The sequence below is a fragment of the Poeciliopsis prolifica genome, unplaced genomic scaffold, assembly GCF_027474105.1.
Source record: "Poeciliopsis prolifica strain line A6 unplaced genomic scaffold, Auburn_PproV2 SCAFFOLD001, whole genome shotgun sequence".
Lineage (NCBI taxonomy): Eukaryota > Metazoa > Chordata > Actinopteri > Cyprinodontiformes > Poeciliidae > Poeciliopsis > Poeciliopsis prolifica.
The window spans coordinates 25,512,931-25,777,500 of record NW_026562376.1 but is presented as its reverse complement, the minus strand read 5'-3'; the positions used below and the strand labels follow the sequence as shown (position 1 = coordinate 25,777,500).

Sequence of the window (264,570 nt, the reverse complement as noted above, 5' to 3'; positions counted from 1 at the left end):
AACAAAACCACTCCACTTCAACAATTCAAGATAATCCGCCTTGAAGATAATCTATCTTCTTTCTTTCCTTCTTTTTCTCTTACACACAAATCCATATGTAAAGTATATATAAATGCATGCACACCAACACATATATCAATACTCGTATAGACACATGTTTTGCTCTTATAAAACACATCAGAGCTTAATAGACATGCATGCTGATTCATATAAATGAACAGATGAAATAACTTTTAGATAAACACAAAGTCAAACTCTTTTCTCATGAATGTTAGAGTCCACCAAGCCTGCTTCCTGTTTGTGATGTTCATGGAAAAGGTTTGAAGTTGCAGCTGTGGAGAGCAGAACCGGTTGACAGGATGGCTCATGATGCTGAACTGTTTTGTTGCAGAGCTGAAAGACAAAGTTCATCATTTGTCCATCTATCTTCCAACTCTTGCCTGTGGTCATAGACTATATCAGTGACAAAAGATGACTTTAAGTAAAAGACCAAATGTTGGTGAAAATCCCTGTAGGAGAACTCAGCTTTATTTTAGGTCAATCTGATTTGCTCTAATTCATGGCAGGTGATCATTTGACTGTTTGAACATGATGGTATGGGCTGCTGTGGTGGCGCAGGGATAAATCAGAACCCATGTCTGGAGGCCCTGGTCCTCCACACGGTGGTCACAGGTTCAAGTCCCTCCCCGATTACCTTCACCACATGTTTTCTCCCTCTTTCATTACCCATGTTCCTGTTTGACCTTTCTCAAATAAAGGCTTCTAGAGTCAATAAAACCTTTAAAAAACATGATTTTATAATATATTTGCAAGTATATTTGTGACATAAATGCCACAATAATCAAATCTGCAGATGTTTTTTATTGTAATAGTTCTGCTCATGTATGTATTTTGAGATGTCTTTGTTGCAAAGTTGAAAACCTTATATTGACAGTATAAAGGTTCTGTATTTCTTATTTTTATCATTTGGCAATTTATTTATTTAGTGAATAGGCAGCCAGTGCTGCAGGATCCATAGTTGTAAAGCACCAGCAAACGCCCTGCTTTATTGACCCCCATTGAGGTTTGGCTGAAGGGGTTAATTTGCTATGGATCTTCAGCCATGTTTTTATGGGCCACATTGAACTCTGTTAAGTTCTTATCTAGAATTGAGTCAAATGCAGGGCAGATAAGAATAATTTCCCCCAGCAGGTGTTAACAGGCCTGCACTTTGTCTTATCTGTGTTTGTTAATTAACCCAGTGATGGATACTCGCTGCAGAGAGGCAAAACAGCAAGGTAATAAAGAGAAAATAGGAAATGTCAGAGAATGAGGTAACTTTAACAGGTTTTGTGAATTGCAGCGCTTATCTCCATCTCCATTGTTGATCCATGTTGGTGTCATTCTGTCTAGATAGATAATCTCGATCCGAAGTATGACAGTTACTACATGTATTCCAAATTTATATTATAACTCTCAGGAAAACTGAGCCAACAGTGGCAAATATATAATTAATATTTTGCAGCTCTCTTATTCCTGTGTTACTCTTGTCAGCTTGCATTTTAAATTGTTCATTGAGCTCTGTGCTTTACTCTGTATTAAATTTGTGAAGAGTTTTTAATCAGAGGACATAAAAACTTTAAGTAAAAACAAACCTGCCAAGGTATGGCAGGTTTGGCAGGTTTGCTGTTTGCTGTATGGCAACAGTACAATCACCTGTAACACCATGCAACCCATTAGGAAATGAAAAATGTTGCTGTTTTTCTGAGCATTGCACTCTGATCTCAGGGTGAATTTGTTAGAAAGCTAATTTCTGGGGAAACAGACACTTGTGCTTTAGTTTTCATCTTCTGAATTATGGCTAATAAGACTACATTACATCATATCCATCCAAACAGTGAGCATGCATTTTGACAGTGACATTTAGATGAGAAAATTCTACATGCTTTATAACTTGTTTGCTGCATTAATGACACCGTAGGATGCAGAGCACACCAATAACATAATCAATGGTGTTTGTGTCTTACACCAGTGATATGAAAAAAAAATGGGACTGGCAAATGTTGTTGTGAAAACCATGTTAGTATTGTTTTCTGGGAGCTGTGAGAACTGAAGGTGAGGCCTGAAAATGAACTTGCTTCAGACTGATGACATTAGCCAGTCCCTTTTTTTACATTTAAAATCAATTTACTGAATCATTTCCGAGGAACTATTTATATGAGATACAAATCAAATGATGGAATATTGTGTCCTGTTTCATGTTGCGCAGCAAATTAGAAAAATTATCATCTGCACCACAGTGGCTCTGTATATTCCTAATAGGTGGTGAATTTGCTGCACTTATGTTGTCCTTAACTTTGTTTGATATCAGTTCACAGTATTTCCTTTTTAATTAACGTACCTACAGACACTTACACCTGTGCTTCTGTTCACTGTAGATCATATGTGTCAAACTCCAGGCCTGTGGGCCAAATCTGGCCCGCTATAGCTTTTTATGTGGCCCTCTAGAATCTAGACTAAACACTAACAGCTTAAATATCATGTCATCAATCAAATCAATGCAGTTTTCACTGCCAAATTATATCAATCAATCCCTTCACTTTTTTGAGAATTACTGTGGAGATTCATGCAAAATCAACAAATTTTCATACTTTTTTGCACTAAAACTGTCAAAAACGTTCTTATTTGTACTAAACAGTTACTTCAGTCTTAATTGATGAAAGATTATAATCCATGATTTATACAGCAAGTAATAAAAATTTGCATTTACTTTCATAGATAAGCAGAAATATCACATATTTCCAAATTAGTACCACAACACTCACACTCACAAAAAGAATCACAAAATCCTGGAGGAACTGAAAAGATGTTCAATAATATTTATTTAGTTTTAAGAATTCATTGATAATTTAACAGATGGTGAACAGGCTTTATCAATACATTCTGGCGCAACCGGCCCTTTAAGACCATTCATGATACTGATTTGTCCCAAAACAAAAATAAGTTTGACATTCCTGCTGTAGATGGAGTTTATTCCACAACAACTTCACAGAACCTCGTTTCAAAAATACCAAACTGAGTTTTCACCAGTGATACAGTGTGGATGTTAAATCATGGATGCTTTGCACTGAAATAACTGAAGTACTTTAATGGAGCATTCACATAAAGTAACACTGGCATGATCATCAATGTGAAGCTCTAGGTAACATCAACAGACTGGCTGATAAATCAACCTCATCCTTTCAGAGTAAAGCTCACCGTATCACCTGCCAAAGCTTCTATCTGCAGCTTAAACTCAAGACTTAAGAGTGCAAGAATGTTTTTTTATTTTAATTCAAAATGATCAATTTTTTAAATATATTTTTTCTTGTCACATAGCTACCATGAAAAATAAAGACTGAATGTCTTTTATGAACCATAACTAAACTTGTTCTAGATTCTTATCTTTGACCGAAAAGACCAGAGACCAAACAGCTGCATAATAATTAGTCATTCATAATTCAATGTCTATGCAGCTGCCTTGACTCTACTTCTTGAGGGATAAGAATATTGTCATCCCTGGAGAAAATGTAATTGCTAAAATAAATGATGCAGATGCGTTGAAACTTGCAGCCATATAATTCATTTAAGTCTGTGGAGGAAATGAGGTCTTCCTGTCCAGAGAATTTGTTCAGTCCACCAGTGGCTCTAAACCAGGTGAAAACATTCGAGCTGCTTATAATTAGAACAAATCTAATGCCGAAGTAACAAAAGGCAAACAAGACAAAAGTCAGTTTTCTCCTCAGTAAACACGTGTACAGTAAGATGCATCCAGAGGCAAGATACCTGAAGCTGAAAGAGTTTTGCTTTTCAATTCCACCTGTTTGTATTTGAAATCTGCTTTAGAAAGAATGAGATGCTTTTCACTGTGTTGGACTGGTGACCTATAAACTATAACTGAGCTCATAAAATGATAGACTAATCGTATGTTTATGATGTGAATAAGAATATGTTTTAACTGTTGTGTGATTGAAACTGGGCATTTATTAATTGCATGCCAAAAATAAAATCAATTTACATTGTGATCGTTATTTTAAGTTAAAATGAATCTGTAAAGTAAGTAAAGTATAATACCTGCATGGCTTGACTTCATTGTACTGCCTTTGTTTCTTTACTACCCATTTGTCTAATCCCCTAAACATATGGGGGCGTATTAAGGAACAGTTTATGGGGGTGGAAGCTGCCCCCCACAATATCCCACCCCAGGTTTTTGCCCATGTCAAAAACCACATAACCTATCCTATCATCATGCTATTTTACCAATAAAACCCCAAAGAAGACCAGGAGTGAAGATTGGAACACAACTCCAGTCTTCAAATGATTGTCACATAGGTCACAAAGGTCAGCTAGCAGGCTTGCTGCACAGGATAAATCACCATGGTAACTTATTTGTTGCAGCTTTTGTGAAATTGTATGTAGGCTTAATTAAGCCAAGATATCTGGAAAATACTAACTTAATCCACTATCCTGGTTTTGTGAAGCAGCCGTTTGATCCTTGTCTACACTTTGAAATATGTTTTAATGAATTACATGTCTGCTCAGAATAGAAGAATCTTGTATTTTTTCATTGGGGAGACAATTTAGTACTTTGACACAAAAATGGAAGAACACATGAACGCACTACAGTTAAAAAAAAAATTAATTAGAACTGAATTCAGGTACAGCACATAATGCCACAAAGGACATAAACACCTTCTACGTTTAGCCTCTTCTACTGTTTTGCAAATCAAGGGAAGCAACACATTTTAAATACTTTTTTTCTAATATGTTCTGCACTTCTGCTTCTCAGTTGTGGCCAAAATAGAGCAGTGGAAATAGTTCTACTTGAATAATGCTTGAAACATCTGTAAAGAGCAACAAATTTCAGTTTTGATCTGCCAATACAGAAATATCATAATGCAACTCTATACCTTCAAGAAAGGTTACTGTGGTATCATAATGTTTTTCTTTGCATGTGTTAAAAGCTTTAGTATTGTGTCAACTTAAACTACTGTTTAAAGTGACAGATGCATAGTTACAATGACGCGCTCATGTTGAGGCTATGGAAGAAATAAAACATTTGACTTAGAATTACAAGACAAAAACAAAACTACTAAAAACTACAGGGAAACTAAAAAAAACAGTCATAAAGAAATAGTGCAATGCTCAATGTGACACATCACATGAACAAAATTGCAAATGTTGTGATCAGTGTTGAAGGCTTTCACTGTTTCTCGAACTGTACCAGCACACTTCGCAGTTTGTCCACCAACACTGCAGAGGACAAGAGAGACAAAGACAGAGACGTTCAGGGCTAATTCTGCTCTGCTACAAATGTTCAGCTGTAAAAGTAGAACTGAGCAAAAACAGCAGCTGCATACCGCCTGCAGATGGCCTGTGAGAGCTTTCATAAGCCCTGCAGGCGTTGATCATCTTCCCCAGGGAGTCAGGACAGTCAGCAGGGAGCGGCTCTTGATATTTCTCCTCAAGCACTTTTTTAGAAATGATTTTGTCATCGCCACCGCAGTCTGGAAGAAGAAAGAGAAACTTTTCACAAAAGATCAAGGAATGAAATCAGCCATGGCTCAGATCTGCTTGAGAACCTGTAATGTTTGTCCTTCCAAACTCAAAGACAGATGACTGGTCAAAAATACCAGTCATCTGTCTTTGTCCAGTAGAAATACCAGGTTTTTCTACTGGACATTGAAGATGGTATAAATACGTCACAAAAGTTAAAATGTAAGTAAAACAGCAAAAATCTGTATTTCTAAAAACAAAGTTAAACCATTTTACAAGGTCCTGTTTTTTCTAGTGAACAAAACTGAAACAAACTTCCTGGTTGATGAAAGTACAATTTAATCTAAATCTAACAAATTTAACAAAGATTATCTGCAAAGAGATACACACCTTCAAATGGCTTCTTACGAGTGGCAATTTCCCACAGAACGATTCCCAAACTGAAAAAGAACAAGGTGATACTTTGATGAATGGGATTTTTCTCTCCTTATTTCATTTGTGACGTATTTCATTCCAATCATTCTGATTCCACCTTTACCAATGCAAAGAATAAAAGTCATATGAAAAACACAGCCGACTTTCTGACTGTTCTTTTACAAACACTTTGAATGAATCAATTGTCCTGCCTCGCTCATGTAGCTCATGTAATCTTCAGTATTTTAAATGTTAACACTGTAAACACTCATTTGGGAAACCACTGCAAATCAAAAGCGGTTTCTCAGAAGAAGTCATGTGAAAGCAAACACTGACTGGATGGTGACACCAACCTGTAGATCTCACACTCTTTGGTGTATGGGTGGTTGATGTTGCTGAGCTGCTGGGGAGACGAGTAGCACAGTGAGCTGAGGGTTTTGTCCTTCTCTTTACTCTTCGTTGTTCTTTTCAGCGATGTCTCTGTCTTGGCCAGTTCTAACCCTCCCAGCTGAAAACAAAAAGCGTGTAAGGAGTGAAAAAATGGTTGCCAGCCTCTCGTTCCAGTGTGTTTTCAATTTTTTACCTTCACTCTGTAGTTCTCATCCACGAGGAACTTGCTGCTTGTGATGCTCATGTGAAGTTTACTTATTTCCTCAGTTAGATGGAGTCTAGAAGACATTATTACACATTACTTTGATTTGTTTAGGCATGTATAAAACCATCCTGAACTTGAATAATGCTTTTGTCAAATAAGCATATAATACTGCTCATCTCAATTTGCTAGCTTTAAGTTACTACACTCTGTGTATTTGGGGGAAGTAGGTGGAGATCTAGCAGGAGGCTCAGTATCACCAACCCCACTATGGACCATGTGGAACATTAAGAACTTCCCTAACAAGCTGCAAACACAGACAAAACATTCCTGTCTGAAATCTCTGATCTCTGCCTCTACCACTGAGGGCGGCTCAGAGGCCTGGAGCAGATCGTCTGTTGATCGTTTTCTTCCACAAAAACAAAAATGTCAATGAGAATAACTTCCATATCATAAAGATCTCCTAAATGTTTCAACTACAATTATTTTAATTTCTTTCTTAGACAGGAACCCAGTTCCTCCATTATTATTATTATTATTATCATCATCATCATCATCGTCACAGTTCTGATTACATTACAGTTCTCTTACGCTAATATTCACAAACACATTTTTTAATTCCTCTTTTAATCTTTAAATTTGAGTTTCACCGACAGACAACTTCAGCCAACTTACCGATAAAGCCCCTGTGCTGCATCCAAACACATGGATGCTTTCCTGGCCCATAACAGCTCATGTTTGGAGTTCAGAACATCTCGAAGGCTTCCCTTTTCACAATACTCCATGATGACGAGGAATTCAGGGTTTGAAGCTGCAGAATAAAGCGTGACATAATTCTTTGCTATTTGAACCAACCTGAGCGCCGTGTTCATCACTACTCACTGTTCTCTTCTTGGATGCAGATGCCAAACATTCGCAGGATGTTGGGTGACTCAAAGCGTTTCATTGTGTCAACTTCCTTATTGAAGACAGACTTTACCGTCCTGCAGGTAGAGAAGATGTTCATGGTAACAGTTTTTCAGAAACACTTGGACGATGAGTAAACGTTTGTATGAGGAAACAGACATTTAAAGAACTTCTTTGATAAATTAGTTCCGTAGTAATTGATATTAATCCGAATATATTATTTCCAGGCCAGTTTGAAATAAAAAAAATTTCTTAGATTATTTTGGATTACACCAAGTGATTTTCTTAGATCCTCCAAACATATAAACTGTGTTTCTCAATTTGCTCTTCAATTTCTGAAACAAAATTCACACATGACTTTAAATAGGCCACAGACCCTGGGCTGGCTCCTGTGTATTTCTTGATGGCCACTGTGAAGCCACCAAACTCTCCTTTGTAGACCTCAGAGGTCGGTGTTGTCATGAACGGCTTTTCCTCAACATTCTTCAGTTCATCTGGTTTAATCATTCGGATGTCCATAGTTGTGATTCTGGGTTTATTTACTATGAAAGTAGAAGAAAAATACTATTTACAAATTTACCAAAAGGGTTATAATTATACTCAACTTGGACAGCAGTGCTCTAGTATCGACATGCCACTGATTTGGCTAACAGACATTATAGCTTAATAAAGTTCTAATAATTCACAAATATATCGTATGTCAACTGTCCCATGAACAAGTTTGCTACTCTCTGTATGTATTATGGAGTAAGTTTCCCTGGTTGCTGTTGCCCAGGCCACAGTTTCTGCAAGAAGCTCAGCTGCGTTCATATTTATATGTGATTAATCATGATTGATTAATCATGCGTTACAGCCTGATTAATGTTTGATTTTTTTTAATCACGTGACAGCGCCACAATATATGTAGACATATACAATTTTTTTATAGATTAATGTTATAACTGGTGTGGTAGTTGACTGCTAATTTCATTTTTTATATTGTTAGATATTATTTTATAAATATCCTCAGAACAAATATCCTCTGCTTTAGAGTTAAGTGGTGTCACTGTTTGCATGTCTGAATCTCACATGTTGCATTTCATGTCACCTTCCACTGTATGACTGAACTGCTGCCTTCGTTGCTGTGATATTCCTGATGACGATGAAGTGTGCATAGAGACCATATTTCAATACTGTACTTCACTTGAATGGATGAGTGGGTATTTTTTTGGCAAAAATAAGGTATGAGAAATAATAATGACAAAAATCAAGTGACAAAATATTAAACCTTTAGAAATGCAATCAGTCATTTTATCAAAGCTGAGGTTTGTTAAAGGGTTTTTTTTTTCCAAAAATCAAAATGGAAACAGTGACAAAATAGTAATACTTGAGAAAATTACAGTGTATGGAGTTTCAACAGAGTGAAGTTACTGTATACTCACACATCTCCACAATTTTTACTACATTGGATTTAATGTCTTCAAGTTCCCTTTGTATAGTTTCCACATATTCACCGTATTCCATGAGCACTGAGGAACAGAGGCACAGATGTAGGCAACAATGTGAACAGAAGCAGATACTAAAAGGTTTAAACTGTTAGTATTACATCTGATTCTGACATAAACTGTCTCCTGAAAGTTTAATTGACCTGAATTTCTTTGCCCACTTTAACAAGGGGACATCAGATAAACTGATTATTTAAGGTTTTTGGAAAGAAATGAAATGTGTATTCACAGTATTTATGCTACGGGGGCATAAATACCTCACCTGCTGTCTGCTGCTATGCTTGGTCTCTTCTCTGCAGTTGTCCAAATAGTTACAGAAATACTGGCGTTGCTATATTAAACTCCAGTATTTTGGAATTTGATAAGTACTGGCGTATAGCAAACAAAATAAGTTTCGTTTGATATACAAAATTTTTAAATATAAATACATTTATTTTAATTTTATTTATTTAGGACAAGCTGCTGAAAACCAACTGTGCTTTTGAGATGCAATCTATAATGGAATGTTAATGCAGAGATTGTCTTTTTTTAAAGGCAGCCATTTTGTTCCTTAGTGGTTTTAGACTAATTTTATGTGATTTATCAAACATGTATCATATTTATTTTTCAGATAACTACTGCATATATCTGCAGTTTTATTTAACTAAAATGTACAATTTAATTTGCAAAGTGAAACCAAAGTCAGTTTTTCTCACTTCTTTTCAATTCTGCATCATCTTCCCTGCTGTCGGCTTCATCTTCCTTCTGCCTGGAGATCTGCTCAAAAACCATGTACACCTGATTTCCATGCTCCAGCTGCAGAGCTAATGCCAGGGTTTGGAAGGCATCATTGAGCCGCTCATTCACACTGTTGAATTCGTCTCCATGACTGCTGGACTTCAGGATGCGCTTCACCAAGTTTGACAGAGTGTATTTCTCAATGAGCTCCTGGGCTGATCTGAGAGTGATTGAGAGTCCCTGCAGGGAGTTCTCCACCTCAGCAGAGAGCTTCACTGCGTCCCTCTGTTTGATTGACTTCACCAAGTTCTCCAAGGCCTTTACTCGCTCCACAACACGACAGCAGCGCTTTTTATTGGCCTTAACGTTCTCAACCAGAGTGTAGATCTGTGAAGCAACAGACAGAATGGGCTCCACATAATCCATGATCGGCTGAAAGGGAGAGAGAGCAGAAAGTTTACAACAGAACATTAGAACATAAGTTAAGGTCTCTGTGAGACACTGGCAAAAAAAAAACTGCCATTAATATCAAATGACACAGAAATACATGGATATGTATTTTTTATATTTTATTTTAGTTATCTTTGCAGTTTTTGAAATATGCATATGTTTTATTGCACTGTATACATACAGTATAATGTAACAAGAAATAGTTTTGACAGTGGTTTATTTATTATTATTATCAGAATACATTTTCATTTTACCTTGTGTAACACCTGAACTCCTCAAATACAATTAGGGTCAAAACAATGTATAAAAACAGTGTGTTTATTAGCACTAGACAATAAATTCTAATTAAATATAACGAATATAACTCTTGGTGAAATGTAATGTTTCAATTGTTGATTCTTTTGTGTTTTTATTACATAAAGCACATCAAAATGCCTTGCTAATGAAAAGTGCTATGCAAATAAACTTGTTTGATTGAAAACAAACACGATGAAACCGTCACTTGACAATGACAGCTTGTAAAATATAAGTATAGGCAAATATAAAAAACTTATATTTTATAATAATATAAAATATAAGTTTCAGCTTGGACTCTGCTTGGACTGCTTTTTGACTGGTGTGCTGCTTTTTCAAACACAAAACAAATAAAACAGGATTTGATTCAGTTTACCTCCCTGTGATCAAACCTGTCCAGACAAACGGTATTAACATAAAGTTCATTCCAAAGAAAACGTTTTATTTGGGAAGCTGTTTATCTGTCTGTTGTCTTTGTCTCTTGCTGTGCATGTGGCCAGACATTCTTCTAACGCTTGAAGACAGGAGTGTAATAACCTCTGAAAAATGCTCTTTTGATTTGAGCAGTTGTTATGATGGATCCATTCACAATGGCTTTTTAACAACGGCCTTTAATGTAACATTAGGGATACCAGGTTGCTACAGTGAGCCAACTCAGGGGGGTCTGGAGCTTCTTTTGAGAGTATCACACTGATGAAGAGATTTTGCTTGTATTTGGTGACTCAACAACACAGTGACCTGCAAGTAGAGCTTTCTATGTTACAGAGAATCAAAAGTAATAAATATAATTTACCTGCAAGATGTAGTCAGCAGCTAATGTGCCTGCTTTCCCAGCACTGTGCTATCTGTTAGCGTGGGGTAAAAGTAAAACCTGGTAGTTTAGAAGTTCTTCCTGTTTGTCTCTGAAACTTGCTGCATTGTGGGAGTGTCCTGTGTTCCTACAGCCTGACATCTATACAAAGCAGAACCGTGACTCACTGAAACAGGAAGGGTGTGTTGAATTCTGCTGACTGCCTCTGTACTTTGTTGGATTTCTGGGCAATGATTACAATTGTTTTCAGTAACATGTTTTAATGTTTTATTTATTTACAATAAATTCAGGAAAACGGACTTTGAGCAAAAAGAAAAGAATGATTAACGCATAAAACAAACAAATTTTGAGAACCAAAGTTCAACATTTGTGTAATGACTCCAGCAGTGACAAAAGAACTGCTAGTTTTAGAGAGGATGATTATTCAGCACATAGTAAAGTACAGTTCTTTTTTACTGACATGATATAAAACAATTATAACGTTATAAAACAGCAGAAAATTATATGGAAGCCATTGGTGCAGGTCAATAAATGGGTTGCATTTTTTAATTTGTTAATTTTTCCATTAGTCATCACAGTACAAGATACATAGTAACAGTACATTTGTGAAAAGAAAAGAAGTGCTGTGGGTTAGTGATGGAATATGCATGTGTAAGCAATGATAGTGAACTGAATGAAATAACACTGACATCATCATCAGTGGATTAAGAAATTAAAATAACAATTGAATAATAACAATGATAATATAAAATCAATAAATTATCTGGGAAAGACAGCAGAATATAGACATATAATGGATCCATTAATAGAGTTAAAAAGTTATTTCTACTAGGTTGAGTTTGTCAGATTATATACAGGGTTACATAGAATGGGGGGGAGGGTGCTGCTCTGTGGAAACTGAAACTAGGAGGAGCTGCGTCTCGAAGGCGGCGCTAGGTCCAACTTCAGCATCATGTTACAGGCGTTTTGCACCACTAAATGGTTGTCACAAGAGACTAAAAGATTGCTCAAACATGCAGGAAAGAATCAAGGCAACACTGCAAGTATGTTTTTGATGACAAAAGTTGTGTCCATTTAGTATTTCGGATTGCAAATTACTGAAAACCAGGGTTGACTGGATAATGTGTCACAACTGTCATTACGGCAGAGCCAGACGTTGGTGTAACATTGCCAGGGTTAAGGGGCTGGGCTGGAACTGAAGCAGGGAAACGGTGAGGGGCCGAGATGGGCCCTGACATGGGTGTCTGGGGAGGCCTGAACTGTGGAGTCTGGGGAGGATAAGGTGCTGGAGGTCTGAACTGTTGTGTTTGGGGAGGCAACGGTGCTGGAGGTCTGAACTGTTGTGTTTGAGGAGGCAACGGTGCTGGAGGTCTGAACTGCTGTGTTTGGGGAGGATAAGGCGCTGGAGGTCTGAACTGCTGTGTTTGGGGAGGATAAGGTGCTGGAGGTCTGAACTGCTGTGTTTGGGGAGGATAAGGTGCTGGAGGTCTGTACTGCTGTGTTTGGGGAGGCAACGGTGCTGGAGGACTAAACTGTTGTGTTTGAGGAGGCAACGGTGCTGGAGGTCTGAACTGCTGTGTTTGAGGAGGCAACGGTGCTGGAGGACTGAACTGCTGTGTTTGAGGAGGCAACGGTGCTGGAGGACTGAACTGCTGTGTTTGAGGAGGCAACGGTGCTGGAGGACTGAACTGCTGTGTTTGGGGAGGCAACGGTGCTGGAGGACTGAACTGCTGTGTTTGAGGAGGCAACGGTGCTGGAGGACTGAACTGCTGTGTTTGAGGAGGCAACGGTGCTGGAGGACTGAACTGCTGTGTTTGAGGAGGCAACGGTGCTGGAGGACTGAACTGTGGCGTCTGGGGAGGATAAGGCACTGCAGTTCTGAATTGTGGTGCTTGGGGAGAAAAAGGTCCTGTGGGGCTGAAAGGTGGTGCTTGAGGAGACATTGGTACTGTAGGAGGCATCTGAGCAACAAGGGAAAACACTTGTGTTGCATGCCAGGGCTCAGGCATTGGGAATAGCAATGGAGATGTCTGTGCAGGGCCATTACCTTCATTAACACCCGTCTTGCTTGAGCAGAGCTCAATCAACATATCCCTCTGTTCAATCTGCAGTGCTCCTGACAGGATCTGGAAATTGTCATCAAGTTTACAATTCATCTTACTGAACTTATCCTCATTAGAGTTAGAGTTAACAAAGCTTTTAATAGCACTGGAGTTATTGACTTTTGCCATTAGTCGTTCTGCAGACATTAGTGTTTCGTAGAGTTCATTCAGAGCTTGTTGAACTGTAGAAGAGATTTGACCAGGTTCCTTTTCTTTAATGGCTTTAACAAGCCCCTCCAAGGTTCGAACTCTATTGACGATTCGTTGACAGCGATCTTTGTTGGCATTCGCATTATCGGCCCTTTGGTAGATGGTTTTGCATAAGCTAAAGATACTTCCTATCGTGTCCATTATTACCTGTTAGGACAGACAAACAACAGCCAAAGATGTGATTATGTCATAACATAATATATAGTTCATAACTTGCTAGTTAAATAAACTGGGGAAAAACAAACTTGATGACAGTCAACTCTTTATTTCATTTTCAGAATAAGTTTTTTTAAACAGATTCTGGCAGTTTGGTATGCAGCTTACCCAAATAATCTTGATCATAGTCCAATCACATTTCATTACATGGATTGTGAAGTCATGTTAAGGATAAATTGGTCTCCCAATATTGAAGGTATAAAAATAGGTTCAGATTTAACAAGCTTTATTTTTCTTTAGTTAAATTTTGTTATAAAGTTGTATTGACAAATAAGATTCAGGTATAGTTACTTTAAAATCTATTTTAATAAAAACAGAAATCATTTGTAAATATGACAGATTACAACCTAAGGCAAATTTGGTAGGTTGACATCAACACATGACATATTCACACAAGGCAACAGGTACAACAAGACTCCACTGAAAAGTGGATACACACAAATTCAACACCCATCAGTCCATTGATTGTTTTTACTTACTTATTTTGCTGGTTATGGAGGCTTGCTGCCTGACTCCAGCACTGGGTGAGAGGCAGGGCACACCCTGAGCAGGTCACCTGTCCAAAGGTCAAAATAAAACAATAAAACACACGGAGAAATGAAGTTAGCATTTAGTTTTGTAATGTGAAGCCAAGGATAAATGTCAGAGTAACTGCATTGAGCATGATTGATGAATGTCTGTCCACAGACATTTCATATTTTAAACCATATCTCCAATTGCTTTGATGCAAAAAACAAAAAAGTAGTTCTTCCATAATTCTACTTTTTAAGGAAAACACTTTTGGCAACAGAAGGTTGCTTGTGAAGTTGACCTGAATGTTTTTGTTGTAGTCATTCATACTGACCTCTGAGAAGTGCTTTACAAATTCACCCAATCGCACTCATTAATGTGCATAAATTCATATACAAACACACACAAAGGTAGGCTGTCTTGGGATATTATGCAAGTAATCTTGGTGACTTCTTGTGTTATAATTTATCCTTGAATCTTAATGTGTATGTACTTAATGTTACTGCTGTCTTGAGCAAGACAGCAGATTTGGTAAAATTAGCTTCTTTTGCACAATTTTTGCAAGCAGCTGTTGAATAAATTAGACATGATGTAACAGAGCTTTTCCAACAGGCTCCCACCATGAGCGGTGCAATTCTAGAATCTATGGCTTCTCCAGGACTAAGCAGTCCAGATTTCCATCTAGTCTTAAACCAAAATAGCATGGTCCATATCCACAGCAAATGAAACGAGGCAATCAGGAACCTGAAGGCCAACATGCCTTTAAACTATGACAAACATGCATCCTCCTCCAGTTGTTCGGAAAACATGAACAGACAGAAAAAACTGAATTCAGATGACATTTGCAATTGACGTTCGTCAGGTCAATTGAATTGAAAATGTGTGTAAAAGTACACAAGTTTTTTTGTGTGTATTTTACAAAGTAAAAGCAACTGCAGACAACAGCAATTCATCTACAAATTGCAAAGCGCTGCAGGGTGAGATGACTTTCTGCTGAGTCAAACACGTGAGCGTCAGAATTCTTTGAAATCAGAATGTGTGACGGGAACAGAGACAGACCCCGGTGCAATGTTGAGGCTGCATTCACACCTCAATTAATGCTATTAGTACATTTACAAGTTACTATTATTATCATTATTATTATTATTATTATTATTATTATTATTATTAAGAAATCAGTCAAAGCTTAGATTAAGCAAAGTTGCCTTACTATGATATAAAACTCCAAATTAAAATTCATAGGATCCACAAAGCCAAACATGTCATTAATGAACAAATCCTCATATGTCTGAGAACCTTTAAAGGCTTTTAGTTTTCAGACATTTTGTACACAAAAAGCTGAATGGCTATACCATGAAGTGCAATAAAAAATGGCATTCAGCGGTTAAAGCATGTTGCCCACAGTAACCTGGAGACAGGTTACTGTGGTGTCCCTCATGGTGTCTCTCCTGACACCATGAGGGACAAGGGTGTGAGAAAATGGAGAGATTCTCCACACTTTGTCCTCTTGTGGAGGAAATATCATTTTAATACTAAAATGTTTTCTCCTAAAAATCCAGATCATCGGAATAATATAAGTTACTGTGCTTTAGAAAAGAGCAGAATAAAATACATAGTTAGGAGATAAAAGAATGACATTAGACAGATAATCAAACATGCAGAAGCAGTAAGACCAGAGTTACAAAAAGAGGAGAAAAAGTTCTTCCTTCTTTTTTCTGCACCTGCTTACAGGATCTTATATAGTCAGATAACAAATAGTCTCAATATCTCTCCAGATATTGTCACCATTGGGCCATTCTGGGTTCTTAGAAATACTCGATTATTTACCTTTTGGTAGATTGTCAGAAGCTGCCTGTGTTCAAGTCCAATGGCTCGTACTGAAATCAAACCGGATAAACTCTCAGGTTATTTCTTTACTGCCGTTTCTGTTTGGCACATATTCAGAACCTGATGCCACAAATATTTCTGCAAAAGTGGAACCAAAGACTTATCTCTGGGTTGAACCTGAAATTCCAGTTGGATCTCTGACAGTCAGTAACTCCACTGTTACTGACTGGCAGCTGTGCCGTGGCATCCGGATGAGAGAGGTTCTGAAATGCTAACAACAGGAATGTCTTCTTCATTAGAAAACATGTTTAAATAAAAGAACACATGTTTGTCTGTTGCCATATTTTCAGGAGTTGGACCCACGTCCAGACAAGAGGAGTTGGAATCAAAATGAACTGAATTTTTAATGAACAAACTGAAAGAGTTAACAACAGGCTTACAAAACTGCAGACTCCACATAAGGGAAAACACAGAACCCAGCAGGACAAGAGGTCAGAACCATGACAGCCCACACCAGGTCTAAGATAAACACAATGAGGGGTTTGTTGATTACTGGACCAAGAAGCAGGTGGTTATAGGTCAGTAAAGCTCTGCTTCTGCAGCAGTGGATGGATGACATCATAACTTACTGACATATGACTTCATTCCAGAGTGTGTCTGCTTCCTCATTCCTGTGAAATCATATCATCAGATATAAATGGTCAACCGACATTTGCATCACCCATCATTACTGTTCTGTTGAGCAGTGAAGTAATGAGCAGCAAAAATGGCTGAAAATAAAATAATCAAATAAAACAGTAAATATGAAGCTATTTACTGTCTGTCAGGATCTGAACCAGATCTTGATCTGAACCAGACTCTGATCTGGACCAGATCCTGATCTGAACCAGAATCTGATCTGAACCAGACTCTGATCTGAACCAGATCCTGATCTGAACCAGACTGATCTGAACCAGATCCTGATCTGAACCAGAATCTGATCTGAACCAGACTCTGATCTGAACCAGATCCTGATCTGAACCAGACTCTGAACTGAACCAGATCCTGATCTGAACCAGACTCTGATCTGAACCAGATCCTGATCTGAACCAGAATCTGATCTGAACCAGACTCTGATCTGAACCAGACTCTGATCTGAACCAGATCCTGATCTGAACCAGATCCTGATCTGAACCAGACTCTGATCTGAACCAGACTCTGATCTGAACCAGACCCTGATCTGAATCAGACTCTGATCTGAACCAGACCCTGATCTGAATCAGACTCTGATCTGAACCAGACCCTGGATTCTGCTTTGGTTTTATATTTTTTCCCAAACTAAAACCAAACCAGACACTCAGGAATCCTCACGAAGATCTAAATGATATGTGTGCTTTAATACAACAGATATTGTTTGAAAGGTTTGCTGTGAACTAAATAATTGCTTTAGTCTAAAAAGAAAAATCTGAGAAAAAAACTTTTTAAAACATTAATGCATGAAACATAAAATGATTGAGAGTTTTACAGGAATGGAGACAGAGTGAAAGCAGCCATGTACAAACTGTAAAAGTGACATATTTTGGACTTATCTCCATCTGCCCAGGCTGCCCAGTATTCCCACTGGTGGAGGTTCTGCTCCAGTTAATCATTCACAGTTTGTCTTGTACACCACACACTCTGCCTTCACCATTCATTTAGATGAATGTTTTTTTCAGCCATGCCTTTAGGGACGTCTTTATTTTTTATTGTTTTGTGGTTTTGGGGTTTTTCTCACTGCGGCCTCCAGACAAAGCCTCGATCCAGCAGGACGGACCAGGAGCTGTTCTGGGGCGCTGACCAGTACGATTTCTCAGTGGTGCTTCCAGCAGCTGCCACAGAATGTTTCTGGCACTTTGCTCACCATGGAGAGACATTTTACCTGAGCTTCATGGTGAGTGCTGAGCACACTAAGCCTCTGAAGTTTTTATGCGTTTTTCTTCATTTTGTGGCTCTGCTGCATTTTCTGAAACGCACACTTTCAGTTTTTTGTACTTCATTAACTTTTACATTGTCCCACTATAAAGACGTTCAAAATTTGAGATAAATTCAACAAAGTCAGAATGAACCTGTGGTACAAAGAGGCCCGACTGTCCCATGTTGACACCCTTCCTGTGTAGCAGTCCAGAAATAATCAGTTTTCTTCCATTTCTAGGTCCAGTGGGTGACGGGAGTCGGCCTTGACAGGCACCTGTCAGTCACTGTTAACGCTCCCAGCAGTTTGTTAATATCCACTGTTGACGATGCAAAGGGTCAGATCAACTTTGAGGTCAAGGAAACAGGTATCTCAGTTTACTGCTGCTGTCATCTACACACATCTTTAACATGTAACGTAATTTGTATCAACACATTTCATTAGTAATAACTCGCTAAATACAAAATAGAGTGTCACGCATTTTTGCTGGAAACTTCATTCAGCTATCATAGCTACATTTATAAGGATGTTTATTTTTCTAAGTATTTTTGAATTGAACTGATATATAGTTTAGCTATTTCAATATTCTTAATGAGGAAATAAGAATATAATAGGACTAGAATATGATGAGTATTTTACAAAGCACACAGGCACTCAGACTTTTTTTTGCCATTGAGTAACATACAAATTCATATACATATAAAAACACAAAATGATACAAATACATTATAGAGAAACAAAGATGATTCAATGATGATTAATACTGAATAATTTATATGAGTCCATTCATATTTATATGCACATGTATTTACATGGTGCCTGTACAAAGGGGTTTCATCCTGTGCAGTGAATCCGTCTCTCCCTGAAGACATGTCCCACTTCTTCCTCACACCTTGTCTTTAGGAAACCTTCAAGACAAAAACGGAGATATCTTACGTTTTATAGGGTGAAAGAATTACATATAAATAATAGCTTTTGCCATCTTTGCCATCTGTTTAAACTAGTGAATGTGGTAACATAATAATAACAATATATGTAACATTGTTTTATTTTTCAGGTAGGTTCTTGTCAGATAATCTAAATCAATGTTGGTGAAAGATGAAAAGTATTAGAAAACCTCAGTTAGTCTTCATAGCGAGGGCTGAACCCCAGCATTACACCGAGCATTACAACTAATATTAGCTGACATCAATACAGCATCTATTTACAATATAGAATTTGTCCATCTTATTTGTGAAAAGTTATCCTCTGTACCCTCATGTTAATAGTCTGTCGATTTGAACAAAGACATCTCGCAGGCTGAGGAAACTTCTGCTGTTTTATTTTAGCCAAGTAGTAGAGAGGACAACTCCAACATGTCCACGATCATGAGCTTCATTATTTGGGTCTAAAGGGCCCGGTCATCAGCCCCGCCCCGGCCCGGCTCTGATTTGTTCTGCTGGTGGCATCAGTATGTAGTCAGGATGGTTTGGAAGCTTTTTTCCCCATTAATAAATAAAATCAATATTTGAAACCATATTTGGGTAAAAACTAGTTACATTTACTCATTTACATTTAGTTGAATAATGTTTTGGAAAAAAAATCTACTTTTAGAAGCATTTTTAACATGTTTTACTTTTTACTTTAACTTGAGTATTTTAATCATGAAGAAATTTTCATAATGAAATGACTCATTATTCTCTACCTACTGTGAGAAACTTCACTGAATGAAGAACAAACATGTTTTAACTCAGAATTCACCTGATTCAGACTCACACATGCAGTTTTTGTCAAAGTTTCATTAGATTATTTTTTTATTGAAAGAAACTTATTTGGAAAAAAATATATATTTTGTCTGAATTTATTTATTTTGTTACTTCTATGAATTATTGTCATTTTCTGTTAAAATACCTAAATTTCCATTTAACTTTACATTTTGGACTGTTTGATTATGTAATTTTAAAAAATATGTGAAATGATTGATAAATAGATCAGTTACTCAGTACTTGAATAGGTGTTTAATTTGAGAAATCTTTTGAGTGGCTATTTTCAAATTTTGAGTAAAAAGGTAGAGCTAGTCTTACTTGAGAACAGTTTTAGGTATACTCTGCCCACCTCTGTTGAAAACCACACTTTATATTTTTATTTACGTTATCTGCATATATGAAACATTAAGCGACCCAAAGGTCAAACGGATGAAGAAAAACATAAATCAAACCCATCCATCCATTTTCTGTACACTCGTGTCCCCAGTGGGGTCAGGAGGGGTCAGACGCCCAGGGGTCACCCTGGACAGGTCGCCAGTCCATCGCAGGGCAACACAGAGACACACACACACACACACATACACACACACACACACACACACACACACACACACACACACACACCTAGGGAGAATTTAGAGAGACCAATTAATCTGACAGTCATGGTTTTAGACTCCAGAGTACCTGGAGATAACCCACCATGCACAGAGAGAACATGCAAACTCCATGCAGAAAGACCGGGAATCAAACCCAGGACCTTCTTGCTGCAAGGCAACAGTCAAGTCAAATGAACTAAATCACAAAGTTTAACCTGTTCAGGTTTCCTTTTCATTTTTCTATAATCCTGTAAGAAATCAACCAAATAAATAAAACTAACCTTGTACAATCTGCTACTTAGTGACACTGTCTGAACTTTTAACTTGATGTTTAATTGCACAGGTTTCTATCAGATGTGTTTGAGCAACTTCCACAACCGCTTCAGCTCAATGCAGGTCTTCCTCAGCTTCGGCGTTTACTATGATAACCAGAACTCTTCCAAAGACCTGGAGAGGGACATGAAGGAGGAGGAGCTGAACAACACGCTGAGCTTCATTCAGGTCTCTTCAACTCCTCTGAGAAATTTACTTTACTGCAAATGAATATATTTTCTGTTCAGATGTGAACAGAACATATATTTGCATATAAACATTATTATAAATAATAGACATTATTATAAATGTCTATATGCAAATATAGACATTTTTACTTTTTTATTCACCTGAAAAAGTAAAAATCATGTGTAATTGAAAACTACTTTCAATAACTTTTCAAGAATTAATCTGTGAGTATTTACAAATATTTGTAAGCACATTTTACACATTTATTACATGACCAGTTAAACTGTTTGGGTTGTTTAGGAATGTGCTTGTTTATATAAAGGAGCTGTCCGCTAAAAAGACACTGGGACAAAAACTAGAATCATATCTGACAGAGGCAGCCAGCACTCCTTTTTTTTTTTTTTTCAGATTTTGAGATACATTAAAGTCTATTCTAACTTTCTAGTATAACGTTTTCTAATGGAAAAAGAAAGAAAAACAACAAAGATGTGTAGATGGTCTGGCGGCACAGAAGTCTGTGTCCAGTTTGTGTATACAAGTAAAATCAAGCAGTGAATACTCAGATGTGCTGCATTAGGTCTTTAAAATTCAGTGAAATGATTCCCAAAATAAATTAAGTATGAGCACACAACTGGATCACATTTAATAAAATATCTAGATGCAAATACAGAAGTTATTTTTATGGAACTGGTTTTTTAATTTGTTCTGACATTTTCAGGCTGCCACGAGTAAAGTGGAGCGCAACGTCTTCCACATGTTTCGCTTCTACAGCTTCAGCCGCATGAGGAGGAGCACAGACCACTTCCTGCTGCAGTCCAACTCCCGCTACATCACATGGTGGTCGATGGCCCTCAGCCTGCTGATCATCACCTCTGGGTACCTGCAGCTCCTCTTCCTCAAAAGCCTCTTTGTGAGCAAAGCCGAGGCTGAAAAGCCTCGATGCTGACAGGCAGCGAACAAACCAAGAAACACCCTGAGCAGACTCCAAACTCCCTCTGGTTCTGTGTGAAACATTAAAGAAATGTTCCAAAACCCTCTGATTAGAATTATTTTTAACTGACAATTATATATCTGTTTTTGTCAATCTGGAAGACTTCCTTTATTAGTTTTGTTATTTTGTTTTCCAACAATGCCCTCTCCAGAAATTTGGCATGGTTCAACACTCAGGTGCAGCTTTGCTTCATGCCAGCTCTATACTGGAAATGCCTGTATGGCTTTTCCAGTATTTCAAGTTTCTGTTGCACATGACAGGAACACTGAGCAGGGACCCAAAAGAGCTGAGCAGAAATAGACGGTAACTCGCCTGAATAAGCTGAATAAGTTGGGATGAAGTGTCAACAATTTCATCCAAACATCAGGAGCCTTAACTGAAGCTATTTATTGTTTATTTGGGGCCTGTGTTTAAATAATTCCCTCAGACACAACTTTTCAATTTTCCTTCATCTTTCTAAAATAATTTAAAAGAAAAAACTTTTTCATGGTTTGTATACCTGTAATCAGGTTGAACTTTCCTTGGATTTTGAAAGAGACCAGAATGTTTTTATTGTGTCCTGATACACAAAACTAAAAAATTAAAGGTTTCTTACTTCAAAAAACATTAAAATGTCAAGCTGACAAATGACATAGATTTAAAACAAATGGATTTAATCAAAATGTCTTTTATTGAATATTTTGGGTGTAAATAAATAAGGCACATTCAGCAGTTTTAACTTTCAGACCTGAAATGAAAATGGTGCATTAGAATAATTAAAACACGACCAGCAGGCTTTCACACTCTGACCTTGGACCAGAGAAAAGGTCAGGCTCTGTAGGATTTCCTACAGGTTTGGAGGAAAAACAAACAGGAGGAACGGGAACAAACATGGTGGACGTCCTGCGTGAGGCTGACTGCACAGCTCAGCATCAGGCAGAAAAACAGGAACACATACAGTACTGAGGCTGTCATCATGGTGGAACAGCTCAGGATAAACATGGCTCCCTCCACTACAGAGCTGCCTGCAGCAGCATCCTGTCAGACATCAGCTCCATCTCCAGATATCAACACGTTTTCTGATTTATCATGAGAACCCCTTCATGTGTTTTACCGTGTCGCGTTTTGGTGCCTCGGGTCAGATGTTGTGCAAGGGTGACACATTTATTAAATACTGCATTACCGAGTTCCAGTAAAAAGGAAGTAAATCCACTTTCAAATCCAGATGTATAAATTTTGATCATATCTAGAGTTCAGAAAGTGAACAATTTACAAGCTTTTCTGCAAACTGACAAACAAGTAGTGACTAAATGTGAATGGTTTTAGACATTTAAACTTCAACATTTCTAAATGTGGACCCTGGAAAAGAGAGGATGTACTTCCTTTTCCCTGTGAATGTGGTGCTGCTGAGCTGGAGCAGCGGCTGTCATCAGCTGACAGAAAACTCTCTGTCCCTCTGACGCTGTGGACTGGAAGACAGCTGCAGTCATGTGACTGACGTCCTCACAGCGTGCCGAGTCAGCACAGGAAGTCGTGGAGAAGCTACAAACTGCAATGAAGACTCATCAGTACATCTGAGGAGATTGAAGCCGACTGATGCTCATGAACTTGTAGTCAGTTACATCTGGTCTTGAAGACAAATAAAACACGAAGCACCGTTTTGATATAAAGTTTGGTGTTCAGTTTTAAACTGAACTATTCAGACAGTGTGAAGCCAACGTGAGGAAATGGGCTGCATCCCTTTTTCCCATTAGAGGTTCTACGGGTCAGACGTGATTACAGGGTTCAGATGTAGCAGCTTGATTCAAACACATAATCTAACAGTTTTAGTTCTCTGACTAGGATGTGATATAGAAGATATTGGAAGAAAATTGCATCCCTTCTCTCATTCCTTTACTTTTTAGTTCTGGTATTTTCATTCATGTGTTATACATTAGAAGAGTCAAGTGGCTAAAAAGAGCAGGAATAGCACAATTCCCAGATATTAATAAACAATTGAATAAAGTATAAGCAACCCTTTGAGCATTTTCCTAACTAGTCAGTGCAGTAATCTATCAAACCACCAAACTCAGAAGAGAAAAGTACAGGAAGGGGAAGAGCTGAGCCTGATGTGGCAGCTGGATTTCATTTAGTAACATGGTGTAAGAATGATCTAATGATGATTTAATCATGATTATGATGATTTCATGTTTCATGATATTAGAGGTAAGCTGGTAAAATAAACTGGAAATATTGTGTTTCCACCAGACTTCCCCACACAACGTTACATAAAGCTGCAGAAAGTCAAGTGGGAGAGAATCATAGGATGGATTCCACCATTTGACTTGAAATGTTCCTTTTTTCAAATTGGGATGTTTTCCTATGTTGATGAAGTAAATTCAGAACGAATCAGAATGAGGTGGAGCTTTGTGGGCAGAACCAGCCTCTCCGTTTATCCACCTCTGAAATCGAGTAAAATATTGCATATGTGTAAAAAGGCCCAACAGTGCATTCACAAAACAATCAATCAAAGTAAGTGACCGAAATCTAAAAGCTGGGGCAAATAAAACCAGATTACATACTGCGACCCAACACATTGTGCTTTAAACTGGTAGAGTGGTGTGAGAAATCCCCTTTCCTCCTGTTGTGATGCAGATTTGTGCTGAAGAATTGTCTGCTGCCGAGACCGGCCGGGGTTCCGCCGCCGAGACCGGCCGGGTTCTGCTGCGCAGTGAGCTTGTGGTGACACATTTACATTGCCTGGCTGCACGGCCCCACCAGCTGCTGCCACAGCACTGACTGGTCAGTCAGTTTCAGAGTGGGCTGGGGGCTGAGCTGGCTGTGTGGGCAGCACTCCACCATCCAGGGTGTGACAACGAACCAGAGGCCGCTCCTTTAGACGAGGTGAGAAGTCAAGGCTTCCTAAATGGCTGTTGACCTCCAGGGTCTCCCCTCGCCTCAGCCTCCTCCGCTCTGGATTCACCTGCTGGACAAACACACACTTCCTGTCAGAGCAGCAGACTGATTGGTAAATAGGTCAATAAAAGCCTACATATTTCTAGGTCCATTACTTTTGATCAGGTTTGTCTCAGCCTAGCAGCAGAGACAAGAAGATGACGTCTTAATCTGGATCAAATCTCTTGAATTGGCTTAAAGCTTTAATTTAATTCCTCAATCTACTTAAAGGGACAGTATTAGGAGTTTTCCAGGCACATTTTGCCATTTGTTTGCCAGTTGTTATGAATATGATGAATATAGTGAAGCCTCACTAGAAAACATTTCTCCTTTAACAGCCTTGTTGCTTCACAGACTTTTTTTTGTGCAGTTTTTTATGCTTTTAGTTTTTACAGTGTAAGAACTTGCATTATGTTCTGGATCCTGATCAATCTCCTTCTTCCCTCGTCTCTGTCCAGAACAGAATGTGTTATTAAGTTATTTGTAAGAAAACATTTTTAGTTTTTATTTCTTAAACAAATGCTTGGGCTTGAAAATGGATTTTGTTCTATATTTCTGTATATTTCTGTAAAAAATAAAGCTGACTACTTTGCAGTTTTCGCCTATTCCGGTTTATTTCTGGAACATAACTCCTGCGATAAACAAGTGTTCAAATATGACTTCAAAGAAATTTGAAATTGGGTCTCTGTCTCTTTAAGAAGCTAGAGCTGTTTCTGACAGATGCCATTAAGCACATCATCACAACGCTGTTACTCTGTTAACCCTTTTATGCACTGAGACATCATACTGCATCTTTAGTAAATTAAATCATCTTGCATAAATACAAATGTTTGTATTTCTACTAGTTACAGAACTTGGTTAACAATTTTATTCAAGTTAATTGCAGAATCTCTTATTGATGAACTTAATTCATTCAAAACTATATATTGACTAAATAAATAGTTTTCTTCAATTCTCAGATTGCTGTGAAAGTCATTCAGCTTTCCGGTGTTTTATGATTCTGATCTTTCATGATCAGTCAGCCTCCATTACAGAAGGAAATAGGATGTACCTGGTTAAGAAATGGTGGGCTCCTGGGGGGAGAACCAGATGAACCTTTTCTCATGTGCTGCATCCTAAAGCAAAAAAACAACAACGTACAAATATATTAATGATAGTGTGTATCCTTGTTGATCTTATTAAACTGTTTCTGAATGTGAAGGATGCTTTGGGATCCACCTGCTGGCAGACTGAGCCAGTTTGTGTCTCCGGCCGTTGGAGTTATCCTGCAGCTTCAGGCGCTGCACCAATGAATGAGCTGCAACACAGGAGGAGCAGGCCACAGCTGCAGCAGTGTCCAAACATATCTGAACAGTTAAACAGTTGCAGTGGTCAGCAGGTTTATATTACCCAGAGCCCCTTTTGGCACAGATAGGAGTTTGATTGGTTCAGCCTCTGGTGAAAGTCCTGATGCCTTCTGCAGAGCTCTTAAAGTTTCAGTGTTCTGTTGAAGGAGGAAACAGAAAAGCAGAATGTAATGGGCCAAATAACAGGAGGCTGATGACACTCTGGAGAAATGTGAACAATTTATGGGCCACAAACACACACAAAGGTTTGGACTTCTACTGGTAGTGGGATTCAATTAAAAGTCTCAAAGTTAATTGCAAATTCTATAATTAATCAATTTTATATTTATTACCGGCGTAGAATGATTCTGTTGACTCAATCAAACTTGGACATGTAGATATTATTAATTTCGTGCTGTAGTCCACAACAGAGGGAGAAACCGTTAAAGTACAACTCGAAACCACTTGTTTCTCGCTCTTGAACAGAACATGAGTCTTTTCCAGCGTCCCATCTGATCGGTTTTTGAAGCAAAACTTAACCTCTGGAACTGAACTCAGTACTGCAGACTCTTTGCCACGTTTGAAAACAAACTTCATCTGTTTTCAAGAAGTCTTCTTTGATTTGCAATTGCACCGTCTTCTACTGTGTATTTCAATATTGTGTCTGCTTTTATATTTAGCTGTGTAACATAACCTTGAGTGCTGAAATAGGCACACAAGATGCAAATAAAATCTATTATTATGTGATGTCTATCTGTGTGTTGTGTGTGTGAGGAACAACCTTGCCACCAAACTCATAAGCGCAGTCCAGTGGCGTCCTCTGCCTCTTGTTTCTGAGGGTGGGCGAGGCCCCAGACCTCAGCAGCAGCTCCACCACATCCTGGTGCCCCCCCCGCACCGCCTCATGCAGAGCCGTGTTGCCTTGCACATTTGCTACGTTCACCAAAGCATTACTCTGCACACAAATACATTTTTTCATTATATTAGTAAAAATGATCATCCAGAAAGCCTCTTGGTGTTAGTCTGAGTGTGTACCTGCAGCAGAATGCTGACAGTTTCCAGGTTACCACAGAGACACGCATGGATCAGAGGTGTGTTTCCATAGTGATCCTTCTTGTTCAGCTTGGCATTGCACTCCAGAAGAAACCTCACAACCTAACAGTAACAAACACAAATTCAGGGGTCATGTAATAGTGTGAAGGTTTTCCTTTGGACATCCTAATAAGTGAGGAATTGAATGAAAACACTGGAATACCAGACACCTTGGTTTTTTAATAGAAATATGTCAGAAATATGTTTTATTGGTCTTTATTTGAGAGACATAGAGACAAGAAAGTTGATCATGAGCAGGAGGGAAGCAATACAACGAAGGGCATCAGTCCGGGAATCAAACCTATGACAACGTGGTTTGTGCTTTAAACCCGCACCACAACATCACAAACCTCCATAGCAGCATTTTTCTGTTTCATGGAGCTCCTGCATCGTGACAAAAATAATTTCCATTCAATGCAGCATTCATTTTTCACCAAGATCTGCCACTGTCCAAATTCTGAAGAACACTTCAAAGATTTCCAATGGGGTTGAAGTTCAGACTTGACTGGACCCACTGTCACAATATGATTCCTGGCATTGTCCTCTTGGAACATGACCATGCCACCAAAACTCCACTGATAAAATTATCTGGTCACTCAGTATTCAGGTAGTCAGTCGACTTCATAATGTTGCTGAACTTTGACCTGACCAGCTGATCTTAGTGCGAGGTTCAGACTAATCCTAACCCAGCATGACACCAGACATGAAGGGTCCATCAGGGAACAGGGAAAGTATCTGAACTTATTAGATCACCACCTTCCATTTAATCATTTAAATCCAGGTGGAGACTTTTCTTCTGGCCAGAGAGTTTGTATAATGTCAACACCACATAGAGCATCACAAATTAGATGCTTCACTGCATTCAGGAGAACATTTCCATCACTACTGGGCAGGCAGGGTTAAACCCAAAGTCTTACTAGAAATCTTTAAATTACAGACTGGATATGGAGGTTCACTTCCAGTCAACATGTATAATTTATGGCATGTGTAGCATTAGGATATGAACAAAAATGCATCTTAAGCATACTTATTCATAAACAGATGTCAGCACTTAAACTAACAACTCTATTCCACACATGGTGGATGTACGAGAAAGCAGTGCATCTTGTCATTGAAATCATTTTTCTGCTAGGTTGAGACTAGATCTAAGGAACGCAATCCTTGTAGTTAGTATCTACGAACATAAAATGACAACAACAATAATAAAGTTAGTCTGTAAAACTTTATAACAAACAACATGCATAGCTTACGCCACGATTATTGAAGCATTTTACAGAGAAGTCCAACATCATCTACATTATTTTATGTTTGTATAGAAAACTATTTCAACTCTTGAAAAGTACTGAGAATGTTTTTTTAATATCAATATTCTTTTACAAGCTATAGAAGTGCAATTTTTATTTATCTATATTTTATTTTATTTATTGAGAGTAATGTTTTTGTACGTAGCAATCTTGAAAACATGTCACTAGTTATTAATGTTTAATTTGTTATTTTAGTTGTATTGAAAAACACATTTTAAGTTGCAGATGTTAACATTTCAGACAATCAGGATATAGAAAACATAGAAATAATTTTCCCTTATTGCTCTATTTAAAACTTAGTAAACTGAAAGCACCTTTTGTCTCTCAGCTGACTTCTACATCTAATGATCTGCTGTTTATGGAGGATTGTCCCCAGCTGTACTGGGCCCTTCCTACCTGAACATGGCTGTTTTGGCTGGCTAGGTGAAGCGGGGTGGCGCTCTGGATGGTGCGGACGTTGACGTTCGCCCCATGGCGGATCAGCAGCGCCGCCAGGGATGAATGGCCGTGCAGGGCGGCCACATGGAGAGGCGTGAAGCCGTCTGCATTGCAGCTGTTGACGCCCAGCGCTCCAGCCAGCTGCAGAGGCAGCTGCAGGGAATCAGAGATTAGTGACATTAAACACATCTATCTGTCTTCTGACTGGAGAAAGTTTTATTCAGACAAACCCTGTCGAACCTTCTGAGCAGGAGCACAGTTTGGACACTGACAGAGTGGATGGCAGAGGTGTGACTCAGACTGCAGCTCTCCTTCTTCATCCTCCTCTTCATCTGTCCACTCCAACAGGTACCGCATCTGAAACCAAGACAATTACAATGGTTCACAAGTCGCCCTTTACTGAAAAGAGCTCAGATCAGCTCACTTCCTTTAAACAACTCACCATCTCCACATCACCATCAGCAACGGCTCGCAGCAACTTCTCCACCTAGAAAACAAACACACAGCAGCAGACCGTACGGCTAGAGGTCAGGTTCCTACTGCAGCGACCCTCTGCTCAGCAGCATTGACCCATAAAACTGTTGGGATCTCAGGTTCTGCTTTCGGAGTTCAGATATGGGTTTGTGTGTTTTTGTTTACCTCTCTGTGTCGAACACGTTCAGCCTCAGGCTTGGCTTCAGAGCTCATAGAAGACGTGCTGGAGACAGAGGAGCGACGGCTGCTGCAGTCTGAGGCCAGAGGGGAGCAACCTGCAGACTGAGGGCAGAAAAAGAAACCAACAAAGTCCAACAAGATGTTAGGATGAAAATGCACCAACTGTAAACAAACCTGTTTGCATGCAAAGGTTCTGCTTTGGTACTGGATCAAACCTGCTTTTGTCATTTTTCTTTGTAATCAAAATCACAGATTTTTGCGGTGGAACAGGACATTTGGGTCATTTTTTCCTCTTAATGCCCCTTCATCATTTACATATAGATTAAAAAGTTGAGAAAAAGAAGAACAACAAGCAGACAGGCTCGATGTAACTTGACATCAAGTAAGGTTGAGGCAGCAGTGTGAGAAAGTGTAAAAAATACTGCCGTCTGCAGGTGGGAGTGAGCACCTGCAGGTTAACAGAGTTTGGCGACAATTTCATTCATTTAAAAAGTTCCTATGGTTCAGAATAAATAACAGGATGATAACAAGACTCCTGGAGACCTGATTTATTTGTGTGAAGCTGATTTGGTTAAAAAGATTTACACTGAAAAAGGTTTTGGATCAAAAGAATTTGTTTTTCTACGTCCAGTTTTCTGTAAAAATATTGCTTCATCTGCTATACAACTTAAGAACAAAACAGAGAATAATATTCAGTGGAACAATTATGCAGCTGAGAAATGTGGATTTCTTGAAGAATTTGTGTGTTTATTAATACTAAGACTGTAATTAAACACTCAGTCTAATTGTAGGTCATTCATTACTGCTATCAATCAGTTTTTCCATACTAAAAGTCTGACTGGTATCAGTTGAACAAGCAAAGCACAAACATCTCTGTTTCTCTGGATCTTCTCAGTAATAATACCTCAATCTGCTGCAACATTTAGACGTCGTTTACTGAAGAACTTAAAACAGGAAGACACAGAAGTAGTGGAGACTCACATCATTTCTGCTGTGCTGATGGTTGTTCTGTGTCAACTTCAACAGCATGAGGATCTGCAGAGAAGTGAAATGATATGGACTAAACAGCTGGGCAAAAAGACAAAATCTGGTTACATTATCCCAGTTAATGAATAAATGGCTTCAACTGATCATTTTTGTAATAACACATTTCACATATGAATCCAAATCATTAAGCTCTATGATAAATTAATTGTAGAAGAGGGTTTATTACATAACAACAAATCACTGGTTAGTTCCCCTAATCCTCTAATGAAACATTTTGTTTTGTTGGTTTCATTCATTTTGTCTTGCTTTTTATTCTTATATTTTAGAGACAAAGAAATTATGCCAGATGTTGTCACCTTCACCTTTTCTAAGCTCAAAATCATTGAAACGAGACCTTCGTTCTGAATATTATGCAACATGTTTTCCTGAGTGAAGTCCTTTGGGTCTCTGGCTCACCTTAGAGTTGAGGGCACACTGCAGTGGAGTCTCTCTATTCTTGTTGAGGATGTGTGTGCTCGCTCCATTCTCCAGCAGCACCTGGATGATTCCCTCATATCCCCATCGAGCTGCTATATGCAATGCAGTGTCACCTTTATCATTCTGCAGGTCCAGACGGCACGTTTGGACATCGTAGTACACCAAGGCCTTCACACACTGACACCAGGCACAGAAAGAACCGCGGATGGCAAAACACTCAGTAGGTTTTCAACAGAAAAAAAATCTGTGGAGGCAGTAGAACTTCAGCCTCCACGACCTTTAACCTCGTGTTGCATTTACTGCAGTTCCAAAGAGAGAAGATGATGCTCTTATAAATGTTAGTGTTATACCAGGAAGACTGAGATACAATGAGCCATTTTTCACAGGATCGCTGCGTCATGGCAAACAGAAGGTTTTGTTTAGTGGTCCTGGAAAGCAAACATCAACATGTGGAAAGAACACTAGAACTGAATTCAAGAATAGTAGTTTGTTTCTTAATATGTTTGTAAGTTTCAGATTTTATGTCATCAAAGAAAAGCCTTTACGCCTCTGCTGCTCTACCAGAGTCTGACTTTGTCAAAAGTACATTTTTCTTTTTTGTCGCTCTTCAGTGTCATTCTGTCTATTTTTGCATCCTTTGCTGCTGCTCAAATACACTTCACTGGTGGCTCTTTCAAAAACTTCAAAAATGGCTGCCTTACTTGTCCGGTGCGTTTATACATGAGACAGGATGTCCACTCTGAACATATAAATGCAGAACATGTATCCTCCAGTTAAAATACATGCACTAAGTGTTTGGGGATGTTGAGCTGGTAGCGCATATGTTGGGCCACATACAGTATGTAGCTTTCCTAATTATTTGGTGACACAATCAATGTTTTTTATTGTTTCCTAGGAACATATGGTGGCTCAACTTAAGCCAGTCTCACCTAAAAGCAAAAACAATAAGACATAACTTTTATGCTCATCTACATCGCTGGGGAATGATTAAATGTGCTGCTAAGTCTTCCAAAAAATTTTCTCAGGACTTCTGAGATATTGTAAACATCAGAATTATGTTATTTTAAATCACATGTGGATCCAATTCTCCATTAATACTGTAAAACAAAACACTTTTTTTTTCAACTTGATACGGGTTGCTGCTGAACAGCTGATGAAATTAGCCTTGAAAGAATGTGGCTAAAACTCCTTGTACACATTTCGAGAGTAGATTAGAGTCAGGTGTTTTCTTTTTGTTCTGTGTGTGCTCTGATTTGACATACATCCTCATGTCCATACATGCAGGCCAGGTGCAGCGGTGTGTTTCCGTTGTTGTCCTGGGCCTCCGTGTTGGCCTTGTAATGCAAAAGCAGCAGCTGGAAGAGAGATGGATAGCAGACCAGAGAGGTGAGTCTTAGACTCAACAGATCAAAGACGTGCATTTGCGCATGTTCCTGTGTGTTTACACTCACTGAGACGCCCTGGTATCCTCTCTGGCAGGCCAGGTGAAGTGGTGTGAGGGCGTGGTAGTCTGTGGCGTTAACTGGAGCTCCTTTATGCACCAGCAAGTCGATCAACTGGGCCTGACCTGCAATATCAAAAGTATTAAGTGATTGATCTTCTTTTGCTTGTTCAGTGCTTGAGCCGTCTTTATTTCAACAGCAGCTCACCACAGATCGCAGCGGCGTGCAGTGGAGTGTATCCTCTGTCATCTCTGGAGAACGGTGTGATGATGGAGAGATCGTTCAAGCGCCTGAAACAAAAAGTTACCTTGTAGGTACGTTTAATTAGCTGCACTGCCTGCCCTGTCTGAGGTTCTCACTTCACAGAGAACCATGACAGGATAACAAATGTAGACTCAGATCGTCTTAATGCTGCTGCTCTTTAGTCCCGGCCTAACTCAGAAAGTGAGAGGATGTAGATAAGAACATCCTGTGACATCGGGTAAACATTGTCTGCATGAGGCCATCAAGGCACTGAATGAAGAACAAGATGCCCTTTGTGGACAACCTGGAAAATGTAGATGGCTGTTTTTATCTGCGTTGGTTCCTTAAGAAACACATGTGATGCTTTATGCAAAGCATGAACGTCACACATCATGTACATTAACAGACAGTATTTCTGGATTTGAGGCGTTCACTTGACCTCCTTGACGAACCAAATTTTCACTCAGTCATACATCTATATATGCACAGACATGTTATATTATTCCTGATTGGTGTGATGCAGAAATGATTTAGTCTCTTCGTCACAGATGTGGTAAGCGATGTGGGATGCCTTCTTTTCTAATCTAGGGGTGTGAATACTGTATGACACACTGACCCTGACAGATGGCCGTCACAGAGGTCACAGGAACAAAGAGGATGACACATCCTGACATCTTCATCGGCTTCACCTTCACTCAGCAGACGTTCCACTTCGGCTTCATTTCCATTAGCTACGTGCTAAAAAGCACAGACAGAAAACAGGATTTGAACTGGTCCAACGGACAGCAGGACATGCACAGATTAAGAATATCAGAAGAGATACTTTAATAAAGAGAACAGCTCTGGAGGAATACTGAGGGAATACAAAACCACACCACAATAAAACAAATATTCAAGTTAAATTCTGAGACTTTGTGACATTACACTTCACTTCTTTGGAAGAATCCCTTTACAATGCAACTACATCTAAAGTTTAGTTATGTAGATAAAACATCGCACAGTTAAAGCCAAAATTGTTCATATCGCTGGCAGATTTGGATATTAAATCACTTTCATTCAACCACAAACTTTGTTTCTGAAAGGAAAGGAGGCAGAAGACCACAAAAAAGTCAAGAACAGTGCCAGTTTGGTAAAATCACGTCTATATATTTTATTTACAAATGCCATTTCAAAAGGATCTTTATCTTTACAGTACTTAAGCCTTTTAGTAATGCCTTTTAAAAGCATTTTGCCTGTTTCAACCAGGGTTTTGAAAATGGATCTCCAAGTTGGAAACCTCTTCAGTTCATCCAGAGTTTCTCCCATATCCTGAGCCACAATGTCATAACTCCATTTAGAAAAAGAAACATGAGCTTAAAATCAATTAGAACATAAACCTTACAGAGGCTGTAGGAATAACTTTGGCCTTAACTATAAATGTCAAATGTCACAGATCAGTGATTTCAGAAAACGGTGCATAGACAGGACAACATTGTTATCTTGGACAGAAGTAAAAGCAATTCCCTTCCTGTTTTCCTGTTTTTACATGGTCAGTGTGTCACAAGCTTTGATCTGAATGTGTCCAATCACATCCTGCTTATTTGAAACTATTGAAATCAGTTTTATAAAACCTTTATTTAGCATTTATAGTGTCAGTAATACAAAGTTACTGAGTGGTTTGAATTGTTTATATGTTTGTATTATTTTCAAGCAGAGATTATCTCAAAACCTGTCTTAATTCAGGTGTTTATTTGTTTTCTGTCACTTTTTTTTTTTTTGGACTTTTTTTGGGTTTTTGTGAGCTATAGGCCAATATTCATTAGTATCTGGATGTTAATTAGTAGGTTGTGTTAATCAGTTGACTGTACAAAAGCTGCATTTCTAGAACCGGTGGCTGATGAGACCTTGACTTTAGCTCAAGTCCAATAAGTCTCTAGAAAAAAAACATCTGTGTTGAGTTGACGACCAGGCTGCATCCACATGAACAGGGGCTACAGGTTTCTGTGGCCCTGCAGAAATGACAGGTGGGTTTAGAGAAGCAGCAGCTGCAGTGTTCCAGCTCACCTCAAACAGGCGAAGGACGGGAGCAGCCACGTTCTGAGTCAGCAGACTCATCCTTGCCTTGAATAGAGCTTTGTCTCTAAGCTCACCCGTGACCTGAGAGCAAGAGACAAAAAAAATAATGACAATAACTGCAACCCTCTCAGAGCCGTCTCATATCTGCTGAGATCCACCATGCCGTTTCAGAGTGTGTCTCACAGAGCACGTGTTCTGCAGCTTCCCCAGGTTGATGTACTCCACTGCTGCCTCAAACGTGCTCAGGCAGTAGCTGAGCTCATCTTTGCTGGAGTTGCTGAAGCAGAAGTTCCTCATGTAGCTAAGGTTGGCCATCCTGAAGCAAACAACAGTTTAACAATCAGCCTGCAGAGCTAAAAAACGCATTATCTGTGTGACATGCAAGTTTAAATGATGCTTAAACAATGCGGTTTTGTAATCTTCACTCGTGTAATAAATTAAGTTACAATCTTGACATACAGTCGGACTCCAGGGAAGAGGAACTGAAAGCCCAAGTTAAACCCGACACCAACATCAAACCTACAAGTTTGACAGGCTCCATTTAAGAGCCAGTATGATGTGTTATTCAGCCACATAATGCCATTTTATAGTACAATCAAGTAACTATGTTATTTTCAGTTGTAAAAAATGTGATATATATCAAATATTACTTGAAAGAAATGTTATCTCTTAATTTAACACCTTGAAATTGGGCTTCTCTCTCTTTAAGAAACTCTTGCTCTTTCCAACAATGCCCCTCCAGGAAGTCACCAAAACATCAGGGTTATTAAGCTTTTAACACGGGTTTTACCAGCGGTGCATTGAGAAGTAGCCCCTATAATGAGCTCAGCTGATGCACAGTTTCATCAGCTGTTTGCTAATTGGTGGGAATGAGGTGTGACGGTGAGGTGTGAGCTCTGAAATGTAGAGCTTGAAAACTGCAGCTCTGAGGACGAGCTTTGTCCCTGAACGCATCGCTGGACACCCTCCAAAAGTCCTGCAATGGTTGCCCTGGAGATTAAAGGATTGCTCAAACATGCAAGAAAGAATCAAGAATCCAGGTATGTTTGAGGGAATATTACTGTAACATAATGTAAAGCACAGAGAAGTCAACTTTACATAATGACACCCCTTTAAAGTAATGGAGTAAGACAACCACCTCCAGCAGAAATATATCTGGATAGTTGCATCCGGACGGCCAGTTCCCAAGGAAACTACAATCTCCTGTGAACTTACACACTGTAAAACTTGTTATTTAGACAGATTTACTAATAATCTCTCTAATCTGAATTGAATCTGTTTCATTAATTTCAGTCTTTAAGAAAATAACTCAGAGTCTTCTTGGGCACGTGTGAGAATTTCCTCTTTTTTTCTAGCAATCTGAGAGGCTTGAAAGTTAACAAACATGTTTGTTTTTCAGAATGAGTTCACCTGTAGCACATGTTCACCCTTGAGAGGGCGTTTCCTGCCTGTCTGGATAATTTCAGTTTTGTTTTTTTTAAATACAGGGAAAACATTCCCAATGGATCTTCTCCATGCTCACCAGTTGGGGATTTCAGTCTTGACCAAAAGGTAAAGGACAACAGAGAGGAGATCATCTGCACTCACGGCTTCGATACTCACTGGAGGGAAAAAGCAACAAAATTCAACAAATCAACTTTCTTTTCTACAGAAAAAAATACAAAAACAACAATTTTATCCATTCAGACTGCTTTTAAATCACTGCATTCCAGACACTAACAGCTCTTCTCCCAGTGTCCAAAGCAAATGCCTAAATTGGCCTTTTGACAAACACAAATTAGGAATGATCATGCCATTCTGAACACAAACAGTAGTGCTGCTGTGAGTCAAAGCAAAATGAACAAACGGATCGGCAGCTGACACAGTGGGCACTGTGCTGCCTGCTGATCTGATTACAGCGGGGTCAGGCTGCTGCTCAGAAAGGTCCCAGACTAATTCACTCAGACTGCACACACAGCTTCTTTAAAGGGTCAATTTTTCTTCATTAGATCTTTAATAAAAGGAGTTTCCTCACACTAATAACCTTTTGTAAACCAAATCACATAAATATGATTCGTTTAAACCGCCATGTTTGAAATCAGGTTCCCCCTCCCCACATTTTGAATTAGTGCTTCCTCAAAAAGACATAAGAAAATGAAGCAGAATCTATTTTTAAATTGATTCAATGGATGAATAAAATAATTGATCTCAGGTAGACTTTTATTTTGAACAAAATGTTATATTTTACCACTGCGACTGCACACTTTGCATCACCTCCCATACTGAGTGAACTTTAGTCTGATTTAGGATTGCAAATGCTGTGATGTGATTATGTTCTTCCATGTAACCTTTTAAATATTCATTTTTTTTACCCCGTTATCCTAAAACTGGCAGAATTGGGTCTCTGGGTAGATTGCTCCAATATGTTATGAGTCTAGATTAGTACCGTTTTTCCTCTAAAGTATGTCCTTACATGGACACGTAAGCATCTCCAGTAGAAATCTAAACACAGGCTCGCTGTCATGCTCACCTGTACATCTGGGCGTCAGGGTGGCAGTGAGGACGACTCTGCGCAGACACAACACTTTGAGGAGGGGGGACGTCTGCTGGTTGAGCTGACTCAGCTCTCTCTTTGCCCGAGACAAGTTCATACTGGAGAAAAACAGTGCAGCAGCAGAGAACATGGAGAATCACAGACAGACGCTTCACTCTGTGAAATGAGCACTTCATGTCTGCATGTTCATTTTCTGTTTTTTCTTGCGCTATTTATTCCAAATATGTAAATGAATACCAAAATCATACAATATGAAATCAAATTTAAGGAAGCGCAATTAGTGTTGAACATTTTCAACCAAAGAATAAAGGTTGCATATTTAAAAGGGAGCAGAAGAATAGCTTACTGTCCTCACCACTTTGAGATGCAGAATTTAAACTAAAACTTTTAGTTCATCTGGAGTTTACCAAAACTGTTCCGCAGCTGAGATCAGAATCCGTTTGCCTTGCCAACATATGGATCTCAGTTCGGACATGTTTCTTAACTATATCATCATGTGAATACTGCATTACATCAGCGGCTGAGCATCTAGCCAACCTGAACTCTGGTTTCACTCCCAGGTCCTTCTGCTGCAGGTCCTGAAGACTCCTGGTGATTTTATTAAACGAAGCATCCTGTTGATGAGCAGAGAATCAGAAGAGCCTTCAGAGAACCGTCACAATGCCAACATTATGAAAAACCTACAGCTGCAAAAAAAGATACTGTGACTTTCAATAAATTCAGTGAGCAGTATGGAAATGACATCATTATTTTGATTTTTTAAAAAGTTGTGCGCTAAACTGTTTCAGGTTTTATAAAATGGAAAATCATGGCCCAATAAACATGTCATTAAATATTTCTTTATTCTATGTCTTTGCAAAATATTGGGTATATAGAATGCCTTGTTGCAAAGATAGCCTTGGTAAAGAGCTGCAAGTAGTAGATCTAATGTTGCTGAAGGCTTTTCAGAGTGGACATTCAGCCCAAATCCCAGAGATTTCCCCTTAATCTTAACCAAAACTCTAGATTTGAAACATTTATGCTGAGCTGAGGTTCTGGATTTCGGTTGTTTCTGGGATGCAGGGAGCAGAAAGTGAAAAATATTTAGAAAATGCAAGCTAAAAAGATTTTTCACAGGCACACTTATAAGTTAGTGTGGAGCAGGTACTTGAAAATATAAACTTTTTCTTCATTATATTTTACATCATACAAGACTATTAATGTTTATTTCATTTTAATGATAGTTATTCGGAGTCTAGAAACATAGCAAAATAATGTATATAAAATATAAAATGAAAATAACATTTACAATAAAGAGTATTTTATCATCAAATTAATTTAGTTTTCCTCACCCTGTATTGTGCTTAACAAATATTCTCAATTTACCTTTTTTAATTAGCAACATCGGTTTCTAACTGAAAATAGAAAAATACTAAAACACATAAATTAATATAATTATCAGAATACATATTTTAAAATAGCTGAAAAACAGAATTCCACTCAAAAGGGAAACGATGTTCCAGTAAGCTGAAGAAAATCACTCATGTGAGACAGCTTCCAGCAGAAAAATGTGTTTTGTTTTTTTCAAATGTGTGTTTATATTTAGGGAAAACAAACCAGGAAGAAATAATAGAAAATGTTACTAAGTGGGATTTATTTACCTGACAAGCTTCAAGAGTCCCCACAAGGTTAAATATTAAATCATGGATACCATGATGGATATATATCTGAAAAAAGAAGGGAAAGTTAGCATCCCTAAAAAATACACTAATAGTATGACCTCTGCTGTAATTCTGGTTATCCTGTGATGTTGGCATCAGCTAGGTTGCTTATAAGATTCACACATTTGTTGTGGCAGACACATGCACATCTGCATTTGAAAAGCTGATTTGAAAAGTCAAACTTGATCAGGTTACCCCCACAGCTTGTTTGAGAAGAGTCATCTGAAGCTCCTGTTTTGCTAGGAGTTTCTAGAAAACACAAGGACAGAAAAGTAAATGATTTGCTGCAACTGCTTGTCTCAACACAACAGGATCCTGTACTGTGACTATAAAATCAGACAGAACATGGATGGTCTGACCCGGGTTAGGGTTAGGAGGTTCGGTCCTGGAGACCAGAGCAATCCCTCTCTTTTATGTGATAAATTGTGAGAGTTCAACTGTTTTGAGCAGGTCCGAAACCTGTGCAATAAGGTCAGTTGGTGCTGTCATGACGGCATCATAGCAAGGCCCTGGAGCGAGTGGCGGCAGGATTAACTCTGCACCACTGGCAATGCTTGGTCATCGCCCTGTGACCTCCTCCTGCACCTGACCACTGGCTTTTCAGAACCTCAGTAAATATATACCAACAGCTTCTAGTTTCTACTCACCAGACGAGAGTCTCTCAGCAGGCACTGAAGAGATTTAGTGTAAAGTCCGTTTACAGAGTCCTGATGGAACAATAAAACACAGAGAGAACACTTAGAACCTCTTTCATGTGATGGATATCCTCTGCTGTAAAGCAGACGCGGGGAAACTAAAAGGATAGTGAATTTGAAGTCCAAAGAACAAGAATAAATCATTCACATGTTTAAGCAAACAGACTGTCCCTTACAATGTAGTATCGGAGGCCTTTCCTCTCCTGCTCTCTGAAAGCCTGACAGAAACTGTGGATGAACTTGTCCAGTTTGTGGGAGTGATGACCCAGGAACTCCCTGACATCCTCCACGCTCCTCAGACAATACGCCGGCAGTGGACTGACCTCAGCCGGGCTCAGCTCTACCTCCAGCGGTCTGGAGATGCACAGGATGCTGTAGCTCTGCTCCTGATCGTTGTAGAAGGTTTCCTCAAACAGAATGGGCACCACAGACGAAGCTGGGGAGCCGAGGCCCAGCAACACCTGCCTGTCCTGGATTTTGATATTCTGCAAACAAAGTCATCGGGTCAACAGTGTTATGCATTACAAAAAGATTTTCAAAATACTTATGCTCCAAAATGGTCACAGCGTTAACCAAGGAAGAGCAGCATCTAGGCTGGTTTACAATTCCACAGTCACACAGTTTAAAGGGATTTTTTCCTTTGATAAAATAACCTTGTGAAGCTGGGGTGTGTAACTTTAGTGAAAAAAAACACATTTTTTTTTAGATATTTCATAAAACTGTCACCATGACTGCAAAGGATGAGACAGATAATCATGTGAGCTCCTTTGCCATCACCCAGTACTCCCAGTTCTAACTGCAGAAACACACTGCAGTCAGAAACAACCAATCAGAGCCAAGAGGAGGGACTTAATGCTGTAAATTATGTCTGTGTATGCGCTAACGCCACCAATGACATCAAATAAAATGCGAGTAACCCAAGAGCGAGTTGTTTCTTTGCAATTAACACATTGAGCAGCGCACTCCTGAGAGTGATTGGCAGCGCTGAGACCCTCCCCTGGCCTGGCTCTGATTTTTTGTTTTTGACCAGGAATGGTGCATTTCTTCAGCTGGTAACAGTAGCACTGGGAGGAGTTGGAAGAGCTTGATTTTTTTCAGATTATCTGTTTTGTACCATAATGTCACAATATGGTGACAGATTTAACAAATATACAAAAAGCAGCATTAAAAAAGGAGGAAGTACATTTCTGAATTTGAAGATGATCACAAATATTCAATAATCTTTCAGACGTTTAGCAAGTAGAAATAGTTTTGGTAATCATACCTAACCTAAAAGGTAACAGGTTAGTAAGATTTAATATCAGCTAGAGTGGAAACAATGCTTACTTATTGTTTTATGCAGTGTATGCAAACATCTGGCTTCACAATTCCTGACAGTAAAAATTATTTAAACTCTGTAAAATACTTGGGTTTCATACACAAGTGATTTGGTTTTACAAGAGTCCACAGATTCCATATAGAAATTACCAGAACAGACATGAAGCTAAAATAAAAAAAGCTCATGAAAAACATTTAGATTTTGGATTAAATGTTTAGATTTTGTAAAATCTTCATATCTAAAGGGAGTATCCTGGTTTTTCCAGAGACTGCAGGCAATAGGTTTTAAAGACTAATATAGAAATGGACAAACCTTTCCATTCACAGTCTTGTATCCTTCCTCCACAGGCTGCAGGATGTAGCTGTCAAAGTGAGAGTCTGAGAAGCTGCTCGCACTCAAACTTCCACAACACGGAACCAGAACCTGCAGGTTTTCAACGAGGCGAGACAGAAAAAGGGTTCTGCTATCAAACCGAGCTCCCCACATGAACTTCAGTTACCATGACTAACAGCAGTGCTATCAAACTGAAGATGAAGATGCCCGAAATGATAGGAATGAACAGAAATGGAATAATTGCATTTCGTGTAATTACAGTTGTAGGAACTTCATGAATGGGTTGGTAACCGATCACAATTAAAACCAGTCGATTAGAACCACATTACCCACAATTCATCTTTTTTAAGAGTGGATGTGGATGACATATTTACATGGTGTTTCCTGGATTGAAGATTACAATTCAATTAGTGTGTAAGTATGAATACTGTACATTCTCCCTTCTGCAATATTAGCCAATAGAAAGCAGGCAGAGACTTCACCAGTCACCTGTGGCAGACGCTGAGCAGCTGGCCATCAGACTCAACTGTCTCAAGCTCAGCTTGTCTGAGCCACAACACAACATGGAATAGTAAAGTCTAACTATGCACAAAAGCATAGACATGCATATACATATATCTGTTCATACAAAAATATGTTTTCCCAGCAGCAGTAGTGACCCAGGAGGCAAAACTGGAGTTGTATTTACACACTTCCTGTCACATACACTGCATTGTACTGTTTATGTTTACTTGAGTAATTTTATTGTGAAGGACTGCTACTTTCACTTGAGTAACAATGCTGGGTTCTTTACCCACTGTAACTTCACTGAATGAAGAAAAAACGGGTTTTAACCAAAACTTCACCAGACACAGACACACCTGCAGTTTTTGTTAAAGTTACGCAAATTTTATTTTGAAAGAAACTGATCTGGAAATTTTTTTTTCAGATTAATAAAGGTAACATTATTGTCATTTTTGTCCTTAAAATATCAAAATTTCAACTAAATTTTTGGACATTTGGTAAAAATTACACAATTTCTACATAAAAATTATATAATGTTTAAAATATTCATTGGTTGATAATTTGATCAGATACTCAGTACTTGAGTCTTACCAAATACTTTTGTCCAAATAATTTGTTCGGTGGCTACTTTTTACATTTACATGAGTAAAAATATGTTGAAGTATGGCTACTCTTACTTTTGTTCAATTTTATGCCACCCTGCCTTCCTCTGATCCTCAGGAGAGAAGTTGTACAAGAAGCATTTGGCTGAGTTCTTTTTTTTTTTTAAAAAAAAACCTTAGAAAAGTATTTTTTGCTCTACAAAATCCTGTTATTGGACCTCAGTTAATGTAGTTGAATGGCAGTACAAGTAAATGGAGCTATACGAGAAATGCCAACGGTAGCAGTCATGCTTTTAACAAATAAAAAAATCTCAAATGTAAATCCTTTGTATTTTTGTTTTGTGTAGCATTTTTCTGAAAGAGTTTTAAAACGAGAATAATTCCTATAACTCTTGTCCCAACCTTCAGTTCTGAACATCCATGATCGATGTTCAGAGGAAGTGATTGCTGTAAAGTCGTCAACTCAGTGCAAATATTAACAAGTTATAAACAGAAGGAACTTCTAGAGAAAGATGACTCACAATGCCGTGGAAGTCTGCAACGCGGCTGCAGAGGTCAGGTCTCTGCTTCTCCAAGGCCAAGTAAAAAGGATTCTTCAGGATGTTCTCATCATACACAGCCATATGGAGCTGAAGGTCTGGGTCCTGCACAGGAAATCAACAATACACATCAATGTCACTGAAAAAAAAAAAAAGAGCTAAGCAGGACAAAGTTTAAGTTTTGGTTTGCTTATGAGATTTAAAAAAAAAAAAAAAAACTGGTACACTTCATATGATCCTGCAGACACTCAGAACACCATATGACTGTTTCAAAGAGTTTACAGCATCAAATAAGAAAATGTTCAGTTTTACAAAAAACACATTTAAATAAATTTCATATGTGAAGCCTGAGAAAATGACAGCTTGAAATCTGGTTTCCACAATGCCTCAAACTAAAAATACCATTTTTATTTTGCAGTGGGAGAGGGTGAACTGTTTTTCTTTTCACATTGTCATGGCCGAGATGTTTTCCACATTTTTGCCAATCAGTGAAGTTTCCTTTCTTCCAGAGCTGCAGGCTTGTATCTCTGCTGCAGATGAGGAACATTCCAGTCAGAGCGCCACCCGGCCAATTTAAACCGCACAAGGTGAAGCACAGCGTCAAGGTAACAAAGCAACTTTAGGAATATGAATGAACAAGACTCAACTTAACTGACAATGTTGGTCTGTTAACCTGGTGACTACACAAGGTTTGAATGTATCAACACTTTATTGTTCAAATTTCCAACCAGGGTTATCCTGGGACTTTATTATAGAGGAAACAAGTGAGGCAAAATCTACCGTACTTAATTTATTAGAATCTTCACAATTGTTTCTGTAGCCGACTCATGTTCAGGGTCACAGCGGGCAGCTGGAGCCAACAGACAACAGGCAGGGTTCTTCAGACAAGTCACCAACTGGGCCAACCCAGACAAAAGAGACAAGTACCCTCACTCACCCAAATGATTACAATCCTCGTTTCATTGTCTTGTTCTTTTACTGTGCATTTAAGGAGAATATGCCAAGCGTAATCAGAGGCCTACAAAGCCAAAATATAAACCTTCTAAATCTTCTTCATTAGTAAGTCATAGAAAAACACACTCCAGTTGGATTATTGAAGCTGTAACACAGACTGCTACAGGAGATCCTTCCTGCCACAGCCATCACCATCTACAATTCTTTGAAGTCTTGAATAATTTGAGTCACAACAATCCTTTTGGGATCAATAAAGTATTTCTGTAATTTAAAATGAATTCAACCCTGGAAATCTTTTTGGTGTAAAGCAACAGTACTGTGTCATCACCAGACACCCTATCAGGAGTAGCTTGCCAGACCAGGGCTAAAACCACTTCTCCTTTCAGAACAGTCTATTCTTCCTCCTGGTGTCAGAAAGCTCATTCAGAGATCTGAGTCTTACCGACATGATAGAATGGAAGAGTCCTTCATTAATGTCACAATGAGGAAATTCGATCAACAACAGTACTACAAGTGCAGCAGAAAATATTGCGCAACATTAACATTCAGAAACTTCATTTATGTAACTTTGTCCAAAAAAATTTTAAAACCTGAGTATGTTTTTAAATATGATTGTGTAATAAATATAGAATTGCATTTTTGCCATTTAATTTCCACAACAAAATGACACTAATGACTTAAAATTTTCCTTTGTCGTCAGCCACATTTATTTATTTTACATAATTTGTCCATAAACATTTCACTCGATATATTCCTTTTGTCTTCTTGTAAAGGTTTGATCATTTTCTTTGTTCTAAAACCTGGACAGACGCCAGCGGTCAGACCGTGTGACACAAATCTGCTGCATGGCTGTATTTACTGCTCCCAGCAGGTGTTCGTAAGGATTATTACAGATTTGAAAATGAGAAAACAGCACATAACTGTCAAAAAGAACAAAGATACTGCATTTAACACAACTGTCTTATCAATGTTAAACATTGTGGTGTTGCAGACAGACCAATTGAGCGTTTCTTCAGCCTTTACATACAGACATAATTTCAGGAATATGCATAAACTACATCAGGATATGATAAGTAATGTGTTTCAGCAAAAACATCCACACGTAGATACAAAGAGCTGCAGGATCCAAACACAGAGCAGTAGGAAGCAGTGGAACACCATGATGAGTGTTGGATCCCAGAGAAGCTCTGAGTGGTTCCCGATCCTGGTCCTCAGGCCCCACTGTCTGCACATAAAACATACGTCTCTATTCCAGTAGACATGTTTCAAATACCTGCATGGCTGCTTTCACATGCCATCCAGGGCTGCACAAGCCTGTTAATCACACATTCATTTAAGGCAGTCATGTGACAGCAAGAAAACAAGACCTGCATCAACTTTCACCTGTGTGCCCATCTATCCCTCCCCAAGATGGCTGACAGGATGTTTCTTGTGATAATAGTTTAAAGTGAACATCAGTCCTCAAGTGGGTCAACTTTTTGATCTAGTTTGTCATTCAAATAATTTTTTTCCTGTTTGTCTCTTTCTCTGAAGTTAACTTCACTGCAAACACCACATCAATATTTTACAGCCAAATCTTATTACCAAAGATCTCAGCATTAACAGGCAAAACTGTTAACATGCTGACATAAAGCATAAAGCACAACCAGCCCTTTGAAGAATCCTTACAGAGATCAGATGACTGACCTGAATGGTCTCCACACCCAGTTCATCTGAGTCTCTGCAGCAATAAAACAGCAGCTCACCTCATCACTCCGCTCCCAGATCAGCTTCATCCTCACTCAGCTCAGGGACACACCAGCTAACTGGGAGCCACCGCAAACAGTCTCCCCATCTGATCAGCCCCTGGTCAGGCGGCTGAGTGAGGATGAAGCAGAGGACTGAGTCACATGACCGCCGAGGTCCTCGTGAGCTCATGGACTCCCAGCAAACAGCGTCGGATGTTTGCGCAGGAATGTCCATCCCCTGTGGCTCCACATCAAACTTATTACACACTTTAAATTAAAGCGGCTCTCTCGGCCGGAGCCTGGTTGTTGTTACAGCAGCAGAACTAAAGCTGCGATTATGGCTAATCAATAATATGCTATGTTGACATCACGACTGATAAGATACACAGTCATGGTTCTAAAGAGCTGTGAAAACTATTTACCTCATACAGATTCTCTTGTCACACTTAAATGTTCAAGATCGATTTATTCACTTCTGTAAAGCAACTCAAATAAATACAGAAGTTTCCAAATGATTTCATTTAACACAACCTGGGCCTACATGGGAAAGTTATTGATTCTCCTGTTAAATCTTGAATTACCTGAGATAACCCACATAATTTAACAATCAGCAACACAACATTCAAGACACTTCCTGTGACATCAAGCAGCTACAGCACTGAAAATCTACAGTCTGACGAAGATCAGTACTTGTGACTCAGAGATAAAAACATAATAAAATTACATCAATGAGAGCATTCCAAGGCCAACAGTAGTGCTAGCAAAAAAAGGTCTGTTCTGTATCTACTTGATCCATAAGGCAGCAATAAACATGAGGAGAAAAAGGAAGAAATAATAGAAAAATATATGGAGGTAGAAACTGAGGTAAAACAAAAAAAAGCAGAGAAATAGGGCCAGAGAACAGAAAGAGAAAGAAGAGAAGAAAAACAGAAGTGCTGAAAGTAGTAACATGGGACTGTAAAGAAAGGAAATCAACAAGTCATGGAGGAAGGAGCTACTGAAACAAGGAGGAAAGGAGACAGTGGAGAGGGTAAAATGTTAAATAAATTCTCCCCCATGCTCTTATTTACATACTTATCACACCCTGGAAAGGTAGGAACTGTAGATTGTGACTTAAAACTATTTTGCAAAATGTGCTGGATTTACTCCACGTTGACAGAAATGTTTAATGACAGCCTACCAGTTAGTAGGTTTAGGAGTCAGTTACCTTTAACACACAAGCAGGTTGGTTTAGATTACATTTTTCTCTCAATGAATGGAATCATAATTTCAAAAATGTTTCCTTTACTCCGGTTAAACTGATGTAAAATGTGTTTGATGATCTGAGATGCAAGCGTGTGGGTGAGTGAGAAAAGTAATGTGGAAAATTATTTTTCACAGCATTGTATCTGTTCATTCAGTTGAACATAAAACAAGCCCATCCAAAACGTTTTTTGTACTGACATTAAAGTAGCAAATACAGAAAGTATTTCTCCATGAGTTATTGTGACTTTTGTGCCTGTCTTCTGAAACTCCCAGTCAGTCGTGGCAGGTGGCTGCTCGTACTGGTTCTGCTGGAGGTTTCTTCATGTTAAAGGGGAGTTTTTTTTCTATCCACCAGTGCTGCATGCATGCTAGGTGTGAGGGTTTTACTAAATATCCATCCATCCATTATGCAGCAGCTGTTCCTCTGGTTATACACAGAAGAGACCTCTTCATTTAAGGAGATTCGTTCAATAGAATGTGTCCTGAAAAGATGCTGGGTGACTCTTCATGAAGCGGCAGGTGTTAAAAATGAATTTCTGTGCTGAAACTGCAGACCAGACCCAGATCAAAACCAAGAAACCTAATTCCTTGAGGCAGACAGTGAGATGGATCAGATGAACTGCAGGAGGCCCTATAGCACCTCCTCTGACCCTCGAGTCCCACCTTTAACCTGCATCTGTTCACACGGCAGTCAGCTATTAAAGGCAGCTCAACTTCCGCCGGAACAAAACCCAACTGTGACACGCAAACCAAAAATCGATTATAATCGCATTACATTTCAACAATCCAAACCAACCTGTACCATCGGCGGGTTTTAGGTTTGATCTGAGACAGAAATGAACATAGCCATTACTTTAAAAACATTTAATTACTGAGGAAATCCCACCGAAGAGAATCCGCTCCGTTGTGTCCGATTCAGATGCGATCAGAAGCAGTATATAAACAAAAAGCAACATAAATCCAGCAGTCAGAAACTAGTCCGTTAGCATTAGCTCTGCACAACTGTTAGCTTCCCTAACACGCCAGCCTAAAAAATCTAGCTATTCCATTGTGAAAGGTCCGCTGGTCGGGAGGATTCCGCCCTGACCCTGAATGTTTACCTGTAGTGATGAAGTCCCTCAGGTTAGCAACACGTCGGCATGTTGGAGCCAAAGCCCCGCAGCAGCCTCCCAAGAGCCGCGGCCACTTGGATGCTAAACAGCTGTCTGGCTCAGGCTGCCTCTCCTTCCCCGGAACGGAACCAGAACCGGACTGGCAGAGCCTTTTGGGTTTACAGTGTGTTCAATGCGTTTCGGGTCATCTAGCAGGCTCACGAACCCACAGCCCATAGAAATAACGCACACGGTCATGAGAATAGCAGTAATCAGTAGCGCTTCCCTTTTATATTAACTAGTGTGTACATACCCAATTTACAAAGGTTTATAGTGACCTCTACTGGTCACTCGATGCAATCAGTCAGTGGAATCTATATTTTTCATAATAATCCTGGTTTATAGTCTGAATTGCTTACTCTGCCCCATTTCACTATAGTCACTGCGTTCAAACGGAAATATAGTTCATTACCTCATCCAAAGTGAATATTGCATACTGTAAATACAGAACAGCTTTCTGGATTGATCAAATGTTCTTTTAGCAACACTAACACCTGTTCAGCTGTTTTTCCAGTGACCTCATCAGGGGTAAATGTTCATTCTTCCACAAATATTAAAATAGATCCACCCATCCTCTCCATGTTCATCCAGTTGGCCTCTGGCAGGAGATTCTGTAGCATCCACTGCAGAACAGCCAGACACAGGAATAGTTATCTCCCATTGGCTGCCAGACTGCTCAACATCAATAATCACCTGCTAAGCCTGTCTGTAAAATGCTAAGTTTATATGCTTATATATAAGCATATATATATTGAGCAAATTTATTTAAGGCATACTTGTGATTTTTTTTTTTTTTTCTGTGTGCTTTGGTGGCCACAGAAAAAAGTTCACTGTTGTGTCTCTGCAAATCTAAGTATGTTCTGGTGTTGGGACTAGATGCTCTTTTGTAATAACCATCTGAAAGACAAAAAGACAAACAAACAAAAATTAAAAAAAAAAAACAGGTGCAGGAGCAGAACAATTTTATGAGAACAGAAAGTGCATTTATTAATAATTCAAACATCTAACAAACAATGTAAAACTGCAGCATCCAAACAAATGTTCAAAAAGTAAAAGTACATCAAGTCCTTCAACTGATACAGAATATTAACAAAATAAGTCAATACAACTTTATCTTAAGGATTGACCAATAAAGCCGTACATATTCTACCTACAGGACATAGTGACAGTTTTAACAAATATGCAAAAAACATTTTTTAAATAGAAGTTACTATCTGCAGCTTTAATCTAAACTCCTGGTACACACACACTTAGGTCCACAATATACATTCAAAACTTTCTCCTAAGGCTGCCTTATGGAACTGTTGTAGAAATATATTTTTATATATTTGTTAAATCTATGTTTCTTAAGCTCTTCTGCATTTTCCCAGTGCTAGCTGCAGAAATTAGGGATGCACTGATAAATCGGCCCCATTTTTCTTTCCAATTTTGGAAGACCGGTGATTAGCTGATACCTACATGTGAAGCCAAACTTATCCACCCATCTTATTGACCTCAGCAAAGGTCGATAAGATCAGTGGTCAAAAATGAACCACTGTCCTCTGTTGCTCTGCCATGGTCATGTCTGCATGCTTGCACTAATCAATAGCTGAGTTGGCAATCCCACTGTTGTCAATTCAGCAACTTTATTATATATAGCAACATTTCAGACAAAAAAAAAAAAAGGAAAAGGTTTTTTAGAGATCAGCCAAAAAAAATGAAATCCGTGCACCCTTAACTGAAATACAATGCTCTGTCAAAAATCCTTGTGTACATGATGCTAACCCCCCTTTGCTTACTGGTATACTACAGCTTCTTCCATATGCACAGCCTGTCATAAATGCTCATGATTGAGCATTTATGTTGACTAGTTTGCACTGTCACCAATTATAGCAGGTAGACAGTTTTCCTGGAACAGTAAGTTGTTTCTCCACCATTAGCACATTGAGCAGCACATACACAAGTGTAATTTATAATGCTATGACCCTCCTCCTGGCTCTGATTGGACGTTTTGACTGGGAGCCACAGATTGCAATAGTAGCACTGGGAGGAGGTGAAGAAGCTTGATTCTTTTCACAGATTATCTGTCTCGTATGATTCTGTCGGACAGTGACAATTTTAGTATGTAAAAAGAAGAAATTATAATAATTAGTGTTACTTACTGCAGATTTAACCAACAACTTTTTAGGATTAGAAAATGTCAGGTATCTCCCCAAAACTAGGAATATACAAGATATATATAGTTTTCATTTTTATCCAAAAACAAAATGTACATGCAAAGAATTATTCACTAAAGTCAATGGAAAAGGAACTGTAGCAACCAAATTTTTTCTGTAACTCCTCGTGCAGTTTTTGCCATCTCCATTACTATTTGGGACACTCTTCTTCAAGTCCTTGCAGTTTGGAAGCCCTTTTTAAATTCCTCTAATGCTAAACTCTATAAGCTCCTGGGACTGTTCCTCTAAGGGCTCTCCCATGGTTGTGAACAAAGGTCAAGAAGGCAACCAACAAAAACGTGTACTTACATACATGCCTTCTCATAAAAAAGTAACAACACTCGTGGTTATCACAAATCATAACTTGCGTAGTTTATACTTCATACTAACAAACTCGAGGCAAAGACACAAACACCCAGTAAATACTCTGAAGATATAAGTAAAGTTTTTCCTTGTCTGTTTCTGTTAAAAGTATAACAGTATGTATAAAATAAAACAAAGAGAATGATTGCTGACAAGTCAATTACTTGATGTACTGGGTTGGGCTTCCTTACAGTAGACAATTACCAATTGGCACTGTATTATTAATACAATTTGTAAATTTCAGTTACACTGACCATTAACGTGGACCTTAACCGATTGGATTACTTTAAAGTGAATTTGAACCAAATTAGATTCCATGCAGCTGGATCTGATTAAAATACCTTGAGGTGGCATTTGTTGTAAATAGGTGTCAATTACATCAACAGAAGTGACTGAACAATAGCGCTGCATATTTTGCTTTGGACTGTACCAATCTTGGCAAATCTCAAGCTGGGACCAGTGGGCTAATTTTAATTCCCAATTTCACGCTGTCCTTTTATATTTATAAAAGGATCAAACAAAATTGTGAATAAACATGGAAAGTAGTAAGTGGCTTGATAAAAGTAAGTCATGTGCAAAATATAGCATCCAAAAAAATATATTTTTTACAATTTAATTATACAGTTTAATGTCCGTATTTGTTGATCATTTTTAACAGAATTTACCGAATCACTATTTTGAATTGGACAAGTGATCTCAAAAGAGAAATTGCTTAAATTTTAGTTATAATTTTCTTATTTTTTGATTATGATGTCCACGCAGCACTACCTTGACATTCAGGAACAGTGTGGCAGACGTCGCAATTTTTCTGTGTTGTTTGCAGGAAAGTGATGTGGGAGTCCTGTCAGTTTCCAAAACAATGGAGGAAAAAAACCTCAGTGAGATCAGCGTGACGCCAGCAGGACGGCCCACAGGGTCAACAGCTCACACAGGGTTCACTCCACCCCTCTTTGGACTGCAGGTGGGATAAATGACAGTGACGTTAAATTAATATTGCTGAAAATTATACATTAATGAATGCTACATTTGATAATCAAAGAAGTTGGCAAAGTTCTTATTTTTTTGACACATTTATTACTTTATCAAGCTATTAATTTATTTCCATATTTATTGTTAACTTTGTCAGGATTCTGCCTCCATACATATTACACACCAAGATGCACAGAGCCTATCTGGATCCCAACTTGAAACAACTCAAAGGTAATGAAATTGTTTATCACATTTCCAATCAATTAATTGAACAAAAAATGGGGGAACAATTAAATTATGTTTAATTTTTACAAGTTAGTAATAAGAGAATTTGGCTTCTCAATTGCCCACACTGTCACAAGCCATCATTAAATGTGATTATAAGTTGTTTTTAAAGGAAGAAAACAGTCATGTGTGTTAACCTATATGCCCAGACTTAAATTTAATGTACATGAATAAAAATGAATGTTTTAGTATTTGCTCATCTGCAACTGAAACAAAGAAAAAAAGATGACAATTTCCAAACAACTGGATTTCAGACTCTGAATGTTGGCCTCTGAAGGACAACCATCTAAACTCCACATATGAGAACAATAAAACCAACTACAAAAGGAATCAGAAATATATCTTGAAAGGAAGAGATGTAAATAACAAGAACATTTTGGGTTCAGTCACTGTCGCTGCTGCTCTCCGAGTTCAGATAGCAGCTGTCCTCTCCTGTATTCTCCACAAACAGACCTAAAAAAAAAAATTTTAAAAATAAAAAACACAATGAGCATCTGCATGAGCTCCAACATTTCACTTTTTTTATTTTTCAAAAAGCTTTGATGGATTTTCTTACAACTTGATGATTTGTCTTCGTAGTCGTCAACATGGTCCATGTCGTAACTCACAAAAATATTCTGTGGAATGAAACCACTTTTTAAAGTCACCATTTCCTCTCAACATCAACGTTTGTTTCAGTTTCTCACTGGACAGATTCATTCTGGTCTGGATTACAACCTTTCGTTAGGTCTGTTTATTCTGCCACTGTAACTAAATGTTTTTTTATGTGTTGTTTGTTAACTGTGTTATATTTCCACCATGCATCTCACTTTGTACTAGCTTACTGCTGAAATAATCTTGACAGAGTGAGCATGATTTCAGTACCTTACTCCTGATGAGTCTCTCCCAGTGTCCTTGCTGCTGTTTTACCAGTTTAAGAACAGGCTGATTGGACTTCATTTCCCAGTGGCAAATGTCGGCTTCTATTTTCTGGTGAAGCTCCAGATCAGCCATGTAGGAACGTCCGTTCACTCTGCCACTGAACACAAGAGAAAGCCTTTTACAGTTTTATTTCAGTGAAAACAGAATCAGAGTGTTTCAGTCTAAAGTCAGCAGCTTCAATGGAGGCACAGTTTAGTACACATGTGTCAAACTCAAGGCCAGGGGGCCAAAAACGGTCCGCCGTAGCTTTTTATGTGGCCCTCCACAGACTAGACTAAATATATTAAATATTATATTATCAATCATATCAATGCAGTTTTTATGTTTACTGCCAATTTATATCAATCAATTCCTCCAGTTTCTTGAGAATTTAGTTGATGTATGATTATAGTCCATGATTTATACAGCGAGTAAATAAAGTTTCATTTATTATTAGTTCCTGAAAGGACTGAAAAGATGTTAAAAAATATTATGTAATTTTAAGAATTTATTGACATATTAACAGTTTGTAAACAGGTTTTATCAACATGTTCTGGAACAACTGGCCCTTTAAGAGCCTTCATGATCTTGATTTGGCCCAAAACGAAAATGAGTTTGACACACGAAAATGAGTTTGACACATCCGTAAAGGATGTGTCAAACTTTACGGATGATCAGAATTTGGGCTGCCACAATCTTCTACAGAAACCTGTACAAATTTTGATTTGGATCCCCTGCATATCCACAGATACAGCTGAATCCACTTTTATTCAAATAACTGGCAGATTTAGATTATGAATTATTATAATTTCAACCAATAACAATTCCTGATAAGAAATAAGACAGGCATGATTACATAAATAAATAACTGAGATCACCACAATCTATAGATATCTGTATCAGAAGTGAAATACGAGGATCGGTGCATCGCTAATGTTTGGCCGGGATGCATGTGATGCGTCAGCTCGATCATGAAAGAAGCCACGCTTCTTTCATGATCGAGTTTAACAGGCCTCTAGACTAACTTTCTACTGGTTGAACTGTTGACTTTTTTTCTTAGGTGCACGGACATAAAACTTAAGTGCACCCAAATGTTTGACAGCATTGCATTTAGCATTGCAGTTTTAAAGTTCACTTTTTATTTTTAATCACTGCCAAATTGAGGTGACAATAATTTGCAAATGGTTAGTTACTATAGTCAACAAATTCTTCAACTGAAGCAGAATTACTGAGATGGTGTTTAAAGAGCTTCTATAAGCCGAAATGTAAACATCTAAACTTAAGATAAATCTGACACAAAACATTTCATAACGTTCAAGTAATGAATAAACAAGTTCAGGATCTGCTCATTTAGATGGATCTGGCTGAGGCGGACTTGGGCTCAACTGATTATAGCCACTCTAGTGGAGAAGTGACTTTAGTGTCACTTACAAAAATGAGTAAATGCATCGCAAGGTTAATACTTAACTTTCATGTCAGACAAAAAAGCCTGTAATAGCTAAACGAGAGAAGAAAGTCCATGTGGTAAAAGATGCTAATCACTTAGCCAACCTGGGCAGCACAACAGTTTACCTAAGACAAACTAAGATGACTTTTACTGCATTAAAAGATAAAAATCAGTAACAACCAAAATGGCCAATCTGTAGTTGATTCTCAGATATTGAAAAGGCTGAGTGTGGCCACAGTGTGGTATAAACATATGACACTGTGTCAACCAGTAAAAGGTGAATAAGCAATCAGACAAGACACCTGCAGACAAGCAGTGTCCGAAAGGAGTCAAACAGGAGATTGCACAAAATATAACTGAAGTAACATTTTGTCCCAACAATGAAATGTAGATGTGTTACAAATTTATCTTAGAGGAAAAACATAACCAGACCAAACTTATTTTTGTGTGTGTGTTCAAACTGCACAGGTGTTCATTGTATGTACTCACTACCAATACAGTGGGGAAACAAAAGGATAAACTGATTATTGAGCAGAATGACAATAAGTGAGCTCTTAGTGTTGTGATCATGACTGACCTGTAGACAACTCTGTCTGAGTAGAAATCGCAGCGTTGACTCTCTGGGTTCATCAACTTCACAGTTACAATTACAGAGTCACAGGTCTGGTACCAAACAACCTGAGGGTATAAACTGAAATACAACCAGACAGAACACAAGAAAGGTTTGAAATGCAATTTCACTTTTAATTAACGCTGTAAGTTTTCAAAACTCATTTTCAAATCAGCAATGTTACTTGTCACTTTTCCTTGTAAAAGAGATTCTTATATTTAATAAAATAGAACTGGAACAACTTCTGTTTAAGAAGTTCCCACCAAATAAGATGACTTGAAGTTAATTATGACATTTACATACATCCTATTTTCTAGTAATAAAATTAGGTTGTGCCAATTCCAAACCACTCAATAATGTTCTAAAGATCATCTAACAGAAAAAATTATTTTGCACCTCTTTGACTGGTCATTGCAGACTGTTTCTCTGGGGTCATTGCAGACCGTTTCATCTCTGGGGTCATTGCAGACCGTTTCATTTCTGGGGTCATTGCAGACCGTTTCATCTCTGGGGTCATTGCAGACCGTTTCATCTCTGGGGTCATTGCAGACCGTTTCATCTCTGGGGTCATTGCAGACTGTTTCATCTCTGGGGTCATTGCAGACTGTTTCATCTCTGGGGTCATTGCAGACTGTTTCATCCCTTGACACAACTTGCTCATCACCATCAGGCTCACCTGTAAACACACAAAAGCTGATTACCCACAGAAAAGTAACCACCAGGTTGAACTGATAAATGTATTAATAGTTTTGTTTAGGGCTGCACCAATTGCAGTTTTCTGTCCAATCGCTGATTACCAATCTTTAAAAAGCCTGACTTGCTGATTCCTATTTTGGCAAATACCAAAAAAGGTTGCTGTGTTAGTGACAGTGGAATGGCTATTGTTTACTGTAAATGGGCAGAAATGACCTGAGCCTCATGTAGAAAAGAATGTGCAGCATTCACACAAAAACTTTCTGAAGGGACAAAAAAAAATTCATGTGCAAAATGATGGGCACCCAGGTGACTATGCACCTTTCCTTCATATATATTCCAATCTGCGGGAAATGGATCTAAGCTGCTGGTCTGCCCGGTCGCCACCCATAAGTACATATCTAAATTAGTATAAATACCTGGAAGGCTGACACTACTTGTCCCAATAACCACAGCAATGCTTCTACTTGTAGTAGTTAAAGTAGTTCTAATGATAATAATTATATATTTTGTAATATGAAAGGTGTATTTCAGGGCACATAAGGTCACTTAAAAAAATAAGACCAGATCATCTATAAAAAAAAAAAAAAAAAAAAAATTTCTAATAAAAAAATAAAATAAGAAAGGCAGTGTTGAATAATCCAAGTGGTAATACTAGTTGGAACAAAAGAGCAGAGATTAAAGACAGACAGTGCATTAGAGAGACGTTTAATGTGAATAGCAAATTTGGAAGTTTATCCCAAATGAATGGTTTGTTGAAGCAGGCCAATGGACTTCTGTATTTATTAGGACTTTTCTGCATACAAGTTGTATATTTAAAGAATAGAAAGGTTTTCTATTCAAACACATTCAGAAAACTGGAATGACTTGACGGAGGGATGACCGTTTCGACCTGTCAGCAGCTCCAGCTCCTTCTGTATTGGGACTGCACAGAGCCCCAGGATGATCACTCTGGGAAATCTAAATGCTAATGAACCACCATCAACATTTCCCAGCAGATCAATATGGTTTCTGAACACATGTTCCCTCCAAATCCTTTTATTGGGGATGTGCTCCATCAGTGCCAATTAAAGCATTCCACAATAACACAGCACAACTTTGAAAATACGTGAAAAGTCGATGTGGAGATAGAACTCCATTTTACCATTTTCATGAAGGCTCCAAGAGGCAGCAGGATTACTTTTGTAAATTAGTCTTCTGTCTTCGTTGCTGTAGACATAAATCAATTTCTGTTTAAAACACCAGTAACATCAACAACATACAAATACATCTTAGTTTGAACAAACTACTCCCACATCACCACACCCCGCAGTATCGGTTGTTCATATTGGCCCAGTTTTACTTAGACTGAAACCAATATGTTAAAAGATAACCAACATCGGGCGTTACCAATATTACACAGAGCTTCTCTCATCCAGTGTTAAGAGCTGAGTCAGTGAAAAAGTATTGACCACAAAACTAGAAGGCTTTTCCCAAAAATGATAGTATAATCATTGAGCAAGATGGTACTTTAATTAATCACATTTTTGACCTAATGATGTCCAATTATGAAGATCCTTCAAGGCAAGAGGAGCAGAGCTAAGAAAATCCAAAGCCGACCCAACATGAAACTGAAAAGGTAATAAGCATCTGACTAACCTGTCATATGATCAGGCTACTGTCAAGCATCACAACAGGTGAGAAACAGGTGAGACCTTAAATGCAAATCTCTGCTGAATTTCACAATTCTTTCCAAATCATCACATAATTAATGTTTACATGAGCAGTTAGCCTCTAGTTGTTGGGTCTGCATTGCTGCACACATTTTATGATCATTCTAACACTATTTAAAATCCAATTTAATAAAAAGAAAAAAATCCCCTGATTACATGAAATGCAGTTTTATTTGTTACTGGTCAATACAGTTTAGACACAGACACGTCGGAGGAGACGAGAGTCTGGGGTTCGTTGGTGACCTGAAGTCCAGAGATCAGCCGTGGGGCCGGAGGGACCCACAAACAGGCTCTGGCAGGTCCTAACATTACTATCCTACACAATAAATGCATTATTATCCTTTGTTTAATTATGCTATTATGTTGAGGAACATTTTAATAAAATGAAGACAATAGGCATGAGGACCCACATTGAAGTTTTTCCATAGTTTTCTTTTCAAATTTGACCACATTCTTTCAAATTATGCGTTTTAATCTTATTGTTTCGTTTAAGGTTTATATTTCCAAGATTTGTTTTCACTTAGTGACATTACTGACACTGTCATTTGTTTTTAATTGCTCTACCTTAAGCACATTTAGAGTTTTGTGATTAAAATTAATCAAAAGAGCAGAATGATGAAACTACATTATGAAACTAGAACTTTTACAGCACAACAATAACTACTAACTGAGTCAAGCAATGCTTTATAAAACAGACAGCATTTCTCCAAGCAGCAAACTCCCATTCTGTAAATTACAGTAAGAATGTTGTACTTACTCTTATGAGGAAAGTAAATATAGATTTGTACCCACCAGCTTACTTTCAGAATGTAACTTTTATTTCTAACCTTGATGCGTGACCTTCATCTTTGCTGCTGTTGTCTTGAACCGCTGCTCTGAAGAAGTCTAAATGCTCGGGATTATTGACTCCCATCCCCGTCTTCAGGATCTCAGTCTGCACATTGTACTCATTTATAAATGTTTTTGTGCCTGGCATCTGAGTGACTCGTACCTAATGAAAGACAGATTGAAAAAATAAATTTAAAAAATAGAAGTGAAATTTTTACAAATAGCTTGAGCCTATCCTGAGACAGCCTCCAGTGCTTTAACCATGCTGCTCCCTCGGAATGGCAATTTTTATTAAAGAGATGTAACTCTGATTGAATGACAAGGTTAAAAAAAGAAATTAACATAGGCAAACAGTTCCTGCTGACCCCCTCCTTCTGTCTTTTTAATCATGCTCCAGACATTCTATTTCATGCAGATCTTTGCTTGTAATCTTCTTATTTCTGGCGAAGAAACATGCAGTACTGAGATGGTCAGCACGTCGGGTTCTTAACAGTCGGCATGTGGATATCACAAATCTCTGCCATTATTAAGGTCGAAAACTGAGTCCTAATCTTCATCAAAAGTCTGACAAATTTGAGAGAATCTGTAAAGCATTGCAATCTTTCTTACATAAGTTGTGATATCACCTGGAGATGAGAACTGACTTTTTTTCTTTTTACCTTCAATGTATTTACTTTGTTGTCCTTTGACAGCTTGCTGACATTCTACTTTAAATCACATCAGGGAACGTTTGTATTTTGTGTATGTTTTCATACAGACACTACAGTGCTCCATGTTGATTTGAGATGGGTTGTTTTTGTGTTTGCTTTTGTATTCTCGTTCACATAAAGTTCTGAAAATCAATAAAATTAAAAAAAAGAAATTCACCATAGGATCGACAAAAACTGTATTCCCCAGGCACTGAACGGCTCTGGCTCGATGCTGCAGACCTCGGATCTTCTTGCTAATTGCTCTGGTGACCTGGAACCAGGAAAAACAGAATCTTATATCTTGTACCTTGCATAAACTTTCTTTAGAAAAATTTCCACAACCTCACAAACAATTGAAAATCTCAAAATGAATTGTTTGGGAATGTTGTCAGCACAATTAATAGGGCATTGAAACAATTAAACTTTTTAGTCTGGTTAATCACAGGATTGCTGTGACTATCACAATCAATTGTTTAAAAAAATTAGTTGAGTTAGTAAATGAATTCTGCCACCCAAAGTGGATCCTTATTTTGGATTGGATTGTATGATGATGCTGAGACCACAAATCTCATGCGGAGATGTTTAATTTATGGACAAACTTCACATTGTCAACACTTATGTTAATTATTTCAGATGTAGGGAACTATTATTTACTTAAATTCATGAGGGTTGTTTTTCATTAATCATAGCTTAACTGCATTTCTATAACTATCAGAATAAGCACCTTTGTTTACTGATAAAAATAAAAATTCACAATTGGCAGTGATATGCAAAAATTGACTGTTTTGAACTGTAAGATGTTTGCTTACACGGTGTGCTTGAAAACACAACAAATGGTTTTTATTGTCTAAGGCTTTACACATTAAAGCCTTACACAAAACAATAAGGCTTTTTTCTTCTCTGCACCTTTGACCTGACTTGTGTTTTGTTTTTTTCTGCCTGCTGTGTATTTGAAGTCGTCCTTTGAATGAGTTCCTGTTGATATGCAAAGTCGGTGCCTTTAAAAAAAACGTTAAAAATCGGAGCTGTTTGCAAATGTTTGTGGGGAATTCCTGAAAGACACTTATTGGTAGGCATTGATGAAGAAATTTAAGACACATAGACCTCACTATCAAGGATCTGGTAAACTGCTATAAACTGTCCAAAATGACACCAACTGTTTTGCTATTTCCACCTGTCATCACTTATCAAGATACCCCAGTCTATTGGGGAAAAGAAAAAAAATGTAAAAATACTAATAAAAAAATGATTAATGATTATCTAAGTGATTTGATTATGCATTGATGTGATGTGGGGAAGTGGAAAGACCTTTGGATGCCACTCAATCTCAGCATCAGCTGGCTTCACCCTGCAGACCACCATCTCAACAGCTTGGTTAGGCAGGGAATGAAACTGTGGCGGCAGCTCAAGGATCTGATGGGATTTGACATCACTCTCCTTTCCAATATCAATGAACTGAACCAAGACATTGTAAAAGATGCTTTCACCATGATCAGGTAGCACCAGAATCTTCACTCTGCCAGGAAACACACGGTAACATTACAAAAATATCACAAATATATCAGAGTTCCCCCAGAAAACTCGATGGCAGGGATGCTATGGCATCAATCCAGCAGCCTGTTTTTGAGTTAAAAAAAAAAGTAAAAGTTGACAAGAAATTTGAGAATATCACTAGCTATATGTGTTATTGGAATACATTTGAACTATACCTAAACATCAACTATAAAGTCTTAAAATGGGTAAGATAATAGAAAAAATATAAACTTTAAATAAATATATATTTTTGCACTTCTGCCGTTTCATTTTAATTCAAGTGTCCGTTTGTTTTGAATCTATTTTCTGTGACGTATCACTTCATTGATTGAAGTCCCAATCAATGTATTATATATGTATTTTTCTTCTTTATTATATGAATGAGAACACTTATGAAAAATGCATGGCTGCCAATATAACAAACCTGTGGAAGGTCTCATCCTCTTGAACTGCATATAAAGCTCCCTCCAGCAGCTCTTTGGCTCCAGGTTTCTTGTCAGCATAATAAGACATCATCTCAGAGGCCATTTTATCAAACTCCTTGTCATTCTGCTTGACCAAACGACCATAGAAGACAGAGGCTGTCTTAATGTAGAGCGGTAAGACCTAGAAATACATCAGAAGGACATTTTACAAAACTGATCTTGCCAAATATTTTGAAAATGATCCATTTTATGTTTTTATGTATAACCAGAGTAGAGTAAAAGATTTGAAAAAAACCAAACTCTCTCACTTCAATGACTCCAGATGAAGGAAGAGCAGACTGATCTGACTGAGGGTTGATTCTGTGACGATCAGGACACACACTCCTGTCCCTGCAGGGACAGAATTTAAACGTGGCGATATCTTTTCACTTACTGATCATTTTTTCTAATACCTAAATTAGAAGAAAACAACTTTTACACCAAACTCACACAGACTTGTTGGAAATGTCCCTTTGCTTTTTAATTTGGTCAACTCCTTGAGCTTACTGTTTTTAGAAAGCAACATGTAACAGTGCAGAAATGTAAACTTCTCCTTCTGCTGATACTGATTGACCCGATCATTAATTGACCGGAGAGAATCGAGAATCTAAGTCAAGAGGTGTCTGTGTACAATATGATAATTCGGCTAAGTTTTACCATGCATATTTGGATTGTAAAGATCCACAAAAACTATCGTCTTTCATTTAGTATTTATTTTTATTTCTACATCAGTTCTAGAGGCCTTTATTTTATTTTTTTCGCATCATTAAGTACAGCGACTTCTTTGAAAAGATGTTCATTTGAAAAATGTCTTTGTTTGATATTTTTGGCAAATGTTGGTTTAATCATTTCTTTCCAAAACTATTGGTTATCGGTATCAGCTGAAAAAAAAAAGTTACCATGCATTTTTACTTGTTTAATGTGAATTTCCTCTGGATTAATGATGTATATTCATTCATTTGTTGTTATTTCTGTTTGTAAATAGTAAACAGAAATTAGTTTGATTAATAAATATATACTTCAATTCAAGTTGATGATGGAAATTCAATGGAAATACTTTGACTCAACAGTTTTTGCGTGTATGAGTAAGCATATAGCATTGGTGGATGAGATTTTATGGATTTTTGTTTCACACTCATTGTTGAAGAGTACATATGATGAAAACTAAAGACTAAAGACATGATTTACAAATGGGAAAACCTGCAAAATTAGCAGTCTATCAAGTTATTGTTCTTCTCATTGTATGACTCTTTAAATAAACTTGATGTGGTAATAGCAGTAACTACAACATCAATTTCACTTTTTGAGATGTAAAAGTATGACTTATCTGAAATAAATGAACTAAACCATACCTGCAGAACCCAAAGCTCTTCAGGTAGCTGCAAAAAGGTCTATCTGTCTTCTGGTCTTCGCGGGCCACATGCACCCCCTCAGCAAAGGAGAACAGTACAGGTGGAAGTGGCGCATCAGTTCGTTCCAAATAACGAAGAACTCCCACAACATGGCGAGTATTTCTTTCTGAGATCAGCAGCACTGATCTGCTGACTGAAGAACCACCATCTGTTTGATCCTGAGGGAAAACCACAAACCAAAAAAACCTTAATAGTTGGTGTCCAAAAACATCAATAGATACATATTTTTGCAACAAGTTCGGATAGCTGTTTAATTTACGTTTGCGATGAATGCAACTCTCTGATAAATGTTAAGGTAGGAGTGAGCCAGTAAATATTAAGCTCAGAGGAGTCCAAGCCAGGTTTCTTGAGAATAGAATAAACATCATATTGGGACACATAGGAACAAATTACCGTATTTTCCGGACTATAAGTCACAGTTTTTTTCATAGTTTGGCCAGGGGTGCGACTTGTACTCCAGAGTGACTTATGTGTGGAAATTAACACATCTGTATATCATATCACATGTTATTTTCACACTAAACCGCAAGAGGGCGCTCTAGGCCTGTGTTATTCTACGTTCAGACTTAGCAGAGTTGCTTACAAGCAACACAGAGGATAAAGATTTTATTGCATTTAGTGATTTGGAGTGACACGGATAGTTTGGCAAACTTGTTAGCATGTTATTTATGCTCCAGTTGTCTGAATAACTCTTACCATACCAGGCACGTTCTCAGTTCGTTGTTTGTCATGTAATGTTAGCATACTGTACAATTATTCAACCAGTTGTTGCCTCTATTCTATTTTTATTGCCTTTCAAGATGACATGTCTGTTCTTGGTGTTGGACTTTATCAAATAAATTTTCCTAAAAAATGTGACTTATGTATGTATTTTTCTTCTTTATTATAGATTTTATGGCGGTGCGACTTATACTCCGGAGCGACTTATAGTCCGGAAAATACGGTAGATATCAACAGGAACATCAGCCAATAAGTGCATCAATACATTAACACATTCAGCAGCTCCTTCCCTGGTAGAAAGCGGCTGGTAATTTTGTAAGACTCGCAGCCAACAGGTACGTTTTCAACAATGATGAATTTCTGTCTTATTTAGTTGCATCTGCAATTTGAAAGTCTGTTTCTGTCTCACTGTGAGCAGGATGAAACAGAAGTGTGTCTCTGTTTCCTCTTGAGAATGGATTCAGAGCCTGAAATTTATTGTGGGATTGCAGGTGTTGCGCATTTTGTAGTCGATTCCCTCAAATCTAGTTTCTATAATGCAGAACATTTCTGCATACAACTACAGCAGTGGATGATAATGTGACGTTTGCATCTGAGCTTTGTTTGCATCTGAGCTTTGAACTAGAAAATATCTAGAGCTCTTCTCTTTAGTAGGAAAACATTTGTTATTATGGTGTCATTTTATTCATGTAAATGGAGGAAGAAAAAACTACTTTAGCTTCAACAATCATCCCCAAAATCATTGGCAGCACATACTGGAGATTAGTTTGACTGATGTCAAAACAGTTATATTGCCATCTGCCTCAAAAACCCGTGTTGGTCAATTGCTAGAATAAGAATAATAATAATAAGAAGAAGAAGAATAGAATATTATCCTCTTTCCCCATTTGATGTCTGTGTCCCACCTGACCCCATCTGTGGCTCCCCGCCAAGTGATGAATTTACATAAATTAGACCATGTATATTTGCAAAAAAAGAAAAAAAGATTTTGTGTAGGTAATTTGTTAACCTACTTGTTTAAGTAGACTTCGAAAGTTTTCAGCCATGCAAAAGAGTCTGTAGCCAAACACTTTAGGAGAAGGCGGAAATCCATAGTGGACAACACAAGCTGCATCTCTGATGCCAAGGCCCCTCAAGCATTCACTGGTGCTCACTGAAGAATGAAGGAAAAACAAATGCAAAAACAGCAGCAATATTACAATTCTGTAAAATTTTAGGTTAATTACTTTTACAATAATCTATGACAAGAGTAATGCTGGGTAATGTAATGAACCTTACAGTTCAATTTCAATTCTACAAGACATGATTTGACTCACTTTCAATTTAATATTGCCTTAAATACTTTTGCTATTTAATTGTCTTGATTTTATTTAAGAGGGACCGTGAATTTAGAAACAATAACTGCATTGCATGGATGATTATACCCACCCCTAAACAGGAGCAACAATTGTAATAAATTTACCCAGGATCACATGAGTGCCAGGGCCAACGTTTTTCCTCCACTGCTGGATGACAAAGTCATCCAGCTTGTCCAGTAATCCCTTGTGGATCTTGAGACAGAATGCTGATTTGTTGCTCACAGCCTGCAATACAGAATCATGTAAATCTATCTAGTCTATTCATCCTTTATATACACTCATCTATGCACAGACATTGGTAGCAAACACTCTTCCTGTTTAATACACGCTCAAACAAATTTTGTTAACAGACATCTTATTGGTACGACTTCTGTCCCTATCCCTCATCTCCAGCAGTAATTAAGCAAGAGGTGAAGTTTATTGGACAGGTCGCTAACAAAACGTTGTCCTCTGGAGTGTGGGAATCACGTGTCACTAGTAAAAATTATCTACACAGCAATTTAAAAGAAAGAGGCTGACATCACAAAACAAAGAGCAGACGTGCGAATATTTTAAACTGCATGTGTTGCTAAAGAAAATCTCCCCAAGAAACATGACAAACATTTCTTAAGAAGAAAGTGCTAAAGAAATAGCATTCCCAGCTAAAAGTGCCACAGGATTTTAGACTTTTGTAGATGTCTAAGACCTGGTCTGAATCCTTGCATTACACCATACACCCCTCTGTGAAGAGTGAACTTGTCAAAGTGAACATAAGGGTTAGAGTGCGCAGGTTACAAATTTGCAAAAACTGAATTGAATTGGGACAGTATGCCTCAGCGTCGCAGCTTCGAAATTCAAAAGGGCAGCATTTGTGCTGCCAAGAATTACAACTACAACAAACAAGTAATTTTAAATTATTTTAAATGTACAATATGGGTATTTTTGCTTTCCAAAGATATTGCTGGAAATACTTGGCTCTTCAAATGCGTTTTATTCAGACTTGTTGAATACAGAGCAATATGAGATAGTATTCAAAAATGTTCAGTAGAGTGCAAAAAGTGGCAGATAAAACTACCTATTCAACTGTAAAGGACATTATAGATTTCTCTGCATTCAGTGAGTACTTCTAAACATTAAATAACACTATGTCCTTTCACACTGAAGTAGTTTGGCACAATATAAATAGAAACTCATTAGATTTGACTGGTAAAATAAATTAAATAAATTCTCTTGAAGTTGTATAGTTCAAAGTTCAAATAGTTATTTGGTGCAGCTTGTACAGCAGAGTGCCGTCAGGCTTTGATATGTTAAAACGTGATCAACACTACATTTAACCACACTATACTTTTATATTCAATCTGATGTAAAATGCCATAAAAAATAATCAACCTGCTTTGCTGAATTAATCAATAAAAGATCAATAGAAAAGCAGAAACTGAAATAAAAAATAAACAAACAAAAGAATTACTATAGTACAACGTAAAACATCAGGACAATGAGTCAAAACTTTTGTCACCTTAAACACATCTTCAACCTCCTCAGCAGAATTTGTAACAATCAGTGTCTTTTGGCCAACTTCAGGACTGAAATCCAACACTCCCAGAAGGGCAGATATCTTGTTGCTCTCAACCGTCATCAGGATAACCTGTACAAACCAAAATGCAAAGTCAGAAAAATTGATATTTTAGTGCACATATTTAGACTGCATATTTCATTCCAAACTGTATTTCTTCTTTTTCTTTTACTTGAAACAGAAGCATGGTTCCTTGGGTTTAACGAATTTTTACTGACCGTCAGCAGTTTCCTATATTTTGGTTCCACAATAATGCTGGTCCTCAGGGACCACTGCCTGCATATTTTGGACATGACGAGACAGGTGTGCAGCAGGAGGAAACTCCTAAAATATGCAGGGCAGTGAACCCTGAAGATAGACATTGAGAAACATTGGTTCAGGTGGAAAATACCATATCTGACTCGGGGTATGCAAACCTTCTTCCATCTCCCAAAGCCTCCATTTTGATTCCTTTGGCTTAAGCATTAATTAGGAAAAGAAAAGTTAGATTAAAATGACTGATTTTTCTTACACGATCATTTCTGGTACTGAACTAAGCTGTTACTGACCCCCGCAAAGCGCTACTAATTAAAGAAGGACTCCTCAAAAATCTCACTGTAATATATATTACAGTTGACACAACTATTGTGTCACTGTAATATCAAGTTCTTCATTAGCAGTAAAACATTATCAGTGCATGGTTTGCAAACTTTTGCCCAAGTTAAACTCCACAGTCTGTCTTTTATCTGACCAACCTGCTGGATGTTTCCATACAGTGCAGCCTCCTCAGGGACAGTTATAATAATGGAGGGATGGGGCATATGATTAGAGATTAGATCCTCCATGGGACTGGTCCATCTTTTGGCCACAGCAACCAGTTGCCGAGGACAGAATGCTTTCTCCTCGCTGGAAGTCACCTTCTGAAAATGTTGTAGGATGGCTGCCATCTGGGACAAAAAAAAAAAAAGCATAAATACTTATGTCTACACAGAAACAAAAAATATCAGTTCTTTAAGTACAATGTTTCTTTGTTTCAACAAAACAAATGGTTGTTGACAATGATTGAAACTGACAGATTAGTTTGGAAAAGAATAAAGTTGATAGGTCCATGGTTCAGTGATGCACATGTGATTCCAACTACTAAACAACTAAGTGAGGGTGCCCACGACAGACTTCAGTGTCATTTACAGTCAGACCTCTTTGAGTTAGGAGCTTAATTACAATTGATTTAACCTTTAGGTCCATGGCGGTCAAAGTGGCGGTCACCAGGTGGCAAGTTCACCCCAGAAAGTCAAAAGCAGGATGAGAAAAAATTGAAAAAAATTGATTCATTTTTTAAAGTGCATTAATTTTTCAATCATAAAATCTTGTCTGTTTTTCAATCATGTCAGAATAAGTTAAAATAACTTCTTGCTATGCCTCTCAAGCTAGTGGAGCAAACGCAAGAAGTTTCTGACAGGAAAAAGATAGAAGAAACCATCCAGCAGCCAGGTTGTAGGACTCTATTGCAAAACACCCAAAGAACTCATGGCTGACTAAAATCAGAAGGTCTGAGACAGCTTTTGTGCTAGATGAATGTAACAACTATTTAATAGTGAACAAAAGTGAGGAAAAAAAATTATAAAAGTCACTATTTCTTTACATATTTTGTAGCATTGTCTGTGGGTTTGCAAAGGAGGGCCAAGGCATGAAGAATTAGAAATCCGCTGACCCAGATAACAGCATGCAGCAGCAGACAAACTCCTAAAAGTGTTATTTTGCTGCCATATTTTAAAGTTCATTGTAACGGCTCCTATTGATAACAACAGTTACCTCATCAGTTGCAAAAGTGAAGAGCTGGTCAGCCTCATCTAATACTAGATGGTACAGTCGCAGGAAAAGAAAGCAGTGACAAGACAGCAAACGGACAAGAGTGAATGGCGTGGTCACTATCAGCAGGCCTGTAGTAAAGAGAATAAAACTTTTAAACTTGGATCTAACAAAAGTAAAACATAGTCAGGAACTGACTGGGTTGACAAAGACTTGATTCTGTTTTGCTTACAGTTTTTGGGGAATTTTACAGCCTTGGCTTCATCCTTGCCAATGCCCACCAAGACAATAATTGGGTGCAGGATTTGAGAAACCTTGCTGTCCTCCAGCAGGTTGTATATCATCTGAGCCTTTTCCCAGCCTGGGCACAGCAGCACTGCTATGGGCTGCATGCAAACATAATATTAGAAAACATGCACAAATACAAGTGGCTTTGCATTTTACTAAATATTTACTCACCCCTGAACTGGAGAGGTGGGATACGAGGAGGGAGTTTAAAAAAATGTGGGTGAGCAGGGGGATAAGGTAGCAAAGTGGCTGGTCAGCATTCTGGGAGATAATAAAAGTGTTGCAGCCACGAGCTACAGCTGGCCAACTGTAGCGATCAGCTGGAGAAAGAGTGCGATAGTTTTTCTGAAGCAAGACCTGCAAGACAAACCAGTTATATGGAATTTAGATCATTTAGAGGAAACAGATCTTAATGGTGGCAACGGTGAGAGAAGTTCATCCCACAATCAGTGGGTTGCTGGCTCAATCGCTTCTTCCCCTGCCTCGGTGTCCTGGGGAAAGACACTTCACCCACCTTGCCTGCCAGAATACGGCAGCCTTGACACCTGTGGGACTATTTGCCTAATCTAGTAAACCCAGTTCTTTATTTGAAGCAGAATTGTAACTTGATGAAAAAGTGTTTAGAGTGATATAATGAGCTGAAATTTAAATTTAGACATAACTTAAGAGAAAAAATGAAACAATTGAATTAAATTATCTTATGAAATAAAATTTAAAAAATCTGAATTCTAAGTACAAATGCTAACATTGCTTAACAGCTCAAGGACATCTCAAACTGAACATTTCACTTTGTTTAAACCATTTTACTTATGAATAAGTATTTCAAACTTGAACTTGGTAAAGGGAAGTTCTTTAAATTGATGATCATTTCTCTGATGATCTATTTACTGCTTCCTGCAACACCTGGAGAGAACATTCATTACAGAATGCAATGCACCACAGTATTAAAACTACTGTGGTGTCTGAGTGGTTCATTTTCATTCAATTTGTTAACTTGTGATAGAAGGTAGTGGACGCAACAAGGAATCAGCGTCTGACCAACTGATTCTGGTTTTGGTCAATACATGTTTTTTTTCTGTGCTGCATATAGCAAAAACGTTTTGCTTAAAAAAAGTTGCGTCCAGGATTGGACTGGAAGAGAAAAAGAAAAGTGGATCTGTGGGTCTCTGCACCTTACACATGAGCATGACTTGCATTTTTCCAGAACAGTAAAATGTAGATAAGGAAAAAAATACTGTCAATTTCTGAGGCACTACTGAAGTAGAACATCTCAAGCAGGTTAAAAACTGTCAATACTTCCATCTCTGAATACATACATTTTCTATATTAAAGTTGTTTGGACTTGATCTTTAATGTGAAACAGCCCAAGAACTTAAATCATTGTTTACCTGACGAAGAGAATCTGCAATGGGAGCATCTTCTAATGTGTTGCATGGTTCAATGGAAAGGGCTGAATGCACTAGAATCCCCTTCACCCAGGGATCACCGAGTGAGACCTAACAAAGATGAATGACAAGAAACGGAGAGATTAGTCAGGAAAGAGAAAGATGAATGCAGCAATGTTCATGTGCAATCTCACAACTTTCTACATGTAGAGGAGAAATTTGTGCTAACATTTAGATCGAGCCTAAAAAGTCCAACCTGACCCAGACCGAGACAATAGACATTATTATGTCTGAGTCCGGTCCAACCAAACTGATTAACTTTAATTAGAGACTTGAGCCTGAAGTAAACCCAACATATTGTTTTAATTAAGATTACTGCTTTTATTTTCAAAGCACTATTTGAATAAGCACTGTATCTTCTCCCAGTTTTCATTTAACATCTATTTTTGTCTTTTATTCTAATGCAGGATAAGTTGAATGATGGACTGAAAGGATTTTATCTTCGCAGCTCAGGCAGAACCTGAGAGTAGTTGTATAGTGCACAACTACACACACAGTCTAATTAATGCATTAGTTACAGTCTAATTAACTCATTACTTTATTTGTTCAACAATGTAAACTGTCTACTCCTCCATTTAAACAATATATTAACATATTATTCTCTTTAGTTTTCTCTGTTCTCTATGTACTGTAGGATTGTTAGTGCACCACTTCAGCCAAAATTTGGAAAACCCTTTTTAAATAGACGCACTCAAACGCATCATGCCCATAACTCTTCAACATGCTGTAACCTCCAGGTCAGCAAGATGCATTTAATTCAGTGTCCATGTCAGAGATGATATTCAGAAGGGATGGGTTTTTTTTTTGGGGTTGTTTTAGTCACCTCGGCTATAAAGTTGCAGGTGTCCTTAGGGGTGAAAATTGCATGTCAAAATGACGGACAGGCTTCAGATTTTTCAGTCGATTTAAAAAAATACCTTGTCAAATATGGAAAATATTCTGTTAATGCTGTCCCGTTCTGTTTTGTTCATCCAGAACAATCCAAGATGAAAACCTCTTCCAGAGCATCCTGACCTAAGACTGCAGCCAATGTTAATTTATTTAGCAGGACAACAACCCAAAACACAAAAGAAAGTACATTCCTTCAAAACCACCATCACAATAAAACCTAACTTACATACAAACATCCTTAACCAGTTACAATATGTCCAGATGAGAATTAGAATGATTGTTTTTAGATATATCGAGGGATGTACTCTGCCCCTGACCACAAGCCATCATGTGGCCCTGACCAGGATACTGCAGGTGTGAAGGATAGAAAAATACATTTTTAAATTTAGCCATACATAAACCAGTAATCTTAAATTTCAGTCCTCATTGGCCAGCACCCTGCAACTTTTAGAAGTCTCTCTGCTTCAGTAAACAGCTTGTTACTGCAGTCAAGCTGTAGCATACAGCTTGACTTTCATTCATATGTTTATGACAAAATATATTTAAAAGTTGCAGGACTCTGGTACTCGAGGACAGCAGTTTGAGACCAATCAAACCCCAACATAAAATACATTCTTACATTCTTCAATAAGTTATTGCAATTTTAATTGGAAGCCTTTGCAAAGAATTCTGTTTGAAATACTTAAAAGTCAAGGAAACATACCACCTCATCTCCAGCATCAGGATCAGAGTTGAAAGGCTCTGGGTTCAGCCACTCTAAAAGACTACAGCAGGCAGGGGGAAAAAATCAGAACTCATAATTCAAGTCACAGCTTTGCAAAGCACCAATACACTGAAAGAAAAAGATAAAAGGATGAAACCTCAATGTGATTTACAAATATTGTCACAAAAGATTTCTTTAGGCAGGGAATACGTTCCTGTCAGTGGGGATTCAATGTGTATTCACTTCAAAACATACATTTTCAATATTTTCAAAAGAATATTTGATCTTTTTTATGCTCAATGGTGATTAGAACTAGAACAAGTCTTCTTATTGAAGAATATTGAAAAATACACTCTAAATTATATAAGATACACTGGATAAAACAAACAAAAAATAACTTGGTTTTTACTGGTGATAGGACAACTGTATAAACAAACTCAGGTGACTGTGTTCACAACAAATTTTATAGTTGTTGATCTCCTTTAGTGGCTCCTTTAATAGCACAGTTATTTTTAGGGATGTGCATGTCTCTTTTCACTAGAAGCCAAAATAACTGCGGCTACACAGCAGTCTAATATTAGGAGCAAATCTTGGGCCCACCGTGAGCAGAATCCATCCTCTTCACTCCTCCTCATTCCACACTCCACTGACGTACTGAAATCACTACAATGACAGATAAAATCAGTTAAAAGGAGCTTTAATAATATGACCGCAAACAATATGCGGTCATATTATTAGTTAGATAAACTACATCAATATTTTATTGTCAAATGTATTTTGATAATAAAGCTCATTCACCTTGCTTCCACATCCCCAGGACTTTCAACTAGAATACTTTGAGAAACTTCTCCAATTTTGCTTTGCAGACTGTTGAAAAACAAATTCAATTAAAATTATTTGACAGAAATGACTCTTCAAGGGAGTAATATCTCAAGTGGAACAAAACTGGGACTGAAAAATTAAGCATAAAATCTGTTGCAAATGTGCTTTGTCACATTTGTGTGTTTTGTGCGCTTTGAGTGTTCAGATCTCTGTGACAACATAAGTACTGCCAGAGAAATCTGGCAGCATAAAGGTGGGACTGTGGTAGGGTGTGGGTGGAGAAAACACCCTACCACAGGGGCAAACATAACACAGTCTGGGATGCACAGTAGCATGGGTGCATAGGGACCTGCAGTCCATGAGTGATTTCTTCCAAGTTCAATCAGGAGTTCAGAAATTGGCTGGCTCTTGCTGCGACTAAATAAAAATTACAGGCTCTTGTGTTACTTTTTGACTAAAAGGCATAAATATATGGAGGACCAATCTTGCCTTAATTAAGGATAGATACAGAGACAGCTTGATAAATGAATTGTTCACACAATATATAGTTTAGCATGTAATTATGACAGGCCATGGCAAAAGTGTGAAGTCTTCTCAGAGCCATTTTGAGTTATTTACAGATTGTGAAAGTGTGGATTGTGAGCTTTCCAATGATGTCAAACACAAGGTAATCAATACAGAAATGAACAAAATATGGCCATTTTAATGTTGGCACTCAGAAAATTACATTTCAGAGAAATGAGTTCTGAAAGTTTCTCCCCATACCTGCTGAGCAGCCTGGGGTTGTTAGCAAAGGTTGTTCATTTACATTATCACCCTGCAGCCAATGGTGGGACTTATGGCCGAACCCAATCTTTATCTCTAATACAGCTTTTGAAATAATAAAAAAATGTTGAATCATCTCTATTAAGTAACATTAAAATTTGTTTAAAGTACAATAATTGATAAATATAAATTATCTATGGTTTTCTTTACTGTAAGTGTTGTGTGCATTAATATCCTTTTAGGGTCATTTGTAATTTAGAAGCGTGATACAAGAAAAATGCACTTGAGCTGCTTTGGCAGAGAGAAAGACTGCAACAAATACGCAAAAATATTTACAAAAATTACCCAACCATTTCTATCAATTGTGTTTATCTATTGTATTATAAAATAACCTTAGCTTACATAAAAATAACAGTTGTTGATGTGTGCAAAGCATTATAAGTAAGCTAGGCTGTAAAAAAAACAAAAAACAACTCTCACTAACTGAAAAGAACAATAATAATGGTTACTTGGTTTCTGAGAACATGCTGACAGCATCCTGCTCTTGTTCAGTGCCAGCTTCAGACATTTCAGTCATCTCAGGTTGACAGTTGTTCAGGTCATCATTTTGTCCCACCTGCAAGAGAAACAAACCAACCAAACCTAACTCTTCTGACAGCATGAACTTTGAGTAAACATGATTTAAACAGCACTTCCAAAGACAAACTCTCAGAGCTGTCAAAACTAAGGTAAAAAAAAAATCCAAATGGTATGGTGTTCCTGGGTCAGTAACTGGTCAACTTTAATGAGGTTTGCATTAAATCTAATGATTTAATGTTTGCATTAAATCTAAGTTTGAAAATGCAGGATCCTGAAAAGTGCTGGCTTTACTACATTCAGTGCCAGTTTTAAATTTATTGGGAGGGAAATGCTCAAAGGAGAATTATTATGTAAAATTTACATTTTTGAGGTTTGCATGTTATATTATTTCCTCATCAAAAATATATCTGCAGTGTTCCCTTGATTCTTTCATGCATGTTTGAGAAATCCTTTAATCACTAATGGCAACCATTCAGCTGTGCAAAATGCTTGGTTGGATCTAGCTCCACTTTCAAGCCACTTCCTCCTTGGAGCTGCAGTGTCCAAGCTTCCAACCAACCAAGCTTCTGCCTCATAGAGCTGACTCCCCCACTCTGCTCCTTCAGACTCACTAGCAGCAAATAGTAAACACCTGGTGGAAGTGCTCAAAAATAAATAAAAATGTCTAAATGCAAACTACACATGGCCTTCTGCCTGTGCTACCTATAATACAGAGAAAATTATATTTGAGTGTGAAAGAGTACTTCTGAAATATCTGTAAAAACTTTTTTTTTTTAATCAGGACAGATATTTTTTTCTCAGCAAATTATAATCTCTTCTTACATGAGAAGATCTTGCATCATCATCGCTGCATCTGGCTTCTGGTCTGATGTCTCCTTCCTGGTTTTGCTCTTTCTATTAAGGCAGCAAAGATTTATTTTTAAATATGTGGGAAGAACAGTAATCCCAACTTCTGCACTGAAATTAAAGATCGGTTTATTCCGAATTCCCAACTGGGACTTGGGAAACTAGCAAAGGACACGAGGCAACAATAACTTTAGTCTTCTTGTTAGTCTTAACATAATATACAAGGATAGAATTACTAGTGACCATTTAGTTAGCATTATTTGCCTGCAAAAGCCTTATTCAACTTACAGAAGTTTTTTTTTGTTTTGTTTTTTGCCTTTTGCTGGCTCTGGCAGGTTGTTGAACAGGACACACGCCATGCTCAGAATTATTATTATTATTGTTTTTCTTGCTGTTTTGTTGTTGCAAATCCGAATTCCCAACTGGGACTTGGGAAATAAACAATATCTAAATTTGTCACAATTTTAAAAATTGATTTTTGAAAAAAAATTTATGTTTTGGTTAAATCTTTTTATCCATTTTTATTAAATTTATACTTAATTATTCAGATATATTTCAATTACAACAGTAGAATGCCTCAATGAAAGTTAACATCTTGATCAATTCTTAAAATTAAATATAAATAATAATTGGGATTTTTAAGTAATCTCACATCTTCCAGTTGATTGTCTCTGCCAGAATTTAGAAACTTCAAGAACCTGCACAAGAGAAAGATTTTTACCAACAAGTCAGGAAAGAATCTGCTGTCAGCAAATGACATATGAATGTGTAAAATCCCCAACCTCACCTGAACAGACCAAGGCTTTTGGTTAGTGCTGAAGCAAGAGAGAAGTCTGTTTCCTCTGAGGAGACACTGAAAAAGGAGGTCAGTTTATGCTGTTATTTTTAACTCATAGAATTTTAAGTTTTTTAAGTTCTAATTCTCCGGTTACAGAATTATGTTGCCAACAGATTAAACTAAGATAATACAAAGCTGATGGAACAGTTTAGAAAAACTATCATCAAATAAACATCCAGAACCGCAACAATGAAGACACACATCAACACATTAAGACACGAGAAAAGGAAGATCAGTCGTCAGTGAGGCAAGCAGGGAAAGCGGTCTCCTCACTCTCCATATTAACTCAGTTCTTCTAACACATATTTCAGTGAACCAGATGAATCCCAACTCTCTTAATCAGAAACATTTGTTCAACTTTACCTTGTGCAAATTACTTACCTCTCTGCCCCAGAAGCTTTTGGGCCATGCTTGGTTTGGTTGTTAATAAACATTGGTTCTTTATTATCCTCTGATCTGCTGCCTTCCTCACAAGTAACCAGCTCAGGGATTTGACTCTGAGTGGATTAAAACATCTGAAATCAGCTTTTTCAGAAGGTAGTATTAAGCAGTCAGACAGGAAGTTCAGATGACCACAGTTCTTTACTTAAAGTCAGTCACTAAATCAAACAGGATGGGGAGCTCTTCTTTTTCTTAAACTGGAAAACAAATATAAGGCCAACTTAGTGATTTATTTAAAAGTGTCTTTGGAAGCAAACATGTTTCACAAAATATGTATTGTTTTGTTTTGCACTCCTTGAGGCCTCGCATAGGGTATCTGCTGGAAATGGTGCATTGGATGGGGCTGAGTGGTTGAGGTGTTCAGACCTCAACCACTCAGCCCCAATATTTTCACTGGCTTTACATTATCTGTTATGTATGTATTATTGCAATTAATGTGTGATGAGACCGTTCACAAGACAAATATTTCTTTAAAGTAAGATATAATAGTAGGCATCACTTGGTAGGAGTTTCTACTTCAAAGCAGAAAGTGCACAGAGCTGCAGACCTGAGGTAGAGAGGGAGTTGTCAGCCAATCCCCTGGTTCTGAAGTACCAGGACTCTCTGATGACCCTGAAGGTAAGAACAGATCAGAGTCAGTGACATTAGCTGGGATATTAAACTATTTTACTTAATTATCTTTAAATCAGATACTTTAAAGCTGCAGTAGATATTTTATATAAAAATATGTTTGTTTGTTTTTTTACATATTTGTTAACTGTCACTATGTACTCACAGTATAAAAATATTTTTTGGAAGTTGTGTTTTTTCAATTGAATTAGGATTTTATTTTTGCATCACTGAATCCATAATGACATCCATTTTTTTCAATCAGGTTTTTATTCCAATTTGCTTTAAAGAAATCCAATCTTCTGACTAAATTGATGACATTTTTATGACAGTTCATTTCCGTTAATATTTCTCATCCAAAAAACGGTTTTCTAGCAGAGTGTTACAAACTTCGATTTCTGCAAATTGAATAATAAACACCACTAATGGGAAGTTCATGTAAATTGAACATTACGTCTTCATTGTGTAAAATTCTCCGTCTCTTTTCTGTCCTGATGGAATCTCTCCTCCTGCTCATCACTCATTGATCAGATTCTCAGCAAACCGATCCAGATGAGAGAACAAGTCATGCATTTGATGCTCATGTTGCATCCAATGCTCAGAAAGTTGACCTGATTGAGCAAAACCAGTATGATTTTTGGATTCAGCTTATCAAATTGACCCTAAAATGGCTGAAAAACCCCAGACAATGTTTTGGCTGTAGACCAGTGGAATAGCCACTGTGGACTTTTCATCAAATGATTCGCCAAATCAGCTGATAAGGTAAACTGATACCACCAGATATTGGGTTCTGCTGATGTTACTCAGCAGAACATAACATCTAACATAACATCTTTTCTGTGAAATTGTAGACTTTCAATATCCTCTAAAATGGCATCCTATCCTGCTTATATTATCACTTTCAATTCCAGTTTTTCTAAACTTTTAAAATAAGTTTAGAAAAACTTTAAATAGGTCCCACTTTTCTAAACTAGCTATCAATTCTATGATTCATTTTTCTAGTAAACTCACTCTGACATGGAATCTTCATACCAGTAAAAGAGATGAAACAACCTGCACATACTTTGTTTCCTCAAAAACACAGGGTTCCAGGATGCAACCAAGTATTGAGTGCATAAAAATATATGTGTGCAGTCACACATATTGTGTGAATACATATATTGTCGGTGGATAAGATTGGGTTCACATGTAAGTATCGACTGACCACAGATCTCTTAAAATTAAGGAAATTAGGGCTGATTTATTGGTATACTCCTATTTCTAAATAAATACTATTTAGCCAGCAAATAAGGCAAAACAAAACACTGTAAAAAAGTTTGAAAGACCATTAATATTCTGTCACTGAGACCAAAGGACTCTGCAATTTTTTAACTCATTTAAATTGAGAAAACTGTCATCACACTGAACACATGATGAGAGAGTAGACCCTGATAAGAACAGCAATATCCACTGAAAATGCAAGAAGAAATGGATCGATAACCTGCATAATTAGCAAAGAAAAATTTTGCTAACCCAAAAATCCTGTTGCACCAGACAGAGGAGTTCCCACAGCGTGACTTTAGATAAATGATCAGGGCAGTCATCTTCATCTCAACCATATGGACTTATTTTTAAAAAATGAGACTGCCAGTCGCTATTAGACAGTGTCTTATCTTTGCGCCCCCAAACCACCTGTTGATAATACTAATGAGTGGAATAATGCTCCCAGCACCAAGCAGGTGCTGACATCACACTGTATTAAGATGAAGTTTATGTTATATTTCAATAATGTTTAAACTGCTATGGTCGATTAGAAATTGTATTGCATTTTGTCTCCTTAAATGTAACAGAATAAACATTGGCGTCATTTTAAAATTCAGAATTAGTATCTTTTTTGATTACCGTAGCCTATTTTTTAGTAAATGGGAAGCCTCTGAGAATTATTAATAATTCTGGTCTGTGCTGGCATGAGTTAACTTATAGAACTGGGAATAGAAGGGCCATACCTCCATGTTCCTTGGGCGAATGCAGGTTTAGCTCCATCTGCTTGTCAGAGCTTTTGGAAGCAGTTTGGGTTAGGACGCTGGGGGACAACATGAGAGGAAATCTGTCACAGGCATCCAGGCCACTGCTGCTGTAACATGCAAACCTATTGGCCACCAGGTCATCATTCACACAGATCTGTAAAAGAAAGAAATATTATAAACTTCTGACTCCCAAGTCAGGCTTATAATGAATATTAAAAACAACAACTACAAGGTGGATATAAAATACTAAATACTAAGGCCAGGACTTTAACGTGTTAATTTAGAAGAATTAATTACGTAGATTTTAAAGTGTTACGAAAGATTAACACATTTAATCAACTATTTTTTACAAACCAGTTCCAGTCAGAATTTTGTATTCATTAATTTTTGGTATGCCCATAAATCTGACACACAAGTGGCAGCCTCCAAAAACAGCAATAAATGACAAAGTCAGTTCTCTTGAGGATTCATTTTTGCTTCAAAAGAACAATTTGATGAGGCTCTGGAAAAGACTGTTCACTTGACTTGTGTTTCAAGTTGTGCAAAAAGGAGTTGGCCCACCAGCAAAGCTATTCAAGCCTAAAATAGCATCTAGATGCACAACATGTTGCAGCAGCACTGACGTCCCAAAAGCTAACGTCGGGGACCAACACTAACTTCAACAGTCACATTTCTAAAGAAGATCCATGACTGATCAGGGCTTCCTGAAATACTTGAAAGCTAAATAGGTATAATAGCACTTCACACATGGTTGAATGACCTAATAGACTGAAAACAATTAAATGTCTTTGTTGTTAAACCTGTACATCTATTTTTCAATAATTAAGCAGCGGGTTTTTGAATTGAAAATGTAGCTTATTTTGTCGATATGTAGTTTTCAATCAAAATGTGTTGCGATTCATTACAGATGTTGCAATTAACCACAAAAAAATATATGTACTTCTGACAAAGTTCACCTTGATGTTGCTGATGGTAAGATAGAGCTCAATGGAGGTGGAGTCCGACTCCAACTCATGCAACACAGCTTCTGTTTGGGTGGATGCTATGAGGAAAAATCAAACAATTGACAAAAATATTTTACTACAAATATTAACATCTTATTATAATCATACTAAATACAAATTCTTTTAACCTCGAAGCAAGTTGTGCAGGTAAAGTGTAGCCGAAAAGTCCCACTGTCTAGAAGGTCTGCAGAAAAAAGCAACAGTAACAGTAATGTAGATTAAGTAAAACAGTCAACAAAGTGTCAAACGTTTAAGTATTAAAGGAAAACAATTCATTTTCTCACTCAAGTTCTACTTTTTCTGCAAGTACGGATACTCGAAGGGTTATTGGTTGGATTCGTGCCAGATGGAACCTCCTCACCCAGAAAGGAAGCTGAAGGAACTTCTGTAATGACACTCGTATCCTTGGGAGGAGACAAGAAACAAGAAAATACAATTTAACTATCAGCACAACCCTTACACATCTGAGATTGCAACTGTTTCTTACTTAGATAATATGTTACTTTCATTTTGAGCTGGGAGACAGAGCTATATTTGACTTACTTGTCTAAGGAGACCACAATCATTTCTCCATGGTCAACCAGGAAGCAGAAAGCTCGATTGCATGTTGGGTCGGTGATGACGGACCGCACCACAGCACGACACCATGACTTCTTCACAGCACAGTATACCACATACACCTGAGGTAAAACAGCAACACAAAATCACTACAAAACAAAGTTGAGCTGTTATGCAAGACTAAAACTTTGTTATATTGGAAAATCATACAAATGTTTATTATGAACGGATCCTGTTTGGTTTCAGTTAAAGCCAGTGCAGCTTCCTGCTGCTCCTGTGCCTCGATCTGCAGTATGATGCTGCACTGCTCCAGGAAGCGGCTCTCTGACTTTGCGGGATGAACCGACATGTGATTGCTATTCTCTGTCTCGCACTGACTGGTGTGTTGAGGCTTCCCAGATGAAGAAGAAGCAGAGCGAGGCGCCCAAATGGCTTCATCAAATTTGCTAGTTATCGCTAGGATTGTGTGAAATAAAGGAATTTGTCACGAGATAATTATAGGTAATTAATTTCGCTCGATTATGAAGACCCAACCGTCTGCAAACGTGGAGTCTGCTGAGTAATGTTTATTTTTATTTTTAAAAATATTTTAAAATTAAATCGATATTGAAAAAAGTGGATTGGTGAAATCCCAATTCAAATCCTTCCATGTATTTCCTGCCATTTTCCCTGTAGGTTTGAGAAGTTCAAAATTATCTGCAAGATGTCTTAATAAAAAGAAAGGTTGAATGCAGTCAAAGGCCTGTTGATTCTAGCAAGTGACAAGTAATTTAGTCCTGGAGTGAAGATAGGAGGAGTGAGGCAGAGCTTCATGTGCCCCACAGAATTTCCCCATTTTTGATCTTGAAATGAAATGTAATTTTGATCTGCAAATGAATTACTTAAAAAAAATTATACAATGTGATTTTCTGTAATTTTGTTTTAAATTTAATCACTCACAGTTGAAGAGTACCTGTGATATAAATTTAAGACTTCTAAAAGTGAGAAGATCTGCAAAATCGGCAGTGTATTTTCCCACTTTAGTGATAGTGATACTTTATACTGTTATTCTGCTAAAATGTATATACTGATACAATCCTTGTCTGACCCTTTCTATGAACATGCTTACAATATCACATTGCCATGCACATTTCACTGTGATTAAAGTTTTTGAGTGTTTTTAGATTGTTTTCAAGAAGTTCAAGAGTCAAAAAGATTTAAAAAGGGAGACCAGATCAGCATAAATTTATAATCTAGAATTTTAACAAAAACATGTTCAGCAGGAACATGTGTTTTGTTCAAAAATGCCCAAAATACCCAGCTCTAAATGTATCTGACAACAAACTGTTAGGGTTTCAATACCTGTCCTTCCTCTAATGAAGTGGGTTTCAGTTGATGAAGATCTTGAGTGACATCTTGGTAGAAAATGTTCATCTCAGCCTGAAGAGTAGTGTAACGTTCTGTGGTCTCCACACTGCCATTGGCACCGCAAACAACCCGACCCCAGAGGCATGATGGATTCTCCACCTCAAGAGAAATGAACACACAAATCATCTTTCAAACTCTTACTTAGATACTTTAAGTGACCACAAGCTCTGTTAAATTGATAAGTGCTAGAAGTGGTTTGATGGAAGTTTATTAGGCAAAGATGGAACAGCATATTAGGCAAAGAAATTAATCAATACAGTTCATTTAAATTCTATTTATTTACATACTGCCAAATCACAACAAATATCTCTACACACTTCACAAAAAAGGTCTAATGGGAAAAGAACTACAGCTGAAACCAGATGTTCAAACACACCAAAAGGAGGAGACGTTTTTCACTGCCTCAAGTTAAATCAGACCAACAAAAACAATAAAAATTCTCTTGTTCTAAGAATTTCCAAAATTATTTCTATGTGCTAGATGCCACAATAATAAAAGGTTGTGTCAAATTTTTTTGTTAATGTCTTTGATACAGAATGCTTACCATCGTTTTAAACTATAAGGGAAAGCTCAGATGATGAGTGCGTAGCTTTGAAAACTTCTGATATGCTAACGAACACATTGGAGGCACATTTTAAGGCTTCAGTTGGAACACACTGCTTTCTGACACAATGGAGAAGTCAAAAGACATCAGCCAAAATATCAGGCAGAGAACTCTAAGCTCCAGCCTTCAAAGCTGACCAAACCCATTCCTCCTATCTATTAGGAGGAATGGGCCAGAATTCCAGCAAGCTATAGAGCTTTGGAACCAATGTCACTGCATATGACGTTTACGTCTCACGCTTTCACTCGCCGCCATCTTTAAAGGCCACAGGCCAAAACAAACTTTATTCTGGTGTTTTCATTGTGTTACTGACCGCAGTGAAGTTGTTTTCAAGTTGGATATCGGATATCTGCGCTCCGTGGAGTAAAGGCCGTTTAGCTCAAGGTTGATCTGATTTATGACCGCTCCTTCCTCAAGCGCTCGGATGTTCACATAAGGACTGTCAATTTCTGAACCAAACACTCCTGTAAATAAATGCTTTGCCTTGTGACCAACTGATACAAAAAAAAGTGGTTATTCATGATATTACATGACACACTATCCTCTATTAAAATTTTAAGTCATAGTCAATATTTTAATGTTTTCTTCAATAGCTCCCAAATTGTGTGCCCCCATTAACTCAAAATGTGTGAAAACCTTTTCTACTAGACTGTATAGATGAAGCCCTCATCTTTATTACATTTTGACCACTTTATTTTTTTAACTAATTTTATATTTAAAAAAATTTTTTTTTTTTTAAATGCATCACCTCAGATGATCATCACATTTGTTACCTGTAATGTTCAATTACATAAAATTTTAAGACAGGATCTACTTATGTTAAATGCAACAAATATTTACTTAAAGTGTGATCTATTTTATAACATTTACTTGCCACCTTTGTTTACATTGAAATGTTTAATTACACATTAAATGTTTAAAAATGGGCTCTTTTCATCTGGTTTGCTTGAATGTTTACTGCAAAATGTCTGATTATATAATTATATTATATTTACTGTAATCACATAAAATGTTTATTTAAATATATAATCTTTCATTACATGTATGTTTATTAGCTGAAATATTTAAAATATATATATATATTTTTTTACTTACAATGCGATTCATTTCATCACCTGTTTACATGCAACTTGAATTGCTTGAATCAAACATTTCAAATATGTTTACCACATTAAATTATTAAATGAAAGAAAACAGCTACTTCCAACTGTACATATATTTCAACACAAATTGTTCATGTTCCTCTTCAGAGTGTGCAGCCTGGCTGAGCTCCTCTCCTCCTCAGCCTCTCCAACTTGCTTCTCTTTTATAGACTCCACTACTGTGTTTTCATCTTTTGCATCTTCTGGGATAAATAATAAAAACAGTCTCTGTAACTTGCTCCCCCCACTTGTTGATCCACCATGGTCTTGCTGTATGGCCTCTTTAATTGAGGCATGTTGGTCCAACGTTGTGGCCTTTACCTCGCAGTGACCCAGATTCAGCATCGGAACCCAGCTGATCCATTTCATATGTCTGTTTGCCTTGAAGAGGACATGTCAGAACACACATCAGTATCAATACTGTAAATTTGATAACATTAGTAAAAAATAGTTTGCTTCACAATAACAGAATAATCTCGATGCCCACTAACAAAACTCGGACTATGCAACATAAAAAATATAAGCCCGACCTAAACAAGGTTGACCCACTTAAATGAACTCAACATGACTGAACATGAGTAACCCGGACAAAATCATATCAAAATATTATGACACAACACCAACAAAGCGCATTTAGACACTCACCAGAACGGACATGTCTGGAGCAAACTTGTAAATATCTTGGGATGTTGGAGATCGTGATATCAGGACTTCTCACCGCTGATAGCCAGGCTGCTAGTCTCCTTTTCGTTAGCTCTGATAGCTTAACCCCCTTGCATGGTTTACAGGCAGGAAAACAGTGAAACGAAAGTCCTGTTTTCCATCTTTTTACCGTCTCTGCCGTGTGATCGGACATTACATCCAATAACGCATCAAGTCCGTACCTTTGCCGAATAATTTAGAATCAAAATATCTGTGAGACAAGTCGTTTTTGTCGGTTATGTTTGTGGCCCCTTAAGATGGCGCCCATATCCCTTCGCCGAGAGCAGTGACGTCACGTTCCAAAGCTCTAGTCTAGAGTGAGAAGTCTGAGGAAGGAAACCCAAAACCTCTGACGCAGCCATATATTTCAAAGGCAATGTTGCTATACTCAGGAAATTTATGTAAACAAATATAGTCGACCACTGCTACTGTTGATTTTATACCAAAGAAGCTAAAAAGTCTTGAGTCTTCACAAATCACACATTTTCTGTAATTTGCCATAAATGTAGACTACTTCTGTGGCATTTCAATGAGTTTTATAAATGTAGCCTCGTCCTTTTAAAAAAGTAGATACACAAGTTTAATAAAGGGTTAAAAAGAAATAAAGAAAATCAAGCGCCCAAAAAACGGCAGCCGCGTATCTGTCGCACACTTCAGTACTTCAGGGTCGTGATGGAATGCTTCTTACCTTCAAAATGAATATTTCCAACATGTTGTGAATGAACCGGAAGCTGAGAAACAAGAAAACATAAGCAGCCAGAGTTAAACACTTTATCTCGGACAGAATAAAAGCCACAATCTAACCGTGCCTAACTTCTCAGCTAGCTTTACTTGTTAGCTAAGCTAGCTGAATTTAAGCAAACGGGGTTTCTCTAATTTACAATGAAGTCATACAACCTTAACACACCAACTAATGTGATGTGATGTAAAGCACATTTTAGCATCACTGAAATCACATTCTTCGTTGTTCGTCAGATTATTTGCAGCTTACTCAATGCAACAAAACATACCTTTCTCAGAAGTTCACCAATTACCGCTGACTGATTCAGAGAAAGGTGGAAGCTATTCTCACACTGTCCGCTAGAGGTAGTGGCATTCTTCTTCTTCTTTTTTTGTTTTATGGCGGTTGGCAAACAACTTATTGATGTGCATTACCGCCGACCACTGGAATGGAGTAGACGGCCCCCCAAAAAAACCCCAATAATAATCTAATAATCATAATAAATAAATAAAACTTATATCCTTTCTATCAAGATAGTGGTATTTTTCCCCAAATTGAATTATATCATAACATTTTGAATTATGTTTCAAAATATTTGAAAACAAATATTTTATGTTTCAACATTTAATCACTTTCTTAAATAAAATTTCACATTAAAAAAGGGCCGAGTAATTTTTAGAAAGCAGCATTTGTGAATAAAAACTTAGCCTGAAAATTAAATCATTAATATCATAATACAACTTTCCATCTCTTGTTAAAGGACCAAATTTTATTGTATTATATTTATTGTACAAGTTCCAGTTTTAATTTCACATCAACTGATATTTATTTTTGAATTTATTCAAAATAAATATTAAAGTCATTAAAGTCCCTGTAATTTTTTTTCTTTTCTTTTTTTTTTTTTTTTTTTTTGCAGACAGTAATTACAGGAAAAACTTAATTATGAAATTAACTTCTGTAATAGTTGTGGATCTGTAATAGCAAGAAATTTGGTTCTTATTTTCTTTAGACATATAATTGTTATTCTAAGGGTAGAAAGGAAGCAGCTGGTCTGTAATCTTGGATATTGAAGTTGATATGCAAAGGCATACTGTCCCAAAAGCCTACATATTGTGAACAAAACTTTTACTTGAATTTGTTTTGAGTAAAATAATTTTACTCAGTTACATCAAAACCAAATCCCAAAATGAGTAAAAAGAAGAAAAAATAAAAACACCATTGATCCTTTCGATGGGGTTTGTTCTAAGACCTCATGGTGTTGCATCAATTGGAAGACAGATGAGCATCCAAAACCCATCAAGTTCAAGGTAACTTGTGAGAAAAAGAAAACCAATTTCTTTACTCAAGGAAGGGGTGAGAAAGGCATGAGAAAGCTTCCATATACTGTAAACTTGAATAACATTTTAACCACTGTAAATGTCAGTTTTATCTGGTATTTGTGTTTACAATTTGTATCGACTAAAGCTTAACACAGAAAATCAGGTGCTTAGTTTGGAGTCAGTTATTTAAAACTAATGAGGGTCAGTGGAATATTGGACGAAGAGTTTTCCAATATTCAAAGCCAGGTTTTCAGAAAGAGACCAACCACAGACCACAACTGCTGACATGGGGGAGATGATGAGCTGTAGAGAACCATAAAGACAGCAGCTGACAGAAGATGTTGGAAATTAATGTCCTATTAAAAACAAATATTTTGTGTTTCATTTTTACTTTGAAATTTGCTCCTTTAATGAACACACAGTACCTAAAGTAAAAATTTAATGAAATACTTATTGCTCTTGATATTAGTGACTGTAGCTTCAGTAGTCTACCTAGATAAATACAATTGTATTTCACCACATAATGACAATGATACATAGTATGATTCATTTCCAGATTAGATTCTTAATTGACATGAGTTGTTATGTTGTGTGAGGTGTTTTGAGGTCTTGTTCTATGCGCCTCTTTTTTAACTTTGAGCACCAGCTGGCATGTTCAGATTTAACCTGACCAACATGCAGAATCAGAGTTCAAATAAGGATTTGGTTTCATTTTCAAAGAAATAAATACCTGACAGATCTTGATCCTTCAGGAGGATGGGTCATGAGATCGGTGGCATCTGCAATGAGAGTGGAGTTAATGGTGGCCAGAAACAATTGGTCAGGGATGAAATAAAAAAGAGCTTCCTTTAGAATGATTCAGAGTGAGGGGTAGAGTAAAAGATGGCCAGTGTCTTGTGTGGAGAGTGGTTGATGGTAAATCCCCAGATAAGTGCGAGGAGGGTGATTATAGAGAGAACCAGGGGTCTGATGGAGCCGGGTGGACAAATGATGATCAGCCTCGCAGGCAGGCAAGTAACTTGTAGGTGAATCCACAGGAGGGGAAGCAGTGGAACTGATTCTTCTTGGAAATCAAATGAGACAACTTAGAGGTACCAGACACAAGGACTAAACAACTTCTGGCAATTGCATAGGAGATAGTCAACAGCTAGTGACAGGTAACAACAAGAGGAGGCCAGAGGGACTACCTGTAAACGTTAATCATCCAGCACTAGGTTCTGCCGGTCTTCAAATCCCAGCACTCTGATGAGGCTGATGACCTTAACTTGTGTACCTGCCCAGGTTCTCCACTTTGATCCTCACTGGAAAAGATGCATTACTCCCACTTTCACACACACACCAGGAACCCTGACACCAGCTCTTCTCCACATGTCTTTGGTCAGGCCTGATTTTAATGGTTCTGTTAGATTCAGTATCAATTCTTTAAGTTCCTATCTATTGTTTTGTACTACAGTTCCCCTTTTCATAATAATAATAATAATAATAATAATAATAATAATCTTTATTGTTATTATAGAACCATGCAATTATAGAACATGGATTATAACAAAATTGGTGAAAATAGTACTACAGGGTATTTAGAGCCCTTATGGCTACTGGGTATAAACTGTTCTTCAGTCTGTTTGTCCTGTATCTGCAGTCGGATGGCAGCAGTTGGAACAAATTGTGACCAGGGTGTGAGGAGTCTTTTAAAATATTCTTGGCTTTCCTGAGGCAGCAGGACCTGTGGAGATCTTTGAGAGAAACAGAGAGCAGCCGATGGTCTTCTGAGCAGATTTTACAATTCTCTGGAGAGTCTTTCTCTGTGCTGCTGTGCAGATGGGGAACCACACACTCAGAGAAAAATGGCAGATGATGGTTTCAATAGAACATCGATAGAGGGACACCAGCACTTTTTGACAAATATTGTTCCTCCTGAGGACTCTCAGGAAATAGAGTCTCTGCTGGGCCTTCTTTGCCAGTTCTGTTGTGTTTACATCCCAGGCCAGGTTATCTATGATGTGAACTCCCAGGAAATGGAAGTTTGACACCCTTTTCACAAGCTCTCTGCAGATGTTTAGTGGTTCAGTGTCTCTTCCCCTTCTCCTAAAATCCACTATAATCTCCTTGGTCTTGGCTGTGTTTAGGATCAGGTTGTTGTCTGTGCACCATGCTGTCAGTCGCTCCACCTCGTTCCTGTGTAGGCAAACTCATCGCCCCCTGAGATGAATAAAGATAAATAAATATAATACGCTTCTTTGGTCTGATTAATTTCCTTGTTTGCAACTGATAGAGAATAGACTGGGACAAGCTGCGATTCAAATCCGGTAGAATTTCCCACAAGACCTGGAATCTTCTTTCTACGAGGCAGGAATAAGATTTTCTACTGTTTCCCATTCCATTCCAGAAGAGGGCGCTAATGCACCTGTACATTGGCTATCTACGTCAACTAAAAAAGAAGAGGAAGAAACATTCCTTGGGGATGAGAAATGGTTGAAAATCACCGGAGAGTTGTCAGGATAACAACATTTAGTCAGTATTTAGCTGTATGGATCCCAAAGCAGCTGTGTTGGTGAATTCAGATCTTCCGTCCGGACACATTCTTTGCCATGAAAAATGGAGGACTTCGTCTCTTCTTCAGGGCTTAAAAGGTTAAAGGCTTTTTTCCATTTCTGTAACTTTTAGGGTCGAGCGCTGAATAGACAGAAAACAGAACAGCCTGACATCTATTTGATTCTCCTTCATGTTTAATGACAAAACAATGAGAAATATGCAGGTTTAAGAGGGTTTAGGAGGATACACATTCTCTCCAAAACAAGCATGGCTTATTAAGTTTGTCCTTTTGACAGATAAGAGAAAAGTAAAGTTTAAAATAACTAACAGCATTTTACTTTTCTGCGCTGACCTTTGAGCTATTGATAGTATATTCCAGTTTATTTTTCAATGCTTCGCGTTTAATATTTATTGAATTCTTAAGTAGTGTTTTTGTGTAACTGCAGTTCATGCTTCCTCTAACTTTTGACATTTGTTTATCATTCTTGCCCTGTACCAGATTTTTGGGGATGTTTTTGCTATAAAACAGGGGAATTATTTAATCGTTTAATAAAAGGGCCAGAGAGCCACTTGCAGGTTCTGGAGCTTCAGGTTTCAGACCCCTAGTCCAGCAGATGAAAACTGTGATCCTCAATACAGCTGAAACTAAAAGTGGAAGAGCTTAATGTCTAATTCACTGTTAAAATAAAACTGTGAAAGTAAAAAATGAAATGGCTCCAAAGGACCAATTAGTTGCAATTTCTGTGCCAGCTATCCAGTCCTGTCTCTAGACAAAGTATGTGGTTCAGGAGTGACTTAACAAAACAAATGCTATAGTTATAATCCATGTTCTTGGTATGTCTGTGTGGAGTTGCTCTTTAAGCTCTTACTGAAGCTGCAGTCCACACCTTGTGAGTTTTCCCAGTGGTTGTTTTGGCCATGACATTTGCTGTTAACTATAATCATCAAATTACACACAGAACTTGAAAGAAATAGATTTAAAATCTATTCTGTATGTAGTAAATATGAATAATGACTTCTACTTTTGAACTGATCAATTTAGATAACTGTTATCAGTTTGAACTCCTGCCAGCTGTTCGCTAACCTTGCTGAACTTCTTCTGCAGATGGAGGTGTGAAAATCCTCTTTGAAAAGGAGCTGGGTGTGGCAGATTTCCATCTTCCCAGCAAAACGAAGCTTCTTTATGTGTCAGAGTGTGACATAATAGCAGGAAATGGCTACAAAAGGAAGCTGGTTCGATACCGAAATGTAGGTGGTGCCAGTGAGCTGTCTGACAGTTAAGTTTTCTGTAAACCTTCTCACTGGTCTGCACTGTTCTTCTTGTGTTTTTCAGGCAAGTAGCAACTTTCAGGAACTGGTAATAGTGGAGAGGACACGGCTCAGTGAGCAATACTTCTCTGCTTTGCAGAGATTTGTGGTGTTTGACTTAGGTTTGTCTCTTCTCCCAGTTAGTGGGCAAACAGAAGCCTCACAGCTCATTACTCAGATTGTAAGTATCTGATATTGATCTGGATCACAGACCTACAGCCATGTTTCTTTGTCTATTGCATATTTTACCTATGTCACATGCAGATAACTTTGCATGTGTTGGTAATGGAGGTATGCAGAGCATTAAATGTATATATCATGTGTGCAGACTTGAATGAGTTAATGTTAGATTCCTGGGGCCTCGTGTATTAAAGAGTGAGTCAGACGTGTGCTGTAAGTCTGAAATGTACAGGGAGAAAATGAATGGTGAGAGTACAGTTCTCTGCTGATCTTCTGTGTTGCTGACCTCCTGGTTAGACACACAGGTGTTCAGTCTCACAAACTGTGGTCTGTGGTCAGGTAGTTTGTTAGAGCCAGGTGATTGTTGAGTCCTCCATCTTTGTCTTCTTAAGTCTCTCACAGAGCAGATCAGACTGAATTGCGTTAAATGCGCTGGAGAAATCAAAGAACTTGATTTGATAAGATAAAACCAGTCTTTATTTAAAGGTGTAAATTGTTCATAATTTCCTTGTGAAACATAGAAATATTTAGATATGTGTAGCATGTGAGTTTGTTTTTATTTTTTACTTGAAACTATCTTGTGTATACACATAGTAACTCAAGCTCTCTTTTGCTGTGTTTACATGATGTTCCTGTAAAGAGTTTTTTAGCAAAGCACTTTACAAATAAAATGTATTATTATCATTTATCCTTAGGCTCACGGGGAGGGCAGAGAGAATCCTTTTAGGCGGAAGACTTCAGGTCGGCTGTTGGACTCAGTGACCCTGACTCTGGTCCAGCAGATCCCTGGGGTTGGCAGGGTCAAAGCTTTGACTCTGATGCAGAATTTTCCCAGTCTCACGGAAATCTCCAATGCATCTCCTGCTGAGCTAGAGACCGTTGTGGGCGAGGGGAGCGCCCAGCAGATTCACAGCTTCTTCCACGTAAACCTTATTACTGGAACATAAAGACTGACATGTACTTTTCAGTGTTCATTGGGCTATTATGTATGGAGATGCAATGCATCTCAATGTGTAGACTTTAAGAAATCCTTTTAAAAAATAAAAAAAAAATTTAACCACAACTGTGATAAAATGTGTGGAATGACTGTACAATAATGTGTTATGAAGTCATTTTTATTTTTGGTGATGCCAGTAGTTAGGGCTTAGAGCTAATAACTCAGAATTGAAATGACGAAGCTCATTTTAACCATGTAAAATACTTGGGTTGGAAGTTTATACATGAATTCAGTGGAAATAACTAAAGTTATTTGTGTTGCTGCGTACGACTGGACAGACACCACTTCACAAGTTACTTCCACAGTTCTCCACAATAATACAAAAACTATTCAATAATAAGATAAATTCTTAGAAAAATGTAGATTACTTTCTGGACAGTCAAAACAGATTCAGATCAAACAGTTCAACATCACTGGAAATAATTGAATCAAGTGAGGAAATCCCAAAAGCAAGAGACCATAATGTAACCCGGGTGTAAATTTTAACGTCCATTCCTTCATTCTCTTTCCACTCCCTCTCCCCATTATCTCAAATCTCACAATGGTTCTAATATATCACTAACTCTCACGGGACTATGAGACCCTGAGTATCAGGGTCACATGTATCATCGCAGCCTATCTGTTTGGTATATTATCTGGAGTGGGAAAATATGAAAGATTAGGACTCATGTAATTTTTTTCTCTTTAATTCTGTACGACGCTCACATAAATGTGCTGAACTATAGGACGCAACTACCGCGATGAAATGAAAAAACCCGTTTGTGTGAGATATGAACTGTGGAATTGGTGTGTTTCTGTGTGTGGCTTGACTTCAGTTAATTGATTTCACTGTTTGTGTCGCTGCTAAATTACTGAGTATGAAAATCCAGATGCCCAACTTTTAATAACCCATTTGATGAACAATCAGGTGCCTTAAATATTTATTGAGCACTTGTTTATATTAGGTTCTTTTACAAATTCATGTCAACTAATTTGTATGGTGCATATTTATTTGATTATTTTGTTTTTGGGTGTAATTTACATTAAACTTTATTAAATACACATATTGACTGAAAATGATTGTTTGGAATTAATTATAGGGAAAAATGTGGCCTTTGTTGAATTTGTGAGCACACTGGAATGATATTTATTTATATAGAAAAATGGTCCTGTTGTATTATTCAGGCCAGGTTTGATGACGAGCTGAAGGTCCAGGCACTTTGCACTTTTGGTGTGTGAAGACTTCTGATTCTCCTGCCAGGCTGGCAGAGGCTCCTTGCAGCTGATGAACAACTTTGTCCCCTGATCTGACTTTTGACAGCCTATGAAATGCACCAAGCACTTTATAATTAACCTGCTTGGGACCTTTAGCCCACCCCAGCTTGGGGTGGATGAACTGAAGGCTGAAGCACAACAATATACAACTCCAGTTCTGAGGGAGAATGAAGGCTGTTCACAATCACAAGGTGTTTTCACTCATCAGTTCATCAGTTAGTCACTTATTTTCTTACTTTCTTTTGTCTGCAGATAGTCATCTCCTGCATAAGTATTCTCAGTTGTCCGTTCAAAACACACAATACTGAAATCAATTGGTAATTAACTATTAAAACAGGACAACTTGTTTTAATAAGCATGACTGCTGCATGCTTCTTAATCCTACTTTAGACATGATATCAGACTCTTATATTTGACATTAACTTTTTAAATTGTTGCCAAACGTTATCCAGTCTATTTATCATAGTTTCGACTGATTATTTCTATTTTGATTCTCTCATGTCGGACATAAAATGCAAATGAAGAAATAAAAAAAAAAGCAACTCGGATTAACCATTAAAAAGGCACATGGCACAGAAATGGACATTCAGTTTCCAATTTTCTAGCTAAAAACTGTCGTTCATTCATGAGAAGAACTTTTAGAGCTGGAGAAAATCTAAAATGTTGCCTCTCATTGCACATTTTAGCCAGGTGTTTGCTAAGTTTACAGTGTTTACTGTGTTTACTGTGTTTGCTGTGTTTACTGTGTTTGCTGTGTTTACTGTATTTGCTGTGTTTACTGAGCTTACTGTGTTTGCTGTGTTTACTGTGTTTGCTGTGTTTACTGTGTTTGCTGTGTTTACTGTGTTTGCTGTGTTTACTGTGTTTGCTGTGTTTACTGTGTTTGCTGTGTTTACTGTGTTTGCTGTATTTGGGTGGGATGTGATGAAAGTGGTGTGTCGCATCAGCAACCAGAATCTTTGTCAGAGTTTTCTAAGTGCTCTTGGTTAAAAGTTCTCCAGCCTTTTTGAGGTTCCTTCACAGATCCCAAGTGAACATAACGGTTCCGGTCCAGGACCATCACTGTCCCTGAAAACCGTCTGGATGCGGCGGGTGGTGCCTCGGGTTTGGGACGGGTCCCCCTGGGGTTCCTGAACGTATCACGGTGGGTTCTGGGTATTTAACATTCTACCCTGGAGAACGGCCTGTCGTTGCGCAAGCGCGGCTCTTTCAACGTGCTTGAATGAGAAGTGAGGAAAGCTCCGGAGCTCTGGGAGCACTGGGAGCACTGGGACTGAGGCGAACTCAGACCGGGCCAGACATGGAAGGACAGAACTGCAACAACATCTGCTCCTGGACGCAGAGACCCGCCACGGACTCCAAGAAGAAGAAAAAGAAAAAGGAAATCCCGGAGAGGGTGACTCTGAAGAAGGAGATCGGGCTGCTGAGCGCCTGCACAATCATCATAGGTGAGGCAGGAAAACAAGCTGCGTGCTCAGCTCCTCTTCTTACTTTATTACTGCAACAGTTTCCCTCAGGCTTCTGTTTGGTACTAAAGCTTTTCAGCAGGCCTGAAGGGCTGACGGTTCAACATGAGGCCTGTGTGTCAGAGCTCAGGTTTTAACTCATTCAACAGATGAATCCAGTCTGACACTGACTCTTTACCAGAACACTTTATCGCACCTCGCTTGTTTTTGCTCCAGTTAAAATTTGATGAGGGTTGACTAAACAGTTTTGGCCATGACAGTGAAGTGAAGAAACATTATTTTTAAATCTATTTCTCATTGTTATTTTTTTTTAAATTGACCTTTTAATGTATTTTATTTACCCAGACTTTGATTTTTCCCATTATGAAAATACAGCAAAACCAAAACATCAAACTCTAGCCCTGACATTCACTGCATAATTTTGATTTCAGTTCATTTTTCTCTGATGTTAAACATTATCAAGTGCTACTGTCTGCATTCCCCATCATGTGAAATCTGCCCCTCCCTTTTCCATAAAAAATGAAGGACTCCCAAATTTGGAAGATCTTGTTTTTGAAGTTCTATTATTGCAAGTAATAAAATAATAGAGTAGATCTATTTTCAGGCCTAAAAAAGCAGTTTAGAGGTAGATCTGAGAGGAGAGGCAGCATGTAATCCTGAACCTTATTGTCTGAAGCAACATTTGCTTCAGACTGATGACTCTCATGGTGGTTCTGATGCTGTGGAGGTTGAATCTGAACTCTGCTGCCAGAACTGGAGTCTGAAATTACAACCACTGCCTCAGTAAAGTTTTGAATTGGGGAATATATTTGAAATAGACAACGTTGTGTTTGAAAGTAACCCATCTTAAATTTTAAAACCATCTTAGGCTTAGACTTTTCCACTTGCTGTATTTCAGTGGCATAATGTCAATTGGAGTTTCCTTCACAGTTTCTCAATCTATGGCAGTGGTCCTTCTGTTCAGGACCCAGAGTTAACAGGAACAACTGAAACAGTTTCTCTGATACTGAGCATAAAAATGTCGATATAAGTCATTCTAGTCTGTAGTGGTAGTGTGTGTGTGACAGTTGTGTGTTTGTGTGTGTAACTTATCTTAATGTCTCTTTTCACTTCGTTTTGCTGCTGGTGTCGCTGCAGCTTAATCCTCCCCACTTCCTCTCCTCTGGCCCCTCCATCAGTCCAGCTGGCGCTGGTGTTGGTTCTTTGAGTTTTCCAGACCGACCCTCATCCAGCGTCCCTGTTGCCCTCAGATAAAACGAGCATCAAGCAGTTCAATGTGGTGCCTTCTTCTCTCACAGCTCTGAAGCAGGTTTATCTTTTCCTTCTCCATGCTGATATTAGACAGCAGGTCAACCGAGGTCATTAACAGGAGACCAGACAGTGAATGGAAATATTTCATCAGTTCTCTGGTGTCAAAGATCAGCAGACATCTTCATGATTCTCTGGATCTTCTCCATCACTTTCATGGTGGTGTGGGAAGAGAGACGGGAGGACAGGGTGGAGGAGTTTGAGTCAGAGGTTAGATGGACTGCAGTGAGGCTCAGTCAGGAGAAAGATAAGAAGCAAATAAAAATCGATTCACGTATTTTGTTTTGTTTTTTTGCAGTAATAGTTAGTTTGTTAGCAGTTTGGTTAAAGTTAGGATTAGTGATAAACTAGTCATTGCTAGGACAAGAGTAAGTGGCGAATATGAACGGAAATCAATACAAAGTCCTGATATAGAAACATAAACTTGATATCTGACAGAAAAAGAGAAAGGATTATAAAATGGAAAAACAAAATACAAACTTCACCCATTCTATCATCTGATGATTGTTTTTCCTGTTTAATCCAATCTGAAAAGGCGCTGCGTGATCTCCAGGTCCCAGCAGCAGCCAGATCCTCAGAGGTAGAATTTTTACAAGGAGCCTCTGCCACTGAGGACAAGGAAACAGGAAAGGTCAGAAGGCAGCGCTGACCAGGCGCTGACCAGGCGCTGACCTCTGCTACAACAGGCCTTTTCACCTGTATATTGTTGTTTATCAAGTCTTTATTCACTGTAATTCTACTGCATTGACATTAGTGGTGGAGATCCCCCAAAATAGTAACTATTGTAATAATGTTCTTATGATGCAAATTTATGTTCTGAAAAGTATTAATATTATTTTTATTTCTATTATTATGAAGATTGCTTAAACTACTTATATGTATTATTAATTCATAATTACCTTTACTTTATTCCAGCTTGGAATAAAACAAATTATGTGGAGATAAACTTATTATCTCCTAATAGAGATAATAGATATATATCTTCCTAAAAATAAATCTGTAATTATTGCTTTGGACAACATTCAGATTTGTCTTTATTTTTGTTGAACTAAAGTGTATGGTGAAGATTTAAATGTTCATATAAATTAGTATTGTTACCTCTCGTAAATTGGTGGAAGGCACTCTCAACACAGAACACGCGTTTTGGTCAATATCATCCATCTTGTAGCCAAATTCATTCCAAAATCATGGCATTGTGTTTGTTTTTGGCACCAACTCTTTGTCTTTTGGTCGTTGCTCATTTTTCAATATTATAACCAGCGACTCACTCCATGTGTAGGTCTGCTTCGACAAACCGATTGATTTAACTGGCAGATTGCTGCACACAGTGTGTGTCAGGTATCCTTAAAAGTATATAAGAACATGGTGAGTTTAATTTTCTCATGTATTACAGCTGCAATGTAACTATTGTGCAGGTACATTGTCATGATGATGCTCAAATAATATACTGTGCAGCTCTAATTTATAAAGTGTTGTTTGTTTAATTCACATTTTCATGAATAATTCTGAATGTGTTCATCATAGTGTCATGAAAAGCACTGTTGGCATGAAGTTAACAATGTTAGAATACTATTTTGATGACATGAGGCAGTCACTTCCCACCTCTCCAGACCAGAGTGTGTGTTTTATGTCTGCTTATGTAAGAGCCATGTGTGCCACTTGGCTGCCTTCTGCTGCGCTACTGGTAGTGCTGGAGCCTGAATTTGTATGACCTACCGGCACTCTTCTGTGCATACTGAGAATTTATTGAAGAGAGTCCTGATTAATAGCCTTTACATTCCTTCCTAACTCCTAGTGTGAATGTTGCTTAGAAAATTCCCACAGTTAAGGACAAATCCTTCAAATGATAATGATTGATGTAAATTGTGAAGCAGTTTGGTCAAGTGTAGTATGGATAAATTTGACCTATCCTGGACAGGTCACCAGTCTGTCGCAGTTTAACATAAACTATTTCAACAGTTAAAGATGGGATAACTAGCTTTATGCTGACCTATGGAAATCTGGCTGGATAAGTAAGATTATGTTAGTGAAAGCCAGTTAACTCATTCCTCCTTTTAAAAATGGACCAATTCCATGAATACTGTCTGAAGAGACAGTGATTTGCCCTGGACAAATCAGGTTTATTGATTTGTCCTGGACAAATTTTTGAATACAACTCTTTTAATATCATCTTATTTTGCTTTTATTCCTAGTTTGCTCGAATAAAATTCTCTGAATTCTCAGATTTTTCAGCTGATTTAGTAAGAAATACTGCTGAAGTCACCACAGGGAGAATTTAACTTTAATTTAGACATTAAAATTGAAACTTAATTGTTGCCTACAATAACGCTTAGATTTTATTAGTTTTACCCAAGGTGTTTCTTGAAGTTTCAAATTCAAAAGTAATTTATTTGAATGTATTTATTTTATTCTCTGTGAGCCTTGGAGCTGGTCCCCAATATCAATCAATTTTCTTTATTCCATCAGAATATCAAACATCGTCATGTCATTGTGTCTCAGTCTGTTTGAAGAGAACTGCATTTAGCTAAGAGGTCCATGCTCCAGTGGCTCAGGCTTCTTTGGTCATGCAGGTTCTTTTCTCGTTTGTCCAACTCACTCTTCCTGTCTTTGGACTTTTGTCCATCTTTGTGTGATTAAGTCACACAGTGATAATCTAAGAAAGCTTAGAGACACAAGTAAACTTGACATGTTATGATTTTAGCACTTTCATGTTTAATTTGATTAAACATCTGTTTTTTCTAACATCTTGCAGCTCCATTTTGTTGCTTGTTGTAACCACCACAGGGTCAAGTGCAAATGATCTAGGATGTATAATTGATAGAAACAGAGCTGCATGTCCATTTACTGTGTTGTGCATTGATCTTGTTACAGTCTAATGAACTTCTGCACCTTATTTTCTTTCTTTCCTCAACAGGGTAAATGACATCCTCCTATAGACTATAGGTCATTTTATATCTCACATTCTCATGTGGTTTTCTTTGTGCTCCTATGTATTGCAAGCTTATTAAACATGACACAGAAGCCTGAGCCCAACTAGGTAACAATCAACAATTTGAAAAATTTGGGGCTTTTTGAGGTCAGGCTACACATCTGTAATCTGGAGATACTGACTATAAATATGGTGTCTCACAGTTTAAATCCTATCATATTTCTGTTTTAAACATAATAGAAAAAATGTTTTCAAAGACAGCTATTTCCATCAATACTATAACATGTGATGTTGAACTTGATAAAGAGATCCAAGATTGCACAGGATGGTCTGGGAAACAAACCCTTTGGGTCTGCTACATTGACTTTTTTCTTCTCCCCAGGAAACATCATTGGCTCTGGGATTTTTATTTCTCCAAAGGGGGTCCTAGAGCACTCTGGTTCAGTGGGTTTGGCTCTGGTGGTGTGGGCACTAGGAGGCTGTGTCGCTGCTCTAGGCTCAATGTGCTACGCTGAGTTGGGTGTCACCATTCCCAAATCTGGTGGAGACTACTCCTATGTGACAGAGATATTTGGTGGCCTGACAGGGTGAGTAAAAGCTTTCCTTCACTTCACACTTCAGTCAAGAAAGTTAATTCATCATAAAAGTTTCCTTTACATACTTCTTTCAAAATTTAGGTTTTAAGAGAAATGTACTTTGCACTTTCTAAAGAATTAGGTGATGTCATAATTTGCAGACCCAGAAGCAGAGAGGTGAGGCAGCAGCTTAGTCTGACGATTTAATGAAGGAACAAATCCATGCAGCACAGAAGAGCAGTGGCAAAAGCTCTAATTTACCAGTTAATTTACCAGTTGGAAGCAACTGGTAAATTACTTAAACAACTGACACAAGACAAATGTCAGCAGACAGTAGCCACGACAAAAGACAGTCTAGACAAGGACCTGGCAGAGAACAAGAGACCCAGGTGGGTATAAATACACAGGGGGTAATCAAGGAAACTCAACACAACTGGGATCAATCAAGCGCAGATAGGACAACACCGAGATTCAACTGACACAGAATCCTAAATAAACACACAGAAAACTCAAATCCTTACAGGTGACAACTTTGACATTTGGCTTGAACTTCAAACAATTCCACAAAAACAGTACAGAGACCTTTTTGTCTTACCTCATTGTTGATTCATCTTAACTGGTATAAAAACCTATGAGATGATGTAAGACTGTAGCACCAAAAATGTTTTTTAGTAATGTCCGATTGGATCGAGCATTTAGGGACAACCTTTGCAATTTCTCATTTTAATGTGTGGACCTAAAACAAAAAAACATCTGTTGTGGAAATTCAGTGCTTTAATCTGATAAACTGGGTACAATGTTGATCCAAGCATTTTGTTTGCTTTTCGATGATCTAGAAGCTAATACAGAAAATGTGTTTTTGTGTAGAAAATCCATTAAAGTTTTCCTTTTCTTTTGGTGAGTTTTTAATTTTGTCCCATGTCACCAGGGTTTCCTGTCTCTTTCAGGTTTCTATTGTTGTGGAGCGCAGTCCTCATCATGTACCCAACAACCCTTGCTGTTATTGCCCTTACTTTCTCCAGCTATGTGCTGCAGCCTGTCTTCCAAAACTGTGCTCCTCCATACATGGCAACACGACTTTTATCTGCAACGTGTCTTTGTGAGTCTTTTTACCTTAAGATTTTCAGCTCATTCTCATGTTTTGGTGAATCTGGTGTTGGGAGTTTCAGACTGGTACTGAGGAAACTTGGGATTGGTCAAATGTTGAGATGTACTGACTAGTTCTGTAATGTTGGTAATGCTGGTAAAAAAAAAAAAAAACTTGATGTATTTTGTTGCTGACAAGTTGGGAGTAGACTTCCAACATTACTTCATTAATTAGTTTACTTAATTATCCGCATCCATTGCGATTTTTGTTTTTGCCCTTTAAGATCAAAAGATATAAAGGACATTATAAATAAAATATATTATTATTATTATTATTGAAGTATTGACATTTTGCTAGGATCTTGGTTTTTAGGATTCTGGTCTTTCAGCTGAGTTAAAATATTTCTCCAAGCTTTGAAGATCAATCATTTACTTATCTCCTGGTCGAACATCTCCAGTCTCGCTCGTCATTGGTTGCTGGCCTGCCTGCTGATCCACTAAACTCAACTGCAATCTGGATCACACCCCCCTCCGAGACTCATATCCACCAGAACTCCCTATGAGAGACTTGATTTTTGAAATAGTACTAACATATCTCCTCCTTTAGACGTTGTCGAAATCCTGGACCCATCCTGAGAAGCCACGCAGTTATGAAGCTTTTATCTGAACCAGAAAAAAATAAATTCCAAATTGTCTGTGTCCGATTTTGCATGTGGGTTAAACAAATTTCCCTGAACATGGTGATATAGGCGAAAGGGCGAGAATATGCCTGGAGAAACTTAGATTTTCCATTACTCTAATAATAGCGGTTGGGAATTGTTGGATATTGTGTGGAAATGACTCTGCAGGACATTTCCACAATTTCTGGGATTATCCTGCTGCTATCTCCTATACTGGAAAGACATGTCTGCAGTCAGATCTGTTCTATAAAGGGAGATTAACTTTACTTTTGAGGGAATTTATTTAGGAAATAAATGAATCATGATTCATATGTAACCCCATGCACCCTGTTTAAATCTGTTCATGTAGGTCTTTGTAGCCTTGTAGGCTTGATTCACATACTTGTGATTCCCTTTCTGTTATGATGATCATGTCAATGTGTTCTTGTTTATCCTATTTTTTTTTCTTTGCTGTTGTTTCTAAACAAAAAAATAGAAAGTTTGAAAAAGCATTTCCATTCTGTAAATGTGCAACTTATATGCAACATGCAAATGAGCCAAACAAATTTAGTTCCATGCTGACCTGGTTCAATTCTTGATTCCTTCATACTGTGGAATAGGCTTTAACAAATGCATTTAATTTCCCGCTGACTCCAAAGGATTCTCTAACACTCTGTTTATAGGTCCCAGCTGAAAACTCAACTTTTCTAACAACACCCAAGTTGGGACGTCTGTTTTGACATCTGAGACCCCAGACATAAAGAAAGACATACACTGCATATAAATTGATTGTAAGCAAGCTTTTGAACTTGCTTTAAAGAACCTGCCACTGGTAATCGGTGTGACCTATTTGTCAGAATAATGAGCGAACGGATTTTCTGCTCCTAGCTCTGCTCTTAGGTCAAATCAAATGACAAAGTCAAGCAAACCTTGTCACAAATACTATTTACTCTTTTTTTTTAGAACTTGTTCCTGAGTTGTAAACTTTATGCTCTTGAAGTGTGGCAAAGGGGACTCTTGTTTTGTTACTTCCTCCTTTAATGGAAGCAGTTTGGTTGTATGGAGCTGATGGGTCTATTTTCACTCTGAAAAGAAAGGCCACCATGAGCGGGAGCTGGGCTGTGCTGCTGGCTGTGATGGATGAGGTGAAGCAGTCATGCCTTAACTCATTCTTCTGTTTCCCACATTCCTGCTCTGGGTAGCAACTGGCTTTAGCTCCTGCTGCCCATTGCAACAGTGCAATGGAACCACATCCTCGATCTGATGATATTCAAAACACTCCAAATAGTTGTTGTGCAGACTTTTAATAACTGCTCGTGGTTACCACTTTTAAACATCCATGTCAGGTAATCTTGAGAGAAAGCGGACACAGAAACATGTTTCAAGATCTTGATGTGAAATCCTGCTTTTTGCGCACTGGCAGCTGTAAATAATTAATCTTGTCATCCAAGTGATGAACATTATTTGAGAAAATTGTGTTTTAGGTTTGTCCTAACACTGGTAAGCTCTAAGCTGTGCAAACTCTGTCTTCCAGCACAATGCTTTGTGCTCTCACTGACTTATTCCTCAGACTGCCTCCTCACCAGTCAATTATGTTCTTTTTAACCTGCATAACAATTATCTTTCTTCCATCACCAACATGATATTTAAAAATAAATATACTTTTCCTGCTATAAATTTACAAGGCACTCAATGGTAAATGCATTGAACTTATAGAGCAAGTTCCTAATCATTTTGACCTCTCAAAGCACTTTACACTAGAGTCACATTCACCCATTCGCACTGACAAATGCTCACACATTTATACACCGATCATTAGGTCACGTGGCGTTAAGTGCCTTGCCCAGGGGCACATCAACATGTGGCAGGAGGAAGCTGAAATAGACCTACAGCCTTCTCATCACAAGACCACTACTCTACCAACAGTCGCCCCACAGTAACTAGACTTGAATGTTTGAATATGTCAGTCACTTGGAAATATAATACCAAGTACAAAATATTGGAGCCTATTTAGTGGAAAGACTACATGTCTTTCAACTCTCAAACGTGTAAAAGAAGAAGGTTAAATGATAAATTATTTTGCCTGTAAAAAAGACCAATTTTCTCACCTCTCAAAATACCTAATAACTTTGTCTTTCAGTATTCCTGACCTGGGTGAACTGCTCCAGTGTCCGTATGGCCACCAGAATCCAGGATGTTTTCACAGTGGGAAAACTTATGGCTCTGTGTCTAATCATTGTTGTGGGTCTGGTACAGATCTTCAATGGTACATCTTTCACAATGGATACCCTTGTACTGCATCAATGTGATTTAAAACCCAAAATATATTAATGTTGGTGTTTTTTTTCATAGGAAACTATGAAGCACTGACTACTAAGGTGGCCTTTTCCATGGACAGGACACCATCCGTTGGACAGATTGCTCTGGCATTCCTGCAGGCTTCCTTTGCCTTCAGTGGGTGGAACTTTCTCAATTACGTTACTGAAGAGGTGGTTGACCCCAGACGGTGAATATTTGCCATTCTAAAAACAGTGTAAAATGTTCTTTTATTGGGCTTTCTTTCTTTCACCAATTGTTAGAAGATATTTGACCTTTTATGGACCTTTATATAAATCTCTTAAATATAATGAATAGAATGTAGGACGATATGTAATGTTGTTGATTCCAGTTCACTGCTTATCTTATAACTGCCCAGCTAATTTTCCTAATTAATGCAAATATTTGGTTTATTTATTCTATTCTTCTGATGCAATGTCATAGTGGCAGTGATTAAACCTAAATACTGATAAACAAATTTAAATGTCACGTTTAAATAATAATAATTTGATAGCATTTCTCAGCTACAATAATTATCTTCATTTACCTTCTGACTTTTTATCAAAAAGATTTGTACTAATACATTGTTTTGCATTCTCTCTACTGCTCTGTATGACGTACACTTGGTAAGGAATCTGCCTCGCGCCATCTACATCTCCATTCCACTGGTGACGTTTGTGTATACGCTCACCAACATCGCCTACTTTTCTTCCATGACACCTGAGGAGCTGCTATCCTCCAATGCTGTGGCTGTTGTGAGTAATATTATGGACTGAAAAAAACCCATTTGTGTATTCATACAAACTATAAAACATTTTTCCATCTCAGCTAATTTTGATGACAAATAGCATAAAGATTCCTTCAGAATTAAAAAATAATAATAATAATTTAACTTCATCAAGTTAAATTGAATTTAAGGTCTGTGCTTATAAATATGCCTCCCTCCATAACTCATCATAAAATGGCAAAAGGTAAGAGACAAAAAGGTGATTTCGAGGCTGGAGGAACAAAATCAACAATTTTTGATCCCACTCAGTCATTGCTTCTGCTCTCCAGGAATCGCTGACTGTTGTTTCTCTACTCAGACATTTGGTGAGAAACTGCTTGGAGCCTTTGCTATCATTATGCCCATCTCAGTGGCTCTGTCCACCTTTGGGGGAATCAATGGCTACCTGTTCACCTCTTCAAGGTACAAATGACAACATTTCCTGCCTCATCTAACTTCTGATGCATCGTAAGCCCAGCTGCTGATGGCTTGTATGACTTTGCAGGTTGTGTTTCTCAGGAGCCAGAGAGGGGCATCTTCCCAGCCTGCTAGCTATGATTCACTACAAGAAATGTACGCCCATCCCAGCCCTCCTGGTTTGCGTATGTATAGTAACACAGTCACATCATGGGTTTCCTTTCATGTGCCTAAAATCTGCAATTTGAATGAGCAGTATGTGTTTTGTTTGAAAGCAGCTGGACTTAAATGCATCTATTAACATGCACGGGCCACTTTTTTAGGTGGACCTTGTAAACATTACACAACTGCTGCAGGTTCAAACCTCTTGTTCAGTCAAGTTAAATAAGCCAGTTTATGAGGTTTTAAATAAGACCATGTTTTGGGTATTGTTTTGAAAAGGGTTAAAGTACAGCATGTTGTGAGGTGCTTTAGGTCAGTAAGTAAATTGCTCCTCATCAAATCATCATGTCATGGGTGTTTTCTGACAGTGTGCTGCCACTATTGTTATCCTGTGCATCGGAGAAACCCACAACCTGATCAACTACGTCTCCTTTATCAACTATCTGTCATACGGTGTCACCATCGCAGGTCTGCTGTGGTACCGTTGGAAGAAACCTAACTTATATCGACCTATTAAGGTACAATTAACAAACTGAACAAGTTAATGCAGGATAAATCGCTTCGCTAAAGTCTGCCTGTGAATTTTTGATGCTATGCTGGAAATTGGCTGAGTTGTAAATATCATCCTCCACTGCAAAGAGAGCAGAGCTGAGCTGAATGAGGCGGCTGCTAATGTCAATTCAACACAGACTGAATGACTTTGTTCACTTTTGCCATCGCTGAAACTAAAATGCTGCAGAAAATCAATGTCATTGTTCTCAATTCTCCTTCTGTTGCCTGATTGACCAGGTTGAAATTCTACCAGAGAAATTCCCTTCAATGGGCGAAAGCCCAGACTGAGCAGTGGAGTGACATAAAAATTGAGAGAAATTGCATAGGTAGGCAGTAGCTAGGCTAGGGGCTGGTTGCTGTAGACTTTTCTGTTAATTATCAAGAAGATATCCTTGCATTTTCTTATTCTTTGGGAGATGCCTGTGCCAATTCCAGAGAAAATTGTCTATTTAAAAGAAATGTAAATTTAAATCTGCCAGAGGTATAAATAATTTTGCATTTAACTGTATGACATGCAGTTATATATCAGGCTGTTTTGACGTAATGGAGTCGTTCTTGTTTAATGACGTAGTCATTAAACAAATTTCCTTGGTATTCTCTCCCAGGTAAACCTGCTTGTCCCTGTGTCCTACCTTATGTTCTGGGCATTGCTACTGGGATTTAGCCTGTACTCAGAGCCAGTCGTTTGTGGTGTTGGTTTGGTCATCATGCTTACCGGTGTTCCTGTCTATTTTCTGGGTGTGCACTGGAAAGAAAAACCAAAGTGTATCTACAATTTTATTGGTGAGTTTGTAAAAACAGAGACATTTTGATTATTGCTCTTATTAATGCAATTAATACAAAACTCTGCGCCCTATTTCTCTCCAGAACGGGCTACATCTGTGGGCCAGAAGTTGTGTTTCGTGGTCTTTCCCCAGATTGACCCGATTGAGATCGCCAGTCCTTCAGAATGGACTGATCGGTCATCAGGCAGGAAGAGTTTTTCTGGCAGATCGTAAAGGTTTCCTTTCTGAGAATGTGAAGATTTGTGTTCTGGTTCCTGTTTTTAAATTGCTGTTGTTCATGTTGAGGCATTCTTTACTACAATGAAAGTCTCCAGTCTGATTTGTGATCCTGATAAATCAGTTTTTCATCTAATATTCAATATTCTGTTTGACATGTGAATTTTTAAATTTCATGTATTTTCTTTTGAGGATCAACGTGTGAAAATCTAATGGCCTTTGTTCCCCTTTCATTCTTCTACAGAACCCTGATTGACTGACATTAGGTAATCATGCCTTTTAGTTACATTTAGAATTTCATTGGGCTCTAAAGTCTTTTCGAACAGATCAAAACCAATAAAAAGTAAAAAAAAAATTAGGCACCATTTATTTTTAGAAATCAATTAAAATGCCACAAAAGTGTACTTTGTGTCTCCCCCTCCATTCCTCTGCTACCTGACCCCTTTGTTAATGTATTTTTAAAAAGTGCCATATACTGTAAAATCCCCTTTCCCTCTCACAGGCAAATGTTTTTGAAACATTTGCCTGATGTTTCAGATCATCAGGCAAATGTTAACATCAAACAAGGCCTCCGTAAATGGAATATATCTATATATATATCTATATATGTAAGCAAAACGTAAGAATTGTGTTGCAAGTAACACTCACATTACAATGCTTTTTCATAGCATTGAAATGTGAGCTTCTGGTTTTGTCAAGCAACCCTTTAGATCTACTACAGCCTGACAGATATCTCACTGACACAGCAGCAACACCGCAATCCAAATGAGCAGAAGCCAAGTTGGGACTAAAAGCCCTTTGTAGTCCATTTGGTGCTGGAGGACATTCATTCCTGTTCATGTTGCCACATCTTTGGCTTGGACTGAAATATTTCATATTACAGAACAATGCAGCATTTTGTATAGTTCTCAAGAGTTTAATAATCATAATGTAAATATACAGTCACGTGGCACTTTTGATCAATCTCACTTTGAACTCACTCCAGACTGGCTTAGACTAACTTTAGGGTGAACATAGCTTTGACATCCAACTGCTGTCGCTTGACCCAGGCAGGAAAACATGTACAGGTTTCACTTTCTCAAAAATGCCAATAGAATTACTCTCAGGGAGAGCTTGAATGAGGCTGGATTTTGGTCAGACGTTATGGATAACTTTTTGCTTGTCTTTTTGGTTACATGTTTGGCAGTTTTTCAAAAATGATTTCAGAACCTAGAGCAATTTCCAGACTTGTCAATTGCAATTGTAACTTTGCAACTCAATTTTTCAACTTAGTGAAGCTGAAATATTTGAAAGACATGTATCTTGTCACGTAGTTGTCAGTTAAACTGTTGATCAGTTATTAACTATAGCTTTTCCCAACAGTTTAGTTTTTTTGTTTGTTTGTTTTAATTAACATGTCAATTAACTTACTCACAGGTTAAAACACTGTGCAAATGGTATTAAATAGCATACTGGTTTTTCATATTTTTACAAATAAAATCTAAGATGTGGAGAGTACATTTACATTTAGCCCTTCTGAGTCGTACTTAAAAACTACTTTGGGATGTTGACTTGCTGCAGTTTAACTTCTTAAAATTTGGAATTGTAAGGAAGTCTGGTAAAATTTTACCTGGGTTAGACAAAAGTTACTCATGAAGCACCGTAGGTCTTACGAGAGCTCCTGATGTGACTAAATGTTAGGAGCAGAGTGGAGGACTTCTTCAGCGTAATGCCTCCAATCTAATATGTCCCTCTGGGATTTCTGTGTTCATGGTTTATGTGCGGTTTGTTTTCTGCAACACAATGTGGCCAAAAAGCTAATTTATTTTGGCACATTCCACATGTTCATTGTGTCCCTTAGCTTGAGGTTAACTGCAAACATGACTCATTATGGCAGTCTTCCTTGTTTGTTTAAGAATTTTTTGGGCACTACACTAGTAGTGATTTTAATTCTAGAAGATGTTTGTATAAAAAAATGTACGTCATAAAAGCCATGTAATGTTTTCCAGGATTTAGCATTTTTTTTCAACCAGGCTTCAGGTCGTTAAAGATGCACGATGGCCTTATAGCCATTATTTATTCAACAAATAAAATTCAATCAACATGGAAAGTGTAACAGTAGTGTGCACCCAACCCACTTTGCAGCCTTTTTCTGACAATCAGGCTGTCATTTTGTTATGGAAGTCTTAACCTGCCTTTCTTTCCAACATCTTTCCAACATTGCTTCAGATCATTCATTCCTTCATGCACTGCTCCCATTATTGACTGATTTGTCCTTCTCTTTTAATTCTCCACTTTGGCATTGCAGTTATTTGTGGGTTTTTTTTCTTTGTTTACTTAATTTAATCAGATCTAAACTTTTAGAGGTGTTATGTCTGTCCGTCATTTTGTAACCTCTAAGCACTTTGTTTTACATGTGAATGTACGAAAAGTGTTCTATGAATAAAAATTAATTGATCGATGGATTTACAATCTGTGAAAAAAAACCCCATCATTCTAGACAACTGGTCAATCGCACACACACACAACTTTCCAAAACTAACTTCTTTTTTTTTTTTTTAGAGAGAGAACAAGCATTATCCCGGCAAAATCATTGCAATACCAGGAAAACGACATTTTCCGGCTATTTTCATGGAAAATATAAGACCAACATCGTTGACATTGACTTTTGGCAATTCTTAAGAATAATTTCTGGTAATAGATTATAAATATAACATGAAAATAGAATATAATGTCACATTTGTCCATTTTATTTTTCAAGAATGTCAACTGCCTTTATTGTGTTTCATTCACCTCAGCTGCTGGAACAAGCAATGTAATGTAAACTTTGAACCTATTTTCTCACATGAGGCTCAGAAAGGCGCTTGATGCGGCAGCCATCTTTGTTTTTGTTCTTCGTTGATATGCGGAGACTGACATGATGCAGTCTTACAGTTTTACATTTAAAAAAAAATAAATAAATTGTGACAGTGTAATTATGACAAATTCACCGGAATTTACTCATTGGTTTTATATCATCTGGAAATTTCAGCTCGATTGAATATATATATGCTGACGTCATTGCTGACATAATGACGTCGAAGCCTAAACAGGAAGTGTGGCAGCACGTTTCCCACATGAACACACAGTAGATCTGCGGTCTGAAATGCCGGTAGGTGAATTTTCTGGGTTCTGGTAATCCCTGCGAGCTAACATCTGTACGGTTAGCTTATGGTTGAGAAAGCGCGTATGGAGTCGTTCTGTTCGATATGTTCCGCAAAATGTTACTCAGAAAAATGACAGTAAACAGTTGAACGCATGTCATACATGTCACAGACCCTTCAAGGGAGAAATCCAGGTTTATTTCTAAATTAGCAAATTCCTCCAGACATTTCGGCCTGGTTTTGATTAATGTTTTTTTTGTAGCTTTTGAACAATAAGTGTTATTTTACCGTGGGCCGCTGATGTTGGGAGGTTTGCAGATCCGCTGAGCAGTTAGCATGGCAGCACGCAGGCTCAGCTTCAGAAACATCACAGCCCTGGCCCCGATGGTCCGTGTGGGGACCCTGCCGATGAGGCTGCTGGCTCTGGACTACGGAGCTGATGTGGTTTACTGTGAGGTAGGCTGGCTACCGCACGACCCAGAACATGAAACTAAGAAATGCTATTAAAAGGAACGTGTTGTTTTGTCTTTATCAGGAGCTGATAGACATTAAAATGGCCCAATGTCAGAGGATCGTGAACGGTAAGACCTTTTTCCAAAGCTTCATGAACCTGTGACAACTTCTCTTTTTTAATTCAAATATATGTGGGGGGAAAACAAGACAATCACAGTCTGGAGGTAAACTAAATTCAAAGTAATGCTGCATTAAGAGATGCACTGACATTAAATTTAAACATAAGATTAAATTGCAATCTTATAACGTTTCCTCTAAGTAATGGTTCTTACACGAATTCCTTCTGCTCACCAACCAATTACGATGGAAGTAATTGTTAAAATTTTTCCCAATAAAAATTCAAACAGTAAAAATCTCCCAGATTCAGCAGCAAGCAAGGAAAATTTATACCACAAAGCGGCAGTGAACTTCTTCTTCACAGTTTACAGACTTTTTGTAATATGGCCCTGGTCAAATACCTGTTGATGTGCAGTCCATACCTAAGTCCACCACTATTTCCTCCAGCTGAGCTGCAACAAAACAACTGTTTCAAGTTGTTTAGTCTTCTTTCCTAAGCTTGTATGTCCTGTCCATCTCCAATGGGATAGTAGTTGTGTTATCATGGAGACCAGCGATAGGTTGGTAGATTTGATTTGTTAGGAAGAACAGCACCAGCAAGCTGCAGATGTTTCTTGCTGTCAGTTGAAACAATAACAACTTACTTTGATTCAAAGCCTAAATGATGACAAGTACAATTTGCATTTTTTTATTCTGCTGCCTCTCCCTGTTTACGTTAAGATCCAGTCATTTACATATTCATAACTGGTCTGCATGTGAATGAAATTATTCTGGATGCTTAACTTGAGCCGAATTTTTTTCGGAAATGCTTGAAGATTTTTGTTTCCTGATAAAAATGTCAACAATTGCTTGTATTCTGTGTGTGTGTACGTTTTACCAGATGTGCTGGAAACGGTGGATTTTGTGGCCCCAGATGAACGTGTAATGTTCCGGACCTGTGAGAGGGAAAAGGACAGAGTCGTCTTCCAGATGGTAAGACCAACCCAGTTGGTATTATTCAGCGGCTACCATTTCCTGCAGATCAAGATGCAGGACTGAAACTCTGTTTGACCACTTTTAGGGAACCGCTGACCCTGACAGAGCTTTAACAGTGGCCCAGCTTGTGTGAGTATTACAGAACATACAATAGAGAGTGGAAGAAGCTCTGCAACAAAGCAGTTGGATAATAATTATATTAATATTAACAGTAATAAATTAATACTTATGATTCTTAAACATGGAGAGCCTTATGGAGAAACCTTTCTAGTGCAGAACTTCACCCGCAGAGCTCAACTTTAAATATGTTTGTTATTTCCATAACCTTCACTATTCCTGGAACTTATTGTAACAGTTAAAGACAGCAGACTACAAGGCAGTTGGTTAATTTAATACTTTTTGACATTTAAAATTCTCCATTACTTCTGAGCAATACATTCAGGCCACACAACGGCAGAAACAACATCTACAAGCTTCACATTTCTACATGTTTCGATAGAAAACGATAACCAAGCTACTTGTATAATTCAAACGATTTCACTCATTTGGTCAACTGAGTGAAATCTTTATTTTTAGTGTTAGTGACATTAGTTGGACTTTGAGTTCCTTGCATAATTGGGCAGGAACTTCTTCGCCACACTTCTGTTAAAGTTTCGGGATCAGCATAGCCTCACATTTGACTCAAGAATACCTTAGAATATCTGATTGTGTTGTCATGAACTGTAACATTCACCATAAGATGGTGTTTTTTTGTCATTTGTTTGAGTCTGTCTTTCTTTAGGGGAAATATGTGTACTCGTCCACCTCTTGATTCTTGAAGGATTATCATATGTATGTGGCTAAAAAACAAACTACCCCTCTTGTGAATCTTTTTCAACAGTGTAATGATGAACTTTAAATAGTCTGTAAATGGCCATATAACCACTCCCAGATTGTTGGGCAGCAAATATTGCTACTTCAACTCCATTAATGTTATTCCACCAAAACATTGTTTTAAGACACATTTGGGAGTGTTAGAGCTTCCAGTTAAACAAACATGAGTTTTTATAGAGCTGGTTTCACTGATGAGAGATTTAATTAGCAGCAGATGTTTCTTTCCTCGTAGGTTCTATGAAGACAGGAACACTTCATTAGTTTGAAGGAGTGTATTTCACACACACCTTTTCCATTTACCACATGCAAACCCCCTGTACATTCTTTACTGGTAAAGGATGAACTACATCCTACTGCATCATGATATAAGTGACAAACTGCTGAAGTGTACTCAGACTGTGTCTGTTGTTCAGGGAGAAGGATGTGGCTGCCATTGATGTGAACATGGGATGTCCAAAGGAATACTCCACTAAGGTAAGTTGATTTGCTCTGTTTTTATTCTTTTTGTGATTGTACTGCTTCATAGAAACGGCTGCTTGAGCAGATATCCTTCAGGGTGATCACCTAACTGTGTTTGTGATGGATATTATTTTGCTGCCTCTGCTTTGACCTCTGACCCTCCGCTCTGTGTTTTTTCTTCAGGGCGGAATGGGTGCTGCTCTGCTATCAAATCCAGACAAGATTGAAGCTGTGAGTACATCCACTAAAATATGTTTGAATTGACAAGGAACCACTTTGAAATTTGTGGATATGGTGTCAAGAGTTTTCTTGATCCAATCTGTGTTTTTCTTCTTTGTTAAAGATCCTTAAAAAGCTTGTGACAGGAGTCTCAGTACCAGTTACGTGTAAAATCCGGATTCTGCCTTCGGTGAGACATCGCGCATCTGTTATCAGATCAGAATTGTAAAACATGCCATCAAAAAGCTGATATGAGAAAAGAAACAAAGCAGAAATTAGATATTAAAATAAGTTTGTGACATGGTGAAAAGATAACAGGGCCTATGTGAAAGCAGAATGACTAACAGCTCAGTGTTTCATGTTGGTGGTCAACAGGTGGAAGAGACGGTCAGTCTGGTGCAGCGTATTGAGAAGACCGGCGTCGCTGCTGTTGCTGTTCACGGCAGGTAAGAGGCATCTTTCTTTCTTCACTATTACTGTAGCTGCACGAGAAACATCAATGTTTCCAAATCAGTGATAGATGAGAATCCTCTCTTTTCCATCCATTCATCCATTTTCTGTTCGCCCTCATCCCTAATGGGGGTGGGATGGGTGCTGGTGCTTATCTTCAGCTACGTTCCGGGCGAGAGGCAGGATCACCCTGGACAGGTCACCAGTCTGTTGCATCCTCTCTTTTGTTTTGATGTCTTTTTTAAAGTGACTTCATGGAATGTAGTGTGGTGCACTAATTCCATACCTAGGCCTTCAGTATTTGTGCAGGTTTAACACTGTGCTGCACAGTGTTCATATAGAACTGTGTAGCACTTCAGTTCATACAGAACTGAAGTGCTACATGAAGATATTTGACACAAATATTTTCATCATCAACCTCCTCACATTGATGTGAAAAACTTAAAATTTTTCTTTATTATAAACACAGACATGACAGAGTAGAATTATTTGTTTACTGTTTTTATACATTGTGTTCATAGCTTTCATGTTTTGTTTTGTGTTATTTCTAAAGAATCCATAGATCATAAACATGCAAACTGAAACTCATGCTTATAGACTGTTTACTATTTTGAGGTTTTACATGAAATAAAAATGGACTGAAATACCAAAAAGCTCATCCACACAGATCTAGTCTGCCTCTTACTTTCATTTCATTTCATCTTTAAAAAGAAGTGAAAGTTTGAGATCCATTGCTTTTACTTTATTTACTACTATTTTATAGAATTGTTTTATTCAAATGTAAACTACTTTGCAGACCCTATGCCATCACACTTTAGTCTCTTAGTGAAGTTGTTCTTATAGTGTTGTTAGAAACTTTGTGAATGAGATATTTAAGGTTCAGAAAGTGGCTGAACCTCCAAGGTTGAACCTCCAGCTTTCCTAAAAAATAATTATATTTGTCAAAATAAAAGAAGTTATTTTCCTCTGCCGAAGCTTTTAAGCCAAAGAAATGAATCTTGTTTTGTACAGCATAAATTATCTGACGTTTTAGCCTGGACACATGACTTGGTTAAGTGAGTGTGAAGCTTTAGTGCTAGTTGCAGTTGATCCTCATGTCATTTTTCTGGCTGTTCTTCAGGTTTAAGGACGAGCGTCCCAGACATCCTGTCCACTGCGATTACATTCAGGCTGTTGCACAAGCTGTTTCAATCCCTGTCATTGCAAAGTGAGTATCAGTCATCAGCCACTGCTCTGACTTTTTGTTTCACTAAAACACCAACCAGTATAAAGGCAGCTACTGGGACCTTTCATGACCACTTTTTCTCTGTCTAAAATGTCTGTAAAGACATTGTTAAGCAGAACTGACTTTTGTAAGGCATGGTAAAAATATCCTGCTTTTTTGTGCGCTTTCTTACATCTCATAAACTAACAGCCAAACACAGTGCTGGTTGTGTAAACGGTTTGGGGCAGCTTTGCTTCCTCAAGATCATTATGGATTGAATCAGGAATTCTGCTCTCTGTCGGAAATCCATCAGTACAATTATTGTTTCTACTCCCTTTTATTTTGTTTTGCCTGTTTTTAATCCAAAGCAGTTTGCAAAGTTTCTTAATTAAATGTACTGTATCACTTGTCCTGCAGTGGAGGTTCTCTAGATTTGGTGAAGACCAACAGTGATATCGAGAAGTTCAGGAAAGCAACAGGAGCGTCGTCTGTCATGTTGGCTCGTGCTGCCATGTGGAATCCGTCTGTGTTCTGCAAGCAGGGGCCACTTCCTGTGGAAAAAGTCATGGAGGAATACATTAAATATGTAAGTTTGTTTCTTGTATCTGAAAAAAGGGAAGAAAGGAGACATCTTTGGAGACGCAACTAGAACAAACAAGAATTGTTATTTTAGGCTGCAGAATTAAAGTCTTTAATGAGATTCTATTTTTTTTGTCTTGAATGAACTTTTAATTAAGACATATTCTTAACAGGGATGTAACTTTTTTTACTATAATTTCTCTATCCATAGTTACATATTTAATAGAGTATAATCACACAAACCAGGGATAGATGTAGCAAACATAGAGCCTGACTTTGAGGCAGCATAGATGCACACATTATGTGTGGTTACGCCTGCAGCTGGTGGATTCATGCCAAAACAAAGCCCAAAATGTCTTAAATTCTTTTGACAGGCTACACATCTGTGGCTTTAGATTTAGTCTCCGAGTTGACCAGTCAGAAATATTCCAGAAACAGTACAGGCATGTCAAAATGAGCTCAAGTTGTTCTCTGGATATTATTGGCTCGAGAAAAGCTATTTCGTAACATAATTGGTCGAATGTGGTGTCAAACAAAAGGCGGGATCTAGGCTGTCCAATAAAAGCGTCATAATGGACACTGGCAGAGTTTAAAGAGGACAAAAAGGCAGAGAATTCTGACAACCTAGTTTTGTCCCATGGATGGGATGCTGCCAGGTAAGTGGTTAACTTTCAGGCTCCAGGCTGTCTGCTTCAGCGACAGTAACAGGGAGCTGGTTTCACTGGAGAGGAACCTGACAACTAGTAGATCTGCCTCCCAATTTCCCTCTCGAAGCTCTGGGGGAAACTAGCAGTAAACTGGTAGTGTGAAAGTGAAGAGCACACAGACTACAGTTCTTTGAATGGACACATTTCATTTTGTGAAATGAATCACTTTTGAACCGAAGGCTATTTCACTGGGTTGTGGATTTACCTCCCGTTTTTTTAACATCAGAAAATACAGAATGAACTTCTTTTAGTAAATCAACACATTGACTTCACAGTGCTTTTACTAACTGAGTTCAGCGTGTCAATGCGGTTCTACTATAGTGACATGTTCTACTTTTCAATCAATACTGTTAATGTGCCTCAGGTTTAAGCTTTTGGGTTTTGTGGTTCCAGGCAATCCGTTACGACAACCATGCTTTCAACACGAAGTACTGCCTGTGCCAGATGCTGAGAGACAAGGTGGAGTCTCCACTGGGGAAGCAGGTGCAGGCTGCACAGACCAATGCTGAGATAAGGTACAAGAGTTGTGTTTTCTAAAAACATTTTCTTCTATAAACCAGGAACAGAATGCAATATTATCAGTAAGGCGTGTTAGTGTTGTGTAAAGTGAAAAGATGTGATTTGACTGTACTGCAGTGAGGCATATGGACTGCAGACATTTTACCAGGAGATCCAGAAGGACCTTCAGGCCAAGAGCAGTAATCAGCCTAACAAACCCGTAATGGATGGAGATGTCACCACCATGGCTGTTAAGTTTGAACGGTAAATCTGTCAAATATCACATGTAACATGACGGGTGTACCTTTTTTTGATGTGTGAGTGCTGTACAGACATGGGTTTAAAAGTTTATCATGACATTTTGTAGTGTTTATTGGAATAATGGTGAAAGTCTGGATACAAAGTAGTTCAAATGCATTGGAGTTGAAATGGTGTTTTTTTATGTTTTAATCAGATTATTCGCTTACATTTAACGTTTTGGTTTAGAGACTAAAACTGTTAATAGTCAAATTGTAAACTGAGAAGCAACAAACTGAAAAAGTGCAAACTGTCTGCATAATATTGTAAATGGCAGTCAAAACTAATTTTTGATAAACATCATGTGACTTGTCTGTGTTTGGAGGAGAGACTATCCACCGCAGATCACACCCAAGATGTTTCTGCTGGAATGGAGCCGCAAAGAGAAGCTGGAACAGCCGCAGTATGAAACGGTACGTAAAACCGTCATGTTCAGTCTGTGTTCAGTCTGTGTTCAGTCTGTGTTCAGTCTGTGTTCAGTCTGTGTTCAGTCTGTGTTCAGCTTCTGGAAATAAACTCAGTTTCACTCTGAACTAAGGACATTTTCAGGGCTAAGGAAATGACTCCTGTAATATCTGTTATTTTGGTGTGAATGGCTCACTTTAAAAGTGGAGTATGCAACTTTTATTTAAAAAAATGTTTTTTACATATTTGAAACTGTCACTATGTTGTTACAGTATGAGACAGATAATCTGTGAAAATATCTATTACTGTCATTATTTTGGCAGAAATCACAGAAATAATGTTGTCCTTTTGACATTGAAGGCTTAAAAAAAAAGAAAAGCCAAATTCTGCTCATCATGATTGATTTTTACGAGCGATCAAAAGGATAAAATATGGCTCCTCTCATAGTTTCATCATCTTGATGAGCAGTGTGCAACTGGCTGCAGACAGACTAGCTTATGCAGGCCTCAGAAGAAAAAGAACATTCAATATGCAATGTTGCATGTAGCAAATATGTTTCTGAAGGTTTTTCAAGTGCTTGTTCCTTCCTCTTTTTAATGTGTTGTACAGAAAGTGAGGCAGTGTGAAGTGCCAGGCAATCAAACGTGTCTTCTAAGAATGCTTCAAACAAAGCAGTACGTTGTCCTTCCTTTTCAGGCGCAGCGCTCTCAGGATCGAGCATTTCAGTCAACTGTAACTGTTGCCAACAAAAAATACAGATCATCCCTTTGGTTAGTACACACATGCATGTTGTTTTTGCCTGTGTGTGTGGGTGTGTGTGTGCGTGTGTAGGTGTGTGTGTGTGCGTGCGTGTGCTTGTGCATGTTTGTGGCTTCCCTCAGGCAGGTTTTCATGATCATGACAGTAACCTGATGTACATCAGCCTGGTAAATGAAACATGTTCAATTTTGGTTTAAACAGAAGTATTAAAAACAAAAAGTAAAATGAAAAATCTGAACAAGCTTGTTTAGTTTCCCCCCAAAACATTTACCATATTCCTTGTTTTGCTGATGCCCAACAAGTTTGTTTTGTATCTTTGAATGTCAGCTTGATGAAATCTATTGTCTGTGTTTGTGTCGTATGCTGCAATGATTTCGATTTCACAGTAAACAATTTACCCCAAACATATTAGTTGTTATTTACAGACTTTATCTGGTTCTGAAGATATGACCATGCTTCTGTCTGACATTCTCCATGGTGCCAGCCAGTAGCACATGCAAAGATCTCATTTAAATAATGAGATAAAGCCAACACCATTTTTACATATATAATAAATGGTTCATATCAGGCCATTCATCTGCAGTTTCAGAGCGTTTGCTTGCAATAGCTACATGAAGCTTGTGATATACTGACTTCCCCAAACTTTGAGAATCTTCTTTTGTGATGTTTTCCCAAACTCTTTCCAAAGAGACTTATTTAGGAAAGTTAGATCATCTACAGTCTCCTGTCTAGTAGGTCAAATAGTTCTCTGTGGGGTCAAACCTGGAGGTTTAGAATAGATCTGACCTTCCACTTTCTCTGCCTGATGAACTCCACTGTCGTTTGGGCTCATTGTCCTGCTTTACAGGAAAACCATTTGTATGTTGTCATCGGTGGCTGTGCTAACTAATCTGATCATTCTGATGGGGAGAAACTGTAGTGTAGTAGTATTTTATTGTGGCAAATAAAATGATTATAATGGTCTAGTGAGCAAACTTGGGCCAACTCGTTCATCTAGGCCCAGAAAATAGAAAATAAAAGAAGAAACAAAAAGACTTAATGATGGTGATCAAATGCATTGATTGACTAATGTTTACCAACAGTGATGAGCTCCGTTTTTAATCACCTCTGTTAATCCATTCTTTGATTATTTGACCCAGTTTTGCAACAAACTATGTTGTCATAATTTAATATGTTAAACTAATGCCTTCAATGTAAAAAAAAAAAATATATATATATATATATATATATACATTCCTATATGTTGACTTATCTTCAGTTTACTTTTCCGTGTTCTATTTATAACAGGGAGAAGTCAAAAAAGTTTGCAGAGCAAGCTTCCGCTATTGTCTGCCTGCGAGTGTTGGGTGTACCAGAGGGTCGCATCGGGGAAGAAGATTCTGGCTTGGTCTGCAAGAGGAAGAGGGAGGGAAAGCCGAACTGCAGCGGTGAGGAAGGGAGGAGCAAAAAGCAGCATGTTGACATCCTGCAGGAAGCGGAAGCCCCAGACCCCACTGTGGAGATGAACGGCGATGAGCAAAACCCAGTCATACCTCCAAAACAAGCAGACGCTTTAAAAGAAGCTCTCAGTTAAAACTGAAGACTGACAGATTTCTGCAATGTTTGACTGAACCAGAGGACTGCAGTTCAGCCTTTTGCTGTTCTAATATACTGTCAAGATTTGCTAAAGTCTTCCATATTTCTAGAAGATTATTTTCCCAGTGGGATCAACTGATTCCATCAGCTGGGACAAAGCCAGGTGGCCTTAATGATGCTTTTTTATTTCATGTATTAGAAACTAAACATTTGTTTTAAGTTATATTTGTGTTTATAGGTAAAGCAGATCAATTAGTTCAGTTAAATTACAAAAAATCATATAAACCTTCATGCCTGTGCCTTCCTGCTTAAAATCACAGTTTAAAATTGTTTCCTTTTAGCTGTAAAATGTTTTGTTGTCATTGTGAACCTGTCGAGGTGATTTATACATATTTTAATTTACATTCTTATTTGGATGGAATTGGCTAATTTAGCCTTATGGAAGCTGGTTTTCTGTTTTTTTTCTGTCTTACTAATCAAAACAACTTGTAAGGACTGGACAAAACTAAAGGGATAATGAAAGACTTTCAAACTCTCTGCCTGAAATAATGTCATTATAAAGAAATTATGTGAGATAATGCAGAGCTGTAGATGTAACATTTTAGCTTCAAACACATTTATTCTCCTTGTACATTTTGGGGATGAATGGAATTAGTGATTGAGTCAGCGCCTCCTATTGGCAATTTTCTAAGTAAGTTCAGAGAACTCAAAGATTTTATAAATCTGCATATGTTGATGTTTGGGATTTGATAAATGGCTTAAAATAAGATAGAGTCTGTGGGAGGATGATTAATTATACAAACAGATGTTTCTGTTTGTATAATTTTAGAATACTATTCTTTATGTTGTTGACTGGATAATGTAATTGTGGAAGCAGATTTTCACGGGACAGAAAGAATATCCCCCAAAGGAAACAAATTTAGATTCTTGACCTGACAAGAAAGGGGAGAGGAAATGTTGTGACCTTATTTTATAATTCACTGAAACTGTAAAAAGATGCTAATGGGGAACTTTGACCCTTTTGAATGTTTTGCTATTCAGGCAAAGACCCTATTTGAACTATTTTTCTAGCCTTGTATTCTTTGGGAATTTCACTTATCATCTGTGTTGATTAGAGCTGTTTGTCAACATGGATGTTAAAATGTCTCAAATGAGCAAAAGAACCATATGAAACACTTCAAAATTTAGTTTTGTAGCGAAAACACAGACACACACTTGATTTGATAATCAGTAAGTTACTGAGGTTCTAAATTTTTCCAGTCTCTTTAATTGATACAGCCTTATTTTAAAAAAAAACAATTATGATGGAGCAAAACGCTATCTCAGCGACTGACTCAGCTGAACACTTTGATCAAGTTAATTCTTCCACCTCTTTCTGCCCTTTGCCACTTTGGAACAGGAATTAGCTGGTAACATTTCAGACATAATCAATATTATTGCTGCCTTTAAAATGAAGGTCGTCTTTGGTTGGAAGAAGTCCCTGTAGAGCTCCACTGGTTAGATGGGAGAGTCAAAAGTTGAACTGTAGGACTGGACTGCAGTTCAACGTCTCTATAGACGTCGCAGGTTCACTGCAACGTCTATAGAGAGAGACTTCACTTCACATATATAACTTACAGCTGAAGAATGCTAGGAATCCTCTTCTGAAGTCAAACCCCACTGTGACCAAGGCAGATTAACTCCAATTCACCAGGACCAGAAACAATTTGACTAACTCCTTTACTGAGAAAATTCTGAGAATTAGAGGGTCAAGCCCATTACCGATGTTGTGCCTAATCAATATTAATCTGACCTTTTCACTCCACATCATGACTCCACCCATCCTGCACACAGATTGTCCCAGTCGCTCTAATAAGGCAGGAGGTTGAGAATCATCCAGGACACCAGAAGCTCAGGTGTAACTGCACATGTTACTTAGATACAATATCCATCTCTTATAAACAAATATTTTTTACATATTTGTTGAAACTGTCACTAAGTTGTGACAGCGTGGCATGAAAAACAATGTTTGATTGTCTGTTTTTCTTCCAGTGTTCAAAGTGCTCTGTAAAAACAATCCCTTCAGCCATCAGAACTCGAGCTGCACCTCATTTAGGTTCATCTCAAATTATTTAAAAGTACATATCTACACATAACCTAAATGATTTATTTTATTTGTGTATTCTATTTCTTAATCTGGGACCTGAGTCCGAATTTTGTACCACAAACAAAAATAATATCCATTTTTTATGACAAAGAAAAAAAAGAATGATTGAATCCTTAAGCACATAATGCATCCTAATTTTAGGAAGAAGTTAAAGAACTTAAATTCACCTTAACAGAAACGGTGAAGATATGTTTTGGTCAGAATCTTACTCCGTTATGGATTTTACTGTCAATATATTTTTACTCATTGTATTATTTTGTTAATCTAACCTAATACCATATCAAACAGGCAAAAAAAAAACAATTCCCAAACTGATTAACATATAGTTTCGAAAGAGAACAATAACAAGAGGGATAAAAAAGTGAGGGAGTCAAACGCCTACATAGTTAATTTGATCATACAGCTGCCATGAACTTGAATTGTAGTTTGTGTATTTCATTAAGTGAACTGACCGAAGTTGCAATGAAGGCGTATCTTCTGGCAACAACGTTCAGTACGTCATTACGGGACTTTCTGATGATGCCTTTATGATTACTGGGAAATGCGATAAACATCAAAGATAAAAAGAACCTCTGGTAAAAAAAAAATAAATAAAAAATCCACCATAACTTTATGACTGCAGCGGAACCCCCAACATAATACAAAGCGTATTTTGACCTTTTCAGCAAAGTATGTGCAAGTGTTTGTTATCTGGTTGAATTTCGGCCTTCTTGTTGCATAAGAAACATGATGAAACATGCTGACTGATAATTTGTAGCTAATCTCTCACAGGAAGCAAGTGTCTTGCGGCCACAAGAGGAAGTATGCATGTAGCTGATTAATGTATCTAGTGTTTTCAACTTAATGCTTATTTAATCCTTTATCAGAAGTGTTTTAGTATGAAATAGTAGCATCTTGTGCATGTAAAACATTTGATATTCCACAAAAAACAATTACAGCCAGCTCTTAATTTGATCACAAAGGAAATGCATTGTAAAGAAAAGCAAATTCTAAAAAATGTAAAAGTTATCAAGTCTGGTTGATTACTTCACCGCTGAAGTTGTCAACCAATGTATGCATTCTTTATCAAAAGGATTATGAAAGTGAACTTATCCACAGCTCTAGAGAGAACAATGTTATTTATTTGAAGACGTCCTCTTGCCCACCTTGTCGCATCCGTTTCAAAAGTCGCAAAGTTTACGAGGGCACGTGAAGGCAGCACAAGGATCAAGCTGAAGCGGAGTAAAACTCGCTGCAGCCGAGCAGAAACGCAGTGAACAAGTTAGCTCAACAATGAGATTTTACTGAATTACAGCGTTGTCCGGATGTGTAATTACTCATTACTTGTCTCGGTGAACTACTTTCCGGTTAGAATTTCCGTGTTGTTAGCGGAGTCGACACGGAGTTCTGCTTTCTATCGGATAAAACAGGGAGCAAGAAAGGTCCGTTTTAAAGACAGCGCTATTTATAGGCTACATGCATAGACGTTTGATCGGCTCGTGGCTCAATGTCCACAACAAAGTCTTCTGAAGAGCTGGACTTCAGACTGCTGTTTGAGGAACACGGTAAACACTCAACAGGTACGTGTCATTTTATCGAGTAGTTAGTTAGCGAAAACTCTTGTCAAGTTCAAGAGATGGAGAGAGTTAAACCAGAAGTCGACAATTTAGTCCTTCAAAATAAAAGTAAAACCAAATGGGGGGTTCTAAACCAATGTTCTGAACTTTACCAATTTGAGAACGTTTTGAAAGCTGTCCTGATGTCAGGCGATGGACCAAATTGCATCAGGCCTGCCTGAGAAAATACGTTGAATGAAGTGAAGCTTTAACAATAAAAATGAAGAATAAAAACCATAAATCCAGACAAACAAACATGCTAGGAGAACACCGGCAGAGTGCAGGGAAGTGACAGGAGTGGAGCAGAGAATTCGACGAGGAGTGACTGAGGATGAGGTGCTTAAATATTGATGAGCATGCAAAGACCTAGGCTGAGGAGTGAATGAGTTGAAAGTGTGAGGGGAGAGCAGGAAGCAGACTGAGGAGACAGAGAGGACACTGGGAATGAGGAAGTAATTCCAATACTAAAGAGTGACTGAACTAAAGAAACATAATAGTAATGGAGAATAATTTGAAAAAAGTAATTAACATAAGTGGAAATATTAAGGACTGAGCTAAAGTAAAACAGAAACAGGGCTGATCTGAACAAAAGGCAAAAGGACACAGAATAATCAAAGTAGAATAAATCAAACTCAAAAATACTTAAACAACCCGGAACCTAAAAAGAAGGCTTGGATATCACTGTCGAAGTGTTTATTTGAAATATTTTTGCCACGAAAATACTGCTACAGTAAAACTGGTGTACGCAACTTTTATTAATTATTTTTTTTACATATTCCTTAAACACATATGAGACAGATATTCTGTGAGAGAAATTGAGCACCTCTGCATTCTGCCAGTTCTCCCAGTGCTAACTACAGACAGACTCAACTCAGTCAGAAACCAACAATTAAAGTCAGGAGGAGCATTTTTGTGTTGTCCCTCATGCTTGTGTAGGTGCTGCTCACAACCTCCCCTTGCTCTCTGCTATGCTGTGAATCCTCAGGCTAGTTAGCATAGCCACTGAGCCACTGGATGGATGGAATAGATCCACTCTTTCTGTCCTGTGCACACCTCCTATTCAAAAGAAACTTTTATTTTTCTGGGACAAATACCTTGGTTGTTGTGCAATTTGTGACTGATTCTAATACATTTCTAATTGAAATGTCAAGAAAACACAATGGATCTATAAAACACATTACATACTGTGGGAAATGCACTACCAAAATTCTGCTAAAAAGAAACAAGCGTGAGTAGACAGATCATCAGACAAGACCAAGATGATGGTCTAGATTTAAGTGGCAGGCAATATTTGCAAAAGATAAAGTTCCCTTCACTAAGTTCAAGTCTGAACTCATATGGAAAAGGACTCGAATGTAGTAAAAAAAAAATTTCTTTTAATTTGTTTTGCATTGGAGATTTTTAAGTTTAAATTTCAGCTTGCTGAACTGCTTCAAAGAAATAACTTTGTTTACTTGCTTGTTAATTAAACATTTATAAAGTCTATGTTGCCTTAATGGATAGAGTTTAAGAAATAAAAGAGAAGTTGTAAAACTGTGATGTGAAATGCAATATGGTCAAAAATTTAGGTGCACCAAGTGCAACAAGTTGGTCTAGAGCTCTGGTCGATGTGGTTACATGACATCGCCAATTATGATTGACATGATGCACTCAGGCTACAATTGTTGTTAACATGAGACTGAAACTGGTGGCAATATGCTTGAGGAATTTCTGCAGAATGACTGGATTATATTACAAAAGTGTGTTGTAAAAGTCTCCATTGTGAAAGGGATGCCGAGAATCTGCTTTCATCATTACAAGCAAATTGTCCTGACAGTTTTGATTATTTGAGTCTTGTACAGTTGGTTGTGAATGGAATGTAATGTGTCAAGTTGATCTGGTGATGATCTACCTATGGTGTTGCTGGCATTGATACAAAACAAAAATTTCAAAATTGATACTGACCCTAAGAAAAATACTCAATGCCATTTTTGATAGGACAGCAACTTTTTTTTTTTTTTTTGCACAGAGCAAAAACTATGATTAACTTTCTTAATTAGACTGAAGATAAATACATGGATGAGTTTCTCTAGATCTTGCTGGGACAGTAGTCCTTCAATCCAGGAACCATCCTTCAGGTGATAGAAGGTCGACTTTGTAACTGGTGAAAGAAGTTTTGATCACCATCTCCCAGAGGAGGTAGGAGGAAAACTTTGTGTGCCTCTGTTAAAAAAAACACATTTTGTTTGGCTCAAGCAGCCTTTATTTGAGTGTGATAAGGCAGGAAAGTAGGTAATAAAAGAGGGAGAAGAAATGCAACAAAGGCCATCAGGCCAGGTCTCGAACCTGTGACGTCTGTGTGAAAGACTAAGTCATCCATACATGTTGTGCTTTACTCCAGCTCCACCACAGCACCCTATCTGCCTCTTGCCCCACCTGGTGGGACACAATATATCCTGGGCAAAACCGCAGAGCTCCTTTTTGAGGGAAACATGTTTAAAATCCCAAAATGCAAACCTTGACATGTCAAAAGAAATAAATTGAAGTCTCTGCATGATATCATAAATAGTACTTAATGATGTGTTGACATCATTTACTGACAGGCCTTCATCGTCATCATGCTCTGTGAGCCAGGTTTCAGTGAACACCATTATACGCCATCACACAAGTAGTTTGTTACTTTAGAAAAAATCTTTTGTAAATAAAGCAAAATTCAGTAAATGAAATAATAAATAAACCAGCAAAGATAAGATATGTTGAAAATGCTTTCTTTTAATATTTGAAGTTAACCTGATGTACATATATTTGGACTATGACAGGCAGCCACAGGTCTCAGTGTTCACATCCTGGGCATTTTCCACTGCAACACAACACTGTTAACTACTATCTGTCTGTCTGTCAGACAAAAGTACAATTCAAAATTTTATAAGACGTTATTATACAAAGGAGCATTTCTTATTCTACTCTTCTAACGATTCAGGTGACTGGATGAACTAAAAAGTAGATGAGTCAATAAAGCCAGGAGGAGCCCGTCTGTCTCTCGCCTGCCTGTTTTTCAGGTTCTCTGCAGTCCCAGTGTGACACCCACCATGTGTCTGCTGGCTGGTTTTACTTCCTGGTTTTCTAACTGCTTTGTGGCACCCACCTGGTTTAGGCTGTTACCTCCCACTGCTGTTTTTCTCCTTCTGTTTCACATAACATATAAAACATGGTTCGTGGTTCTCAATTCTGGACCTCAGGGACCTCTGCCCTGCAAATTTTAGATATGTCTTTGTTCCAGAACTTCTGATTTTAAAAAATGGAAGAAGCCTTTTAATCACTTTATGATTCAAGTCATCAGTGTGACAGAAGGGAAGCATCTCCACATGCAGGGCAGGGGCCCCTGAGGACCAGAACCGAGGAACACCGACCCAACAGGAGGATGGCTGCTGCTCCATACCGGGCTTATTTTAGCCTGTAAAGTGACAGTTATACGTGAGGCAGTGGAGCTGGTGAAGCAGATCACAGTTGGTGCCTTAACACCTTTTTTTGCATATACACATATTTTGCATACATTTTGTGGTGTGTGTGTGTGTGTGTGTGTGTGTGTGCGTGCGTGCATGTGTGTGTGTGTGTGTGTGTGAGAGACTGTTTTAAAAATACCTACCAGAACACCACAGCATTCAGACAAAGCTGGTATATTTATTAGACAACATCCAACTATGAAGATGTTCCCAAACTTGAAATCAATAATTGCAAGAAAAAGCAATGCATTACATTTTTTCATCATCAGATTGAGTTCTTAGGCTTTTGGGAGTGTGGATAATTTTAAGCAACTGCATCTGATTTTCTTACAGACTCATTGAAAATGTGAAAATTCTTTGAGTATATATTTCTTAAGTGGGAAGGAAAAGTCTGTTGGAACAATGAAGGTCCTGAATGATCCATTAATAAAATATAATTCTAGAAAATCAGTATTGATTATGTGTCATGGTAAAAAATCCTTGACCTTTGTCAAGGTTAATCAGAACCTGGATGTACATCCCACGGTGGGAGTGAATGTTAGTTTTTGAAGAGGTTATACTTAATTATTTGAGATTAACACATTAAACATCCAATCCAAGAATAAACATATAAAAAAAATTGAGGTAGCAATACTTTCTACAACACTTGATTTCATTTTGAGATTCATTATTTTTGAACATCTGATTGTAATTTGTCCTATTTCACAGCTTTAGCTCTGGATGTGAAGACGTCTTCCTCCACTCAGGCTCTCACTGAGCAGCTGTGTAGTGCAGAGCTGCAGAGCCACCTTCCATGTTTACCTGGCACAGTTGACTACGATCATGATGACGGTGTTTCTCGCGGACCCTATTGTGACCTCCAGCAGAACTTCAGGGCGTTTGATTGCCCAAGCATCGAAATCACTTCCATTGCTCATAATCATATAGAGCCTGGCAATGACCTGGATTTGTTGCCATTGGGTGGTGCAGATGGAGGTTTTCCTGAGCCACTGTGGACCAGAGATCAGCTCTTCTTGCCTCTGGATGCCTGCTATCGTGAAGCGGCGCTCAGCCCGAGTCCCTGCAGCAGCCTCTCCTCTAGAAGCTGGATATCTGACCTGTCATCCTGTGAATCATTCTCCCATGGTTATGATGATGTGGAGGGAGAGTTACAAGATCCTGCACTCCTAGTTCTGGGGTCACCTGGCTGCCGGGGTGGAGCTTTTGGGGTGGAGCTCTGGCAGCAGAAGTACCAGCATCCGTCAGCTTTCAATACAGTGTTGTCACCCTATCAATCACCCCGACAGTCACCTTGTCACTCCCCACGCACCAGTGTCACAGAGGAGAACTGGTTGAGCCGCCGGACCGCCTCCAGGTCAGTCAGCTTCACCTCCATATGGAGATCCATTTGTGTCTCGTTTTCAGCAACTTTTTCAGGCAGTATGCATAATTACCCTCTCTGTTCTTCTTGGGTAAGGGTAAATTTAATGCATTGTGAGTTGTTTTTCTTTCCAAACAACTGTATTAAATAGTTTTTTATTTATTACCAGAAGTGTTCTTCATGATGCACTGTCTAAAAAGTATTTAACAAAATACAGTTTTTTAAAATACAAAGAATGATTTGATTCAAGTTTTCAAAAAAAAGCTTTCCACAAAAAATTTGACCAATTCTATGTGAAATATAATTGGCTCCCTAGTAAAAGGTTGTCTTAAATTTGATCAAAGTGGCTTTTACAAGATGTTTTAAAAAGTATTAAATTTGACTTTCCTAAGTTAGCAGATACACTGCGCAACACACTGGAACATCTGATATGTATAAATATTAACACTAGTTCAGTGGTTCTTTACCTGGGTTGATTGAACCCTACGGTTTCGATGAGTCGGTCTCAGGGTTCAGCAGATCCTCTGCCTCAGGTAAGACACACTTGTGTAAAGTCGTGATGACACGCCCCGCTTGGCCGTACATGCTCACATATTCATTATGTCCTTTGATTAAACTAATTTATCTTCGGTGTAATTCCAGTAACAAAAAATTAACTTTATACCAGGTGAGTTTGTCTCACCTGAGAATGTGAACCTGTACTGGGCTGATTCTGCCTTCAAATACTTGTAACAATGCTCCTGTAGAAGATTCATAACTTAGAACTTCAAAGTCTGAAACAGGAACAGGTCTGTGAAAACAGCCTGTGTGCTTCACTCAGGAGAGAGATTCATTTGATGCATCAAACAGTGATGACATCACTGCTGATGTCATTGTTACCAGTGGAACTGAACATTCTACTGGTCCATTCACATCAAACACGTTTTGAGCGTCAGGAAAGTCTGGTTCACATTCAAAGTCTATGTGGAGTGTTGGATGTGCTCGACGTGTCAAATGCTAAAAAAATGGTTCAAATTGCGCCGCACTAGACTCTCGATGCGCCTCCACATAGACTTTGAATGCAAACCAGACGCGCCTCATGCTCAAAACGCATTTGGTGTGAACGCACCATTATATGTCCAGTGTCACATTAGGTCAGTGCTTCTCAATTCCAGTCCTCAGCTCCCCACTTGCTCTGCATGTTTTAGAAGTGTCTTTATTTCAGAACAGCTGATCCAAACGATTGCATGACCTGTTAATCACCCACAGATTCAATCCAGGTGTATGGCAGAAGGGGATCACCTAAAACATGCAGGGCAGGTGATCCGCCTGAGGAGGGAATTACCAGCATCCGTCAGCTTTCAATACAGTGGACCATATTCTTCGTAGCCAGAATAAAGTAATACTGTAATTTGTTGTGAGTTCATGCTCTGTGTTGGTTTTGTTCTTTGAGCAAGGTGATGTTCATGCACGGCTCATTTTGTGCACCAGTAAACAAAAGCATATACGTATGTCTTGAATTTGGAAAATAAATTCTTTTTTAGTTATCACTAAAGAAGGGTTCAGTGAAATGTGCATCTGAAACTAGTGGGATCGGTACTTCGAAACAGGTTCAGAACCACTGCACTCGCTAATATGCCGTATACGTTTACATCCCACATCGGAAGTGAATCTGTTCATTTTGGAAGGGCTTATTCTTACACGTTAAACTCCCAAGTCAAGAATAAACATATCAAGGAACTGAGGCAGCTGCAATTACTACAGTTAATTGTGAGATTTGAAAAATAATTTCCTCCCAACTTAAAGGTTGTGCCTCATCTGTCAGAATTAACTTCCAAATACAAATTATGTCAGGTCTTAAACAGCGGTGCCCAAAGTTGGCCCCAAGGGCCGGCATCCTGCATGTTTTAGTTCTCTCCTTGGTTTAATGCCCCTGGATCAAATGATGGCTCAGTAGAGGGCCTAAGAACTGAAACATGCAGGATGCTGGCGCTTGGGGGCCAACTTTGGGCACCGTTGGGCTTAAATCTGATCTTAAAAGCTGAGATAAAATCTCAGCAATAAGAGACAACGAGTCTTTTATATCCTTCTGGATTTATTTTGAATTTTCTCTTTATTGAGGAGTGTGATTTGAGATTCTTTCATGTCACATAAGCCAGGTTAGATTGGATAGTTATTAATGTTGTTGATGGATTGACTGCTTCCATTTTGAACTTCTGACTTTCCTTTACAATTTATTAAGACCCATGCTTTATAACATGAATCACACCAATGATCCACACATTTATTTTGAACCAGCATCACTATTTATGCCTGGATAAAAAATGTATTCAACTATTTAAAAAATACCTCTCTCAAACAGAAATCCTGTGAGAGCTTTAAAATTTGGTAAATAATAAATTTCCTTTCACAGGCCATCATCCAGACCAACATCCCCTTGTGGAAAGAGACGCCACTCTGGTGCAGAGCCCCATGCTCGCTCACCCTCTCCTCATCACTCACCAAGCCCCACTCCAGGCACTTCTCCAAGGGGTAGTGTGACTGATGACACATGGGTAGGAAGCCCCGCCTCTGCCCTTGGCTCACTCCTCATTTCTGGATGCCAGGAGCTGGACGTTCCTTCCAAAACCAGGAGGACAACTGGTAGCCACCTTGGCCTCTTGGTCGGTCAGGGAGAGCCTGGTCTGGACACCTACCAGGATTCTTTTAGCGAGGAGGTCCAAGAAAAACCCGACCTTGCCGAGCTTTACCTTCAAGTGCCTTCCCACTACAGCTGGAATAAACCTAAACCTGGAAATGCCCCGTTGTTCAGGTTAGAGAGAATGATTTGCAAATCTGATTTCTCCTTCCTTCTTTTCTTTTCCCAGAAAGGCTAAGAGCAGAGAGCAGAGCAATTTACTTTTAGAATTATTGTTTTTTTTTTATAGTGAATAAAAGACATCATTGGAGGGAAATAAGATCCAATTGAGCCAATTATTGTTGGCTTATCGGTAAGAGTGCTACTTAAAGAACAAATTACTCATTACTAGTCATTATTAGCACCTCGTTGGTGTGAAAGTCCATTTTCCAGTGAGGCAGAGGATTCTGGAGAAACTTTGAACAATGGTTTATTAGGCTGTAGCAGTCCCATTATTTTGGCTTTTTTTTATGAGAAAGTTAGATATTTCAAACAATCAGATTCTTCTATGTGTCTTTTCTCCAGGGCCTTATCGCCCCCTCCACTGGACTGGCCTCTGCCCAACCAGTATGCTCTCATTGAGTTGAAGTTGGAGGTCCAGCCGAGGTCCTTTCACAGAGCACATTATGAGACAGAAGGCAGCAGAGGATCCATCAAGGCAACTGCTGGAGGACATCCTGTTGTTAAAGTATATATTTTCTTGTCACTTTTTTGTTCAGTAGGATTTGACAGCCCCATTCAGGTGTGATTAAGTCCAATCCTCGAGAGCTACTGCCCTGCAACCTTTACGTGCATCCCTGCTCCAACACACCAAGTCAAAAAGGTGTCTTCTCTCACCAGCAGAAACTCCACTCTGCAGTGGAGCCATTCAGAATGGTGAGCCATTCAGTTGATCCAGGTGTGTTGGAGAAGGAATACATCTAAACGTTCAATCTGAGCATCAAATTGGCAAAGAAAATAAATGTATTATGCGATATACATGAGGGGATTGAGTAGTGGACATACTTTATTCTAAGTGGCTGATCTAATTTCCCTACAAAACAGACCCATTTCTTTGTGAGAAAAGTTATTTTTGAAGTTGCATTAAAAATGTATTTTGGTACCAAAACAGGACATGTAGCAGTACATTTACATTTTTGACTCCATGGCTTCCTCTGCATTTATAGATAATATTCTTCAATAATTTAAAGAATATTTTAAAATATGTTTTAAAGTACAGAATATTTTAAAGCCAACATATTTCTTATCTTGGCTTTAAAGAATGTTGAGTGACAGAAAAGTGGCTAACTGCATCTTTTTCAACTTGACCAAAAGTTTGCCTGCTTAAACAAAATAGCAGGTTCCATCTCTCTTTTTCTCCTGAAAATACCTGTTAAATAAACAAATAAAACACCTATTGAATATTGTTCGCTTCGATTTTCTTAGATGAAAACACTGCAAGGTGATGGAAAGAGGACGTGTGTGCCTCTTTTCATCACCTTCATTTGAACACTAGACCTAGTTACCAATGATTACAGCTCTGCTTAAAGTTTTCACTAATCCAACTTCCATTAAACTTTTGGTGTACCACAAATGGAATTTTCATCCCACTGACCAAATAGGAACTTTCTTTAACTATGTTTTTATGCTACATCTATCATTTTTTAAAGATATACTTCCAAACTAAATTTGGAAACATATAGCCTGTTCAAATCAGTTTCGTAGCATGTTGAGCTTTTGTGATAGAACTAGACATTTCTGAAAAGTAGGCGTTTAACAAAATCCCTAAAAACGTTAATAATACATTCTATTTCCCTGCCATCTGTGCAAAAATGATTGTTTCCCAGTTATTTATCTGATTTCTTTCTCTTTGTAGTTGATTGGATACAGCGAGCAACCAGTCCACCTGCTGGTTTTCATTGGTACTGCAGATGACAGATACCTTCGTCCTCACTCCTTCTACCAGGTCCACCGAGTCACAGGAAAGACAGTCAACACCGTCTGCCAAGAGAAAATAATGAGTGGCACCAAAGTCCTGGAGATCCCTTTGCTTCCAGAAAGCAACATGTCTGCCAGGTATTGGAGGCGACCTCGCCATACTGGGATTTAGTGGGGGGTCAGCGGGGGGTCTCTTTTTAGGTCAACTTCAAACCCTAAAACATATTTTTGCACTTGATATTAATGATTCCTTACCAAAATGTTTCAGGAAAAACTTTGCACTGATGCATGCTGTTATTGTATCTGTTGTAAACCATGACTTTGATGATTATGACCTGCAGTTACATTTTAGTAAAGTGTATGTAAGCTTGAGTAAATTATTTTTTTAAAGTTAAATATTCTCTTTAGCAATAGTTGTTGGAGTTGTGCCATCAGAAATTGATGGTAGCTGTGCACCATATCAAAATATACTAGTTAAATACATGATGTTGTTTAATAAAAGATGATTTACATAATGCACATGCAGCCATAGGCGGTCCCAGTCTGTTTGGTGACCTGGGCGAACCACCCCACCCTACTGGCCAGCCCTTCTGTAAGTTGTTCACTGAGAGGATGTGGTGGGGGGAGGGTTGCAGTTTGCATCAAGCACTGCTCACATTCTGAGCCTCTGGTTAATGGAGGGGGCTGGGGCTGATGGACAACAAAAAAGTCTGTCACAACCTCTGTATGCAACACCAAAATATCAGTATAGAATGCCTAAGAATTGAAGTTAGAAAATTGCTTTAGATTAAGAAAGAATATACTATATTTCTGTTTTGTATATAGCATTGACTGTGCTGGTATCCTGAAGCTGCGGAACGCTGATATTGAGCTAAAGAAAGGCGAGACGGATATTGGACGGAAGAACACGAGAGTCCGAGTTGTATTTCGAGTCGCCGTGCCTCAGCAGGACGGACAGATGCTCTGGCTGCAGACAGCATCTATTCCTGTGGAATGCTGTGAGTGGATTAAAGTGCAGTTGAAACCTGATATTCAGATAAGCAGTGTACCCAATCAACTATTCAATCAAATCAAACGTTCCTGTTTTATAAGGACCAACATTATTTACTTTTACCAAACACCAGATGAACAAGAGAGATTTTTTTATGCTTTCTTCAAATCGAGAAGTTTACATTGGCCAAGATTTTCATGTAGTGAATAGTTTAGGAAAGCTCAGACGATGGATGGTTTTGTCTGGAGTGTCCTGCCATCATGCTTTCTTTGTTGGGCAGAAAATAATTGTGTTCTAGAGATAAATGCATTTTATACGTTTATATTTCCCCCAGAAAATGTATCTTAACAAAAATATCTAGCAAACTCATTTGTTTTGCATTTAGCAAGTAAAAATAATTGCTAATGACTGTTTTATCTGAGCTGCAGTCAGCTAAAACAAGACAAGTTATGTGTAATTTAATCTCACACAGTAAGAGAAAAAGTTGTTTACCAAACCAAATTTATTTATAGAGGACCAATGTGCGGTACACAGTCAATGCAATATCTGTTGATAAAATGCATATAAATATTGGTTTTCAAATGCACATGAACATTTTGGTTTGGTATTAAACATATATATTATTATGCTATACTTTGCATAATAAGTAAAGAAATCCTTATTATAAGTAACACCAGAATATGTTATAAATGACATATTTCCACAGATGTTCAACAGTAGTGGTTCTAGAGGACAGTTTGCTTTTTGAGAAAACACAGCTGTTATTTTTACTACTGATGATCACAGGAACGTCTGAAATCTTAAACTGAGCTGTTTTCCAGCCCAGCGATCAGGTCAGGAACTTCCTCAGGTGGAGAGTTTCTGTCCTACCAGCTGCTTTGTGGACGGAGGAGAAGAGCTGCTGATCACAGGAACAAACATGTCTGCACAATCCAGAGTTGTTTTCGTTGAGAAGGGGCCTGGTAAGATCCTCTTATGTTCATCAACAAGTGTGTTTTCATCACGTCTCTTTTCACTAACATTAATCAGCATTGTAAATGCATTGAACTTTTAGATGGAAGAACACAATGGGAAGTAGATGCCAGAGTTTTGTCTGACAAAAGTAATGAAGTAAGTACAAAACAGTTTATTTGGATAGCTGCATTAGTAGGAATATTTATTGATATTTAAAGGCCATAAAAAGGTTTAAAGGAATTTGTAGTATATACGTAATGAATGTACCACACAGCGTGTGCTACATTCACTGACTAGTGAACTATTTTGATTACACCTGAACAGTGACTTCAACACAGTAGAACATGATTGAGACTCCTGAATTTGGACCTCATATTTATTTGTCTTTGCTTTAGTCGAGGATCACGGTGGAGATCCCCCCTTATGTTAAGAGGACAGCGTCTCCTGTCCAAGTCCAGTTCTATGTTTCAAATGGAAAGAGAAGAAGAAGCCTAATGCAGAGCTTCACTTACCTGCCTGGAACCAGAGGTCCCCGTCAAGCTGCTCCTGCAGTTAAACAGGAGCTGTGGGGGTCTGAGCACATCTTCTGTCCAGAGCCCACCCTGTCACCTTCCCATGATGCCGTGCTCAGGCCAGATGTAGCTTATGATCCATGCAATCTCCCACTGCATGGTCTTCCTTCCCAAAGCTCCTCTCATCTACAGCATCCTCCTGCTTTCACACTTTCCCTTGAAGCATCATTATTGGTTCCTCAAGTGTCTTCTGCACCATGTCAGATCATGACTCCACTTCCAAATCAAGGTTTGACATCAGTGCAGATAGGCACAATTGATGCACAGGCACCTTCTCCCCCCATCCAAACTCTGAACCTCTCTCATCATGCCTCTGCTAGTGGTCCTCCAAGGAAACGATCTGAAAGTTCCACAAGTACTTTGAAAAAGTCTCTGGATGCTCACAAAGAGTTCCAGCTGCACAACCCAGGAGAAGTGCTGAGTGTCAAGCAAGAGCCAGAGGAGCAGCCTATTCTAGGATCCCTGGGCTTCCAGGAAATCACACTGGATGACGGTAAGAAGCAAATTAAAGCACTAGCAACCACTAGAATATTTATTATCAAGTTATGTAAAAGTTTATCTGATCAGTTTTCACTAGTTTGACCTTTTACAACAATTTCTCTTCAAAATAAATTACAGTTAGGGGGTGAAGCTTTGTTGCTTCCCAAACCACAGTTCGTGGCATTTCCTGAACAGCTTGCTGTCTGTAAACAGTCGCTTTAACTAGACCAATCTGGTTCTAATTAGAATCAACACAAACTGGCTGAGTTGGAACCAGAATATATGTGCATCAAAACTATTTGTTCTTAAAATGCAATCTCCACTTCAGTTAACCTGCAAAAATCCCACCAAATAAAAGAAATACTTTTTGAAGTCTAAGAGAGTTTGAGGTTTGGTATATTTTTTTCCTTTTTTAATTTGTTGAGTTACGAGCTCGATTTGATCCAGAAACAAACCCTTGGTTTCTTGGGTGAGGATCAGAACCTGCCTGTAATCCTCTGAACTGCAGCCTCTCTTTACAAACAGTAAATCATTTTTACTGTCAGATTTATGTTGACTTTGAGATATTTAGCTCCATTAACCAGAGGCTCAGACTTACTTTATCTTTCCTATTATTGCTGAAAACTTTCCAACTAAAGAGGTGACATTGAGACACACTGAGTTTCATGTGGTAATTTGGATTGAGTGATCTCTGAGATGGAGCTTCAGACTGCGTAGTGAGATCAGATTTCCTTGCATCAGAAAAATGAGGGAGAAGAAACTGAATGACCTCATTTTCTTAAATATTTCTCCTCATGAACAGATTATTTTGTCAAACTTTAATCCACTTGCTGGAAGAAAACAAATGCTACTTTCAAGTAGGCTAATGAGGAATGATCTACGATATCAGATTGGATTTCAAAAATAGCACGTTTCATATTTCTGTTACTCTATTCCTGCCTGCTCCCTGAAGCATGCGTATTGCTGGTTATTTCTGAGTGATCTGAGCTAAAATTAGCTGTCTGCTATTTGCTGCTGTGCATGATGCTGATGGGTTCTGTTGCTGCGGTGCTGGTTGGCACCAGCTGTCCTCCTGACCCGTCTGTAAGCCCGGCTCCCAGCTGCCATTCAGTCGGACTACGAATCTCAGCAGCTGCATGTCTCTGTTTTGGGACGCAGCTCAAGTATTCACTGAGACACGCTGGGAGCTTTCAGTACCAGAACTACTGTAACATAAATAGATATGTAGATATAATAGATACATTCCAACTGATAAACAGCTCAAACCTTTTTCTACATGAAGTTTCACAACATGTGTCTGTATATATTTTTTGGTTTTAACTTCATAGACCAGCCAGCTACCATCCCTCAGAAATAATTTCTAAATTTGTCTGGAATTTTGACAATGTTTGTTTCGTTTTGCAGTGAACGAGATTATCGACAGAGACATTGGGACATTGAGCAGTTGTGTGCAGTCTGACCAGCATGACCAGATCCAGCAGTACAACTGGGAGCCCAGGTCCAGGACCCCGTCTGGGCCCTTCCATGGAGACCCTCAGTAGTTTCAGAAGACAGTTCCTCAATTGGATTTTCCCGTTTGCACGAAGTTCTCCAAACTGATCATTAAGTGCCTGAAAACCCGTCAGCAACCTTTGAAGAATCTGTAGCTTGTTTTCTTTGGAATTCTGTTCCTTGTGTTTCTCAGGAATCTTAGAAAAAAAGCAGCTTGTACCTCACAGTCAAACCAAAGATTTTACTTGTGACTGTATTGGAGAAATTGTAAAGTGGGGAAAAAAAATAACCGTAATCTGATTTCAAAGTCATATTATACCTTTGCCATTACCAACTTAATGTTGCATTCACAAAAAAAAAAAAAACATTTCTTGATTTTTGACAGGGCCAGTAAGCTTAAAGGTTTTTTTTTTTATCCCTGGATGTGATCCAGAAATGCTTTGCCATGGCAACGTTTTAAGGCTTTGTTTTGTTTTTTTCTTGCTTTATGTTAATGATGTTCAACCTGAATTCCTGTGGTGTGACTTTTTAAGACACTGAAATATATTGAGGTTGAAGTAAAAATAAAGAATACTTATCTGAGAATATTTAGATGAACTTGTGTTCCCGTGTTTCTCTGTATGACCTTTTTAAAACTGACAGGCTTTGTGGAGCCCAAACCCTGGTCCAAAATATGATTTTGACATATAATTTTTTAAAAAAAGTAATTATTTGGCTTTAGCTAAGAACTCTTTTGCGTTTTCCTGCTCATTTTCTGTTTTGTTAGTCGCCGTGTTTCCCTTTGTCCTGTGCATTCTGTCCACTTTATTTGTGTGCAAGTGGGTATCTTGACAAAATCATTTTTAGGCAACTCTCCATATTTAGCATATAGTCATTCCAATAATACACATGTACAAATGTTTGTTGGAGGCCTGGATAGTTCATAGTTCATATCATACGGTCAACAGATGTTCCACCAGATATTTTCTAATTGCTGCTGCTAGTTTGAAGGAGCTGAGTGGCGGGACGAAGGATGCTCTGTGATGCTCAACTTGGAAACTGCAGCTCTGAGGAGGAGCTGCGTGTGGAAGGCGGCGAGTTCTCAAACATGCATGAAAGAATGAAAGCAACACTCCATGTATGTTTATGATGAGGAAATAACACAACATGATGCAAAGTTTAAAAAAGACAATTTGATATAAGGTAATAAGACTGAGCTAATAATTGTGCCAACACTGTCAACAAATATTAATTTATTTATTTGATAAAGGGGAGAATGCATATCAATGTGAATGCATCACGTACATGACAGATTTAAGTAGACCTGTCAGGCGCTCACTTGGCATCAACATAACCAATCTGATTACTACAGGACATTTGCAGAAAAACTGTAAATGGGGTTACAATGGAAGAATATGAATATCCTCCCATGTTTATGTATCTGTGATGGACTGGTGACCGGTCCAGGGTGACCCCACCTCTCAATAGGCACCAACACCCCTGCTGACCCCACTAGGGACAATAAGTGTGCATAATAATGGATGGGTGGATGTTTATTTATACTTCTTTCATCCATTTTTAATGTAAAAAGCGATGATTAGATTGATAATCTCCATCATTTAAAGAGCTGCTGATCTGGGTCTGGCTGAACAAAGCAGAACTCCTCCACTGGGCAGTTTGTTCCTGCAGCCCAGCAGCTGCTAGTGCAAGTATAAACCAACACAGTCCCAAATTCCAGTTCGTCCTCTGGGCTGCTGTCTGTCCTCTGCAGCAGACTGACCAGAGCAGGCATCAGCTGCAGCTCAAAGGTCCTGGGTTCTCCACAGGAGCCGCATGCTGGAACCGCCTGACTCACTTTGGAGGGCGGCTTGCAGATGAAGAGTGGATTACTGTGGCGACAGTAGCGCAGGATCTGCTGCGGACACAACGAAACTGCCTTCATGAACCTAAAGAAAACAGCATCTCCGTGTCTGGCTCCAGCCTTTTCATACATCTCTCCTCCACCATCACCTCCCTCCTCCGCCTCCCACACTGCTGCGCCCTCCCTCCTCTCATACTCCCTCAGAAGCTCCTGCGCATGCTCCAGCTGATCGTCCTCCTCACACAGTTCTGACTCCTCCACCACACTGATGAAGAATGGACGGAAGACAGGGACGTCTTCAAATTCTACCAGACTGAGTTGCTGAAGACCGGAGCTGACATCCATGGGGCAGACTGCTGGACTCACTGATAAAACACCAGAGTGAAAGTTAGAGTCTGCAACACCTGACAGGTTTCCAGATGCCAAATGTCCCTCTGAGCCGAGATGGAGAAATACAGGAGCATCTTAACTCCCCACCACCTCTCCCACAGGATGGCAACTGGCTGATGATTTTTAAACACCTACCTTCTGTTGGTAGATCTCCAGACTGTTTCTGATGATCATCACCTCCCCTGCATCCAGGATCATCTTCCTCCCTCTCCATTCCCCAGTCATCAGCGAACTCACACCAATCTGTGGCCGACGGAACAACTACCTGTGGCGTGGAGGACTGCGTGGGAGCCTCCGCACACTGGGAGCGGAGGACCGTCCAGCTGGCGGACATCCCGCTGCAGCCAGGCTGGCAGCAGGCGAACAGGTGGAGGTTCCGGTGGTAGGGAGAGTCCTGGAGGGGGCAGTACACCTGCACCACATGGGCTAGCGGGGCGCTACAAAGACGACAGCAGGGCGACTGCCGGGTGACAGCCGACGACCAGTCCGGTTTACCCCCGACTTTGTTTGTCAGAAATGTGGAGCGGTATTTCCTGGGGTCCAGCTCTCCGTCACAGAGGCCGATAAGAAGCGGCTGCTCAGCCATGGCTCAAGTGTAGGAACCTTCCTCGAGCGGAGAAAGGTTCCTTCCGGACCTGAAAAAAACAAAACCGCTACCGGTTCCGTTAGAGCATTTCCAAAATAAAATACAAAGTACAACTGCCCGTTTGAGAAAGACCAAAACTGACATCATTAAAAATAAAAGCTTGTCTTTATGGATGTATTAGGACTTGATCTGATGCTGCTATCGCAACAGAATAGTTTTCATTCTCCACAACAGACTTATAGAAGATGTAGTCTTTATACAAACATTGAAGGACCAACACTTCCCTAGAAAACAGATTCTGCTTTGTCTTTGCTGTAGATTAATTTACAGCTGTGTTTCTAGTCCAGTCACCTGAAAGTGAACATCAACATATTTGTGCTCCTTCACTTCTTTTCCCTTGATGCAAAATAGTGGAGGACTTTTTTTTGCCAATTCATTTTTCTGTTGATTAGCCTGCTAAAGTCCATGAGTACAATTTCTCATTCTTCTTTATTTTCATAAATCTGTTAAAATATGACCCAAATGCCTTGATGTCATTTGAAGTTTGAAATTATATTGCAGGGAGGTACCTCTACTCTACTGGCATTTATATAGACCGAGAAAAAAAATCTCTTTTTAATTTGAGTGTTTTATGATTGAACCTTCGTACCTTGGTATTTAAAATCAGCAAAAGAACATTCTACCAGATTTGCAAATGGTGATATATTTTGGCCTAGACTGTGAAAGTACTCAAATTTGAATTTATTACAGGACAACACGCATTTTATTAGTCCTTTTATTTCTTAAAGTACTCTATTACAACACTTAGTTAACATTATCAAAGAAATTCTACCAAGACATCTCAGACAGGTTTTCAGTGACGGTTTAAAGAAGCTCTAGAAGAGATGCTTCATATCGTTATTGTAATATATTTCTTTTAACAAGGCCATGAATCTCACAATGGAAGCAGTTTTCTTGAATCTCTGATGTTTGTTGTCAAGGAAAGAGAACATCTGCTTAGATAGAGGCACAAACTGATCAGTCATTTTCTACTTCTAATGAAAAGAACCTATTATCTAAATTTGGTTTGTTTTTACTGCACTTTAATAATTTGCTCTAATTATGGACTTCACACACTCAGACTGGACCTTCCCTAAGTTCAATTGATATATATAAATGCACAGAACAGTTCAAGTAATAAATAGCAGCAGTGAGGTTGTTCTAGAAACCCGCAAAACAAAACACTCATCATCCCGGCTTCATTTGTCTGGATGGGAAGGAGGCCAGATGGAGCCCAGTGGGAAATTCACACTCAGCTGTGTGAATTTGACATCGGGATTTCTTCCGTGTGAATATCAGCAAAATATAAAAAAATAACTTTAACATTTTTAGAAATCTACAGAAAATGTCTCAATCAGAGGTACTGGTGGGCCAGAGCACATCTAAGACCCACCAAGGGGTTGTGACTCCTGACCCCCATGTTGACGTCATCTGCTCTATTGAATATCAATGTGTAAAATTCAGTTTCAAAGAACAATATTCGGGATTATCACTGTAGTGGGGTTTGAAGCTTTGAAAGCTGAAAACCTCAGAGAAAATAGTTCGAAGTTGGATTTACTTTGTAGTGATAAAACAAAGTACAAGAAACCCAATCAAAGCACTTGATTATTCAAATTCAAACAATTACATACGTAGGAAATAGATGTTGGTACAAAATTTGCTTAAAAGAATTTGTACAAAAACTATTTGATCTTTTTTTATTCATCATCTTCTTCAGCAGCCAGTGGTTCTCTATTTGGCGGTAGAGATGGTTTAATGCGTTGCCATCGACTTGGTGGCCAGATGATGTGGGAGGCCCTGCCATGCAGGAGCCCCAGGGACACCTAAGGAGGAAGGGACATCAAATAAATGTTTTAATATTCAAAGATTAGAATTCGTACTCGGGAACAACATTTTGCTTTGTTTAGTCTTTTTTTCCTCCAAAACTCAGAAAATTGTAGGGGATGATGAGAATAAATATGTTAAAATAATAATGGAAGAATGAATCCCAACTTTATCACAGTTTTTAAAAATATGTTTTGTATCATAAAATGTAATCTGTTTCACAATCATTATTCTAAAATATAAAGCTCATAAAATATAATCTAAAATAATTTACTGAAATGTTATTTGCCAGCCTCATCTTTCTGATTGGCTGCCAGTCAAATTTATCGAGCTGCTCTGCTGAAACAGCCCTGCAGTCTGGAATTAAAGGCGACATTTCAACCAAAAGTTTGGGATGCGGCTCTGAACCAGACGTGCTCCACAGCGTCCAGCCCATCACTCTTCAACACGCAGTCAGGTCCCGGTCAGGAAGATGCATTTAGTTCAGTGTCCATGATTTGAGATTCAGTTCAGATTTATGGGGGAGAGATGGCTAATCCATAATGGCTCATCCTCTCTGAAGGTGGGTCTCAGCGCCAGATCTTCTCCCAGGGTCCGAGCACCAAAGTTTATTTGTCAATAGCTACTTTCTCTTTTACCAAGTTGAATTCATAAACTTTTGACAATGAGTGAGTTTTCTTCCTCTTCAGTCTTGAAAGGGCAGATTGAGAAGATATTACCTGTGAAGTGTAACTTTTATTTATTACTGATAGTGTTAGTTCTCCCTACAGCTTCCACCATATGCATGTCATAACTGTTATTGTTTATACCGGTCCAAAGCAGTTGCTGTCCAGACTGTGTCCACAATGATCCCCCTCTATCCACAGATGACCGTCAGGGACCCGAACATATCGGTTCTTGTAGCTGAGAGTCCTGTAGAAATGATCAGACAAAAGTTATGGAATACAATAATGCAAAAAAAAAAAAAAAAAAAAAACAGCTTTAGAAAGTGACAGCAGATAGGTTTGGTACAAAAACAAGGATAAACATGGCAGATATTTGATTGATTGATTTCTTTAGAAAAGATTGATTGATCTTTTCTGACAGGTGGTGTTAGTTTTAAAACACATCAAGTATTTTTTGCCAACAAGAACAAGCAACCTAGAAAACTAGAAAATGTTGAAAATCCAAAAATATCTGTATTATGCAAAACTTTGTAATTGATAAACTTTAAGAATAAATTTATAAGAGAAAATTCTGACTTTCTTAAAGAGTTACAAACCAAGAAATACCTGACAACACCCACAATATAATGTGTATTTGTTGCTACTGCAGAAAACATAATAATAATAATAATAATAATAATAATAATAATAATAATAACAGGATTTCCCTCTAATTGGTGCATAATTTTGATTTTAATGACTGTTTCCAAGTAATATACAGTTAGCATGCCTCTGGTTAAAACAGTTTGAGGATACTGCAGGAGAACTGGGAAAACGTTCCTACCTGATGAAGTCTCCCTCCAGGCCAATGACGCGCTTGATAATCTTCTGCTTGGGATTTCTAGGGGAACTGAATTAAATAATTAAGCATATTAATACATAATAGTTCATAGTAACAGGCACAACAGATCAGAACATAATTGCATCCACGATTGGATGAGTTCTGGTAAGTTTCTAAGTTTTTGAAGGTTTGAAGGTTTGGGACTGAAAGACTGTGATATCTCACTAACTCTGGTTTTTAGGAGTTTGATTTTGCTTTAATATTCAGCTGCTTGTTGATTCATAAAGTATCTCAGAGCATGAAGGTAAAGTGAGTCCAGCCAAAGTTAAAGGCAGAGAAACTGTTACTGTCTCTTACTCTGCAGTTGTGGAGTCTTAATGTCAGGGATCGTGACACTAAGTTAAAATTTGTGTACTTTTTGATTTTTTTTTATCATTTAACATGCAGCTAAATGCAGGGAAACTTTGAAACAATTGATTTATCTTGTTTAATATACTAGACCTTGGCTGTCCTAATTAGGATGGTAATGTGAAAAAAGCAATGTGTGAAGTTGATTATTACTTCTGAGAAAAGTAAATGAGGTTTATAAAACAAAAGTAATGCAAAGCATTAATATGGGTGGTGTGTATTTGTTGTATTTAAAAAAAATGATACAGAAAAGAAATACTAACAACTTTAATTCAATGCATGTTCATAATGACTGTGTCATTTACTCACACAACAGAGACAATGTCCCCTCTTTGAACTTGGTAGTTTCTTACACTCCAACGATTCAGCAAGACAACATCAGACTGGGCTCCCACATCTGGGTTAAGGAATGGCTGTTTAGAAACACAGTAATGTTAAACGTTAAAAGTTTTTTGAGAGAGATTCTTTGAAGTTTTAGTTTTCAATTGGTAATAGTTCCCTTCTCTGCAGAAGAAAGATACCATTTTACCAGGATGCCATTTTATTGGAAATGAAAATAAATCACAAGTGTTGTGAAAACGTGAAGCTAACAGTCTGTTTTAGCTGACTTTATCAGCTTCAAACAAGTCAAATTTAAAATGTTCAGATTACTGGAACACTGCCCTGTTTTGACAAATATTAACAGAATACAATTTCAAAACAGAAATTTGGAGCATTTGGAGCAGTTTTCTACCAAATCAAGTGTTTCTGCAGTTTCTTCCAAACAACCGTTGGACCATAGAAGTATACCAACATACCATCCACAACGCTGTTCCACACTGTGCTTTAAACTAAAACAAAACCAGGTGTTACATTAATAACACTTGATTATTATGAATCATTACAATTGATAATGGTTCATTACTATCAGTAACAACAACATTCGATATATCAGGAACTGTCAGCGAATGGCGGAGAAGGAGTGAATTCATGTACAAGCATTTCCAAACAGCAAGCTCTGCACACATACACACAATGAGGACAAACAACTTGTCCTCAAAGCATGAGAATTTATTTTAATACTTTAGACCAGTGGTTCTTAACCTGGGTTCGACTGAACACTAGGGTTTCAATGAGAAACCTCTGCCGCAGAGGTAAAGACACACTTGTGTAAAGTCGTGATGACACTGATAAATCTGCCTTTAAAGCCAAAGTTAAAAAAGAAAGACTGAAACTAGTAAACCCTTGTGCTTTGGGTATATTTGACACAAGGACAGGAACCTGATGGTACCAAAGACCCTTTGATGAAAACCACTGTCCCAGCCAGACAGGAGGAAGCATGTGAGGGACCAGATACTTGTCGTTACTGGTGGGATTTTCTTCAGAATCAGAAAAAAAAAATGGCTGATCACATCAAAATGTTACTTTCAAGCCAGTCAGGTGTTTCCACAGATAGATATTCATCACCTTGATGAGTCATGCAGTCTCACCTGCATGGATGCTCCTTCCACTCGAGCCACATACGCCACTTTATCTAGGATAGTCACTGTGACGGGAACAGCAACAAAGAATCCACTAATGAAGGTTTGCATGTAGCGCCGTCCTGCTGATGTCTGCTGTGCCATGTGGTAACTTGAAAGAAGAGAGAGAGGAAAAAAATCAACTCTGATGCCAAAAACTGAATTCATATCAGATGAAGATTAGATATTATATCAGAGAAGTATTATTAGAGCGAATGACGGCTTCAAAGGCTCTGAGCGGTCGCACAGAAATGTATATTTATTGTATAATTCTTTTGCATAAAGTCATTACTTCACACATAATTATGAAATTAATATCTTACATTTTTGTGGGAGTGGAATAGAAAGCCATTTTGTTCATATTTTCTTTAGAGATGTCATAATGTTTAAATAAATATTTTCTTCTCATAATAGAGGGGAAGAGAATTGATGTCAGTTCCTTATGAGTTTCTTGTAACATTTTTGGTCTATATGATAAGTCTAACACATTATGATATGATAAGTATAACACATTTTCATTTATTTATTTATTTTTATAACTGATTAGAACTGATGTTTTATATTTCATATGTTTCTAATGAGATATTTGAGGGCAAACACAAAAGCAACAACTTAAGCAGCAGCAACCACTGACCCATCTTTCAGCCTCATCTTGTTCACTTCCTGCTGCTGTTGATGCTAACATGTAGCCCCCACTGTTAGCAGGGAGTTTTCCTACACAAAAACCACAGTCCCAGTGCAGGGAGCACTGAAGAACATCCAGGACGAGCAGTTCATATGCGTTCCAATTAAAACGCTCTCCAAAGCCATCGGAAATGACGGCTTTTCTTTAAAAATGTATATATAAAATACTAAACAGAAGCTAACTTTGTAAAGCTAAATTACACCTACCCAAGAAGCAGCAACGTGACTTCCTCTGTAATCCAACTGTATATGCGGTGCTCTGGGTCCTAAAGCCTGCCATGTTCTTTCTGAAGGAAATGGCTGAACTTAGAAAAGCGGAAATTCGTGAAAACAATATTTTATTTAATGCACGGTGGCGCAGTTGGTAGCACTGGTGCCCTGCAGCAAATGGGTCCTGGGTTCGATTCCCGCAACGGGGGTCTTTCTGCATGGAGTTTGTATGTTCGGCAAATCTAATAAATAACGGTGACGAAGAGGGCCGCACTGAGGGCCGCATGAGCTGTCAGGCGCGCGCTTCAATTTACTTACTGCAATCATCGATTTATTCCCCTTTATCTGCCACAACTTCAGACTTTACAGGACTGACACATGCTGACCAGGTGGCTAAATCATACAATGGTGCCAACAATAAAAACGACATTATAACACGGTCAACATGATCACCACCGGTGCACCAGTTTCCTCAATCATACAAAAACCCAGCGAGCCAGTATGGCTCCGTTCATACCTTCCTGACAGTCACGCCCCCATCGTCACACCCACCACACAAGCGTCAAAGCCGTGTGCTCCTGCCACATCATTAATTGCTTATTTCGATCACATGGCTCTTATAGCTTGTGAGGTCTGGTTTCTCTCCGGGTACTCCTGGGTCCAAAACATAACTGTCAGGTAAATTGGCCCACTGAGGACAGAAACCGGATAGATAAACACAAGTTGCAGCCCACATTAACAGTTGCTCTGCCAATGAGTCAGTTTTCTGGCTGAACTCAAATAAACATTAGTCAATCACCATTTTATTGAGTTTGTTTAATATTGTTACTGAGCTCACTGATGAATAAATGAAAAAGGAAAACACTTAAGATCAAGTAATACATAGCATAAATATTAAAGACTATATTGGATCCATCAAAAGAATCATCTAACATAAATAGGGTTAATTGTTCTGGAATTTTGTTTCAAAACAGCAAAAATAAGTAGTGATGGATGTTAGTAACAACAGCAGCAACAACAATAATAATACTACAACAATAATAATAATAATAATAATAATAATAATAATAATAATAATAATAATAATAATAATAATAATAATAATAGATTTATTTTACAGTGCCTTTTATATATCGAGATCTCAAATGGCCAAAACGGGGGATTTGTTGCAGGTATGACGTGTATTTATAAATTTCCTCTGATTATCATTGATGTCACACTCCAATCCAGTAGGTGGCGGTAAATGCCTGTTAAGTTGGTTTGCCAAGCGCCGAAAAACACAAAAGAAGAATCACTACGTAAAACCCATCATGGCCGCCTGCGAGCGAACAGCAGACCATGGTATGTTAAAAGTTTGAATCCTGTCTGTGGCCGTTCACTGAGAGAGTTGATATGTATTAAATACGCTCAGTGTTTGGTGGTGAACTACATTCACTTCAGTTCCTCATCACTGCATACAACATTTCAACCTTTTGACATGATATTTATTGTCTCTACATTTAAAAATGTAGCCAGAAAGCAGCTCATCTGTGAAAAAAGGGGTTTGAATCTTTCCGAGCTCACAGCTTTATTGTGCATCAAAAAGGATCTTAAGTTCAGTTTTGTTGGCACAAATTCACATTTAACTCGGTTTTAAGACAAGCCCACAGATCAAATTTATACCCGCACACAAACTCTCTCTTGGATTTGATAAAATATATTCATACAACGCACTGACACCAGCAGACATGTTTTACCTGGAACAAAGCTTCCCATTATTATTCACACAGGGTCAATCAACTTGTATGAAGTGTTTGTTTTCGCATTCTCTTTTTTTTCTTTTAGCAGAACTATGATCTGAGAAGGGCTAGCCTTAAAGGTTTGATTAACTAATATATTACTGATTATTTACTAATAGATCTTTAGAGACGATCTAGTTTACAATAACTTCCTCCCACTTATTATGTTCATAGATTTTATTTTCATCTGTCAGATTCATTCCTTAGATCTCTGCTGTGTTTGTTGTAATACCAAAAGGAGCTTTATATTTAAAGAGTTCAGTTTGTTTGTCATTCTGAACACATTCTTCTTTATGCACGTTAGTAAGCCCTCTCTTACTGGTGATTGGTGGTAACTGGTGATTGGTGGTAATGTTTGTTTTGAATGGCACTTGACTTAATGTGATGTTTTGATTGTTGAGTCTGACTTTGTGTTTGTTATGATGTAAGGCACTTTGAAATGCCTTGCTGCTGAAATGTGCTGTACAAATAAAAATTGATTTGATTTGATTTGAATGTCTGTTCTTCAGGCAGTGACAGCATATTGGAGCCTTTGAGTTTTCCAGAGCTTGGAGCTGGAAGTCCCAGCACTCCTAGTGTGGTGCAGTATCCCAGTGAAGAGCTGTTGGTCTGTCTGTTTTGCTCTGAGTCTGTCCCGCTGCTGCAGAAAGACACTCTGCTCAGACACCTGCTGCTGGAACACAAGCTGGTCATTGCTGATATCAAGCTCATAGCCAACCTCCCAAGGTAGGGCTCTTTGCCTTTGTGTGGAGTAACAGAAACGCATGTGTGACCACACTTAGCTGTCTGAGTTTACTTTGTCAGGTACCTGGTTTATTGGAAGGGCAGGTTCCTTGAACAGCCAGTCACAGATTTCTGCAGTGTTATAAAGACTAATTCCACTGGCCCAGTTGGTGAGTCCATTGGAACACAACAATTCATGACCTCCTCAAGAGAGACATTGTGACAATGCAATTAATATTTAGTGTCAAACATGGAGAAGCGGCATTCAGCTTCTGGAAATTTATTCAAATTTGGCACAAACTTCCAGAAAACTTTTCACAACTGTTGACTGTATGATCTGTTTAACATGTTTTAATGTTTGTACAGTGTGATGCACTTTGAACTGCCTTGTTGCTGAAAAGTGCCATACAAATAAACTTGATTGATTGACAGAGAATGCTAATCCGTGTAAAAAAAAGGAAGTTTGTGAACATGACTTAAGTGCTTATAACAAGTAATTTACCTTGCAGAGAAACAGGAGGATTACTTCCTGCTGTGTGACGTCCTCCCAGAGGACCGAATCCTTAGAGAGAGGCTCCAGCAAAAACGGCTGGTGAGGATCAGCAACCCAACACCTTTTGTAAAGACAACTGGATCAGTTTTTTAGTAACATCTTTGGAAATATGGTGCCATCAGTTTTGATGGTTCATTGTTAAAAACACAAAACAAAATGAAAAAAACAACGGACGGTTGTTTTTTTGTATGTTGCAGAATATACATCAGGCAAGGGCAAGGACAGAAATTTATTGGAGGATTGCAGCTACTGCAGATTATATTATTGATCCCCACAAATTTAGTCTTTGTAATGCAATTTCCTGCATTATATTCCTGCGCCAAAATATCTTAACCTCTTCCTCAAGCGCTTTAAAACAGTGACTGCTGAAACAAAGTACGGCACACAGCTACAAGCTGTAAAAATGATATACTTCCTGCTTCTAATAGTTGATGAGCCAGAGCACATCAGAGTTCTCTCGGTTTATAAAATTCTCCCTCAGATTTGCTTTCTTAAAAATAACACAGTTTACTTTAGGAGGAGGTCCTGGAGCAACAACAGAAGGAACGTGACGACTGCTACTTCCATCGTCTATGTTTATTCTGCAGTGAGGAGTGCAGTGGAAACAGGTGAGAACACACATGGGTCAACGCTAAGAGAGTCTATAAGGGACGATGGCTTGCTTCTGTCTGTCTGGCTTGGCTTGCCATCAGAAACAGTGGCTTGCCATCAGAAACATGTGAATATGTGCATGAATGGGAATGAATGCAAGTGTCTTTGAGGTCTATAAGCACTCTGTAGGTCTGATGTCATTTGATTTCATTTAAGGAAATGATTCATTTGGACAAGTCTGAACAGCTCTGCTCACCTTGAATAAACAGATATTTAGTTATTATCATAGTGCATTATTGATCCTTTCTGTATTCTGTGTTCAGGGCATGTCTGCTGAACCACATGGCCAGAGAACACTCATTCAGCATTGGGCTACCAGACAACATTGTTTACTGCAATGAGTTCTTGGACACACTACAACATAAACTGGACAAGTAAGAAATGACTCTGAAAAAACTGCGAAATAAATTTTTCAGTCATCCACAAATAAGCAGTGTCAATAGTAACAATGTAGAGAATAACTTTGGAAATATGGTGTTTTATATTTATTTGGATGTTGGGGAGGGGGGAGGATTAGGACGCCTTCTGAAGCCTGAATTTCTCTGAGGTTCCTCACTGTGCACAGCTAGAATCTGAAATGTAGGTATAAAACATGGTAGAAGTTGATGTAAAGAAATGGTTTAGATTTCTTCACATTAATGTCAAGACATCACTCGTGACAACAGTTACACGCACTGTAACGTGCACACACACACACACACACACACACACACACACACACACACACACACACACACACACACACACACACACACACACACACACACACACACACACACACAACACGCACACACACACGCACACACACGCACACACACACACGAACACGCACACACACAGTTGTATCTCAGTATACTGTGTGAATTTGCATTGTGTATGTTTCTCTATGTCTGATCACATCCAGTCTAACATAAACTCGGTTCACACCTCAGTATGTTTAATGATAGTGGAAAGTCTTACTATGTTATAGAAGTCGTCTGACTTTCCGGTTTTTAATCACATTTAAATGTTTCTAAACATAAAGCAAACAGACATTGAGTAAATCTAAAACTGCAGTTTTCAATTAATGATTTAATTTATTAATTTTATATGACATGGCAGCGACTTCCATGTTTGTGATAAGTATCAATGGACCTCGGGTCACTTCTCTTTTAAATTCAGCCACATTGGAGACGGTTTGAGTCTAATGTGAAGCACAGCATCTCCATTAGTGACTGATGGCGTCTTCTGCATTTACTGTGTTTCACACAGATGTGTGACATGATGAGCTGAAAAAACGTGTGCCAGAAAAAAAACATTACAAATCTGTAAGAGGACATTACATGTTGACAGCTCTGCACATTCAACTGTTAGCAAATCCTCATGTGTTTCCACATAGCTCCTGGAAATCATCAATTTCAGGTTAAACTTCATCAAAAGGTCATTGTTATGGCTTAAATTTGAAACTCTTGAAGTTGTCAAACTGTCCGCTATACTGAAAGTTGACAACTTCATTTAAAATTAAAGTTTTGAAATGGTCAGATTTAAACAGATCTGTAACTGATTAAAGTTCTGCAGTGGCCAAACTGTTTCTTGACTGCTTGACTGAGTTCTTGAAGTTGAACCCAGTTGCTCAGTATGAAGTCCTAGCTGTGCTTCTTAAACTTTATGACAATGATTAAAATCCTTCACTGTGCTGGTTGGATTATTTTGCAGTTACAAACATACTGTGGTTGATTTTAAACAGTGATGTTTTTAGTTTTATCTTTCTGTTGGATTAGGGTTAGGGTTAGTGGTGTTGGATCTGAGAGGAGTTCACAGTATTACTGCATACTATAAGTTATTGCTCTCATCTTTGTTGCCATTCGTATGGTTTCAGCATACTGTAGTGACTGGTTTTAAAATAGTTTATTTTCTCTGTTGCCTAAAGAAGATGTATTTTCTCTCCTCCACAAGCCTGCAATGTTTGTACTGTGAAAAAATCTTCCGGGATAAATCTACACTGAAGGACCATATGAGGAAGAAAGCTCATCGTCGCATCAATGCCAACAACCATGAATACGACCGCTTTTATGTGATCAACTATCTGGTAAATTGAAAAAAGACTTCTGTTACAATTTTGTTATGTCAGGATTAAAAGTCAGAATTCTGAGATTAAAGGCATTTTTTTTTTTGCAATGGCTCTGATTAACTTCCATAATTTCAAGGTTTCATAATTTATTTAGTTTAGATGATGCATAAACACTTGGTGTCTGTCCATTAACTTCGGTTCATTCTTTGATAGTCTCTGCCTCTGTCATCTCAGCAGCATTGCATCACTGTTTAAAGCCAGAACTCTGAGAAAAAAAAGTCTGGATTCTGTTTTTGCTCAGTGACAATAATCCTCTTCAGTATGAAATGAATTTTCTGGGAACACTGAAAATAAATGACACATCATCTTACTGAGCTGTCAACTCATTCACCATGGCTGACGAGCTGTGATTGGTCCCTTTTTGAGATTAGGAATGTGTTCCTGTCCAGTGTTCCACAACAATCACCTTATTACAATTCACTAAGAGAACCTGAAGCAGTTTAATTTCTTCTCTTTTTTTCTAACTTTGACCCAAATGTGAATTCAAATGTGAAGTTTTGACAATTCAAAACTTTTGAGGTGTTTTTATTTCACACAGAGGACAACTTTGAACAATATACAATGAAGGGCAGTGAAAAAAAAACAAAAAACCTCAGAGGCCAAATCCACATTGCTAGCACTAGCAATTTGTTCAAAGATAAAATGTTGAGCAGAGTAGGTCAAACTTTTATTTTTAGTTTTCCCTTTGTCTTCTTCCTGTCTCTTGCCCTTTGCTCTTAACTTGAGGTGCAAATAAAGAAGTCAGTGCATTGGGGGTAGTTCTTCTCATTACTTGGTTCTCTTGTAAGGAACTGGGAAAAACCTGGGAGGAGGTCCAGAGTGAGGATGACCGGGAGCTGGGAGATGTTGAAGATGAGTAAGTATCTTTTTCTAACCGCATTCAAAGAGCTGGATATTGAAGCTTAAATCAGTTCTAGACATGGAATTGATTGACACATGTGGACAAAATTGTTGGTATCCCTCGGTGTTGTGATGTAAAGTATTGGTAATGTACATACGATACAGGTAGTTGCCCAGGGTGTCATCAATAGGAGTGTGACACCCAAAAACTGCAAAATAAAATGTATCTCATCTGTCAGTTGAACAAGTTCGCTACTTTCTATATGCAAGTGGAGTGGAGTTACTGAGACTATATTAACTGTATTTTACTGCAAAAACAATCAGATAACTGCTTGCATTGCAGAAGTGGTGCCCTCTAGCAGGTGCATATTTATTTTCCAAGTTTATAAAAGTTGCTTTTCCACTAGATCGCCTCAAACTGGTTCAGTCCCATTCCACCTCAGCCAGATTCGTTTCTCATTGGCAAATCTGGCTCTGCACCAACATTCAGTTGAAATATCAAAGCCAAACTGCCTGCTTGGCTCTCGCACACTCAACAGAAACGTTGAAACGTACACAACGTTGTCCACATGTGTGTACATCCACATCATACGAGACCATCTCTTTTTCTGTGAAGTGTGTGAATCTGCTTGCTCCCTCTGACCAACGTTTACGTCCACAGTGACTGGTCCGACTGGCAAGCCCATCCTGTCTCTGCCGTTTGTCTCTTTTGTGACCATCAGTCAGAGACAATGGATCAGATTTATACACACATGAAGGTAAAGTACAGAGATTTTACAAAAAGAAAAGAAGGAGTGTATCCTGTTTTCGTTTGCAGTTTGTTGAACACAATTGTGATCGTGCCTCTGATTCTGTTGTCGGGTTATTTTTGTAGGACTCCCATGGTTTTAATCTTCATAACTTAAAGATGGAGCTCAGTAAGTAAAATACGTAACAGGACATTATCATTAAGCAGCAGCTTTGTTGCCATCACCCTGATTATCAGCTCGATTTACAAACTATCATATTCAATATGCAGTTTGGACCACATGTAATTGGACACTGCCCCAAATTAGCTTTTTTCTTTTACATGTCTTCTGAAACATATTCAAGTTATGTCTATAGTGGACACGGACATAAAGTCCAGACTTTCACTTGAGGGTATGAAGTGGATGAGGGCTGTTTAATTAAATCCTCATCTTGTCCTGATGTCTCCTCTGTCAGACCTCAACTTCTACCAGCAGGTGAAGCTGGTCAACTTCATCCGGCGGCAAATCCACCAGAGCCGTTGCTATGGCTGCCAGAAGAAGTTTGATTCCAGAGCAGACATGATGGACCACATCATCTCTGAAGGACACATGATGAAACTGCCGGAGACGTCCACCTGGGACCAACCACAGTAAGTCCTACCAAGAGCTGTCAGCTGTCTATACTTTGCATTGGAAACCCATCGGGAGAACATGATGCATTATGATGCTCTTGTATTGAATCTGAATATTCCCATCTTTAACATATCATTAAATTTGGTTCAAACTCAACTAAACTCTCTTCTGAATCTCTGATCTCCAGATATTATTTCCCAACATATGAGAATGACGCCCTCCTGTGTGCACTGTCTGACAGCAATGATGATGAAGACAATGAGCCTTGTCACAATGAGGACATACCTGTAATTGCAGAGGACATATCTGACCTGAGGGTTCTGAAGCAGAACAGCGTTCTCAACCAGCTCCTGAAGAACAGAGGCTCTTTCAGAAAAGACGATGCATAGACTTTTCTTTTTTCTCCATTGTCTATTTTGGATTAAACTTATGCTCAAGCTCCTTGTGATACATGACAACATAATTATCTATCAATACTAATTTTTCGTCAGTGACATTCTTTATGGTTTGTTCAAACCATATTTTGATACCCATTAAAATGCACAAGCATCACATTCTTTCAGTGGTGTAGAAAATATTGACGGCGTAAATGTATCATAAATATATCAGGGTTACAGTAGTTCATTGCTCCAAGACAAATATTCACGTCTCATTTGAATGTCCACATTTTAAATGATTGAAGCGGAATTCACATAAGGACCTACTGGCTCAAAATAAGTCACAGCAGGTCTGGCAGATCATTCAGCATCTTAAAACCAAGGTTCCTTCCATTGACCCCTTCCTGGTGGAAGAACTGAAACATTTTTTGTTTGTTTTTGCAAGAGTTGAGCTGGGATGGTCACACATTTCCATAAAACACTGCCAGTCGCACAGTCCTTCAGCTCTTACCAAGTATGTCAAGTACTCAAAACTGTACACCCCCAAAAAATCACCTGGACCAAATGAAGTACTTAGGAAAGTGGTGACAGCCTGTGCTTACCAGCTGAGTACAAAGCAGCCGGGATGATGTCAGTGCCTCCAAATCCGAGGCCATAGTCTTGAGCTGGAGAAGGTAAAGGGTCTTCTCTGGGTCAGGAAAGATGTCCTGCTCCAAGTGGAGGAGTTTAAATATCTAGAGACTGTGTTCACAAATGACGGAAAACTGGAACGAGATTGACAGGCGGATTGGTGCAGCATCTTCAGTCAAAGAGAGTGGAGCCAAAAGCGAAGCTCTTGATTTACCTACGTTTCTACCCTCATCTATGGTCATGACCAAAAGAACGAGATCACAGATACAAGTGGCCAAAATGAGTTTCCCTTAGAAATAGGGTGAGAACCTCAGTACTAGTCATCCAGGACGGACTCAGAGTACAACAGCTGCTCCTACACATGGAGAGGAGCCATTTAAGGTGGCTGGGGCATTTGGTCAGGATGCTTCCAGGACGCCTCCCTGTTGAGGTGTTCCGGGCACATTCTACCAGGAGGAGGGCCAGGGGAAAACCCAGGTCTCAGGTGGCCTGGGAGCACTGTGGGATTCCCCCAGAGGACCAGGAACAAGTGGCTAGGGAGAGGGAAGTCCGGGCCTCCCTTCTTGGGGACCTGGGGACAACTCCTCGCAACCCAACCCCAGATAAGCGGAAGAAAATGGATGGATTTTATTCATATTTTCAATTGATTCCTGTATCAGTCATTTTGATTTCCACAAAACTCTTGAGTCAACTAATCTAGAGGAAAGTCTTAAAGAAGAAGAGGATGAAATACCTTTCTAATGAGGGTCAGAACAGGAGCAAAAGGAGACTGGATCCCAGAGGATCCTGTGGGGGTTCCTACTGGGATTCCTACTGTAAGACAGCGCCCCCTACAGCCCTGAGTTCTGATGGAGGTGCAAATGATGGGCATGGTTTATTAGGGTTCTGAGACACTAATGATGGTGGTACAAATGTGTGCCTTTGTATACTTTTATAAAAATGTATTTTTTTCATATTGCATGCTTCACTAGATCTTCCTGACAGTATAATGATGAACCAGAGAAGCTTGACATATGTGTATTATTTGATAACCATAAGACAGACCATACTACTGTATTTTGTTTTAGGTACAACTCGAGTAATTGTAAAAAGTTTGTACAGTCATTTTGTGATCATTTTCACAGACTAACCCAATTTGCTGCTAATCATAGTAACAAAGACAGAAACTGAAATCCTCACAAAAATGATCCATTCTTTAATGTTAATCTTACATCATTTAGCTTAGAAAAGTTCAGTCATTTTAATGTTTTTCATAAAACTATATTTTGTACACGTGAATAATTGCTGTACACCCACCAAAATCATTTTATTGGGTATTTACAGACCACTGACTGTAGACTGGACTGTCCTGACAGTAACATGACACGGCTCAGTCAGATAAATGCTTTACTGGCAAGTCTGTCATTCATGTAGCTGGAGGTCTTGTTATCTTGCAGCAGTGTTTTGGTGACATCATAGAGATTCTGCTGGTAGGCCAGTCTGTAGCGGGTGTACACATCGTCACAGTGACTGAGCAGACGCTTCACATTGGAACAGACGCTGCTGGGGACGCTGTCCAGCCTGGAATGACACACAGAACAACCTTTAGAGTAACAGAAGACATACTATCAAAAGCCATAATTAGACATGTATTTTGGCAAAGGCTGGGGAAGAAAACCAACTATGGCTTACTTTCTGAAAATGTCTTCAAATAGGGCGGAGGTGAGAGGACGGTGGCATTTCAGCTCCTCAAGGTAAACAAAGTCTCCCTTCAGAACCACTTTCTGACACAAGATCTCAGCCCAGTCTGGACTGTAGCTGTACGCTTCTGCGACAACAAACACCTGAGACACAGGAAGCAGAATGAGAGCCCCCAGGGACCAAAACTTAAATTGTGCTTACATGCCTACACAAACACAGCCATTCCCTTGCATAAGACAACCAAACCCTCTACTATACTCTATGCTACTATGATCACAACGTCTCAGTTAGACCATGCTTTCAGAGCCACCTGTTTTGTTGGAATTTAAAGAGGCACGGCAGAAAGCAGAGGGATGCTGCACACCTGGTAACACTGTGGAAGAGCCATGATGGCACTGTGCATCTCTGCAGGCTTTAGGTTGACGATGCGCAGGGTGGATCCCTGGTTCAACAAGTGGAGCTGAAGAGTAATCAGTTTAGCTGCACGGACACAACGACCAGCCTGATGCACACAGGAGTCCTGGTAGGGACACGCACAACCGCAAACAATAACAATTTATCATGCACCATAGGAAGTTATTCTTAGGTGTAGAAAAGGAAGTGGAGGTACCTTGGAGAAACTTTCTGCAGCATCCTTTAGCAGACCCAATACCTTGACCAATGAGTTCTTAAGATCAGGAGTCACAACTGTATAACAAATTCAACATGAGTGAAACTTGTACAGAAATCACAGCAGGTAATCTGTAGGGTCTGATTTTGCTCTGCTCACTCCAGTCCTGAGATTCAATCATCTTCAACTGTGTCCTGGCAGCTATTTCATGGTTTTCTCCAATTTCCCTTCTCATGCTGAAACACAGCGCCACCATGTTGTGCTTCTCACTGTCAGCAGGGAGGCAGCGTTTGATGTAATCCAGCAGAGAAGTCTTCAAACTCGAGCTCTGCAAAAAAAGAAGGGAATAAATGAAAGATGGGGCTGATATGTTGCTCTGGCTGCTCAAAGAATTACAAACTGGACTTAAAAATTTAAGTTGCTAATTCAAAAAGTTGTATGCATTTAAATCTTTGTGTGTGTGTGTGTGTGTGTGTGTGTGTGTGTCAGACCTGTCCTATGTCTCTGTCCAACTTCTTTCTCAGTAGCATCTCAAAACAGTGGTTCTGATGGAGCAAATCGAAGATGTACGTCATCTCATTGTACCTGCCGATACCCGTCAGCAGACGCACCTGAACACACACAAATACATTACACACACACACAAAAAGAAAAAACACACCAATCTGATGAAGTTACTGTCCATTTCAGTTGCTTCACACAGAACCAGTGAGCAGCTCAGTGGGATTCAGCAGCATGTCTTCAACCTCAGTTTGACCCAAGAGAAGGTTCTACCGTTGTGTTCAAATCAAGAGAATTACAAACAACCCCACATAATCTGGGCAGGTTGTTCCGTCACTGAAAAAATATGTGTATGGCACAAAGATTTCTGGCTGATTACCAGCACAGTAGACAGTAGGCATTTTATTTTGGTTATAAAGTTAGTATCTGACTCTGACTCAACTTCACCGGAAGCTTCCAGCCTCAGAACAATACCAGCATGACTGAAATAAGAAGAAACAGGTGAACAAAGCTAAAGAGACACCTGTAGAGTTAAGAGTTCAGGTCTCAACTCAGAAAAAAATAATTTCATTTTTTACAAAATCCTTGGAGATCTGGGGTGTAAATTGAATGAATAATTCCGTTGAACGCTGAGGGCTCACCAGCAGGCTGTAATGCTCTCCTGGAGCCAGGTAGGTGTGGCTGAGATGACGAGCAGCTTGGAGAACTCGAACAATTCCTTCCATGTTACAAGTGAGACTGAAGCAGCTGTGAGCCACAATCAGCAGCTCCACAACTAAACAGGACAAGCAAGGAGGACAGGCAAAAAAGTAGTTTACAGTACTTAGTCATGTAGTGATACATACAAATAAAGCCATTTCAATAAAACTAAATCATATTTAGTAGCTGAGTTCAGTTATGTTTGTAGGATTTTTCCATACTGGAGTTCAGGTCCCTCAGTGGAACAGTGTTGAGGTTTTCCAGCAGTTTGAGGCCCACTTTGTTTGGATCTTCACACAGTCTGATCAGTTGCACCAGTGACTCCTGCCCCTCTGATGGTCTGAAAATCAGTCTTTCTCCTTGTTGAAACATACACAGAATGAACTGAGAAAAAGGCAAAGGGATAAATAACATTTGATGTAAGAGTAAGCTCTGCTCTCACCAGGCTGCAGCTCCTGGGTTGCTGCCAGCAGGCCTTGAACCACAGCGTTGGAGACCAGTTCAGCCACACTGTCAACACTAAGACCCTGAGTTTTGATGAAGGTCTTGGCCATCCTGAACCGATCTGGTTGCACCAACAGCAGCAGCTTCTCTAACACAGAATGAGGCTCCTCTCTGCTGATATGACTGAAGGGACACTGCAGTTCCTAAAAACGAAAAGTTCATTTTGTAAATATGTTCTTTGCATGCCTTAATCTATGAATCTGTGTTAAATTTTGAAAAGACTCCAAGCTCTAGGAGACATTGTTCCATACTTTACACAGAACATAACGGAAGCTGGAACACAGATGAGTTTTAATTGGGTTTCATGTATCAGATCACATAGAATATGCTCCTTTAAGACAATGTTCTTACAGTTTTTCTTAGGCTCTTTTGGTGCTTTTCATAGAACAGAATTGAAATTTTTAAAACTACTTGTACACGTCTTCAAATCAGATGTTACTTGTGCACAACAAAAAAACTTTCTTATTTCTTCCAACAAGTTATAAATGCTTTTGTGCATCCATGCAATTATGTACAATTCTCTACTGTTTTCCTGCATGTTCAATTGCTTTTGATATGATGGTCTTTGTGTATTATATCAATACATCTCAACCTCCACAACATCTAAGCATAAGTTCATTGATTAAATCTGAACATGCAACATGCTTGAACAGGTTATCCACACATGGCTTTATACAGTTGGACAGTCATGACACTGGCATCCTCTCAGTGTGACTCACACAGAGCGTTCCAACCTCAAAACACCCATACAGGGCTCCTCCAGCTTCCTGTGACCACCTTCTCACAGTTTTCTTTGTTAGAATTGTTTTTATGAAAATCCTAAGATTTCCAGGAGCCTTGGTTGATCAGTAACATGTTTTTATCAGAGTATGGAGCTTGTAAGTAAATTTCAGGAATATACACGTGTAGCAGCAATAAACAACCAAATTGAGGTGAAAATAAGTGCTGACCAGCTGCTGAAAAGTTATGGTAAATAGTCTGTACTTGTATGGCACTTTATATATTCCAGAGGATCCCAAACACAACATTCAGTCATTCACCCATTCACACTCTGATTGTGGTAAGCTACATTGCATCACAGTTGCTTCGAGGCAGTTTGACAGAAGCAGAAATGACAGAAAATTAAGGAAAAATGCCGCAGCAACATAGAAATGTGTAAGTTTGTACTGATGAGAGGGTGCAGACCTTGGAGAGCTGGTAGAGACTGAGGACTTGTTTGCAGTAGATGCTTCCATGGCGACACTGATCCACCCGTTTCTGGATCTGGACAGTGACTGCATCTTCATGGAGGGGCACCATTACAAATGAAGACAGACTGCTGAGAGAGGGGGCTGGATGGGCAAGGGAAGGAAATGACATGAAGCTCCAACGAAGGACAGGATTTTAGAAAAGATGTTAAAGAAGAACATACACTGGGTTAGAGCCTTTGTCTCTGCGTGTTCTGAGGTCTGCTGTTGTGGTTCCGGTACCAAGACTCCACATGCCAGAGCATGGCAGCACAGAACCAACCATACATCTGGATTGTGCATGCTGAAATAGCGGCAAACACGACTGGCTTCATGTATACTACCTTTATCTAGTAACTGGTTAATAAGTATTGCCAAAACTCTTCTCTCTTCAGAACTTAAATTTGATTCTGTATCCAACTCCTCAGGCTTTTCTGGGAATCCCTCCAGACTCAGGTACTTCTCCACATTCAGGTCTGCAATGTTAGAGAACGAAAACTCCTTCATGAACATCTCATATTCGTTGGTTTCAGACGTGATTGCTGGTGGCAGCAGGTTAAACATGCTCTTCTCCTCTACTGTAGTTGTGAGAATGTGCTTCTGGACCTGGCAGAACCACAGCTTTTTCTCCAGCCTCTGTAGCTCATCCACAGGAACAGGAGTTTGCAAGAAAAGCCAGTGAGCTGTGAGCTGGAGCAGCAAGCAGCACTCCTGGATGTCCAGAACATTTGTCTGAGCCTGGTCACCATCAGGGCCGGCGGCAGCCTCAGACTGAGACAAAAAGAACTGCGCGGCTGACTCTGGGTCAGTGCTGTCAGCTTCCAGTCGCCTGTGGCACTTCTTCCAGAAGGCCACTCGGGTCTCCAAACGTCTCCACCGCCACTTGCTCTTGTGGAAGTTTACTTCCTGACGCAGCTACAGGGAAAGCAGATATAGGACACAATGCATTTAGCTTTTTTTTTTTTTTGTCACTAACAAGTTCATCCATTCTCAAATTATATTGTCAAAACTCTAAATACAATAATCGCCCAAAAAAGCTACAAGGTATGAATAGCTGCCAGAATATTCTAGTCACAGAGTAAAGTGTTCTGCAATTTCTTTAGTATTCAAAGTTTGACTTTTCTCTCCGGGTCCAATTTTGGTCCCTTCTTCCATCATTTTAAACATAACTCTAGAAACTAAACCTTGTGTGACCTGATGGTTCGGACCTGGCTCATGAGGAGGCGGTGGATGGGCAGACCAGCCAGCACTGCCACCTGTCTGGCCTGGCTGTAGTGTCCTCCAGTTTGCAAAGCATCCACTATCAGCTGAAACTCCTCCTGCTGGACGGAGGGGGAAGTGCACTGCAGCAGGCTCTGGGACAGAGTCACACCTGATCCTTGCAGTAACTGACTCAGCTGGCTCAACTTCCTGAAGTCTGGACCTGGAGACACCAGCAGGAGTCACACACACATACACACCAACACACCTGGGGTATACTCAGGAGACGCACAGTTTGATGATGTGAAGAAGGTAAAGCAAAAACAAAAGAAATCTGGTGCAAACTTCTTTTTCATTCAAGCCCCGGTCATATATGATGAAAACTAATTAAAACAGCATTTTTTGAGCTGATCCTGACAGTAAGAGATGTATGCTGTGATCACTTTGTGAACCAACAGCCCTGAACATCTCACCGTTGGATTTGAGAAGTTTGTCAACATCAGCCAGGAGCTGCAGCAGCTGGTGAAGGTCGTACTGGGAGGAGCAGCGCAGCAGCATGATGTGGAGCAGCACTGAGGCCTGGTTCTCCACCCACTGCAGCGGAAGGCTGCCTGCAGCGGCAGGACCTCCGTTTCTGAGCTACACCAAAGGAAACAGATCAGTGTCGGTCTCTCTTCTTTTCAGCTCAGTCATATTTCTTAGCCCACCTCCCGCTCCCTTTGCTCTCTCTTGGCTACACCAGTACTGCTCCACATGTCATAAAGGGATGCTGACCCATTAAAAAAATCCCAAAAACATGACAGATGCAAGAACTGTAGATGCAATTAAGCTCATCACATACTGAGATTCAACTATAATCTTTAACACTCATGGATAACAATTTGTGGTATTTAGCCTTCAGTATTTATCAAAAATACAAATCTACTTGAAATGCACATGAAGAAAATACCCCATGAAATAAATGCATCATTTTATTAGCTTGGCAGAAAAATGAAAACACAGGAAGAACAGTCGGGTTTTTCCTGAACTTTATGTTCATTTGGTTGTGAAATGACCCACAAGTCAGTCTGCAGTGGTCACTCTTAAAGACATTCATCATTATAAAGCTACATCTAATATCAACATATTCTTCTGAGCAGAAAGAGAAAGGATTTTAAAACTGTGTAAACTGTATTACTGGAAATATTTTTTTTCCTTACAAAGCATTAAAATATTAGTCTGACTTACAGTAATAAGTGTCCTCTGAAAGTCCAACAACTTTGTCTTGGCCTCAGCGAATTTTCTGTAATCGCAACACAACTCGAACATTCTCAGAACCAACACCAGGGGGCAGTCCTGAGGAAAAAAGTGTGTGTTATTGATAGTACTGATTGTTTGGGAGTGTTTTTCTTTGCTAGAATTAAAATCACAATAAATCTGCAAAAACATATAATATTACCAACTATGTTTTTCTCTATTTTCTAATGCAAATATCTTAGTACACTTGAATTAAGACAAAACTACCGGTAATTTAAAAGTAACTTGTCAGCAAGATAGGAGCTTGTTTTAAGTAAATAATTCCTTAACATTGGTGAAAATTGACAGATCATTTCACTTTTAACTCAGGGAAATTGCCTTAGAAGTAAATTTATCTGCTAATCGAACAGGTATTTTTTTTTCAACAATATTAAGAAATTGTTTATTGAAAACAAACTTCTACATCTTGCTGAACAGACACTGTAAGGTAGTTTTCACTTATTTCAAGAGTAATAAGAAATTCGCACTAAAAGTGAGACTAAAAATACTTGGTAAGATTTGTTTTTTGCAGGGTGTAAGTCAGTGTTACCTGCTGAAAAAGCTCAAATCCTCGCAGGAGGACCCGGATGTGACCCTGCCACAGCAGCGTCTTCCAGATGATTGACAGGTCGTGGAGGGTCCAGTCATGGTCCTGGGGGGCTTCGGCGAGGTGTGAAGTGGCCTCTTCTGTTGTTGTGTCAGCGACGGAGGTCAGCATCCACACACACAGACAGGACAGCAGATCTGTTCCCTGCCAGTTGCATTTGAAGAAAAGAACCAACAACTAGATCAGCATTAAGATTCTAAGACCAGGTCTTATCTTTTTCACAACAACACAGATAGGCACAGTTTATATAACTCAGTGTATCTACTACTATTAGTATAATACAGACGTTTTGGCAACAAGTGAAACGACTTAAATCTAACTACTTGACATGTAGTTGTTTGTTCTAACCAGATAATAATCTGAATACTAAAACGAAACAGGGATTGTACAATGTGATTAGATCATTTACCTGAAGACAGGCAGCAAGTCCTGCCAGCATCGGGCAGTCTCGAACTACTGCCTCATGTAGGAGAAACCGCCATGACACTTGCTTCTCCTGGCTCTGCAGCAGCACCTGGAACAGCTCCCCGCTGAATTCAGAACCCCCAGAGGCCACGTCTGTCCCCAGAAAGCCCAACTGTTCCTCAGGGTCTCGGCTCCTTCTCTGACTGTGAACCTGTAAGTCTTGAAATGCAAGGCTGAGGTGAGCCTGCAAGACAGGGTCAAAGAGACCCACCAGGGACCTCACCTGGGGAAACAGAATTCAAAGATTCATAGATGATTTGACAGTAGAATTAATAGTTACACGTGTGTGTAACTATGAGTGAGGATTTTGCTAAACAATTTGGTTAGGATTTCTTTTTTTAAGAGAAAGTATGCTAACGTGTCAAACTATTTGGCCAGGTGAAAAATAAAATGTTGATAATTTCATCAGTGAAATTAAGTTTACGCTTGTTATACAGGTATAAAATGAAGTAAAAATGTTACATCAATCTTTGGAAATTCAGAACTATAAATTTAACTCCAAAATAAAAAAAATATTATTCTATTAATAATATTCTACTAGCTATAATTAGTAGAATAAGCAGTTGGAATGTTCTTCAGAGTTGTATTACTCTCAGAAGCACAATGAGGATATCGAGTGCATTACATATGTGACAGGGATAAGTTACAGTATGTAGCCTGAGCAGAATGGATGGTGCAAGATGCTTTTTTTAAAAACACTATTAGAAACACTATTTATATATTGTTAAGGCTCTTACTGAATTCTGCTGTACTGCCACTAGAAAACAGGCGCTATTGTGTTACTAATTTGACTGCCTTGCCAAAAATACACCAATACAAAGCCAGTAGTTTACAATCTGATGAACTTAAGCAGGAAAACAACATCCAGTTAAATTTTTACTCATTTGCACTAGCATCAGCTGCAAAGTAGCTGATGCTACTTAAGGGATAATGATAAGGGACAATCTTATCTGTGGATGTTTCCATCTTGTTGTCTCTAATCGGCGAGGGTTAAGTTAGCTTCAACTTCAAACTCTTGTTACATTGAATAACTTTAAAAACACGGAGATAATTACACTGGGTTACAAAAAATATACAAATAATGATGTCCATGTTTCTTCAACTGAATTAGGATTATTTTGCACCGCTGAATCCAAAAATTACATCCGTTTTTCTCAATCAGGTTTTTTTCTAATTTGCTCCAGAGAAATCTGATCTTCTGACTAAAGTGATGACATTTTTCTGACATTATCAGTTCATTCCCGTTAATATTTCTTTTTCAGGAACAAGTCATGCATTTTGATCCTTATGTTGTTCCATAGACAGAAAGTTGACCTGATGTGATTTTTGGATTCAGCTGATCAAAATGACCCTAAAATAGTTGACAAACACCAGACAATTTGTTTTGACTGTGTGCTTGTCTGCAAGTGTTTTGGAGAAAGTTTTAATGTGTGTTGCTCTTTTTTTTAAATCTTATTATATTGCTGCTGTCGGCCAGGTGTCTTTTGTAAAAGATATTGCTGATCTCAAAATAACTAACAGTTAAATAAAGGTTTAATCAAATAAGTATTGATCAAATACTTATTTTTTAAAATAAATAGGCACAAATTATATTTTTGAAATAAACTAACATGCACAAAAAAATAGAGTGTGTCCTGTGTGTGCTCACCTGCTGTGGTGGGAAACTGTGGAGTTGGACAAACAATAAAAAGTGTACAAATTGTCTGTCCTCGGCACAGTGGCTGGGATAAATCAGACTGAGCTCCAGACTGTGGAGCTGACAGAACTGAACAGGTAAGGCCCACTCCTGAGCCGCCTCGAACGAAGACCTGAGAAAACAACACACAATACTTAGAAAGAACTTCTGAACATAAGACCTCAGAATTACATCTGTCAGACATTCCACTGTAAGTAGTTTCATTTTTCATGACATCACATCAGGGTTGTCTGGCAAACACTGCTGTGGGACAGTAAAAAGACAAGGTGTGGGATTCTGTTTTCATCCTCGATGTGTACTCACCACACACTTCTGCAATTTAAAGTTATCCACCAGGTACATCTCCCTAAAGCTAAACTGGTGAGCATTTACCCACACCCACAATGCCATCTATAAATTTAATCTTTATATAAATATAAATCAATATTTTTGCTAACAATCAATGTAAAAACATTTGAAAGGAAATATGCACATAAACCTGAAATTTTAGAATGAATAAATTAATATTATCTTAAGTCAGTTAAAATTACTCTTTCAAATAAGTACAACATTATATAAAACATGAAAACGTATTCAACTTCTTAAAGTCAATTTTTTTAAAGAGAAGAACAGATTGCTTTGTTACAGCAGTGACAGCAAGTCCTTCAGAAATATTCTATTATCTATTAATAAAGGGCAGTAGATTGTAAATTGTAAATGTGTTAGCAGGAAGGCTAACCTGCTGATCCCCCTCTGTTCCAGACTGTCTGCCACTGCAGCCTCCAGGTAACAAAGCAGCTCTGCTGCAGCTCCTGGCTCTCCATTCACCAGCTCTACTGCTTTAGAAACTGAAACAGAACCGTAAAAGAGTTTACTATGTTTAATTGGACCGTAGAGATGTCGTGTTGGACTGGCATGTGTTGTTTACTTAATGTTCGCAGATTCTGCGTTGGTGTGTGCCTGTCCAGTTGGTTCCAGTGCTGAAGGATGGTGTTCATGGCTCTGATGTCGACTCTCAGCTTTAGGTTGCAGATTCCCAGCAGCTCACAGAAACATACAGCAGACGATGTCACAGACGGCTTATTGAAACACTTCAGAGCCAGTCTGTACACCTGCAGCCAGACCGTCTGGAGCCTGAAACACACGCACGCAAACACAACTAAAGAAATATGCAGCTTGTCAGAAACATGGGTGCCATCTACCTGTCCTGGTAACCATCTCAATAATCTCAATAAACTGAGAATAAAAGCTGATGTCAGATGTACTTACAGCAACTTCACATCACTGCAGACCCCCAGCTGCTGGATAAGAAAGTGTCCATATGCAAAAGATGGTCGACCATGTTGGATGTAGTAAAGAAAGTCCAGGTGTTCTACTATAGCGAACTTGCCAACCAGATGAGGGCTAGAAAAATGAGGCAGTTCGGATGTTTCTGCAGAACATAAGGAAATGATCAGTTTTACTCTGTATTAAATGGATAGCTTGGCATCATTTAATAATCTTAGAAAAACCTTTGAGAAACTAAAGTGTGCCTATAACAGATCTCAAAACATGAGCTTCTTACCAGTGCATTTCAGAGGGTTTGCAGTCTGCCAACTAAATAGCCTGGATGAGTCAAGAGGGTGAAGCGACTGGGATAGAACACCATTAAGGATTACTTTGTTACACATTAAGAGATAATCAGCTTTTACAACGTAACATCACATAGTATTTTAACTGTACCACAAATTATATTTCTTTGGTAAATGTTTAACCTCCTATAAATTACTTCAGCATTTTTATTTCATACAGGGTTGTGTGTGTACCTGGAGAAGGTGATAAATAGAGATGTCAGAGGAGGAGCCATTCCCAGATGGGAAGAGGGCGGCTCTCAGCTTGTAATGAGGGGCCAGTGCCATCTTCAGGAGCTGGGGGTCAACAGTCCCCTCCAAACTTGTTGAACTCTGTCCCTGAGCCACCACCTATGCATAACAGCACAGTCTTGTTCAGTGGTAAAATATTTAGCAGATAATGTGACTACTATTAAAAAAAAATAGATAAAAAAAAACAAAAAAACAATTAGGGCAGATGATAAAAAGGCAGCCCACCTTGTTAATGTAAATTGATCAAAGCAAAATTATAATAAACAAATAAACTGAACATGGCACAAATGGCAAGAAAACAACAACTTACTGTCATCAGGATTTTAGATTACACTCGATGTCTGTCTTGAAGGACAAAAGACTTGGTCCTTATGAAATAAACATGTTTTTATAACTATTCATTTTCCTGTTGTGATGTGTATATTTATATATACACCATATATAACGTGGTGTTTGTATTGCATTACTATATAACGGAGATGTTTTGCGATTATCGCTGTTGTAGTTTTCTGTAAAAACGCTAACAGTTTTAACAGTAAAAACTGTTATAGTTTTTTTCTGTAACAATTTCGGTTATAGCTTTAAAAAAGGGAAGACATTTTGATTAGCTGAGGCATTTTTACCTTATCTATTCCACCATGAGCAAACATGATAGAAGCCAGCGCCAGCAGACTGTGTCCCTCGAATAGTAAGCTGCTCAGAGAGGCCTGGCTACCAGGTAGCAGCACCTGAGCGCTGGTCAGACTCGCCTGGAACACGAGTTCTGGTTCTGCAGACACAGAGAGAGAAAGACAGAAAATGTACAGTCATGAAATTTCTTTAGAAATTGTTTTTTCTGATATTTAATTTTTCAGTCACATGCTGTCTAAAGATACATGAAAGAGCTTTGTTGCATTTTTAACTGCAATAGTGGCATGAATGTAGTTTTCAACATGTGGAAAACAGGGCACCTGACAGGTCTCTGGTTATCTCCTGGATCTTAACCATCATCTCAAACCAGGGCTGACTCCCCAGCAGGTTCTGATCGGTAAGGAGGGGGCAGTTTCTGGGCGTCAGTCTGTGGAACGAGGACCCAAAGCTGATGCTTTGCACAATAACAGAAACATGTGTTGAATCAAAACTAAACAGCATTTTCGTACCTGTAGTGCTCCAGGTAGGTATAAAGCAGGTACTGAAGATTATGATCCAGGCACAATGCAATGAAGACACTATGTAGGTTAAGGCCGACCGGGGAGCAATACTGAGACACGGGGAGGGATGACGTCATCAACCCGGCACCCTGAGCTAGTCGCCAGAGCAGCTGCTCCAAGTCCAACATCTCATCTGGGATGAACACACCTTTCCTGTGGTGGCAGGAGGCATTAATAATTAAATGAGACAGAATGTTTGAGGATGAAGAGATCTACAGCCTGAACTAAATGTTTGACAAAGGGGAAAATAACACAGAAAAACCTCTCCATGACAACTCAAAACCACTTTTTACTTGTTATACGATTCAGGATTCAACACCCAAAAACACAAAAATTTACAACTCAAAGAACAGAACATTCAGTCCATTACGTTTATGTACATTTATGTTTTTAGGCTTGTTCATTTTGCAATTATCATCGTTGTGGTAGATTAGCAAGTATCTGCTCTTCAAATGATCTGTCAGAGTTGGTCAGTGGGTCACCTTCTTTATTTTGTAGCTGTCACTAAAATAAGCAATAAACAGAAAGAGGTGTGAACATAAAGTCTGCTGTTAGGTCTGATGTGAGCTAGAGGTGGATCTATCACATCATTACTTTCCAATAGGTGAGTATAGGATATCTATATGAAAATGCAACAAATTGAAATTAACTGTCCTGATTTGTGTGTATACTTTTCTTCTGAAAATCAAAGTATTGTTAACAACTTCCACTCAACATCCTGGTCCTCCAGGCTGCTATCCTGCATCCTAACATATGATCAAAACAGGTATTGCAGGTATTGTGTGTATAAGTGTGTAAATGTGAATTAATTTGTTCTCTTTTCAACAACTTTAGCTTAAAACACAGGAATCAAATGACAAAGTAAATGGTTGAAATAAGCTTCTATGCCTAGCTAGAAGGTCCAAGATGTTCTCCTTGAAGAAGATGCTGCACGCCGTGTTATTGTTGACCATCTCAGGAGTTATGTCAGGCCAACAGGGGGAGCCGAAGGTCCTTTGATTGTGAATCCAGTCAAACACCTTCTGATGGTGGTGAAAAGCAGTCAGGTAATGCCACAACACTGCAGGGTCACAGCAGCTCAGCTCTGATAAAAGAGACAGATGTTTGTTGTGCGTCTGTACGCTGCAGGACCACAGAGCCATTCTAGTTTTGTTTGGATTTGGAGCCTGACCTATGTGCTGCAGCCTGGATAGGCGAACAGCCGTCTGGCAGCTCTGATCCCAGGTCTTCACCCAGTCCAGTCGGAGGTTCCTCCAGAGTTCTCCCTCCTCCTCAGAACTCTGTTCCACCAACTCCTTCAGCACCTCTTCACAATCTGGCTCCTTATGAGCCATCTGAGGTAACCTGGAACATGTTTGTATAATAAAGGGCAAAACACACACTTCCTCTATATCAATACTGACAATGTAAATTTAAGCCGTCAGAAATTCCTCTGTAATTTCCAAAGAAAATATTGTGGGAAATTTTAGGGTGGTCAAATTTAAAAGTAAATGGGTGGGAAATTAACAACTGTTCAATAAGAATAAAAAAAAGGAAAACTTTAACCATAAAACCGCAGTTACCAAAAATCGAGTGGATGAATATAGAATTTCTAAGCTACATTAAGTAAAGACAAAAAAAAATAAAATAACAGAATAATGAAAATTATTTATTAGTCTTATGGATTTGTATACATAGACTATGTACATTTCCACAAAATGTATCATGTTTAAAATGTAAATCTGTATAGAAATTGTTTTATTTGTTCTAATTTTCTTACATGGATCATTTTAAACCACTTCTCCCCCCGCCCCCATGGCCATGAGAATCACATTAACACCACAAATAATGAGCAAAGAAATGCATTATCTGTACCGTTGTGAAAGAGGATTAGCTGGGCAGAAGATTGCAGGCAGCAGGCCAAGCTTCTCTATCTCACAGAGGAACGAGACGCCCTCCAGCTCTTCTTCAGTCAGAGAACTCTGCTTTGACAGATCCTCTACCTGATGGATGGAACACAGCGTTACAAGACCAGACCAGCATGGACAATCAATAGAATAGAAAAATCAGTTAAAACCAGTGCTCCCCAAATAATATGAAGGTCTAATTTTCTGCAAGGCCTTCAGAAACAAGCAGCTTCTTAAAATCTTTAATTTAAAAGATTTAAACTAGAAGTAAAGCAAATGTCAACTGGTTTTTGTTCCATAATATTAGCAATGCACACTGAGAAATCATTTTCGGTTTTTATTAACAGTACGACAAAGTTATTCAAGTTCACAGAAATAAACACAACTGCAATAAAAAAATTACTGTGTGTAATGAAGCTGTAGATGAGTTTCATATTTGTGACTGAATTACTAAAATAAAGAAGCTTTCTGAATATTTGAACCTTTTTAGGTTTGGGCTGGCAATTTGCCAAATTCTCTGAAAACACAAAAATCACAACAATTATGACATCACTTTATTCAAAGTATGTGTGAAAACACAAAAAAATCTGTAACAAAATCATATTAAAGTACAAAGGTACCAAAAACAAAACATCCTGGTCAACTCTCACAGAAAGGTAACATCTCGTTTGGTGTTTGACTCACCAACAATTCCCGAAGATCTTTGTTGTTAGTATAAAGGCAGATGCTGTGAAGCTCTTTCTTCACACTGAGACCCTGCAGACAACAAAATGTTGCAGTTTTCCTTGTGAGAAAAATTGTTGGCAGGGATTGAGCTTATCAATCAATCAGCTTATTACCAAAAGGAATGGTAAAAATTACGTATCTTTTCATTTCTACAATTTTTTGCATGTGGAAGTAATAGAAATGAAACGGGTTAAAAAAAAAAATGGATAAATGAAATTGAGCTATTCAGCACAATAATCTTGTAATTTCAGTCTCTGTCCAACAAAAACAATGTCTTTTAAAGAGATTAGTGAGAACAGAGATAAAAAAAATAAATAAATAAAATTTATAACAGGTACCAAAATTACCAATAATGTGCATAATCCTAACACCTGTTCAAAATGTTAAATAGCTTGAACGAAATTAATACAAACAACCACAGAAATACATATTTTATACTTCATATTTTATTGTTCTAATATTCAACAGGCCTAGCTTCATAACTACAAACTAGCTTCATAATTGTTTCTGAAAAAGTTATTTTGTACTAAAGGAAACAGGGTATTTTTGCATTAACCATCTGTTCCTTCTGCTTTTTGTTTAATTTCTATAATCTCAACAAATTTTGTCACCTTCCGTAAAAAAAAAAAGCCTTAAAGAAAACAATGTTTGATAACTAAACCATAATCTCATACCCATACAAGAGACTGTCTGGACAGAGGACAGCTACGAGGAAAGTAACTAGTTACATTTACACTCATTAAGTACAGTATGTCTGTATTTTGTTGTTTACAATACCAGAACCTTTATGTGAGTTTCCTTTGAGTAAGGTATTTTACCCAGTTACATTTGAATTTATATCTATTAATAATTAACACACTAAAAAAAAATCTGAAAATACTCACACTGATTCATTGTCTGTTTCATGTCAGTCAGGAAAACCAAATTTAGTTACTAAATCCCAGGATAAAATATTTTTTTATGAAATATTCCTACAAGCTGAGTACTAATTTCCAGTTGGATTAGTGTTCTTACCATATTGGTCAGGAATTGTTTGGCAGACTTTAGATCCTTGCACTGCAAGCAGGACAAAACTTGGCGCAGGCCCACCATCCTCAGAGCTGACAGCTGCTTTTCAGGCCGGTTCTGTCTCCACATTACAGCCTGAGCTCGGGGGATCTGATTGGTCAGGATCGACTGATGGATAACTTCCTGCAAAACAAATTCAGTCTGATAATTACATACTTGATGACAACACAGTACAAAAGACACACTATGTTTTTCATATTACAACAAATAAAATGCAAGTTGAAACATCACCTCAGTTGAAAGTTGCTCCCAGTCATCACCCTCTGCTCCCTGTAGGGGCGCGCTAGTGTCAGATGTGGAGTCGCCTGAAGCCCAGGGGAATCTCTTCATATAACCCCTCAACTCTGTGACATACTTGCCCAGAACTTCAACATTGCTCTGCATATCTGACTGCTCATCTGCAAGCACAACAAAACACCTCCAGCTCTTTGAATCCCAAATAGTGAAAAAGCATTTCGGTAAAGTGAAGTAACTGCGAGCTGTGTTTGCCTTACAGTGCGTCCAGAGGAGCACAGAGCGGATCTGTGTGTTGATGAAGGTCATGGTGAGGTTGAGCAGCTGCTCAGAGAACTGTCGGCTCTGAGGTTCACTGTTTAGCTCTTTGACCGCTGAACACAATAAATCCAAGGCAGGCAACAACTCCTGGACACCTGCATGGAAATAAACCAACAAACTCAAGGACAGCCATGTATCATTACATACAGACTGAAATACCAAAATACATCAGACATAGATTATGCATGATCTCCAATCTATTGGACAATGTGAAAACCACAATTTGGAAACCAGACAGTTTAAAACTAAAATCCCTGCAAGCAAATATAGATGTCTTCTTTTGAAGATCATTGCTTGCTAGCAGTAACTGCTGAAAAGGGGGCCGAGGAAAACATAGCCATCTTTTTTGGCAAAGCCATTTTCATTTATAAAATATTCAAGTGAGTCCATTAGTTAAATTAACGTCTGACTTGTCTTAAATATGGTAAAAGCTTCAAACAAACTTCTAACTTAATTGAAACGTCAGTTTTAAGTTGCTTCATCAGCATATTTAACATGTTTTAGCAAAAATATCAGACACTTGGAAGCTTTATATCCCAACTCTAAGGCTTCAGTGAACTTTTTTTATATTTTTTGGCAGTAGATAATAGCAGACCTGTAGAGGTCCAGTGGAGTCCAAGCAATGAGTGATACGTTAGTTTACACACCGTCATGGTTCAAGTCTTCTTGAATCTTGTGTACTTACTGTCCTTGAGACTCGGTTTGGAGTCTAACTGCTCAGAAAAACCAGCTGTTGTTGATGGGTTCAGAATATTTTCTTTACTTTTCAGGTATAAATCCACTGTGTCAAGCTGTCGGTTTTTCAGTCCAGCCTGCACGCAAAACCAAAAGCAAAAGAAGCGACACAGAGGAAATCAATCGATAAATCTGTTTTTTTTTGTAGTAGTAGACGTAGATGCCTACCTGCAGTGCATGGAAGGGAATGGAGCAGTGCCCCCAGCTGTTAAGGTGACAGACTGTGTCCACTGTTGCTGCACTGCCAAACAACATCAACCTGCTTAATAAATCCTGCTGGGATATGGAAAACAAGACCTGGAACACACCTGACCCTGAAGAAAAACACACACATCACTGTGAGGAAGGAGTGATGACATGTTTATCAGCTCTGGCAGGATAATCAATCTATGTAGTCTTAAAATGAACATTGTCTACTTCCTATGGATAGAATATTTTAGTATAAATGTTTGCAAACTGCCCAAGAAACATTGGAAACAAATACAAACTGTACACAAAGGGTTGACAATTGGTGTTAAAAAAAAACATTTTTCCCTTTAAAATGGCATTTCAATGGCTAAGTTATCAGAAGTGTACATAATATGCACCAGTGTAAGACATAAAAAATAAATACTGTGTAACTGCTTGGCTTACTCTTCAGCAGCAGTCTGTGCTGTCTCTCTCCACTGTGCTGCACTGGCACAGCTGTTCCTTCTGCCTGGTGGTAGCTCATTCTCCCAGACTCTATATCCCATAATGCCACTGTTGTGTGTGTGTTGCCAGGAGCAACAAAGGTCAAAAGAGCAGAGAACTCAGAAACAGCAAGAAGAGATGGAATGGATGAGTCAAGGACAGAGAAGGCCACGGTCGCCCCACTGGGAGGCACTCTGCTGTGGGAGGATATGGCAGCTGGGTGGGACTGCAGGAGGGGGAGGGAGTGGAACCATGGAACCCCTGCTGGCTTCCAGGGGGATGAGGGATAAGCAGCCTGCTGTGCTCTGGCATACATGGATGCTAGACAAGTGTCCCAGGCACTAAAAGAAGAAGAGAAAAACTGAATATCCTCAAAGTCATTAATTATTCATCTGAAAGGCACAAGATCAACATCCTTAACTCAAAGTATGAGCTATGACCATATGGTTAGAGGTACAACATCCCAAAATACAAACTGAATTTTTTTGAAAACTTTATTCTGCGCACTTATTTCAAAATATGGTGTACAATATTTGTTTTTCTTTTATATTCATTTGTCATTTAATGCAAATTTTGGAACTTCACTCATAGTTCAAGTTTATTTGGAAAAAAAAAAGTTCCTCTGTGTGATATTTGTGTGTATGTGTAGGAACAGCACTGAATCCATTACAACTGTATTTTCAAGTGGACAGTAAACATATGCTGCATCATAAAAGGACAGTCTGTCATCAGTGGTTGTACCGGTTATAACGGAATGGTGAACCAAGAGCGGCGAGACTGGAGCTGGAGCTGGACAAGGAGTCCTGGTCTCCTGGATCCTTGTGCTGAAGTGAGGAGGAGGACAGGGTGCCAACACAGTGGAGGTGTTCTGGATGTTCTCTGGAAGACAGTTTTACTTTATTCAAGTGCAACAAACCAGCTGGTCGTTTTTTAGTAACCAAACAGCTAAAATATTTTCCAACCATAGTCAAAACTGCTCTGGTGCCAAGGGCGTACTTATGCTGCACTGCACTTTTTACTTTTACTTGAATAATATTATTAACTCATCCTGCTCTTACTCACAACAGTGTACTAGGGTCATTGTAGATTTTAAAAAAGAAAGCATCAATTGTTAAAGAAAAAAAAAAAGACATTTTCAAGAAAACATATGCAAATTTCTAAAAAAAAGAATTCTGATACATCTCAAAATTTCTGAGTAGTATTTTTTTTTCTAGCAAATTTTCAACTTTTCTTGTTTTTTTTTCCAACGGGTTTTTTGGTGGAAATCTACTCTTTTTTTCTACCCTCAGTGGTCCTAATGTGCCGTAGCACTTACTTGAGTAGAATGACTAAAGAAATCGTCTTGGAAGCAGAGGTTGGAAACATTTTCTCCATGTCACTGTTTACATCATTATTGTTTATTTTATATTAATAAACATGGTTATTTTCATTCAAAAATATTTCATAGAAGTATTTATGATTAATATTAAAGAGCAAATATCACTGTCACCCAAATGTCTAAAAGTAGACCTCAAGGAGAAATGGTACACATCACTGCTGTAAACAAAGCAATTAGAAAACATTAACAGAGAACTGGCTCCTGTACCTGAAGTAGTGGTTAAGGTTAATGGCGACTGCTGCATGAGACTGAGTTACAGCTACAGCTGTGCAGAGATCTGCTGACACCTGGAAAAGGCAGAAGGAGGAGGAGGAGAGTGAAGAGGAAGTCAGGCTGCCATCCGGCCAACCAGAGCTCAGGTAGGAAGGAATGTCGATGCTGGCCAGCATAGAGCCATCAGTAATGGCATGCACATCTGATCGGATGGGCAGATTAGGGAAAACACTCTTTGGACAGAAATGCATTGTTTCACACACTAAGAAACCGAAACAAACTTTAAAATGGCAATCCATTTTTTTTTTTTAAGATTACCTGTGACATCACATTCATAGCTAAATTTCTTGTCCGTATGAGGAACATTAACAAACAGAGAAAGCATGTTATTTATATACAGGGTTTTTTTCATAAACCTGGTTTAAAGCTGCAGTATTAATGTTCTTTACTCATATTCCTTCTCCAGCCTTTTCCACAATTTTAAAAGTAGTCATATTCTATTCTGAATGCTGCTCCCAGGATTAGGACTAGTGTCTTACATGATTATGATTTCTTTAATTCTCCACTAATTAGGTCATGCTGGCTTGGGGCTGTTGCTTTATTATGAGGAGACATAGCTTCTGCAGCTCTGATTTAAATTGAAAAGCTGCATTTTTACTCTCAATATAAGAGGCTTTTTGCAGGATACATATAAGACCACTGGAGCAGAGGACAAATAGGGTTTCTGCACAGACACAGTGGTGAACAGCAGTATGTTTGTCATTAGTCGTTAGCTGGATTCTGCAGCAGGAGATCGTCTTTGGTTCTTGTGATGCATGTTCCCACTGCAACTGCAGAATCCAATCGTTGTTCACCAATACACAGCACTGGTTGGCCAGATAGGACAACACCTGCACAGACACCAGCTCACACACACCTGGCAACAAGAGCATAACACTGAGTTACAAAAAAAGGTTTTGGGAAGTTGTCTATGTTTCTTCAACTGAATTAGAATTATTTTGCATTGCTGAATCCAAAAATTACACCCATTTTTCTCAATGAGGTTTTTATTCCAATTTGCTTTAGAGAAATCTGATCTTCTGACTAAATTGATGACGTTATCAGTTCATTTCTTATTAATATTCATTTTTTAGGAGAAAAAAAAATTTCAAGTATATTAATTAAATGTTACAAACTTGGATTCTGTAAATTGAATAATAAACACCACTAATGGTAAGTACATGTAAATTGAACATTACGTCTTCATTGTGTAAAATTCTCCGTCTCTTTTCTGTCCTGATGGAATCTCTCCTCCTGCTCATCACTCATTGATCAGATTCTCAGCAAACCGATCCAGATGAGCGAACAAGTCATGCATTTGATGCTCATGTTGCTCCATAGGTCAGAAAGTTGACCCGATTGAGCAAAACCAGTATGAGTTTCGGATTCAGCTCATCAAAATGACCCTTAAAGAGTTGAAAAACCCCAGACAATCTTCTGTACCATTAAGACTTTCAAAACAAAATTCAGCAGGTGATAAATGTAAGGACAACTGATTACTCACTTTTGTCGCTCTCTTTGACAATTTCCAGCAGATTATCTACATTACACTTTTGCACAGTCAGTAAAGAAACTGGGGTGGATGGTTCTGCCTCAGCCTGGAATAGCGTTAAGTCACCCTGTGATCCAACAGCCAACAAATTAAAGCTGCTGACTCCCACAATGCTTGTATTCGCCTCCTCCCAGCAGAAACTATGAATAGAGAAAATATTATTATTTTAATCCGCAGAATAAGCATTACTATCTGCAATTCCATGAAGCATTTCATTTGGATATGATTTTAATACATACTACATCCCTTAAAAGAAGAGACTTCAGTAGTTGACTTTTAACAAAACTAAAATAAGAGACATATCAACCCAGCAGTGACAGACCCTGTCCAGGTCACATATAGTATTTACATTTAGTCAAAAGTTAATACATTACAAATCTTGCTTTAGAAACACGGGAAGTGAAGACCAGTCAGAACTCACTCTGCAAAGCAGCCGTCCGATGCAGCCGGAGGGGCCTCTCTGTCCCCAGGGACCCACACCAACAGCTGGCCCGAGACGCCAAGACAACAGAGGAGGGAGCCCGCAGGGCACAGCTCGGCTTTCTGGATGTCTGCAAGCTGACCACAGTGCTGGTCCTCAGGAATAACCAGCACCTCTATGGAGTTCTGCCCATCAAACATCTCCTCTCGGTTTCAGAATAGCGATTGACCGCTTTAAATTGTCTTGATAAATATATCTGAATAACAAAATGGGAAAGATTCAACCATTTCCTTCACTTGTCAACAACGAGTCACCTTACTTCCACTGTCAGCTGACCAAAATATCTTCTTCTTCTTCTTGAATTTTATTGGCAGTTGGCAAACAACTTAAGATGCATCACCGCCACCTATGGGTATGAAGTGTGGTCAGACAGACAGACAGACAGACAGACAGACAGATAGATAGATAGATAGATAGATAGATAGATAGATAGATAGATAGATAGATAGATAGATAGATAGATAGATAGATAGATAGATAGATAGATAGATAGATAGATAGTTTCCAACTGTTTCCAGTTGGAAAGAGTTGGCCAGTTGGTGGCAGTAATGCTCCATTAGGTTGTTTGCCAACCGCCATTGGACAAAAGAAGAAGTTGGTCTCTTTTGAGATGTTATCGTTTATTATGGCGCTTGTCAAAGTATGGAAATAGTGTCCAGCCTTTTATTACCAGTTCTCGAAAAGATTTACCGACTGTCCGTACTCAACAGAAATGGCATGAACAGCAACCCGATGGAGGAAAAAGCTTTAGACGTGTACGGTGAGTTAAGGTCTGTTTGGCGTTTCTAACGTCAGACTGAGTCCTGCTAGTTGAGCTGGAAAGATGAGACATGGAAAAAGCTCTTCAGTTTATTTCCTGCTCCTTTGCGACTACGAAGCTGAAATTGACTTCTGATTCAGAAACTTATGGCTTAAAGGCAATTCCGCCTATTTTTTCAGTACCTTCAGCCTATTTAACCTTAAAAAAACACAACGCATGGACTCTTCAAACCTGAACTAGATTATTTTGCACTAAAGCAGAATAAGACCAAGTTTGTGAATTGTGAAGTTTCCTTAGTGGCTATTTCGTCATTTTTATTGATCTGTGCCACATTAGAACCGCTTCAGTCCCTAAACCAGAACAGCTGGACACTTCAGAACTGGTGCAGAACATTCTATGTTCATTGCAGGCTAAATTGTAAAGTGAAAAAGTTATTTGCTGCTATGTACGAAGCTGAAGTTGGTTTCCGATTCCAGCTTCCGATTCAGGAAATGGCACAATGGCGATTCCACCTAAATGTTCACCATTAACCGCATCTTTAATCTACTTTACTTTTTTTTTTTTTTTTTTTAAATGCAACATCTAGACACTTCAAATTTGGACTGGATTATTCTGCTCTAATAGCAGAATATTTAAAACCATGTTTGGGATTTGTGAAACCTTTTTCTCATTTGTGAAACTTCAATAAAGGTTGATTTAATCACTTTTTGCATCTTGGTCAGTCTAAATTTTGATCTCCATAAGAAAGTTATTTTAAAATGCCAGGTTAACTGTCCATTAAAAATACCTGGTTATTGTGGGAGTCAGTTGATCCAGAATATTAAATGCACACAAAGTGCATGCATTTTGTTCTACATAACTTACAATCAAAGGCACAAAGAAAATTTAAAATAGTTCTGGCCAAGTTTTACAAAATTAACCTTTAAGATGACTGAGATACTGGGAAAAATAATAATAATAACAATAATAAAAAAAAAGCAGAATGTCCCATTTTGGGTAGTCAAAGTACCCCGAAAGTCAACTGTGACGAAATGGCAAAAAAAAAAAAAAAAGCATACGAAACAACAAAAATTTGCTAAGTATGTCATTTTTACAGCATTGTATTTTGTCGTTGTAGACATTAAGAGATTTCAAGAGTCTTATGGAAACGTATTTCCTTCCCTCCCTCAGATGTGATTCGATCCATCCGGGACCCAGAGAAGCCGAACACCCTGGAGGAGCTGGAGGTGGTGACAGAGAAATGTGTGGAGATTCAGGAGCTCAAGGAGGATGAGTTCCTCATCATAATCAGATTCTCCCCAACCGTTCCTCACTGCTCCCTGGCTACTCTGATTGGTGAGGAAGTCTGCTGATGTCAAAAGTCTCCTCTAAACCCACCTGAAAACAATGGTGGATGGAGAACTGATCATATTTTGGGTTTGGGAAGTAAATTCTGTCAGTAAATTGAGAAGTATTAATATACTAAGTACTAAAATATTTGTAATTATTACTCTGATTGTAATTATTACTTGTTATTGGTCTGAGTTCCAGTGGCGAGGAATTCAGACCAAAGGATTGCAGTTCCACTGCAGTTCCACAATGATTTACATGCAAGGAGAGATTTAAAAGCCATGTATATCCACTTTAGATGGTCATCAGATGGAAAATCTTTAGAACACTGGTCTACTGCAGAGCATATTTTTGTTTCCTGGGTTGTAGCAGTAGATCTGTTAGTATCTGTGTCTGATAAAGATGTGTTGTCTGCAGGCCTGTGCATACAAGTGAAGTTGCAGCGGTGTCTGCCATTTAAGCATAAGGTGAGTGAACAGCCCTGACCCAAAGGGCAGATTTCATGTTTCTCTTGTCTTCGGAGCAGAAGTTATATTGGTATGCTTTAAATTTATTAAAACTCTTTGTTGTTTGTGAATTTTCTTTGTGTGAATTTTAGAGATTTTATGTCTCTAAAATCTTTTCTCATGTTATTTGCAATCCTAAACCACTTTAACTCCATATCAGTCATCTTTGGTCTTGATGTTAACAAACATAAGTTATTTGATCATTTGTATTTTTTTCCTTCTTTTTCTCTTTAGTTGGAAATTTATATTTCAGAAGGAACCCATTCTACTGAAGAAGACAGTAAGTTTTTATTTCATGAACTTGCACAACACTATTTTCTCACATATATAAGTATTTAAGGTTTAAATAGATCATAATATAAATAATAAGTTTTTTCTTTTTGTGCTCAATGCAAAACACAGGATTCTTAAACATTCACTTTGCATCATTCTTGTACAGCAGCTGACGTTTAAGCTTGCTTGTCATTTGATTTAATTACATTTTTATTTTCAACTTCCATCTTAAGTTTTCACTTGGATTAAACTACTTGGACAAATTGACCACTTCTCAGACCACTTGGCCACATTCTCTCCAGTTTGTGTGATTTGCTCTTATTTCAAACTTTTTACATTTTCTCTCAGTCTTTCATTCTTTCCATAAAGCTCTAACTGGGCTGGCATTGTGTTTAGCTGTGACATCTTGTCTGAGGGGACCATCGGCTGAGACACTGCTACCAACAACTGAATACTCTTTTCCTGCTAACATTTTACTTTTCTTTAATACAGGACATACTTCTAGATCAATGTTTCTGTTTCTTCATTTTGTGTGTGTATATGTGTGTGTGTTCCAAAACTCGCAGTTGGTTAGGGCAGATGGCCGATCCTGTTAAAGGGGAGTTTCCTCTTTGCCATTGCTACATGCATGCTCTGTCTGATGCATTGCTGCAAAGTCAGCGACAATGAAAGCGATTGACTGCAAGTCAGTCAATTGGGTTTCTTTTGATAGAAAAACCTTTTACACTCATATGAATAATAAACTGAGCTTGACTGCACTTTTTGATTGAAATAGATTTTTTGTAAAGTGCCTTGAGATGATGTGTTGCATATTTGCTCAATTGAATTAAATAAGCCTGATATTGTCACTCAAGTGGTGCTACTCTAAATTTGGTGGCCATCTTTATTTCAAGTGAATGGCATCAAATAAATGTTAAAGCCTTATTTCCTTGGAAAATGCAGATTCAGTATTCATTAATGAATTCCACTTCCATCCGGCCATTGAGAGTCTTCCACAGGAATCTTCTCTTCCATTTACCTGATAACAGGAACATTGGTTGATTAGTTGGGTCATGTTTCCTGCCAGTCTGTTCCTTGCAACAGGAAGTCCCTTATCTTGGTTGATTCCAGAATAATTCTTCAGCAGTAATAATTAACAACGATAATGATTCTTGAATAATCTGATTGATTCATTTATTTGATGCCTCCACATCGAGCAGTTCTATTTTTTTAAACACATTCCTTGATCTGAAAAAAATATTCAACATTTATCACAACAAAGTTGCTGTAAGTCAAAATTTTATTGGACATTATTTTTTATGCACAGTCCTGTCAAAAATAATTAAAAGTTCTGTTTGTGGACTGTGGGAGGGAGAGCAGCTACTCTGAGTGAACCCAAATATTTATAGGGAGAACTTTCAACTTCATGCGGATATTTATGGGATGCTACATGGTGCGTCCCATAAATGAAATCATCACTTGGAAAAACTTCACTTTATATTTATTCTTTTCATTTTCTGGTATTGAAATAATCTCAAGCATTTTAGTAAGAATTAAAACAGTAGTAGCCTCTGACGAAGCAAATAGTGTTTTTGTCGCAGATTTTTTTGATAAATTAAAGGCTGCTGTTCTTTTAATCTTGCCGTTGCTCATTAACTGAGTGAGAACCTTCTGTTCATGTCTGCAGTTAACAAACAGATCAATGATAAGGAGCGGATAGCAGCTGCCATGGAAAACCCCAACCTCAGAGAAATTGTGGAACAGTGTGTGGCTGAACCGGACGATTGACAGAGGACACTCCACCTGCCTAAAGCAACTCTTCTTAATCTGCTGTCTTTGTGTTTGTAATGTCCCAAAGTCTGAGAAGGTTTTTTTACATGATTCCATTGCTTCTGTTTGAAATCAGCTGGACAATAACTCTGAGGATTTGGCAGATTGTTCTATTATGTTTCGGGAGGAGGGACTCGTCTCATACACAAGTTTAGTTGTGATGACAATACGGCACGATAGGAAGTTGGTGTAAAATGAGTGCTGATTGCTGACTTCATCATGTGGACAGCTTTGTGGTCATATTGCAGCAGTTATTCCCCTCTTCATACTGCTAAGAGCCATAAAAAAGCTGTATGAGCAGTAAACTAGAGAACATGTTTCCTGACATACTTCCATCTGATCCTCCATCCGCCTGATTTCCATCCATCATTCCTGTAGTTTGCCGTTCTGTGGTAAATTATTGTATCTCTTTTGCTATATTGAAACAGGATAAACTAGAAAATCATTTCTTGTTCAGGATTTTATTTTAGTAAATGGAAATGACCATTTAAATGTACTAAAATGATATTAATACAATTTGAGCTTTTTTAAACATATGTGCTTTAAATAAAATTGAAAGTTTAAGCAGAAACAAATGTTCAAAGTCTTTTGAGAGGAGAATTTAGTTTTAGTTCGACTTAGTTTAGATTTAGAATTTGGATTTAGTTTTCAAGAGACTACATCTGAGTATGCAGTCATTCCCTTGGGAGCAAGCTGGTTCATCACCATATTCTCTGGGTAATGTCTGGATATAACTCGATGCACGAAGGAGTACAAGTTTCTGAAGTGTCTGGGTCTCAAACAATTACAGATGATCTCTGATTTGTTTTTGTCAGAATAAAATCCTGAAATGGTCTGCGTCTCTGTGGTCTTAGATTTGACAGCTGCATCTAATCGCAATAGTTTCAAAGCAAAATGTGAGCTATGAAATAATAATAATAATAAATAATGGAAGAAGAAGAATGTGAGATTCCTCATGCAAACTGACCCATACTTGCACTCGTTTTGGAGATGGGGAAACTGGCAATATGTCATCAAACTGATATATTTTGTCATAAGCATGTCAAAACAGCAGTAAATTTAGCTGGGGAGCTACGTGTAATTTTTGAGGTCCAGTAATTGTTCTCACATTGGATCATCCAACGTATCAGCCTAATATGAATTGATACGTTGTTACTGTGTTCTGATAAGCTTTGTTACCTCATCAGATTTTCTTACTGTATCGCATTTCGATAGCTATTGGTGCTATTCCGAAAGTTATCTGTACAGATAACTCCAGATTACTCCAGTGTGGTGCAATTGTAGAATAGAAGAAGGAGGAGATATGAGAAGGAGAAGGAGATATGAGAACACAGGGTGGAATGAGGAACTACTCAAGTAGATGAAAGGAACCGGCAAGTAGTGGGTGACAACGAAGTGCTTAGATACTGGGAAGCTTGAATACTCATCAAAAGACCACCTTTATTGATCAATGACAATTTATACAGCTGACTAAATACTTTCTGATATGTTGTGAAAAGTGGAATCAGTAGTCTAACTACTATGGACATGAAAGTACTACAGATCTAGCCAGCTATTAACATCCTTAGGTGTCTAAACACGTCAGGATGCTTAGAATGCTTTTATATATTGATTTGATTTTATAAAGTTTAAAACATGAGTATAAAAAAAAGCTAAATAGGCAAAAAGATGTAGCTTCATTTCTGAAAGAGAAAGATAAAAGTTGTTTTCTTCCACTCATTAATATGGCACCAATATCAGTCTTTAAATGATAAATATTAAGTAATTTTCTTCTAGTCAAAATAAAAAAAATTTGTCCACTGTCCAGGATCCAAGGACATTTTTCAGCTAACCAACCTCATATTTTTTTAGTGTCGTGAACAACAGTCTGATGGGTTACAATTTTTGGAGCACTTGAACGCAACCCCAAGCTCCTCCCACATCCGGTGGAAAACCGCTATCTATCAGTAGAAGAAAGAAAAAGAACAACAACCGAAGCAGGAATGCGCCTCTCGGAACCAGGTAGCTGCTCCTGAAAAAGCAGCATATCTTCGAGATTTCAACCGTGTCTGAAAGACGAAAAAGACAAAATGATCGGGAGGACGTGATCGGGAAGGGACTGCTGCTGCTTCTTCAGCCGGCTGAAGGAACGAGCTAGACTCCCATGGATAGGCCCGGCAGGCTGCTTCTGCTCTCCGAACTCTGCGTCAGGACCGTGGCGTACGATGTGAGCCTGAGCCGGTCACTGCTGACATGGAAAAGACGGGCCTCCAGTCCGGTGTACCGCCCATTCAGATCCAGTAAGAGCCTGTAGCATGTTTTCTAGTCTGTACGCTAATCTCTGCTGTTCTGTTTGCCTAACAGAGGGGATTCGTTGGGACGCACAGAGTTATTTGGAACTAAACAGAATATCCGCTTGCATAACGCAGCGGTCTGTTATCCAGCCTGTCGCAAAGTGCTGAGGGACTCAGAGGCAGCCAAACGGCAACGATACACACCAACACCAACACATACGAAACCCAAGAAACTCCAAGTTTGAATATTTTAGCTGCTGTTTTGCCCCTAAATATGATAGACGTGGAAACGTCCAACCAATGAACGTTGTCATGAACTTCCTTTAAACGTCCGAAGTGTAGCAAACACTTTATCACTAAACGTTTGCACGCAACGTTCATTAAACGTCAAGACGACACACATTACCGACATTATATATATAATTTTTTTTGCACTCTCGGCTCACTTGCATTTCTTGCTTTTGGGTCATAATAATGTCAGTTTGGTAGCATAAATGATTTTGTCACACTGTTGTCAGTCGTATGCTGACAACATGCTAACCAACGTGAAAGCAGTGAGATGAATGAAGGTAACCATGGCAACCAGTGAGCGTTTGAAGTCAGCCCGGCTCCTTCTCCAGTCAAGCTGCACGCGCATCTACTGCGTTTACCAGCGAATAATCCCTCTGTTTACATGAGGCTGTCATTCACGTTTGGCCAATGGAGCAAGAGAGAGAATTTCATACCCAAATGGATGGATCTTCAAAGAAAAACCTCTTCTGATTGGTGGATGGAAACACAGATGTGATGTGATGGGGCAGGGAGGGAGAGGTTTCCTAGCGACAGTTTGCGGATGTGACTTCCTATTTTGCACCTTACAAGGTTTTGGACCCTCACTTTACAAATCCTGCTCAGCATGGACAGCAGCTAATTGTAAAAGTGTCTTTGCCTCCTTCAAACGTCCTCACATGGACACATGTAACAAACATTTTAGTAAAACCTAAAAGATGTTTTTTACTTGATGAAGATATTTAGCTCGACTTTATCATGTATTGATTTTGAAACCTTGTATGTTTGTGTGCTGTTTGTGTGCTGTTTGTGTGCTGTTTGCAGGCGTGAATCGCATTGTGCCCGTGTCAGAGATCATCTCAGTCAGAGAGGAACAACGAATGAATGGCAGTGATCAAAAAGATGACAGCAGCTGGAAGAAGATCAAAGGTGGAGATGGATCGGATGGCAGGCAGGCCTTCACAGGTAATCTGACCTTCACTGGTAAACTGACCCATCATGAGGCAGATCTTTGCTGGAAAGTTATTGAGGGTAAGTCATTGTGTGAGCCGGCATTATAGTAAAGACTTCAGTTTGGAGTTCAGAAAACTTTTTTTTTTGTCCCTTCTATTTTTTTTTACAGTGTTGTAGCATCTCCTCCCCTTTGAATGGAGGGATCATCCGTTATTTTGCGGGGGGTTTTCTGAGGCCCGAGAAGTACAACAGTCCAAACCCACTAGGACCCAGTATGCTCTGGTTGTAAAAGCAGTTATGCTCCAACATGAGCACTTTTTGTTTTTCATTCGGTGGCTCTTCCATGATCCAGCTGTTGCTCCTCTCAGGTTGACCCTTGGGCAGCTTGTGACTGGTCACACCCGGGCTCAAGTCCTTGAAGCAGTCCCTGCACAGTTCATGGGGATGCTTGCCCATTTGCTTGGTTTATATTTATTATTTTTTACTTGATAAAGTGCTTATTTATTTTTGAAGTCCATGTCTTCCTGTCTTGTGTTACAGCTCGTAACAAAGTGGGGGCTTGTCACTTGAATCTAGTTTGTGTTTGGTTATGTTTAGCTATATGTTATATGTTAGGCGTTATTTTCTTCTGTCTTTTGTTTAAATGTTTCAGCGGGAACTTGTTTAACATACTTGTGAGAGGGAAACACCCTTTGACGATGTCAACTTAGCATTTTGTTGGATTTCCTCTGCTTGAGGAGATTTTGGTTTCAGGGTGTTTCCTTTTGTTTGATGTATTTTGTTTTGAGACATGACTTGAATTAGTTTTTTTGTGAGGCTTGTGGTTTTGAAATTTTTACCACCTCATGACACATAGATAGACGGAAGTCTGGACAGAGCAAATGAGCTGGATACATTGTATTTAACTCAGGAAGCTCATCTTCCTCCTCATCTGAACCCACCCAAACAGACATCCCACCCTCCTTTGACCCACACCTGTCTGGTTAAACCTCAGTTGTTTTATCTTCTACCTCAGACATGGACTTTTCCCCTTCCACAAGCTTGCCCTAAACAAGCTCGGGAGATGCTGCTGCTTCCTTTGCCTCCCTCTCCCACATGTCTGTATCTAGAAGTCAGGTGAAGGGGCAAGTGGAAAGACTGAACCGGTACAAGGCTTTAGGTCCAGATGGTGTCAGCCCCAGAGTGCTGAAGTCCTATCAGAGCAGCTCTGTGGGATTTTGTGATACTGAAGAACTGAGTGTCTAACCAGGAGGTCAGCAACACAGGAAACTGTACCCTCCCCATTCCTTTTCACTCTCTACATGTGCTATACAAATAAACTTGATTGAGTGATATGTAGTGCAACTTACACAAAATGGTGATTATCATATTATTAAATATAATATTTATATAATGATATATATATAATTATATGGTATTTTATAATGATCTCATTATATAATAAGTGTTGTAAACAAATGCTTTTGTTTGTTTTTTGTAAGTAAAAAGCAAACAAAAAAAAAACTTGCCAAAAATCAACAACTAAAATGGACTTGGGGCTTCTGCTCTATTTCAGTGTTGTACGTGAAGAGATCTCGTCAGCACCACTGGCGCTGTGCTGAAGTTACCTTCACATGTCCAGACGAGGTACTCTGCCAGAACTGGGTCAGGAGTATCAGAGAGCAGCTGGCCAGCATCTGTACGACTTAGCACCTACACACACACACACACACACACACACACACACACACACACACACACACACACACACACACACACACACACACACACACACAAATATACACGCACAGAAACTGGAAAACAGTTGTGACAAAGAATTGTTGCTTGTTACAGCCACCAGACCCAGAAATTTGCTGGTCTACATCAACCCATATGGTGGGAAGCGTCAAGGCAAACGCATCTATGAGCAGAAGGTGGCGCCACTGTTTGCTCAAGCTGGGATCTCTACACATGTCATTGGTAGGTCCTGCACCCAGTAGCTAAGACTAACATCAGTTCATGATGACCTTCTGTTTGAGTATGTTTCTCTGTATGTTGCTATAGTCACTGACCATGCCAATCATGCAATGGATCATCTGAAGACGGACGCTGAGCTCAGCAAGGTTGATGGGTGAGTTGGCGGTTCTGAAACTGCAGGGGGGCTGCTATTGATCCAACAAAGCACCATTATTATTTCCTGTTGATCAGGTGGTTTCCCAACTTGATCTAAATTACTAGATTAATGAAAAATTACCCTTTCTTATTATTTATAGTTATTAATAGCCAAATCAGACTTATTATAACACAACATATTTATGGTGGCTTGTGGGAGAGGTTGATATGAACAGCTTGTTCTACGCATGTATCGAAATAATACACTTAAAACACATATTTTGATATTCAGTGAGGGGCATTGCTAAAGGCAACGTACATATTCCCTATGTGAGAATGATATAACTCACAACACTCTTCCAGCTGTAGCCAGATTCATATGAGCCTCATTGTGTTTCCACCCTGCAGGAAGATAAGGATGAAACTCCTCTACATTCAAGGTTGGGTCATCCCAACTAAGAGATGCACTAATTTCATCAAACTGAAATCAGTGCATCATTTATTTCTATCATAAATTTTTTACTGTTTTTACTTTTAGCAGTTTGTTAGTTTTAGCACTCTTTTTATTTTATCAGTAGTTTAGTCGAGTATTACAAACTTGGTGAGTTTGTTGATTCAAGTATTTAACTGTAAGGTTGATTTATTTTTGTTATTAAACTCTTGTATATCAGAGGGAAGTTGTTTGTATTTATTTCATACATGTGTGGTTCCTTGCTGTACAAAGACCACCAATTCTGAACTTATGCCTTCATCTTATCTACCTAAGTCTTATCAGGTAAGTATTTCTAGTCAGTATTTGCTACTCAACTGTTTGGCTGTTATTTTCTTCAAGATCAGGCAGTTCCCGAACTTTTTCATATTGATCTAAATTTTTATTTTAAGCATTAATTGCCTTAAACTGTCATTTATAGTTATTAATAGTCAAATAAGCCTTACACAACAGTTAAATTTTTTTTTAATTTTTTTTTAAATTTTTTTTAAAAATTTTTTTACCACTATCTCCCTTTTCCAAATCTCAGTGTGGTGTGTGTGGGAGGAGATGGCATGTTCAGTGAGATCATGCATGGTCTGGTGTGGAGGACACAAATCGACAATGGTGTAGATCCAAATTGTCCTGATGAAGACCTTTCTCCCTGCTCACTTCGCATTGGAATCATCCCTGCAGGTAAAGTTTTCCTTTACTCTGTAACTGAGCTTCATTGGAAATATCTATTAACATTTGATACAATTGGGATGAGAAACACACGTTTAGTGAGATGCCTTAGTTATCGACTCTGATTTCTCCTTATAACTATCAATCAATTTTATCTGATTGATAATTTTAAGTTTGTTTCAGCAACAAAGCAGTCCAAAATGCTTCACATTGTGAAAACATAAAAAATCAGCAATTGCAACATTGCATTTTTCCGGATGCCGTCAAAACGTTGGTTAGTGTTTAATTTATAAAGGTACAAAGGCAACACTAAGCAGAGGGGGGATTTACTCTAGATTTAAAGAAACTCAGTGTTTCGGCTGTTTTGCAGTTTTCAGGAAGTTGGTTTCAGATATGTGGTGAATAGAAGCTGAATGCCGCTTCTCCATGTTTGGTTCTGGTTGTGGGGATGCAGAGAAGAGCCAGAACCAGAAGATCTAAGAGGTCTGGAAGGTTGATATAACAGCAGATCTTTAATATATTGTGGTGTTAAACCATTCAGTGATTTATAAACTAACAGAAGTATTTTAAAGTGTATTCTCTGAGATACAGGGAGCCAATGGATGGACTGTAGAACTGGCTGGATGTGCTTGTTTTATGGGGCGTTCACACCAAACGCGATACACACCATTTTTTGAGCATGAGTTTTGCCAGTTTATGTGGAACGTTGGATGGGTTCAATGCGTCAAGCGCTTGAAACATACCAAACGGTTCAACTCATGCCGCGGTAGACCCTCGAAATGCAACGCAATGGGCCTGCGACACGCCTCCACATAGACTTTAAATATAAACCAGATGCGTCTGATGCTCAAAATGCGTTTGGTGTCAATGCACCATTAGAGACAATTTGACTTCACATTCAACTTACATTCACTTCTAGATGAATGTAAGTTGACTGCACATGCTCTTCTCTCACGTCCATATTATTCAGCTTTTGTGCCATTTATACTCAGTGATGACTGTCTGAACAGTGCACGTGACCATCACCTCAGTCTCAGTAGAGCTTTCTGCTCTGTTGTTTGGTAGCTGCTGTCTCATTACTGTTTTGTTGGTTTCAGGTTCAACAGACTGTATCTGCTTTGCCACAGTTGGAACCAATGACCCAGTCACCTCTGCACTCCACATCATTGTGGGTGAGTCCCAAAGTCTCCTTCTAAACAAGCCAACCAATCCCCTGGTACTCCATCATGATTGCGACTAAAATCAAAGTTCTTTATTTATTGGCTAGCATTGCCTCCCATACAATGCTATGGCAGGCACCTATTGTTTTACACCTCAAAATAACTGCCGCTTCCTACTACCGTTAATGCGGCTTGTACCACTGCGTGCCGCTCCAGTGATTTTGGAGTCAGGAATTTTATTTGTGTCGAGGCTTGTGTCTGGTTTTATATCACAAATTTTTGTAAAGCCTTGAATTTCCATAATGCCCAGTTTTATTAAAACCTGGGTTTGGATAGTGACCTAGGTTAGTACCAGCCGGGTGTGGGTCGGCATAAAGGGTGAGCCGGGCATAGCTTGGCCTTCCTGCCAATGCCAACATGAAAGCCCTCCATGCAACCATCTATCTTTCCTCAGGCCTCCATGTTTGTGTGGAGGTTGAAGTAATCCAGCTGCTTCAGCATAGCACAGTGTTGTTATGGCATAAAATTAAACTGCAAGATACAGACAACTTGTTAATTTATCCAAATAAATCATCATTACACCTCACAGTTTTGCACTTTTTTGTGACTGCCTTTCACATAACAGTTTCTTCTTTGACACGTGTAAACATTTTCAACCTGCAGTAAATAATGTGAGGTACTGTATGTTTGCCGTATATGTATGTTGTACCACAGCTTCAACTGAATTGAATCTTGATGTGTGTGTTCAGGAGACTCTCAGCCAATGGATGTCTGTTCAGTTCACCACCACAACATGTTCCTGCGATACTCCGTCTCTCTGCTGGGATATGGTTTCTATGGCGACATGCTAACTGACAGCGAGAGGAAAAGATGGATGGGCCCGGCCAGATACGACATCTCAGGTAGGAGCGTGTTTGAACACAAAACGGTGTTCTGCGTTTGTTCTTTCTCTCGTTTTGACTTGCTCTTCTGGATGGTGCAGGGGTGAAAATGTTCCTGACTCATCATTACTATGAGGGAACGGTGTCCTACCTGCCTGCCAGAGGCATCATTGGAACTCCACGAGATGCAGGCAGATGTCGATATGGGTGAGAGAATTATAAAACAGAAATACTTATAGTTGTGTTTACGGTATGAATGTAGTTTTGAAACAGCTCTGGATGGTTAAAATTGTTTTCAGTGATGTCCCTTGGTCCTGCCCTGTAGTACTCACAAAAGTATTTTTATACCTGAAATTACCTTTTCAGGTATGACAAATGAAGTACTTCAGAATATTTCAGGAATAAAAATACTTTTGTGTGTACAACTATTAATTCTGTAGACAAGTGAGTTTGAAATGAGGAAGTAACCTCTAGAACCAACTATGGTGACTATAATTACTATTGGATTGACATTACTCATTGTTGGGCATCTGTGTTCAGACATGAATTTTTGTAAACTGTCTGCTTTTGAGACAAGAAGAGTCACCGCCTGCTGCTCTGTCATGGTAAGAATCTAGGCTACAATTAAAATCACCACAATAGAGAGAAACAAACGCTGTTGATATTAGGACCAGACAAGCTAATAAAAATTAAGTGGTTTTTAGTAAGCTTTTGATGATGAGTAATCTGAAAGATGTTTTTTTTAATACACACAAATAAAGATTTGTAAATAAGTATTTTCCTTTTCCTTAGCTGAGCAATTTCACTCACAGTGAATAAAGACGCCTTTGAGTGATGTTGCTTGAGCCTGGATCAATGACTCCCTGACCAAACAGACTACAGTTTGTGAGAATGAAGGACTGTGTGTGCTGCAATACGTACAGTAAAGATGCGAGTGTCACGGCAAACAATTTTTCTCGCCAATAAATACCTATATATATATATATATATATATCTATGCTCAATTACAAATCACTCTGTTGGAAGCTCCTATAAAAGACACTGAAATCAGAGACTTCAAAGTTTCTACTCTTGGGTCTCAAAAGTCCAGTTCATCAAAGCAATCACAATCATCACCATCAGAATCGTAACTCTGGTATTTCACTGAACTCTGTGGAAGCTGCTGCCGTAACAGCAGCAGCTGGAATTTGTTGTATGAATACAATTCTTCTCCGCCATGTTTAAAGATCTATGCAAATGTCAGTGGTCACTTCAATACCCACTGTTGAATAGAAACAAATCTATAGCAAATCTATAGCAAATCTATAGCATAGGATGAGGTCATGTACCACTGACCTCATCCTTGTCAGTTTCAGAAATGTCCAGACTGAAACACTCCCACATTTTCCAGTTTAGTAACTAGAGTGCAAACATTTTTATGAACACTGTAAATGTATATACTTGTTACTTTCTAATAAATAAATTATGTACCCAATAAGCCACATGAACGCATAGATAGTTTTATCATTAAGAGCGACCATTAACAAAACTTTTGATCTTGTGCCGTGGTTCTATTTTTAGCACTTTTATCATTACTTCTGTTTAAAAAAAGATAATTGAATTTGAAATAATTACATTTAAAAAAAAAATAGCATCTTACTTTGGGCCACATATGTAAACCTGTTAGAGGTGAACTGTGTACAGCCTTTAATTCAGATTAGATTAACAGGTTTGCCTGATCAGATCATAGTTCAAGAGATTCATATTGAATAAGAATCTGAGCATCTATAAGCTTGAAAAGTCTCTGTGGGCTATTGGACCTGATAGATTTCCAAATGTTGGGATTAAGCTAAAAAAAAAAAAGATTACCGAGCACCAATGAAACTGATGAACAGTTCTGGATCATCAGTGAAGAGGTTGCATTCAATTAGCTCAGGGGATTTGAATGTGTAATGCAGTGAATTAATCCAGTTTTTGTGTCTTTAACTCTGCAGTTGTGCAGTTTGTCAGCACAATGGACAGATACAGTCAGAGAGAGCTGAGAGGTATAAGACGAATCAAGACTCAGAATGCGGTAAGTCCTGCAGACGGCCACTAGGAGTCAACAATCAACCCTGAGTCAGTCCAGTCACATTTCGATAGGCATCATCTACTTACCAAGTCCAATATAAAAACATGAGTGTGCAACATTTACATTTTTCTGATTGCTTTATTATAATTTTGTAGTTCATTATTGCAACCCAGAGAAGAAATTGGAACGAACTTAAAATCCAAAGAAATTCTTTCAGAACAGGAACACTTTTATCATTACTTAGAAACTGTGGAGTACTCATTACTTTTACAAATTTAGAGTATACTTAGAAAGTCCAAAGATTACTTACTTACACTTACTTAGCAATCCAGAACAGCGATTGGAACAAACTTAGAATCCCGAAAAACTACCTTAGTGACTACTTTTTAGAGTCCTATTCTTCCAACCCTGAAAAGGAATTAGACTAGAGGATACTTACTTATACTTATCTACCAACCCTGAATATGAGTATCTGGTTTATCTTCTTTTGCTCTTTCTTTTGATTTGTTATTTTGTTTGTATTTCCTAGTAATTCATGTAAAGCACTTTGAATTGTCTTGTTGCTGAAAATGTGCTACATAAATAAAATTGCCTCACCTTACCTTATCCCACCTTACCTAGTGGTATTATCAAACAGTGAAACATAGAGAACATTCTGTGAACACTGGGAACGTTGTTTCAGTGGGTCACATGCCTGTTTGGGGGTTTGTGTTTCAGCGGATGACGGAGAGTGGAAGACGATCCGAGGAAAGTTCTTGGCTATAAACGCTGCCAGTATGAGCTGTGCCTGTCCTCGCAGCCCCAAAGGACTCTCCCCTGCTGCTCACTTGGCTGATGGTACCACTGACCTCATCCTTGTCAGAAAATGTTCGCGCTTCAATTTCCTCAGACACCTCCTGCGACACACCAACAAAGATGACCAGGTGCATGTCAACAATAAATTCAGTATTTAGTTTTTTTCCTCTATCTTTCTGAATCATCAACACCGAGCTGTTCTTCTTCTCTCGCCCTCTTTCAGTTCGACCTGGGCTTTGTAGAGGTCCACCGGGTGGTGGGTTTCCGCTTCACCCCACGCTACTGCCAGAGCGACTCAGATCTGGAACTGGACCTGCTTGAGAACGGCAAAAGGCAGATCTTCAGCCACATTTGCAGAGATCACCCTGCTTGTGGATGCACACGCACTAATAGCACCTGGAACTGCGATGGTGAGGTCCTGACCCACACAGACATCGATGTCAGGTACAGCTGCTCTCCCAACCGAATGTCTTAAATACTCAGAATGCATAATTATAAAAACTCCCTCCTGTGTTTGTTTTCTTTTTCTTTATTCGTCAGAGTGCACTGCCGGTTAATCAAGTTGTTTGCACGAGGGATTGAAGAGCCTCAGGTGTTTGTGGACCCTGTGTAATGTAAACCTTTCTCATTCCCATCAAAATGTCTACGGAAACTGGAGCTGTTTCCAGCTGCTGATATTAGCTGAACTTAATAGGCTAGATGGGGGAAACAGACAAAGCATTATGCAAAAACATCATTTTTTTCCTTGTGTTAATGTATGAACATAGGCACATAAAACAAAAGCTCTGAGCGCTAATGTCCAAAGGAATTGTGAAAATGTACGGACCATCTAGCAAGCTCCTCTGTTGGTTCTCTCAGTTGTCATCTGCAAGTTAAGAGTAAGCTCTCATCACAGAAAACTTTAAAATAATCTCTATGATCAACTATCTGTGTTATGTTGGTGGACACAGTCAGTCAATTATGAGGTCAAAGTTCAACACCAAAAAGGCCAACATCCGCCTTCATCGTAACAGAACTGCACACCAATGCAGTTTTGTGCACAAGGCAAGACGCACCAATCAGCTTGGAGAATGTACTGTACAATAAATATCTCCTGCCTTGTGATGTGTAGTCCCACCAGCTAGCAGGCCATTTGCTGTCATGACAACAGTTGTTCCTGCATCAAAAACGCTGTAAAAAGCAGAGCGTAGAGAACCGTCCCGTCAGGCTGATCTTCTGTTCGATGCACTGAAGAGCTTGACATCTTTCTCTTGTCTGCACTTGAAATGTCTGGACCTCACAGATAAGCATACAATCATACTCGTTTTAGCTGAGCCTCAGAGTCTCCCTCTGCTCACGGTTATGCAGTTTTTTCTAGAGCCTGAAAGGGAGCAATGATGTGCTGGTTTATATGTTGTCCACTTGGAAGAAAAGAAAGGAAAAAGAACAGAAAGAATAAAGGGATTTCCCACCAGAGTAGTGATGTAGTGCTCGTATACCTGTGGTCTCTAACGGATCACTTGTCCATACTGATATCAGAGTGGGATTCCATTGCTTATGTAAGCATGCATCTTGACTGGACTTCTGCCAGAGTCTTGCTGGAATTAGAAAGAGGCTGTTCTTGGTGAAATCCTTGAGCCCTCTGGTAAAAAAAAACCTTGTACAATCTCTCATTTGTTTTTACATACCCACTTCTCACCTTTTGACCATTTGACAACTTATAACAGACTGATGACCAGGCTTCAGAAGACATCATAACTGACCAAATGACTTGTTTTCTTGTTTTTCTTCTTGAGAATCATTCAGAAAGGACCTCTGTTCCTCACTGTAGGATCCTGTGCTTTCACATCCAAAATCAGTTCTTGATATGTCTTGCTGTGGTGCCCTTGTTGCTGTTTTATTCTTGTTTTTTTTATCATGTCATATGTTATCCATTCACACAGCTAAAAAATGTTTAGCTGTGTTAAACAGCTTAACATTTTTTAACACAGCTAAAAAATGTTTAGCTGTGTTAATGGATAAAATTTTACTAAAATGTTACTAAAACTTTTTTTTTTCCAAAACTTTCTAATCACCCTTATTCTGAAAATTAAAAAAAACTTCCAGCATTTCCAGATCCAGCTTGTTACATACAGACAGAGCTTAAAACCTCCAAACGATAATACAGAGTAACTTTCTCTACACGGCTCAGTTTTCCTGTTATCTGCTCTCACTCTCTTGCAACTTAAAGGAGCAACAGACATGTCTTAGAAAACCACTTTGTTTTAAATACGCTCTCTTACATTGCTCACTGAAGCTGCAGCCTGGAAATGCTTGTGGAGCGTGCATACGCTTACTTGATAAACATCAGATTTTGCAGTTTCTAATAAAAAGCCAAGAAACGGCTAATTCCAGAGAACACTGATCTCAGTAGCACTTTTGCAGCAGAATAATCAGCAACTTATGACCCATGTTTAAAAAGCAAAACAGGATTTTGATAAAACTCTGTATCATGAAGCACATGGTCATACTTTGTTAAGTCTTTAAACATACTTAAAATGAGCCTTTAGATGTTTGAAGGGTCTCAGGCACCAGCCAATCGTTCTTCCTAAGTCACAAGACTAGAAGTAGACAACATGTTCTAAACCAAATATGCAAAATGCAAGTTTTCTGGTCTGTTTCTGTAGCATTGCTTCAAATAGTTTTATTTTCCAAATGATCTCAAGCTTAATGGTGGCTTTGAAATTGTTCATAACAGTAATTGTTAGGAATCCTTTTGTTTTCAGTCCTTTAACTTTTGTTCAAGGACGATCACTTTTACTTTGGGTAAAAGTGGTCGTAAACCACAGGTGTACACGCTGTTCAGACTAGACATAGTCTAAAGAAATTTAATTTGGAGAAAATATGCGACTTTCTGAACTTCATGCATCCATCCATTTTCCAACACGCTTATCCCTGTTGGGGTCATGGGTGAAGGCCTGGTGACCGTCTCTCACCCGTTGACCGGGCGAGACGTGAGGAGCACCCTGGATGGGTTGCCAGTCCATCACAGAGTTTCTCAACTCATCAACTACCGTTAGCATTTGCAGCATTTTTACAAACAGACACTTGGTTCTGATTTCCAATTGGAAATTGGAATCCCCTGAATGCTGGGATGCTAAAATTCTGAAGAACAAAATTTTTTAAATACAGACTTTTTAACGTTGGTTTTGCATAAAATGTTAATTTGTAGCCTTTGTAGCATGATTTACTTGGTTCTGTTTTGTTTTATTAGAATAATAAAATGCATTGCAAGTAGTGTTTACGAGACAGACTCATCTGTCTGTCCAGAGTTTGATATTCTGAGCTTTCAGATGACGCGACACTCAGCCTTACGTTGAGATAAATTAAGCTGGAAGCATGATGTAGCTTAGCACATCTGTAGACACTGCTGTTGCTGGGCCCATCAGTCTTTTTTGAAACCTCACGTTACACTATTCAGTATCTTTAAGTTTGTCTTTTTTCAACAAGAAAATGTCATGCTTGTGTCGGCTTCAAGTATCCAGCATTCAGAGGTGAGTAAAGTGTCTGCAGTGTCTCTAGAGATTAGATAATATTACGTAATGGATTATTTTATTTGATTCTGTAGCAATGCTTCACATGGCCTATATACATGACTTGTGAAAGCTGTGGGGCTCAACTGATAGATTTTTGTAGACATTCCCAAAACAAAACAAGGTGTGAAAGTCAAACTACACTGTGTTCATGCTGTGTATGCTGCAGTGTTAGATATAGTAAGACAATGCTGGAACATTGTTTTCTCATGACATCGCGTCTTTCTGAAACCAAAGGCAGATGTGGAGTACTGTGACAGGAAACTGAGGAGTACCGCTGGACTGTTTGTCTGTCTGTCTGTTCGTTGGTCAGCATTTCTATTTCCTTTGTGCATATGTGGAGCTGGACTCTCAGCAAATATAATAGCAAACAGCAGCAGGTCTTTTTGATTAAGATCACTAACCAATCAGATCTCAGTTTTATTTAGAATCGATCTGTTTTTCACTCTTTCTGACACTTCTCAAATAATCATAAACAGTTTTGGAGGATGACCTTTTTTTAAGTTGAGTATTTATTTCAAATGTGGCATGTTGGAAATAATTTATTTCCTGTTCCGTGATTAATAGGTAAGAAATATTTTAGCAGTCAAATCCTTCTAATTGCTACACAACTTTTTGAAATATTTTTCATGGTGTATTGATTTCTACAAGTCTCGGAAGCTTCAGCGTTGGAAGGTTTCCTTTCCAACACCCTAATCTTCCCCTTCCTCCACTGATTCTCTCAGACTTACAGGTGACTGTCTGCGGTACTTTGAAACATTAGTGTTGCTGGATACAAGCAAGCTTCAATATTTTTGATGAACTCAAAGGTCATGTAGATTTCACTTCAGATATTGAATTCATCTGTCATACTTATTATGTTCTGCTGTGTATTTTTTCAACAGACGTGCAGAAAAACCATCTTTTATTTCTGATTCTTGCTAAGTTCAAACTGATTATTATTTACTTTATTTTACTGAAGAGATTAGGATTTCTAAACGTAGCCTAAAGCCTCTGTTCTTCCTACAATTTTGTGATTTTCCGAACGAGAAAATGTGTTGGATGGAGCAACTATATTCAGTGTGCACAAATCTTCTCTGCTGTAGTCGCTGTCATCAGAAATAAACTCTGTTCAGCTCATCCTGTGGTGTTCTGTAATTCTTGTACATGTAATTCTGACAAGTCCAAAGTCAACATTTTTATTTCAAAATACCAGTGAGTGACATATTTCATCATAAGTGTATAAAGTATAAAGTGCTTTGCTCGTCGAAAGCTCCTGCATCATAATAGCCTATGCCATTTCTTGCCAAGTGAAAACAAACATCAAAAGATTAATTATGCACAAAAAAGTCATTCTTTGGCAAAAAAAAAAAAAAAAGATTCGGGCCATTATTTTAGGAAGGTGACAATATGATGGTGCTGAGTAGTTCTACACGGTGGCACTACAATCCATTTTGTCCTTATTTCCAATCTGTGATGTTGCTCTTGATGAAATAAAGTTGCTTCACCAGGCAAACGGATTCAAACGATGTTATTCTGCATGATAACGGCTATTTCTGTTTCAGTGAAATAAACCTGACGACCAAACTCAACTTCATCAAACACACAGGATTATATTATCACTGTTACGTTACACAGTAGAAGGACTAAGGCCTCCTACTGTGTGCTGTACACCACAGCACACCCTACCAGTAGTATTTTAAAATTCTGTTTTTTATGTTGATCTATATTTTGCACTGTTCTGCATTAAACGAACATATTAATGGTGTTAATGTTTGACACTACACACTAGTGTTAAGTAAATCAACATTGACGTGTTAAATTTTAATGACTGAAAGTGTTGATTCAACTGTATCACAAATAACACTTTCAAAAGTGTTATTTTTAAGTGTTAATTTGACTCAATGAGTCGAATTAACACTTAAAATTGTCTGTATTCAGTCCTGGAGATCCACCTCTGTGCCAGGCTTTCCATTCTGACTGAGGGAAAAAGGAAATGAAAGGTCTTTGTTCAGACAAGCGGGACACGCATCATACAAATGAAAAACATGTCAGCCTTCCTGACTCATTGCCAAATCATCACACTGAAGTTAGCAGGAATCATTTCCTGTTGCTTTTTTAGTAGCTTGCATAGGTTCAGCATCCAGGTAGCTGGTCTGCCTAGGAACACTGCGCAGCCGGTGAGAGGACCACAGACTCTACATCATCTTCTTGATTTTCATTGATGGTTGGGAAAAAATCTATATATATATACTGGGGGTTACTGCCCTTGGGGCAGTAACCCCCAAACTGGAGCAATGGCTACAACAGATCCCAGGAACAACATCAGACATCTCAGTCCAGAAATGTGCAGTCCTTGGCACAGCCAAGATACTGCAGGACCCTCAAGCTCCCAGGCCTCTGGTAGAGGATAAGAACCACCCGCGGGTCAGAAGGGAATTTTATATATATATATATATATATATATAATATATATATATATATATATATATATATATATATATATATATATATATAAAAATAAAGAGAACACTCAAACAACACAATATAACTCCAAGTAAATCAAACTTCTGTGAAATCAAACTGTTCACTTAGAAAGCAACACTGATTGACAATCAATATCACCTGCTGTTGTGCAAATGGAATAGACAACAGGTGGAAATTATTTTCATATTTATTTCATTCATTCAGATCTAGGATGTGTTATTTGAGTGTTCCCTTTATTTTTTTGAGCAGTGTACATACACTACCCCCCCCCCCCCCCCCCCCCCCCCCACACACACACACACACACACACACACACACACACACACACACACACACACACACACACACACACACACAACCCAGAGGAGATGGTCCAATTGACTGGGGAGAGGGAAGGTCTGGGCCTCCTTGCAACCTGACTCTATATAAAGTGGAAGTGGATGGGAGGGACGGATGGAAGGAAGGAAGAAAGGAAGGAATAGAAGGAATGCAACATAGGTTATTATAAAAGGAAAATGATATATGTTTGATAGTTGTGGAAACTTTTAGAATCTATGTAGAAAACCCTTTTTAGATCAAATGTAGGCACTGATTGTTGTGGAGATTTTAGTACTGTCAGTACATTGTGGGACAGCATTTAAAGTTCTCAGCTGATGAAATGAAGTCTTTTTGTTTGACATGATTGAAACAGTGAGTATTTTTGATAAAGTTTCTAGTGAAAATATCAGTATACTTTAAATAAAACAAAGCTAACTGGCAAGCAACTTTCCAGCCAGATATAGGAACTTGTTTTAAGTCAATAATTCCTTAATATTGATGGAAATGTACTTGTTCCTTTGGCAGATTGTTTCTCTTATAATATGGGAAAATTCTCTTGCTATATGTGTTTTATACATGCCTGTAAATAAAGCATCTGCTCAGTGCTTTTGTGATTTCTGAGTCATTTAGTGACATATGTGTATTATATGCATAGTTATTGTAACTAATCTTATTTGTTATGATTTGAGCTAGCAGATTAAATAGATATTAACCAGAAGGGTCCCAGAATTAAACCTTGTGGTACCCCGCATGTGACTTCTGTCCGCTCCAATGAGACGTTACCTGTTGACACAAAGTCCCTGTTCTGTAGTCAAGTGGTTTTCATGTGGATGTCATTGAACACAATGACAAGGACAGTCTTAGTCTTAGTATTGTGGTGAACATGGAAACTGGACTGAAAGATGTCAAAGCAGTTGGTCATTGTTAAGAAACAGCTTTTTACTGGAATGTTGAAGATTGGCCTGTAATTGTCCAGACCGTTCTTTGTTTTTAACCAGCGGTTTGATAACCTCTGTTATATGAGAGTTTGAACTTTTGGGTTACATGACTTCAATTAACATTTATTGAATCCAGTAAGGTTCATGAATACAAATGATACCAAATTAGTATGACTCAAAGTAGTTACGCAGTCCTGATATGATGAAGATGCTTGAACTGGAAAATGGACTATAAATACTAAGAGCACTGGCCAGCCCCAATCTGACTTCACAATAAAATATGAACAATCTGGATAAAAAACAAACACCAAAAGCAGAAAAAATGTGTCCTTGTTGTTATTTAATGACTTTTTTACTCATAATTTTAAAAATCCAACAAAAGGCAAAAACTTTAAAAAAAAATCTTCTATGCTCCAAATGTGCACCAGCAGAGACATGACTAGGTAAATAGTTCAAACCACGGTAATAAAAGAACATAAATGAGTGTTATTGGATCAATAGTGTGTTCTGACGTGTGGGTGATTTCATGTGAGCAAACAGCACCCATCTCTCTAAAGGTGATTAGACCTCATTAGGGAAGTAAGAGCCAGTAATTTCATTAAGATTTCAGGAAGTCAACAAAGCAACGCAGCTGGATATTTTGACCTCAAACTCAAAGTGTTGACATGGTAAACAATCACAACGGTAAAGTGCGAGTGAGCTCTGGCAGAAGGTCGATTCCTGACATGGTATAAAAGGCACGATGGGCCCAGACTGGCAGTGCACACGTCTCATCCAGGTTTAGAAGCAGAACGGATCCAGGTGAGTTTGATTTCTTTCATTACATGCATGTTTTATACTATTGGGCTGCATTTGTTACTCACAGGCTTTACTAAATAAAAGTTTGAATGTTGCAACAGGAAATATATAAAATCTTACTTTCACCTGAGTTGCGTTTCAAAAAGGAGGTAATGTTTCAATGCAAGCATGAGCCCAAAGTCTGCATGCAGAACCAATTTCAGCAAGATAGCCAGCCAGTCCAACAGTCATTCTTGAGAACATTTTGGTACAATTTCATTGTGGCATTTTCTATTAAAGTCACATTTCTATTGATCACAGCTGCCTTAGTTAATATTTTGTGAGGAACAAGAAGCCTAAGTCTAAGGAATAAACAATTTTTGCAAATATCTGAACTTTTTTCATTTACATGCTATTAAAGAGAAACAATGAGAAACAATTTGGTATTTTGTGCCTTTGAAAATGATTAAACCCCCCACCAGTCTAGTTCCAATTGACTTGTGAGGTTTTTTAAAAATGTTTTTTCCAGAATTTCTACTTGTGCACTTTAATTCTCAAGTCAATTCTTTCCTTCCACCTATATTTAAGATTTGAATACTAACTTACGGCTTCTGAAATCATAAATGTCAACTTTTTAACAGCTTAAAAATGTTGTTTGTGGGATTTTATGCAAAATGTGATTATCTTAGGATGAATTAATGCAGAAACTTGATAGAACAAAATTTGTCTCACCTACTGTGGTACATTGAAGCGTAGAAGGAGCCGCAGAATTTAACTACCAAGAAATGATTTCTTTACCGAAGAAACTTACACATCCATCCGTCCGTCCTTCCATCCATCCATCCGTCCGTCCATCCGTCCATCCATCCATTTTGTTCCGCTTATCCAGGTTGGGTCAAGGGTGTAGCATCTCAAGAATGGAGGCTCAGACTTCCCTCTCCCCAGCCATTTATTCCAGGTCCTCCAGGGGAATCCCAAGGCGTTCCCTGGTCAGCTGAGAAATATAGTCCCTTCAGCATGTCCTGTGTCTTTTCCTGGGCCTCTTCCCGGTGGGACAGGCTGGAACACCTCACCAGGGAGGCGTCCAGGAGGCATCCTGACCAGATGCCCGAGCCACCTCAACTGGCTCCTCTCAATGTGGAGGACCAGCGGCTCTACTCTCTAAGTTAGAGCCCAGACACCCCATGGAGTAAATTCATTTTGGCCGCTTGAATCTGTGATCTTGTTCTTTAATGCTAGATAATAGATAAATAAAATTAACAGATATTCTCAAATATCTTTATTAATTATGTATTTCAATATATATATATATATTAAAATAATTTATCAGAGTTATAATTTTCAATTTATAATTTAATTTAAAGTTTAGAGAATATATGTTTATTTAATAATGAGTCAGTTTTGAAACAACAGACCTCCAGTAAGTGGAGACTGCTATTGTTAAAAGGTGTCTCATCCAAACCCAACTTGTTCTTCAGAATAAACCAGTTAATAGTCTGATGGTTCAGTGCAGATCAGCCCAATGACGTTTTTAACTTAAACTTTGCAAATGCAGACACAAGTTCAAAAGTTTTAAAGGGAAATTTCAGGACAGAATCCTACATAGAAAACTAGAGTTGTTTTTAAAGTAGTTCCGATGTCCTAAATTGGCTAAGTTCAAACTTCACAGGTGAGGTTCGGACTTCAGTTTGAACCTGAGCATGACGTCTTTGTAACCTGGTACATATCTTACCTGCTCTGTCAAATGTCCTGTTAACTCCATGCAAGGTGTAACTAGTTATTGTATTTATCAAAGGGTTTGATAAGTCAACATGTCTCCTCAGGAAATCATTGTTTTAGTCCTCGTCATGATGCCATCTGTCAGCGTCACTCAGGCTTTCCTGCTGCTGGCTTTGCTCTACCTCACTCTCACCGCATCACTTCCTGTCAGGTACCGTTACATCAGCAGGATAAAAGGGAGTCAACACACATAACTGAATTTAAGAGTGACTGAAAAAGCAAGTTTCCTGAGTGTTTTGGTTGAAAGGTCTGTTTTACTTGCAGGGATGAGGAAGAGGTGGAGGACTTCCTGACTGAAGTGGGTCAGCTGAGCGCACCGTGGTTTCTTCCAGGAACCGCAGCAGAAACGCTGCTTGAGGCCAGACTCAGGTGAGTGCTCCTCAGAAACCGCAGGCGGTAAAGCCCAGGACCAAAGGTGTTTGACATGTTCTAAAAGCTAGAACGCGTTGTTGCAAATAAAAGACAATATTCAGGTCGATTCAAAAGTACTTTATTCATCCCAAAGGGAAATTAAATGTTGTCATAACTCATATTCAAGGATCTTCAAAGAGTTTTTGTGAATGTTGATGATGTGGGCAGGCAGGATCTCCAGTTGCAGTTAGTCTTGCAGCTAATCTGAAGAGGCCTCTGACTGAAGACTGCTGCTGTATGACAGTCTTATGGTTGTTATGACATTCTTAACAACTCAGTTTCTTGATGATATTAATCGGATATTCCACAGCAATGTTTCCTGGTTGGCACCATGAGTTGCGAATCCATCTCAGCTGCTTTTGCCTTTTTAAGTCTCTGTCTGGCTGTATGATTAGACATCTGGAGTCGAGGACGAAGCAAAAAAAAAAAGAACAAATAAGAACTTTTGTAACAGAACTACTTCATCATTCTGCCACCATGAGCAGAACAACTCAAAGATTACAAGAATAACAAAAAAATACAAAAAAATTGAAGAATAAGAAATATTTTTAAAGTTCCTTTAGATGTTAGAAGATCTCAGAAATGTTTGCTTTGCCTTCAGAGAATGTACACTTGCACTGTATATGTTTACGTTTACAGTTATTTGTGGAGCGTAAAGATTTATATTTATGAGCAAATTCAAATGTTGCTTTGATAAGTTAGAACTTTTCAGCAGGCTTTTCTAAAATGTTTGTAAAACTTTTACTTAAGTTATCTTTTGGATGCTTATTTTTTACTTGTCTTGAAATAGTGCTAGTCTTACTCTTACTTGAGCACAATTTGGTGTCTTTACCCATCTCTGTATGTGATTCCAGGCAGCTGTCTGCAGGCTTGATTCGCAGGAGGCAGCTGGGAGACATTGAGTTCTCCAACAGATATGCAGAGTTCTTGCGGTCAAAAGCCAAACACACAACCATCTGTGCCTTCTTGCGCCGCATGCAAGGAGTCAAGAAAAGGTGAAATGCAATATGCGAACCAACACAACTGCAGTTGCACCTGCAATTTTTCAACCACCACAGGAAATGAGCTACAGACAAAATATCCAAATTAGTGGAAATAAAACTAATCAAACAAGAATGACTGAAATAGCTCGGCAAAAGTGAATTCAACACAAAATTCTGTTTTTAGAAACTAAAGCAGTCTCAAAAAGATTCAACCCCTTTATGACAAGCATCTTTGGCACTTGGTAGAGGACCATTTTCCTGCTGGTGAACTGCTGCAACCATAACATATGGCTTTTAGAATAATGAGTTTCAAATCTCACCAGATAATCTCAGTTGACTTTAAGTCAGGCAGTTCTGATAGTCACCCCCTATTATGTTAGTTCATTCACTTATTCTAATATTTTGAAGGTTTTCTAAAACCATGCTTTGGAAGGGTTTGCAAATATCTGTCCTGTTGTCCAAGCTTCACCTTCTTCACAAACAGCAGCACATTTTCTTCCAGGGTTTCCTGACACTTGATCAAATTCATTGGCCTTTAACAAGCTGCCGATTTGCAAGGCCACAGCAAGCAAACAAAGCAGCCCTGTAGGGGCTCACAGACGCACCTTTACGTCCCTGTAGACATGAAGTTCTTTTCAGTGTATGCCTCATCTTTTTTTGTCTCACTGATCCAAATTACATTGCTGTTCTGAATTCCTAAACCTCAGATTTATCTATGTAGATGTGAGCAAATCAGAACTGATTGTCTTTTGGGTTAGTTGTGCAGATATGTCAGTTTATAGAATGTGACTTTCTTTGGATTCACCAGATGGTTTCTGCCCTTCTGCCTCGACTTTTAAAAGTTCCATCTTTCTGCCACCAGGTGGCAAAACCTTTTCTTGTTTACTGGAAGCAATATATTCTCTGCACTGTTTGGTCAGTTCTTTTGATTTAGCCATATTTCAAAATTCTAATGAAATGTCCCCATCAACAGACCATGGATCTGATGGAGATTTCTGTGGATTTGCTATCAGAACCTGGAAAAATGCTGATAGGAAACTGCATTCACATATTACATTGATTATTTCATTGTTACATCCTTACTGGTGTGGAAAAGAGTACACACCAAGTTTTAGTGTGTAGGCACTTTTGGTCCATGAGGCTTCGGGGAATCTGAGGGGTTCCATCACTAGAACATCTAATGCAACCTCGGAGGTCCTCTCTGAAACTTGTAAGGTTTCAGAGAGGGGAGCTGAAGTTTCAGATAAGTTGAAAAGTTTCTGTTTTCTAATGGCTAAATTGGTCAGTGGTTGATGGAGATTCAGGGAATGGCAGAAAACTGTTTTTGTAAGGATCCAGCTGGATGTGCGACTCCTGATTCAGATTCTAGAAACAGAAGGGCTGATGGACAGGAGAGCAATGATGTCACTGTGGGTGAATGATTGACCTTGACAGGGAGCTTTGATAAGGTGGCAACAGACAGGATAGTCAGACAGGTAGGGGTCATACACAAGCAGGAAGAATCAGGTGGACAAATCTGTAGGCTACATGTAGATTGATAGTCATGGGGCACAAGCTTCTGTCCAGAGAGCAGAAGCTGTTGAAGTATCTGATAAGGGCAGAACAGGGCCAGTTAAATCCAGGAGACAAGAATGTGGTCAAGATCAACCTCTAAGGTTTCAGAGAGGGGATCTGAAGACTAGTCACACTACAGATCCCAAAAAGCATGAGAGCTGTACTTGGAGGCAGGTGAACAGGTGCAACAGATGATATGAGCAGAAAGACGATCACAACATCACCTGATTTGCAAACGTGAGTTCTTAGGTTAATCACTTTGAGACGGCAGTCTGAAAGAAGAATACATTTTCTGTAAGACTAGGCAAGATAAGACAACTGTAGGCGACAATAGTAGGAATTCATTCTGTGGATCTGAACCTCTGCTCTGTCTCAGTCTTTGTGTCCCTGGGCAAGACACTTCACCTGCCTTATCAGGAGGCCGCCGTCCACCACCAGGCTCCATAACATGCTAAACAAATACAGGCTTTTACCATTTATTTCATTTAACAATCTGTTGCTGCGTAATTTGCTTATTTCAAATTACACAACACAATTTGGGATTTTGCCAATAACCCTACCTTTAATGAGACCTGGATAATAGTAGGTACAACTCTACTGAACACACAGAATAAAACCTAATAGACGGACTGCCTGGTGTGAGCAGATCAACAGCTTAAGGAAGTAACTTTGACAATCGCCAGTTCTAGATACAGTAAAGTCATTTGCACAGTTATCATAGACAGATAAGAATAAAATAAAACTGGTAAATGTCAGCTGACTTTGCCCTACTGATTATCATCACAGTTTATGTCACACTCAATGTTCCCTACTCAAGTTTCAAATTAAAAGCCTCAGAAAATAATCCTAATTTACAAAAGAAACCTAACTCAGGATTCTATTTTTTATTTTTTTTCACAGTGGTGTTGGAGGAGACGTGGAAAAGGTGAACCAGCTGCTCAAACAGTACATGTGCCCTTCTGTTTACAACAACTGGCCGACCGACCTGTAGAGGGCACTGGGCAGAGCCAGAGAGATTTAAGCTTTTTACATGGACAAGCATGTTTATTAAAGTGCTATAGAAATCTGCTACTGTTGTACTTCATGTAGAAACAAATATGTTTGCTATTAAAATGTGTCTAAAGATCATTTTGTAAGATGATTCACTCATTTTGAAATATTTTGTTGTGCTCTTTTAGTGCTCAAAGATCATTTTAGTGAAGTCTAAAATGACAAGAAAAAAAACCTTGAAATATAATTAATGCCAGATCCTTTAAAAGTATATTGTACAAATACATTGTTACTTAAAATTGTGGTTTTAAGTAACAAAGTAAAACTATTAATTTTTACGAGAAAGAAGTGCTTTATAAAGAGGGGCAAAACATTACAAAAATGACTATAACACAAATAAAAAAACAAAGACTAAGCTGAAAGACATTATTTTTAAACACAAATTCAGTTTTGCATATGTGTGCAGGAAGACAGTCCTGTCCACACAGCAGGTCCAGAACAGAGCCTTCAGGTATCCCATGTGTCGGATCAGTAGGTTTGTAAACCTAAGTGTCTAAATGAAAGGTGAGATCTAAATCGCACTAAAACACTTCCATCAACAAACTTTTAACAAATATGGTGGATCAAGAGCTGATGGCTGCTGAAAGGTTGAAAGTAAAACACTGCAGGAGAAACTCCACTAGTGTCTGCAGCCACCATGTCATCTGCATGTAACCAACCAAATCCAACAAATAAGAAAAAACACACAGAAGATAGAAAACCATGAAGGTGAAGTAACAATACTGCAGAAAAATATAACAGGTATTTAAAATTCAAAAAATCATTCATTTGAATACATCAGCAGCGCCTGCGGTATTCCATGACAGCAGCAACACAAACTGACAAGCGACAAGAGGAACAGAAGCACAAGAAGTAGTGACTGAACATAAAGCAGTCGGCTCATTAATCAGTGCTGCACTCTGTCCAGCCCCTATGGGCGAGTGAGACACAAAAGTGGCTGACCAGGATTTGATAGATCTCACTGTAATGTGTCCAAGGACACATTATATAATGTTATATAATGATTCTGTAAGACAACTTTCAGATGATTTCTGGCTCAACCCAACAAAACTGAATTCTCTGTAAATCATCAAAGGAGGCAACAAACTGGTCCTCCACCAGTAGGGGTTCTCAGAACCTGGCAGACAACTGGGTTCAAGAGTGGCTTGATTTTATGATGACCTCTAACACTCTGATCATGAAGGTAAACCAACTGGAAACTCTCCTTTCTACACCCTGCAGCCACCAGGGAGCACAACGAAAAGTCATGATTATTTCTTCCTGCCGCTTAAAACTTTTTGTTGGCTTGCTCCTTAATGCAAGCCAACAAAAAGTCTACAGGCAGCTGAGGTTCGCAGCAAAACATCAGAACAGAAACAAAGAGTTGAAACTAAAATAGAAACATTGTTGAAAGATAGTACCGTAACAAAAAACCACTTGAGGAAGACAAGAAGCCCAAACCCATTTCTGAGACATTGGTCAAATGTGGAGCTGAAGAGTTACATTCAATGTAATTCAGCTCAACTGTTGAGTTGGGCTGCATTTCCTGCAGCTCAGCTCAACCATATGCTCCAAAAGTAAGTGCATGACCTTCTCACGCCATACAAGTGAGAGAGCTATTGAATCAACAAAGCCCATGAATGGAGCTCAACACACCAGACCTGAAGAACCAACTCAGTCAGCAAAATCTGGGGAGCGATGGATAGGTGGCAGATATTCACTAAACATGTCAGCAATTACAGGAACATTTCCCACCCATTCCATGACGGTTCCAACATTGCAACAATCTCTTTTTGTTACAAAAAGATGATTCATAAAACTTCTAGACTCTGATGTTACATTTTTAGCAACTTTGTAATGGAGACACTCTGGAGAAAACTGTGTAATGTTAGTTTGCATTCCAGGCCAATAAGAGAGTCAGAACCTTCTTCTTGAGAACTGATGGCAAAAGAAACTGTACATGTCTAGAAGGTTTTATGTACATAACTCTAGTCCTCCATTGTCAAGGGGGGAGAGGAAGTTTGAAGATAAAACTCCTTACATGATATATTCTTGTGAATTTTGTGGATACAAATGGGCCACATTCTGAGGAATAAGTATCGTCCTGAATAGAGCCATCCACTCAGGGGCCAAAACAGGCTTCGTGGTCCTTCCACAATCGCTCATAAAATTTTGACTCATAATGTTAAAAAAACAACTGAAGTTTTGCAAATAAATGACAAATAACAAATCCAGATTTTAAACTCTGTGTAAATAACACTGGATGTGAGAAAATGTAGACATCATCTTTAAAAAAAAAACATTTTCTTTATATTGAAACCTGAAATTGGTTGAAAAAATATTTGCTCATTAAAAATTACAACAGATTTCCTGCAGTAGATATTTATCAGAAATTATAAGATGTCTTTTATTCAAAAGGTCAGGTAATACCTGTGGGTCTAAATCTGTTTTATTTATCTGGATTGAGGGTGTGGCTGGTTCACTGGATTCTAAAGGTTACAGACTGACATTAACATCGTAACCAATTCAATCCAACTCCATTCACTAACTATAATTATTGACATAATTATTTTAATCTATGCTAATTATCTTAGGGTAGGGTTAGAATACACAATTCTCTTCTTAAGAATGTTTGAACGGAGCGAGAAAGGTTCCTCTATTAGGAGAAGATGTCCGACTCATGGTAAACAGATATTTTCCAAGAAGATTTTGGAACTTAAATGAGGAATTTATTTTTCAACAGTTGATGCTTGTTTTTGTTTTATATGTTCATATTACTCTTGTCCTGTTGTGCTAAAAACCATGTAATTCAGGGTGGAGGATATTTTGATAAAGTGTGAAGATGTCAGAGCCCAATAATTTAAGTTATATTTTATGTTTGTTAGTTCAGCCAAACGAATGGCAAAGAAGCAGATATTGTTTCCTGGTTTCCTGGCAAACAAACATTCTCATTTTATGATGGGCAAAAGTCCATCTGCAGCTGTAACAGCCCACAGATAAGCAGAGCAACGAGACACACAAAGATCAGCTAATACAAGGAGGACAGAGACAGAAAAATGGACAGCATTGACCCATACCTTTCTGTGGGCAAACTCTTCATCTGCTTACTTCTGGTTCTGCTTCAGGCATCCAACGCCGCGTCTCAAAGTAAGTTTTCTTGTATTTGATTTATTCTTAACATTTCTAATGAAGCCTGATTGACTGGTGTACAATTCATCAGTCAGGGTTATTGATGGGTCATTAAATCACACAGACCGATGTAGAGTTCCTTGGATCAGTTAGAACTTCAAAATGTTGTACATTTAGATGAAAAAGTGGAAACAAGGAAACAACATAAAGACGGTGTTTGAAACAGGAAATTGTGCATCATGGACTCATCCAGAGTCCAAGGGTGGAGGTAATTACCGCTGGTGAGCAAACAACCAATTTAAAATAACACATTTTAAATGTCTCTGCATTCTTTCCACATATTATCAAGATTTCATGAATGTTAATGTGTTTTACAACTAAAAGACCAAAACAATTCTAACAATCCTAAATGGACAACAGAATAGCAGCTCATTCAGCCTGCAGTGGCCAAGGCTCCCGAAAAGACTCTTGTTTTAGCTCAGTGTTGCTGAGAATTATATGTCATAACTTTTACAGCTTTGACAAAAATACCTTGCATCTGGAAAATACTTTCCAGATTCACAATCTGTCAATCTGTGTTTTGCCTGTGATTTGCCTGTATCCGTAATTCACTTCATTGCATCCAGAGGATCCAAACGCTTCACACGACACTCAGTCACTCTCCTCCCATTCACATAAACATTCACATGACATTAAAAATTGTGATTACAGAATTAAAATACTGTAATCTGTTTGAGTTACATTTGCAATCTCAACACACGAAAAGTTTAAATTCATGCCTGTTTTCATCAGATTCTACTTTTTTTTTTTATGCTTTGATAGCATTTGCTCGAAGTTAAGACGTCAGAATGAGGTGACAACAGCATCCCCCAAATTTTGGATGCTTGGCACAAAACGACAGCTCCGGAGTCATGTGACTTCTGACCTGACTATATTTATACTTATTTGTATGTTATCAATACTGTTTACTCACTCCTCCCAATCACTAATAATTCTAATAATTTATATAACAACAGGTGTATAAAATCCAGCAGCTAACCACACAAACTGCTTTTCTAATTGTTTCTGAAAGAATGGATTGCTCTCAAGATCTACATGAATTCCAGCGGTGTGCCATGACAGGCTGCCTTGAGTCTAGATGTAAAATTTCTCCTTGTAATATTTTTCAGTCAAAAGTTAGTGGTAGTGTCATAAACTGGATACAATTAGGAACCTAATTTAAAAGTCATAATACATTTTATTAACAATGCTTTATATTAAACTGAGATCTCAAAGGGCACATTGATGGATAAAGTGTCTTGTCCAAGGACACCAATAACATGGGGCGAAGCTGGTATAAAACCAACATCCTCCACTTGCAGGGAGAACTCCTACTGTCGTCTCCACAGAGCATCCCACAGAGCAGTTTAGAGTATTAATATGTGCATGCATTTTCACTTAAATGTTCCAAATTATTATGCAAGTGATATTTTCTCAGATTTTCTTAAATGGTCAGCATAATTTTCAAGTCATGAACTATTACAGTATAAATCTGATTTTTCTGAATAATGCTCCCCATGAGAACAGTATTTTTTTTTTCAAAAATAAAAAACTCAAAAATGCTGTGTTCCAGATTATTATGCACAGCAAATTTTCTAAATATTTTATGGATTATAAAGAACTGAAAACAGTCATTCTTTGAATGTGCAGCATTAAGTACATTATAGTGATTCAAAGTGCCTTGACACACAATACCATCTATAAAAACAAAACAACAACAAAACAACATTATCTTTATGACACTTAAATTCATTTTGCATAGTAATTTGGAACACCGTGTAAGTAAAATAACAAGGGGTGGTCCAGATATTTAAATGCATGCTGAGTGGTCACATGCATCTTATCTAATTGCGCTGTATCCAAATAAACCCTGAAAGAAGACAGCAAAGACTTTATTATTATCTTTTCTGATATATTTTTCATATTGTCATCATTATACTGTAGCAGGATGTTTATGAGGAGCGTACAGAGAGACAGAAAAAGGAGAGGAGCAAGCGAGAGTGATACCTACATTATGCAGTGATTATGCAGATTCCCCCCAATGCCTGTGGGGGGAATAATAAGGTCAATAAGGTGATTTAAACCATATTATTAACTGTGCTTTTTTAAGTGAGTGGACAGTAAACCTATGTTTCAGCACCCAAATTATTGTATTCCAGTTACAGCCAGAATCTGACCGAGTAATCCTGGTATTTTCTATCAGTGTCTGTCTGGCATCCTACAAATATCTGTGGCTCAGATACATGATACATATTGATTTATCCCATACACATACACACACACACGTACACATTCATCTACATTCACATAGCAAAACAAAGCACATAAAACAAAACTGGCATCATTAAAGCCATTTTCTGTGGATTTAGTTTAATATGCTAAAATGATATTATAAATGGGAGCAAGTGACGTTTTCCTTCCCCTCAAGCCACATTCCTCAGAGTATTATCAATCAATTCTGATTAATCAGGACATTTCAACGACATGACAGAAACATTTAGTAAATCATTAACTCTGCTATTTATCCTCAGTCATAAACTTGACTGTCTATCCATAGTCCAATTTATTTTCCACCCAATCCTTCTTGGTAACTTTCAGCACCAGCAGAAAAGAATTTGAACAAAAACTTTGTTGCTCTGATTCACAATCTCCTAATTCTCTATCTGAAGTGTTTATTTAAACTCATTGTCTCAGACGATGTGCAGCACTGCTTCTGATTGTACCTGGACAAAACATCAAGAAGAGACATTACAGAGTCAGAGCCACAGGCCTGGCTCTCACTTAAAAGTTGGAAAACACTGATAAAGGCGTAGAAAGCTTTGTTCAGTTTGTAAATATGGGCACAAACAGGATTGAGGAAATATCTTCCAGATTATTGTACCACCATCAACCTCAACTGTTTATACAACAGACTATGTTGTTCGGAGATTATATTCTGTGTCTCATTTCAGCCAGTGTGTTTCTATAATTTCAAACCAGTCTGGGAATTTTCCTCTGACTTCTGGCATCACCAACGACGTTGCTGATCTATCCATTTGTCCGTCAGAGATGGTGACTTAAGTTTGATTCACCAACCGAGAATTACGGCCTGAAGACTTGACACGGTCTGAGGTTCAACTATTTTTATCCCATATGAAGAGAGGAAGAAAACAAATGTGTGAGCTCCAGACTGCAGCTGATGCACATGTTTTATTGTTGAAGGAATGAGCTTGATTATTAACCAGTGACGTTGATAGATTATTATGGGATGTTAATAACTCATAAAGATTTTTCATGCAGACCTCATAATAATGATGGCATGAATGTCCTTTCAAACACATCCTGCATTAACTGATTTTGGATATATTAGGAAACACAGTAAACATAACTTACTGTCCTTGCGTTCAAGCTGTGTCACAAAGATGCTTCCAGTTGGACATATCAAAAATAAAAGCATGCTCATTTCTCTTCATTCAGAGGATAAAGTATGTTCTTTCTGTGCATATGTGGGTTCTTCTCTGGGTTCTTGGGCTTTTTCTTTACAATGGCAAATACATTTTCTGGAACCATCTACTGCAGAATGAACGACATGACTAGCCCAAGGCAAAGCAAACTAAACATCTGTTTCAGGCCTCGGGGCCAATAGGGGGCCCTCTAAGAGGAACGTTTCAAAGGAAACGTTCCTAACACACAGGGAAAGATTGCTGTAACCACAGTGACCGTATTCTATATTTTACATCTAGTAACTTGTTATTGAACTGTCTTTCCATCAGTCCGTGAATATGCTTCTCTCTCAACAGGTTGTTCTTTTAATAGCCCAGTACAACTTCAAGAAAACAACAATGTTGGTGATGTTGTGACAACAATTTCAATCACACCTGGAGAAACAATCATCATTACAAACACAGAAATGCCATTTGACATTATCAATGGAAACCAGCTGATAGCGACTAAAGTGTTGGACTATGAGGTAATTTGTGAAAGATTTATATTATATATATATATTATATATATATATATATATATATATATATATATATACATATATATATATATAGTTATATATATTGTCATTGTTTTTTATATATATATATATATATATATATATATATATATATATATATATATATATATATATATATATATATTTATATATATTGTCATTGTTTTATATATATATATATATATATATATATTGTTATATATATTGTCATTGTTTTATATATATATATATATATTGTTATATATATTGTCATTGTTTTATATATATATATATGTAATCATGTTTTGTTTTATTACAGGAGACACAGAACTATGCGGTTGGTATAAGATGTACTCTGGGAAGTGGATCGGTGAGAATATTTTCTGTTTGTTAAAAAAGAAACAGCTTTAATATTATGCACACAGGCAGTTGTTTTATTAATCACAATGAAAGGCCGTTTTCATGCAGAAATGCTAAAGTCTATGTGAGGACGTTCTCAGCTCTATAAGGAAAGGAGTCCGTATTCTCAGAGAATCCTAAAACGAAAAGTTTCTCCTCGTCACGTCTTGCAATTTCTCAAATTCCATGATTTTTCTTCAAATTTTACTTGGGTATGATTCTAGTTAATTTGATCTATAATTAGGCTAGCTGATATTAGATTAGATGTGTTGTCATTGTACAGTAAGCAGTACATCAGTTGGATCGATTTAATCTGTTGGGTTTGGACATAACATTTTAAACTCATTTAAATAATTTTATTCACTTATTTATAACTGGGATTTACTGGAACACGTGTGTGATTGAACTGAAATGACTTTTTTTCTAAAAGATTACATTTGTTGTCACATGGTGCCATATAACTAAACTGAACTGAACTGAAAAGTGTTTAAATGTTTCACCAGAAACAAGAAGGCAATCACAGCTTCCACATTTACACTAGTAAAAAAAACTAGCATGGCAAGAAGTTGTGATGAGTTAAAATAATAATTAGAATGTAAATAAAGCACAATCAAAGATGTTGATGCAGTGGAGCAAAAATTAAATGTTCCATAATTTCATTGTCATAACACACTTTCTTTCTCTGTTTCTTTTTAAACTACCTAAGATGTCCTAATGACAAAAAATGGGATGTTTACTGCCAGTTACGTTTGTGCAGACAATCATCTGGTAGTTGCTGTCGATGACAGTTTCATTCAACTGGACGTGAGGTTGGCTGCGGGCATTAATCCATCTCTTGTATTATTCCAGACTTGTTTGGGTTTTGGAAATTTAATCAATTAAATTCTGCCCTCTTAACACTCTGGGTGATGGGTGTCACCCAGAGTGTTAAGAATCAACCAATCAGAACCAAAAGTAACTTTTGGTTCTGATTGGTTGTTTCTGGACAGTAGCAGAGCCAGATACATTTTCACAGATTCTCTGTTTCATTTTCTACTGTCAGACACTTTTAACAAATATTCATCCATCCATCATCTAACACACTTATCTTTACACACACACATTCACACCTCAAGACAATTTAGAGAGACCAATTAATCAATTCATTAATGCAGAGTTTTAGCCAAACCTGGTAACCTGACCAAGGTCAGTTCCAGCCGGGTGTTGGTCGGCGTAAAGGGCGAGCTGGGCATAGCTTGCCCTTCCTGCCAATGCCAACATGAAGGCCCTCCCTGCAACCAGTGGAGGTTGGTTGCATGGGCGTCTGTCTGTCCTCGGACCTCCATGTTTGTGTGGAGGTCTGGCTTTGCGTGGACTCCTCTCTTTGCAACCTGGATGTAGGTTGGTCCAAAGGCCAAGACAGACTATGGATGGAGACCCTTGGTAGATTCAAGGTCTGTCGTTCCTCTGTATGTTGGGAGCCTTGTGTTTGCAGGGGGGCCTCTGGTTGGGTGGAGACGTCAGGATGGTTATTTTCCAGAGCAAGTTTTAACTTCCTTTTCAGGTCTGCAATCTGACCCTGAAGAGATTTCACTGTTTCCTCCGGTTCTATGAATTTGGTAGCTTGCTCAGAGTGTCGTTTGAGCTGCTCCTCATATTTCAGTCTTACTCTATATTCTTCAACCATTACTTCAATGAGACCTTTGTTATGGGAGGCGCATTTTGCAGCCTGTCTCTTGAAGTAATCCAGCTGTTGAAGAAGGTTCTTGTCAGCTGTAATTTTTGTAGAGCAAGAAGCCCTTGAGCCACCTGTCGTCTCTGACATGTTTCTGTCATGATCACATTTGACTTGCTGGTGATGTTCTTTCTGTAACATTTTCTGCAGTCTTTGAATTTCCTCCTGCTGGGATTGGACTTCAGCCTGATAGGCAATCCTTTGGTCTCGTTCCTCATGGAGATTCATCATCATCTGTTGAAAAAAAGCTGAAAAATTCTGATGCTTTTCTGCGAATTCTAAAATTAAATTCTAAAATATGTTTTGTTGCAGCTGCCAATTGTTCAGGTGCTGGCAAACCCTTCAGAATGATTGACAGGTGGCGTCATGTTTCAGTAGCTCACAGGAAGAACACAATAAAGAAAACAAAAAAATCTAAATGTTTTTTTTTCTAGATTTCAAAAACTATCGTTGTGATTGTGCAAAATGTGAACGACAACGCACCAGTTTTTGGCAAGGATTTGTACCAGCAAGATGTTAAAGAGGTAAGATTTAGACAAACATCTGCAGAATGCAAATAACTGTTGAGGACACATAGTTTGTTGTTAGATTTCTCCTGACCTTCAACATTTCATCTTTTGTGTTCTGTTTCTATCCAGCTGTCTGACATAAACAGTGTTGTGGGTCAGTTTTCTGCCACTGACCTTGATGGAACTGTGCTCTACTACACGCTGACATCTGAATCTGAACCTGTATGATACAATTATTATGATGTTTTACTTTTAAGATGTTTATTTTAAATATATTCATACATATTACCATGCCACTGTAGCAATTAACTTGTGCATTTTTGTTGTGCTGTTTTGATTTTTGTAGGATGCCTTTAAGCTGACGTCGCAAAGTAATCCAGAAATCCTAGTCAATAGACCTCTTGATTATGATGAAGTCAAAGAGGTTCGACTGATACTGGAAGCCCAAGTAAGTTTTTTTCAGGATTGCTTTGACAAAATAGAGGAAACTGACCCTTTTCTCCAAAACACTTTATAAGCTTCGCAGAATGCCACATATTCTTTCCAAAACTTTTAGCAAACAATTGGCAAGCATAGCTAATTTCAATGTTTGCTAATTAGAAAAATTAGGTGGAACTACATATCCTCTGACTTTATCATATATACTATTTCTCAGTACAACACTCATGAGAATGTTGTTAAAGGTTTATTTGAGAAACGTGTGGGAAAGAGCAGGAGCTTCTTAAAGAGACAGAGGACCATATTGAAGCCACTCTATTTCTGAGTCAAATTCTTTTTTAAGTTATGTTTGAAATGTGCAGCATTTTTATAACAACTGAAGATAGCATAGTTACTTCATTATGCCTGGAAAATACTTCCCCTTTAAAATTTGTAGAGTAAAATAATAATAATAATAATCATAATTATAATCACAATAATTATAATCAACTCATACCTCAAATATGTGGAGCTCATGACCAAAGATAATTCAGCAAAACACCGAACACACAAAGAGCTTTTCAGTGATTATAGGAAGGGTCTAATAGTAATAATGCCAATTTTCTCTTGATTATTGAGAGTGATATAAAATTTTATCAACAATTTTTTTATAATAAAATGTAAATTAAAACAGCTCAGTTAGTTGCTGTTTTTTGTTTGTCTTACAAAGATGATTCTGCTTTCACATAGTTCATTCTTTGAGAGCTTCCTGAATCATTTCCTAATAGAAGTAAACTATTTGTGTGAATATAAATAATTTTGAATCTAAATATGCTGTGGGCTTAAACACATGCTCTCACTTTTAAGGATACACCTCTGGCTTCTCCGCCTGAAGCGCCGTCATTCACTGCCACCACAACCATCATGATCTCCATCATAGACATTGATAACCGACCTCCATGGTTTGAACCTTGTAGCAGGCAAACAATAAATGAAGCAGTGATTTGCCAGAATACAGGCTACACTGGCAACATTAACTTAAATGAACAAGAGGTAAGTTATTTGCAAGGAAATGATGATAAAGAACATATATATGATAAAGAACATATAGAGTAATACATTTCTTTGGCCAGCTTTGTCTTTTGTATTTTGATCATGTAATCTTTGTGAAGATATACCTGTATATTATAAATTCCTTTGTAGACTGGAGTGTTGCCTCTGAATCCAGGACCTGTTTATGCTATTGATGGAGACGTTGGAATAAATGAGGCGATTACCTATTCCATCATTTCTGGTTTGTCACATGAGCATGTTTTACAAACTTGGTGACAAAAAGCTTATTCTGATGGCCAATCTGTATCCGAAAGAGGAAGTAGCTTCTTGAGTCTGTGTTTCAGGAAATGAGGATGAGCTGTTTCAGATGAACGCAAACACTGGAAACATCACCATGAAGAAGCCAACGGATGTTGTCGGGGAAATTGTACTGACAGTTCTGGTACAGTAAATTAAACTAACTCTAGAATACAAAGGTGTCTTCTATTTAAATTGTACTGTTGTAACTTTGGGGCTTTGAGCCAAAATAAGGCCTCTGGCATGTTATTAAAAAAAACAGGCAAAACTTGCTGATTCTTCCATGATGTATTGCCAAGAAATACCTCAATTAAAAATGTGTTTAAATTTTCAGGAAAAAAAAATGTAATATTGAACATACATTGACAGCATGTTAATGTTTTTGAGCAGAAGCAGACAATCCTCCACTCAATTTGAAAGTCATTGCTCCAACTGGGCTCTCTCCCATTGAGCTGGATTTCTCCAGGCCAAACAGATGGAGAAGTGATGAACGATGACAGCAGGCGTTCTGTGTTGTTTTAAAAAATATGCTCTGCCTGTAGTTTGACGATGAAGCCATTCAGTCTGTGTTGGCCACTCTTCCAAATATTTTTAAATTAACATTAACAGCCATCTCGTTGGGCTCAACACCTTTGCAAGTCGGGACGGGTGTTTACATGGCGGGCAATTTCTGATAAGCTTCATTACGTAGAACTGGCACATTACAAACATCAGAGCCTAATTATAGCGATTGGGTAAAGTTCAAAACTTCAACAGAGACCACGCCTCGAGCAATCAATCGTTTCTCAGTCGCTGAATGTTCAGACCAGCAACTGTACAAAATGTAGAACTTAGAAGTATGTAGAAATATACATTTGATGTTGCACCATGACGTGGTGCTGCTTATCGGTTTCTTGGCCTAAATGTTAAATACATTGAGTAAAATGTTGAGTTGCCAATACTTTCCTAGTCATTAGACTGACCCTGTCAGTCACATGAATAAGTTCTTTATAATTTACAGTTTATTGATGTCTGTAGTCATCTTCAGTACAGGAGAGGACACTAATGACACTGACAGTGATCTCTCAGATTTCATTAGGTTTCATTTGTCTTACTGGCTTTTTGACCAGAAGGTCCATTTTAAATGAATTAATTAAAATGTAGTTGATACTAAATTAGCTTTGGCTCTCAGTTCTGTTACTCCCTTAAAACCATAGTCACTTTAGGAAGCTGAGATGATTTATTTATTTATTTTTTAAGTTTCTCCCACTGCACAAAGTCAACTTTCATAACACACAGTTCTATTATTTCCATGAATCTATTTTTTGCAATGAAATTGAATTTCAACTTCAACAAAGAATGTGTTTCTCCATTAGGCTGCTCAGTCGAAAAACACTCATCAGTTTGCAACCACCACAGTGACGATCAGGGTCCTAGTGAAGAGCCTTCATGCTCCAGAGTTTCAGAAGCCTCAATATGAAGGTCTGATCACTTCAGTGGGATCTATGGCATTGGACCTGACCAACAAGGATCAGCCTTTACACATCATAGCCACAGATGAGGACTACATTGGCGCTGGGGTAAATCATTTCAATACTCCTTCTGGGTGAGGTGGACAACATGAGAACTCATGATGACAAACTATAATGGAGAGAAAACATTATGATTTGGGCATCAACTGATATATATTACTATTTCAGTTTTAATTCTTCCTTATAGAAATGTGATGTTTTTCTTTGTTGCTTTGGAAACACAGTTTGTGGATTTCATGTAAAAACTTGAAATTCTTGTAAAGACCTCTTAAACATCAACATTTTTTCAAAACTTTTTTTTATCTATAATTGTTCTTCATAAACATGGAATCATTTCCATGTTTATGAAATGATTCCATGGGGTTCAATGGGGCGCTGTAATGCAGCCGCAGAGATTCACCGCTCATGCAGGATGCACATAAAACGTTCAAAGTGAAGCTATGACATCACAAAACGTTCTACACAAAAATGCATTTTGAAACTTTTCTTCAACCCTGGGATGCCTTTCTGAAAAGATGGCAGCTCCTGAAACACTGCAAGACCTAATGTCTATGAACAATCAGCATATTCCCTAAACAGGGCTTCGTTCAAATTCCTCATCTTTTATTCATCTCCTAATTTCTCAGACATCACCATAAAGGTAATAAATGTTTTGACACATCTTTGCAATCTCTTCAAACAGGGAATAAACCCCAACATCACCTACTCAGTCAAAGGTAGCAGTGACTTTGTTATTATTGGTGGCTATCTGTTCTTGACCAAAGATCTGCCAGAGAGCTCAGTATCACTCCAGGTAATGTTAAGGGAAGTTGGATGCTGACCAGGCTGACTGGGATCACTTTGTATTGGCTGCTCAACTCCAATCATATGTTCCAGGTTGTGGCAACAGACACTTCTAATGATGAAACAGCTACTGCAGCGCTCCGAGTTGAACTCACATCAAGTAGGTCTAAACACCGTCTAATAAAGCATTTCACTTAGGGTTTTGATTGGCTCATTGTGAATATTCCCAAAAATTCTTGCTACAAGAGTTTTTCTTTAATTTTAAAGACACAGAGGGAATGTTTGACATTTGTTTGGTCACATTCACTGTGGTATGTTCTGTGATTGGTCTGCCCTCATAACAATCTGTCCTTACAGATGTGTTCAGACTATGTCACTGTATGGACGTTTACATTTTTTCTTATAATATTATTTGACTGGCACTGCTGTCAATGACTTTCAGCACATCGGTATTGTTAGGTTCATTTGGGATTTTTTTTTATTTATTTATTTTTTATCTGAAATCCACGTTTTTCTCAGAGCATATCAAAAATACTTTATTCCATGGTGAAGCATTGAAATAAATACGCCTCTAAGTGTGTTCTCCTCTCAGGTCTCTCTACCACCACTTTGCCTCAGAGCACTACAGGCTCAATGACCACAACAGCCATAGAGAAATCCACCTCTGATAGTGTGACGACCAAAGAGACCATGACCACCAGTAACTCCACTCTGTCAACTGGCACCATCTTCACCACTAGGCCCACTGACGGAGTCTCAACCGCAAGCACAGCTCGCCCAGGTGGTAACGTTTGTCTCAACAGCAGGCGTCACAAGAAAAACAGGGAACTTTGCAGAAACCTGGAAGGTTGACAGATGATCCTTTCAGGGTGTCGTTGCCCCAACATAAATGAAATCGGGTCCCATTTCTTGTTCAAGTCAATGTCCTTCATCTTGGACAAACAACAGTCTTGTTGGCATCAAAAGCAAACCAATCACAGAACACAGTTTTTTAATAAAGTCACAGTTGGATAGTTCAGGCCAGTGTAAAGACAGAGTTATTACTCATTTTGTTGCTAGTCCATGTCTTCTGTTCGTTTTAAACACAAGTAATCACAATTAAAACATGGTTCGCATCTCACTGATCACAAATACATTTATTTTCAAACAAATAAATAAGAAAATCTTTGTAATGTTTTTCTTTTCTTTTGTCGCAGTGGGACCAGCTGGTGGGTTTGGAATTGTGGACATGGCTGCATTGGGGGCAACCTTGGGAGTTCTTTTGTTTCTGTGTGTGCTGGTCATCGGGTTGCTTGTTTATCGCATCAGGAGGGGAAATACAGCCTGGAAGAAGATCCAAGAGGCCAGCATGTTTCGGAGCTCTGTAAGTAAAAACAAAGCATAAAAAAACACCTAAGAGCAGCAGGGCAAGAGCACTGCTAAAGCAAGGAACCAACTAGAGATCTTTGTTGAGCTTTCTTTGAGGCACATTGGGTTTTGGTACCAAAAAGTATTTTGGTACTTTTTGGTACCAAAACCCAATGCGTTCTATCTTAGGTTGTCTTCAGAAGAGTGACAGGTGAAGCTCATGATTGCTGGAGGTTGCTTCCTGATAATATTGAGCACACACACACCTCAATACTCACACATAACCTATTAAACTATTCCAGTCCAGACATCCTATTCATTGTATTTTGTGATGGTGACATGTAAATAATATGATCCCTTCAGCATGACCCGCCCACTGAAACATGTTTTACAAACAAAAAAACAAAACAAGGAGAACATTTTTAGTGGCATCATGAGTAAAAGTCACTTGCTCACAAACAAAAAGGCTGATGTGAAGGGATTCAACTCTTCTTTTCCTATTTTGTCTTCGCACAGCTGGGTCAAGCCAATCAAAAAGAGGGAATTCAATACACAAATGAGGCTTTCCAAAACAATGACGATGACAGAAGTAGCACAGGCTCTGGTGGTCCACAGGGAAGAAGTGTATCAACTAGCTGGCATCCACCAAAGCCAGTAGAGAACAGTCACTCCGAAGAAATGAGCCAGAGCTCTTCAGCACAACCACGGACCCGATTTTCTGACAACGCCAGTGACAGCGGCTCAGATCGGGCAGACAATGAAAAAGAGGTGAAACCCATCCTGACCAAAGAAAGGCGAGTGGAGGAAGGATACAAGTCTGTCTGGTTTAAAGAGGACATTGATCCTAATGCAAAGGAGGAAGTGGTTATCATCCCAGAAAATCGAAACGAACACAGTGATGATGAAGATGAGGGGCCATCGTCCGACAGCAGAGAAGACGAAGATAATCATTTGCAGCGAAAATCACCAAAAGTCTTGTTTGCTGAAACGGATCTGGATAGTGGTCTTGGTGTTAAGTTTGATGATCCAGCAGATGATTCTGAGGATGATGATGATAAGCTTGACTTTCATTTGTGAGAATGGCTGAAACATGAGCTAATAACAGCAACCACCCATGTTAAAATGTACATTGACTTATCATCCAGTTAACTGTTAATCAGTCTGTCCACCTGTCTAAAACCGCTACCGTTATGTTTACAACCGGAAAACTATCATTGTGTAAATGTCAGATATTGTAATCATTCTTTGATGGGACTGAAGCAGAAGCTCAGGAGTTTTGCTCAGCTTAGCATCGGAACGATTTATATACACGACAAAATCACTAGAGAAATTTTTACCATAAGGGTTAAAGCTGAAATCAAAATGTAAAAGTACATTTTGCATGGCGCCTACTGCCAAATTCCAATATTCACACATCATTCAACCTGATCTTATTTCAAGTCTTTATCAATCAGATTTTAGGAACCTTCCTTCTCTGGGCCATGGTCCAGGAGGGATTATACTGCAAAACCCTTATGAGTCTGAACTATGTACAATAAATTATTGATTTTATGAAATGTGTGGTTTCCTCAACTTTTTATGCAACACATTTTTTGCATGTAAAGTAAGTCTAGCCCGCAAAAGTACTTTACGTGTCATCCACAAACCTCATTTGACAAAATTCACACGTTATTTAATAAACAACATTTTGTGTTTGTAGACCAGTATTAATGGGGATATGACTGGTTTTAAACCAGTGATCCCAGGCTGTTGGTCTGACCTGACCTTTGCATGCACAAGGTAGCCCTTGAGGTTTTTCTTCCTCTTTTAATCAGCTCTACTCTTCCTGTGTTTCAGCTTTAAAAGTAACCGTTTAAAACTCTGCCAAATCCTTTCTGATACATTTAACCAGATTAATATCAGCAGGTGAGGAAGTACTGAGTAAAGGAACTGCCACAAATTCACCAGCTGATTTTGGACTTCAAGCATCTCAAGAATCTCTGCTGCCCTCTGGTGGATGAAGACGCAAAAAAAAAAAATTCTAATTGACTCAAAAATAAATAAATAAATAAAAATATTATTCTGGTGTGGACGTTCTTTTAAACCTTTTTGGTCGACCTGGATAACACAGCAAACATGTGCATTGGATGAAAACGTGATTTAAATAACAGTGTATGTGTATCGGTACTTTTGAAATAAACTTTAACATCCAGTTGGAATGCTGTGATGATACTTGGACCTTTAAAAGTTGCATTATCTAAGAAATCCATTGCAGTATTTTCCCTTCAGCCATAAAAATATTTGCAAATGCAAATGCAAACCTTTTACTCATGGCAGTTCCTTTAACCTGCTGACAGTATACATTATTAAATTGGAAATCATTCCGAGTCAAATTGATTTATATTAATGGGCATATTTCCGTTGCATCACAAACACGCAGCAGCACACAGTGTTTGCAGAATTTCCATTTTTACTTAAATACAAAAAATATCCAAGTTTTTACCACAGAGATTGCAGATCCATTACAAAATGTCACTCAGTTTCAATCATTACAACATATAAAACTCCAAACCACCAGACAAACACGTTTGCAGAAGTTTATATTATAAACAATATTAAAAGTCTACAGCACACAAAAAAAGTGCGGTAAGTTTTAACACTAAACCAGGAAGTCTGAGAATAATGTCTCAACGAGGCAACAAGGCATTCAAGTAAAAACTGGCATCTGAGAATTTTCTTTTTTTACCTAGAAAACAAGGGAACTTAAAACTAACAGAAAGAAAAACCAAATTTTGATCAAGAAAACCAGACATGAGGCATAGAAATGCACTGATTCATGTATGTCATGTAATCACATCTTATCAGGAACCGGGAGCAAAAAGACCGGAAACATTCTTATTATTTTAAAACATAAATATTGAACAAAACTTTTGCCTTAGCTTAATATTCTCATGTTTTCATCAATGACCGAGTCTCCAGAGTGAGAACTCTTCTCCCTTCTCTCTCAAATGTGTTTTTTTTTTTTTCATTTTCACAGATGAACCCACTAATAAACATGACATTATGCAACTGTAGGAGGCGCTGTTTCATTGGTACACATTTAAAAAGTTGTCCATAGATACAAAACAATACATAAAAACTTTGTCAGAATGAACAATTTACATTTCTTATTGCCAGTGATTTTAATAATAAAAACCAAATAGCTGTTTTTTTTTATTAGTTACTTCTGATTAGATTATCTAACCTACACAACCCAGTATACTGAGAAGATTGTTTTATTTAAAGTTGTACTGCACACATTTTGTGATCTAACCTATATATTTAAAATTAATTCTTGTGTATATGTAATCATGTAGAACAAAAGAACATGATCAAATGTTCAAATCAGTCCTCTGTAAAGACATCCTACCACTTCAGATTAAAGATAAAACAGCTAAAAAAAAAAAAAAATAAGTTTTCTATTCCTATTTACAATTCAACCTAAGGAGTATTATGGGTGACACAGAGTCTTGATTAAGAAAACTATAACCTCTTTAAGTTATGTTTCAGGAGGTCAGAAAAATGAACTGGTACATGAGGTAACACTGCTATAAAAGTTGAAGATTAAGATTATACAGATAATGTGAGCATCCACGAATAACAACTGATTATTTTGGATTATTACGTCCTTTATGAATCCAAACATTTTTTAACAATGTGGACACAAAAGTAGAACATGCACATTTCAATATATTGTACCCAGTGACACAGCGTGTCCAAATGAAAAGCCAAACCATGAAAAGCCAAGAGTAGCAAGAATGTCACACAGACCACAAGAATCTGCCCAAAATGGATTCCAGTGCATTATTAACTCCTGAGGTTTGAGCAGTCCTCTGCAAAAGCTGCAAAAACCTAAAGGCTTCAAATTCAGACTCTGCAGAATTCAGATGTTAAATGTTAACATTAGTTAACATTTAAGTTAACTGATGTTAACTTAAATGTTTCTAGAAATGGAGCAGTAAGAAAAAGAATGAACAAGTTCAGCACAAACAGCAGAAACAATATCATCCTGCTGAAGAGTGGAGTGAAATACTTCTGCAGAGACTGATAAAAATGATGACCGCTGCAAAGTGATGCATCTAATCTGTACTTAGTTTTTCAAAAGCAGCTTTTCTTTTTCTGCTTCCATTTTATTTGACATGTGGAATCTGCTTAAACCTCAACCTGGTGAAAATCAGGTCATTGTTACAACGTCCTCATATCAAATTCTTACTTCTTTACATGAGTCCATATGTATATAAATCTGCCAAATTAGGATTACAGTTAAAAAAAATCTGATAAATGTTAAAACGGAACATTTAGAAACGAACACGGCTTTAGTTAAAACAACTTAAAATATGAGCAGAAAAACACCGAGACCTCCTGCCTTTTAAGAACTCCAAAATTAAATCAAGGGAACAAAAACAAGCTAATTTTTTTAGACAACTTAACTACCGTATTTTATATTTTCACAAATAAAAATCTAAATACAGCCTATGCCATGTATTTCCTGTGTAAAACAGGATTTCTTTTAAGGTTTTCTATCTAGTACCACAAAAAACATAAATTGACTGACTTGCACAGAAAACACCAGCTCAGAATACAGTTATAAACCTCACTTTAAAATACATGGACTTCCTTTATGGGTGAGCTTTCACACTACAATACAGACGAGTATCATGTCACAGGCTGAATCAACATATAATGACGTTTGAGCCCGTCTTAGTGCTAATTGATGCCAACAAAAATATTTTCCTTAATTGTAATATTGGTGAATATTGGTTATGATTAATTTGTTTCCTCTGACAATGTCTGCTGTAAACATCATTTTATGAATGCATTTTCCATCAGCCGTTTGTGCCAGCAGTAGTGAATGTTCTTCAGGGTGAATCTATTAAGGGGTTTGTGGAGCACATATTCTAAACACGTAAAATAGTATAGCCTCCTAAATATGGAATTTAAGCAGCGCTTTGGGACTGCATCATGGCACACATTCATATTGTGATGGCAACTGTGATTTGATACAAGTGTTTTTTTTTTTCTCAGTAAAAATGTTCCTAATGTACTGACATAAAATTTCTCTGGGTTTGACTTGGTGTGTTTCTTGGAAATCCCAAATAATTTAATCTTCAGATCCTTATCGAGGAAGTTCCAGTACATTTCTCAATTCATCCTTCATTCATTGTGAATGAATGAAGTCAGGTTTCCCCAGGCAGAAAACTTTTGACCAGCTTAAAACATAACCTGAACCTGACAGCATTGTTTAATAACTATGATCAAATTTGAATCCATCTCAATGTTGAGGGTGATTTTACCTCTTTTGCAAAGTGCTTTGAGAAAATACTTGTTGGGAAACTATTTAAACAAGCTGAAATAAACTGAATCTTGTATGAATTTCATCTCAACAAAAATATTACAAATATATTTACTGAGCCAAATGTTGACATGTACCTGTACCCATTTCAACCTTTTGTTTATTGAGCAGCTCTGTAAACGGATGACTGGAGCAGACCCAGCAGGCTGGTTCTGCTGAGGCAGTGGATTTTAAAGCAGATAAAACATAGAAATCCTCCTGGTATCTGAACTAAAAATATCTCCTAGGATGGACATGACGAGAAACATTGGCTAAAACGTAATCGTGAACCTGTAAAGGTGTCAAACTGGGTGGCTAGTACACTATGACACCTCCAACTAAATCCATTCTCCTAAAAAGGGAGAAAAAAAATCCCTAATTTAAAGTATTTACATTGCCCTGAATGTGAATATAAACAGACCAGAAGTCTAACCAAGAGGACAGAATATGTTTTTTAAAAAAATGTAAAAATCACTGTTGAATAAGGAAACCGTTCTCGTGCATTAAGAATGCCTTCTTGCAATATGCAGACAAAAGACGAGGTTCTGCTGATCCAGACAGGACAGACAGTGGATCACCCCCAACAGCCGGGAACTGCTGTACTGCTTTAAAAACATGATGTGAAGGACAGCGACCCAGATTCTTAAAAATGTGTTGAGGACGATCTTGCACACGTCTCTGGGTCTACGTCTCTGGATCTTTGGCTCGATCCTTTTCAACCATTTTTGTGTGCTGGGAGGAGATGGCATCATATGCCTCATCTCTGTGCATCATGGCACCAAACACCATCGGCTGCAAAGAAACAGGCAAGACAAGAGCATCAGATTATGTTTTCTTTTCTTACATTTTCTTTTCAAACTGGCATAACTAAAAACAACGCATCGTATACTATATTTTCGTCAGCCGCATCTGTAATGAACATCTTACATTGTGGATGTATTTTTAAAGCTTTTTTTAGCAATTATTTTAAAGAGAGTAAAACAATCAAATTGATAAAGAGCCTTAGAGAAGCATCCAAACCTGCATTTTATCAGGAGTTTATGTGACACACTAGCATAAAGCAGTGCATCATTGTGAAGTGGAAGGTTGTTTTCAGAATTCTTAACAAAAATAATTTGTTTTGGCATAAATATGTTCATTTGCATTCTGTGCCCCTGTGTCACCAGTAGTGTGTGATGTAATTCCAGTATTTACCTAACTTAGACAACAGTCACCTTAGCGAAGACGCCTCGAGTTTTCTAAACTATATGATTGATCAAAAACTATCAGTTTGTTCAAACCATTTGCACTCATACCTTTTGGGTGGCAGGTGTTGCTATGGAGATCCCCATCCCCGATCCAGGTAGCACTGACAAAGCCTTATACTGTGTGGAAAAACATAAAACGACACGTTTACTCTTTTTCTGCGATTTACAAAACAGTCTGTTTAGTTTACCTGTCAGATAAATGAATTTATTCTAAAATGTAATCGTAGAAATGCTGTGACAACTTTTGAAGAATTTGTTTAATTTTTTATTTCTGAGTTGCATCTGAGCTGTGGGCCGTAAATAGTCTTAAGAATATTTACCAGCTTAAGACTGAACAGATTTTCTTTACTTCTTGCAATAATGGAACTCCACAAGCAACAAAAGGAGAAGAAGCAACAATTATCAGTCACCTTTAACAAACACCTACTTTCTGGATGTCAGTGATGTCAGTCAGTTTGATGACTTTATTCCTCTTTGAAGAACCAGATCTTGAGCTGGAGCTCTCGAAACACAAGTGGCTATAAATTCAGAGGACACCAAGAAAAACATTTTTCAACAAAAACCTGATAATTTCTGTCAAATTCTCAGATGAAATGGTCAGATTTGTTGTTTGTGTTTGATTACACAAAGGTTAAAAATCATATTGATGAATAACCATATGAAAACAGTAAGAGATATGTGAGTGACTCAAACGAGAGGGGGTGGCTTACTTCTCTGTAACATACAGGACTCCGTGACGGATGTAGTCTGTTGGTGTCTTCCTGTCTCTATTGATTAGGCAGCAGCGCCAGCCGTTCTCACACACTGAGAGATGAAGCAGTAATTACAAATCTCCTGAAAGCCGATTAATAGTGTCTGCTCTACTAATAAATGTGGAGCTGAACAGCCAGAATTCAATAAAAACAGTGTGAAGGACTGCAGCTGTTCCTAGTCTGACCTGGCAGAGGGCGCTCACTCTCTGGAAGGCTGAAAACCTCGTGAAAAGCTCCTTTCTTTGTGCTGAAGTATCGGCCGCCATCATCTTCTCTGCTGGTACCGAGAGGAGCAGCATTACAAACGCTCCCTCGGCCCCCTGCTGGGGCAACCTGGACAGGAGGATGATTGGGGGAAATAAATTAGCATGGTGTCGTTTCTATGATCATTTCTGTCATTTTTTTGCGTCTTCCAACTTTCTTACCACACTGTGTGTGTGAGTGTGTGTGTGAGTGTGAGTTAGAACTCACCAGACATGTTTCTGATATAAGGGTTAGAAAAATTGCAGAGTATTTTGTTATGTCAGAAAAAGACCTACAGTTTGGAGTGGGGAAAACTTTTTTTGTTACCAGTTATCAATTTAAACATGTTGATTCAAGCGAAAGTTAGCAACTTTTTTGCTAATTTCTAGCAGGACATTAGCACAAAGGTATGAGATATAAACCAGCTTAAAAACCACAAACTACTCTTTTCAGTCTTTGTTCAAATTAAAGTTTCAGTACTCTAAGGATTTATTTAATTTGCTACATTTAAAGAAATCAATATTGATTGATTCTCGAGGACCTGAAACTCCCTGGAGGGATTTCTGTCCGATCTGGACTGAGAACACCTCAAGATCCCTCGCTGATGAACGTCACCGTGGAGACACGTCTGTGGTTGCCTCTAGCAACCCTTTACTGAACAGATGATTCATCTATCTTGGTCATTTCTAATTTAGCAGCTTAATTCTCAAATATTTACAAATCAATTAAAAACTTTTAAAAATAATAAACTTCAATTATGTTTTAATGACACAAGGATTAATTGGGAATTTTAATGGAATGTAGAACTTTTGCATGGGTAACATATTTTGAAATAGACAAAAAAAAAAAAAAGATTATCTAGAGGGTAAGGAAGAAAAGAATACAGTTTAAGGCAGAAACCTCAAACTCCAATCCTCATTGGTAGGTTTCCTGCAACCCAACAAGAGATGTCTCTCTGCTTCAGCTCACTGGCTCTGGCAGGTCATTAGCAGAGGCCTGTAGCACTTGACTACATGACAGAGGCAGTTTCACCATTTAATTCAAGCATGTAGGACAAAAAAAAAAAAAACATCTAGAAGTTTCAGGACTTTGGCCCCCAAGGAAACCACCAATTTAAAAAGTAACTAAGCCCCAAATACCAGTAAAGGGTTTTTTTTTTTTTTTGCAGTTGAACAGTCTTTCTGTGTCAGGAGATGGGAGGGGCTTTGCGCAGCACTCAGTTCTCTCTCAGAGAAAAGCAGAGAAGTGGAATAACTGGTGCTTTTACCTGTTGTTTCCAATATCACAAAAAAAAGTTGCTAGGTTTGTTGCTAGTTGCCTTTTTGGGGAAAAAAAAAGTCACTGGAAGGATTAAGCATTAATCCTCGGGGCTGTCTAAATCTACTAAGCAAGGAGACAGTCAACAGTAGAATTGTCTACAAGTCAATTCCGTTGAACTTTTTCACATTTTTGTCAGATAACAACCACAAACTTTATTGTCCTATTTCATTCACAAGGTATGCAGGACTCTGAAGTGAAACGAAGAAAACCAGGTTTTAATTTCCATTCCTTTACAACAGGGTTCCCCAAAGTCAGTCCTCGGAGGCCGGCATCCTGCACGTTTTAGTTCTCTCCCTGGTAGCACCAACAATCTTTTTAGCATGTCAGTGTTCTTCTCAAGCCTTTTAATGAGCCATAATTTGATCCAGGTGCATTGAACCAGGGAGAGAAGTAAAACATGCAGGATGACGGCCCTTGAGGGGCGACTTTGGGCAACCCTGCTTTACAAAAATGAAAGACTTAAAATAATTTCAACCCCTCTAAATAATGCCTCTAAATAAAACCAAGTGCAGTGTAAGTCCTACAACAATATCCCTAAAAGTCCTGTACAATATAACTTACTAGTGATACACTCAAGAACAATAAGATGATCTGTTTGCAGGTTACCACAAGCTACGTACGACCTGGTCATAAAAGACCAAAGTGGAACTGTTTGCACTATGTGTACATTGTGTGAGAAGGAAAACAAACCTCACATTACTATAAAAACAAATGCTACAATCTAACATGGTGATGGCAGCATGATACTGTGGGGTTGTTGTTTTTTTTTTTTTAGCCAGAACAGTGCTGGTAAAGTGTAATGGAGGAGGTGAATCCACCCTATGACGTTAGAGGCTAAAATGGAGTGGAGGTTTGACTTGCTGCAGCCCTAAACATTCAGCCAGCGATACTATGGGATGGTTTAGCTCAAAGAATGATGCATATCTTTAAGTTCAGATAAAATCTAAATTATTTGCAGATTGATGTTCTCAAATGTTCTGCATTTACTCACTATATGACTGAGCCTAAGTTATAAAGTAAAAGTCAACACCCTGCAGTGAACTGCATGGTTCCAGTGTGTTCCAAAAACTGATGGACATTAAAAAAAATTCCCTGTTAAGTTTTCTGAAATTTAGCAATTCAAAATAATTTTGGTTATTCTAAAATTATTTTTTTAATTTTAACCTAAGAGAGGTTTGCTCTGATTTAACTTCAGAAAACAAGAAACAAAATGTGTCTTTTTATTTGGTGTACCTGGTTTCAACTGTAAATGTTTGCCATACTTTAGAATTTTTAAATATATACTTTATGATTGTTTGTGGTTATGCCATGACAAAATGTAAAAAAGTTCAAAATGTTTTCATAGGTCTACAAGGACAATCTATGCCTCATACTTGTGAATCTGCCCTGCAGCTCACAAGAACACACAGTCAATGAGGACGTCAGATGTAAAGCGTTTGCTGCTGATGGATCTACACCTGTACCTATAGCAAAAACCGTCCTCTATAGTATGACTGTATAACACGGAGACAGCAGATCCTACCTGTTCACACTCGGACAGCTGAGAGGAAAGAATAAAGACAAACTGAGAGGTGACAGCAGCTGTGCTGATTTCTCATGCAAGAAACCGTGTGTTGTGAACTTCCCGTTTCCTCCTCCTCTGATGTGGTTTCTACCTGAGCTCTACCAGGCTGGATGCAGCCCACGAGGTGTGTGTGTGAGTGTGTGAGTGTGTTTTAGGTTTGGGACTGACCCGTCTGCTCAGGGTAGTGTTGCTGCGCTCCTTCAGCTGCAGGTTGGTGGGTAAGTTGGTCCAGATGACGTAGAAGCTGTCAAAGCGTTGCCGTAGTTTGGGGCAACTTTTAAAGATAAAGTCAATAATGAAGAACTTGATACCTGCATAAACCCCTAAGGGACAAAAAGAAAAGAAAAAAAATATTGAAATGGTCAACAGCCAGCAGATTATCTGGGGTTTTTCCAACCGTTTCAGGGTCATTTTGATGAGCTGAATTAAAAAAAAAAAAAACACATTGGCTTTGCTGAACTATGGAGCAACATGGGCACCGAAATGCATGACTTGTTCTCTCATCTGGATCGGTTTGCTGAGAATCTGATCAATGAGTGACGAGCAGGAGGAAAGATTCCATCAGGACAGAAAAGAGACGGAGAATTTTACACAATGAAGACGTAATGTTCAATTTACATGTACATATTTTTCTTTTACAACCTTTCTTGGATGAGAAATATCAATGGAAATGAACTGATAATGTCACAAAAATGTCATAAATTTAGTGACCTGACTGAAAAAATTTGATGTCATTTTTGGATTCAACTGTGCAAAATAATCCTAATTTGGTTGGAAAATTAGGATTTTTTTTTTTTTTACAAAAAAATATTTTTTTGTAACCCAGGGTAAACAACTTCTCCATCGAGGAGAATATGAAATAAATCACATTGTTTGGTCATATGGCCCAGATCCTGGAGGAAAGCAAGTTTCATTTCTGAGGAAAGAGGAAGGTATTCAAAGAGTGTGCTGTAATGCTGGAAATGCAAACTGGGAACTATGGATCTGTACAAACTTGAATCACCATGTTTTCTCCTGAAACATGGTAATTCAGAAGACAACTTGAGTTGTCCTCCAGGAATAATAGATCATTCTGACTGAGTTTGTTTGCTCTGTATTAACAGGTGAACAAAGAAAAAATAAAATGTAGGAGTTTCAGTTTAATGACCAGCTGCCTCCTTTTATTGTGATGGGCCTGTAACGCTATTAGAAATGTTCCAACTCTTTCCTTCATCATCAATTATGAAGCCACACAGAGGAATCAACTTCTGGCCACACATTTGAATGAGGAAGCTGCATTAAACAGTGTGTAGCTTCACCCTCAAAGTTTGTGGTGCAGAGAAATTCTGAAACTTGCAGAGCACAAAAAATTTTGATGTATAAAAAGGCACCATTCACGTAACATACAGTAACCTTTACCAAAAAAAAAAAGTAATAAAATTTGAAGCTAAAATGTTTAAAAAGAAAATTTGTGTAGAAAAGTGAAAATGCTTGTTTGAACAGATGCGTTTTGAGTTTGATATGTTTCAGAGTCTTTCTGAAAGTCTCTGTTGAATGTTGATCCTAGTTTGTGTATCTAATAACGTACCTATGATGAAGCCCAGCAGCTGGTAAGGTAACAGGCATGAGGAGATAAAGGCCACCCACAGTCCCACGTAGAGCTTTTGAGTCAACTCTGGCTGGACCCACATGAATAGACTAAACACACATAAATACATTCAGTACAGTACAGACCTCTATTGGATGATTTTTACTTCAGCTTTATTTGAAACCACATTTGCAAACAAACTCACTTTTTTATCTTTTCAAGGATGTTGGCCATCTTTCCAAAAAGATTCTGTGTTGATGTGAGAAAAACAACAACAGTCAAAATGGACTGAAAAATTAGCTTTGTTTTTTTAAAGCTCAAGTTTATTTGCAAGCAAGTGTGCTGGAACAGAAACTCTGAGAACAGTATATGTACTGTGTCACACATCTGCTGAATTTGGTTGTGAATGATGTCATTCAAAATGACGTCATGACCCTCATTTCTCAATTGATAACCCTGATCAGAAATTCACCAAAACAACTTGTCTGGTTCCAAGAGTCTCAAGGTAAAGAAGCACCATTTTTGAAGCCATTGTGTCCGATATACTTGACTGTGAAGGGAACCTCACTGACTAACTCTGTACTGACCAAACGAAAAAGGCGAGGCAAGGATAAAACCCGCAGACGATTTGTGCACCTGCAGGAATTCAGGACTTTTTTCTTTGAAACTCAAGGGGCACATCTTCTCTCGCTTGGAAACAGTCAGGGTTGTTCTTCAAAAACTACACCATGACACATACAGGTACACAACAGAAGTAACATACAGGTTCTTTGGGAAAAATTCACCAAATTCTGGAAAACACTACAGAAACAGCTGATGACTCGGGTTTGAAAAGAGTGGTGTCGCCCAGCCCATAAAAAATTCCCATCCATTTGGAAGACGCAGGTGCAGCTGTCAGACCTCAGAAGAACTGAACCAACAAAAGGACAAACCATATTATCAAGGTGTGATGTATCCTCTGCTATTTATTTTAGTAAAACCATAATGCAACATAAATATTCTGAATGCTGTTCTTACATCTTCTTATGTCATGGACCCTAAACTAGAATTGGTTGCCATCAACAGATCAAAGCTTCATAATGATTGGATAGACGTGGAGATGAGTGAAATATTTTAACAAGAGTTTTCAGTTCTGAACTACACAATCTCTTAGTGCATCTTCACTCACCTGTGCTTTCTGAGCAACATCGAGAACCAACTGGAACTTCTCAGATACAGTCAAGTCTTCTTTTGGAGGTTCCTTGAAAACAGAAGAGCAGTGAGCCAGGAACCAGCCTCAACAACTTTAATTCAATCAACAACTTCTGTAGGTGTAAAGAGAAAAAACGAACACTTTTATAATAAGTGTGCCTGTTAGAGTAAAGAGAGATGCCTCACCAATGGCTCAGACACTTCAGGTACGATGCTCCACTGGATCTTCCAGCCTCTGAGTTTATCATGGGAGCATAGAGTTAAACAAGAAACCACCTCAAGCTTATTCCAGTTTAATAGTGCTGACATTATGAGAGGCTAAAAGATTAACAAGTTAGTTCTCACATCATTGGATGTAAAGGTAATTTATTATTTCAAATATTGGCCATGTGTTATTTGTTTGGTTATGTGAGTGTAGCACAGCATTATGGTGTTTAACAGAAGCATATATGGGAGGCCATAAGTTTCTATCATAGGAGAATGTAAAATGTATATTTCAGATATCAAAGAAGATGTGTTTGACAAAAAAACAAAGAATTGAAATTATACTGATGGCTGGATCGGAAGCAGTCACATGGCTGATAAAATAACAGGTTTAATATGGGATTTTGACATTGGCCTTTAACAATAGTTCACTTCTTAAGACAAAATGAACTAAATGTACACACAAATCTGAAATGATATTGAATGTAATGATACATATGGTGGTCAGCTTAATAACCACGATAGCAGTCATAATCCATTCAGCAAGTTTGGCCTCATCAATATGCAGAAGAAATGCTGATCATCAGAATATGCAAAATCCTGGGAAGAGTACTTGCAAATGTGATTCATCAAACCAGAACTAGATAGAGGGTGCTGTTTTTGCATCTATATTTAGCATGTTTCAAAGGCATGAGCAAATTGGCATACAAAAATGACTGTGGGGAAAAGGAGGTATAGATACAATGAGAGAACATTTAAAAATATAAAATAAAAATATTTCAAAAATAGCTGAGAAGTATCCCCTTGCAATATCAACATTGAGCGGCAGGATTACCTAATAATTCCGGCGCACCATCACCATGGCAATTGGGGCATTTCTACATAGGCCATAGATATATAGCGGTATAGATTGTGTTCATCTGGTGCATGTTGTGCTAATTGTGTAGGGAAAAAGATGTCTGTGTGAAACAGGTTAATAGCTGGACAACTGACAATCTTTATGTACTTAAACCAAAACAAAAAACACAATAGTTCAACGTAAATATTGTGCCATTTGAAACTGAACGTTAACAACCACCAAAGAACAATCACAGAGCCTAAAGGATACTGAAGGTAAAACATTTTTAAAGGGTTGGTTGCTAACATTGCAATTAACCTTAATTTAAAATATCTTTAATAAATACTTAAGAGTTATTAAATGTGCTTGGGTAGTTTCTTATGGAAAGACTCATTTTTTAATTCTCTGTGGTTATAAACAAAGTAAAGCAGTAACCACAAGAGGATCAGTACTAAAACTAGTACTTTTTTTTAACCAGGATTTTATTTGATCTTTCGGAACTGCTGAAGTAAAGTTTCTGTTCTGAATAAGAGCACGACTTGCAGTTTAACACAAAGTTGTTTTTTTGCCAAGGTCTGTCTTTAAATATGAGAGTGGTTGAATGTGCTGGGGAGCTCACCTGGAAATGAAATAATTCAGGGAAAGGCGGAGAATTGCGAGGAACAGGAACATGGGGATGGTCCAGCCATGCCACGCTGCATACATGTACACCTGTCAAAACACAGCCAGTGTTTCTGAAAATGCACCGTGTTCACCAACTGCCATTATACGACTGACTGGCTTTAACTCTATTGTGTTATAGTATAACTTAGGTATTTAAATGAAATGACATAAGACTTATACAACTGACTTATAAAGCTCAAACTCGCTTTACAATAAAATCAGTCATTTCCATTCACGCAAACATTCACACACTGATGACGACAAGTCACTGGATCGTAGCCAGAGCAGGGCAGTCTGAGAGAAGAGAGGCTGCTTTACAGCATCATCGTCCCTCTGACCAACATCAGCAGGAAAGGTGGATGAAGTGTCTAGCCCAAGGACACAACAACAGAGACGTACAAGGCGGGGGCTCAAACCAGTGACCCACTGATTAGAAATCCATTGGCGACCCACTGCCAATGGATTTCTACCTCCATTGGCACCACATACATCTTATACACATGTACATGCATATATGTGGATGGATCTGACTGTACGATCAGATGGGATTCAGTTTAATTTTGATCAAATTCTATTCCATATAAAAAAGTATTAAGTTCTTAGCAGTTTTTCAACAACAGATACAGGGTTACAAATTTTCATACAGTGTCAGTAGGGCTGGAGTATACATCAATAATAATTTATATCACCATATATAAGTGATTAATATCAAAAGAAAATGCATCTGATAGAATTTTCAGTAATTTCACTGAACTTAAATTCAGAACTTAGTGGAACACGGAGACAATGTCTGTGTGTAAACTTACAATGAAGGCAATGGCAGACGTGTACACAGAGTACCAGCTGGATAAGGCAGACAGGTTCCTCTTGAAGTTTGTCACGGGTCTGAACCCTTGTTCTAAAAACACAAGGTCAGGCAGAAAAGCATATCAGACTCATCCATTTTGCTGGTAATTTTTGTGGAAAGAAAATGTTGCACAGCAAAGCATCTGGGGGGGGGGCATGTAACCAAAAGTACCCAAAAGGTCCCAATATTTATTATTTTTATCTTTCAGCAAGCATATCATGTTTTCTCCTATACAAAAATAATACTCTACCATACTTCTTATTATCTGCAGAAAAGAGTACACACAAGATCAAACATCAAATACTCACTGAAGCGTCTCATGTTTTCAGTCAGCCTGGGGATCAATTACAACAGAGCAGATCAATTTTTGATTTAAAATAAATACAACTTTCATTTGAACCTTTTCACTCTAAATGCTCCTCTCAGACATTTCTAGCATTTTCCTTACCTCCTTCCACTTAGTGGCTCCTCCATCTCCACAGTTGTTTCTTCTGGCTGGAAGCGGAAGTCTTCGATGTAAACTCCAATACGATGGTAAAGCCATTTCAAGAAGTTGTTGCATAGAGTCTCTTTATGTTTTTCTAAGAAAATAAGAAGTTTGACTAAGTTATTACAAAAACTGATAGGGTAATTGATTCTTTCCAGACTTAATATGAAAAAGACAAAACAAAGAGTGGGAGTTCTAACCTGTACTGCTGCTTAGAGAAGGCTGAGGGGATGGAGATTTTCTTGACTTAGATGGAGAATCCTCAACTCTGAGGAGATGGATAAAATGTCAGTGAATAAATAAAAGGAAAATTGGATTTAAAGTCTTTTAAAACAACTCACCCTAATTTTATGGCATCATTGACCTTCTGTTCCAGCTCAATGCGTTTGCGTCGCTCTTTCTCCAGTTCCTCTTTCAGTGAAGCTATGTGGGACTCATCCTTCAGTTTCCTCAACTCCTCCTCTGAAAGAGTGACGAGTTATAATGAAGACAAGAAAAACCTACTCCTAAAAAACTTGCCCAATTAGAATTTATTAACAAGTTTTATGTGATGTGAGGAAGAGACGGACAGAGAAGCTAGCAAATTACAAAACGAGTAAACTCAAGTTATAGTAAACTAAATACACTGCATGAGCCAACACCTTGTAGACTTAGGAGCAGTAACTTAGTATTCTATTTCTGTATGCAATCTTGCAAAGTGTGGAAAATTGTATTTATTTTTTACAAAATTGGAATTCTTTAAAGGCTTTTCAACATTGATTTCTACATCCATTTGGTCCACCTGCTGCATTTTAATCAGGTTAAAGTTTAAACTTCAAAGGGACCACTGTAGCAAATTGATTATTTTCTCTTTTGGCCATTTTGTTGTGAATTTACTGCTGCGTTGGAACTTAATGTCCTGTTTGAAATAAGCTTCAGCTGTCGATTGGATGACATCATTATTTTTAACTCTAAAATGCTTTGGTGCAAAGAGGCTCAATGGCAGCACAAACCCACCATCAGGAAAATGCCTGTACTTTGGTTTCATATTACAGAGGTTCTGTTAATTATTCAGATTGTTCTGCTACCAAAATGAATTCACTCACTGGTCATCAAGGAGTGACTCCTGTTGGCCCACCTGAGTATGTAAACAATCACATATCAAGACTCCCAGCAGTGTACTTATCACCATGGAGTTAAAGATGCCGTCATGCACCTGCTTCAACAAACCCACTGACATCTGGACAAAGCATGCAGCACTGTGAGGATAATGATATTTGATTTATCCAGTGCATTTAACACAATTGAGACTTATCTACTTTGTCAGAAACTCCAGAAGACACAGGTGGAGGACTCAGCAATCACCTATGACCACAATCTGAGACTGAAAGACTGTGTGCAGATTGTTCTGAAGAAGCTTATATTCTTTAAGGTTTCCGTTATGATGCTGCATAACTTCTATTAGTCTGTTGTGGAGAGCGTCATTTCTTCTGTTGGCTTTGCTCCAAAGATCCAGGGCTAAATGGCTAAACAACCTGATAAAGAAGGTTGGTTCTGTTCGATGGACTATTGCTGCATTTCCTGATAAAAGTAACAGGTTTCCAGGAGAAGCAGGAAGATTGCTCACCCAATTTATCAATGAATCCAAGAGGCTGCTGGGATTCTCATGCTTTCGTAAGTGCCTGGTCCTATCAATAATTTTTAAAATAAAGTGTCTTATCAAATTATTATGAACATTGTAAATCTACATGTCGTCAAAGTTTCTTCAATGTAGAAACATTACATCAACGTGGGCTGAGTAAACTCTGAAACTGAATGTATTGAGTCTTGTAACCAAGTGTCGCACAGGAGACCAAAGGTTAAGTTTAGGGCAAGGTATGCATTGCTAATGGTGAGGTTTAGGATAAAGGCCAGGGACAGAAATTAATATAACATGAATGTAATTAATTCAAAGTCCTTGTGAAGATAGAAAGAGGTAATGTGTGGCTGTGCATGCCAATGTGAAACACAATGAGGATGCAGTGTTATAAATAGCTGTTGGAGCATTACATAAAGAAGGCAGATATTGACAGATTATCCAGCATGCAGTTGTATTGTGGGATGAGTTTTCTGTGATGTGATCTGGTCATTGAGGCAGCAACATTGATACAAAACAATTCCTGGGCAGCTTGAAGAGAGATCTGACTTTTTTTTTCTTCTTTGTGCATTAAGGCCCAACAGTAAAATACTTCAATTAATTGATGACTAATTACAAAGACATTACAAAAGAGTCCGTTTGGGGGTAGTGGTGGAAACAGAGGGGGTTTTAACAGTGTTTATGTGACAGACCACCATAATTGTGATGTGTTAGGAAATTGATGCAGTTTTCAAAAATTTTCACAAATGAAAATCTAAAAGATGTGCAATGCTTTGTACATCTGCTACAACATATTACAGCGCATATTGCCTTCAACAGGGCCAAATCTGTCATTTCATACCCATCTGTAGTCACTGGATTTCACTTAGGGGTGTCAGAGCACAGGAGTACTTTATACAAACAAATGCCATACTTTTACATTTCTTTGGATTATTTACCCTCCATTTTATAATTTTGAACTACTTTGGACTAGTGTGTCATAAAAATCCCAATAAAATAATCTGTTATTTAAAACTCAGAATATGAATACTTTTGTATGGTTCAGTGAAGTGCACAATACTCACTTAAGAAGTGTTTTTCCAACAAAGCGATTTCTAGAAGTCCTTTCACTTCATTCAAATCAGTCTTTGGTTCTTCTTGGACACCTGCCAGAAATGATTCAGGACCAGCCTTTGGCAAACAAACACAAAATAAGCAACATAACATGACAGTTTTTTTTCTCTGACTCAAAGGCAAAAGTTTTGTTATAAGTTCCTGCACCTGGGCTTCCATCTGCTGTTCTAACTCAGGTTCCCTCAGCTCTTCTTGCTCTTTGGGCAAGAAGCGTGTTTTCATCACGACGTCGTCACTGCATTCTGTGTCTGATGTGTTGGGTGACTCGGTCGCGTCAAGGAACTCCTCCCGTTTTTGGCCCCGAAACCGGATTTTGTCGAGACGCCTCAGCATGTTTGCTGTCGCAGATTCTGATCTCTATCTGAACATGATGATTGCCTGAGCAGCCAAAACAAGGAGGATGGGTAAACAAGACAGCTTCAGAAGGAGGACAACTTTGTCTTCAACTTGGTATCTCTAAGCCCGTGGTTCTCAACCTTTTTCGAGGTACCAAACCCACTAGTTTTATATGCGCATTCACTGAACCGTTCTTTAGTGATAAGTAAAATATGATTTCTTTTCCAAATTCAAGACATAGGTATATGTTTTTTTTTACTGGTGCACAAAGTGAGTCATGCATGAACATCACCTTGCTCAAAGAACAAAACCAACACAGTGTATGAACTCACAACAAATTACAGAACTACTTTATTCTGGTCACAAAAAAATATTTCAGCCCCGTAAAAGAATTTGAGCCCCCTAAAATATATATATTTTTTTGCTATTTTATTAATTAAAAAAAAAATTGGATTTCTTAAGAATTAAACATTTTCTACGAACTTTTTTTTTATTTATTTTTTTAATTGGCATTAAGGTCTTCAAAGTATTTTGCCGACCAGACCACAACGTGCCGAAGTCAGCAACACACCATCCCCACTGTAAACAGTGTTGCTGTTGTAGGCCTGGTGTGAGGCGCAGGTTGGTGGACTAGACTCGCCCCGAAGCCAGGCAGAAGTCTTTCTCCATGCCCTCTCTGAACTCCTCCCAAGTTTTTGCCTTGCAACCACCTGAGCCGCATGCTGCTTCACCCATCAGCTGCTTCAGGAGTCCCACAGCCCAAAGAGGCCCGATAGGACTCCTTCTTCAGCCTGTCAGCATCCTGTCATGATTTACCAAACATTTTATGACAACAGTCATAAATATTAATAAAGACTTACTCTTGACAGGTTTTATGTCATGTTTATGACAATGTCATGACAGTCTTATTCACAACCCAAGAAATCCATTCATTCAAGGAAAGTCAGATCAACACAATGACCTATACACATAAGGACTTAAACTGTGCTTTTATTTGATGAGGGAGGAGAAAAGGTTTCATCAGCTCCTCTCTGGCCTCAGACTGAATTGAGTGCATTGACAGAAAAACTGTGAAATAACTTCATCACAGTCTGATGAGGTAGAGGAAGGTTGTCTTACAGTCTGAAGGAATGAAGGCGTGGTGAGCCGAGCTGTCTAGCAGGTCTGGCTGACATAATAATTAATTCTTGAACAAGACTAAACAGAAGCCACATTCAGATATGCATACAGACCCACAGAGTGTGACCACAGTGTTAGTGTTATGCATTGGTCCATCCTTCCTGGTGTTTTTGGAACTAAAAAACAAAACAAAAAAAACAAACAAACCAGAGAACAATAACAACAAGGTGAGATGCAGGAGCCAGAGTTTGTACTGCTAGCAGTACCAAACCCAGCAGCATTCCCCCCAGTCAACCAGCTGCACAAGATAAGTCTGTGCCAGCCCAGGGCAGTCAGGTGGCTGCTGCCTGTGTTTTGTGGTGCTGCCTTAGCATCAGTCTGCACTTCTTAAACTTCAGCAACAACACACATCAGCGGGGCTGTTGAGGATTTTGACCTCTGTTGCTGGATTTTGTAAACTGACCATGACAGGGCTTCAGTCAGAACTTGGTTTACTGAAGAATTATGTCAACAGTGTAAATAAATTGAAGCAGTTCCTGAAAATACAAAAATAATGAATAAAGGTTCAAAATTACTTTTGCAAAAAATTTAAATATAACAATTGAAAAGAAAGTAAAAAGCATCAGCATTAATTCCCTCTTTGATAAGGTCTATTTCAATTTAAATGATGCAAAACTTGAAATCAATCTAACTGGTCAAAGCTCAAAAACTAAGTTAAATGATACATAGTTTTTTTTTTTTTTATCAACCACTTTAAGAATAAAACAGACCTTAACAAACTACAAAAATATACCAGCAGATAAACCACTCTGTCAGTAGTGATGATTATTCATGTGACTTGACTAATACCACTACTCACATCATCAATGACTGTGGCACTGGTCTCAACAGTAAACAGAAAATCAGCAGACAAACGTCAAGAAGAAAATAAATACAACAAACCTCCTTCAAAATAAAAGAAAGCACTTCAAAATAAAGAACATAGATATGAGATATTGAACTATTTGAAAAATTAATAACAGGGGTTTTGAGATGTTGGATGAAAGATCTTGGTATGATGTTACTAGTGTGGGTACCTGGACCATTAAACTGTGACACAGAAAGCATCTTGGAGACCAAAATACACACCAGAGAGTTCAATAATAAAGACATTTGCAGCATCACAGTGAAAAACTGATGGAGCTCAACTAAACTAACATGCTCTTCTGCACAATGACCTATACACATAAGGACTTAAACTGTGCTTTCATTTGATAAGGGAGTTAATTGCTGCAGAAGAGTTTAAATTAGTCGGTGCACCTCTTACAGATGAATATTTCCTCCTGAATCCAATATTGTTGTTTCTGAGTAAGATTTTTTTAAACACTGTCCAAAGAGATGATCAGAATTGATGGTGTGCTTTTGCAGGGATACTGGGAAAAAATAACATTTATGTGTTTAAATTGCCCTCATAAACTGAGAATCCCTCACATGAACACAGAAAACAGCATAAAAAAAACCCCAAACAAATTGTTGTCGATACATTTTCCATTTTGTGCAAAAAAGATCTGTTTGCCAGTTTGAGATTTCGCATAAAACAATATAAAAACAGACTTTAAAGCCGAAAATGATCAAATGTTACAAGTCACACAAATGGAACAGATGCAGAGGGTCATTGATTCAGCTAACCCTATGGGTGCAAGGAGCGGTGGGCAGGAGGGGGCCTTTCATGCATGTCAAATACAGAAAATGCCGACTAGAAAAAAAAAACATTACTGCCGGTGTTATGCCGAGAAATGAATGTCTGCCGAACTGCAACAATTGAAACTCTGTCACTTGACCTAGAATTTCTCATCAACTAAAGGTGCTGAACATCACATCTTCTTCACTTTCACAGCTTTAGCTGAAGAAGCTTTGAAAGACTTCAAAACACTGTGTTAGCAAACTGATGGAAATCCTCATGTTTACTTCCAAAGCATAATGGGATTTCAAACTTTAGACATGCATTTGTGAAACAAGTAAAAGTTCTTGTTGAAGTGTCCACCTGTCTTGGTTTCAGTGGTGTGAAAGCAAAGTGGAACAGAATGAATGGTATTGGAAGGCCAGTATTAATCATTTTATATCACATTTTTAGTGCTTTCTATTAATGTGGCCTGACCTGGATAAGCAGCAGAAAAGTCAATGGATTAACCCATTTAGATGGTGATTATGATTTATTGCAACACAGTATAGAGTACTTCTGTGCTTGCAGTATCTGAATGTGGTATTGTTACACTATAGTGTTGACACTTTAGAAGAACCTTTGTGTTACGGTTTGACCATAAGCTAAAAGGAAAGTGTATCTTTTCCAACAGTCTCGTTGCCACTTGCATTAGGGCGCCTCATCAGAGACACATCCATCTTCTCCTGGGCGGGAGAGTCACTGTTCACAAAGCTAGCTAAAATAACATAAACAAAACAATTAACAACAATTAGAAAGTATCATCGCTACCTGAATGAAGGAGAACAATCCTAAATACCAAAGCCACCTTAGCCATAAACGGTTCGCCCTGCTCCACAGGACTGGGAGAAGTTCCTTTACTCAGACTTAATCACAACCACAAAAACAAGTCTATTTTTACTTTGGCTATTCATCTATTGTTATAACACTTCAGCTTTATTATAGCAAGGTGAAAGGAATGCATGATTCTCAACATGAGGAAAGACTGAAGTAGATTTCAGTGAAAACTTTTCTTCAATATTTACTTACTAAATGTAAAATGTAAGGTTTAACATTTTTATTAAAGGCCTTACATATATTTTTGTTGAAAAGGCAGCTCTCAGTTATCAAAGCATTGTAAAAGCTTCCTTTAATTTTCAATAATCTAAGTGGCAGCAGTCTGGCTAATCGAAGGACAAACAGTCTGCTTTCAAGATTTTAGTCCTAACTTAAGTAAAGGGCTAGGTTACAGGTTTTTTATTCAGTTATTATTGCAATTGATTTTCCTGCTTAGAATCTCAAATATTTAGACTGATCAAAAGTAAACTGGAAATTTCTTCTTTGAATTTATAAAACTTCTATTATATGTGTGAAATCACAAAAGGGGGTATTTTCAATGCTTTTCATCATTCGTCAAGCTCTGGTATTAGATAAATATAAAAATGGATGATTCAAACTTTGACTGGATCATCATACACTAATTACAAGTTTTTCTAGCCCCCAGTAGAAAAAAAGAGTCACTGTTAAAGTATTTTCTTGTTCTTATGTACATCTTGCTTGGTGGTGTGAACTTAGTGTTATTCCTTAATAGCTAGTGTTAAACTAGAATGTCTTGAAACCATGGTCAATCTTTGGAGTCGTGTGCTCTAGTTAAATATTTTTGCTCTGACTCAGGGTCAGGTCACCCCTTTGGCATTTTGCACCCCTAATTTGCAAAATGTTGCTATACATTTAGTTTCGTACCTATAAACAGAATTTCTACCCATATGCATAAATCATTGCACATTAGTTTTTCTCCTCTTTTCTAAGTATTATAAACAACAAGAAGTTAGAGAAAATGCTCAAATATTACTCTTTAACTGCAGTTCCTGAAATCTTTGTATTACACCATATTTTCATGAATAGTTTTGCTCCATTATCGATCCAGCTAACTGAGAAAAATGACAAAGAAAACATTTTTAATATAAAAAAAAACATATTTGCGAGTCTTTTTTTCCCCACTGACTTTCTTTATGTAACCTGAAGGCCACCCCCTATTTAACTTAGTGAAAGCCAATCAGCTGCAAGCGATCTGATCCCGAAGGAGCTAAAGGAGCCCAGCCAGTCCACAGGGTTCGGGACACACCCGAACAGGTTACCGACTCAAACAGAAATGTGTTAGTGCAGAAAGGTATGAAAAAAGAGACGTATTTTTCTTACCAGAAAGTCGAAGATAAAATAAACTTTCCCTCTCTCGTGGGGTTTCCAAGCCCACTAAAAACAAGGTCAGACCCGCTTCTCAGGCTCTCCGAACCAGAGGAACTGGTGTGAGAACCGCTCCGAACCTGAATCCGTCCTCTGCCCCGAAATCAAATCCAATTGTTAGTATTTGTTCATATAACAGAGCGGTGCTCCTCCACCTGACACAATAATCACTGACATGGGCGGGGCAAGAGGCAATTGTTTTGACCAGGAAGTGACGTATCACGCTCTCCCTCCTTAAAGCGAACGTGCTGCCTTGGGTCCAGGCAGAACCAAAATAAGGGGACCTTCGTGCAGAATAACTGGACTCTTGGTTTTTGCGGTGCGGGACCAATTAAGAGGAAAACGTGAACTACTGTAAGGTCCTTCTGGGTGTGAGAATGGTCTCTACGGTCACGAACAGCGACGTGAAGCAGGTACGTTTACTTTACCCTCTGCAGAACACACATCCCTGCTAGAGTCATGGTAAAATAGTTATCGCTCTAATCATTGTTTCTAATCATTTGTGTTTTTGTTTCTCCTTTGCAATATTTTCTTCTATGTCACATTTTACAGTTACAGCCGAGTATATTGAAAAAAGGCGGAAGTTGTACATTGTTGTAGACTGATTTGCAGCCGCAAATCACTTCATAGAATTGTGTTTCTAGGCGTCAATACAGAATTACAAATAGGCCCACATGGCTATTTGCATGTGTCACAATTAGCCTTCTGCAACAGGAATTACGAGAGAAACTAAACTCGGAGAAAGAAGGGCAAAGGAGAAAAAAGATAATAACTTAGCTGATTGTTTTAAAGGGGTGAGTATTATGTATTTTCCAGGCACACAGTGACATTTTATAGCACAGTCAAGTAACTATATTACCTTTAGTTGTTTTAAAAGAGCTGTGTAAGTAACTTTTAAGTCATTTGATTTCATAATTTGACGCCTTGAAATTGTTCTCTGCGTCTTTAAGAAGCTCCTACACTTTCAGACACTCCCCCATCACTCCGCCATATAAACAGTGCTCCTCCATAATGACCATTCTTAAGACCTTTGGTGTTAGAAATAATTTGAATGAAGCTTGAGAAAGCTGCACTTCATCTGCATTGGAATTGTTTTAATTTTTGTTATGGCAACCTTACAACCTTACAAAATTGGAAAAACGTGTCTGTTCAAATATCTGTTCTTCTACATAGCGCTGTCTTTCTGTATTTCTAGTTAATATTGTCTCTGTTCACATCCCAGAAATAAACCTACCATAAAACAGCAATTGTGCCTTTAGTAAGAGGAGCAGATTCATCTCATATTTTAAGTCTGATAGTGAGATTCTTCTTCTTGCAGAAAGATATCGACCAGGCGGTGGTTGTTGCTGTGACTTTTGCTGCAGTTTTTGGACCTGAAGCTGAAGATGACAGCACAGTTTATAGGTTGGGCATGGGTCTTCCATTGCTTCAGGTGAGAAGTCATGAACAGTAGAAATTAACTTTAAACAATTTAAGTTTAATAGTTTCAGTCTCCAGTACAAGTATACTCACCCATTTAAATATCAAATATGGATTTGAGGAAAAAAGTGCCCAACAGTTTTATGTTTTCTTACTAACATCTTTTCTAGATGTTGTAGTGACTGTTTTTGTGTTGTTTTTTTTATGAAAACATATAAATTCTCTTCTAAATATAAAAATATACTACACAAAAAGCTTGGAGTGACAAAGTAAAAACATCTTTGTTGTTAAAAATGTTTACCTCCCAGCTATCACAGCCTTAGGTTTTCTTGCTCACCTTTGTAGGGGTATTTTCCATCACTCTTCTCTGCACTCTTAAGGATCTGTCAGGTTGGATTGTCAGTGTCTTTCATTATTTGCGACAAACAGGACAAATCTCAAAAACATAAAAAAAAAACACACACACACACACATCTGAGTAATTTTTTACAGATTTCACATTTACCAGAAACATCTTGGTGAACCGCCAGGACTTTTTGGAAGATTTTCTGTGAGCTGACGAGACAGAAAGTGTACTTTTTATTTTGGAGTGTGTGGGTTCTGTCACATTTAATCTGAAACTAAAACAGCATTTCAGACCCACTCACTGCATGGTGGCTGCAGTAAGGGGGTGTGAGGCTGTTTTCTTCTTCAAGCATCAGTTTGTGACAAAAAAGCAAAAACAAAACAGGTGTTTGTTTTTAAAAAGAAAACCAACTGGTTTTCTTGACAGTAAGAAGATTGTAGTCCAGCTTTGGTGGGAGGTGACGATATTTGGTTTTCCTCAGGTTCTGCAGAGAGTGAATGAGCGTCTGCTGGAGAAAAATCCAGCTGAACATCAGCTGTTTGACGTCATCTTGATCACTACGGATAGCTGGCAGCAGCAGCAGAATTCCAGCATCATTAACAGCACCAGACATCACGGTAGTCTCACCTCAGTCTTCCTCTTTCCACATCTCCTCTGCAACACTCAGATGACTTCGCTTTCTAACGCCTTATTGTTGCTCTGTTGTAGGTCTAGAAATCAGCAGGTTCTGCTTTTCAACAGAGGACAACTACATTGAGAGTCTCATGCAAAATAATGTTCAGCTCTTCTTGACAATAGATGGAAACGAAGCATTGCAGGCAACACACCACGGTTAGGAAGTCTTTTCTTGTATGACATCTTCTGTCAGTCATTTCTAGAAACCATATTAAAACACAGGGTACACTACCAATAAGTGACAGACATTTCCGAACTGTAGCATCTGTTGTAGCATCAACCATTAAAACTTCCATTTGTCAGTGTAACCTGGAAACTGGTCTATCATTTAGGTTTGGATTAATATTTTGTTATCGTGCTTTTAATTGGTCCAGGTGTTCCTTCAGCACTGCTGGATAAGAACTTGGTTTCCTGTCCATCAGAACAGCTCAGAGTTTTATTCTGTGAGAACGCCATCATCCAACCCAACATAGGTTCAACAGAAGCAAGCAAAAAATCTGCTCAGGTACAAACATTAACAAGTGTCTTTTTCAGAGCCTTTCGTAAAGTTTCAAACTCACTCCACTTTTTCATATTTTCCTGTATCACTACTAACTCAAATTTAAATGTATATATTTAAATTTGTCTGACAATATCTGAGGTCTTCACAGATAAACTATGGAAGGTTTTTTGGGTTTTTTGGTCAGTCTTATAAAACCCCAATTAAATATGCGTTTTCAATTTTTTTTTTGACATTACAACCACAAGGTGGTGTGAGTAGGCACTGTATGTTATATTCAGTTATCTGCTGATAACTGAGTTGAAAATGATTTCATTTTCTTCTTTTGTCTCAACAGAACTTTTTAGCTCATTTAGGCCAGATGAGGCAGAAGTTTGGTGTGTTTGACAGCCCTCTTTGTTTCACTCTTGTAACATCACATGGTGGCAAAGACAGCTGCTGCTGCGCCCTAAAATCACTTCGGTCCCTGGGCGTCAGCGTGGATGAAGCATACTGCCTGGGTGGGGCCCCGCGTGGCCCCATCCTGTCGCTGCTCCGACCTCACTTTCTGCTCAGCCATGGATTCAGCCTACTGGAGGCCTGATTGTCTCTTCACTTGAATGTCACAGAAACTTCGGGAACATTTCGTGGCTATCACTTAGCTCAATATTAGACAGCCAGTAAAGTCCGTAAAGGTATACAAATGCAAAGGAGGTTCAACACAGTTGCCACTCTGATTGGTTGCTTTTGATTGGGAGCATTGTTTTTTTTTTCAGGCAGGAGGTGGAGAAGCTCAATCTTTTCACACAAATATTTTAAAAGATGTAAAAAAATAAAAGCTGGTTCTGAGTTCAGAACCAATAAAGATATTTATTTATTAATCTCTTGCAAATCAAAAGTTTACAGATTGTTAAAGCAAGAATGGAAATCCCAGACTATGTCATAGCCCTGAAAACATCTGATGGGTCAACTGAACGTTTGGGTTGGCCTATACGCTATTATGATCTTGGTCTGTTTTGCTACATTAGAAACTGGCAAACGTCATAAAATAGAAGATTCTGTGGAAATATAATAGCAACATATAAGGAAGCCAGGAAGTTAAAGTTTGAGTTCAGATTGGTTGTCCATATGGACAATGCATACAGAGGTTACAAAGTGACTTCAAGACAACAAAGCGAATGTTTTATTGTGGCCAGCTCAACACCCAGATGTCAATCCTGTAGAGAATGTGTGGGAAGAGCTGAAATGGTGTGTGTGAGTGGGGTAGCCTATAACCCTAATTGGTTCCAGCAGATCTTTCTGTAGAAACATGTCATTATTTCATCAACCTGTCGTGAGAACACCTAAAAGTTCATACAGCTCAATGGCAATACTACCAAACACACAGTGAACAAATGTATGTAAACTTACAATTTTGAAGCTACTAATAAATACATCTAACATATACTTTCTCTCATCATTGTGGCATTTAAATATTTTTGTGAAATGTAAATATTTTTGGAGATTCTAACTCCTCTTAAGACAAGAGGAGTTTGAGAAGATTTAAATTCATGAGTGGAAAGATTTCTTGTAGTCTCCTTTTGTCTCCTCTTTTAACACTAATTTGTTTGTCTGAATATATTCTTTTCTTTTTTCTGCTCAGTTAAAATTGTAGCAATTTTTTGTGAGGTGTGATTTGTTATATTGTTTTGTATCAGATTTTCAAAAAATGTTTCCATTTTTAAAAAATTGTGAAAATGAAATACAACAAATGTTGCTATATTGTCTGAATATAAAATGAAAGAGTTAAGTATATCTTAGATGAATATAAAATTAAATCTTATTGATTTATTACACAGAAGTTCAATATTTGATCAATTCTCACATTGACTTATTTGAAAAAAATATACACAGAATGAGATTTTTTTTAGAGTCGTTTCAGTCCAACCTCCATACCAGTAGATGGCGGTAATGTACACCTAGCGTTTTTTGACAACCGGCAAATAATCCTAAAAAAAGGAAGAAGAATTGTCTCTTACCGCTCCAGGGGCGGGGCTGAGAGCGCGTGAGCCGGGAGATTCGACTCCTGACCTGAGTGTTTACTGTCATATGAACCGCAAATAATTTACGAACCCACAAAAATTGGATCCTCTAAATTCAGCCTTTGCTAACCATGTGGTTACACATTGGGATTATCCGGAGGTGGACCAAGTGCTGTTAACTGTGAGTGTTTGTGTGTCTCCAACCGTTTTGTTTTTTCTTACGGCTACGCAACAACAGTTCGTGCTAGCTAATTAGCTGAACAAAAGGCTTAAATGTTTTTAACAGTTTCATGATACTAATACTTCACTTCCGTGAGCTGTCGTAAATTCTGCTTGTGTTTAACGTTATCAAGTGCGCAACATTTAAGGCAGTGTTCGTTAAAGGACTTTTATCATAACAATTCTTAAGTAGTTTCATCAAAAGTGTCTGGAGATATCAGGTAAAAACATGCAGAAAGCATTTAACTGTGGCACAATATGAAGTAGATGAGCCTGATTAAAATGCAATGTTTCAGTAAATGCAACTGCTCTCTTTGCAGTTTGCAGGCCTCCGTACGACCGCGGTGTTTAGTTCAGAGCTGAGCCGTCAGCACGGCGACTGCAGGGTGGAGTTTTCCGAAGAGTATTGGACATAGTACAGTTTTGGCTACAATATGCATATTTTACAATGCATCACGTAAAATACGCTTTTCTGGGGCTTGTGTTTCCGGATGGTTCAATTCATGAAGCCTTTGTCTTATCTGGGTGGTCAACAAACATCTTGGCGCGAACCCGACGGAACAGAAAACGTGTTAAAAATGTCTGGTTCGTTTGTGGGAGAACAAAACAAACAAACAAACAAACAAAAAAAAAGATATTTTGTTTCCTTTAAATGCAGTTAGAGCCAGTCGCCAGAAATAATTTTGACCCAGACCGTGGATCTACAATGTGATGTAGGTAAATGAAAATATATATGTATATAAAAAAAATCCAATTAATCGAGGTTAAATTTACACACGATGACAATCATTGTTTGCTGTCATTCATCTTAAAAAAACAGAAATGTTGACAGTTTTGCAAATTTATTAAGAAAAAAATAAAATATTACACAACTTATAAGTATTCAGACACTCCTGACACTCCTATTCAACTCATATGATGTACATTTCTTCTGATCCTTTGTGAGTGGCCGGTTGGATGGAAGCCTGTTCTCTGTGCAACATCTGGAGGCCTTCATAGAGTTCACCAAAAAACACAGGAGAGAAATAAGATTCTCTGGTGTGATGAAATTTTTGGTGCTAATTCTAAATGCTGTGTGGAGAAAACCAGGCACTGCTCATCACCTGCCCAACTCAATCCCAAATGTGAAACACGGTGGTGGCAGCATCATGCTATGGGATGCTTTTCAGCTGCAGGGACAGGATGACTGGTTGCAACTGAAGGAAAGATGAATGTGGCTTAGTACAGAGAGATGCTAGAAGAAAACATTTTAAATTGAGCTCAGGCCCTCAGATTGGGCTGAAGGTTCACCTTCCAACAAGACAACTGCCCGAAGCACACAGCTAGAATAACAAAGGCATGGCTTCAGAACAACTCTGAGACCATTCCTGACAGCCCTGACCAAACCTGACCTAAACCCAACGGAGCATCTCTGCAGAGACCTGAAAATGGCTCCACCAACGTTCACCATCCAACCTGACGGAATTGGAGAGGATCTGTTTTTCTTTTTCAAAATATGTGTTATGCATGCAGCTTAAGTTTTCTATTCAACGTCTTTGATTTGAAAATCTTTCACTCATCATTTATTTACTTGGGTAATGAAAACATATAGTCTAAATCCAAACATTAAGTATGTGCTGAAGTTTTTCTAAGTGATTTTGTTACATAGTTTAGGTACAGATAAATTATCTGTCATCATTCCTGTTTTTCTGCTCTGAGTAGATGGAGGCCATGGAGGTAGACTCGCCTGTGGTCCCTCCAGTTGCTGGTGCTGCGGTTGCAGCTGTTGCTGAGCCTGAGGATGTTGACGCCCCTCTAGCCATCTCAGACTCTGGAAGCAGCACTGAGGTAGATGAGGATGAAGATGATGGTGCTGGAGCCCAGCAGGTGGTTCAGGCTCCTTTCAGGCTTCCTGCCACCTGGGCCTTCAGTCAGAGGGCCATAGATGGAGTCCCAGCTGTGCCTTCAGTAACCCAGGGGGTATCAATGCGGAGGTCACTCAGGTGGGGACCTTTCCCACTGTTCTTCTCCCATCTGTTGTGCTTTGTCCAAAGCATCATTGCAGGAATGACTTTGTGTTTGTGTTCCAGACAGGGTCTCAGAGTCCATTACCCCAGCCAGACTGCAGCACCTTCCAGAGGACTTCCAGACTTCCTTCTCCGAGCTCCAGCTGCCAGTACAACTCAGCCAGAGTCCGGCAGCACCACTGAGGCCAGTGAGTCCGAGTCTGAGGAGGAAACAGCAGAAAGCACAGCTGCCGGGGCAGAGGCCTCACTACATTTACCTTCTGCCGCTCTTATTCCTAATGCTCCCACTGAGCAGTCTCAACCAGAAGCAGCAGCAGCAGCTCCCAGTAAGACTGACAAAAATTCACCTTGATGGTGTTTGGTAGCATGTTAGTTGTTTTTGTTAAATTATGTGGTATTATTTCTGATAATTAGTGTTTTAAATAACATTTTAAGTTCTTGAAAGGCTGTTTCTTCTTCCTCGTCTGAGTCTTTGTAAAATATTTAGTGACTTTGTTTGTAGGTCGTACCGAAGCTGTTTCTGCAGCAGCAAACGAGGCCGGGGGCGATGCTCAAATCCAGGACCTCCAGGTACTTGATGGTTTAGCTTTCCTGTTAATGTCCAATATTTTGATCTCGTGTTTTTTTTTTTTCTTCTTTTTTTGTTTAAAATTTTAGAACATTAAGGAATCTCAGTATTGGTCGCCAGGAATCATGTTTTATTTAATCCTTATAAAATGAAACTATTTATTTTCCCCTTTTCTCCTTATGCATGTCTGGATTTTCTCCTTGTACGCTGGCTTCCTCCCACTGTCCAAAAATATGACTTTTAATTAGTTGGTCTCTCTAAATTCTGTCTGTGTTTGTATGACTGTTTGTCCTATTTGTTTCTGTGTTGACCAATAGAGATGGGCACCAGGACCCCCTCATATCCTTGCAGTGTGTTAGATATTGAATGTTCTCTAATGCAGAAACTTTCTGATTGTAATCAAAAGATAACATGCAAAGTATTTTTATGGGTTTAATAAGAAATGTGAAATTGTAAAATATGAATTGAGAAAATATTATGTCCTTAAGGTAAAGGTAATTTTAATTATGTAGCACATTTCCAGCAACAAAGCAAGTGCTTTACAGGATTTAAAAGGAAATGCAAACAAAATTACTAACCAAAGGAAAGAGTTTAAAAGAAAAAAAAAAATCTAATAATGTTTATCCAAAGTAAATAAACTAGATACTGCTATTCAGTGTTGGTATATAAGTATAAGTAAGTCTTCTTCTTCTACTTCCTTTTTTAGGTTGGAAGATTAGGAGTCGAAAAAGTAGTTGCAAAGGCAGTTTTTCTGGGTTCCAAGTTCTAATCCTCCATATGAGAGGGATTTTCTTTTTCCACATGAAAAACAAAAGAAAAGCACAGAATTTCTTGTAGAAGAGTGATGTTGGTGTGCAACACAGTAGTGTTAGTCTATTACTGATGCTATGGTGATGGATTAGGATATTTTACCTGTGTGTAAAATGTCCAGAATAATAACAAATATTAATTAGTTGTGACCCATAAAGCTAACATGTATCATTCTCTGTCTTATATACATTTTGTTTGAAACTGATAGAATGCGTCTATTTTAATGATGCTTTGTTTTAGTTAATTTTGGAGCGCTTTTGTGACCTCTGGAAAAGTAGTAACAGTAAGAACAGTTGTGAACTCTAATGGACTTTTAGAGGCACCAGTCTCTTTTTTTTTTTTTTTTTTTTTTTTTTACATGTCTGCTGAACAAATGTCATCACTATGGAATACAACTATAGCATCAGATGTTTCACAAAAAGTCTACTGTCCATAACAGTTTTGACCCGCCTGTAGCATTGAACCTCCACTAACTGTAACCATCTGACCTCCAGCTGACTCCTGCAGCCCCGTCTTCATCCCAGCAAAGCCGCAGTGGCGACAGCGAAGGCGAAATGTGCTCCATCTGCTTTGAGGTGTGGACCACAGCAGGCGAACACCGGCTCTCTGCTCTGCGCTGCGGACACCTCTTCGGCAACACGTGCATCAAGCGCTGGCTCAAGGCTCAGGGCTCGGCTGCTAAATGTCCACAGGTGAACATAAACAAGACAGTCCCAATATGATTAAAATTTATTCTTTATAGGTTCCCGCCCCCCCTGTATTTAATATGTTTTGGTTTTTTCAGTGCAACAAGAAAGCAAAGCATTCAGACATTGTGCTGCTGTACGCTCCAAAGCTGAGAGCCCTGGACAACTCTGAGCAGGAGAGCCTGAAGAGGTAGATATTACTGCTGAAACAATGAATCGTAATGAATTGAAATAATCAACTACTTTAGTATCAATTTACTATTAAACGGGCAATACAGACTCAAAAAAGGCTATTTGCTGGAATAAACAACTTTCAGAGTTGGAAAGTTGGAAAATAATACCTCAATACATTCTGAATTTAAGATAAACACACTTTAGTCTGTAATATGCTGTAGCTAAAATTCCTCAAGTTGAAGTTTTAGCTTCAGTCGGATCAGAATCACTAACGGAATATTGTTATTGCATTTCAGGCAATACAACAAATGTTTATTTTCTTACGTAAATGTATTTATTGATTTATGCGTTTCATCTTTTAATATAATTCTAATATTATATAAAAATATTATGAAAAAGCTTTAGAATGTGACACTTAGTTTTATTCGATAATCAATTAATCTTCAGAACAATTGATAGAATAACTGATTGCTTCTATGCATAGAAGACAAAAGATGAGAAAATCAAGAACTAACATGAGAAAAAAAATAACAAATTGGACACAAAATATTTTCATTCTCCATTTTTGTTTTTTGCCATGTCAGACACTTTACATTGAGGAAAGCTGAGACATTTCAAAAGTTAAAAGTCATGTAAACTGAATGTTTTTGATCATTTCTGCATAGGATTTGCAATAAGCTCACATATCCATTAGTGCAGAAAATGCTGGGATTTGATTTTGCATAAATTTCAGGAATTGCAAAAAACTCCTGGAGAGACTGAGTAATCCTGTAATTACATATTTCAGCTTCTTTCTTTCATACATTTTTATTCTTCCTACATGAAATGATCTGAGTCTTGTTTACACTTTTACATCAGACTGTCGTCTGCATGCACAGACTGTCAGGTGGGCAGGCGACAACCCACCATGCCGCGTTGGTACTTCCACAAAAAACAAGGACACTGCAGAAAAACTCATCCAGCTTTGAAGTGTAGTTTTTGTTTAGCAGCCATCATTGGGTCTTTTGCCTGTTTCAGTTTTCGATTCGTCCCACTCCATGTTGTGCTATGTTTCTGTAAAGCTTGGTGTGTTTGTATTCAGGTCTTTGGAGCAGGAGCAGTCTCTGAGGAGAAAAGCTGAACTGGAGTCAGCAGAATACAAACTCAAGCTTCAGGTTGTCACCAGCAAATTTGGACAGGCACAGCAAGAGCTGCAGGTAGTACTGCTTTTGGCTGAAAATCACTTCAGTCAATTATTGTGCAGATAATTGAAAACACATCAACATGTATCCTTTAATCGATCAGGAAATAAAGAGAGCAAAGCAGCAGCATAAAATGTACAAGACCTAATCCACAAATGCATTGTGTATTTTTACACATCAGTGCCGTAATAGGAGCCCAGTGAGCTGATGTCTCTGTTCTTCAACATAGACTTGAATTGCCTGAGTTATAAGAGATGATCATTTTATTATTTCCAGTGACAAGAACAGAGAGTTTCATTGCCTTTTGACCCAGTTCATTTCTGACTCCATAGTCCATCAGAAGGAAAATGATCAAAGGAAAAAGTTGGTATAGGGAACCAGTCAATACAGAATCAATAATGGACCACAAATGTTTGTGGGAATTAAATGTTACAACTCATATTCATTAAAAAATTCTTCAGTTATAGTAGATTGTCATGGCTGGTTGCAGTCTGCATTACAGAAAAAAAAGTGTATAGGTCAGAGCATTCTCTGACAGGAGATTGATTCTGCTTTACACACACCTGCATGTGTAAGGGTGCATCTATGTGGTTTTTACAGCTTTGCAAAAAAAAAAAAAAAAAAACAAATTCTCACCCCACACAGGAAATGAACTTGTGAGCTAAATTATGTGAATGCTGCAAATGTTGAGCAAAGTAAACTTTCCAACAGTCAAACCTCATCCTGCTCAGCGACACTCTGCAAACATAAGACAAAACAAACAATATATGAGCAAATAAATGAAAAGCAGAGTAATCAATAAATGTGAAATTATTAATATTACGATTAAAAATAGATAATGTATGAGAAGATGACAAAAAGGAACCTTTTCATAATGTGTGAGAAACTTGTTTCTAAAAGAGAAACCCAATTTATGTTTTAGCTTAGAAACCAGTTTGTCAGACATTTTATAAAGAAACAGCAGCCCAGTTTTTAAACTGCATGTCTGGTAAAAACCTGACCTTGATAAGATTTAGAACTATGTACTCAACTCTTTGACTCTATCTACATGTCTTTGTAGGAGCTGAAGGCCTTGATGGCCCAAACTGGAAGAAGCTCGGCTCCACACTCTTCGTCGTCGTCCTCCTCCTCATCCTCCTCCTCCATGTCTCCGAGGACAGACGGCTCCAGGACAGCTCAGTACAGCTTCTCTAAGGCGGTGCTGGTGTCTCAGACAGGCGGCTGCAGAGTTCTGTCCTACTGTGAACCTCTGTGCTGCCTGCTGGCCTCACAGCCCTCCCCTCACTCTACACTAGTGCCTGGTAACCTGCATTCTTATTTCCATCTTGTGTCATCAGGAGTTAATTTTACAGAACTTGTTTTACTGCGTCTACTTCTTTTAGCGTTTTACTTCTCTAGGATCTTTATCATCTTAAACAGATTGATGAGATATTTTTTATCTGCTGCAGTTTCTGCATGAAGCCAATAATAGCAGCAGCTCTCAGACATTTATCATGATGCCACCTGTCAGTCATTCCAAATGACCAACCAATTTGTCCTTCCCTGGAGGAAGTGAACTTCAGTTTATCTTTTATGAATGCACTGTGGTCAGAGAGATTTGTTGGAAATTAATCTGAAGAAATGTCAGTGGGAAATGTAAAAGTTGCTTGTGGTCGACATCATGAACAGCTGAATACTACAGCAACCGGCAGTGTAGCTAGAACATGTTCATCTGTGTGAAGGTGTTAGTCGTTATTACATCATATGCTTGATGGTTAAATCAAAGATGAATGTGTCAAATTGAGTTCAAAACAATAACTATGTGCTGTGGCAACAAATGGACACATTTTCTTGGTGAAGCAGTAACTTTTCAGGCATGTTACAAATATTCATATAAATAATCTGACATACATGAAGAAATAGTTCACATGTCTCCTATTAGTAACTGCAAGTGCAAATTACACAACACAACTGTGACACAGATAAAAAGACAGAAAACATGACTGGTCAATTATTTGGCAGATTACAAAAATATAATAAGCTAGGTTACAAATATCCTCCAGTAATGCTGATTTTGAACATCAGGACAACCTAATAATTCCATCACATATGTGGTACTGTGACTGAAGCAATGGGGTTAAAACGTGCTGCACATTATATTTGCTGGATGTTCCACAAAGATGCAGGTGGACACACAAAAAAACACCATGATTAAACATTAATATTCTGCCATGTCATTCTACAAAGAGAAATTAATTTCAACAGCCAACCAGTGGAAAACAACCATCACATAACCAAAGGGATATTGAAGATGAAACAAATGTGAAGAATCTTCACCTTCCTTCAACTTATAACTGTGTCTGTCAGAAGTTTTCTCTACTCTTGCATGGATGTTGTGTTAATTGTCGGGGCAGTATGTCTTGTTTTTTTTTTGTTTTAAGTTTGCCTCAGGAGTCAACATTCAAAGCATTAGAGTAGGGCTGAAGAGTGACATAGAAGTGAAGGTATTTTTCTGGTGTATCTGTTCAGGTTGTGGGGTGAAGAAGGTGAGCTTGGTTAACATGAAAGCCAGTCAGTACGTTCCCATCCACAGCAAACAGATAAGAGGTCTGTCATTCAGCAGAGAGAACAACAGCCTGCTGCTATCTGCTGCGCTGGACAACACTGTTAAACTGACCAGGTAAGAACAAGGAGGGCAGTCTCTACTGTGCCATGCAAATAAGCGGTGGTAACCTCTGTAACAGATTTATCGGGATTTGCAAATGATTAACTGTGGTCTAAAAGGGATTTTGATTAAAGATGCTATGCAAAGCACTGAAGCTAAATTGGATGATTTCAGATTGTGTTGTGAAAAAGTATCATAGAGGAAGAGCGGAGACTGAAATCCCCTGGTATTACCATAGTTACATCAGGGTGTTTTGTTTTGGTCTATGAAGAATTAAACAGATGACATCAAATTCTCCATCAGCTTTCCAGATGAGAAAACATGACACAGATTTAAAACTTGACAGTCCAAAATCACAATTTGATGCAGCTTGTGCAGCAGGACACTGTGTGGAAGAACAAACACCTTGATATCATCCAAGTAGTGGACAATCCTGGGGCTTTAGCTACAGCAGGCTTCCTAAATGAGCCAAAATCTTCAGGAATATGCCTTCTCTTGTGTTTGTTCATAAAAACTTGTTTTGTAGCTTGCTAACCAACACGGTGGTTCAGACCTATAAGACGGATAAACCTGTGTGGAGCTGCTGCTGGTCTTTGGACAACAGCAACCACATCTACGCAGGTCTGAGCAACGGCTCCGTGCTCGTTTACGACACCAGGGACACCAGCACGCACGTTCATGAGCTGGAACCTCTTCGCTCCAGGTAAAAACTCACTAAAAACACTTGACAAGTATTACAACTCTTTCTGCACTGAGCAATATTTCTGATGGTTCAGTAGAAATTGGCATCTGCACATTAGGACACAACTTTCTGTCTCGTATTCAGTCTAACTTCGGGGATCTGTGGTGTTTGTAGGTGCCCAGTGGCGTCGTTGTGCTACGTCCCACGCATGGCGTCCAGCTCTTTCCCCTGTGGTGGGCTGATTGCTGGCTCACTTGAGGGTGCTTGTTTCTGGGAGCAGGAGAGTGAGACCACTTTCAGACCCCACATTCTGCCTTTAGAGAGTGGCAGTTGCACAGACATCCAGGTGGAGACTGAGAGCAGACACTGTCTGGTCACATACCGGCCAGGTAAGACCCACATTGTGTTCATACTGTCATAATTAGCGGTAGCAACAGTGGACAGCTTGGATTGTGTTGTTAACGCTGCAGCAATCAGGCATGCTGAACATCCATGTAGTGAAATCAGCAAGGAATGATTCTCGTTTAACAGCAAGAAACCTGCAGCAGAACCAGAACCTGGCTCAGTGTTGGTGGCTGACTGCCATGACTGATATGCATAAAAAGAAAACAGAAGCACTGACACAGGAGTACTATCTATCTTGATGTTGCAATATGTATACATATGTATTTTTCATAAATTTGTTAAAACTCTGATGTTGTGACTGTATGGTGTGAGACAGTTAAACTGTGAATAAATCAAGTTCCTCTTCTTCCTTCCAGTGCTAACTAGACACATTCAATCAAAGCCAGGAGGCGGGTCTTAGTGCTGTCAATCGTGCTTATACACTCTATACTCCTCCACTCCCTGCCTCTGTTACACTACAGTTTCTTCCTCATAGCCAAGCCTGTTGTAAAAGCTCAGGCTGATGACTGCAAATTAACAGTTTTTGTTGAATGGTAAGACATTTCCCTGCCATTAGCACATTGAGCTGTGTGTACACAGTGTGATTGGCAGCGCTAAGACCCTTCTCCTGGCTCTTATTGGTTGTTTGTCACAGGAAGCGGTGCTTTTCTTCAGATGTCGGTAGTAGAACAGGGAGAAGGTTTAGGAGCTTAGTCGTTTCACAAATTACCTGTCTCGCATCATTCTTTCACAAGTTAGTGACTGTGATAACAAATGTGTTTAAATTTTTAATTTTTTTTAACTTTTCTCCAGCCTAGAAGAAAAGTAAATTTTTGGCTGCAGTTGTAGCTCCTTTGGAGGCTTCATGTAGGAGAGAAACACAGCTGAGCTAATAAGTTCTGAGGCAGACTTTGAAGGAGAACTCATACAATAAAAGCTCAATCATTCTCTACGACGAGAAGAGAGACGGGGTCAAAGAGAGTTACTTCATGTTGACAGCATGCATTAATACCCTGAAAGTAAAACAGTTTTAGATCTTTGTTGAATTCCCCAGTATCTCCCACTTCAACTGCAGTCAGCTCACTACAGAGCTGCATGCAGCATCATGAACAACCTGGTTGTGGTGCTTTGAGCCTGAGAGTTATATTTCTGAACCTTAGGGCTGTTTATGTCAGTAAATGCTGTCCACGCTTGCAGGACGCTCCCATCAGACTCTACGATGCGTCCTGATGGCGCTGACTCGCGCGCCTCAGCTGGACTCCAGTCAGCTGCCCAGCTGCTCTTGCTCCCCTGTGCAGACATTCAGCGCTGGGTCATCCTGCAAACTGCTGACCAAGAACACCATCTTCAGGCATCCTGAGGGCCGTGGGATGTTGGTATGTGCTGGGGATGAGGCCTCCAACTCCACCATGGTAGGTCCTGTTTACACTTAATTTTTTATTTATTTATTTTTAATCAGGCTATTTTAAGAAATACACATATTTCAGTTCAACATTTTTGGATAAATGAACTCAACCTGATTTAAATGAGTTGCACTACAAAGCAACTGAACTTTGATCCATCTCCTCTTCCTGAAGCACTCTGTTTGCTCTGCCCCTCCCCAGGTGTGGGATGCAGGAAGTGGCTCTCTGCTTCAGAAGCTTCCAGCTGACCTACCAGTGTTGGACATCAGTCCCTTCTCTGCGAATGGAGAGAACTTTCTGGCCTCTCTCACAGAGAAGATGGTGAAACTTTACAAATGGGAGTAAATGAATTTGTTCCAGTCACAGTCAGACCATAAGGAAAGTGAAATGTTGGACATTATATGCTGCTAAATATTTATAACAGATTATTGGCTGAGTTGAGTCAGATTACCTTCGCTGTTCCTTTTCTTTTTCCAGCCAAAATTGCAGATTTATGTTGGTGTGATAAGGTTGTGTTTACATACCAGGTTGTATGAAAGCAGTGCACACTACCTCCAGTGAGTCTCCTCCAGAGTTCTGTTGAAGCTCCTCAGCCACAGATCACGTTCTTCTGTTCTTGTTCTGATGAAAGTCAAAGCTTTGAGAAAACATTTTGTCCTGCGGTTCTAGAAATTATGCAGATTACTGACAAACCCATTAGATACATTACTTGTTAGCAACTAGCATCAAAATCAGAAACGTGTCCATCACAGTTGACATCAACTTCACCGTCTCTCTTTCAGTTGATCTATCCAAGAAATCTCAGAAGTATAATGGCTGCTCTGATTATGACACCCACTGCTGGATTAGAAATATAATTCAGTTGCTTAATTATACTCATAATAAAATATGAAATCAGTTCACTTAAATTGAAAGTGAGCACCAGATTTGGTAAATTTTAATAATATCTGTTCAGGTTTTTTAACCTGATGTAAAACTTTGTCAGTTTATGGTCAAAATCTCTCTAAAACCAGAGATCTTGATGTTTACTCCAACATTTAAACAGAACCAAGACATAAAGACCTGGGGCTGGAGGTGTTAGCTCATAGTGCCACTTCAAACCGGAAGAAGAGGAAAAAATAAGTCGAATGTCCATTTTTCCCAGAAACTGTGATCACCATCTGATTGTATCTGATTGTATTATATGGTCAAATTGTATGGTATGTATGTATGTATGTATGTATGTATGTATGTATGTATGTATCACTCATTCCTAACTGGATAACCTGAGAGTCGTGGCAAAGGTCTGCTGTTTTACACACGTTCATCACACAGAAACTTCAAGTGCCAAAGGAATTCCACTCTTATAAATCAAACTTCTATTTTTAAGGAAAGTTACATGTATATTTCTTACTAGCTGTTTGTGTACAACTTCAGAGTTAATAAAAAAGCATTTTCTTTTTTTTTACTCTGGCGTTAAGAATTGTCTGTTTTGTGAAGTCTGTTACAGGGTCTTTGACAGCATTGCTGTCTGAACATAATTTTTTCTTAACACATTTAAAATTCAGGACCTACCCAGAGAGTAAGTCATAAGTTTGGTTATCATAATACATTAAATATGGTAAGTCCCCTCTCCCTCTAAGCATGTAGTCCTAGAAGCCATCTGTTATCTGTAGACTGTTGCTTGGTTGGGACTATCTACATTGGGAAACAAATTGTCCTCAAATTGAATACATATCCATGTATATCTTGGTATTAAAGATATACAAAGATATCTATCTATTCTTGTGTAATGTCCTTGAAATTACACAAGAAATGTAATTTCAAGGACAAATGTCGAATTTATACAAAAATAAATTATGGAATTAATCACAGAAAGATTTAACCAGAGGTGCATAAAGTGAGCATGCATTATATGCAACACAAAGCTTCGTCACACTATGTTTTCTAATGTTTTAGGTATATCAGATGCAACTCTATCTGCTGATCTTAATGAGTCTGAAGTGGTTCAGTGAACTTGGGGCTTATAACACTTGGAGCTCTTTTATTGCTTAAAGTGGATTAGAGTGTCATATTCCTCATTGAGTTTAACTGACATTCACCGTCATTTAGATACGTTATCACATCATGGTGCATAAGCCGCTACTGAATGACTCAGTACAGTTAATCAGATCCACCACTTAACTACTGTTTGTTGTTCTGAGGAAATGTATTATAAGCCCCAACTTCACAGACATTTTCTCTTCTTTTATACCATTACCATTTCAAAGTAATATGTTGGGTTATTTTTTAATTATTTAACTGGAAAACAGATTTTTCTATGTGTGTTTGCAGGAAGGTTTGTTAAAACAAGTTGTATATCTTCTTATGGATAAGTTCCTCATGTTGGAGGTAATGGCCACTGCTGGCACATTGATCAACTAAATTTGGTGTGTCATCTTCCCACTTCACCTCAGACATTCATATATTCAATTGAGACACAATATGAGCTAAATGACATATTTAGCTCAGATTTTTTTAGCTAAAAAATTAAATCAGGAAATTTTCTGTATTTTTTACCTCAATCATATCAGAATGTGGAACTCAATTCATTATACATAAAGTGAAATATTTCTTGCAATTTTGATCGTCATGGCTTTAGAATAGTGAAAGTCCAGAATTCCATGTCTTGGAAAATTGAAATGTATAAGAGCAAACAAAATGAATGTTATAAAATGGTGTTCATGTCTATGCATGTGGTTGGGCTCCTAATACATGAGTGATTGCATCATGTGTTTTTTTCTGTATCTATAGCAAAACTCTTAAAACTAGATATGAGAAATAGACAAAAAAAACATTAATTAACAGTTCTCAAAGGATTGCAAATTACATTTGCAATCTAATTTATCACCGGGATCATAAAATTTAAGCCACTTTTTACTTCCTCTGAAATTACCAAATTAAACTACAATAAAACACTCCAGTGAAAATAAAAGTCAAAAAACATAACATGCGTAAAAACCACCTGTGATTTAACCTGTTCATTTTCCAAAATGAGAAAGCTTTCTGGAGAGGAAAATAAATCACTGCAGTTTTGTATGAGAAATCTGTGATGTCATAAATCAGTCAAAAGTATGTCATACTGACGTATCTCGAAATAACGAGATACTATCTTGAAATAACGAGATAGTATCTCGGAATAGCTTGAAGGTATCTCGAAATAACGAGATAGTATGTCAAAATAACAAGATAGAATCTCAAAATAATGAGATAGTATCTCAAAATAACCAGATTGTATCTCGAAATAACAAGATATAATCTCGAAATAACCAGATTGTATCTCGAAATAACCAGATTGTATCTCGAAATCGCGAAATAACGAGATTGTATCT

At 38.4% G+C, this 264,570-nt stretch overlaps 19 protein-coding genes across 28 annotated transcripts; 11 read left to right on the top strand and 8 right to left on the bottom strand.

Moving 5' to 3' along the window:
- Positions 1-2,843: 2,843 nt before the first annotated feature.
- LOC129376539 (mixed lineage kinase domain-like protein) lies at positions 2,844-11,260 on the bottom strand. Of its 2 annotated transcripts, XM_055056216.1 has the most exons (11): positions 11,165-11,260; positions 9,606-10,059; positions 8,848-8,934; positions 7,803-7,968; positions 7,403-7,503; positions 7,196-7,331; positions 6,512-6,596; positions 6,282-6,436; positions 5,905-5,954; positions 5,379-5,525; positions 2,844-5,271 (listed from the first exon to the last, which is right to left on the bottom strand). In XM_055056216.1, exons 2-11 carry the CDS (start codon positions 10,051-10,053, stop codon positions 5,222-5,224), a joined length of 1,425 nt encoding a protein of 474 aa, XP_054912191.1. In that variant the 5' UTR covers positions 10,054-10,059; positions 11,165-11,260; the 3' UTR covers positions 2,844-5,221. The 2 variants fall into 2 exon arrangements, with proteins under 2 accessions (XP_054912191.1, XP_054912140.1); XM_055056165.1 differs by lacking the exon at positions 11,165-11,260 and having other exon boundaries at positions 9,606-10,098.
- Positions 11,261-11,445: 185 nt separating this feature from the next.
- On the bottom strand, positions 11,446-16,112 carry LOC129376681 (uncharacterized). The gene is made up of 3 exons (XM_055056297.1): positions 16,048-16,112; positions 14,190-14,266; positions 11,446-13,641 (listed from the first exon to the last, which is right to left on the bottom strand). Exon 3 carries the CDS (start codon positions 13,633-13,635, stop codon positions 12,277-12,279), a length of 1,359 nt encoding a protein of 452 aa, XP_054912272.1. The 5' UTR covers positions 13,636-13,641; positions 14,190-14,266; positions 16,048-16,112; the 3' UTR covers positions 11,446-12,276.
- A 1,624-nt stretch (positions 16,113-17,736) lies between these two features.
- Positions 17,737-21,841, top strand: tmed6 (transmembrane p24 trafficking protein 6). The gene is made up of 4 exons (XM_055056499.1): positions 17,737-17,956; positions 18,218-18,344; positions 20,662-20,819; positions 21,538-21,841. The coding sequence occupies exons 1-4, from the start codon at positions 17,744-17,746 to the stop codon at positions 21,763-21,765; spliced, it is 726 nt and encodes a 241-aa protein (XP_054912474.1). The 5' UTR covers positions 17,737-17,743; the 3' UTR covers positions 21,766-21,841.
- Positions 21,842-22,457: 616 nt separating this feature from the next.
- Positions 22,458-48,279, bottom strand: ankrd27 (ankyrin repeat domain 27 (VPS9 domain)). 3 transcript variants are annotated; one of them, XM_055056016.1, is made up of 28 exons: positions 47,991-48,279; positions 42,947-43,069; positions 41,299-41,409; positions 39,845-40,153; positions 39,621-39,680; positions 39,169-39,222; positions 38,914-38,979; positions 37,811-37,887; positions 37,250-37,371; positions 36,263-36,341; positions 34,924-35,056; positions 34,729-34,821; positions 33,302-33,423; positions 32,650-32,732; positions 32,452-32,567; positions 32,263-32,355; positions 30,980-31,177; positions 30,518-30,571; positions 29,522-29,638; positions 29,325-29,369; positions 29,123-29,239; positions 28,841-29,035; positions 27,084-27,203; positions 26,830-27,003; positions 26,113-26,206; positions 25,942-26,020; positions 25,775-25,838; positions 22,458-24,754 (listed from the first exon to the last, which is right to left on the bottom strand). In XM_055056016.1, exons 2-28 carry the CDS (start codon positions 43,046-43,048, stop codon positions 24,572-24,574), a joined length of 3,060 nt encoding a protein of 1,019 aa, XP_054911991.1. In that variant the 5' UTR covers positions 43,049-43,069; positions 47,991-48,279; the 3' UTR covers positions 22,458-24,571. The 3 variants fall into 3 exon arrangements, with proteins under 3 accessions (XP_054911991.1, XP_054911833.1, XP_054911911.1); XM_055055858.1 differs by lacking the exon at positions 47,991-48,279 and adding an exon at positions 45,664-45,719; XM_055055936.1 differs by lacking the exon at positions 47,991-48,279 and adding an exon at positions 45,664-45,719 and having other exon boundaries at positions 22,458-24,751.
- Positions 48,280-51,983: 3,704 nt separating this feature from the next.
- On the bottom strand, positions 51,984-84,472 carry tdrd12 (tudor domain containing 12). The gene is made up of 37 exons (XM_055042016.1): positions 84,220-84,472; positions 83,898-83,940; positions 80,696-80,860; positions 79,340-79,476; positions 79,081-79,200; positions 78,925-78,980; positions 78,749-78,834; positions 77,772-77,946; positions 75,725-75,789; positions 75,118-75,233; positions 74,686-74,751; positions 74,551-74,596; positions 73,875-73,946; positions 72,983-73,089; positions 71,685-71,753; positions 71,487-71,549; positions 70,887-70,947; positions 69,236-69,343; positions 68,019-68,204; positions 67,792-67,945; positions 67,563-67,690; positions 66,506-66,697; positions 65,715-65,843; positions 64,324-64,444; positions 63,875-64,014; positions 62,082-62,299; positions 60,999-61,080; positions 60,690-60,871; positions 60,041-60,248; positions 58,911-59,003; positions 58,043-58,206; positions 56,648-56,712; positions 55,207-55,486; positions 54,778-54,891; positions 52,718-52,871; positions 52,410-52,470; positions 51,984-52,306 (listed from the first exon to the last, which is right to left on the bottom strand). The coding sequence occupies exons 2-37, from the start codon at positions 83,919-83,921 to the stop codon at positions 52,236-52,238; spliced, it is 4,278 nt and encodes a 1,425-aa protein (XP_054897991.1). The 5' UTR covers positions 83,922-83,940; positions 84,220-84,472; the 3' UTR covers positions 51,984-52,235.
- Positions 84,473-87,683: 3,211 nt separating this feature from the next.
- Positions 87,684-91,645, top strand: faap24 (FA core complex associated protein 24). Its single transcript, XM_055029986.1, has 4 exons — positions 87,684-87,879; positions 88,887-89,029; positions 89,115-89,270; positions 89,965-91,645. The coding sequence occupies exons 1-4, from the start codon at positions 87,777-87,779 to the stop codon at positions 90,214-90,216; spliced, it is 654 nt and encodes a 217-aa protein (XP_054885961.1). The 5' UTR covers positions 87,684-87,776; the 3' UTR covers positions 90,217-91,645.
- A 1,097-nt stretch (positions 91,646-92,742) lies between these two features.
- On the top strand, positions 92,743-107,312 carry slc7a10b (solute carrier family 7 member 10b). The gene is made up of 11 exons (XM_055041356.1): positions 92,743-92,968; positions 97,606-97,810; positions 98,746-98,897; positions 101,684-101,809; positions 101,896-102,049; positions 102,491-102,614; positions 102,945-103,048; positions 103,131-103,227; positions 103,573-103,722; positions 104,362-104,539; positions 104,624-107,312. The coding sequence occupies exons 1-11, from the start codon at positions 92,743-92,745 to the stop codon at positions 104,752-104,754; spliced, it is 1,647 nt and encodes a 548-aa protein (XP_054897331.1). The 3' UTR covers positions 104,755-107,312.
- A 521-nt stretch (positions 107,313-107,833) lies between these two features.
- Positions 107,834-117,986, top strand: dus2 (dihydrouridine synthase 2). 3 transcript variants are annotated; one of them, XM_055032260.1, is made up of 16 exons: positions 107,834-107,887; positions 108,190-108,335; positions 108,415-108,460; positions 109,330-109,421; positions 109,510-109,553; positions 110,711-110,771; positions 110,940-110,987; positions 111,100-111,165; positions 111,351-111,421; positions 112,546-112,632; positions 113,047-113,215; positions 114,309-114,430; positions 114,552-114,677; positions 115,036-115,123; positions 115,812-115,885; positions 117,162-117,986. In XM_055032260.1, the coding sequence occupies exons 2-16, from the start codon at positions 108,216-108,218 to the stop codon at positions 117,445-117,447; spliced, it is 1,500 nt and encodes a 499-aa protein (XP_054888235.1). In that variant the 5' UTR covers positions 107,834-107,887; positions 108,190-108,215; the 3' UTR covers positions 117,448-117,986. The 3 variants fall into 3 exon arrangements, with proteins under 3 accessions (XP_054888235.1, XP_054888402.1, XP_054888320.1); XM_055032427.1 differs by having other exon boundaries at positions 107,835-107,887; positions 108,198-108,335; XM_055032345.1 differs by lacking the exon at positions 107,834-107,887 and having other exon boundaries at positions 107,899-108,335.
- A 2,803-nt stretch (positions 117,987-120,789) lies between these two features.
- LOC129362891 (nuclear factor of activated T-cells, cytoplasmic 3-like) lies at positions 120,790-135,690 on the top strand. 2 transcript variants are annotated; one of them, XM_055034699.1, is made up of 10 exons: positions 120,790-121,154; positions 125,381-126,026; positions 128,425-128,823; positions 129,214-129,376; positions 130,544-130,743; positions 131,431-131,603; positions 132,418-132,558; positions 132,651-132,706; positions 132,946-133,615; positions 135,007-135,690. In XM_055034699.1, exons 1-10 carry the CDS (start codon positions 121,082-121,084, stop codon positions 135,141-135,143), a joined length of 2,658 nt encoding a protein of 885 aa, XP_054890674.1. In that variant the 5' UTR covers positions 120,790-121,081; the 3' UTR covers positions 135,144-135,690. The 2 variants fall into 2 exon arrangements, with proteins under 2 accessions (XP_054890674.1, XP_054890683.1); XM_055034708.1 differs by lacking the exon at positions 135,007-135,690 and having other exon boundaries at positions 132,946-133,351; positions 133,443-133,590.
- A 72-nt stretch (positions 135,691-135,762) lies between these two features.
- On the bottom strand, positions 135,763-137,944 carry pdcd2l (programmed cell death 2-like). The gene is made up of 2 exons (XM_055034762.1): positions 137,459-137,944; positions 135,763-137,298 (listed from the first exon to the last, which is right to left on the bottom strand). Exons 1-2 carry the CDS (start codon positions 137,907-137,909, stop codon positions 136,688-136,690), a joined length of 1,062 nt encoding a protein of 353 aa, XP_054890737.1. The 5' UTR covers positions 137,910-137,944; the 3' UTR covers positions 135,763-136,687.
- A 726-nt stretch (positions 137,945-138,670) lies between these two features.
- immp2l (inner mitochondrial membrane peptidase subunit 2) lies at positions 138,671-144,393 on the bottom strand. Of its 2 annotated transcripts, XM_055034783.1 has the most exons (7): positions 144,377-144,393; positions 144,056-144,135; positions 143,135-143,276; positions 141,975-142,078; positions 141,261-141,326; positions 140,582-140,684; positions 138,671-139,771 (listed from the first exon to the last, which is right to left on the bottom strand). In XM_055034783.1, the coding sequence occupies exons 3-7, from the start codon at positions 143,267-143,269 to the stop codon at positions 139,646-139,648; spliced, it is 534 nt and encodes a 177-aa protein (XP_054890758.1). In that variant the 5' UTR covers positions 143,270-143,276; positions 144,056-144,135; positions 144,377-144,393; the 3' UTR covers positions 138,671-139,645. The 2 variants fall into 2 exon arrangements, with proteins under 2 accessions (XP_054890758.1, XP_054890749.1); XM_055034774.1 differs by lacking the exons at positions 144,056-144,135; positions 144,377-144,393 and adding an exon at positions 143,799-144,045.
- A 968-nt stretch (positions 144,394-145,361) lies between these two features.
- znf277 (zinc finger protein 277) lies at positions 145,362-152,522 on the top strand. The gene is made up of 12 exons (XM_055034751.1): positions 145,362-145,399; positions 146,346-146,562; positions 146,641-146,729; positions 147,069-147,151; positions 147,629-147,720; positions 148,027-148,137; positions 149,699-149,831; positions 150,662-150,729; positions 151,375-151,471; positions 151,588-151,630; positions 151,917-152,091; positions 152,262-152,522. The coding sequence occupies exons 1-12, from the start codon at positions 145,369-145,371 to the stop codon at positions 152,461-152,463; spliced, it is 1,341 nt and encodes a 446-aa protein (XP_054890726.1). The 5' UTR covers positions 145,362-145,368; the 3' UTR covers positions 152,464-152,522.
- Positions 152,523-154,253: 1,731 nt separating this feature from the next.
- Positions 154,254-176,156, bottom strand: spg11 (SPG11 vesicle trafficking associated, spatacsin). 2 transcript variants are annotated; one of them, XM_055034679.1, is made up of 40 exons: positions 175,821-176,156; positions 175,352-175,539; positions 174,497-174,724; positions 173,803-174,010; positions 172,959-173,096; positions 172,179-172,558; positions 171,714-171,859; positions 171,496-171,622; positions 170,750-170,905; positions 170,487-170,653; positions 170,202-170,378; positions 169,146-169,217; positions 168,430-168,557; positions 167,747-167,919; positions 167,464-167,659; positions 166,525-166,728; positions 166,336-166,442; positions 166,009-166,154; positions 165,329-165,484; positions 165,088-165,154; positions 164,793-164,955; positions 164,452-164,657; positions 164,263-164,371; positions 163,497-163,656; positions 161,793-162,071; positions 161,327-161,527; positions 160,729-160,836; positions 159,975-160,140; positions 159,510-159,724; positions 158,487-159,216; positions 158,261-158,406; positions 157,014-157,218; positions 156,793-156,930; positions 156,514-156,647; positions 155,863-155,982; positions 155,531-155,699; positions 155,372-155,448; positions 155,126-155,281; positions 154,753-154,904; positions 154,254-154,641 (listed from the first exon to the last, which is right to left on the bottom strand). In XM_055034679.1, the coding sequence occupies exons 1-40, from the start codon at positions 176,018-176,020 to the stop codon at positions 154,455-154,457; spliced, it is 7,185 nt and encodes a 2,394-aa protein (XP_054890654.1). In that variant the 5' UTR covers positions 176,021-176,156; the 3' UTR covers positions 154,254-154,454. The 2 variants fall into 2 exon arrangements, with proteins under 2 accessions (XP_054890654.1, XP_054890663.1); XM_055034688.1 differs by having other exon boundaries at positions 156,793-156,927.
- A 277-nt stretch (positions 176,157-176,433) lies between these two features.
- ciao2a (cytosolic iron-sulfur assembly component 2A) lies at positions 176,434-181,391 on the top strand. Its single transcript, XM_055034797.1, has 5 exons — positions 176,434-176,640; positions 177,811-177,975; positions 178,387-178,436; positions 178,710-178,755; positions 180,415-181,391. The coding sequence occupies exons 1-5, from the start codon at positions 176,523-176,525 to the stop codon at positions 180,513-180,515; spliced, it is 480 nt and encodes a 159-aa protein (XP_054890772.1). The 5' UTR covers positions 176,434-176,522; the 3' UTR covers positions 180,516-181,391.
- Positions 181,392-182,476: 1,085 nt separating this feature from the next.
- Positions 182,477-196,851, top strand: LOC129362918 (ceramide kinase-like). Its single transcript, XM_055034739.1, has 13 exons — positions 182,477-182,836; positions 183,923-184,063; positions 185,607-185,729; positions 185,885-186,010; positions 186,095-186,161; positions 187,162-187,307; positions 188,393-188,467; positions 189,205-189,357; positions 189,438-189,543; positions 191,310-191,389; positions 192,104-192,309; positions 192,405-192,625; positions 192,722-196,851. The coding sequence occupies exons 1-13, from the start codon at positions 182,701-182,703 to the stop codon at positions 192,792-192,794; spliced, it is 1,653 nt and encodes a 550-aa protein (XP_054890714.1). The 5' UTR covers positions 182,477-182,700; the 3' UTR covers positions 192,795-196,851.
- Positions 196,852-208,988: 12,137 nt separating this feature from the next.
- LOC129362904 (cadherin-related family member 5-like) lies at positions 208,989-222,702 on the top strand. Of its 2 annotated transcripts, XM_055034719.1 has the most exons (15): positions 208,989-209,134; positions 212,935-213,104; positions 213,436-213,486; positions 215,664-215,753; positions 215,868-215,960; positions 216,085-216,186; positions 217,023-217,208; positions 217,359-217,449; positions 217,553-217,650; positions 218,861-219,064; positions 219,699-219,809; positions 219,893-219,959; positions 220,392-220,580; positions 220,996-221,162; positions 221,663-222,702. In XM_055034719.1, the coding sequence occupies exons 1-15, from the start codon at positions 209,044-209,046 to the stop codon at positions 222,221-222,223; spliced, it is 2,271 nt and encodes a 756-aa protein (XP_054890694.1). In that variant the 5' UTR covers positions 208,989-209,043; the 3' UTR covers positions 222,224-222,702. The 2 variants fall into 2 exon arrangements, with proteins under 2 accessions (XP_054890694.1, XP_054890702.1); XM_055034727.1 differs by lacking the exon at positions 220,392-220,580.
- Positions 222,703-223,577: 875 nt separating this feature from the next.
- On the bottom strand, positions 223,578-245,722 carry LOC129361899 (GRAM domain-containing protein 4-like). The gene is made up of 19 exons (XM_055033108.1): positions 245,480-245,722; positions 240,295-240,525; positions 240,099-240,204; positions 237,761-237,881; positions 237,620-237,687; positions 237,381-237,513; positions 237,241-237,266; positions 236,892-236,983; positions 236,042-236,133; positions 234,567-234,615; positions 234,358-234,429; positions 233,395-233,438; positions 233,190-233,299; positions 231,791-231,945; positions 228,681-228,828; positions 228,454-228,547; positions 228,171-228,261; positions 227,792-227,860; positions 223,578-227,288 (listed from the first exon to the last, which is right to left on the bottom strand). The coding sequence occupies exons 2-19, from the start codon at positions 240,478-240,480 to the stop codon at positions 227,181-227,183; spliced, it is 1,764 nt and encodes a 587-aa protein (XP_054889083.1). The 5' UTR covers positions 240,481-240,525; positions 245,480-245,722; the 3' UTR covers positions 223,578-227,180.
- Positions 245,723-245,769: 47 nt separating this feature from the next.
- Positions 245,770-249,886, top strand: LOC129361903 (cytosolic 5'-nucleotidase 1A). Its single transcript, XM_055033123.1, has 6 exons — positions 245,770-245,937; positions 246,843-246,956; positions 247,771-247,906; positions 247,998-248,120; positions 248,339-248,469; positions 248,801-249,886. Exons 1-6 carry the CDS (start codon positions 245,902-245,904, stop codon positions 249,044-249,046), a joined length of 786 nt encoding a protein of 261 aa, XP_054889098.1. The 5' UTR covers positions 245,770-245,901; the 3' UTR covers positions 249,047-249,886.
- A 595-nt stretch (positions 249,887-250,481) lies between these two features.
- On the top strand, positions 250,482-262,667 carry rfwd3 (ring finger and WD repeat domain 3). The gene is made up of 13 exons (XM_055039747.1): positions 250,482-250,644; positions 252,384-252,664; positions 252,752-253,014; positions 253,191-253,258; positions 254,561-254,758; positions 254,851-254,942; positions 256,008-256,122; positions 257,168-257,408; positions 258,616-258,766; positions 259,278-259,454; positions 259,608-259,822; positions 261,015-261,229; positions 261,422-262,667. The coding sequence occupies exons 2-13, from the start codon at positions 252,384-252,386 to the stop codon at positions 261,563-261,565; spliced, it is 2,160 nt and encodes a 719-aa protein (XP_054895722.1). The 5' UTR covers positions 250,482-250,644; the 3' UTR covers positions 261,566-262,667.
- The last annotated feature ends 1,903 nt before the right edge of the window (positions 262,668-264,570 follow it).

Excerpts from the sequence above, each read along its gene's own strand:
- LOC129376681 (XM_055056297.1), bottom strand. The coding sequence starts at position 13,635 with ATGGACACGATAGGAAGTATCTTTAGCTTATGCAAAACCATCTACCAA.
- LOC129362904 (XM_055034719.1), top strand. The coding sequence starts at position 209,044 with ATGGACAGCATTGACCCATACCTTTCTGTGGGCAAACTCTTCATCTGC. Across the intron at positions 217,209-217,358 it reads TTAACTTAAATGAACAAGAG|ACTGGAGTGTTGCCTCTGAA; the intron begins GTAAGTTATTTG and ends ATTCCTTTGTAG. Across the intron at positions 217,651-218,860 it reads AAATTGTACTGACAGTTCTG|GCTGCTCAGTCGAAAAACAC; the intron begins GTACAGTAAATT and ends TTTCTCCATTAG.
- tmed6 (XM_055056499.1), top strand. The coding sequence starts at position 17,744 with ATGCCTTTAGGGACGTCTTTATTTTTTATTGTTTTGTGGTTTTGGGGT. Across the intron at positions 17,957-18,217 it reads CATTTTACCTGAGCTTCATG|GTCCAGTGGGTGACGGGAGT; the intron begins GTGAGTGCTGAG and ends TTCCATTTCTAG. Across the intron at positions 20,820-21,537 it reads ACACGCTGAGCTTCATTCAG|GCTGCCACGAGTAAAGTGGA; the intron begins GTCTCTTCAACT and ends TGACATTTTCAG.
- tdrd12 (XM_055042016.1), bottom strand. The coding sequence starts at position 83,921 with ATGTTGGAAATATTCATTTTGAAG. Across the intron at positions 73,947-74,550 it reads GAGACAATCAACTGGAAGAT|AAAGAGCAAAACCAGGAAGG; the intron begins GTGAGATTACTT and ends CTGCCTTAATAG. Across the intron at positions 67,946-68,018 it reads CCCACCTCTCCAGTTCAGGG|CCCATAGCAGTGCTGCTGTG; the intron begins GTGAGTAAATAT and ends GTTTGCATGCAG.
- LOC129361899 (XM_055033108.1), bottom strand. The coding sequence starts at position 240,480 with ATGCTGAGGCGTCTCGACAAAATCCGGTTTCGGGGCCAAAAACGGGAG. Across the intron at positions 236,134-236,891 it reads CGTCTGCCATTGCCTTCATT|GTGTACATGTATGCAGCGTG; the intron begins GTAAGTTTACAC and ends GTGTTTTGACAG. Across the intron at positions 234,616-236,041 it reads CTGAATTATTTCATTTCCAG|AGGCTGGAAGATCCAGTGGA; the intron begins GTGAGCTCCCCA and ends TGATAAACTCAG.
- LOC129362918 (XM_055034739.1), top strand. The coding sequence starts at position 182,701 with ATGGATAGGCCCGGCAGGCTGCTTCTGCTCTCCGAACTCTGCGTCAGG. Across the intron at positions 184,064-185,606 it reads TGGCAGGCAGGCCTTCACAG|TGTTGTACGTGAAGAGATCT; the intron begins GTAATCTGACCT and ends GCTCTATTTCAG. Across the intron at positions 191,390-192,103 it reads GAATCAAGACTCAGAATGCG|CGGATGACGGAGAGTGGAAG; the intron begins GTAAGTCCTGCA and ends TTTGTGTTTCAG.
- rfwd3 (XM_055039747.1), top strand. The coding sequence starts at position 252,384 with ATGGAGGCCATGGAGGTAGACTCGCCTGTGGTCCCTCCAGTTGCTGGT. Across the intron at positions 252,665-252,751 it reads TCAATGCGGAGGTCACTCAG|ACAGGGTCTCAGAGTCCATT; the intron begins GTGGGGACCTTT and ends TTTGTGTTCCAG. Across the intron at positions 257,409-258,615 it reads TCACTCTACACTAGTGCCTG|GTTGTGGGGTGAAGAAGGTG; the intron begins GTAACCTGCATT and ends GTATCTGTTCAG.
- spg11 (XM_055034679.1), bottom strand. The coding sequence starts at position 176,020 with ATGTTTGATGGGCAGAACTCCATAGAGGTGCTGGTTATTCCTGAGGAC. Across the intron at positions 163,657-164,262 it reads GAACAGAGGGGGATCAGCAG|GTCTTCGTTCGAGGCGGCTC; the intron begins GTTAGCCTTCCT and ends TTGTTTTCTCAG. Across the intron at positions 154,905-155,125 it reads CTCTTCCACAGTGTTACCAG|GTGTTTGTTGTCGCAGAAGC; the intron begins GTGTGCAGCATC and ends CCTGTGTCTCAG.
- immp2l (XM_055034774.1), bottom strand. Across the intron at positions 141,327-141,974 it reads GGGGACATTGTCTCTGTTGT|TTCCCCTAGAAATCCCAAGC; the intron begins GTGAGTAAATGA and ends TATTTAATTCAG. Across the intron at positions 140,685-141,260 it reads CTGGAGGGAGACTTCATCAG|GACTCTCAGCTACAAGAACC; the intron begins GTAGGAACGTTT and ends TCATTTCTACAG.
- LOC129376539 (XM_055056165.1), bottom strand. The coding sequence starts at position 10,098 with ATGTTCTGTTGTAAACTTTCTGCTCTCTCTCCCTTTCAGCCGATCATG. Across the intron at positions 5,526-5,904 it reads TCGTAAGAAGCCATTTGAAG|ACTGCGGTGGCGATGACAAA; the intron begins GTGTGTATCTCT and ends TTCTTCTTCCAG. Across the intron at positions 5,272-5,378 it reads TCACAGGCCATCTGCAGGCG|TGTTGGTGGACAAACTGCGA; the intron begins GTATGCAGCTGC and ends TGTCCTCTGCAG.
- dus2 (XM_055032260.1), top strand. The coding sequence starts at position 108,216 with ATGGCAGCACGCAGGCTCAGCTTCAGAAACATCACAGCCCTGGCCCCG. Across the intron at positions 108,336-108,414 it reads CTGATGTGGTTTACTGTGAG|GAGCTGATAGACATTAAAAT; the intron begins GTAGGCTGGCTA and ends TGTCTTTATCAG. Across the intron at positions 109,422-109,509 it reads ACAGAGTCGTCTTCCAGATG|GGAACCGCTGACCCTGACAG; the intron begins GTAAGACCAACC and ends GACCACTTTTAG.
- znf277 (XM_055034751.1), top strand. The coding sequence starts at position 145,369 with ATGGCCGCCTGCGAGCGAACAGCAGACCATG. Across the intron at positions 147,721-148,026 it reads GAGGAGTGCAGTGGAAACAG|GGCATGTCTGCTGAACCACA; the intron begins GTGAGAACACAC and ends TTCTGTGTTCAG. Across the intron at positions 148,138-149,698 it reads CTACAACATAAACTGGACAA|CCTGCAATGTTTGTACTGTG; the intron begins GTAAGAAATGAC and ends CTCCTCCACAAG.
- ankrd27 (XM_055055858.1), bottom strand. The coding sequence starts at position 45,693 with ATGAAGCTGATCTGGGAGCGGAGTGATGAG. Across the intron at positions 43,070-45,663 it reads TCTGGGAGCGGAGTGATGAG|GACCCAGACCTTCAGCTCCA; the intron begins GTGAGCTGCTGT and ends TTTCCTGTGCAG. Across the intron at positions 26,021-26,112 it reads TGTGCCAAAAGGGGCTCTGG|CTCATTCATTGGTGCAGCGC; the intron begins GTAATATAAACC and ends CCTGTGTTGCAG.
- slc7a10b (XM_055041356.1), top strand. The coding sequence starts at position 92,743 with ATGAGAAGTGAGGAAAGCTCCGGAGCTCTGGGAGCACTGGGAGCACTG. Across the intron at positions 102,050-102,490 it reads GAGGTGGTTGACCCCAGACG|GAATCTGCCTCGCGCCATCT; the intron begins GTGAATATTTGC and ends ACACTTGGTAAG. Across the intron at positions 103,049-103,130 it reads TACCTGTTCACCTCTTCAAG|GTTGTGTTTCTCAGGAGCCA; the intron begins GTACAAATGACA and ends ATGACTTTGCAG.
- LOC129361903 (XM_055033123.1), top strand. The coding sequence starts at position 245,902 with ATGGTCTCTACGGTCACGAACAGCGACGTGAAGCAG. Across the intron at positions 245,938-246,842 it reads CGAACAGCGACGTGAAGCAG|AAAGATATCGACCAGGCGGT; the intron begins GTACGTTTACTT and ends TTCTTCTTGCAG. Across the intron at positions 248,121-248,338 it reads ATTGCAGGCAACACACCACG|GTGTTCCTTCAGCACTGCTG; the intron begins GTTAGGAAGTCT and ends TAATTGGTCCAG.
- LOC129362891 (XM_055034699.1), top strand. The coding sequence starts at position 121,082 with ATGTCCACAACAAAGTCTTCTGAAGAGCTGGACTTCAGACTGCTGTTT. Across the intron at positions 121,155-125,380 it reads ACACGGTAAACACTCAACAG|CTTTAGCTCTGGATGTGAAG; the intron begins GTACGTGTCATT and ends CCTATTTCACAG. Across the intron at positions 126,027-128,424 it reads AGCCGCCGGACCGCCTCCAG|GCCATCATCCAGACCAACAT; the intron begins GTCAGTCAGCTT and ends TTCCTTTCACAG.
- pdcd2l (XM_055034762.1), bottom strand. The coding sequence starts at position 137,909 with ATGGCTGAGCAGCCGCTTCTTATCGGCCTCTGTGACGGAGAGCTGGAC. Across the intron at positions 137,299-137,458 it reads TGGAGATCTACCAACAGAAG|TGAGTCCAGCAGTCTGCCCC; the intron begins GTAGGTGTTTAA and ends GTGTTTTATCAG.
- ciao2a (XM_055034797.1), top strand. The coding sequence starts at position 176,523 with ATGGAAATAGTGTCCAGCCTTTTATTACCAGTTCTCGAAAAGATTTAC. Across the intron at positions 178,437-178,709 it reads GTCTGCCATTTAAGCATAAG|TTGGAAATTTATATTTCAGA; the intron begins GTGAGTGAACAG and ends TTTTCTCTTTAG. Across the intron at positions 178,756-180,414 it reads CCATTCTACTGAAGAAGACA|TTAACAAACAGATCAATGAT; the intron begins GTAAGTTTTTAT and ends TCATGTCTGCAG.
- faap24 (XM_055029986.1), top strand. The coding sequence starts at position 87,777 with ATGGATCCCAAAGCAGCTGTGTTGGTGAATTCAGATCTTCCGTCCGGA. Across the intron at positions 89,030-89,114 it reads AGCTGGTTCGATACCGAAAT|GCAAGTAGCAACTTTCAGGA; the intron begins GTAGGTGGTGCC and ends TGTGTTTTTCAG. Across the intron at positions 89,271-89,964 it reads CACAGCTCATTACTCAGATT|GCTCACGGGGAGGGCAGAGA; the intron begins GTAAGTATCTGA and ends ATTTATCCTTAG.